General features: G+C 50.1%; 18 protein-coding genes, 2 non-coding genes and 2 pseudogenes across 37 annotated transcripts in view; 7 read left to right on the forward strand and 15 right to left on the reverse strand.

Annotated features, from left to right (window-relative positions):
* Positions 1–1,880: 1,880 nt before the first annotated feature.
* Positions 1,881–11,933, forward strand: C1r (complement C1r). Its single transcript, XM_006992048.4, has 11 exons — positions 1,881–2,190; positions 2,882–3,110; positions 4,921–5,113; positions 5,444–5,590; positions 5,689–5,885; positions 6,000–6,147; positions 6,343–6,464; positions 8,273–8,351; positions 8,674–8,829; positions 10,572–10,646; positions 11,031–11,933. Coding segments are annotated over exons 1-11 (2,118 nt in total). The 5' UTR covers positions 1,881–2,188; the 3' UTR covers positions 11,801–11,933.
* Positions 11,934–22,744: 10,811 nt separating this feature from the next.
* On the reverse strand, positions 22,745–35,922 carry C1s (complement C1s). The gene is made up of 12 exons (XM_076567955.1): positions 35,740–35,922; positions 34,794–34,937; positions 34,215–34,422; positions 33,770–33,947; positions 30,744–30,869; positions 29,686–29,885; positions 28,664–28,817; positions 27,787–27,902; positions 27,330–27,408; positions 26,706–26,837; positions 25,224–25,298; positions 22,745–24,061 (listed from the first exon to the last, which is right to left on the reverse strand). Exons 2-12 carry the CDS (start codon positions 34,814–34,816, stop codon positions 23,265–23,267), a joined length of 2,088 nt encoding a protein of 695 aa, XP_076424070.1. The 5' UTR covers positions 34,817–34,937; positions 35,740–35,922; the 3' UTR covers positions 22,745–23,264.
* An 11,813-nt stretch (positions 35,923–47,735) lies between these two features.
* On the reverse strand, positions 47,736–48,552 carry LOC102921488 (large ribosomal subunit protein uL2 pseudogene; annotated as a pseudogene).
* Positions 48,553–69,057: 20,505 nt separating this feature from the next.
* Positions 69,058–113,947, forward strand: Lpcat3 (lysophosphatidylcholine acyltransferase 3). Its single transcript, XM_042274094.2, has 13 exons — positions 69,058–69,910; positions 107,401–107,508; positions 108,654–108,760; positions 109,476–109,569; positions 109,728–109,765; positions 110,176–110,354; positions 111,145–111,253; positions 111,903–111,989; positions 112,084–112,250; positions 112,803–112,950; positions 113,022–113,180; positions 113,270–113,398; positions 113,565–113,947. The coding sequence occupies exons 1-12, from the start codon at positions 69,352–69,354 to the stop codon at positions 113,384–113,386; spliced, it is 1,872 nt and encodes a 623-aa protein (XP_042130028.2). The 5' UTR covers positions 69,058–69,351; the 3' UTR covers positions 113,387–113,398; positions 113,565–113,947.
* Positions 113,948–114,140: 193 nt separating this feature from the next.
* On the reverse strand, positions 114,141–122,440 carry Emg1 (EMG1 N1-specific pseudouridine methyltransferase). The gene is made up of 6 exons (XM_006992052.4): positions 122,168–122,440; positions 115,493–115,594; positions 115,260–115,401; positions 114,871–114,929; positions 114,649–114,798; positions 114,141–114,420 (listed from the first exon to the last, which is right to left on the reverse strand). Exons 1-6 carry the CDS (start codon positions 122,333–122,335, stop codon positions 114,307–114,309), a joined length of 735 nt encoding a protein of 244 aa, XP_006992114.2. The 5' UTR covers positions 122,336–122,440; the 3' UTR covers positions 114,141–114,306.
* Positions 122,441–122,539: 99 nt separating this feature from the next.
* On the forward strand, positions 122,540–126,527 carry Phb2 (prohibitin 2). Its single transcript, XM_006992053.4, has 8 exons — positions 122,540–122,854; positions 123,021–123,105; positions 123,396–123,475; positions 124,303–124,487; positions 125,155–125,284; positions 125,368–125,471; positions 125,886–125,963; positions 126,370–126,527. The coding sequence occupies exons 1-8, from the start codon at positions 122,728–122,730 to the stop codon at positions 126,448–126,450; spliced, it is 870 nt and encodes a 289-aa protein (XP_006992115.2). The 5' UTR covers positions 122,540–122,727; the 3' UTR covers positions 126,451–126,527.
* Positions 125,538–125,795, forward strand: LOC121828437 (small nucleolar RNA U89). The gene has a single exon (XR_006070906.2). It is a non-coding gene; the product is annotated as a small nucleolar RNA U89 (small nucleolar RNA).
* Positions 126,528–131,206: 4,679 nt separating the features above from the next.
* On the reverse strand, positions 131,207–149,751 carry Ptpn6 (protein tyrosine phosphatase non-receptor type 6). Of its 2 annotated transcripts, none has more exons than XM_042274092.2 (16): positions 149,414–149,751; positions 144,041–144,163; positions 143,597–143,791; positions 139,215–139,404; positions 138,948–139,064; positions 138,728–138,841; positions 138,493–138,589; positions 138,085–138,164; positions 137,764–137,913; positions 136,023–136,154; positions 135,743–135,897; positions 132,424–132,491; positions 132,164–132,315; positions 131,977–132,068; positions 131,574–131,716; positions 131,207–131,396 (listed from the first exon to the last, which is right to left on the reverse strand). In XM_042274092.2, the coding sequence occupies exons 1-15, from the start codon at positions 149,425–149,427 to the stop codon at positions 131,602–131,604; spliced, it is 1,794 nt and encodes a 597-aa protein (XP_042130026.1). In that variant the 5' UTR covers positions 149,428–149,751; the 3' UTR covers positions 131,207–131,396; positions 131,574–131,601. The 2 variants fall into 2 exon arrangements, with proteins under 2 accessions (XP_042130026.1, XP_042130027.1); XM_042274093.2 differs by lacking the exon at positions 149,414–149,751 and adding an exon at positions 144,251–144,421.
* Positions 149,752–150,113: 362 nt separating this feature from the next.
* C3H12orf57 (chromosome 3 C12orf57 homolog) lies at positions 150,114–151,876 on the reverse strand. The gene is made up of 3 exons (XM_006992054.4): positions 151,669–151,876; positions 151,266–151,442; positions 150,114–150,344 (listed from the first exon to the last, which is right to left on the reverse strand). Exons 1-3 carry the CDS (start codon positions 151,718–151,720, stop codon positions 150,193–150,195), a joined length of 381 nt encoding a protein of 126 aa, XP_006992116.2. The 5' UTR covers positions 151,721–151,876; the 3' UTR covers positions 150,114–150,192.
* Positions 151,877–151,952: 76 nt separating this feature from the next.
* On the reverse strand, positions 151,953–152,014 carry LOC121828412 (U7 small nuclear RNA). The gene has a single exon (XR_006070886.1). It is a non-coding gene; the product is annotated as a U7 small nuclear RNA (small nuclear RNA).
* A 1,149-nt stretch (positions 152,015–153,163) lies between these two features.
* On the reverse strand, positions 153,164–166,309 carry Atn1 (atrophin 1). Of its 2 annotated transcripts, none has more exons than XM_006992056.4 (10): positions 165,927–166,309; positions 160,147–160,322; positions 159,863–160,000; positions 159,613–159,726; positions 156,747–158,728; positions 156,342–156,564; positions 155,395–156,091; positions 154,342–154,485; positions 153,839–154,019; positions 153,164–153,702 (listed from the first exon to the last, which is right to left on the reverse strand). In XM_006992056.4, the coding sequence occupies exons 2-10, from the start codon at positions 160,171–160,173 to the stop codon at positions 153,669–153,671; spliced, it is 3,540 nt and encodes a 1,179-aa protein (XP_006992118.1). In that variant the 5' UTR covers positions 160,174–160,322; positions 165,927–166,309; the 3' UTR covers positions 153,164–153,668. The 2 variants fall into 2 exon arrangements, with proteins under 2 accessions (XP_006992118.1, XP_042130030.1); XM_042274096.2 differs by having other exon boundaries at positions 156,747–158,731.
* Positions 166,310–170,681: 4,372 nt separating this feature from the next.
* Positions 170,682–180,521, reverse strand: Eno2 (enolase 2). Of its 3 annotated transcripts, none has more exons than XM_006992057.4 (12): positions 180,252–180,521; positions 179,049–179,151; positions 178,453–178,548; positions 178,288–178,346; positions 177,907–177,976; positions 177,397–177,530; positions 177,004–177,226; positions 174,616–174,813; positions 173,654–173,855; positions 173,278–173,386; positions 171,971–172,029; positions 170,682–171,679 (listed from the first exon to the last, which is right to left on the reverse strand). In XM_006992057.4, the coding sequence occupies exons 2-12, from the start codon at positions 179,131–179,133 to the stop codon at positions 171,610–171,612; spliced, it is 1,305 nt and encodes a 434-aa protein (XP_006992119.2). In that variant the 5' UTR covers positions 179,134–179,151; positions 180,252–180,521; the 3' UTR covers positions 170,682–171,609. The 3 variants fall into 3 exon arrangements, with proteins under 3 accessions (XP_006992119.2, XP_015841187.2, XP_076424071.1); XM_015985701.3 differs by having other exon boundaries at positions 180,070–180,349; XM_076567956.1 differs by having other exon boundaries at positions 180,075–180,257.
* Positions 180,522–180,666: 145 nt separating this feature from the next.
* Lrrc23 (leucine rich repeat containing 23) lies at positions 180,667–190,026 on the reverse strand. Of its 6 annotated transcripts, none has more exons than XM_015985703.3 (8): positions 189,876–190,026; positions 189,245–189,417; positions 189,042–189,151; positions 188,377–188,630; positions 186,907–187,037; positions 183,999–184,135; positions 181,700–181,988; positions 180,667–180,998 (listed from the first exon to the last, which is right to left on the reverse strand). In XM_015985703.3, the coding sequence occupies exons 2-7, from the start codon at positions 189,368–189,370 to the stop codon at positions 181,715–181,717; spliced, it is 1,032 nt and encodes a 343-aa protein (XP_015841189.1). In that variant the 5' UTR covers positions 189,371–189,417; positions 189,876–190,026; the 3' UTR covers positions 180,667–180,998; positions 181,700–181,714. The 6 variants fall into 6 exon arrangements, with proteins under 6 accessions (XP_015841189.1, XP_042130033.1, XP_042130034.1 ...); XM_042274099.2 differs by having other exon boundaries at positions 189,245–189,388; positions 189,876–190,015; XM_042274100.2 differs by having other exon boundaries at positions 189,245–189,388; positions 189,829–189,999.
* Positions 190,027–194,638: 4,612 nt separating this feature from the next.
* On the forward strand, positions 194,639–194,744 carry LOC121828434 (U6atac minor spliceosomal RNA; annotated as a pseudogene).
* A 14,981-nt stretch (positions 194,745–209,725) lies between these two features.
* On the forward strand, positions 209,726–212,737 carry Spsb2 (splA/ryanodine receptor domain and SOCS box containing 2). Of its 3 annotated transcripts, none has more exons than XM_042274101.2 (3): positions 209,726–210,890; positions 211,336–212,078; positions 212,379–212,737. In XM_042274101.2, the coding sequence occupies exons 2-3, from the start codon at positions 211,415–211,417 to the stop codon at positions 212,504–212,506; spliced, it is 792 nt and encodes a 263-aa protein (XP_042130035.1). In that variant the 5' UTR covers positions 209,726–210,890; positions 211,336–211,414; the 3' UTR covers positions 212,507–212,737. The 3 variants fall into 3 exon arrangements, with proteins under 3 accessions (XP_042130035.1, XP_006992122.1, XP_006992123.1); XM_006992060.4 differs by having other exon boundaries at positions 210,694–210,890; positions 212,376–212,737; XM_006992061.4 differs by lacking the exon at positions 209,726–210,890 and adding an exon at positions 210,944–211,099 and having other exon boundaries at positions 212,376–212,737.
* Positions 212,738–212,827: 90 nt separating this feature from the next.
* Positions 212,828–216,641, reverse strand: Tpi1 (triosephosphate isomerase 1). The gene is made up of 7 exons (XM_006992062.3): positions 215,895–216,641; positions 214,679–214,802; positions 214,513–214,597; positions 214,308–214,440; positions 213,810–213,895; positions 213,528–213,615; positions 212,828–213,398 (listed from the first exon to the last, which is right to left on the reverse strand). Exons 1-7 carry the CDS (start codon positions 216,118–216,120, stop codon positions 213,280–213,282), a joined length of 861 nt encoding a protein of 286 aa, XP_006992124.1. The 5' UTR covers positions 216,121–216,641; the 3' UTR covers positions 212,828–213,279.
* A 228-nt stretch (positions 216,642–216,869) lies between these two features.
* On the reverse strand, positions 216,870–231,269 carry Usp5 (ubiquitin specific peptidase 5). 2 transcript variants are annotated; one of them, XM_006992064.4, is made up of 20 exons: positions 231,130–231,269; positions 228,281–228,406; positions 227,201–227,267; positions 226,939–227,072; positions 226,643–226,788; positions 226,202–226,386; positions 225,480–225,574; positions 224,623–224,816; positions 223,866–223,937; positions 223,509–223,596; positions 223,265–223,390; positions 222,522–222,675; positions 222,118–222,292; positions 221,443–221,531; positions 220,620–220,742; positions 219,944–220,087; positions 219,721–219,866; positions 219,364–219,517; positions 219,027–219,111; positions 216,870–217,514 (listed from the first exon to the last, which is right to left on the reverse strand). In XM_006992064.4, the coding sequence occupies exons 1-20, from the start codon at positions 231,238–231,240 to the stop codon at positions 217,421–217,423; spliced, it is 2,508 nt and encodes an 835-aa protein (XP_006992126.1). In that variant the 5' UTR covers positions 231,241–231,269; the 3' UTR covers positions 216,870–217,420. The 2 variants fall into 2 exon arrangements, with proteins under 2 accessions (XP_006992126.1, XP_006992125.1); XM_006992063.4 differs by having other exon boundaries at positions 220,551–220,742.
* Positions 231,270–231,362: 93 nt separating this feature from the next.
* On the forward strand, positions 231,363–249,062 carry Cdca3 (cell division cycle associated 3). 4 transcript variants are annotated; one of them, XR_013050163.1, is made up of 7 exons: positions 231,363–231,741; positions 231,948–232,095; positions 232,637–232,763; positions 233,826–234,119; positions 234,243–234,346; positions 234,470–237,383; positions 241,739–241,953. XR_013050163.1 is itself a non-coding variant. In XM_076567961.1 (6 exons), exons 2-6 carry the CDS (start codon positions 231,976–231,978, stop codon positions 249,045–249,047), a joined length of 819 nt encoding a protein of 272 aa, XP_076424076.1. In that variant the 5' UTR covers positions 231,500–231,833; positions 231,948–231,975; the 3' UTR covers positions 249,048–249,062. The 4 variants fall into 4 exon arrangements, 3 of the variants coding, with proteins under 3 accessions (XP_076424076.1, XP_042130043.1, XP_042130045.1); XM_076567961.1 differs by lacking the exons at positions 234,470–237,383; positions 241,739–241,953 and adding an exon at positions 248,874–249,062 and having other exon boundaries at positions 231,500–231,833; XM_042274109.2 differs by lacking the exons at positions 234,470–237,383; positions 241,739–241,953 and adding an exon at positions 248,874–249,062 and having other exon boundaries at positions 231,500–231,741.
* On the reverse strand, positions 235,815–242,783 carry Gnb3 (G protein subunit beta 3). The gene is made up of 10 exons (XM_006992066.4): positions 242,642–242,783; positions 242,357–242,443; positions 242,094–242,132; positions 240,494–240,600; positions 240,352–240,415; positions 240,061–240,223; positions 239,894–239,960; positions 239,595–239,796; positions 237,155–237,371; positions 235,815–236,349 (listed from the first exon to the last, which is right to left on the reverse strand). Exons 2-10 carry the CDS (start codon positions 242,411–242,413, stop codon positions 236,243–236,245), a joined length of 1,023 nt encoding a protein of 340 aa, XP_006992128.1. The 5' UTR covers positions 242,414–242,443; positions 242,642–242,783; the 3' UTR covers positions 235,815–236,242.
* P3h3 (prolyl 3-hydroxylase 3) lies at positions 243,819–260,902 on the reverse strand. Its single transcript, XM_076567959.1, has 15 exons — positions 260,231–260,902; positions 259,171–259,323; positions 258,276–258,477; positions 257,331–257,462; positions 256,807–256,943; positions 255,182–255,271; positions 253,786–253,838; positions 253,624–253,691; positions 253,340–253,464; positions 248,199–248,300; positions 247,755–247,905; positions 247,478–247,595; positions 247,279–247,354; positions 244,485–244,625; positions 243,819–244,362 (listed from the first exon to the last, which is right to left on the reverse strand). Exons 1-15 carry the CDS (start codon positions 260,723–260,725, stop codon positions 244,186–244,188), a joined length of 2,220 nt encoding a protein of 739 aa, XP_076424074.1. The 5' UTR covers positions 260,726–260,902; the 3' UTR covers positions 243,819–244,185.
* Positions 260,903–261,463: 561 nt separating this feature from the next.
* Positions 261,464–266,969, reverse strand: Gpr162 (G protein-coupled receptor 162). Of its 3 annotated transcripts, none has more exons than XM_076567960.1 (6): positions 266,685–266,969; positions 265,934–266,061; positions 263,870–265,157; positions 263,166–263,355; positions 262,484–262,641; positions 261,464–262,225 (listed from the first exon to the last, which is right to left on the reverse strand). In XM_076567960.1, the coding sequence occupies exons 3-6, from the start codon at positions 264,734–264,736 to the stop codon at positions 261,674–261,676; spliced, it is 1,767 nt and encodes a 588-aa protein (XP_076424075.1). In that variant the 5' UTR covers positions 264,737–265,157; positions 265,934–266,061; positions 266,685–266,969; the 3' UTR covers positions 261,464–261,673. The 3 variants fall into 3 exon arrangements, with proteins under 3 accessions (XP_076424075.1, XP_042130037.1, XP_006992130.1); XM_042274103.2 differs by having other exon boundaries at positions 265,934–266,073; XM_006992068.4 differs by lacking the exon at positions 265,934–266,061.
* Positions 266,970–268,484: 1,515 nt separating this feature from the next.
* The window catches only part of Cd4 (CD4 molecule), a 25,570-nt gene continuing 19,831 nt past the window's right edge, over positions 268,485–274,223 (reverse strand). The window contains exons 4-10 of the mRNA XM_076567962.1: positions 274,090–274,223; positions 273,524–273,757; positions 272,438–272,773; positions 270,714–270,911; positions 270,061–270,185; positions 269,715–269,782; positions 268,485–269,322 (exon numbers count right to left, since the gene is read on the reverse strand). The exon at positions 274,090–274,223 is cut by the window's right edge and continues 25 nt beyond it. Coding sequence (XP_076424077.1) covers positions 269,292–269,322; positions 269,715–269,782; positions 270,061–270,185; positions 270,714–270,911; positions 272,438–272,773; positions 273,524–273,757; positions 274,090–274,223 — 1,126 coding nt within the window. The 3' untranslated portion in view covers positions 268,485–269,291. The remainder of the gene's footprint in view (positions 269,323–269,714; positions 269,783–270,060; positions 270,186–270,713; positions 270,912–272,437; positions 272,774–273,523; positions 273,758–274,089) is intronic.

The raw sequence follows: 274,223 nt of genomic DNA on the forward strand, positions 1-274,223 counted from the left end.
ATTTTCTCCTGTTTTCTACTGGCTAAGTTTTATGTAATAAGCATGTATCATTCTTATTATTGAAATTTTTGTTTTTATAAAAAAATTATATATTTTCATATTGACAAAGCAAAATACTTACATATATTTGTCTAGATCTATGTAATTATTTTTATCTCTAGGTGTAGATATAGATTTTGATTTGACTATTTGAACAATGGGTTGGACCTGAGGTGGTAAGGTCCAGATTTAGCAATTTTTGGTCAAGTCCAAATTTGGCAATTTTTGTTCAAGTCACATGACATCATGACAGAATTCAGAATCCCTAGGATTGATAAGATTGCTTCAGCTGACTTGCTCTAATAGACCTCCTCTCTATCTATTGCCTCTGCCTCCATTATGAACATGTAACACATGAACACACACACACACACACACACACACACAGCTCTTAAGATAACAACATGCAATTCACTAGACAAGATTCCCCCTTGTGGTGGTATTATGTTCCCCAAAATATTGTGCACCCTAATAAACTTATCTGGGGTCAGAGACAGAACAGCCACTAGATACAGAGGCTAGAAAATGGTGGCACACACACACCTTTAATCCTAGCATTCCAGAGGCAGAAATCCCTCGATCTTCAAGGCCACGCTGGAAACAGCCAAACATGGTGAATCACACCTTTAATCCCAGAAAGCGAGCCTTTAATCCCAGGGAGTGATGGCAAAAAGAGAAAGATATATAAGGCATGAAGACCAGAAACTAGAAGCATTTGACTGGTTAAGCTTCAGGCTTTCAAGCAGCAGTTCAGCTGAGAGCCATTGGGATGAGGACACAGAAGCCTCCAGTCTGAGGAAACAAGACCAGCTGAGAAGTTGGTGAGGTGAGGTAGCTGTGGCTTGTTCTGGTTCTCTGACCCTCCAGCATTCACCCCAATAACTGGCTCAGGTTTGATTTCATTAATAAGAACTTTTAAGATTCCTGCTACACCCCCTCTTCCTTCTGTCTTCCAATCTCAGTCCAGTTCCTTCTTCCTCGTCATTTGTCTTTCCTGACCTGGCAAGGCCATGCTCTTATCATGCTAAAATCATGGATCAGCCCTGCACTACATCCATGCCTCTGCTCCAACATGCAAATCTGCTGGGAAAACCTTCCAAACCTTGGTAGTTCTGGCATCTTGTGTGTGCCTGCTCTCCAGCTACATTCCAAGATGACTGGTCACTGTCAAATGGGGGACTGGCTCTGTCTTTGTGAGTCCTTGAACTCCACAGTCCGACCCCTAATGGAAATAATCCCATAAGCAAACTGGTAAGGGATGGGGTGGGAGGGTTCATCGAATAAGAAACACATCAGGTTTCCCCTCCGGGGTTACAGGAACTGGGAGGCCTCCTTCGCAGCCACAGAACAAAGTCACATAAGGTATTCGGTGCTGTGGACACAGGAACAAAAATTTTAAACAGGACACAATGTCCCCTCTATCTACAGCCACACCCTTTGCTTGAAGCACTGAGCAATTGTATCCCTGAGGACCCAAACTGACCAGATGCCCAGGAAAAGATGTTTCTCCCCTCTGTAATTACCCTGTCTTCAATAAGATCCAAGTTCACTGACAAGCCCCAGTTGTTTTAGAGTCCTGAGACCTAGCAACCCCTCATCCAGGGCTAAATGTCATTCGTGAATAATGCAGGCCAAGGCCCCATGGCAGCTAAACCCACCCTCCTGCTCCAGCTAGCCATCCCAGCTGCTAGGTGAGGAAGAATAACAAGAATCGGACCAATGGGAACGCATAGCCTCCGAGGCCCGTGATGCCTTTGGAGAGAAACCTCGAATCAACCCCAGCTAGCAGCCCCCAGGAAAGTCTCTGAGAAAATGCTAATCAGATTTAGAAACTCCGGAGTCTAGACCTCCAACCAAAAGCTTCCGGTCCCTAAAAATTCAGATCCCAACTCCTCTGTCCTTCCCCATGTAGGCCACCAGGTGGCGCCAGCAACAGGGATTTCAAAACCAAAACTAAACTGGGAAGTCAGAATTTTTTGTTTATGCAAATGTTCATTCCCTACAACATTCCTCAGGGAATGGTCACCCCTCCGCTGCCACAGTCCTTCCCTCCCGCTCCCCTCCTGTGCATGCCCACTCCCTCTTTCAACTTACAGTGCCTGAAGACTGTTCAGAAGAGCTGGAGACCCAAACAAACTGGCCTTGAGACATGTGAGTAAGGCTGATGGGCACCAAGCGGGGAGGGAGGGGTCGGGCACAGGAGGCAAGCATGCTCCCACATTATTTTAAAAAAAAATTAAATTAAAAAACAAAACAAGGACACAACACTATTTCCTGTCTCCACTGCACACACACACAATGCTCACAAACATGCTCCTCAGCCCTCCTCCCAAGGACCAGACTCTTAGGCATGAGCTGGGGCTGCCTCTCTTTTCTTGACTCTGGGCTCATAGCGGGGCAACAGTGAGGGGAGGGAACCCTCTGAATGAGGAGAGAATCCACTATGTGTGTTTCTTAGACTCCGTGAAGGGTTTCTCCCAGACGCCTTTGCCGGAGCCTTGGGAGCCTTTGCAAAGCCATCTTCACCCTCCATTAGCTGACCTCGAGCCAGTCCTGTCCCAGGAAGAAAGGGAGATGGAGGAGGAGGGCAGAGAACTGGCTTGCGGGGGACAGCATGATGGGATCATGGTGACCTCTGGACTGCACACTGGCCTGGGAGGGACGCGGATGCAGCCTCTGCAAAGGCTGCCGCTACCCCGTCACAGTGCCTCTACTTAGTCCAGAGTGGACAGAGGGGAAGGATGGGCAGTTCGATCATCCCATCTTCGCCCCACAACAGCCCAAAGGGCAAGGGTACTGCACCCTTCCAGCCCCACAAACACCCCCCTTCTCTCTTTCACAGGCAACTCTTCGCCCTCCTTCTGGCGACCCTGTTCTGTGGGGTGGGAGGCTCCCCCTACATGCCTCAGAAGCTCTATGGAGAGGTATCCTCCCCTCTATACCCCAGGCCTTACCCCAACGACATTGAGACAACCACTGTGATCACGGTCCCCCCGGGGTACAGGGTGAAGCTCGTCTTCCGGCAGTTTGACGTGGAGCCTTCTGAAGGCTGTTTCTATGACTTTGTCAAGGTAGGAGTCAGGTTGGGAGGGAAGGGAGAAAATGCTGGGCCTCGAGAGAAGCTGCAAGTCTGTGCTCTGAACACCCTGGACCATGTGCCCGCCCCTCATCCTTGTGCAGCTCTGTAGAAACGCTGGCCTTGAGTTCCTGGTGCCACAGATGGGGCACTCGTGGGCTTTGAGACCCTCAGTGAGAATCATGGTTGGGGGGGGGGGAAGGGGGTTTGTTTTGTTATGTTTCCAGGAGATCTCACTATGTATAGGAGTCAGGAGATGGCTAGCTGTGAGACCTTAGGGAATTGCTGTGCCTCGGTTTCCCTGCATGGCTACCTAACTCACCAGGAACAGGAGGAAACATATGACAGGTTACACTCGGCCTTCAGGGAGGACAAAGATCTTGGTCCCCTCTACTCTGTACTTCAAAGGATTTCTTTCTCGGCCTCATCTTTCTATGTCCAGAAAGATAAAAGGCAGGATCCAAGCAGCGCCTGTGCACAGCCACATTCTGTCACTCAGGCAGCAGCTTGGGGGCTAACTGAATAACGTGAAAACAACAAAGAGGACCCCACAAGTCCGCCGTGTTGTCGGGGAGGGGGCAGCATTTGGTGAAGTCATCGAGGAAGATGTCCTCTGCTTTTGAGAGACTGAGGAGACTGAGGAAGAGCCGTCCAGATGCCAGGCAGCGCTGGCCAGTGCCGAGGCTGCTGGGTACCCAGCCTACTATCCTGTTCAGTTGGGTCTGTCGGGAGGCAGGGCTGAGTGTGGTTTTGAAACAATAAAGTGAAAAACAAAACACATAGCAAACAAAAACCTGGGCGTGGTGGCACACTCCTGTGATCCCCGTACTAGGGAGACTTAGAATGTTTTGGACCAGCCTGGGCTAGACAGCAAGTTCAAGGCAAGCCACTTTCTCAACACCACCGAGGAGGAAAAGGAAAGTGAGAAGAGGTGGGGCGGAGAGGAAGAGGGGGACGATGTGAGACCAAAGGTGACCAGTCTAGGAATGAAGGAATGATAAAGGGCCTAGAGACAGGATTCCTGGGGAAGGAGGGTGCAGGAAGTGGTGGGAATGGGTGAGATTGGAGCCGAGGGGGTGGGGGCAGAACACAGCAGGGAGACGACCAGGCACAGAAAGACAGGTGAAGAGTTGGTCAATGGTCGGGGCGGGAAGACAGAAGAATCACAAGTTCAACCACAGTCTAGGGCTGGCGAGATGGCTCGGTAGGTAATGGCACTTGCCTCCAAGTGTGACAACCTGAGTTCAATCCCAAGGATGCCCACACTCGAGGGAAAGACCTGACTCCTACAAGTCCTCTGTGCTCCATGTGTATGTCCTGAACATGTCCCCCAACACACACACACACACACACAGAAATTAATAAATGTCGCCGGGCAGTGGTGGCGCACGCCTTTAATCCCAGCACTCGGGAGGCAGAGGCAGGCGGATCTCTGTGAGTTCGAGGCCAGCCTGGTCTCCAAAGTGAGTTCCAGGAAAGGCGCAAAGCTACACAGAGAAACCCTGTCTGGAAAAACCAAAAAAAAAAAAAGAAATTAATAAATGTCATCAAGGCCAGTCTAGGCTACATAGTAAGAGCCTACCCAAAAAATAAATAAATAAATAAAAATGAGTGAAGGACTGGGAAGGCCAGAGAAGCATCACCTGGAGGTGTCCATAGCAGCCAAGAGAGAGAGGAGAGAGAGAGAGAGAGAGAGAGAGAGAGAGAGAGAGAGAGAGAGAGAGAGAGAGAGAGAACCTTCACTGGCCTGCCACATGGGACCAGGCTCCTTAGCAGGACTTTTCTCATTGTTCTTCCTCCAACAGATTTCTGCTGATAAGAAAACTCTAGGGAGGTTCTGTGGGCAGCTGGAGTCTCCCCTGGGCAACCCCCCAGGACAGAAGGAATTCATATCCCAGGGGAACAAGATGCTACTGACCTTTCACACAGACTTCTCCAATGAGGAGAATGGGACCCTCATGTTCTACAGGGGCTTCCAGGCCTACTACCAGGCTGTGGGTGAGTGGTCCCTGTGGCCAGCCCTTCTCTCTGGCCTCAATCACAAGCTCGAACCCAAGGAACCCAGAAGCCTGGCTTTCCTTATTTCTCTCAGTAAGATGGGGTCTGACGATCTGGGTTCTCCTGCCATCAAGCAGTTCCCAGAATGCGTTAGGGAGGTGTGGAGGCCAGAAGTGGACTTTGTCTCCTGGCTTCTGCTACATGACTCTGAGAAAGAACCACACAGAAGTCTCTGGACAGAGGACCCCATGCCATGGCCCAACAATAGTCCGCCTGATCCCAGAAGTCTCAGGACAGGAACCTAACCCTTCCTTCTGGAATCCCTTCCAGACCGTGATGAATGTGCACCCCAGGTCAACTCAGTGGAAGGGGGCTACCAGCCCCAATGCCAACACCTGTGCCACAACTATATCGGAGGCTACTTCTGTTCCTGCCGTCCAGGCTACGAGCTTCAGAAAGACGGACGGTCCTGTCAGGGTGAGGCAGAGAGGGGGTGAGAGGCGGGCAAGGACTGCGCAGAGGCTTGCTGGACCAACCTGAGAACCCTGACGGCCTGTCCGGTTCTGCTCTCACAGCTGAGTGCAGCAGTGGACTGTACACAGAGCCCTCGGGCTATGTCTCCAGCCTCGAGTACCCTCAGCCTTACCCACCGGATCTGCGCTGCAACTACAGCATCCGGGTAGAGCGGGGCCTCACTGTGCATCTCAAGTTCCTGGATCCTTTTGAAATTGATGACCACCAGCAAGTACACTGCCCCTATGACCAGCTCCAGGTAGGATTCCATCTCTACCACCACCGTTGGCCATGAGGCTGATCCCCAAGAGGCCAGGTGTAAAAATGTACCCTCTGGAGAAATAATATCAACCTCCCCTCCTCTTCCCATCAGATCTACGCTAATGGGAAGAACTTGGGCGAATTCTGTGGAAATCGAAGGCCTCCAGACCTCGACACCAGCAGCAATGCGGTGGATCTGGTGTTCTTCACAGATGAGTCAGGGGACAGTCGAGGCTGGAAGCTTCACTACACCACTGAAGGTAAGAGGGTTAGGCCGGAGTGTGGCTCACCGGTAAAAACTCCCGTTTAACATGCGTGAGACCCTGGGTTCAACTTCCAGCCCCCACAACTAAAATGTCTAAGCACCTCACTTCCCTGCCCATGATGAGGGAAAGTGGGGGAGAAGGAAGGATAGAGGGCTCTGATGTGAACATGCCCTCTGGCCTCACCCACAGTCATCAAGTGCCCCCAACCCAAGGCCCTAGATGAGTTCACCATCATCCAGGAACCGCAGCCTCAGTACCAGTTCCGGGATTACTTCATTGTTACCTGCAAACAAGGCTACCAGCTCATGGAGGTGAGAGGCTGGGGCTGACAGGAGAGACCCTCCCGGTGTCCCCTGGGTGCGCAGGGGGGTGAGGTGACGGCTAAGATCGTCCGGTCTTTGGTACTGTAGACTCAGATGGAGCTGTCGAGGGTGGAGCTGGAGGTGCCAGTCCACCTGCTATCCGACCTGACTACCAGAAAAGGGACTGAGGTTCAAGGTCCACCTGGGCTGCAGAGCAAGTTCAGGGCCAACCTGGGCGACTCAGTGAGACCTTGTCTCCAAGTGAAAAGTAAAAAAGAAAAAAGCTGGGATATAGCTCAGTAACGGAGTGTTTGCCTAGCAGGCAGGTGGCCCCAGGTTCAATGCCCGGTACCGTAAAGAAGAAAAAAGGAATCAACTTTGCCTGCCTACTGGAAACACTCAGAGGGTTTTTAAGAAACTGATGTATGTTCCCTGCTTGAGCATCTAATTCCATCAGTCTGCTGTACAGCCTGAGCACTATTTAAAACTACCCGTGGGGTTTGGATGCACAGCCAAGATTAAACACTCCTGGACCACTTGAGTTACTCACTGCAGGAATAAGAACTGGGAAGTCGGGGTGGAGCTGTCCTGACCAGTTCACCATCACGTAGTGGCTGCTGTACCCAGCCCTCGGGGGCTCTTTGACGCACATGGGTGGTCTCACCACAGGCGCATTGCCCTGTCTCCGGCTTTGCAGACTGATGAAGAAGTACGGTTCAGTAGGTAGCAGAGAAGTAACGGTGACAGCCGGTCTCACTGGGTAGACCAGGCTAGATTCAAACTCTTTCTCCGCCTGCCTCCATTTGATGAGTCCCAGGATGACAAGAATTTGCCCTGAGGCCCATCTGACTCTTGCTCTTAAGTTATTCATGGCCAGGTGTGTTGGTGGCGGCGGTGGCAGAGGCTGAGGTGGTGGTATGTACCTGTGACGTGCACTCCGCGTGCTAAAGCAGAAAACCATGAATTTGAGGCCAGCCTGGGCTGCATACCTAGTTCCAGGCCAGCCTAGGCTATAACAAGGCCCCATCTCAAAAAACAGTTCATATTTTCCAGTATTATCCAGAGACTGCCACTCTGGGGTCTTGTGCACTCTCCACTCACCTGCTACATCATCATATTAAACACCTATGAAAGTGGCCAGTCGGCACTGGGATTTGAGGGGAAGCCCTTGATTTTAAGAAAACTGCAAGCCGGGCGTGGTGGCGCACGCCTTTAATCCCAGCACTTGGGAGGCAGAGCCAGGCGGATCTCTGTGAGTTCGAGGCCAGCCTGGGCTACCAAGTGAGCTCCAGAAAAGGCGCAAAGCTACACAGAGAAACCCTGTCTTGAAAAAAAACCAAAAAAAAAAAAAAAGAAAGAAAGAAAGAAAACTACAATCTCAGAGAGAATGTGGTGCAGACCTTGGCCAGGTTGGGGGGGAGGGGATGGGACATTTCAGGGCAAGAGAGTGAGAAGCCAGGGTCTGCTCCAGGAAATGGTCTTTGTTTTGATACAAAAGCACAGTCCTGACTTTTTTGCTTTTTATTACAATGGGGGGGGGCAGGTTTTTATTACAATTTGTGGAAACAGGCAAGAATCTAAAAAGGTTATCGAATCTGCCAGTTAGCTTTGCTGTGACTTTCTGCCTCGGAACTCGGTATCCTATCTACAGCCCTGGCCTGAGAGCACTAGCTAGGGAGGAGGGAGGAGCCACATCGCTCGGGCCCTGTGGTCTAAGAGATGGACGCCACACCTGTCACCACGTTCCCACCACTCCGTGTGCAGTGTGGAGACGGGGAGCTGTGTGCTGACGGTTGCTGTAATTTCCCCTCTAACAGGGAAACCAGGCGCTGCTCTCCTTCACAGCTGTTTGCCAGGATGATGGCACATGGCATCGTGCCATGCCCAGGTGCAAGAGTAAGTCACAAATTGGATGTCTCTGCCCCGAGGGACCTGCCATCCCTTAGTCTTTAGACCTGAGCTGGGAGGGAGAAAGAATTCGGACTCTTATCTGCAGGGTCTTAGCTCTTGGCTTGTCCTTTGAAGTTCGAGGCCCACCTCAGAAAGTTAAGTCCTCATCTCTGGCCTGATGGGCTCTGCCAGAACTGAATTTCACTCCGTCCATTGCAAGTGTCCACCCCACTGACCACACTTCTCTGAGGCTGAGACAGTTTACACTCTGGCCGAAGGTTCCATGCAAGTGGCCTCCTCTCCCTTACAACCCTGTGTTCTCTCTAAGTCAAGGACTGTGGGCAGCCCCGAAGCCTGACTAATGGGTACTTCCGCTACATCACCACAAGAGGCGTGAACACCTATGAAGCCCGTATCCAGTACTCCTGCCATGAACCATATTACAAGATGAAGACCAGAGCTGGCAGCAGTGAGTCTGTGCGAGGTAGGAACTGCTGCCCATCCCAGTCCTCAGTCCTCTTTATGGCTCTGAGGGATGGTGAAATTTCTTCAATAGAGTCCTAGGGAGCGGCTGAAAGGTCCTAAATTACAATGCCAAAAGAGTCTAATAGGTTTGAAGAAAAGGGCATCCAAGCTGGTGGAAAACAGAGACTTGAATCTCATAAGCCATCAGCTCCATCTCACTACTTTACCAATACTACACTGCCAGTAACAACGCTGTCATCCATCAATAGCACCACCACCAGCATAGTCACCACCATAGCCACCATTGGCATACCACCATCATCATCATCGTCACTTCCAACACCAACATCCCAACACCAGCACCATCAACACCATTGGCAACACCAACATCACCACCACACTGATACTACCACCATCATTACCAACATCAACAATCTCCACTACCACATTATCATCGCCAAAACCACCATCACTGTTACCAAAACCAATTATCACCATCACGGCCATCACTATTATCATCACCACACCAACACTGTCTCCACCATACCCATTCATTGGCAATACCAATACAATCATTGCCACCAACTCTACCATTAACAATAAACAACACTACACCACCACGACAGCCACCACCGTCACCACTATCACATTCACAGGGAAATGCCCTCTCTGTTCTCCCTCTCTCAGGCTGTTGTGTTGTGATCTTTTGCATTTAGCTTTACTTAATGCTTCTCAAACTCGTCTATGGGATGGTTGGTTTATTGTAGCCATAGAGACTGAACCTAGGGCCTCTCTCAGGCACTCTTACCACTGGGCTATAGTCCCAGCCTGCCCTATTTGTTAATATTCTCCTCTCTTTCTCTCTCTCTCTCTCTCTCTCTCTCTCTCTCTCTCTCTCTCTCTCTCTCCTCATACTCACTGTGTAGCCAAGGATGATTTTAAACACCTAATCTTCCTGCTTTTATATCCCAAGAGCTAGGATTACAGGTATATGCCATCACATCTAACCAAAATTTCTCTTTAAATTAAAAAGAAAAAAACCCAAGACTGAGGATATTGCTCAGGGGTAATGCACTTGCCTACCATGTGCGAGTCCCTGGGCTACATCTCAACATGGAAGGGAGGGAGGGAGGGAGGGAGGGAGGGAGGGAAGGCTTAACCTTATTTCCTAGTTTTAAAATGAAGACAACACACACTAGAAAGTGCCCCGTGTTAAGATGGGACAGTACAGATAAAATACTCAGCCACAAACACAGCAGAGTGTCAGCAACAGAAGATGTAGCTCCTGCTGGGTGTGCTGCTGCACCCCCGGAATGCCAGCACCTCGGTGACCATGGCAGAAGGATGGAGAGTTCAAGGCCAGCTTGAGCTTCATAGCAAATTCAAGGCCAGCCTGTGCCAAACAATGAAACCTGGAGCGAGAGATACAGGAAGGAAGACATGGCGTTATTATCCATAATCCTGCTACCAAGATGCTTCACTGATAAGCTTTGGATAGCTTCCTTCCAGTGTGTGAGTCTACTTTTACAAATAGGTGTGATCTCAAATATATATAGTTAAGTATTCTTTTTTCACTCAACAAGAAGACAAGATATGTGTGTGAAGTCTCTTAATACAGATTGAACCAGTCAACTTTGGTCCATGATGTGGTGGCTCTTTTCTCCGTCTTCCCATGTAACACCCTCAGCGTCCAATGGCCTCTGTTGCCTGCTTTTCTGGCCAATCACCTCCAGCCCTGATTCTAACTCCTTTTATTTGCAGGGATGTATACCTGCACAGCCCAGGGCATTTGGAAGAATGAAGAGGAAGGGGAGAAAATGCCGCGGTGTCTGCCAGGTAAATACTGCGTCATCCCAGGTGTGGTTTGCAGTATTGCAGGACCTTAGGAGAAGCATGGAGCGAGAAAGGAGGTCAAGTGAGGCGATCCCTTAGCTCAAAGTGAAAAGCCAGTGAGGAGGAAGGAAAAGGAATGAGAATGAAGGTCTCAGGAGAGAGGCACAGAAAATCAACTAGTCCTGAAGGTGCAGTGCTCACATAGACAAGGAATCGGAGAGTCAACTCAGGGAAAGTCCGGAAAGGGATAAATAAGGATGAGGAGAGTTAGCCAAGAATGGGCTATAGAATGCACTGCAGGAACAGGAAGATAGAGGCGGGAAACAGCAAAAGAGAGAAGAAGGGCGGGACCTGGCGCTGACTGGTCCTCATTCCCCATCTCTGCAGTGTGTGGGAAGCCTGTCAACCCCGTGACACAGAAGCAACGCATCATCGGAGGGCAGAAAGCCAAACCCGGCAACTTCCCCTGGCAGGCGTTCACCAACATCCATGGGCGAGGGGGCGGGGCCCTGCTCGGAGACCGCTGGGTCCTGACCGCAGCCCACACCATCCACCCCAAGGAACACAACAGACAGAACGACACCAGTAAAGATGTTTTCCTGGGCCACATAAACGTGGAAGAGATCACAAAACTGGGACATCACCCAGTCCGTAGGGCCATCATCCATCCCGACTACCGCCAAGATGAACCCAACAATTTTGAAGGAGACATCGCCCTGCTGGAGCTGGAAAACCCTGTCCCCCTGGGTCCCAACCTCCTCCCCATCTGTCTCCCTGACAATGAGACCTTCTATGATGAAGGCCTCATGGGTTATGTCAGTGGCTTTGGGATAACAGAAGATAAAATTGCTTTTAACCTCAGGTTTGTCCGTCTGCCTGTAGCTGAACGAGAGACATGCCAGAGATGGCTCCAGACAAAGAAGAGTAATGATGTGTTTTCTCAAAATATGTTCTGTTCTGGGGACCCAGGTCAAAAGCATGATGCCTGCCAGGGGGACAGCGGAGGTGTTTTTGCAGTTAGGGACCGAGATCGTGATACCTGGATTGCCACAGGCATCGTGTCCTGGGGCATTGGGTGTGGTGAGGGATACGGCTTTTACACCAAGGTACTCAATTATGTTGACTGGATCAAGAAAGAGATGGGAGAGGAAGACTGAACCCAGAGTTCACTAGGTCAGAATCCAGTGTGTAGTGTATCAGAAAATTATCTGACTGATTGTTGATAACCACCGTGATCCCATATTAAAATCACAGACTGTGTAGAATAAACTATCTTTTCTATAGCCCCATAACATTCTGGTGTTTTGATTTCAACATAGACTATGTAGCCCAGGCTGTCCTAAAATTTACAGTCCTCCTGCCTAAGGCTCAGGGTTAACAGTGTCAGGTGGAGAGATGGCTCCCTGGTAAGGAATGGACTGTTCTTGCAGACAACATAGTTTGATTTCTAGCACCCCGTCACATGGCTCACAACTGCCTCTAACTCCAGCTCCACAGGGGGCCCAAGGCCTTCGCCTCTTCAGACACCTGCACATACCTACACACACATATATAGTTAAAGTACTAGTCTATATTTTGTCTTGATTGTATGACACGAAGAAAGTCCTGGTTTTTCTTGATCATATTTGAAAATTAAAAGCTTTTTAAACACATCAGCTTCTTGTCACTAAATTCTCCTTGAGGAAGAATGATGTGAATTTGTGTCTCCAAGTTCAATCAGTTATCATTTGAGACAAGTTCTTACTATATTGTCTATTGAGACCAAGCTGATCTCAGATTCACAGGCCAAAAAGTCCTGAGAACTGAGGCTACAGTTGTGTGCCACCATACCCAGCTGACTAAAAATATTTTGAAATAAACAGTGTTCTTCCTCTTAAATTTTTATTTAACATATATGGGCATTTTGCCTGTGCACCACATTCACGCAGTCCCCCAGACACCAGAAGAAGGCACTTGATCCCTTGAGACCAGAGTTACACATGCTTGTGAGCTGCCACATGGGTGCTGGGAACCAACCCTGCATCCTCGGCAAGAGTAGCCAGTGCTCTTAACCACTGAGCCATCATTCTAGGCCAGTCTTTCCTTTTTAAGGTGATTATTTCATGTATTTTGTTACAATAATGAAAAGCTGATTAATGCACTTATTCACTGGTCTATTTGCCTAGGACTAAAGGAAACTGATGATTCTCCAGGTACGGTACACATCTGTAATGCCAGCATTCAAGAAGTAGAGGCAGGAGGATCACAAATCCAAGGTCATCTTGGCTGCATAGCTAGTTTGAGGCCACCATAAGCCACATAAAACCTGCTTCAAGGAGGAGAGAAAAAGGAAGGGAAGGAAAAAGTTCTAAAGGGGGGCTCTTCAAAACTCAGGAAGTAAACAACTCGAAAGCCTCAGGAAGTCCCTGAAGTTGACCAGATGAACCAGGCTTCTTCCTCCCCAGGTTATACAAGCAATGGGGACAGCGGAGGCTGCTCAGACCAGCCACGCTGCTTGGAGGAGGCTCAGCTGAGCAGAGTTGCCTGCAAGTCCTGCAGTGAATCCTGGGTTGCAGCTTTCATGAGCTGTCACTCATGCTGGGGTAAACTGTCAGCAATGCAGCTGCTTTTGAGTCATTCTTATTCCTGTAAGCACCCCCAGTCCTATACCCCTATATAAACTCATTAGTTCATCAATTAGACTTGCAGGATATCCTGACTTTGGTCTGTCATTAATTCCCTATTTAGGGAGAGTAAATGTTGGTGCACTCCCAACAATAGTACCATACAAGTCCTTCCTTGCCAAAGCTCTCCCCACTTAGAAGGACCTTGGCCTCATACTTAAGAACAAACAATGCAGCCGGGTGGTGGTGGCGCGTGCCTTTAATCCCAGCACTCAGGAGGCAGAGGCAGGCGGATCTCTGTGAGTTTGAGGCTAGCCTGGTCTATAAAGCGAGTTCCAGGAAAGGTGCAAAGCTACACAGAGAAACCCTGTCTCAAAAAAACAAAAAACAAAACAAAAAGAACAAACAATGCAAAGAAGGCTGGAGAGATGGATCAATGGTTAAGAGCACTTGTTGCTCTTGCGGAGAACCTGGGTTCAATTCTCACACCCATGTGGTGGCTCACAACCATCTATAACTCCAATTCCAGAGGATCTGATGCCCTCTTCTTGCCTCCACAGGCACCAGGCATGCATGTGGTGCACAGTCATATATTTAAACATTCCTGCATATAAAACAAAAATAAATACATCTTTTTCAAAAAATAATTTTAAAAAGGACAGTATACAGGTGGCTTTGGACAAACTTGTTTTTTCTTTTTACATTTATTTATTCTCTCTTCTCTCTCTCTGTCTCTCTCTCTCTCTCCCCCTCTGTGTGTGTGTGTGTCTGTGTGTGTGTGTGTGGTGTGTGTGTATGTGTGTGTGTATGTGTGTGTATGTGTGTGTATGTATGTGTGTATGTATGTGTGTGTATGTGTGTGTATGTGTGTGTATGTATGTATGTGTATGTGTGTGTATGTGTGTGTATGTGTGTGTGTATGTATGTGTGTGTATGTGTGTGTGTATGTGTGTGTATGTGTGTGTATGTATGTATGTGTGTGTATGTGTGTGTGTGTATGTGTGTATGTGTGTATGTGTGTGTATGTGTATGTGTGTGTGTGTATGTCTGTGTGTGTATGTGTATATGTGTGTGTGTATGTGTGTGTGTGTGTGTGTGTGTGTGTGTGTGTTCATTTACCATGGCACATGTGTAGTTACAGAAACAAGCAGATGCCATAACAGGCTGCTCAGTCTTCTCTGAGAGATCAAGCCTCAATTTCAGTTTCCTGAGACTGAACAAGCAGTTTCTGAAGAGCCACAAACAAAGGACAATGTCCAACATCCCCCAACAGCAAGGAGGAGGCCTGGTACATGCAGTACCAGATGAGGCCAGAGCCACAGTCAGCACTCTCTCTCTCCTGAAAATCCTGCCTAGCTATCAGCCAACCAGCGTTTCATTAACAATGAGAACAACACATTTTCACAGTGTACAGAAGGATTATTCTACAGCATTTCCCCCGTTTTGTCTAAATTAAAAGGAAGGATTATACAACAAAAACAGTTATCAAATAAGAATTACAGTTACAATATCCAGTCCATTTGTTTTGTTGTTGTTGTTGTTGGGTTTTGGGGGGGTTTGAGACAGGGTTTCTCTGTATAGTTTTTCTGCCTATCCTGGATCTCGCTCTGTAGACCAGGATAGCCTTGAACTCACAGAGATCCACCTGCCTCTGCTTCCTGAGTGCTGGGGTTAAAGGTGTGTGCCACCATCATCTGGCTATCCAGTCCATTTGTATTTGGCAAATTTAAAAAATATATTCTATTATTTATCTTATCTTAGTGAATCTAAAGTTTTATACCTAATTTACCTTTTTGTCATAACTAAGGAAAACTTTAAGTCTAATTATCTAGCCTTTACCACCATCAAAGACCTCAGAAGGGTGAAATGTTACCTAACATCAGGGACATCTGGCTGCCTGGACAATCGCCCTTGCTTCTTCTGTAACTTTGGGGCACCCAACTTTGGCCTATAGGCCTGGTATATCTGACAGATATTTCTGAAAAGTAATATTTTGAAGTATTGTCCTACTTTGTCTTGACAAAGTTTGGCAGTCACTTTTTTTGCATCCTGAGTCCAGTTTGGATGGTAACTGTCAGCAAATGAGCAAGGGTAGTTTCTTTAGCCAAATGACTAGCTTTTTCCATAATGAAAATAAACTCCATATGAAGTTTCTTTGATGCCTATCATCCTCTTTTGAAGCAAATTGGTTTTATCAGGAGCAAACATGTCTCATTGTCAAGAAAAGCCTTATGTTATTAAAACTTTTTTTTTTTTTTTTGGTTTTTGGTTTTTCTGTTTTTGTTTTTTTTTTTTTTTTTTGGTTTTTCGAGACAGGGTTTCTCTGTGTAGCTTTGCGCCTTTTCTGGAGCTCACTTGGTAGCCCAGGCTGGCCTCGAACTCACAGAGATCTGCCTGGCTCTGCCTCCCGAGTGCTGGGATTAAAGGCGTGCACCACCAACGCCCGGCATGGTTTTTGGTTTTTCAAGACAGGGTTTCTCTGTGTAGCTTTGGTGCCTGTCCTGGATCTTACTCTGTAGACGAGGCTGGCCTCAAACTCACAGAGATCCGCCTGGCTCTGCCTCACAAGTGCTGGAACTAAAGCGCCACCACAGCCCGTTTTTTGTTTTTGTTTTTTAATTAAAACATTTTAAATGCCATATTCTGTAGGTCTTCAAAGTTGCTGACGACATCTATCTATCTAAATATATGTGTGTATGAACTTGAAAACATACCTAACATGACTATAAGTTTGACTGTTATAAAAAGTTTGACTATTATAGATGACTATTAATCTGTACTTCTTAAACATTACAATTTTAAATGAGCTGCAAAAACACAATACCCCAAACAAGAGTAGAAACATACATGCAGTAAAACAAAATTAACGTTAAATGTGTATCAGTAAACCAAAATCCATACCAATGTAAAATATTTTGAGATCAATAGTTGTTTCTGGATTAAAGCAGATTCAATAGTCTACCCTTTTTTCTGTCATTCCTATATCATATCCTCCTTTTTCCTTCAGAAAGAGATCTTTGAATTTAACTATTTTGTTTAGCTTTTTTTTTTTACTATGACCAATAACAACTTATAACCAACCCTCCTTAAATTATAGCAAATATTAATAACTCATCTTTTGTAAATGTGGGCATTGATTTTTCTAGACTGATTCCTGTTGTTTGGGAGTGCTGGCATCTTTGTGGGAACCTTGGGAAAATCAGAATAATAGTTAAGTCTTGGCTGGAGTAGTCTGTGAGGCTAGACCATCTCAGCCAGCACCCTTGAAGCTGCTTTGAATGCAGAACTCTGAGGAGACTGTAATAGAGTCATTTTGAGATGCTGGATCACCTGGGTCATTCATTTCATTGGTGTCTGGTCCCCTTGTTCTGAAAATATATAAACTTTTTTTTTCTTTTCTGTTTTGGAGATAGGGTTTCTCTGTGTAGTTTTGGTGCCTGTCCTGGAACTCGCTCTGCAGACCAGGCTGACCTCAAACTCACTGAGATCCATCTATATGCCTCTGCCTCCTAAGTGCTGGGATTAAAGGCGTGTGCAGCAGCCACTGCTGCCGCCGCCGCCGCCGCCGCCGCCGCCACCGCCGCCACCACCACCTGGCCTGAAAATACATAAACTTTTAAAGATAGCATACATATCTGTATTAATACAAGTATAGACTATGTGTTGTACACAAGTTAGGCAGAGATAATATTTTCTTTTATGTTTGAGCAGGTAAGATATATGTTACACGTTTTGTAGGGTTTTGTTTGTTTTGGTTTTTTTTTTTTTTTGAGGTTTATTTCTTTATGTTTGTAGCCTGGATTTTCCTGGGGTCTTCCCTGATCAAACCTGATATTACCTTCAACCTTGAATGAATCCACAGCCTTTCATTTTCTATGGGAACAAAAATATAACCTCTTCCTTAAAGCAACATATCTTTTGACTTCCATTTTGAAGTGAAGACATTTTTCAATATATAGGTTGTTTTTTGTTTGTTTGTTGTTTGTTTGTTTGTTTGTTTGTTTGTAGCTGAGGATCAAACCCAGGGCCATGCGCTTGCTAGGCAAGCACTCTATCACTGAGCTAAATCTCCAACCCTATAGGTTGTTTTAATCCACTAGTTTCCATAATCCAATGTGTCTAGCAGCTGTTGTTCCTTCATCAGCAATCAGAAAATTCAAAGTCAACACAAAAACATGCATGCAGGATTCAGGCTCTCTGTGTATTTCCCATCTTTGTGTGGCTTATTACAATTTTTTATTACTTTATTCCTATCTTAAGGACTTTATTACTTTTTGGGGGGTTTTGTTTGGTTTTGGTTTTTGGTTTTTTTCAAGACAGGGTTTTCCTGTGCAGCTTCGCGCCTTTCCTGGATCTCACTCTGTAGACCAGGCTGGCCTCGAACTCACAGAGATCCGCCTGGCTCTGCCTCCCAAGTGCTGGGATTAAAGGCGTGCACCACCACTTTATTACTTTTAAACGTTTTTTATGACTGTCCATACCATTTCTCTTTTCTCTCCCAGTCCTATGTACATTTTTAAATATATTATAACCTATTTAGAGGGTTTTTTTCTGTCTGGATCTATCTTACTGTGTATCTGTAATATTTACTGTCTGCATGAGCAAAACTTAAATCCACCATGCAGCTTGGTGACGTGCTGGTGGGGCTCCTCAAGACCACAGGCAGTGTTTGGTATGAGGGACATGAGACTAGGGAGCCACCTTTGGCTCCATTTTTGTGTGTTTGGAACCTTTTCTTAAGCTTTTTCAGGTTTTTATATGGATATGTGTGGCATTGCACCACATTGGAGTGCCATTTTTAGGTGGATTTTTTTTTTTTTTTTTTTTTTGTCCTGCCAGCTGGCTCCCCTTGGCCAATAGCTTAGGCTTGTCTCCAGCCAGCTCTTACAACTTAAATCAACCCATTTCTATTAATCTATGTGGTGCCCCAGGTCCATTTACCTCATCTATGAACTTCCCCATATTGTTTCTTCTGAGTCTGGCTCACAACTCCTTAGACTCTGGCCTTCTTCCCAGCATTCCCCTTGCCCCAAAAATCCTGCCTAGCTGTTGGCCAATCAGCTTTTTATTAACAATGAGAGCAACACATTTTCACAGTATACAAAAGGATTATTCCACAGCAAGAACCCTCAAAATCCACCCCTACAATGGCACACTTCCTCCAACAAGGCCATACCCACTCCAACATATCACACCTCCTATTAATGCCACTTCCTGTGAGATTATGGGGGCCAATTACATTCAAACACAAGAGGGACAAGCGCCAGTTGTTTTTTTCCAGAAGCCAGTTTGCTAAGACCTCTGCCCTATATTACCCCTATGTTGACTCATATCTGGCTTCAACCAGACCCTCAGGAAGTACGTCCAGCCTGGCAACCAATCAGGAACTGTTCTTGCTATTTTCAGTCAGACAGACCCCTAGCATGGCAGACAGACCCCTGATATCACAACCACAGTTGTTGACCAGATGTCACGAGCCAATCATAAAATGATTCCTATATCAGTGTCTATACCGCATCACTTCAAAGTACACTTGACCACAGCTGGAATTCCCCCTAAGCAGGCTTAAAAGGGGCTGCCTTACCCTCCCCTGGAGTCGAAACCATTTTGGGCACTTACTGGTTTTTCTCCCGAATAAAGCTGCGTTCTTCAATTGCATATGGGGTGTCTTCTGGTCATTTGGGTGATCTAAGGACCCTACACTACCCTGAAGACAGAGAATGATTGACAGGAGTAAATGATCTTCTACATCCTGTGGAGGAACTCAGACAGATCATGTGGCCGTGTGTCTGCCCTCTCCCTGCTATTTTGATATGGTCTCACTAAGTTGCCTGGGTTGGACTTGAACTTATGCTGTAGCCCAGGCTGGCCTTGAACTTGGGAGCCTTCTACCCCTGCCTCTCAGGAGGAGGCTGGGGTGATAAGCCTACACCACCACCCTTGCCATCAAGGAGAAAATTCTCTCACAGGCACCTCAGCTCAGGAGCAAGGGTTAAAAGCCCAAGCTGGAGTGTGTCACTGGGAGCATGTCAGCTTTTCCATTGTCAGTCTTTTCTTTGTTTCCAAGACAGGGTTTCTCTGTGTAGCTTTGGAGCCTGTCCTGGAACTCAGTCTGTAGCCCAGGCTGGCCTCAAACTCACAAAAACTCACAAAGATACGCCTGCCTCTGCCTACCAAGTGCTGGGACTAAAGGTGTGCGCCGCCACTGCCTGGCCTGTTGTCAGTCTTAAAGCCATATGTGGTAATACACACACCTGGGAGACTGAGATAAGAGGACTCAATGTCCTTGGCTATATAGGAAGTCAGAGGCCATCTCGGACTACATGAGACCCTGTCTCAAAAAAAAAAAAAAAAAAAAAAAGTCTCAGGCTGGAGAGATGACTCAGTGGTTAAGAGCACTGACTACTCTTCCAGAGGACCCAGGTTCAATTTCCAGCACCCACATGAGAACTCACAACCATCTGCAACTAAATTCCAGGGGATCCAACCCCCTCACACAGACGCACATGCAGGCAAAACACCAGTCTCAGAGTTATAGTTCATTTTTTTGCTATTATCTCAAACATCAAAAGAAAGGAAATGCTCTATCACAGATCACTCTTCTCAGTTGTTTTTTATGGAGTCGAATTCAGTATTTTTTATTTCATTTTTATTTATTTATACATATATTTACTATACATATATTTATATGTATGCATGTTTTGTCTGTATATATGTCTGTGCATCATGTATGTGCCTAGGGCTGAAGGAAGACAGAAGAGGTCATCAGATCCCCTGGGACAGGAATTACAGACAGTTGTGAGCTGCTATGTAGGTGCTGGGAATTGAACCCAGGTCCTCTGGAAGAGCAGCCTCCTGACCTCTGAGCCATCTCTCCAGCCCTGTCTCTGAGGAATTTGTTGTTGTTTGTTTATTTGTTTGTTGTGTTCTGTTTTGCTTTATGAGACAAGGTCTAGAGTCTAACTGTGTAGCACAAGCTGGCTTTGAACTCATTCTGGAAGCCTGCCTGGACCGGAGCTCAAAATCCTCCTGCTTCAGCTCCCTAAGTAGCTGGGGTTACAGGCCACCAGGCTCAGCAGGCTGTTTTGTAGTTCTGGTTAACTGGCCACGTGTTTACCGTTCAGGCTAAGTGAACTTTTGAACTTAACTGTTTTTCTCTCTGCAAGATCAGAGTCCTTTCTTGATAAGCTCCAGACACTCTCCCACCCACTCTGGCAAACGGTTCTGAAAGCCACCTCTCACAGCAGACAGGCCCGACCGAGCCCTGCCCCCAGCCCAGATTCTTGTTCTTTTTGGTTTTTTGTTTTGTTTCGTTTTCTATTCCTGTGGGGCTGGGGATTGAACTCAGAGCCTTGTGCATGCTAGGCAAGCGCTACACAGCTGAGGTAAACCTCCATCCATATCATCATTTTAAATTACGCATGAGTGCGTGCGTGCGTGCGTGCGTGTGTGTCTGCTTTTGTGCATGTGCACACCAGGGCTCACATGTGGGAGTTGGTCCTCTCCTACCACCGTGTGGGTCCTGGGGATCAAACTCAAGTTGTCAGGCTTGGCAAGCGCCTTTGCCCACCTTGCGTCTCACAGACCCTTCTTTTAAGTTTTTTATTATCATTATTATTTCTAATTTGTCTTGAGACAGGGTCTCACTACGTAGCTCTGGCTGGCCTGGAATTTGCTATGTGGACCAGGCTGGCCTCAAACTCCCAGAGATCCCCCTGCCTCTGCCTCCCCAAGTGCTGAGACATAAGGCACACATCACCATATCCAGTTCCTCCCGCCCCCATTTATTATTTGTGTGTATATATATTAATATATATTATGGCTATATACATGAATATATGTGTGTGTCTGTATGTATGTATTATGTGTGTCAAACTGGTCACGCATATGCACACTGTGTGTGGAGGTCAGAGTTCTTGCCTTCCACAGATCCGGGATGGATCTCAGATTTTGTCAAGCTTGCCTTTCCCAGCCCTGGACTCTTATTCTCAACCCTCGACTCTCATGAAAACAGGACAGACCCCCGTTTAAACTGCTGTGTCCCCGCTGGGGCTGTAGCTCAGTTGGCAGTGTTTGCCTATCATTCATGAAGCCTTGAGTTCAATCCTCAGTACCGCACAAACCAGGCCGGCCCAGCAGTGTGCACTGGTGATCCCAGCACTCAGGAAGTGGAAGCCGGAGGGTCAGAAGTTCAAGGGCATCCTTTGCTACATAGTTCATCTGAGGCCAGCTGTGTGTGCGTGTGTGTGTGTGTGTGCGCGTGTGTGTGTGCGTGTGCGTGTGTGTGTGTGTGTGCGTGTGTGTGTGTGTGCGTGTGTGTGTGTGCGTGCGTGTGTGTGTGTGTGTGTATGTGTGTGTGTGTGTGTGCTGTGTGTGTGTGTGTGTGTGTGTGTGTGTGTGTGTGTGTGTGTGTGTTATATAAGACTGCATCACCACAGCGCTTCTCAACCTGTGGGTCAAGACTGTCAGAAAACACTTATTTCTGATGGTTTTAGGAACTGAGACACACTCAGCAGCAAAATTACAGTTATGAGTATAATGAAATAAAAATAAAACTTATGGTTGGGGGTTCCTAAGACCACCAGAAATGTGTTTTCCCATGGTCACAACCCACAGGTTGAGAGCTACTGCCCGTGTTTCAGGGCTGGCGTGTGTCCCAGATCCCAGGGGTAGAGCACTTGCTTAGCCTGTGAGGCCTTTGGATCCGACGCTCAGCACAGCAGGTCAACGCATACAGACTGGATGTGTTGGCACAGACCTGTAATGCTAGCACTTGGGGAGACTGAGGCAGGGGAACAATGACTTCGAGCCCCGGAGTGAGTTCTGAGCCGGTGTTCTGAGAACACAGTGGGATCTTGTCACACACAAAATCCTTCCTCCGTGGCTGTTTGTCACCAGACGTCCTGGGGGAGGAGATTTCACTGTTTCCAGCTTTCTTCTTTAGAGAGAGTCGGGGAAGCTCTCGCTAAACTTTTGTCTGTCACATTTTGTCACAGACTTCAGTCCAATTTGCCACCTAACTGACAAATTGATCAAAACTACCAAAACAAAAACAAAAAAAGCAGACCGAGAATGTTCGATTCTTGCTGTCATTACCTTGTGTGATACAAAGGAATATTATAAGAAAATTAATTTCTAGGAGACACGTTGAGACAACTCACGAAGGAAAACTATTCTAACTTCACGATACTCAGTGAGTCTCAGTTGGAAAGAAGAAAGGCTGAATTCCCTGCTTGCATGGTGGTTAAAAATGAGCTGTTGGGCCGGGCGGTGGTGGCGCACGCCTTTAATCCCAGCACTCGGGAGGCAGAGCAGGCGGATCTCTGTGAGTTCGAGGCCAGCCTGGGCTACCAAGTGAGTCCCAGGAAAGGGGCAAAGCTACGCAGAGAAACCCTGTCTCAAAAAAAAAAAAAAAAAAAGATGAGCTGTTGGTGTCTGAGTTTCATGACAAGACGCCCTGTCACTTCCCTCTCCTGTGGCCCTGAAGTCAGTCAGAACCAGATTAAAAACATGCTTTATTGTAAGTAAATAAAGGACTCCAAGGATTATAAATGGAATCTCAAGCAGATAAAAGAGGGGGATTAAGATATCCCTGTAGAATCGTGCAAGACCGAAGGGCCTCCGTCATGTTGTTACCAATAACAGACAGGAATTCACAACCGAATAATCAGCGCAGGTCTGTGATCAGACCCTCCCTCCATCCGGGTATCTTGACAATCAAGTTCAATGTTAATGGTACTCCTGCATCTTCTCTGCATCATTGTGAGACAACGGGGTTATCAGAAGGATCTGAGAACAGTGTGTTTCCCTTGGCGGGGCTGGTGGTGTGCATGGATTAGTCCTCACTGGGGACACTGTACTCCTGCATGGTTTGCAGGGCTGGTGGTATGTATGGATTAGTCCTCGCTGGGGACACTGTACTCCTGCATGGTTTGCAGGGCTGGTGGTATGTATGGATTAGTCCTCACTGGGGACAGTGTACTCCTGCATGGTTTGCAGGGCTGGTGGTATGTATGGATTAGTCCTCGCTGGGGACACTGTACTCCTGCATGGTTTGCTGTATCCAGCCCATGTAGTTCTTCACCTTCGTGTAGATTCCATAGGTCCCACACCTCTTCCCCCAGGACACCAGGCCTGCTGCATAGAATTTGGACACATTTACATTGGGGACCTGCAAAGCAAACGCCCCACCACTGTCCCCCTGACAGCTGTCAACACCCTTCTCTCCAGCACAGATCATGTTACTAGTGTAAACATAGGCTTCTGGCCTCACTCTGGGATTCACCTCTTTCACCTGCTGGCACTTCTCCAGAGAGGTGATGGGTAACTTTGCCCCTCTGAGACGGATAACGTTGTATCTGCTCTCTGTTCGGCCCCACCCTGAGATCAGCCCCAGGTCCCCCTCTGAGGGCTCGTACTCCGAGGAGGTGCCTGGCAGGCAGATGGGGGAGACGGTGGGCCCCATTTTCACGGGGTCTTTCAGCCGTACCAGTGCGATGTCATTGTCAAAATTTGTCCGTGTGTCCGGATCATCCACTGCTTTCCAGCCTGGATGAATAATCACACGTTCGCTGGTGAGCTTCTGGCCATTTTCCAGATGTTCCATTTTCACAGTTGTGGACCCAACATACATAGATGGGTCGGAGATTCCCTCCAAAACGTGAGCAGCCGTCAGCACCCAGTACTCATCAATAAGAGCCCCACCAGCCCATGGGTACTGAAAGAAGACTTGCCAGGGAAAACTTTGAATCTTTGCAGGGTGTCCTCCGAATATCCTCTGCTGTACTTTAAAGGGCTCCGTGGGTACTCCACAGACTAGAAAGGAATAAGAACGAGATAGGGAGATGCAGGAAACGACACTGACCTCTGGAAAACTCAGCCACTCAACTGCTGGACCCAATGGGTGGCAGAGTTCTCCAGCATGTCTTTAATCAATGTCATTTGGTCAACTACCTCCACATCTGACTTATCCTAGTGTGATGGTTTGAATGTAACTGGCCCCCATAAGCTCATAGGGAATGGTACTATTAGGAGGTGTGGCTTTGTTGGAGTAGGTGTGGCCTTGTTGGAGGAAGTGTGTCACTGGCGGGGGGGGGGGGGGGGGGGGCGGACTTTGAGGTCTCATATGCTCAGGTTGTTCCTGTTGGTGTGGATCAAGATGTAGAATTCTCAGCTACCTCTCCAGCACCATGTCTGCCTGCATGCCGCCATATCCCACCATGATGATAACTGGTTGAACCTGTGAACCTGTAAGCCATCTAGTTAAAAGTTTTCCTTTATAAGAGTTGCTGTGGCCATGGTGTCTCTTCACAGCAATAGAAACCCTAACTAAAATACCTAGCCTCACTTAAACATCTCCTTTGCCAGTGACAAGCAGGCTTATGGTTGGGATTGGCTAAACAGGAGGCTTGTGTCAATGACTGAATCCAGATGAACTAGCATTTCACACTCTCCACAGTTTGACTCACAGCCCCTCGGAGGCCCACTTCATACCCAGGCTTAGCACATGAGGCCAGAGACCTGACTAGGAACTAATACTTGGAAACTCTTAACTTCACTGTGGAAGCAGGCTTTCTACCTCCAGATAATGTTCAGAGGAAGCCCTTGTCTAGAGAGTGTCAGGGGATCTCACTATGTAGTCCAGATTGGTCTCACAATCCCATCAGCATCCTGAGGCTGGGATTACAGGTACATGCCACCAGGCCCGGCTCTGCTAGTGTGGTTTGATCTGCTTTTCCCTAACGACTAATGTGACACCAACTGTTGATGTTGGCAGACTTTCCAATTTCCCTTCAAGTCAGCCTGAGTTGATACTGTTGAAGGAGTTCCACAGCCCAGAGTTAATACCGCTTCACTGTGCTGAACTCTGGGAGGCCAGGATTAAGTCCCTGCCTGGGAGGGTCACAGCTATTTTCACAGGATACCTGCTCCCTGCATGTACAGCTACGGTCTCAACCCACACCACAGCCCAGGTTACCTGGAACACATTTCGGCAGCTCTATTCCCAGTTTATCATTCACCCAGCTCCCATTAGCAGCGCAGCGATACTGTCCTGGAATAACACAAGGAACACAGGTCACTCAGTGCATCTCTCCACCATTCTCCATTTATGCAAAGCTCCTCTGGACACTGATGAAGGAACCACATCACATCAGCTAGAAAAGAACCTTCACCCAGGAATGATGGCACTGGCCTCTAATCCCATGCTTAGGAGGTGGAAGCAGCACGATCCAGGCCAGCCTCTGCTACATAGAAAAGGCAAAGCCACCCTGGGCTATGTGAAACTCCATTTCAAAAAGTAAAAATGAATGAGAGCTGGGGCAGAAGGGTTGGATAGCCCAGGCTCACCCTGACCAGCTCCTACCTTTCAAGGGCTAGGATTACAAACCTCCATCATCATGCCTGCCCTCCTGGGGATTTTATATGAAATAACCTGCTGTGAAATAATTCTCTTGTACACTATAATTATTTGTCACTCGAATTTATTGGTTTAATAAAATGCTGATTGGCCAGTAGCCAGGCAGGAAGTATAGGAGGGGTGAGCAAACTAAGAATGCTGGGAAGAGGCCAGGCGGCCTTTAATCCCAGCACTCAGGAGGCAGAGGCAGGCAGATCTCTGTGAGTTCAAGGCCAGCCTGGTCTACAGAGTGAGTTCCAGGACAAGCACCAAAACTACACAGATAAACCTTGTCTCAAAAAAACAAAAAACAAAACAAAAAAATACAGGAAGAGGAAGGGTGGATTCAAGAGTCACCAGCCAGACACAGAGGAAGCAAGATGAGAATGCCATACTGAGAAAAGGTACCAAGGCACATGGCTAAACATAGATAAGAATTATGGGTTAATTTTTTTTTTTTTTTTTTTTTTTTTTTGGTTTTTCGAGACAGGGTTTCTCTGTGTAGCTTTGCGCCTTTCCTGGAACTCACTTGGTAGCCCAGGCTGGCCTCGAACTCACAAAGATCCGCCTGCCTCTGCCTCCCGAGTGCTGGGATTAAAGGCGTGCGCCACCACCGCCCGGCAAATTATGGGTTAATTTAAGTGTAGGAGCTAGTTAGTAATAAGCCTGAGCTACTGGCTGAGCATTTATAAGTAATATTAAGCCTCTAAGTCAATTATCTGGGAAGTGGCTGCCAGGTATTTGGGAATTGCTGGCTGGACACAGGAACTTCCATCCACAATAACTGGTCCAAAGTCAGATAACCACATGAAATGGATGTTGTAAAGGAATTCCTGCTGCAGCTGTGACACTAAGCTAGCGGCCTCTATGATCCCCTATGAATGACCCCTGAAAACATACTCTACCCTGAAAACCACCTGTGTCCTTAGACTAAGCCAAAAGGATGACAGTGTCTATTCTTTCTCACTTCTCTACAAACTCTCTCCAACCAGAGGGAGTGGCAATCCCCCTCCAACTCATTCATGCTCCTCCCTCTCTCTTCTTCTGGTAGAAGAAACCTACCACCATGTTCTTCATGCTCCATGTAGTAATGTGGCTCTTCACACGAGTAGCGAATGACAGAGCCGAATAGGGTATTTTCTGGATCGTCAACTCTACCGTTCTGAATGGGTTCTGGAATACCACAGTCCACGGCTACAGGAGGAAGCGGGGAAATGGATAGTCAGGACAGTCACTTCCTCCCAGGAAGAGTTAGGGACCCATTCCATCCTCCCTCTTCCTCAGCCACATCCATAATCACACATGTGATAAATCTTCCAGTACCGGCTCTTTTGTGGCATCTTCTCCAGCCCATCTCTCCAGCCCACTGAGACCTGCCAGTCCCAACGGCCCTTGAAAAAGGCCAGGAGGAACCTAGTTCTCTGGTCAGCAGAGGCTCTTGTGTGAACTCAGAATCCACTTCCTTAGAGCTATGGACTACATACTCCATTGCCCCCATGTTCAAAAGAAACATGTTCGTCTAATTGGCCTAGGACTAGACAATCCTCCATAACAGGCTTTCCTTCAGAAAACACAAGCCATTCTCTCAAAAGCCCAGAAGGAAACCATGCATTTGAATTTTGATGTGTGGATTATTCAGTTCCCTTTGGGAGGGAAAAAGAAGTTCCACTTTGAAGAGACACCTACGCTGACATTCTAGTCTGGAATTGCTCCACTGTCCGTTGCTTTGACAAGTAGAATAGAAGAATGTTGAGCCGACATTTCCCTGGAGAAAAACAGACATCGACATTAACTTATAAAAGCATATGGAAAATTAAATCCAATAACGAAATTGATCTCTGGCCTTGGATCAATGAGAAGTCCTCATCAAAAGAGGCTTGGAGCATCTTTAGAAGAAGAACCCTGAGCACCCAGGAGCTGGGGCTGGAAGACAGCTCTGTTCCAGCATGTCGGCTCCCTTCCCTGGAAGACTGAGAGGGCAAAGTGGCCCAGGAGCTCCAGACCTCCCAGGAAGGACAGACAACCTCGAGCCATTCCCTTTATGGTTGAGATGTTAATATCTTGACCAGGCAGCAACAACCTCACCCGCTCAGATATCTCATCTGGAGCCAGAGACTAGGGAGAAGCCTCCACAGTGCTTTACCTCCACAACTTCAAATCCGTCCACACAGGATATCTTCACCACATCTCTAAACACATATTTTGCCTTTTCAGGCTCCCAAACAGAATTGGCACTGAATTCTTTGGGACAAGGGATTGCTTGGAGAGAACAAAAATAAGGTTTTACTAAGCAGTTGGAAACTGTGTGTGCTATTTTACATAATTCCACTTTTTTTTTTTTTTTGACAAGGTCTCTCTCTGTATACCCTAGGCTAGACTGGAACTTGCAGTGTAGCCCAGGCTGACCTCAGACTTGTAGTAACTCTCCCCTTCTCCAGTGCTGGACTTGTAGCTGTGTGATACATCCCCAGACATCCTCACACTTTCTGTGCATGGGTCGAGGGCCTGGCATACCAATGTAGAGGCCGGACGAGGACCCTGGGTGCCTGCTCAATCAATCACTCTCTGCCTTAGCCTTTAAGATGAGGCATCTCCCTGCACCTGGAGCTTGCCATTTCTGCCCAGGCTAGTTGATCACCAAGACCCACTGATTCCCCTTCCTCTGCCCACCCACTCCCAAACACGTGGTTATGACTAAATTATTATTATTATTATTATTTTATTATTGTGGTACAAGGATCCAGACTCAGAGCCTCATGCCTGCCCAGCAAATCCTCTTACACACTGACCCATCTCACTGTCCCATTCTCATACCCCCTAAAACCTTCCATTGCCTCAATTCCAATGTGGCAGATGTGTAAAAGAATATGATGCCACTAACTAGCTGCCCCCCATCCCTGTTGTCTGCACTTTCAAGACTAGTTAAAAGGTTACTAACCAAACAACAGTCTATTTGTTTTGATTCCACATGTCCAAAGAATTCAGTATCACCAATCAAAAAGGCACTTTTAGTTACTCACGGTCTCCATGGTAACGAAGCTTCCAGCCCTTTTCTTGCCCTGTTAGATCAGTTTGAAAGACAATATCAAGGGTATTACTGTGGGTTTCGATAGTTTGTGGCCCAGGGAATCCATTGCCACAGTAAGGACCAAACTGTTGATTTTTTGCAGCAAACTGAAAGGAAACAATATAATAAAATCAGAAGAGAGGAAAATCTAAAGGAATTAAATGGGGGAATGAAGGGGGGATGAAAATGAGAGAAATGATTGGTACAATATCAAATAAGAAACAAGCAAACCAACAAAAGGATGGGCAGGAGGAAAGATAATTGGATTTTCAAAAGCTGGACCTGATGATGCAGGCCTGTAATCACAGCTTCTTGGAAGACTGAAGCAGGAGGATTACAAGTTAAGGTCAGATTGGGCAACTTAATGAAAATCTGTGCCAAAATAAAAACAGGAAAAAAATATAGAAAAGGGCTGCAAATGTAACTCAGTCATAGAGTATTTGTCTAGCATGAATGAGGCTGAAGGTTCAGTCCTCAGTTCAGGAAGGAATAAGAGGGAGGGAAAGAGAGGAATGAATAGAAGGAGAAATCTCACTAGGCATGGCGGCTAACATCTGTAATCCTAGCTCAAAGGGCTGGGATGGGAGGGGGTTTGAGAGTTTTGAGGGCTACATAAAACCCTGCCTTAAACTGGGAGGTGGTGATGCACGCCTTTGATCCCAGCACTCAGGACACAGAGGCAGGCGAATTTCTGAGTTCGAGGCCAGCCCAATCTACAGAGTTTGTTCCAGGAGAGCCAGAGCTACACAGAGAAGCCAAAAACAAAAGGAAAAACAAAACAAACTTTCCTTAAGGAAGGAGCAGTACTAGTATTAACTGAGAGGGAGAGGGAGAGGTGAACCAGGAGGATGTCAGTCTGTGGTGGGGTGTTTGCCTAACATGTGAAGGGCCTAGATTCGTGCCCAGGACAGAAGTCTCAGCAATAAGAAGCTGGGGTGGGAGCCCAGTTCACCCCAGTTCACCATCCGTACTCACAGTTAAACTGTCCTGGCAGTTCCCCTCCGAGTCAGCTGGTTCCACATCGAAATCTTCCCTGCGTATGGTCACCACCACTTGGAACCCCTCCTCCAGCTGGATCTGGTACTCACACCGTGAGTTCTCCGGGTACGGATTGGGATAATTGGGACTTGAAATCTCCCCAATCAGAGCCGTGAATACATCCCCACTACAATTGACTACAGGAGGAAAAAGGAGAAAGGACCAATCAAACGTAGGGACAGACAGAAGTCCCTGCCCTCTTCTGTTCCTTGTCGTAAGCTTGGAGTCCTCTCTTCAGCTTAACCCGAGATCTGTTCCCCAATGAAGCCTTCGTGGAGCAGTGACCCACAGTGCTCCTGAGGAGAGCTAGCCAATGCCTACACAGTGTCCCTCTGCTTGTGACGGAACTTTCCACAGTTGTGAACAGCCTCGGGCAGTCTCTCACAGTCTCTGTCTCTGTCTCTCTCTCTCCCTCTCTCCATCTCTCCCGCGACCCCTCTCTTCCACTTAACTAACTTTACCCTGAAGCTGTGGTTTGGATCTTACATATCTCCCAGAGTTACAGGTGCTAAGGGCTTGGTCACTGACTGGTGACATATTGGGAGATAGTGGCATCTTCAGAAGGCAGGGCCTAACCGGAGGAAGCTAGGTCCCTGGGGTATGTGACCTTGAAAAGGACACCAGTACCCGTGCCCCTTCCTCTTCACTTCCCGGCAGCCCTGAGGTGAGCCACTTTGTCCTACCGCCTGGTTCCCTCCTGTGATGCTCTGCCACACCACACACCCCAAAACAATGGATCCAACTGAAATTGCTAGAACCATGAACCAAAATAAACATTCCGTCTTTTTGTTTATATCACCATTCACAGCAATGTAAAGCTAATACACCTATCTTCTCCCCCTCACCCCCACCCCTGAGGCCCCCAGTTCGTTTATGGATCGCTAAAAACAGGAGCCACTTGAAGGGACAGCCTAATCAAAACCGGAAGGATGGAGTAAGCCCTCAGTCCAGTCTAAATCCTAGGGAACATGAGGACTTCCCGATGCCAAGCTCACCTCCGCAATTGCGCATGTCTTCATGGAGGAAGTACTCTGGGGGACAGGAGCAGAAGTAACCACCAATGAAGTTGTTGCAGAAGTGGCTGCAAGGGACATCCATGAAATCTGTGCATTCGTTCACATCTGCAGCAAGGACAGAAAATCCACGGTCAAGGACAAAGCCCTAGGGGGAAGAACGAGGAGAAGCCCAAATGTGCAGGGATGAGGAAAAACAGAAAAGGCTTGCCGCTTAATGTTCTCAAAGCCAGGCACGGTGGCTCATGCATGTAATGCCAGTGTTCAGGGGGCTGAAGCACAGGACTGATGTGAGTTCAAGACCAGCCTGGGCGACAGTGTAAAACCGTTGAGAGAGAGAAAGAGAGAGAGAGAGAGAGAGAGAGAGAGAGAGAGAGAGAGAGAGAGAGAGAGAGAGAGAGAGAGAGTCATGGAAGAGGAGGCAGAAAGAACGTAAGAGCTAGAAGAAGGGAGGAAGTGTGCAGGCGTGACAGGGCCATTGCTCTCTTAGACCCATGCAGCTGTTGTTACCTGCACAAGACTGTGCCTGTGGATATCCTGTCATGGAGTCGGGAGTGACTCATGAGGCCCCACCTGTCCCAGAGGAGCTATAGGTGACTAACTCATTACTGGAGGAAAGGGGCATTTTCTTCAAGGTGTAGCCTCTGGTAAAGTGCCCGTGATCCCACAAATAGCCCCTCACCAAGCTCTTGGGTGACCCTAATGAAGCTCATCAACACATAAAAAGGACACAAAAGCAGATGAGAGAAGATAGAAATCAGTAGAAGAGGACAAGAGAGGGTACTGAGGGCAAGTTAGGACAAATATGTATGAGTATGAAAATATCATAATGAAACCCATTACAATGTATAGCTAAAGCATGTTAATAAAAAGAAACTGGGAGGGGGCAGAGATGTGGCTCAGTGGTTAAGAGCACTTGCTGCTCTCCCAGAGGACCTGGGTTCGATTCCCAGCACCTACAAGGCAGCTCACAGCCATCTGTAACTCCAGTCCAGGGGATCCAACACCTTCTGGACTCTTTAGGCACTGTGTACACATGCACACAAACAAGGAAAACAGCCATACACATGAAATAAATAAATAAAATGTTTTAAAAACAATCAAACTTTAAAACATTTCAACTTCTAAATATTTATTTATCTATTTATCTATTTATTTATTGCATTGGTATTTTATACTACATGTATGTCTGGTGCCCTTTGAGATCAGAAGAGAGTGTTAGATGCTCTGGACTTGGAGTTACCAACAGTTTGGGGCTGCCATGTGGGTGCTGGGAAGTGAACCCTGGTCCCCTACAAGAGCAGCCAGTGCCCTCAACTGCGGAGCCATCTCTCCAGCCCCACATTTTAAAATCTGTAATACTGTGAGGACAGTCTCGTTCTAGATGACTTTCTGAAGTATGGTTCAGAGCTGTGTCCTGGCACTGGACAGCTGTAATGGAGCTCACACTGTGAGAAGCCCGCTGACTTCTCTTGCATACAAAATACACAATACCCTGCCCAGCTGGCACATGCTGTAACTCCAGTACCCAGGAGACTGAAGCAAGAGAATCAGGAGTTCAAGGCCAGCCTGGGTTACACAGAAAAATTCTGTCTGGTTATAAAAAATCCGTGCCAGAGACAACACTGAGGTAAACATGACAGTGCCGTCCTCTGGGAAAGGATGTTACACCTTCGCTACTTCACAGGATGTTGGTCTCACTGTAAAGTCTGGATGACATTTGGACTCTTTGAGCAGTTGGAACGTCCTTTTAACCTGGAGACAGATGTAGAGGGACGGTGGACTTGAATGCACTGGGGTACCACATATTCATTCTTACACAATTCTTGACAGGGTATCAACATTCTCTGTTTCCACTTTTTCTCCAGACCTGAGATTTCTGAGAGCCTTCTAGAGGCTGAGGAAGCAGTCTGTCACTGAGCTATAGCCCCAAACCTTTTTTCTGATTTTTTTTAAAAATATAGAATCTTTTGTATCTCAAGCTACCCTTGAATTCCCGATCCTCCTGCCTCTACCTCCTTAGTATCAGAGTTACAGGTATGTGCTGCCATGCCAGAATTCCAAACCCTCTTTTTAAAAAAAAAATGGGGGGAAAGAGGGCTCTTTCTCTACATAGCTCTGGCTGTCCTGGAACTCACTCTGTAGACCAGGCTGGCCTCAAACTCACAGAGATCCGTCTGCCTCTGCCTCCTGAGTGCTGAGCATAAAGGCATTTGCCACTACACCGGGCTTCAATTTGTATTTATGATTTATTATTATTGTGCGTGTGTGTGTGTGTGTGTGTGTGTGTGTGTGTGTGTGTGTGTGCATGATGGGGGTCATGAGGTCAAGGTCAGAGGACAAGCTTATGGGGTCGTTTACGCCTACCTTTACATGGACCCTGGGGCTCGAACATGGGGTTGCATGGCAACCATCTCACAGACCGAACTATCTCACCAACTCTCTTTTACTTTTAATTTAGAGACAGGCTCTTACTAGGTTGCCCATGCTGATCTTGCATTCACAGTCTCCTGCCTCTGCCTCCCAAGTGTGCGGGATTACAGGCCTGTACCACTGAGACCAGATCCTTAGCTTAAATGAAGATAATGGTACCTACCTTGTAGGGTTGAGCTGAAGATTTTGTTAAAGTAAGTGAGCCTTCTGATACAGTACAAATTTCACAGCGGTTCTCAGCAGATTACTGCCCATTATCTATTATCTATCACCATTACCACCACTAACATGATAAAATGTTGGCATTTCACCAAGGCAATTCATGGACAGACCCAGGACAAGTCCATACGTGTTAAAGGCAAGGCCTGGGAGAGGTGGCACATGCCTGCAGACTGAACGGGGAGACTTGAGAGTTGGAAACAGGCCTGCCTGGGATGCACAGTAAAACCACGACTCAGAACAAGAGAGAACGGAATCTTCACCTAATACATTGTGTATTAGATGTGTAATACACTTTTCCTGCTTCTCACCTTTTAGTGGGGTCAGTAAGTCATATACTGAGAGTGACGTCTTACCTATGGCAGCGTAATACGCAGCAAAGCCGGTGAACCGTTCTTCGTTGGAGAAGTCTGACTTAAAGATCACCTGGAGTTTATTGTATGGGATTTGAAAGTCTTCCACAATGGGGGAATCAGGGTTCTTGCTGACCCTCTGTCCACAGAGTCTCCCTTCCTCAACGCCTCCTGAGATTATCTAAGAGATAAAATTAGAACCAAATTTAAAAGTAAAAACGGACGGAGAGAATAAAACCTTTATTCCCGATCTCCGTGTTAACCCCCACCCCGCCCCCAGTGCTGTGGGTCAAACTCAGGAACTTGTGCATCCAAGACAAGTTCTCTACCACTGAGCCATGCCCCCAACCCATAGGACAGCTTGACACCACAATGCCCCCCAACATCCTTCGCATTCCTCCATCCCCTCGACCCTTCCATCTCTCTTCCTCCTACGCTCGTAATATACCTGCACTGAGTCATATTCGCAGTTCTCCGACAGCTCCATGTCCAGATGGGTGAAGTAGAGGTGGATCCCAAACCCTTCTGGAACTTCTATGTCCCACGTTTTCTCGATCTCATTGGGGTACGCCTGAGGATAGTTAGGGGACAGGATCTCCCCACGCATGGTAGGCTCAGCAGAAACTGATGCCAAAACAGAAAACAGGACAAACCACCTGGAGGGGGGGAAACCACAGAGAAGTGGGGAACGCAGGTACCAATGGCTTCGTGCAGAACTCTGGCATCTGTCAGCAGGAGACCGAAGGGGAAGGAAAAGGCAGCCGATGTGCCACGGTACAGACTAAGCTTGGACTAAATATATAAAAAGTCAAAACGCAGGCTTCAGATCTGAGCTCTATCTTGAGAAAAACGGGAAGCCACACATGGCGGGCCTTTGTGTAAGCCCCACACTCTGGGGACCGAGGAAAGATAGTGAGTTCCGGGCCAGCCTGGGCTACAAAGTGAGACCCTGTCTCAAAAATATGCAAGAGTCCAAGAAATTGCGGGTGGAGTTCATGCACATTTCTGTAGGTACCTGGCCACTTACCACGTCTCTGGCGATTTGCCCATGGCTCTCTGGCTCTCTGGACCTCTGACCTTGGAGCTAAAGGGCGCCTGGCCTGGCTGTCTTTATCCAACAAATACAGGCACCTGCTTTGGTGTTGAGGGGCGTCCCAGGGCTCAGTGTCACCTTTGAGAGAATACCATATAGATAAGTTCCTATCAGTAACTGTCACTACCTGGCCTCTCACATCTTCCTGGTGCCATTTCGGCTAACGTCCTAGACCAGACTGTCTTACCCCCTCCCTTTCCTGCCTCGAGCCATCTACCAATTCTTCTGCAAATGAATGAGGAGTTTGTCCCTGTCTTTGGTGTTGCCCTCCACCAGCTCATGGCCCCTCACATGGGCTGCTCTGTGAGCAGGTCTGGAGCTCTGTGAGCTCCACCCAGGTCTGTCCATCCTGAATACCGACCTGGAACCCTTCCATCCTCTTTCCGAACAATCCCCTGTCATTCAAGCCAGCCTCAGTGACATGCTTATTGCAGGTGCTCCTGCAGATGTCCCGATGGCCATTGATGGAGCAAAGAGCCTCTTTCCATAGGGGGGGAAGGGACCTGGGGGAAGCCTAATCAGGAGGAAAGCGCTGCCCCTGCTGGGCAGGGTGGCACCAGTAAGGGAGAAGGGGACAGCTGACAGAGAGACATCAGAACAAGAGGGTCCTTAAAAAAAAAAAAAAAGATGTCTTCCCATAGTTCCCAGAAAAGTCTGTCACAAACTGCTTTCACCCCTGAACACAGTGCTATGTGGAAAGATGAAGCTGGTGTTGGGATGGGGTTCAGCATATGAGAAACCGCGTCTATACTCTGCCCTTGTTCTGAGATCCTTCCAACCCTCCAACTTTGTTCCAAGCCTTGCTCTACACGCTCTCCCGTCTTGTCCTGCTCCTCCATCAAAGCTTTGCTCTTCATGGTTTGCGTTTTAAAGTTGTTACCTTCAGGAGCTGATGGGAACAAGTGGGTCAGTCTCCTCTCCTGGCACTGGCCATGCTGGGAAGACCCTGGCGGCTCCAGAGGAGTCGGCCTCTGCAGGAACCTCCTCCCGACTTCCCAGATCAGTCTGCTCCTAGGATTCCCTACCCGCTTGTGTGTCCGCCCTCCGAAATTCCCTGTTTCCAAACAGAGGGGGCTGGGAGACCACAACATGACAGGACAGGGGACTCAGTCTTGATCTTAGAGCTCCCTCTGGTTTTAAAACAAGAACTGCATCAGCCTCCCTGGGCCGAGAGATCCCGCTATCCAGAGTTCTGAGAAAAGAGGAATGGGGAATTCTGAGATTGCCTAATTCGCTCTTTCAGCCAAAGGGTGTGTGTGTTCCAGAGCTTTCGGCGAAGTCAGGTGATTTATTTTAAAAGCGGGGAGGGGTTGATGGAAGGGGGAAAGCTAAACTCAGAAAGTCCAACCCTCTCTCTGTGTGAGTCACTAATAAGGAGAGCCATCAGAGGAAGGGGAAGCCACTATCTGAAGGCAAGATGGCTCAGCTTGGAAAGGTGCCTGCCTCCAAGCCCAAGGACTTGAATTCTACCCTCTCTGGGACCCGAATCATAGGAGAAAACCAACTCCTGCAAGTTGTCCTCTGAGACAACATAAATGCAATTAATGTTTTTAAATTTAAAAAATAGGTGCAGCTCCTTATTCTTATCCTGCCTTTGAGGCAATTTTAGTGGTCGAATGACAGCTTACTCCTAGACTGTCGATGTCATGGGCTCATGCATTTTCTTTGCCCCCCCCCCAAAAAAAAAACCCAAACAAACAAACAGAAAAAAACATCTCAAGGCTAGGCAAGGCTGCACCAGGATTGCTGAGAAATTGAGTCTAGCCTGGGCTCCATAGACAGTATCAGGCCAGCTAGTGCTACATAATAAATGTGTTTCTTGTTCAATCTGATGCACAGCTGTGACCCCAGTACTCAGGAAATGAAGCCAGGAGCTATCAGAAGCTCAAGGCCAGTCTTCCCTTACATAGTCAGTTGAGATCAGCCTCTACCTGGGATCACTAAAGGGAAGGGGGAAGGGATAGGGAGGGAGGGAGGCAGGAGGGGGGGGTGAATTCCATTACAAGACCACCTACTGGGGTTGGGGATTTAGCTCAGTGGTAGAGTGCTTGCCTAGCAAGTGCAAGGCCCTGGGTTCAGTCCTCAGCTCCAAAAAAAAGGTCCACCTACTAATGAGCTACAACCCAGAGTCACCAAACCGTGACCCTGGGGTCAGATGCATCATTTTACAAGGCAGTACAGCTCCAGGGACCAAAAGCAGTACTGCCCCACCCCAGGGCTGTGATAACAGCCGCTATCAAGATCTGCACACACTGCTCTCCACGTCTTCCTGAGGGCTAAGATGTGGACCGGGTGAAGCAAGGTGTCTGTGCACATGGCTTACCTCCAGTTACCCAGAGCTAGACCTGCAGTTATAGGGCAAGCTCAAGCTTGATGTTACCAGGGCTTGCCCCAAGTGGGGTCCTTTTTCCTTCTGGAACCATAGAACAAATGACAAGAGAGAGCATCAGCCCGCCAGCGAAGGGGACACCGACTATGGTGTAAGCCCGACCGTCACAAGGCATGGGCAAGAGGATCACCAGCGCTAGCCAGTGTGGTCCACACAGAGAGTGTGTTCACACAGTGACCCTGTCCCACAAACACACAGGAAGAGACGTGGGAGACAAGCTCTCAGAAAAGAGTAGGACTGCAGAGACGGCCCACTTAAGGGTGCCTGCTGCTCTTGCTGATGACCAGGGTTCAATCCCCAGCACCACGCTGGGTGGCTCAGAACTGCCTGTCACCCCAGCTCCAGAATGGGTGGCCCAGAACTGCCTGTCACCCCAGCTCCAGGATGGGTGACTCAGAACTTCCTATCTCCCCAGCTCCAGGAGATCCCATATTCCTGTGGCACTCATACACTTGAGCACATACACATAAATAAAAATAAAATGAGCCATGGGCTGGAGACACAGTTCAATGGTTAAGAGAGTGTACTGCTCTTCCAGAAGACCCACGTTTGGTTCCCAGCACTCACGTCAGCAGCTCACAGCAAAGAGAAAGACTGAAGTCCATCCTCACCCCTGGGCTCCGTGTAACTAACAGAGCATGCATAAGAAAAGCCCACAAGTTATTTTATAAAGTCACACACACACACACACACACACACACACACACACTCAAATGCTTTATAAAAAAAAAAGTAGGGTTGTATTATATAGTTTTGTTTGTTTGTTTGTTTTGGACTTTGTCCTAGGCTCACTAGCCCACACTATGATTGGGAGTGCCTTTCCCTGCATTAATAAGTTGTCTTTTTCCATGACCTTCTGGATATTTTCACTTTTTCTGAAGACTCCTGTCTCGGCTACTTTTCTAGGCTGTGATAAGACAATACGACCAAGGCAACTTATAGAAGAAAGAGTTTATTTAGGACTTACAGTTCAGAGGGTCAGAGTCCATGACCATCGCGGTGGAGAGCATGGCTGCAAGCAGGCATGGCCCTGAAGCAGTAGCTGAGAGCTCACATCTAGAGACACAACCGCAAGGCAGAAAGTGTTACCTGGGAAAGGTGTATGAAAGCTCAAAGCCCATGCCCAGAGGTACACCTCCTCCAGGAAGGCCACACCTCCTAATCCTTCCCAGACAGTTTCACCAGCTAGCAAACAAGCATTCAAATATATGAGCCTATGGGGTCCGTTCTCATTCAAAGTACCACAGCCCCTCTTTGGACACGCAGCTGCTCACTACCCTCCATTTACTCAACATGCCAGCTTTCCTGGACCTTGATGAAGCCGGAGTTTTCTCTAGTTCTGCTTTGGCCTGCAGCTGCTCAGACCCAAATAAACATACAGATGCTTATATTATTTAAACTGTTTGGCCTTATGGCTCAGGCTTCTTGTTATCTAGTTCTTATACCTTAAATTAACCCTTTTCTATTAATCTATAAGATGCCACATGGCTCATGGCTTACTGATACTTTACATCTTTCTTCTCATGGTGGCCAGTGGCTGGCAGCATCTCCTGACTCAGCCCTCCTGTTCCCAGAATTCTCCTTTCTCTTAGTCCCGCCTATACTTCCTGCCTGGCTACTGGTCAATTAGCACTTTATTTATTAACCAATCAGAGCAACACATTCACAGCATACAGATATCCACAGCACCCTGACTTAAAAGGCTTGACTCTTTCTCATACTCTCCCCCTCCTCCCAGCAGCTGCCAGGCTTTATGCTTGCCTGCCTTGTTTTAATCTCAAACAAAATTTCTCTATTGAAATTGCCTTCAAGCTTCCTTCTGAGTCCATTTCTAAATTCTTTTACTAACAAGGACCTGAAGAGATGGCTCAGAGGTTAAGAGCAATGGCTGCCCCTCCAGAGGACCCAGGTTTGATTTTCAGCATCCACATGGTGGCTCACAACCATCTGTAACTCCAGTTCCAGGGAACAAACACCCTCTTCTGGCCTCCTTGGGCACTGCATGCACATGGTTCACAGACACACATGCAGGCAATACATCTATACATGTGAAATAAAAATAAATAAATCTTAAAAAGATTAAAGATCCAAAAAACAAACAAACAAATAACTCTAATTTCCCTGGAAATATTACCTTGATACTAGGCAGTTTATGTCAACTTTTCAGAATCCATGTCCTATGAATTTAAGCACAATTAGAAGAAATGGGTAGGGTAGAAACAGAAGAAATTATGGGAATATGGGAAGAAAGAGGAAACCCTAGCCTCCCAAGAATCTAGTGAAACTTCTTGACCCCTAAGAATTAACAATTCTTGCACAATTGGCATCTGTTGTGACAGTTGCTGACAGAGATTTGTCCAGCCTCTGTTCTCTTGCTGTGAAGAGATAACATGGCCAAGGCAACTCATATAAAAGAAACATTTGAGTGGGGACTTGTTTACAATTTTAGAGGGTTAGTTCATGAACACCGTGGTGGGAAACAGACAGGCGTGGCACTGGAGCAGTAGCTGAGAGCTTTGCATCCTGATCCACAGGCAGCAGGCAGAAAGAGAGAGAAAGATTGGGCTTGGTGGGGGCTTTTGAAACCTCAAAGTCTACCTCCAGTTATGCATCTCCTTCAAAAAAGCTACCTGTCCTAATCCTCTCAAACAGTACCACTAACTGGGGACCGAGCATTCAAATATATGAGACTATGGGGCCATTCTCATTCAAACCACCACAAGATTCTATATATAAACATGTTATAATCAAATAGCAATAGGGAATAGAGAGATGGCTCAGCAGTTAAGAGCTCCTGTTGTTCTTGCAGAGGACCCCGGTTCAATTCCCAGCACCCACATGGTAGCTCACAATCTTCCATGTAACTCTGGTTCCAGGTGATCTGACACCCTCTTCTGGCTTCTATGGGCACCAAGCATGCATATAGTACACACACACACACACACACACACACACACACACACGGGCAAAACATTCATGCACATAAAATAAATAAATCTTTAAAAAAAATTTGGCCAGGCGTTGGTGGTGCACACCTTTAATCCCAGCACTCGGAAGGCAGAGCCAGGTGGATCTCTGTGAGTTCGAGGCCAGCCTGGGCTACCAAGTGAGCTCCAAGAAAGGCGCAAAGCTACACAGAGAAATCCTGTCTCGAAAAAAACAAAAAAAAAATTTTTTTTTGAATGGCAATGAACCATGTTCTTCCTCCTCCTCCATGTCCCTCCCTCCCTCCTCTTCCTCCCTACCCTTTTCTCTTCCTTTTCCTCCTAGTCTTCTTCTTTGCAACTGGGTCTCACAGTGTAGCCCTGGCTGACCTAGAACTTTCTGTGTAGTCCAGGCTGACCTTGAACCCATAGAGACTGCCTGCTTCTACCTCCCACATGCTGTGTGCCACCACGCCAGTCTAGGAACCTTGCTTTTAGGTCTAAGCCTATACGACCTTAAAGCATGGCCTCACTTCTCCCCCAGATATATTTCTGGGAACCTCAAAAGCAACTCCAAACCTTTGTTTACAGTAAGAATACCTTGGGACTGGAGAGATGGCTAAGAGGTTAAGAGCACTGGCTGCTCTTCCAAAGGACCTGGGTTCAGTTCCCAGCACCCACATGGTGGCTGACAAACTCCTGTAACTCTAACTCAAAGGATCCAATGCCTTTCTCTGGCCTCTGAGGGCTCCTTCACACACATGGTACACATAAACTCACACAGGGACACGCACACACATAACACTAATAAGGACGTTAATTCACTTTGAAAAGAATAGCTTACGCTGGGAATGGCCATGCTTTTAACCCCACCACTTGGGAAGCAGAGGCAGGCAGATCTCTGGGGGTCTGAGGAGAGTCTGGGCTGCATAGCAAGTCCCAGGCCAGCCAGAGCTGTAGAGTAAGACCTTGTCTAAAAATAAAGAAATAAAAGAAAATATTTTAACTAGTCCCAACCTGGCAGGAACTCTTCATATTTAAACAGAAATGGGTCCCGCCATTAGCACACTGTCCTTTGGCTACTGGCCACCGTCCCCAAAAGGATATTCCTGTGAAGAAACAAGCAGGGCACTCCATCTCTAAGCCTGCTGTCAGGCCTGCAGTAGGGTCCACTCCAGCCACGTCGAAGGCTGACTCAGCTGTACCACAGAACCCCACAAAAGCCCAGAACCCCCGTCCATCTCTCCAACAGCTGCAGTTCTAGGGAGCCGTTGGACACTAGTCAGCCTCGGTGACGACAAGATCCTGTACAGCCAGTGTGGGGAGGGATGGGGGTCCTGAGCCTGCTGGGGTTAAGGTGCTCAAAATCCTGGGGAAGCCCAAGAGTGAGGAGCTGGGACGTTCCTGCCCATGTTCCAGGCAGTGGCCACGAACCGAGAGCAAGCCACGTATGAGAACCACTCTGAGGGTCTTCCCGAGGGAAAGAGAAGCGTGGTGACGTCATAGGCACAGAGCTCCCACGGTGAGGACCACCCCGGGAGAGAGGATGACGAGGAAAGAGGTGGGGAATCTTCTGGCAGGTCCGGGGACAGCAATGGCTGTTTCAGCTGTGAGGCCTTCCTCAGCCTCTGAGCTCCACAGGTAGGCACTTCAGCCACCCCTCTCTGCCCCACCCACTTAAGAGGCAAGCATCCTCTTCACTCGGGAGCTCCGAGAACAGAGAAGAGTGTGTCCCTGTCCCGTTGCTGTGACACCTACAAATCCTGGAGTCCAGCACTTGCCCCTTGTCCCTCACAGCCGGAAGCATATTCCTGCCACTAGGCAGCCATCTAGTGTTGAAAATGAAAAGACATTTAAAAAAAATTTTTTTTTAATTAAACTTCAAGGCAATGGAAAGGAGGCTCAGTGGGTTCAAAGCATTTGCTGCCAAGCCTGACTGCAGGAATTCCATCTCTGGGAATCACATGATGGAAGGAAAGAGCCAATGCCCTCAAGACGTCTTCTGACTGTGTGTGCTGTGGTACACATGTGCCCCCCACCCTGCACGCCACCTAAATGAATGAATGAATGAATGAATGAATGAATGAATAGATAGATAAATAAATAATCTATGTTTTAAAATTATATATTTTTGTGGGGGGGAGGGGGATTGTTGTTGTTTTCAAGACAGAGTTTCTCTGTGTAGCCCTGGCTACCCTTAGAACTCACTCTGTAGACCAGGCTGGCCTCAAACTCACAGAGATCTGTCTGCCTCTGCCCCCTGAGTGCTGGGATTAAAGGTGTGCACCACCACTGCCAGGGTGTTTAGTTTGTTTGTTTCTTTTTGTTTGGTTTGGTTTTTGGCTTTTCAAGATAGGGTTTCTCTGTATAACCAAGATAGTCTTTTATAAATAAATAAATAAATAAATAAATAAATAAATAAATAAATAAATAAATAAATAAATAAATAAATAAATAAATAAATAAATAAATGAAGTTTTTAACGCTCCGTCTCTGCTGCATGCTGTCTTGGAATTCGTTTCCTCGTGGAGCTGCTGAGCCCCCCTCCCTATCCATCCCTACCCCCACTGCCACTCTTGTGTGGAACTTTTTAGTGTCTATTTTCCCTTGGGACCCAAGCTTCCAGAACCCCAGTGCTGGGTTGGCTGGTGAATGCTACCTCAGAGAACATCTTCCCCAAAAGAATACTGACCTTTTTTTTCATCTTTATCTTTATTTACATATGGTTCTGCCTGCATGTCTGTCTAGGCACCATGTGCATGCAGTGCCTGAAGATGCCAGAAGGGGGCATCAGATTCCCCTGGGTCTGGAGTTCCAGACAATTGTGAACTTTCTTGTGGCTGCTGGGACTTGAACCTTGGGTCCTCTGGAAGAGAAAACAGTGCTTTTAGCGGCTGAGCCCCCTCTCCAGACTCCTGGACAGGCATTTCCTGGAATCTCTCCTGGCATTTTTGGATATGCATCTCTTTTATGGCTCCCACCACCGACTCACAAAATCACTCTGCTTTAAAGCATTTTCCTCCTGGTGGGGCTCTTTGCCCTCAGGTTGGTTTTGATACAAAAAGCCATCCAACAGGTACTTTTTGTTTTTGCTCTGAGACAGGGTCACATGTATTCCAGGCTAACTTCAAACTCACGAAGCAGCAAAGGCTAGCCTCGAACTCCTAATGCTCCTGCCTCCACTTATGAGTGCTGGGATCACGGGTGTCACCACTCCGGTCTCTCTGATACTTTTTAATTTCAATAACCAACTCTAACAACCTTAAGTTACTGGCAACACCAGCAAACTCACCTCTAATCACTCTGTAACCTTGAAATGAGTCCAGGAATTTGGAGAATTTTCCACACTGAAGCTCATGAACAAGTCACTTGAATCCAAGGTCAGACCTTCTACAGTTTCCTCCTTGGTCCTGTGTATAGAATGAAATTTGCCATCCTAGCACTCCCTACCTAAGCCCTGCCTCACACATTCAAGCTGGGTTCTCCCGGGACTCTGTTGCTCATGTGATATCTCACAGGAGGTAAGTTCTATAATGAAACATCGTCAGTAAAAAAATAAATAAATAAAAATAAAAACAGTCACATTATTCCAGGCTTGGCCACTAGCCCATGGCTCTACCGAGAGGTATTGGAGCCTTGAGACTCAGAATCTTGGGAGAGGACGTTAGATCCTGGGGCCATGCTCATCTGTCCTCAGAATCAGATCACAGACAGCAGTTTCTCCAAATGTGGTTTGTTCTGTTTTGTATTTTTGGTTTTTCGAGACAGGGTTTCTCTGTGTAACTTTTGGAGCCTGTCCTGGATCTCACTCTGTAGACCAGACTGGCCTTGAACTCACAGAGATCCGCCTGGCTCTGCCTCCCCAGTGCTGGGATTAAAGGTGTGCGCCACCACCACCCGTCACCACCACCCAGCTTCTCCAAATGTTTTGCTACTGCAAACAGAATTCTCTCTCTACTGACTGCTTATTGTCACTTCCGGGGCGAGGAGTATAGCTTGATGGGTAGAGAGCTTTCCCCGGCATGCCCAAGGCCCTGGGCTCAATCCCTAGGACCATTAAAAAAAATAATAATAAATAAGGTTCCTATCGTTTTGTTCCAATTGAAGCTAGGGTGTGCTGTGCAAACATTTTACCACTGGGCACCTCCCTAGCCCTCTTGTTAGTAGTGGGTTAGTGTTTTGTTTGGTTTTAAGATATATATATATACATATATATATATATATATATATATATATACATATGTATATATATATGTGTGTGTGTGTGTGTGTGTGTGTGTGTGTATATCTGACTAGTGAGACAGCTCAGAAGGTGAAGCTGCTGACTGCCAAGCCTGATAACCTGAGTTCAATCCCCAGGACCTACATAATAGAACGAGAGAACTGACTCCCATAGAAGACTGTCCTCTGATCCTCACGCATATCTTACGCATCCATATACACACACACAAAATAAATAAATAAATAAATTAATTAATTAATTAATTAATTAATAAAAATAAATAAAGTTAAAATTAATTAAATTTTTATTTTATTTATTTTTTCTATCATCACCTTGATACAGTACAAATTCTTCTTTTTCATTTTTATTTATTTATTTATTTTTCTATTATCAGCTTAATACAGTACAAATTCTTATCCTAGTAGTGAAATGTTTCACTGAGACTTGCCCAGTGATTGAGTAAAACCAAAACTTATTATAAGCCACAGTCATCCTAGGGTCCCCCCTACTATATAGCCTCCCTGGTTCTGTGGGTTGCAGTCTGATTGTTCTTTGCTTTATATCTAGTATCCACTTATGAGTGAGTACATACCATGTTTGTCCTTCTGGGTTTGGGTTACCTCATCAGGATGATTTTTTTCTAGTTCCATCCATTTGCCTGCAAATTTCATGCTGTCATTGTTTTTCTCTGCTGAGTAATACTCCATTGTGTATATGTACCACATTTTCTTAATCCATTCTTTAGTTAATTAATTTAAAAGGTTTTTCTTTTAGTGTGTGTGTATGAATGTGTGTCTGTGTGCATACCATATGTGTGCATGTGCCTATGGAAGCCAGAAGAGGATGTCCGATGTCTTGAAGTTGGAGTTACAGGCAACTGTGAGCTGCCTGACCTGAGTGCTGGGAACTGAATTCAGGTCCTCTGCAAGAATACAGAGTGCCCCTAACTGCAGAGACATCTTCCCAGGTCCAGGTCCCTACCCCAATTTTGTTTTTTGGACAGGTTTTTTTTTTTGTTTGTTTGTTTGTTTGTTTGTTTTTTTCCGAGACAGGGTTTCTTTGTGTAGCTTTGCGCCTTTCCTGGAACTCACTTGGTAGCCCAGACTGGCCTCAAACTCACAGAGATCCGCCTGGCTCTGGATCCGCCTGGTTCTGCCTCCCAAGTGCTGGGATTAAAGGCATGCGCCGCCGCCGCCGCCGCCGCCGCCGCCGCCGCCGCCGCCGCCGCCGCCACCACCACCACCACCACCTGGCTGGACAGATTTTTCTTGAAGTTGCCAGGCTGGCCTTGAACTTGTAATTCTCCTGCCCTGGCCTCCTGAATAGCTAGAATTATATATAGGCCTGCTCCACCAGATAGACAATGTACACTGAATACTTACTCTGTAGTATGGATTCAAACACAAATAAGAGTCCCCACATTCTGGAGAAACTTGCCTTCCAATCCAGATGTAACATAGCATGCCAGTAATTCCGGAGTTGTGGAGGCAAGACAGAGCACAGAGCCAACACAGACTAACTACACAGTGAGACCCTGTCCCAAAAAGCTAAATGAATTTTCAAAAAGAAAAGAAACTTGCTTTCTAGTGGAAAAAAGGACAAGGAAATTGTGTGGAAGTTCAATTGATAACCCAGTGGTTCTTATTTCTCTATGTGTGATTAGTTCCTTAATTTATCTTCTGAAGAAGCAACCACTAGGCTTGCTTCCAAAATTGAACAAATTAGTATGTCTTTTTCGGAGGTAACTTTTACTTTTGAGTGCACAAAGGAAGATCATGTATGTAGCTGCTTTATTTGTTTGTTTGTTTGTTTGTTTGTTTAGGCTAGGTGGGGGTTGATTTTTGTTAGAGGATTTGTTGTTTTGAGACAGGATCTCACTCTGTAGCCTAGGCTAGCCTCAAATTCTATGGCGAGTCTTCTATCTCAGCCTCTTGAATGCTGAATTACAGATGTGTGCCACCATATCCAGCTATTTTTTGGTTTTCTTTTTTGTTTTTTTCTTTTTTTTTTCATTCCTTTACTTGAGACCAGGTCATATTCTGTAGCAGATGTCCAGGAACTCACTATGTAGCTAAGTTGGCCTTGAACTCACACACCCAGGTTTTGATTTGTTTTGTTGTTGTTTTGGGAGTTTTTTTGTTTGTTTGTTTTGTTTTGGGATGGATGGGTTGTACTATGGGTTGATCCTAGAGGTTTTTTATTGTTGTTTCATTTTATTTTATTTTTATTTTTTGGTTTTTCAAGACAGGGTTTCTCTGTGTAGCCCTGGCTGTCCTGGAACTCGATCTGTAGATCAGGGTGGCCTCAAACTCACAGAGATCCACCTGCCTCTGCCATCTGAGCGCTGAGATTAAAGGAGTGTGCCACCACCGTCTCCATGAACCTGGAGTTTTAAACAGGTTAGACAAGGCTGTCCCACCGAGCTATTTCCCTGGTGTATTTTTTTAATTAAGAAATATTTTTATTCATTTCACATACCAACCACAGATCCCCCTCTCTTCCCTCCTCCCTCCACCCCAGCTTCCCCCACAACCCACCTCCCATTCCCACCTCCAACAAGGTAAGGCCTCCCATGGGGAGTCAGCAGGGCCTGGCGCATTCAGCTGAAGCAGTCCAAGTCCCTGCACTGTATTTTTTAACATTTTATTGTGTGTGTGTGTGTGTGTGTGTGTGTGTGTGTGTGTGTGTGTGTGTGTGTTTGACAGGTCATACTTGGGCCACAGTGTGTCTGTGGGGATCTGAAGACAACTTTGAGGAGGCAGCCCTGTCCTTCCATGTTTACATGGGTTCTGGGGATTGAACTCTGGTTCAAAGCCTTGTATGACAAGCGCTTTACCCACTGGACTATCTCCACGTCCCCTAGTCCTCTCTTACTTGTTTTTATTTGAGACAGTGCCACACTAAGGTTCCTGGGTAGGCTGTGAATTTGCAATCCTCCTGCCTCAGCCTCCTAAGTAGCTGGGATAATAGGTCTCTGCTTGAGAGAAAGAGAGAAATCATGTTGGTGATGTGGCCCCCATGCCCTGAAGCTCCCCTTTTGGAGACAAGGAGTTTCTCTTCTCTCTTCCCTTGAATATGGCTGGGGCTCTGATCCCCACAGCCAGTACAGCATACAGTGGACTCTTTGTTACTTCCAAAGTCAGGTGGGAAAGGGCCATCCTGCACCCACCCACCCTGAACTCCACAAATAACCTGAAGATGCCTGTGTGCGCCATAAAGGGCACTCCGGCCCAGCACTGCCTAAATCTAGTTTCAGTCTGCAATTGACTGAGTTGACACACTTGAACTTCCGGTGTCCTGACGTCTGTTCTTTTTTTTTTTTTTTTTTTTTTTTAATTAGCCAAAGGACAAACTTTATTAGCTCCTGAGCTCTAGTTCTCCTTCTCCTGTAGTTTTGGTTCCGCGTAGTTGCCCAGTCCGGCGGGCAGCAATGAGACCCACTTTGCGCCCAAAGGGGGCATCTCTTCGGATAGTTGAGGGTTTGCCAATGTGCTGGTGGTTACCACCTCCAAAGGGATGCTCCACAGGATTCATGGACACACCCTGGACACGTGGCCAGCAGTTCCTCTTTGCCTTGTACTTGTGGTAGGCACGACCAGCCTTTAAGATGGGTTTGTCAATTCTGCCTCCACCGGCCACAACACCAACAACAGCTCTGTTGGCTGAGGAAATGGCCTTCTTGGACCCTAAAGGCAGCTTCACTCGCGTCTTCTTGATCTCTGGGTTGTGGGAGATGACTGTGGCATAGTTCCCAGAAGCTCGTGCCAGCTTGCCCCTGTCCCCCGGCTTCTCCTCCAGGCAACACACGATAGTACCCTCAGGCATGGTGCCCACGGGCAAAACATTGCCGATATTCAGCTGGACCTTCTTGCCGCAGTACACAAACTGCCCAGTGTGGATTCCCTCCGCGGCGATGAACAGCTCCGTCTGCTTCTTAAATCGGTAGGGATCACGAAAGACCATTTTCGCGAGGGGAGCGCAGCGACCAGGGTCATGGATGATGTCCTTTACGATGCCCTTGATATAGCCGCGCCGCTGGGCGAAGTCCACAGCACGCAGGCGCTCGGCGCCCTTACGGTGTTTCACGTGCGCGCGGAACACGGACCCCGCACCTTTCCGCTGCCCTCGGATCACACGGCCCATGGTGGCCGGTGAGTCTGCCAGCAAGCACAGCCGAAAGAGCCTGACGTCTGTTCCTAAACTGAAGTGCTTGCCTGGGAAGTAACAGGACTCCCCTCTTTATTCTGGCGACATGTTAGACCCTGGTGAAGCAGAGACATCAATCCCCTAAATTCTGATGAAACGTCTTCACCTGTGAAAGAGGCATACCCATCTTTAGGGGAGGTAGAATCACTCTCTTTGTTTTAAATTGCACTCTGCATGTGTGAGAGCATTTTGGGGAGGGGGGAGATCAGAGGTCAACTTTCAGGAGTTTGGCTCTCTTTTTCCACCCCTGGGTTCCAGAGATTGAATTTAGTCAGGCCTCAAAGCAGGAGCCTTTACCTATGAAGCCATCGCACTGGTCCAGAAGTATCCTCTCCATCCCAGACTTCCCACCCCCACCTACAGGATTGCCCCACTGTTGAGATCAACCTGTGCCCCAGCTAAGTCATTCACACTGTCCAAAGCATTGGCTCTTCTGGTTGTGTCTCTCTAGGGGCAGGGGATGCATTGTACAAGCAGGGTTGGACTTCATTTTGAGGGCAAATGCAGAAGCAGGCTAACTCTGCATCTGCCTGTGCATGTAGACATCACCATCTGCCCAGCACCACCCATGAGGCACACACTGATAAATTCATTCCTCGGAGTAAAAAAACGGTACTGCTTATCAAAGTCAACGGGACCGTATGAGCATATTATATCACACCAAGAAAAACAGGCCGGAGAGCAGTGGTGGCGCACGCCTTTAATCCCAGCACTCGGGAGGCAGAGCCAGGTGGATCTCTGTGAGTTCAAGGCCAGTCTGGTCTATAGAGCAAGTTCCAGGACAGACACCAAAGCTACACAGAGAAACCCTGTCTCAAAAAAAAAAAAAAAAAAAAGAGTTAGTAATGCACTGCTTGGGACAATGGCAATCTGCCTGGACTGGCTTGGAATTTTTTTTGGTCTAGCATCCTTGAAGCAACCAGAGTTATTGTCCTGAGAACAGGCTGTCATATGCCTCTAGATTCTTAAAAATTGGGTTATGGGGTTAATGAGTAAAAATAATCTGTTTGTCAATGATGTCCAAACTTGAGGGAAAATGATTGGAAAAGATAACTCTGTTTTGTCATAGTTTATCAATGATGACTAAAAGATGAGCAAGAGAACGTGAAACACATGTCCAAAAACAAAAATGATATGACCTATGTATTGGAACAACATGAATGTAACCCTTCTTACTGAATTCTGTTATCAATAAAGAAACACTCTGGCTGTTAGTCAGGCAGGCAGCAAGATTCTCCTGAAAAAGAAAGAAAGAAAGAAAGAAAAACAGGCCGGAGAACTGACCAAACACACCAGACCTAAAAGGAGCGCCACACCCTCATCTGGCTCCGGAATGAAAAGGACACTGAGGCTGTGTTGGCAGTGACCCTAAAGGACCTGTCACCTGACCCCCCAACCAGCGTGCGCATCAAGGGACCAACAGACGGGGAAATGACTTCTCCCACAGGCTTCTGTTCAGCTGTCCCCACTGTTAACAAGACCCCCTCAAACCTCCATCCATCCATCTGTCCATCTGCTCAGGTGTTTGTCCTTCTGGACTCATCATACTGTCTTTTAAAAAACTGTAAATCCGGGTGTGATGGCGCAGGCCTTTAATCCTGGCGCTTCGGAGGCAGATGCAGGCGGGTCTCTGTGAGTTCGAGGACAGTGTGGTCTACGGAGTGAGTTCCAGGACAGCCAGGGCTACACAGAGAGACTCTGCCTTGAAAACAAAAACTGTGGCACGGTCTCACTATGTAGTCCTGGCTAACTCACTATCCGATGTAGACCAGGCTGGCCTTGAACCTGCTAGACGCCACCTACCTATGTCTCCCGAGTTCTGGGATTGCAGACATGCGCCGCCATGCTCTGCCATGAGTCTTCCCATGCCCTCCCCTCATGGATCTACCAAGGAAAAGTGAGAAAGAGCTCCCCAGGATGCGGGGGCTATGATGATTTCAGCTGACAAGGTCTTCAACACGCTTTCACTCTTGGCTCAGAACTACACCAGCTCTCAGACCTGTGTCAAGTCAGCTGTCAGGACCCCACTTCCTGTCCTTTCCACGTGCCATTGCCCTGTGACTCGAGTGACAGTGTGATGACCGGACTTCACAGGCAAGAAGTGGCAACTCTTCTCTCTCTCTCTTTTTTTTTTTTAATTTTATTTTATTTTATAATACTATTCAGTTCTCCATAACAGCCACAGATTCCCTTGTTCTCTCCCTCCCAACTCTTCTCTTTTTTAAGATTTATTTTTATGTTGTGTGTAAGAGTGCTTCCTGGGGGCTGGAGAGATGGCTCAGCGGTTAAGAGCACTGACTGCTCCTCCAGAGGACCCGAGTTCAATTCCCAGCACCCACATGGCAGTTCACAACCGTCTGTAACTCCAGTTCCAGGGGACCCAACACCCTCATACAGATTTATGTGTAGGCAAAACACCAATGCACATAAAATGAAAACAAATAAAAAATTTAAAAAAAAAAGTGTTTCCCAGGCGGGTGTTTCCCAGGCAGGTGGCAGTGGTACACGCCTTTAATCCCACCACTCAGTGGGCAGAGCCAGGCGGAACTCTGTGAGTTCGAGGCCAGCCTGGTCTACAGAGCGAGATCCAGGACAGGTACCAAAACTACACAGAGAAACCCTGTCTCAAAGGGGGAAAAAAAAGTGTTTTCCTATGACTCCATGTGTGTTACATGCATGCCTGGTGCCCACAGAGGCCGGAAGCGGGCATCAGACCCCCTGAAACTGGAATTGCAGATGGCTATGAACCACCATGTGGGTGCTGGGAACCAAACCCAGGTCCTCTGCAAGAGCAACGCATGGTTCTTAACTACGGAGTCATCTCTCGAGCCCCAGGAAGTGGCAGCTCTTCTTTGATACAAATATCATGCCGGCAAGTGATATGTCTGTCAAAACTTCAGAGGCCTTCTTCTTCAATAAATCACTTGTTTGGGTTTGGGTTTTTGAGCCCCGGCTGGCTATTAATTTAAGTCCATCCTCATCCCTGAAGCTCCTACTTTTAAGCCATGTATAGTAGAGTATACCTGTAGCCCCAGCGTTCAGGAGGCCGAGACAGAGCATGGCCTTGAGTTCGAGGCCAGCCCGGGCTGCAAAGGGAGTACCAGGGCAGCCAGGGCTGCACAGAAAGACTCTCTATCAGACAAAAGCTGCCAGATTTCAGTGGGGCCTAAAAGAAGGAACACCTCTGCAGCAAGCCTGGGCTGCTTTGGAAGCTGCTGTCCCACGTGGGCCATATGTCCCAACATGTTTGACAGTATCGTAGCGGTTGGCGACCTTATCGGTGAACCACAGAACAGGACTGAAGGGGTTGGAACAAAGTCCTGCTGTCCCCATGGAGAGCTGCGTCTTTGTTGTTTTTGGTATTCTGAAGGCCAGGCTGGTCTGGAAGGCAAAGCTATCCTTCTGCCTCAGTCTCCCAACCTCTTATACTACGGGTGTGGCATCATGCCCAGTCTGATAACCACTCCCTTTTCAAGAATGTTCAGCCTGAAACAGAACATCCCTTCGAGGCCTCAGGAACTCTGTGGAAAGAGGACAGAAAGAACGTAAGAGTAAAGAAAGGGTGAGCATAGTAGACTGATGGCTCCAGGCAGGACGTGGCCACTGCACGCTCGCTCTCAGCAGATGTTACTCCCTACACACGATCTGCACAAGTCGGCCGTCAGCGCTCTGCCGTAGAAGCGGGAGGGGCTGGTGTGGCAGCTCACAGGTGCCGGGGAAGGGAGAGACATTTTCCTCAGTGGTAGACCGCCGGTAAATAATCCCTCCCCCATGCTCCAATGAGTTCAATTGAATCAAGGAAGGGAGGGAAGGAGGGAGGGAGGGAAGAAGAGGAAGTGGTTGAGGAAAGGACAGAGATCAGTGGGAGTAGAAGAGAACAAGAGAGGGTAATTCAGAGGGAAAAGTGAGCCGGGCGGTGGTGGCGCACGCCTTTAATCCCAGCACTCAGGAGGCAGAGGCAGGCGGATCTCTGTGAGTTCAAGGCCAGCCTGGGCTACCAAGTGAGTTCCAGGAAAGGTGCAAAGCTACACAGAGAAACCCTGTCTCGAAAAACAAACAAAAAAAGACAACTCTTACCCTACTGCTTGAGGTGTAGTAGAAAATCATTCAGTTGATGATGGTTGACAGGGGTCATGTTCTCCAGAAAACTATATGTTCTGAATCAGGCCACCAAGTTAATATGGACCTGATCTTTCCATTATGACAAAGTGGCCCAGACCAGGTGTTGTGGCACATGTCTACAATCCCAGAACTTAGGAGATAATAGATCAGAAGTCTAAGAAGTCATTCTCAGCTAATAGTGAGTTCAAGGTCACCCTGGGCTACACGATACTCTGTCTCAAATGCCTACTGTTCCCATTCTACCTACAGCTACACTGTCTTCTGAGCATGAGCTACGGTTGTATGAGGATTCCTGATGAGTGATCTATCATTTGATATAAAAAGAGAAGAATCAGATCTGATTCTGCATGAGTGCACACACCATCCATGAAGGAATGGCTACAACACACAGCCTGGAAGACAATAGTGAATGTAAATACCCCCAGCAAGCAGAGCTCGAAGCTTCCACTTGAGGACAGAACGTCAGAGACACCCGTATCTCAACTGAAGCTCACAGCAACCTCAGCAGAGATTCTGAGCCCGTAAGAGCGTACGCAGTTACACATTCTGTAAATGACAGTCAGTCTCCCCTTTCCCCTCCTGCCTTAACTGTTCAATGGGCTCATGAGTTAAACAATCATGGATGCAGGGGTGAGGGTTCATCGTAGGCCCAGGAACATGGACGTTCACTCTCCGAGGCGGACTCACTGTCACTGGTCAGCAGTGTCACCTTGCTGTGGCCCCATTCCTTTAAGTGAGCAGCCAGTCACCTGCGTCAGGTTGATTACCTTACACTGCTCAGGCGTGGAAAAGGTAAAACATGTTTGCGCTCATCAGAACAGACACTCACCCTGGGAAAAGACTTGTCTTCCTCAGACGGAATGCTTATATGAAAACTGTCAGCCGTGGGCTTGTATACACTGCCTTAACATCACTGCAGTATTCAAACCAGCATTGCTTCTGGTTGAGGAACCCACCTCACAGCAAGCCGTGTGGCAAAGAGTTCCTGCTCACGGAATTCATGTCTTACCATGGTCTCCATAATTCTGCAGCAATTGGCTTGGTTTGAAAGTACAGATATGTCTCCAGTAAGGTGAGAGTACCTTGCATGGCTGGAGCCATGTGCTCCAGGAACTGTGTGTGTTCGAGCATCTGATACACGGCGCTGCTTCTCCCATAGCCAAGAGTCACGTAGCCAGGAATCAAGAGGTAGAGATGGAAGTGGTACCACCCACTATCATCCATAATGACCTACAAACAAAATTCTGTTTCCTGCTCCTACAGCTTGAGGATCTATGAATCTCAACTATGAAGGGAGGGATGTGTCTATCAAATATAAGATATAAAGATGATTCCAACTGAACGTGAAATTAAATGTGCCACCTAGTCACCCTGGACTCTTCATTTCTCTGAATCAACAAGCAAGGATTGGGATTACTGCTGCTGCTGGTGACTGGTCCTGACTTCCAAGGAAAAATCAGAATGTTATTCCACTATGGAGGTAAGAACATGTATGTAAGGAATGGCAGACAGCTCAGGTGTCTCTTACTATTTCAATGCCCAAGACTAAGGCCAATGGAAATCTACAAAAACCCAGTCCTGGCATAAGCATGCATGGCCTAGCTCCTTCAGGAATGAAGAGAGTTGACTCACTCCAGGGTTGTCTATGACGGCATTTCAGTGTGCCCCTCCCCACCACAAAAAGAGCCACAACCAATCAAGTAAGATAATTGTGAAGGCAAAGGAAACACAGAATAGATAACAGAGGAGGTATAAATATCAGCTATGACCATCTGACCAGTCACGGAACTGGAATGGTCATTATCTTAGTTTCCTGTCACTATGATAAAATACTCTGACGAAGCAGCTTAGGGGAGAAAAGTCTTATTCTAATTCACAATTGTCCATCATAGCAGGAATGTCACGACAGCAGAATCTTGAGAAAACTGGTCACATGACTTCTGCATCTTTATGGCACCACCCACATTTCAAGTGGGGATTCCCACTTCAATTAACCCGGTTAAGAAAACCCCTTACAGGGATGCTGTGATGGTTGGTTTTCATTGTTGATTTAACAGACGCTAGAACCACCTGGGAAGAGTCTCAATGGGGCATTGTCTAGATTAGGTGGGCCTATGAGGGCACGTCCTGCCAGGAGGTGGGGTGGTGGTGGTGGGGCGTCTTGACTGTGTTGACTGAAGTGGGAAGACCTCAACGTGGACGGTGCCACTCCCTGGGTTGGGTCCTGACTTGTGTTAAAGGAGAGAGAGCGGAATGGTAAGCATTTATTCTCCACCTGCTCCTCATGGTGGCTGTGAGTACCCCAAGTTCCGTTCTCGACTTCTCTGCAATGATAGCCTATGGACTGGGGTTGTGAGCTAAAATAATTTTCTCCCTGTCTTAGTTATGGCTTCTATGGCTGCACTAAATCGTCCTGACCAAAAGAGGAGGAAGGGCTTATTTGGCTTACATGTTCTGATCACAGTCCACTGAGGGAAGCCAAGGCAGGAACTCAAACTGGGTGGGAGCCTGGAGGCAGGAGCTGATGCAGAGGCCTGGAGGCAGGAGCTGATGCAGAGGCCATGGAGGGGTGCTGCTTACTGGCTTTGCTCAGCCTGTTTTCTTATAGCACCAAGGATCACCAGCCCAGGGATGGCACTGCCCACAGTGGGCTGGTCCCTCCCCCATCAATCACTAACAAAATGCCCTCCAGTCTTGCCTACAGCCAGGTCTTATGGAGGCATTTTCTTATTTTGGTTTTTGTTTGTTTATTTGGGTTGGGTTTTTTTGTTTGTTTGTTTTTGTTTTTTGTTTTGTTTTTTTTTTTTTGAGACAGGGTTTCTCTGTGTAGTTTTGGTGCCTGTCCTGGATCTTGCTCTGTAGACCAGGCTGGCCTCAAACTCACAGAGATCCACCTGCCTCTGCCTCTGCCTCCCAAGTGCTGGGGTTAAAGATGTGAGCCACCACCGCCCAGCATGAAGGCATTTTCTAAATTGAGGCTCCCTCCTATCCAATATCTCTAGCTTGTGTCAAGTTGCCATAAAACTAAATATCAAAAAAAAACAAAAAAAAACAAAACAAAAAAAAACAAATAGCACACTTTTAAAAAATGGGCTGTGGGGATGGAAAGATGGCTCAGAAGTTAGAAGAGAGGACCAGAGTTCAGTTCCCAACCCAGGATCAGATTGCTCCCAGGACCCACATCATGTGTCTCACAAACACCTAACTCAAGCTCCAGGGGGGCTAATGCCTTCTTCTGGCCTCCCTCACACATGTGGCATCCACACAGATAAAAATAATTCTTTTGTTTTGTTTTGTTTTGTTTTTCGAGACAGGGTTTCTCTGTGTAGCTTTGTGCCTTTTTCCTGGAACTCACTTGGTAGTCCAGGCTGGCCTCGAACTCACAGAGATCCGCCTGCCTCTGCCTCCCGAGTGCTGGGATTAAAGGTGTGCGCCACCACAGCCCGGCTTAAAAATAATTCTTGAAAAAATAAAAAAATAGGGCGTGGGGAGATGGCTGGGTGGTTAAGTGCACTGACTGCTCTTCCAGAGGACCAGAGTTCGATTCCCAGCACTCACATGGTGGCTCACAACTGTCTGTAACTTCAGGATCCAACACTCTCACACAAACATACATACAGGCAAAACACCAATGCACATAAGATAAAAGATAAATAAATTTAAAAAATAAAAAGGAATGGCTGCTTCCACACTTTCTCTCAGTCTGAAATCTTAAAGGTGCTGTTCCTTTCCATTCCCTCCTGTATCCACTGCGTTAGCTATTTTTGTGTCAACTTGACACAAGCGAGGGCCATTTAGGAAGAGGGATTCTCAGCTGAGAAAGCGCCTCCATCAGATTGGCCTTCGGTAAGTCTATGGGGCACTGTCTTAATTAGGAAATGAGAGCCCCCTCTCTGTGGGTGATACCACTCTTGGGCAGGTGGACCTGGGTGCTCTAAGAAAACATGCTGAGCAAGCCATGAGGGGCAAGCCAGTGAGCAGCATCCTCCATGGCCTCCGCAGCAGCTCCTGCCCTGATTCCCTTTGTGGTGGACAATGACCAGGACTTGTAAACCAAAATAAGAACTTCCCTCCCCATGCTGCTTTTGGTCATGGTGCTTTTTTTTTTGTTTTGTTTTGTTTTGTTTTTTGGTTTTTGGTTTTGGTTTTGTTACATTTTGTTTTTTATCATAGCAATAGAAACCCTAACACAACTGATTTCTGTACATCCATACTTCAGACAAGCAGAACTCCTCTGTTCCTCCCCTAGGACGTTCTGATAAAGCAGCTGGCTCTATTAAACTTTAAAAGCCAAAATAGGTGAATTTAGGCTCGATGCATTTTTATTCCATAAGAAGTTAAAAACCTAGCTGCTGTAGGTACCTATATCTACACCTCTCAATTTACACTGCACAGGATTGGCACCGAGTGGGCCCACTAATTCCACATCTAGAAGTTTATCCTACGAAGAAATTTTTTTTTTTTTTTACATTTTTTTTTTGTGATATATATGTTTTATTTTACAATACCATTCAGTTCTACATATCAGCCATGGGTTCCCCTATTCTCCCCCCTCCCACGCCCTCCCCTTACCCCCAGCCCACCCTCCATTCCCACCTCCTCCAGGACAAGTCCTCCCCCGAGGACTGTGATCGACTTGGTAGACTCAGTCCAGGGAGGTCCAGTCCCTTCCTCCCAGACTGAGCCAAGTGTCCCTGCATAAGTTCCTGGTTTCAAACAGCCAACTCATGGAATGAGCACAGGACTTGGTCCCACTGCCTAGATGCCTCCCAAACTGATCAAGCCAATCAACTGTCTCACCTATTCAGAGGGCCTGATCCAGCTGGGAGCCCCTCAGTCTTTGGTTCATAGTTCATGTGTTTCCATTCATTTGGCTATTTTTTTTTCAATAATTGAGTAAAACTGAAATTTATTATATGCCACAGTCGTCCTAGGGACCTCCATGCTATATATATAGCCTCTATGGTTCTATGGGTTGTGGTCTGATTGTTCATTTTATATCTAGAATCCACCAATGAGTGAGTACATACCATAACTGTCTTTCTGGGTTTGGGTTACCTCACTCAGGATGATTTTTTCTAGTTCCATCCATTTGCCTGCAAATTTCATGCTTTCATTGTTTTTCTCTGCTGAGTAGTACTCCATTGTGTATATGTACCACATTTTTTTCATCCATTCTTCCGTTGATGGGCATCTAGGTTGTTTCCAGGTTCTGGCTATTACAAATAGTGCTGCTATGAACATAGCTGAGCATGTATCTTTATGGTATGTATCAGCATTCTTTGGGTATATGCCCAAGAGTGGGATGGCTGGGTCTTGAGGTAGTTTGATTCCTAATTTTCTGAGAAACCGCCATACTGATTTCCATAGTGGTTGTACAAGTTTACATTCCCACCAACAGTGGAGGAGTGTTCCCTTTGCTCCACATCCTCTCCAACATTGGTTGTCATTGGTGTTTTTGATCTTAGCCATTCTAACAGGTGTAAGGTGGTATCTCAGAGTCGTTTTGATTTGCATTTCTCTGGTGATTAAGGATGTTGAGCATTTCTTTAAATGTCTTTCAGCCATTTGTAGTTCTTGTTTTGTGAATTCTCTGTTTAGCTCTTTAGCCCATTTTTTAATTGGACTGTTCAGTACTTTGATGTCTAGTTTCTTGAGTTCTTTATATATTGTGGAGATCAATCCTCTGTCAGATGTGGGGTTGGTGAAGATCTTTTCCCAATCTGTTGGCTGTCTTTTTGTCTTATTGACTGTGTCTTTTGCCCTGCAAAAGCTTCTCAGTTTTGAGAGGTCCCATTTATTAATGGTTGTGCTCAGGGTCTGTGCTGTCGGTGTTTTATTTAGGAAATGGTCTCCAGTGCCAATGCGTTCAAGAGTGCTTCCTATCTTCTTTTCTATTAAGTTTAGTGTAACTGGATTTATGTTTAGGTCTTTGATCCACTTGGACTTGAGTTTTGTGCATGGTGACAGATATGGATCTATTTGTAATCTTTTACATATTGACATCCAGTTATGCCAGCACCATTTGTTGAAGATACTTTCTTTGTTCCATTGTATAGTTTTGGCTCCTTTGTCAAAAACCAGGTGTTCATATGTGCATGAATTAATGTCAGGGTCTTCAATTCGATTCCATTGGTCCGTATGTCGGTTTTTATACCAGTACCAAGCTGTTTTTATTACTATAGCTCTATAGTAGAGTTTGAGGTCCGGGATGGTGATGCCTCCAAGGGTTGCTTTATCGTATAGGATTCTTTTAGCTATCCTGGGTCTTTTGTTTTTCCATATAAAGTTGAGTATTTTTCTTTCCAAGTCTGTGAAGAATTGTGTTGGGATTTTGATGGGGATTGCATTGAATCTGTAGATTGCTTTTGGTAAGATTGCCATTTTTACTATGTTAATCCTACCTATCCATGAGCATGGGAGATCCTTCCATTTTCTGATATCTTCTTCAATTTCTTTCTTTAGAGATTTAAAGTTCTTATCAAAAAGGTCTTTCACTTGTTTAGTTAGTGTTATCCCAAGGTATTTTATATTATTTGTGGCTATTGTAAAGGGTGATGTTTCTCTGACTTCTTTCTCAGCCCTTTTATCATTTGTGTATAGGAGGGCTACTGATTTTTTTGAGTTGATCTTGTATCCTGCCACTTTACTGAAGGAGTTTATCAGCTGTAGAAGTTCCCTGGTAGAGTTTTTGGGGTCACTTATATATACTATCATATCATCTGCAAATAGTGAAAGTTTGACTTCTTCCTTGCCAATTTGTATCCTTTGATCTCCTTTTGTTGTCTTATTGCTCTAGCTAGAACTTCTAGTACTATATTGAATAAATATGGGGAGAGTGGACAGCCTTGTCTTGTTCCTGAATTTAGTGGTATCGCTTTGAGTTTCTCTCCATTTAATTTGCTGTTGGCTTGCTATAAATTGCTTTTATTATGTTTAGAAATGTTCCTTGTATTCCTATTCTTTCTAAGACCTTTATCATGAAGGGGTGTTGGATTTTGTCAAAGGCTTTTTCAGCATCTAGGGAGATGATCATGTGGTTTTTTTCTTTCAGTTTGTTTATATGGTGTATTACATTGACTGATTTCCGTATGTTGAACCATCCTTGCATCCCTGGGATGAATCCTACTTGGTCGTGATGGATGATTGTTTTGATGTATTCTTGGATTCGGTTTGCCAATATTTTGTTGAGTATTTTTGCATCAATGTTCATGAGGGAGATTGGTCTGTAGTTCTCTTTCTTTGTTGCATCTTTGTGTGGTTTGGGTATCAGGGTAATTGTAGCCTCATAAAAAGAGTTTGGTAGTGTTCCTTCTGTTTCTATTGTGTGGAACACTTTGAAGAGGATTGGTATTAGTTCTTCTTTGAAAGTCAGGTAGAATTCTGCACTGAAACCATCTGGTCCTGGGCTTTTTTTTTAGTTGGGAGACTTTTGATGACTGTTTCTATTTCTTTAGGGGTTATTGGTCTATTTAAATGGTTTATCTGGTCTTGATTTAATTTTGGTATTTGGTATTTATCCAGAAAATTGTCCATTTCTTCCTGGTTTTCCATTTTTGTGGAGTACAGGTTTTTGAAGTATGATCTGATGATTCTCTGGATTTCCTCATTGTCTGTTGTTATGTCTCCCTTTTCATTTCTGATTTTGTGAATTTGGGTGTTCTCTCTTTGCCTTTTTGTTAATTTGGCTAGTGGTTTGTCTATCTTGTTGATTTTTTCAAAGAACCAACTCTTTGTTTCATTGATTTTTTGTATTGTTCTCTTGTTTTCTATTTCGTTGATTTCAGCCCTCAATTTGATTATTTCCTGGCGTCTATTTCTCCTGGGTGAGTTTGTTTCTTTTTGTTCTAGAGCTTTCAGTTGTGCTGTTAATTCATTGGTATGGGATTGCTCCATCTTCTTTATGTGTGCATTTAGAGCTATGAATTTTCCTCTTAGCACTGCTTTCATAGTGTCCCATAAGTTTGGGTATGTTGTACTTTCATTTTCATTGAATTCTAGGAACTCTTTAATTTCTGTCTTTATTTCTTCCTTGACCCATTGATGTTTCAGGTGGGTATTATTCAGTTTCCATGAGTTTGTGGGTTTTCTATAATTTTTGTTGTTATTGAGTTCTAACTTTAAGGCATGGTGGTCTGATAAAATACAGGAGGTTATTCCAATTTTTTTGTATCTGTTGAGATTTGTTTTGTGTCCAAGCATGTGGTCAATTTTTGAGAAGGTTCCATGGGGTGCTGAGAAGAAGGTATATTCTTTTGTGTTAGGATGGAATATTCTGTAGATATCTATTAGGTCCATTTGAGTCATAACATCTGTTAGGTCCTTTATTTCTTTGTTAAGTTTCAGTCTGGTAGATCTATCTTTTGGTGAGAGTGGTGTGTTAAAATCTCCCACTACTAATGTGTGGGGTTTGATGTGCGTTTTAAACTTTAGTAGTGTTTCTTTTATGAATGTGGGTGCTTTTGTATTTGGAGCATAAATGTTTAGAATCAAGACTTCATCTTGGTGGATTTTTCCTGTGATGAATATGTAATGTCCATCCTGGTCTCTTTTGATTGATTTTAGTTTGAAGTCTATTTTATTAGATATTAGGATAGCTACACCAGCTTGTTTCTTAGGTCCATTTGCTTGGAAAACCTTTTCCCAGCCCTTTACTCGGAGGTAGTGTCTGTCTTTGGAGTTAAGGTGTGTTTCTTGTATGCAGCATATGGATGGGTCCTGTTTTCTAATCCATTCTGTTAGCCTGTGTCTTTTTATAGGTGAGTTGAGACCATTGATATTGATGGATATTAATGACCAGTGATTGTTAATTCCTGTTATTTTTTTGGTTGTGTTGTGTTGTCCTTCTGTGGTGTATGTTGGTGTAGGATTATCTATTGCTTGATTTTTCATGGATGTGTTTAGCTTCTTTGGGTTGAATTTTCCCTTCTAGTGCTTTCTGTAGGGCTGGGTTTGTGGACAGGTATTGATTAAATCTGGTTTTATCCTGGAATATTTTGTTTACTCCGCCTATGGTGATTAAGAGTTTTGCTGGGTATAATAGTCTGGGTTGGCATCCATGGTCTCTTAGTGTCTGCATGAGGTTTGTCCATGATCTTCTATCTTTCATAGTCTCTATTGAGTAGTCTGGTGTTATTCTGATGGGTTTGCCTTTATATGTTACTTGGTCCTTTTCCTTTGCAGCTCTTAATATTTTTTCTTTATTCTGTGTGTTTAGTGTTTTGATTATTATGTGGCGAGGGGACTTTTTTTTTGGATCCAGCCTATTCGGTGTTCTGTAAGCTTCTTGTATCTTCATAGGTATTTCTTTCTTTAGGTTAGGAAAGTTTTCTTCTATGATTTTGTTGAATATATTTTCTGTGCCTTTGAGTTGGTATTCTTCTCCTTCTTCTATCCCTATTATTCTTAGGTTTGGTCTTTTCATGGTGTCCCAAATTTCCTGGACGTTTTGTGTTAGGACTTTTTTGTCTTTATTGTTTTCTTTGACTGACGAATCTATTTTCTCTATCGTGTCTTCAGTGTCAGAGATTCTTTGTTCCATCTCTTGCAATCGGTTGGTTATGCTTGTTTCTGTAGTTCCTGTTCGTTTTGTCAGGATTTCTATTTCCAGCATTCCCTCAGCATGTGTTTTCTTTATTGTCTCAAATTCATTTTTCAGATCTTGGAATGTTTCTTTCATCTGTTTAATTGCTTTTTCTTGGCTTTCTTTGATTTCTTCCCATTTTTTGTTCATTTTTTCTTCCATTTCTTTAAGGGAGTTTTTTATTTCCTCTTTAATGGAGTTTTTCATTTCCTCTTTAAGGGAAGTTTTTATTTTCTCTTTAAGGGAGTTTTTTATTTCCTCTTTAAGGAAAGTTTTTATTTCCTCTTTAAGGTAGTTTTTCAATTCCTCTTTAAGGAAAGTTTTTATTTCCTCATTGAGGGAATGTTTTATTTCTTCTTTAAGGGCCTCTATCATCTTCTTAATGTCATTTTTAGGGTTGATTTCTTCTGTTTCTTCCGTCATGGTATGTTTAGGTCTTGCAGGTGTAGAATCACTAGGTTCTGATGTTGCCATATAGGTCTTTATGTTGTTGCCTGTATTTTTGCACTGGCGCCTACTCATCTCTTCCTCTGTGAGGTGCAGGTGGTGTCTGTGTCTGAGAGTGCCTCTCTTGTTCTAATTTTTAGTCTTGGTTTAGTAGGGGTTCTTGGTTAAATTGGTGCTTTTGGGCTATTTCTTCAGGGGCAGCTGATTTCGATCGGTGAATTATATACTTATGATTCTGGTGATCTGGTTTGGTGTCTGGGTAGCGCCTTCTTCTGTGTTCTCAGGTCACTTTTTGTTCATTTGTCAACTCCTCAGCTGATCTTGTTTCTTCAGACTTTAAACTGTAGGCATCTGAATCCTCTCCCAGATGGGTTTCAGCTGAGCAGGGTAGTCTCACCAACACCTCCAAGTTGTTGGGTTTCACAGGATCAGCAGCTGGGCCCTGGGTTGTCCTCAGACGGAGTGTTCAGATTCGTTCTGGTTCTGACCCACGGAGATAGCTTCTTCCCCAGATGTTGGGGTTAGGGGCGTCCCTGTTCCAAGCTGTGTCTGCTTGTCTCCGTCCCTGGGCCTGTTTACCTCTGCGGTCCGCCGCCGGGCCTGTATGTCCCTGTCAGCTGCCGCTGGGTCTGTCTGCCTCTGGGGGCCGCCACCGGGCCTGAATGTCCCTGTCGGCCGCTGCACGTCTACCTCAGCGGGCTGCTGCTGGGCCCGTCTACCTCCGCGGGCCGCCGCCGCAGGCCTACCTGCGTCTGCTTGTCTCTGCCGCCGGGCCTGTCTACCTCTGTGGGCCGCCGCTGGGCCTGAATGTCTCTGCCGGCTGCTGCCGGGCCTGAATGTCCCTGTCAGCCGCTGCCGCCGGGCCCGTTTACCTCAGCGGGCCGCCGCTGGGCCTGAATGTCTCTGCCGGCTGCCGCTGGGTCTGAATATCCCTGTCGGCTGCCGCCGCTGGGCCCGTCTACCTCCACCGGCCCCCGCCGCAGGCCTACCTGCGTCTGCTTGTCTCTGCCGCCGGGCCTGTCTACCTCTGTGGGCCGCCGCTGGGACTGAATGTCTCTGCCGGCTGCCTCCGGGCCTGAATATCCCTGTAGGCTGTCGCCGCTGGGCACGTCTACCTCAGCGGGCTGTTGCTGGGCCCTTCTACCTCCGCGGGCCGCCGCTGCAGGCCTACCTGCGTCTGCTTGTCTCTGCCGCCGGGCCTGTCTACCTCTATGGGCCGCCGCTGGGCCTGAATGTCTCTGCCGGCTGCCGCCGGGGCTGAATGTCCCTGTTGGCCGCTGCCGCCGGGCCCGTTTACCTCAGCGGGCCGCCGCTGGGCCCGTCTACCTCTGTCCCTACGAAGAAATTTATAGGGGTTACAAGTAAAGGCAATTGCTGCCAAGCCTAATAACCCAAGTTCGATCCCTGGGACCCACGTGGCGGAAGGAGAGAACTGACACCGGCAAGTTGTCCTCTGACCTCCCATTTATGAGCTCGGGCATGCACATGCATGCCAGCATACATGCAAATATATAATCATTTTAATGAGCTGAGATATCGCTTAGAGTAGAGCCCATCCCTATAGTATGTATAAGGATCTAGATTCCATCTCTAGTCACACACACACACACACACACACACACACACACACACACACAGACTTCTTAGGAAGATAGAGTAGTGGGTAGCGATGCATGGTGCTGCATGCCTATATTCTAATCAAGAGGCTGAGGCAAAAGGATGGCTGCAAGTTTGAGATCAGCTCGGTCTACACAGTGAGTCTGAACTATATAGCAGGACCCTGTCTTGAAGAATGTTTTCAATGCCAGGAGTGGTGGCTCCAACTTTTGAGGCCAGCATTTGGGAGGCAGATGCAGGAGTTCACGGCCATCCTGGGCTACACAGTAAGTTCGAAGCTAGCCTGAACTACATGAGGCCCTGCTCCCAAAACAAAAACAGAGAGTTGTGTTAGGTAATATAAGCAGTAACCTTGCACTCCGGGGTTTCAATAGCACAAAGGTTTATCTGTTGTGCAAGGTCAGTCTGATGCCAGCCGCAGGCTTCCTCCCTCTAACGGCCAGGCTACGCAGAGCAGGTGGCTTTTGTAAGGTGAGAGGAGGCAGAAACTGGAAAGCACACTGGCCCTTTAACAGAACCCTGGCTTAGAAACAATACACTTCAACCTTGCTTACAGTCATTGGCCAGAACTAATTACCTGGCCTGACCACGGAAGCGGAGCAGTTAGAAGGGCACACACAGGAACTGAGGACAGCTGTCCAGCAGATCGTGTTTCAGAAGTATGAGAAGGAGGAAAAGAAGAAGGCAGTAACTTGAGAGAAGGGGAGGGTCCTCCAGGATGTAAGGCCCTGCAGGTGATAACAGACAGAAATCAAAGGGTCAGTTGAGATGACTTTCTATGGTTTAAACGTGTTCCCCAAGACAAGTATGTTGAAACTTAATGGCCAGTGTGTTCATACTAAAAGGTTGAAGGCTGAAAATGTGGCTCATGTGATAGGGTGCTCGCCTAGCATGCAGGAAGGCCTGGGTTCAGTCTTCCCCGACCAGGCGTGGTATTACAGGCCTGTTATCCTAGCGCTCCATGGGGGCATGAGGACCAGAAGTTCAAGGTCATTCTGGGCCACTGTATATTGAGTTCTAGGCCAGCGTGGGCTATAGGAGACTCTCTCAGGTTGGGCCTGTTGGAAATAACTAAATCCTGAAAGTGGAGATCGAAAGCCTGGAGTTGTAGCTCAGGTTGCAGAGTGCTTGTGTAGTACACACGAAAGTCTTGGGTTTGATCCCCAGCACCACACAAGCCAGGTGTGATGGGACACACCTGTAATTCCAGGACTGAGAAGAAAGAGACAGGGGGACCGGAAGTCCAAGGTCAGCCTTTGCTACATGTCAAATTCAAGGTCAGCCTGTGTTACATGAGAACATGTCTTAATAAAATAAAATAAAAAATGTTAAATAGGGTTAGGAACATAGCCCAGGATATATAAAGCCCTAGATTCCATTTCCAGCAACATAAAACCAGGCATGGTGGCATGCTTGCTTGGCGCTCTCCTCTCTCTCTCTCTCTCTCTCTCTCTCTCTCTCTCTCTCTCTCTCTCTCTTCTTTGCTGTGTTTAGATGGAACCCGTGGTCTTACACACGTTAGGCAAGGACTCTACTACTGTAGCTTTAGGTTTTTGTTTCTTTGTGAGAAGAAATGTCAGAAAGGTAGCAGAGGTCCGAGAACCACTTTCAGGAATCGGTGCTCGCCTTCCACCAGTGGGCCCTAGGGACTGAACTTCCAACTCCCGGCAATCCTCCTGTGTCAGCCTCCCAAATGTTAGAATTACAGATATGCGTCAACACACCAGACTCATCTTTGTATTTTGAAGGTCAAAATATGACTTGGTACGTTCTCAGTGGCCGTGTTTAATTATAAGAAAAAGATCATATAGCCAACCTCTCTCTTTCTCTCGCTCCCTCCCTCCCTTAAAAAAGTAAGGCAGTATAAACGGAGTGTCATGAATCACTACTAATACTGTGACTAAGTTAGTGTGTCTTACTCAACAATGTTTTAAATGAATGTAAACAGAAATGATCAGAGAGCGTATGGTAGTGTGTATTGAATATATAGATAGATAGATGAGTAGTACACATATTTATTGTTTCAATGTATTTTTACAGTAGATCCCAGTTAGTTTTTTCAAAAATAATTTTATTTTATTTTATGTATATGGGTGTTTTGCTTGCATGTATGTCTGTGTACAACTTGTGTGTCGGATGCCTTCAGAGGTCAGAAGAGGGCATCTGATCCCCCTGGAACTGGAGTTACCATATGTGTGCTGAAAATCAAACCAAGCCAGTGCTCCTAACTGCTGAGCCATCTCTCTAACCCCTAGTTAACTTTTTTTGAAAAATTGGAAGTGGAAGTCCTAGAGAAACTCTCACTGTTGGTTAAAGAAGAGTGTCCAGTGCAGTATGGGCTAGTCTGGGACACATCAGGAAACCTTGTCTCAGAAGAAAAACCAACAAATAAAAGAGTGTCAGGTTCCTGTTTCCATGGCCATTCAATACACTGAGCGCCACCTAGCAGACAAGTGGTGGACAAGTGAACGCTGGCCAAACACTGGGTGACTCCAGCCCTCCCTGAGGAAAAAGACCCAACATTGACAAAGGAGATGCTAAGAAGCCAAAATGCCATCCATCCTATGCATTCTTCATGCAAACGTCCGAGGAAGGCTCAAGGAGCCATGGTCGGAAGCCTCAGTCAGCTCCTCAGAGTTTTCCAATCAGTTCTGGGAGAGGTGGAGATCACGTCTCCAGAGAAAAGGGAACACTTGCAGCAAAAGAGGGCCAGGCTGTCATGTTCTGAACATTGCCACCGATTGCATCCCTGCTTATCCGCTGTGATGTAGGAACTAGGAGAGAGATGGAATACCACTGCACACACCGGCAGCTTTAGGAAAGTAAGGACATTAACGTCTACAGGGAAAAAGGAAATTCTGGTGAATCAAAAAGAGGGAACTGTCAAGGCTGAAAAGACTAAGAGGAAAGACCAGGAGGAGGAGGAGGAGGAGGAGGTGGCAGCCACTCTCAGGTCTAACAGTTCTTTCTTCTTTCCTCTTTGTCTTCTTCTTCCTCTTCTTCTTTTCTTCTTCTTCCCCCTCCTCTTCCTCTTCTTCTTCTTGAGACAGGGTTTCTCTGTGTAGCTTTGACACCTTTCCTTGAACTCACTCTATAGCCCAGGCTGGCCTTGAACCCCTCTGCCTCCCACGTGCTGGGATTAAAGGTGTGTGCCACCACCGCCTGGCATCAGTTATTTCTTCTTTTCTATAAAGTATGTAATTCCTCTGTACTCAACTCACTAGTATTAAGGACAAGAAAATTGAACTCAAAGACTTTTTTTTTGTTTTGTTTTGCTTTGTTTTTCGAGACAGGGTTTCTCTGTGTAGCTTTGCGCCTTTCCTGGAGCCCTGGAGCTCGCTTGGTAGCCAAGGCTGGCCTTGAACTCACAGAGATCCACCTGGCTCTGCCTCCTGAGTGCTGGGATTAAAGGCGTGCACCACCACCACCGCCCGGCCAAAGACTTTTTTTTTAATAGGTGTCTTAGATAGGGTTCCTATTGCTGTGATAAAAAAAAATACCATAACCAAAAGCAGCTTGAGGGGGAGAGGGTTTATTTGTCTTACACTTCTGCATCACAGTTCACTACTGAAGGAAGGAACTCAAGTTAGGGCAGGAACCTGAGACAGAAGCGGAAGCCATGGAGGACACTGCTTACTGGCTCAAGCCCCATTGCTTACTCAACCTGCTTCTTATATAATTCAGGACCACCTGTCCAAGCATGTGCCTTTAATCCCAGCACTTGGGAGGCAGAAGCACGTAGATCTTTTGAGAGCAAGGCCAACCTGGTCTACATAGGCAGACCCTCGCCAGCCAGGACTACACAGTGAGACTCTGTCTTAAAAGAAATAATAATAAAATTAAAAGGCCAGATGTGGTGGCTTGCATCTGTAATCCTAGCATTCCTGTGTCAAAATGGGATGTAGTGACGCAAGAACTGACCAGTATTTCAAATATGCAGTCCTTGGGTGTCTGTGTCAGGAAAATCAAAGTTCAAAGCCAGATGGGTATGGAGAAAGGGCTCAGTGGTTAAGCACACTTGCTGTTCTTGCAGAAGACCCAGGTTTGGTTCTGAGCACCCACAAACCATCTGTAACTGCAGTTCCAGGGGGTCAAACATCCTGTTTCGGCCTCCTTAGGCACTGCATGCATATAGCATACACAGAGACAAGCAGGCAAACAAGCAGGGCGGTGGTGGTGCAGGCCTGTAATCCCGGCACTTGGGAGGCAGTAGTGCTGAACCTAGGTTCAACTCCCCAGAACACAAGCGGGGGCGGGGAGGGGGCTTTAGAAAAAAGTACAAAGTGCTATGGAAGTGTAAGCCATAGCTGAACTCCTTGCGACAAGAAATTGTGAATCCCTTTGTTACATGCTCCCGTCGAGTGTCACTTTTCCTGGGGTCACCGGTGGGAAGCAAGTGGGGTCACCGGTGGGAAGCGAGGAGGAGAGGACTCATACTTTCTGAGCCAGGGGCCTCTCCTGTTTGAACTTTCATCACGAACATGCATTACTCAAGCGGTGCCAAAACTAACCTCATTGTTAATTAAAACAGCAAGTGTTAAATAGGCTCTTTTTTAATATAAATAGGCATATCCTAATTTCATTGCCTCCAGAGAGAAGGTCGCGTTTTACTATAGGAAAGGAACTGCATAAGGAGTAGGGCTGGAGCTCGGGCGGGAAAGCATGCACGCGGACCGGGTTCGAGCCCCAGTGCGCGAACAACCGAGAGGCACCCGTTCGGGGAAAGGGCTACGTAGAATAAAAGGGTCAAACAGTGCTCTTGGGCCCCTGGGCTCCCCCAGACCCCCCGGGAAAGGCTTGGGAACGGCAGGACCCTCCCCGGGAGGCGCCGTTAGGGGGCGCTCGCGAGGCGGCAGCAGGCATTCGCGCCTCTCCGTTACATGCCCCAGTAACCCCAGCGCCGGCGACCGAGAGTAACCTCGCGGTCTGGTGACGCCCCCGCACCCCCCCGCCCCGACTCTCGCCTGCTCCTGTCTCAGCCAATGGGAAGGCAGCGAGCGAGCCGGCCGGACACCCGGCCGACCCACTCCTTCCCGGAGCCGTCCGGACCGAGTTGTACAGTCACCGCGCCTCGCGCTCCCGGCTGCGCCAATAGCGGCGAGGTCGCGATCGCAGGCCCCGCCCTGCCGCCCCGGCCCGTTTCCCTTCCCCACGGGAGTCACCTTTGCCTTACAAACGCTCGGCCCCGCCCTCTTCCTACCTTGCCGCGCTCGGCCCCGCCCCTTGCTGGCTCGACCAATAATCGGGTGGGTCTAGAGGCACTGGGCGGGCCCGCAGCCAATGCGCACGCCGTGGGCGGGCCCCCGGCCGGAATTGGGGGTGAAGCCACCGCGTTCTGCCCACATTCGGGGCGCGGAGCTGGGGGTCCCCGGGGGGCGCCCGCAGTTAAGATGGCGTCTGCAGCGGACGGGGACGTGGGAGAGGCTCTGGAGCAGATGCGGGGGCTGTGGCCGGGTGTCGAGGATCTGAGCCTTAACAAGTTGGCGTCGTCCCTGGGCGCGTCGGAACAGGCGCTGCGCCTCATCATCTCCATCTTCCTGGGTAAGGACCCTCCTGTCTGCCTCTGCCCCCTCGCGGAGTCCCAGGGAAATTGGCCGAATGGGGACGGGACCTGCCTGTCTGCCCCGAACCACCCAGGAGGGCTTGGGGAGTGCGGGTGTAGGTCCTCAAGCATACCCGCCAGCTATCGAGGGGGAGACACAAGTCTTGTCCTGAGTCTGGGGGTGCCGTACCTCTTGCCATCCTCTTTGGCTCCTCAGTCATCGATATGCCGGACCGTGGCTCCGCGACCTGTGTCTGTCTGTGGCTCTCGAGAGTTTGACTCTGACCATGAGTACTGCTTATCTGTTATTTACAGCCCCTATCGTACGCTCCTCGAACAGTAGGCATATGCCCTCGAACTTGGGATATTTTAGCCCTGCGGGCCTCCTCAGCCCCACATTCCATACGTCTTCTCAGTCTATGTGCATGGCCAGCGTATGTTGTACTTTCATCTCTTTCCTGTCCTGTTTCGAATATTTTCTTATGCCATACTGTTTTTCCCCCTTAGCCATCCACCTGTCATTTATTCTGGAATATGTTCTTATACTGGGCTTGGGAATCAGGACTATGACACCCTTAAAAACTCCATGCTTGTTTCAAGTGACTATTATTATTCATATGGTTCAAAGGATGTGATGTGTCTGAATTTATGTCACAACAAGCTGTATTATAACTATTTTATAGGCTTTTTTTTAAACCACATTCTTCAATGTTTTTAATACACAGAGGTCGCGTGGTATAATGAAAAAGCATTGACTTTAAAGTCACAGCAATCTGGCCCACCCTTGTCACGGCTCACAGATGATGGGACCCTAGGCGAGCCATTTAATGTATGCATCTAATTTTCTTATGTATGAAATGAGGACAGCTGTGCCTAGCATTGAATTGCTGTTAAGTCTTACAACAAACAGTTCATAAGTCAAGATCAGAGATGACAGGCTTGGTTCAGTAGGTTTTTGAGTAGTTGAAACTTTGGGGGAAGGCTGTACAACTGTAACTTGAGAGAAAATTAAGTGAACGCTCAGTGGAAGGTGCCTGGGGCAAGAGTGGAGGGCTAACAGATAGGAACTGTAGGAAGTTTGTGATAAACTGGGTGTGGTGGCTTCTGCCTATAAGTCCCAGCACTCTGGTGCTGAGGCAAGAGAATTATGAGCCTGGGCTAATGGTGTGAGACTCTCTTTAAAAAAAAGTTTGAACTAAGATTGGGCTGGTGGGGGAGGGTTAAATTTCAGAAAGAAATTTGGAATTTATCCAGGAGTCAGTAGAGACATTGACATATAATATCACCAGAGGGTGCTAACCCAATCTAGATAATGGCAGGAGCTTTAATTCATATTTAAACAACCACTGCTAATACCATTGTTATTTGCCTATTATATATCACACCAAGATGATCTTCCCTTCTTCCGATAAAGGTTATCCTCTTCCTTGGTAGAATCCTAAGATTCTAGAGGTGGGTGGGATCTTAAGTGGTGCAGTTTCCTAATCCAGTGTCACTCAGACATTACCCAAATTTATCAGCACCCCAAATCTCTGGCTTTATGTACCACAGCTTGGAGCTGGTTACTCTTTGAACCTTGCTCTGACCCAGTTTATTGGCGCTAAGATTGGCAATTAAGGATGCTTACATTCATTAGGTAGGAGGTCCTCTGCTGCTTTCTCAACTGTGTATTGAAAGTCAGAGACAAGCAGCTCAGCCTGTTAAGTGGAACTAAGGTTGGAATTAGGACTTGGAACCCGCATTTGTATGCTGACATCAAATACTGCCAGGCGCTGCTATGTGCTGTCACAAAAATAAGCTGACTAGGAAATCATCTCCATGTCCTACCCCACTTCTTTCATCTTCTGTCATAATGACACGTAATCAAAGTAATAAGTACCTGGCACATCACCACATTTCCAAGTCTTCTTGCCAGGTATTCATTCTGCTTCATTCTACCATTCCCAGGGCCTCCCTTCCCTTCGCCCATACACTGTTTCCTTTGGTAATTGGTAGGATTTCTCATTTTCATATCAGTCCTGGCTCTAATGCATCCTAGACAAGCACTGTACCACCACACTGCATTCCCAGCCTAACTACATGTCTATATATGATGGCATTTCTAGGCATAGGTTAAATATATACATGTAAATACAAATTGATACAGTTGGACTGTACATGAAGATTATGTTTTTCCTGTAAATACATTTTCCTTATAGAGGTGTTTTTGTTTGGTTGTTTGGGATTTGGTTTTTGGTTTTTGGAGACAGGGTTTCTTTGTGTAGCCTTAGCTGTCTTGGGACTCGCTTTGTAGACCAGGCTAGCCTTGAACTCACTGAGATTCACCTGCCTCTGCCTCCTGAGGGCTGGGATTAAAGCCATTTGCCACCACCACCAGGCCCTTATAATGTTTAGCTATAATTCCAGCACTTGAAAATGGAGGCAGAGGTATCATGGTCATCCTTTTCTGCACAGAAAGTTTGAGCCCAACCTGGGCTGCATGGAACTGTGCCTCAAAGAATCAAATAAAAACAAACAAAATGGGGCTACAGAGGTAGATGAGAGGTTAAGAGTGCTTGCTGATCTTCCAGAGGACCAAATTCAGTTCCCAGCACCCACATCATGGAGCTCACAACTGTAACTCCAGCTCTAGGGGATCTGGCACCTCTGGCCTATGCCGGCAACTACATTCACCTGCACATACCCACACACAAATACTCAGAATTAAAAATAATAAAAATTGGTCTTAAAGAAGACAGTGGTGAGCTGAAGAGATGGCTCAGAGGTTAAGAGCCCTGGCTGTTCTTCCAGAGGTCCTGAGTTCAATTCCCAGCACCCACATGGTGGCTTACAACCATCTGAAATGAGATCTGGCGCCCTCTTCTGGCCTGCAGACATACATGCAGGCAGAACACTGTATACATGATAAATAAATCTTGAAGAAGGAGAAGACGAAGACAACAGGGGTGAAACTGGACAGATGGCTCAGCAGTTAAGAACACTGGCTGCTCTTCCAGAGGTCCTGGGTGCAGTTCCCAGCACCCACATGGCAGGTCACAACTGTCTGTAACTCCAGTTCCAGGAGATCCAACACCCTCACAAAGACATACATGCAGGCAAAAATACCAGTGCATATGAAATAAAAATAAATCATTTAGAGCCGGGTCGTGGTGGCGCACGCCTTTAATCCCAGCCCTCGGGAGGCAGAGGCAGGCGGATCTCTGTGAGTTCGAGGCCAGCCTGGGCTACCAAGTGAGTTCCAGGAAAGGCGCAAAGCTACATAGAGAAACCCTGTCTCGAAAAACCAAAATAAATAAATAAATAAATAAATAAATCATTTAAAAAGCTAAGAAAGAAAAAGAAAACAGTGGTGAGGCGTTGGGAACTGAGCTCCAGCGCAGTTTTCTACTTTCTCTGCCTAAGCTCCGTGGGTTAAAGAATATTAAAACACTGGCTTTCTGATCTCCTTGCTAAAGACTATGATGAGAAATAATACTTTCCATAGTGTACAAATGTAACTGGAAACACGTTTCAGGAAGCACTGTTGGCCCTTACTGTCTTCTTTTTCATATCATTTGTGCCCCCTGCATTGAACTCATGATCTACTATTGAGTTACGGAGAGCAATCTGAAAAGTCCTAAACCAGAGAATATAATTTGAGAGAGGAAGGCGGGAGTGTTAGGTATTGAACCCAGGACTTCACATATGCTAAGCAAGTACGCTTTCACGGGACTACATCCTCCAGCTTGGTTTGTTGTTGTTTCAATTTTTTTGTTTGTTCGGTTGGTTGGTTTTTCGAGACAGATTTGGTGCCAGGCTGGCCTTGAACTCACGGAGATCAGCCTGGTTGTGACTGCTAGGATTAAAGGCGTGGGCCACCACTACCTGGCTCATTTTTGTTTTTGAAACAGTGTTACTATGTAGCCCTGACTCCTGAAACTCACTCTGTAGAGCAGGTAGGAGCCAACTCTCTGAGATCTGCCTGCCTCTGGCTGGAGTGCTGGGACTCTTGCCTCACCACCTTGTAACTTTAACATTCAGTGCATGAGGCCAGAGTCAGGCTGTGTGGAGTGCTAGCTTGGAGTACTTTGAACAGCCAGAAGACTACTGATAATGGACATTCGTGTTAAGTGTGATTGCAAAGTTGCTGAAGATGAATTTTGCTATGAGCCCTAGTGCTGACAGATGCTACTGGGAAACACCCCCCTCAACAACTTGGGTTTCACCATTCCTTAACGTAATTTGTAACGTGAATTCTTTAATAAATTCAACAAGATATACCTGTTATGGACAAGTAGAGTTCTTGATGCCACAGGACAGGGGCAATGGGAGCAGTGTGTGTAATAAAACTGTGCACTCAGACATTATGGTCTGTCAGGATAGGGCGTGACATCAGTGTCCGGACCCCAATAAAAGGCAGAGACCTAAGTGCCAGAAGAAGTACAAAGCACTATGAGATTTATAGGTGGAACATTTCATAAATAATGAACTTTGGATATTGAGTTAGATTTCTTCTTTAAGCTCAGATAGTAAAACTTAGGAAGTACGGGAGCACTTAGGAGCCTGATGCAGGATCACTACTAATTCAAGGCCAGCCTGGACTACTGAATGACACTGTCTCACCAAAACAAAAAGAACATTTTTGTTGATGTTTGATTTTTGAACGGGGACTGCTGTCCCTGGAGCTATAACTGGGGTGGGGGGAAGGTGATATACAACAGTGACTTAGAAAGAGGAAGACTAAGGGATAGGGCCAGTGATCTGGGTCCAGATGACTTGGAGGCCAGCCGGCTCCATTGAGGGAAGATACACATCTCTGAGATTTGGGGAATGCAGAGTTGTTTGAAAGGTGTATCCTGAAAGTACTTTTATCTACATAGCTGGTGTTGCCAGAAGCCAAAGACTCCACCTTGTCACCTCCCTGTCCACACCCCAGTCACCAGTTCCTATCAGTGCAACCAACAAATTGTATCTCCAGTTCATCTCTCTTCCCGATCACCATCTGTCATCAGAAACTGCCCACCCACACCCCAAGCAGCCTCCTGACTGCTGTCTAATTCTCCTCTTGCCCTTCCGGTCTCCTCTCCAAAAGCAGCCTGAGTCATCCGATGATCCTGTGCGTCTCCTGCCCTGCACCACCATTCAGGGGCTTCCATGCCTGGCTGGTGAGCCCCTGCCTCTTCCTCCAGCCTTGTTGAAACTCGTGCATAGCCATTAGCCACGTGGCCTCTCTTCAGTTCCTCAGAGAAGGCAGTAAGCCCTGCCTGCCTCCCGAGCCTCTGTACACACTAACCCTACTGCCCAGGAAGCTCTTTACTCAGTTACTCACTTGACACACCGGTCCACCTTTTGGGTCTCACATCAAATTGTTGCTTCCTCAGAGCGTTCTTTCCTGACTCACATTTTGGAGTCATGTCCCTCGTTACATTTTCTTAGGCTGAATAAATATCCTTCCAACCATATATTACGACTAGTTCATCACAGAGTACTCAGAGTTTATAATGTAGTGATAAATAGTTGTTGGTTAAGTGAAGGTATGAATGAGTGATTTGGAAACAGATGAACTGGAAAAAGTAATCCCCCCTCAAAAAAGATTGGGGGTGGTGGTGCACACCTGTAATTCCAGCATTCAAAACAATCATGAGTCTTGGCCAGCCTGGGACCCTAAACCAAGGACTGAGTATGTAGCCCAGTGGGAGAGCAACAGTCCCAGAGCAGTACTACCCAAGGTACACAAGGTCTTCAGTTCCATCCTCAGCATATCAGACAGTGACGGACGGGACCCGACTTTCCTCCTCTGCCTAGATAGCCAGGCACAGAGATGAAAAAGAAAGTCAGGTGCCATCAGTGCCGGGTTGCAATCTAGTTTGAGATTTAATTTAAATTCCAAAGAAATTGTAAATCCTGAGCATGAATTTGGAAAAGAAGTCCAGCAGATTCAGACAGGGTGGGGTTGTGGCTCAGTTGATGTGAGGCCTGGGTTTGATCTCCATCCAGCCCTGCATAAACCAGCTGTGGTGCTCCAGGAATCCCAGTACCCAGGAGGTGGAGGAAGGAGGCCCAGGATCAGCCTCAGTACCAAGCAGACTCTAGTCCAGCCTGTGCTACCTAAGACGGGGGTGGGATGTAAGTTCAGTTTCATAATTGAGTCAGCTAGGACATGAAATGCTGCTGCGGGAAAGCGTACAGAAGTGAACCTAATCCCTTAGGTTAATGTTGATACCCCTTAACAACAGGAGAAACTACCCTTACCCTGTTTATTTTGTGAGATGGCGTCCCAGGTAGCCCAGGCTGGCCTGGATCCTTCTACCTCCATCTCCCAAGTGCTGAGATTGTAAGTGACCACCACCCTGGCTGGGCTTTGTAGCTGCCGTTTATTAAGGCTTTGCTGTGTTCCAGACATGGTCCTAAGTGATCCTCAGTTTCAGTTCTCTGAAACCTGCCAAGTCTCCTAAGATGACTACATCACTGTCGTGATTTCCCTCGTACACATTAGAAACTGGGGGCCAGAAAGGGTGAGTTACTTAAGATCACACCTCTCCAGCTGGAGTCCATGTTCATGACCATGTCGGGATTGGGTGGAGCCGGAAGAGGTGCAAAACACCAGTGTCCTCCAGAACCCTTCTGTTGACTCTGTGGTTAACCAAGGTGTAATCAGCACATAGACTACTACCTCGACATCCAGAGCCGGAGCTGGCCAAATGGAACAGATGGCCACTCTGCCTAGCATGGGGTTCTGTGAGCGTGGCCATGGCCATAGCTTTCTTGACTGGCTGTTCAAAATTGCAGTGAGGAGTAGGAATTCTTTCCTTGGAGGTTCAGGATTTGTATCATTAATGTTAGTGACTTTTAAAATCAAAACCAAACGAGGCCCACAGGTTAGCTCCCCATGGACCAGAGTCACCAGCTAGTCCTTCAGGGAATAATCATCGTTCAGTGCAGTCTTTCTGGGGGTAGCATTTAAATCATGACATGAAGACATCAAAGCTAAGGAGGTGGAACAGCTACACACCTGGGATTTCTGACTACAACACACATGACTATAGAGTAGGGACATGTCCTAATGACTTCCATAGGACTTTTGTGTTCCTGAATTTTATGCTAATTCATAGCCACAGATTTCCTCAGCATCTGAAGCTTCTGACTTGAGATCTATTTGTGAGTGACCAAGGATGACCTTGAACTCCTGGTCCTCCAGCCTCCACCTCTCAGGTCCTGGGAAAGCCAGCGTGTGCTCCCACACGTGACTCAGTACTGCTTGATGATATGAGCTGATTAGGTGTCTCATTGTACCTCAGGCTGGCCTGGAAACCACCTGGTAGCCCAGGCTGGCATCAGACTCACAGGAATCCACCTGCCTCAGCCACCTGTCACACCTAGTTTGCCTCTTGCTTTTTGTTTTATTTGATATCAGCCTTGCTTAACAGGCACTAGACTAGACTCCCATTAGGAAGGCTTCGAGTTTCTTCTTCTCTTGCCTCAGCCTCCGCAGTATCTGATATCACAGGCCTCACCACCAGGCCTAGTTGAGTAACCTGGGACTGTTGTTTGAAACTGGGTTTTGTCTTCAGCCCAAGGTGGCCGTGGACTCAAAGTCCGCTTGCCTCAGCCTCCAGGTGCTGGAATCACAGACTTATCACCACGCCTGTCATGATCTGCCTGTTCACAAGGACACACTTGCTGCCCTAGAGCTTAAAGATGGCTGTTGAGAGTATTTTATCATCTATTTTATAATATTTGACAAGTCTGGATCGTCTCAAGCTTTTTGAAATGTCAATGTATATGAAGATCTTCCGCAAAACAACTCTCTCAGATTCTTTATGGCTTAGGGTTCCCCACTGGCTAGCATGCCTTGTCATTCTTCAAATCCTCATTATTGAAGAATTTTGTTAAAAGATCATGCTCATCAGTGTTGCAAACATTATTGTTACTTCAAATGAGAGGGTCAGTTATGAAACTTCCTCGTAGCATGGGACCAGCTGCCATTTCTGCTCTTTGTATCAGATCAGCCACCTTGAGATATATATGTCTCAAGTACAGCATTTCTGTTTTGTTGTTTTTCTCTAGCCCAGGCTTGCCTGAAACTCAAAGCCATACCTTGTCATTCTTCAAATCCTGGATTGTTGGATCTCTCTCAACTCATAACTTACGTTGCTTTTATTAATGCAATTACCAAATTGACTTGTGGCTTTAATAAGAATTAGATCCAGTTGCACCTGCCAGGGAAAGCAGTTCTGCTGTCTGTTCTCATGCCTGAGGGTTCTAAAATACGTGTGTGTGTGTGTGTGTGTGTGTGTGTGTGTGTGTGTGTGTGTGTGTGTGTTCCAAGCAGTTAAATCAAAGACCAGGAGTTTTCAGGCACAGGAGGAGTTCTCTTGAGAAACAGTAATAGCTCCTTGGAGACCATAAAAGTTTATTCGTTTGTTGTTTTGAGACAGGGTCTCCTATTGTAACCCAGGCTAGCCTGGAATTCACTGTTGTAGCCCAGGATGGCCTTGAACTCAGCTCCACTTAGCTTCAGCTGGGATAGCAAGCTTGAGACATTCCGCCTTGCTTGTAACTTGTTACAGAAAGCATCGTATGTGTTGTTTTCTCTCCCTGCTTTCAAAACAAGAAAGAGATACGGTGAATGAAGCGCTAGAGAAAAGTCACTTCTGGCTTGAAATGCACTGTTTTTACAGTCTCACTTCCTTCCTAGTCAAATCACACTTTAAAGATCAGTTCGAAGAATGAGGTCTGGACACCTTGAATGAGCTGTTCTGTGTACGAATCACAAATACAGTAATTGTTAATGACAAAGGCTTCAGGTACGTGTATCATTGCATCTTAACTAGCGGGAAGCTTTGTCAGAGGTGGGCAATTAAGCCCAAATAATCATACTCGGGTTTTAGTTTGGGCTCAACACATAAAGTCTTTTTTTGAGACACAAAGTAGCCCTGGCTGGTCTGAAATTCGTAAAGATCCACCTGCCTCTAGCTCCAGAATGCGGGGATTAAAGGTCTGTGTCACCACGCCCAGCAAATAAGATAGTCTTATCAGTTTCCAGTGAGTCTCCCCAGGCCAGAGCCTCTGCTCTCCTGACTTAATGGACCTCTGTTGCTACTGTTAACCCCCCCCAACACACACACACACACACACACAAGAAGTAACCTGGTGGTGGTGGTATTTGGTCTTTTGTGAGGGGCCACCCATCTCCCAAATAAATCACACATGGAGGCTTATTCTTACTTATAATGCCTGGCCTTAGCTTGGCTTAGTTTCTAGCCAGCTTTCCTTAACTTAACTTATCCCATCTATCTTTTCTCCCCTGGGCTTTTTCTGCTCTCTTACTTCTGTAAATCTTACTCCGTGGCTTGCTGGTTTTGTAGCTGGGTGCCTGACCCTGGAGTCCTCCTCCTTCTCTAGCTCCTCCTTTTCAATTCTCCCTTCCCAGAGTTCTCCTCCTATTTATCCTCTCTGCCTGCCAGCCCCGCCTATCTCTCTCTCCTGCCTCGCTATTGGCCAGTTCTTTATTCGACCATCAGGTGTTTTAGACAGGCACCGTAACACAGCTTCACAGAGTTAAAGAGATGCAACATAAGCAAAAGTGACACACCTTAAAATCATACTCTACAACAGGAACCCTGAAATCAGCTAGGAGTCAGACCGCAGGTCAGAATCCCCAATCCTTGTGGCAGGCCTGGCTTCTGGCAAAGCAGAGGCTGCCGAGAGGCGGAAGGACGGTTCTGGCCTTTAGCCAGAAGAGGAACTGGTTCCTTCTCTTGGGTCTGTTTACCTCCTGCTCTCATCATTCCCTTCTCTGAAAAAGTGACCCTGACTGCTAAAGAGGGTGAGTGTGTGTGTGTGTGTGTGTGTGTGTGTGTGTTCTTTCAAGTACCCACAGAGGCCATGGGATCCTCTAGAACTGGAGTTACAGGTGGTTGTGAGCTTCTGTGTGGATACTGGGAACTGAACTTGGTTCTCAACCTCTACTCCATCTCTTCAGCCCTGACAGGAAATGGTTGTTGTTGCTGTTGTTCTTGTATGGTTTGGTTTGGTTTTTCCAGACATGGTTTCTCTGTGTAGCCCTGAAACTCGCTCTGTAGATCAGGCTAGCCTCGAACTCAGATTCACCTTACTCTGCCCTAGAGTGCGGAGATCAAAGGTGTGCTTGAATACCCTGCTTGAAAAGTCTTAAGTAGACTATTTAAATGTCTCACTCTAACTGCCTGCTAAATTTAAATTAAGAATAAAAAGCCTGTGCCAGGCATGTGGTCCATGCTTTTAATCCCAGCACTTGGGAGGCAGAGGCTAGCCTGGTTTACACAGTGAGTTCCAAGATAGCCAGAGCTACATAGTGAGACCCTGTTTCAAAAAACGAAAGATTTAAAAGCTTTTATCAATTAAAGATGTTTTCATTACCAAATATTCATATTGCTATGGCATTTCCATAAGAAAACCATAAAATGGAAGGGGAGGGTAGAGATGTGACACACCCCTGGGAGTCAGTAGCAGGCAGGATTAATATGAATTTGAGGCTAGTCTGTTCTATATAGTGAGTTCCAGGCTATCCAGGGCTACACAGTGAGACCCTGTCTCAAAACAAACCCATATGTGGTCCTATCTGCTACATAAAGTTTAAATAAAGCAAGGTAGTAATTTTTAGAAGTAATAAAGAATTCACTATAAAAATAAAGGATTTATACACATATGCAAATCTTGGTATTATGTTGGATCTCTGTTTGCATGCTATACTGAGAAATGGCATACTTGTAGCTGTGGGGAATGCCTTCTAGCTCTTGAGGTTTTCACTTTGCTGTGACAGCAATTCTAAACTCAGATCAACTGGACACCACTCTAGATTACACTCCATAAATAGGGAACTACGGTTTCCAAGCCAGCAAGCAGAAGCCAACTGGAATAGTGCCGCTTAAGGCTCCTGGCATATACCCTGGATAAAATTGGACAAGACTGATTCAAGTTGGAATATTGACACAGGACCTGACCTAAAGCACTGGACCATGATCGCCACTAGAAACGCTCATTCTTGGTTTTAATCCACATTCTTTAGTTAGTTAAAGGACAGTCTGTCTCACTTCGTTTACTTTGATTGACTGATTATTTATTTATTTATTTATTTATTTTTATTTATGGGTGGGTATTTTTGTTTTTGTTTTTGTTTTTTTTGAGACAGGGTTTCTCTGTGTAGCCCTGGCTGTCCCGGAGCTCACTCTGTAGTGTGGGCTAACTTCTAACTCAGAGATCCGCCTGCCCCTGCTTCCTGAGTGCTGGGACTAAAGTCGTGTGCCACCACCATCCGCCAATGAACTTGGGTTTTGAGACAATATTTGCTAAGTTACCAGGCTGAACTGGAACTTACTGTCTTGCCCAGTCTATGCTCAAACATGTGATCCTACTGCATCAGTCTTCCAAGTAGGTGGGACTATGGGCATGCATCACCAAACCTGACTGACTCCATTTTTAAATTAGTCATCGATTGCCCATCTGAAAAACTAGGAACTGAAAGCAAACAGGGGAGCTCCTAGGTAGCTAGTGGTGTTTAACTGTGGCTTTTGACCCTTAGGAATAAGACCTAGGATCTCATACTGGACAAGCTCCGTGCCTCAGCCACACCCCCAGTCCCCGTGGTTTTTTGTTGTTTTGAGACAGCTTTGTTCTGTAGCCCAGGCTGGTTTAGGGTGGCCTCAGTCTCACTAACACCCTCCTGTCTCTGACCTCCTGAATGCTGGGAAGGCAGGCACGATACTCTCAGCCAGAAGCATTTGTTTTCAAAATAGTCATCCAAAGTCACTTGTCCATCCTTCATTTGTTTCTGGTGTCGTACGGCAGAGGGGCCAGTACTTGACTTTCTATTCACAACACGAAGACCCTAAGATCATCGGGGGTTCCCAAGTCCATAAGAGGCTTCAGGGTGCTTCAAGTCTGAGGTCTTTGTTGTTTTGGTTTGCGTTTGGGACCTTCTGGTATAGGGATTGAATGCAGAGCCTTGCCTGCAGCAAACAACGGAGCTACATCCCCAACCCTCGTGTTCATATCAAAGTGCTTAAATTGATTTCAAAATAAAGACTTTCAATGTTTTCTAAGTTTCTCACCAAACCAAGTAGTAATTCAGATGCTAATATAAAAAGGAGCAAGTCATTTCTGACTGGAGTGGCCAGCAATTATTTTGATGGGCTAAATTAATAACTCTTTTAGATCAAAGGGCAGTGTCATGAAAATGAAAAAAAGTAACACACAAAATAGGAGAAAATATTTGTAAATTCTCTATTTCCTAAGTGCCTAGTATTTTTTTAAATTATTTATTTATTATGTGTACAGTATTCTGCCTGCATGTATACCTGTATGATAGAAGAGGGAGCCAGATCTCATTACAGATGGTTGTGAGCCACCATGTGGGTGCTGGGAATTGAACTCGGACCTCTGGAAGAGCAGCCAGTGCTCTTAACCTCTGAGCCACCTCTCCAGCCCTAAGTGTCTAGTGTATATGCACATACTCTTCGACTCAAGAGTGGACGGTGTTGCAGGTGTGGTGGCTCACACCTGAAATGCCAGCATTCAAGAGGCTGCAGTAGCAGGATTACCCCAATCTGAGTGAGAGCGTGGGTCCTAAAAGGCAAGAGAAGGTAGTTGCCAAGCTGGTGGCATATATCTGAAAGCCCAGAACTCAGGAAATTGAGCCAGGGGAATTACCTCAAGTTCTAGCTCAGCCTTTGGGTACATGGTGAAACCCTGAGCAAAAAAAAAGGGGGTGGGAGGGGCAGGTGTGGTGGCTCGTGCCTATAAATCCCAGCATTTGACGTCATCCCAGCATGGGGAGGTAGAGGCAGGAGGATCAGGTTCATGGCCATCCTCAGCTAGATACCAGGTTCAAGGTCAACCCGGGGGGACATGAAACTGCCTCAGAAAGGTTTTTTTAAGAATGGGCAAAGATTCAAATCAGCTCTAACTGCTGCATGAGATATTACACCTCTATAATCCCAAACTGGGGAACCCAAGGCAGAAGGATCAAGAGACTGAAGGCAGCCTGGCCCCTACAGCAAGACTGTCTAAGACAAAACAAGCAAACAACCATGGAGACCAGCTTCAGCAATGTAGAACTAAGCATGTGATTACAAGGACTTGGAGAAGCTGGACCAGTTTACACTGCTGGTGGGAATGTAAAATGCTATAGTCCGCAGAAAGTTAAACTACTAACATACAGTCTGCAAAAACAAGTACCCGAAGTAATTCTTACCTGTGCTACAGGTTGAGAACCAGTTCAGTGTGTCTAGGGGTAGACCCAAGAGTGTGGAAGGCATCTCTTCACATAAACCAAAATAAGTTATAATAGCTAAGAAGTGGAAACATCGGTCTACCAACCAATGAATTAATAAATAGTTTTTTTACTCATATGATGAATACCATTCAACCACAAGAAAGAAAAAGAAGTAGATAGGATACTGGGTGTGAGGATATAGTCAAAATATATCGTGTGTGTGTGTGTGTGTGTGTGTGTGTGTGTGTGTGTGTGTGTGTGTGTGTGTTGTGCATGATTGCGCATGTTGCTCCAGTGCAATTGTAAAAGATTAAATAACTTTGTTTGTTTTTCGAGACGGGGTTTCTCTGTATAACAGCCCTGGCTGTCCTGGATCTAGCGCTGTAGACCAGGCTGGCCTCGAACTCACTGAGATCCGCCTGCCTCTGCCTCTCAAGTGCTGGGATTAACGGTGTGCACCACCACTGCCCAGCAAGAATAAATATCTTTTTAAAGAGAAGGAATGAGAGGCTGGAGAGATAGCTCAGAGGTTACGAGCACTGGCCGCTCTTCTAAAGGGCCTGCGTTCAATTCCAGAATTGGCATGGTGACTCATTTACCTGTCTGTAACTCCAGTCCCAGGGGATCTAATACATTCTTCTGGCCTCCACAAGCACCAGGCATGCACATGGTACATAGACATACTTGCAGGCAAAACGCCCATACATAGGAAATAAAATTAAAAAAAAAAAATAACAGTAGTAGTAAAAGGGGATGAAAGAGCTATTCTGTTGTCTTTAACTTACTATATGCCATGTGAGAAAATGAAAAACAGTTAATAATAATAGAATGTGCTCGTGTAGTAAGAATGAAACAGTATTTGTGCTTAATAGAATAAAAAGTTAGATAAAACATCTAACGTCTGTGTACTCCATCAGTGTCATGGGTGATGAAGGAAGAGCATTTTGTGCCACGTGTCTTTTAGGATCTTGTTTTAAAGCTGGCAGGTGGTAGAGTCTCCCCCGAGGAGCCCGAACCACACGTGTGTAAGTCTGACTTGGTTCCAGTTGCTGTTGTCCCGACCCTTGTGTTTAAGCCTGTGTTTAAAGTCTTGACTAACTAAGCTCTCCAGCTCTGTTTCATTAAACAAAGGTATTTGATGAGAATGTTAAATTGGAGGCACTGCTGGTGTGAAGTAGACGATTTTTAATTAGGCCAGTTGCAAGTTGTTTGTTTTGTTTAGTTTGGGTTTTTGGTTTTGGAGACAGGGTTTCTCTGTGTACCCCTGGGCTGCTCTGGAGCTCACTGTGTAGACCAGGCTGCTCTGGAGCTCACTGTGTAGACCAGGCTGCCCTGGAGCTCACTGTGCAGACCAGGCTGCCCTGGAGCTCACTGTGCAGACCAGGCTGCCCTGGAGCTCACTGTGTAGACCAGGCTGCTCTGGAGCTCACTTTGTAGACCAGGTTGGCCTTGACTGCTCTTACTGTCTCCATTACTTGAGTGCTAGATTCACAGGCATGAACTGTCATGCTGTCTTAGGCAGTGCCGGGGATTGAACTCAGGGCTTTATGAACTTTATGCATGGTAGGTAAACACTCTGCTAACTGAACTATAGCACACACACATGCTAACTGAACTGTAACACACACACACACACACACACACACACACACACACACACACACACACACTGCCTGGAAGATATTTTATAGAACTCAAGCTCCTGGACTTACCTTAAAATCCTCCTGCCTCAGCCTCCCTAGTGCTATGATTACAGGCCTGTACTACCACACCCACCCAGCTCCTCTTTTTTATTTACTTTTTGTTTGTTTATTTAGTTTTGGTTTTTTGAAGTAGGGTTTCTCTGTGTATCCCCGGCTGTTCTGGAACTCGCTCTGTAAACCAGGCTGGCCTCGAACTCACAGAGATCCACCTGCCTCTGTTTCCCGAGTGCTGGGATTAAAGGCGTGCCCACCATCACAAGTTCTTCCTGTTTTCTATTGAAGTCATTCAGAGGAGAGTAAGAATCCGGTAATTGGACGCTTCACGCTTTTTCTCCTGGAGCAGCATAACTAGGCAGCACAGCGCTTATTTTACTAGCTGAGAAACCCGTTGAGCAAAGACGTCTCACCTATCTTGTTTATGTTGACAAAAGTTGGCTCCAGTAATGGCAAGGAAGTAGTATTAGGGAAGGTTGGAAAGAAACCAGATGATTAATAAATCCCAGACCGAGCAGGCTTCGAGCAGTCAGTCCTAGCCCAGAGCAGAGCAGATGGAAACCAGGGCCATCAATAAAGGAGCAAGGCCTTGGTTGGACTTCTCGGAGAGAGCAATAACCTGTACAACCTGACAAGCAGAAATGGGCACAAAAGCTGTGCAGTGGTGGCGCACGCCTTTAATCCCAGCACTCGGGAGGCAGGCAGATCTCTGTGAGTTCCAGGACAGCCAGGGCTACACAGAGAAACCCTGTCTCCAAAAAAAACCAGGGCACAAGGGCCAGAGAGGGCTCAGCTGCTGAGAGTGCTTCGTGCTTTTCCGGAGCTCACAGCTGCCTGTGACTCCACCCCCAGCTCCAGGAGGATCTGACTTCCTGGACACTTGAACTCGTGTGAACATTCCCACACACAATTCAAAATAATAAACGTAAATCTTTTAAAAATGGGACACAGTGGGGATTTAGCTCAGTGGTAGAGTGCTTGCCTAGCAAGTGCAAGGCCCTGGGTTTGGTCCCCAGCTCTGGAAAATAATAATAATAATAATAATAATAATAATAATAATAATAATAATAATAATAATGGGACCCAGCAATTCCAAGAGAAAGAAAAGGTGGGAACAATAAGAGATGAGAGCAATGAGCAGGTAGAAGTAGACTTCATGAGTTCCACAGGTCTTTCCCGGCCTGGCCTTTCTCGGTCCTTGCTGCATTAGTCTAGGAAATTCAGGTTCCCTAGACCTTGACATCCCGAAGTCTTATCCCTGCCTGCTCTCATTCTGGCTGCCACTACCTCCTCCTCCTCCTTCCTCCATTACCCCTTTCTTTCTTTCTTTCTTTCTTTCTTTCTTTCTTTCTTTCTTTCTTTCTTTCTTTCTTTCTCTCTCTCTCTCTCTCTCTCTCTCTCTCTCTCTCTCTCTCTCTCTTCTCTCTCTCCTTCCTTCCCTCCTTTCCTTCCTTCCTTCCTTCCTTCCTTCCTTCCTTCCTTCCTTCCTTCCTTCCTTTCTTCCTTCTCAGTTTTTTTGTTTGTGTTTTCGAGAGTTCTCTGTGTAGCCCTAGCTGTCCTGAATCTCGCTCTGTAGCCCAGGCTGGCCTCGAACTCACAGAGATCTGCCTGCTCCACCTCCCGAGTGCAGGGATTAAAGGCGTGCGCCACCACCGCCTGGCCTCTGGGTGCATTCTTGCCTCAGATGTCTGGATGTGCGTGAGTTCTGCACATAAACATGTTAATGACCAAAGAAGAGATAGGTTCCCTACACTATGAAACTCGCTCATTCTGAGCCCCATGAGCCAGAAGTAACTGTTTATCCAAAGTCCAGACGACTCATCCTGTGCCTCTCCCTTCAGATTTTCTTGGGAGGTGCCACCCACATCCCAGCTGGCTTCCCTGGGAGTCACAGCCCTGGCAAGAGTTTTCTTTTCCTGGCCTCCCATAGGGCCTGAGGCTGGCACAGGCAGCCAGGACTCTTCCCCTCCTAACACTACAGATTTTTTATGTGATGGTCACTTTTTTTTTTTTTTTTTTTAAATACAGGTTTTTTTGGTACTCGGAGATTGTACATAAGTCTTGGGCTTTTTTCTTTGTTTTGTTTCTTGAGAGAAAGTGGCACCTGGCACAATGGCTTATACCTTTAATCCCAGCACCCAAGAGACAGAGGCTGGAGAAACGGCTCAGTGGTTAAGAGCACTGACTGTTCTTGCAGAGGACCCAAGTTCGATTCCCAGCTCCCAGCTCATAACTGCCTGAAACTCCAGCTCCAAGGGATCTGACATCCCTGTGACCTCCTCCCACACAGACAGACAGACAAGACAAATACAGAGAGAGAGAGAGAGAGAGAGAGAGAGAGAGAGAGAGAGAGAGAGAGAGAAATAATTAACATTTAAAAAAAATGGCTTTAAAAAAGAGGCCAAGCAGGCAAATTTCTGTAAGTTTAAGGCCAGCCTGGTCTACAGAGCAAGCTCCAGGACAGCCACAGCTACAAAGAGAAACCCTGTCTCAAAAAACAGACAAAAAAAAATCAAATTAAAAAAAAAAAAAAAAAAAGACTAGCAGGTGAGCCCCCGGGAGCTGAAAAACGTTCCAGAGACTACCCAGTTTTTCAGAAGTTGGGTATAAATATGCTTATATGAAATATTTGAACATTATTTAAATTCTATAATATTCTCCCACTAAACCATAGGGTTTCGGTCTAAGACTCTGAGTGAATCCCACCAAACTTTGTATGTACAGTTTCTGTACATACACACCCATGATGAAGCTTAATTGCTAAATTAGGTACAGGAAGGATCAGTAATAATTAATAATAAAGGAGCAATTATAAGATTGTACTATGTCTTAGTCAGGGTTTTTATTGCTGTGAAGAAACACCATGACCATGGCAACTCCTATAAAGGAAAGCATTTAATTGGGGTGGCTAGCTGACTGTTTCAGCGTTCAGCCCATTATCATGGTGGGGAGCATGGAAGTGTGCAGGCAGACGTGGTGCTGGAGAGGTAGCTGAGAGTCCTACAGCTTGCAGGCAACAGGAAGTTGACTGAGACACTGGTGGGTATCCTGAGCATAGGAAACCTCAAAGCCCGCCCCACAGTGACACACTTCCTCCAACAAGGCCGTGCTCACACACTTCCTGGCAGTGCCACTCCCTATGAGATTATGGGGGCCACTTACGTTCAAACTGCCACATACTATGGTAAAAATTATGTCATACATGTAGACACATAGAAAGGATGGATGCATACACGCACACACACACACACATCTTACTGCACTGTGACTGTTCTGCCACCCATGGTAGCTCACAGCTGTAGTCCCAGCACTTGGGGAGACTGAGGCAGGAGGATGGCTGCCATGAGTTTGAGTCAGCCTTGGCTACCTAGTGAATTCTGGACCAGTCAGAGCTACAGCATGAAACTCAGCCTGGATAAATAAACAACGAAACAAAAAGACTTCAGCCTTTTCCCTAGGGATCACTTTAAGACTGTGTCTGAGCTGCCGGCTCCTGTCTCCGGCGTGTCTGAGCTCCCGGCTCCTGTCTCTGGGTGTCTGAGCTCCCGGCTCCCGTCTCTGGCGTGTCCGAACTCCCGGCTCCCGTCTCTGGCGTGTCCGAGCTCCCGGCTCCCGTCTCTGGCGTGTCCGAGCTCCCGGCTCCCGTCTCTGGCGTGTCTGAGCTCCCGGCTCCTCTGGGTGTCTGAGCTCCCGGCTCCCGTCTCTGGGTGTCCGAACTCCCGGCTCCCGTCTCTGGCGTGTCCGAGCTGCCGGCTCCCGTCTCTGGGTGTCCGAGCTCCCGGCTCCCGTCTCTGGGTGTCCGAGCTCCCGGCTCCCGTCTCTGGCGTGTCCGAGCTCCCGGCTCCCGTCTCTGGCGTGTCCGAGCTCCCGGCTCCCGTCTCTGGCGTGTCCGAGCTCCCGGCTCCCGTCTCTGGCGTGTCCGAGCTCCCGGCTCCCGTCTCTGGCGTGTCCGAGCTCCCGGCTCCCGTCTCTGGCGTGTCCGAGCTCCCGGCTCCCGTCTCTGGCGTGTCTGAGCTCCCGGCTCCTGTCTCCAGCGTGTCTGAGCTGCCGGCTCCTGTCTCTGGGTGTCCGAGCTCCCGGCTCCTGTCTCCAGCGTGTCTGAGCTCCCGGCTCCCGTCTCTGGGTGTCTGAGCTCCCGGCTCCGGCTCCGGCATGTCTGAGCTCCCGGCTCCTGTCTCCGGCGTGTCTGAGCTCCCGGCTCCCGTCTCTGGGTGTCTGAGCTGCCAGTGTCACAGCTCTCACATTCGGGGTCATGATTAAGTAAAATGAAGGTCACTCCCATATACGGACCCTCACAGGAGTCTGCCTGTGTGATGGCCAAGTGTTGAGTGACTAACAGGTGGGTAGCATATACAGCATGGACACCCTAGATAAAGGCTGGAGGGCTGATGTCAGTGTAAGGTCTAGTCACACTCCTCAGAATGCTGTATAATTTTAGGACTTGTTTTTTCTTGAAATTTTCCATTCAGTATTTCCATTCAGCAAAATTTTGTGTTGTAACTGAAACTATAGAAAGTTTAGTTTCTATATAAAAGCTGAGATAAAGGGCTTCGATATGTGTATGATGCTTTCGCAATTTTTTTTCCCTTTGTTATTAGTGTAGGGGTGTTCATGGCATTCATGTGGACGTCAGAGGAAAACTGTGGAGTCTGTTCTGCCCCCTTTATGTGTGTTCTGGGGATCAAACTTAGGTCACCAGGTCAAACTTGAGTCTTGCCTAAGGGCCTTTATCCACTGAGCCATCTTTCTAGCTCAAGTCTTTTTTTTTTTTTTTTTTATCTGCAAGATGGCTGGTACTTTCCGTAGTTCAGAATATGGTAAGGTACAAAGAATGTGAGTGACTTCCTGGGACTGTAGATCTGAATCTTGACTGGACCACTCCGATTCTAGAGCCCAGATAATCTGGCTAGAAACTGCTACCACATGGTGTAGCAATTTGCAGAGAATTAAGATGCGATTAAATGCCCTGATTAGTAGCGACAGGAGGGTTATTTACCATCCTGGGGAGGCGGATAGGGTCTCTGGGTGTCTTAAAGTCAGTCTGCATGTCTGCTGTCACTCTTCACTGAGGTGGGCAAGTGACATTGTGTCGGCCCTTGTGTCTATTACTGTTGTAGGAAAAACCACGTCTGTATGTTAGGCCGAGGATGCTGTTCTGGACATTGCTTTTCCCATCTGGTCAGCCTGGAAGTACTCCTGAGGGCAGCCACCTTGGATGACTTCTACAAACTCATAAGCTGGTGATGGAAAACCTAATTCTTGTGTCAGCATAGTTTTCTCATTCAGCTTTTGTTGATGCTGGTTAAGCCTCCATGTTTCATAGGTCAGCCATGAGCATTGGAGTGGAAAGGCTGGCTTCCTAAGAGCACCTGGCTGGAATGGAGAAAGTAAAGAAATACTCCTGGTGAGGTTTGGGGAAGTTAGGGTTAGATTGTTTTGGTTGGTTGAGGAACCAAAAAGAAAAGTAGTTTGTTATTGTTGTTCTTGTTTGAAACTGGGTCTCACATAGCCCAGGCTGACCTTCTCCTGTGTTGTCAAGGCTGGTCTAAAATTCCTGATCCTCTTGCCTTAGCCTCCCAAGTGCTGGGATTTACAGATGTATACTGTCCATCTTTGGCTCTAGAAAATATTTCTTAATATTCACAAAAAATGCTTTTTCTTTTTCATCATCCATTAGTTCATCTTCAAAATATCACCCTTCAACCCCAGGTGTGGTGGGGCACACCAGGAGCCCCAACAATCCCAGCACTAAAGAGGCAGGAGGATCAGGAGTTAAAAGTTTAGGAATAGCCTTGGCTACCTTTTAAGTTCCAAGCCAGCATAGGGTATATAGGAAGATCCTGCCTCTAAAAGGAATAAATCAAAATCATCACTAAATCCTCAGCCCAGAGCTGTAGGAAGAGCTAGCTATTGGCCTAGCGTGCATGAGACCCAGGTTTCATTCTCCAGACCTGCAAAATTGTATTATCCCCTGCTCCTCTTCATCCCCAGGATGCTTGACCACTTGTCTGGTTTCCTCGGTCCCTTGTCGCTGTTATCAAGATGTTGGAGATACTGAGCCCCGGGGATTATAGAGTAGAGAGGGAACTGAGTACCGGTAATTAGACCAGCAAAGCACAGGAAAGCACTTACATGTTGCACTACAGCAAAGTGACTTGGTTTGAGATTGTGTGTCACTGTGTATGTTGCCCGAGCTGGCCTTGAATCCTGGCCTAAACCATTTAGCTTCCCAACCAGCTGGGGCTGCAGGCACGTGCCACCAGGGCTGCGCCCACCCTAAAATAAATTTTTTTTTAATGTTTTAAAACAGGGAGTTAAGCAAGCATAAAAATGGGTGTGCATGTGCCTGTGACCAAGTGCTGGAATACAGATTGTTATCTGAAGACCGGAGACTATAGCTGTAGTTTGAAAAGGGAACGGTTAGTTATTAATGACCCAGCTCCGAGGTCACTGCCAGGTCCCAAGGCATGTAGCAAGAGTTTCAGAATGAAGTTGGGTGCGGTGGATTCTAATTTGAGCCCTGCTCTATTCAGCACACCAGTTATCCCCTTTGGGGCTCAGTTTCTTATCTGTCTAATGAAGGGTTGGAGTAGATGATTTCTAGGGTTTCTTCAGTTCGAGGAATCTGTGACTCAGAGGAAGATACACAAGGTTGCCGGCGTGTGAGGGACGGTGGCACCCTGCCCAGACTACCAGGCAGGCTTAATCTGGTGATCAGAAAGAAACTGTTCTGAGCATATCCAGAGCTGAGCTACACCCCCTCCTAAAAGTCCGTGGTCCACAATAACCAAAAGTCAACTAAAGAGCCAGGCTTGGTGCCTCACTTTTCTTTTTGAGACAGGGTCTCTCCACATAACCCTGGCTGTCCTTGAACTCACTATGTAGATCAGGCTGGCCTCGAACTCAGAGAGATCCACCTAGTGCTGGGATTAAAGGCGTGCTCCAGCATGCCCAGCTTGGGGCTCACATTTGTAATCGTTTTCAGGAGTTAGAGGCAGGAGGATCAGACCTAAAGACCCCACACAGATACATAGTGAGTTTGAAACGAGCCGAGGCTTTGTGAGACCCTGCCTCAAAACAAAAGAATCAATAGAACTTCATAAATTTCTAGCTGAAGCCTCTATGGGCAGCTACACTTACATACACATTCTCCCACAGTTTCTATAATTTCGTTACATCTTTTTTTATTGTTGTTGTGTGCGTGGATATACTCAAGTGCATGGCACACGTGTGCAGCACAGAGGACAGCTTGTAGGAGTTGGTTCTCTCCTTCCACCATGTGGGTCCCAGGGATTCCATTCAGGCCATCATCAGATTACCCACTGAGCCGTCTGGGTGGCACCTGTAACATTTGATGTAGATAAACTCTGTATGTGGGAGTGTGTGTGTGTATGGTTTGTTTTTGTTTTAATTTTTTGAGACAGGATTTCTCTGTAGCTTTGAAGCCTGTGGTCAGTCTGTAGCCCAGGTTGGCCTTGAACTCACAGCGATCCACCTGTCTCTGCCTCCCGAGTGCTGGGATGAATAAACTCCTTTTCCCATCTGAAATGGTCTTCCTTCTCACATATGCAGGAGCCTGGTTTGCCCCCTTGTTTTTCTGAGTTTTTTCCTCCCCCTCAGGTTCTATGGCTTTCACTCCCTGAAATGTAGGCATTTACAAGCATTTAGCCTTTGGTCTGCCTTTTTTATGGTCTTATCTTATTTTTGGGTTTATCTTTCTTCCTGGTTTTATCAATCACCAACAATACTGCACTCAGTAGCCAGCTAATCTCCGTGTCACTTTGAGTGGTACCACCATCTTGCTAAGGACTGAGTCACGTGACATGGGACCTTGCGATAAGTAGCTTCAAGTCCAGGTACAAATGCCTCCTCGGTGGTCCTGAGACCTGCAGGACTCACGGCAGTCAGTTCCATGCTTTTAGCATCCGTCTGTGCCTTCCTCTGAAACTGGTGTGCTTATGTCTGCACTGTAGAGTCTGTCCTTTCCCGTTTCTCTCCTGATCACTCCTTTAAAAGAACAAGGGCTGCGTGTCAGGTGCACACGGCTTGAATCTCAGCACTCGGGAGGCAGAGAGGCAAACAGATCTCTATGAGTTCGATGCCAGCCTGGTCTACAAAGTAAGTTCCCGGACAGCCAGGGCTACACAGTGAGACCCTGTTTAAACAAAAAGTGAGGAGGCTGGGGCTGTTAAGAAGACCTGGGGAGCACATACCAGGCCGGGGTTCAGTCCCAAGCACCACCAGAAGGAAAAGGGTGTTGTGATTGCCTGGCCTGAAAAAATATCGCAGGGTACCACACAAGTACAACAAACAGGAACAGCACCGTGTGTGTGTGTGTGTGTGTGTGTGTGTGTGTGTGTGTGTGTGTGTGTGATGTGTATCTCCAAGTAACAAGCTCCTGGGAGCCCTCTGCCTCGGCTAGCCTTCTTAAACTAGGACCCAGAAAGGAGAACAAAGAGTTACATTGCTCTGTCCATAGACCTGAAAAACAAAGTCAAGACGAGGCATACCTGCAGTCCTGGCACTGGGAGGCTGGAGCAGGAGGATTACAAGTTTGAGCTCTAGAGAGTTCGAGGCCAGCCTGAACTAAACAGCAAGACTCTGTCTCAAAAAATAAGAAACAGACCTATGTTGACATTTCGTCAAGGTGATTGGTTTGCCATGCGGTCTGCCAAACAGTTACAGCAGTTTAGTTTGATGTTTGAATTGGCTTTACTCTTGACTCAGAGAGCAGGGACCTCACACAGTAAGAATAAAGGTTAAATTTATAAAAGGCTGGCAAGATGGCTCAGCAGATAAAGGCACCTGGGGCTCAAGCCTGGAAGCCAAGTAAAGGTAAAAGCAGAGATCTTTTCTCTGAGCACCACACAAGCACACAGCACATCACCACCCCAGATTTTTTTTTTTAAATGTGGACAGTTTATTGGTTTATTGAAACTGGCTCTCAGAGGCCCCTCTGCTAAAGGAGGCTGGGAGGCTGAGCTGGTCAGGGAGCCAGGAGTCAGAAGGTAAATGGAACTAGCTGAGCGCCCAGAGCAGCACCAGGGACAGCTTCACACCAGTTTCCAGGCCCAGTGAGGCCCAGCTCCACTCGTGGCCTCAGCGCAGAACCTCGCCACCTCCTTGTTGGTGTTGCCCTGGGCTGGGTTGAGCCACATCTCAGTTCGATGGCAAGCCAGCCACCCCCTATGCTGTAGTTGCTGACCTTTTATTTATTTATGTATTTGCTTATTTATTTAGGTTGTTTGAGACAGGGTTTCTCTGTGTAGTTTTGGTGCCTGTCCTGGGTCTCGCTCTGTAGCCCAGGCTGGCCTCGAACTCACAGAGATCTGCCTGGCTCTGCCTCCCAAGTGCTGGGATTAAAGGCGTGTGCCAGTCCCCCCACCCGCACCCCGCCAGCGTTCTTTGCAGAAAGCAGCGGGGATGCAGAAGTGGGAGGTGGTGGGTGGCTCCGCCCCGCGGTCCTGTTCCAGCCCTGTGCTGCAGTTGCTTTCGCACCTAACAAGGTCTTTTTGAGATTCGTTTTTCCGTCACTGAGTGTGTGAACGCATATTCAATGCACTGCCCTCGCACCTTGTCTTTGCCTCTTCCTCCCGGGAGGAAGTGCCTTATTCACCCCTCCTCTGGCCATGATTGGTCTCTTCTCTAAACCTACAGTATTGACTCTTCCCTACCATCAGCACTTGCCGCAGAGCATCATATCTGACATCCTTTTTATCTCTAAAGAGCAAGCTGCAAGCTCCGTAAGAGTAAAAAGTGTTGGGGGGCGGGGGGGGGGGGGGCACGCCTTTAATCCCAGCACTCAGGAGGCAGAGCCAGGAGGATCTCTTGTGAGATCAAGGACAGCCAGGGCTACACAGAGAAACCCTCATGTATCCTGTAACTAGTTTCAGATATTTTTGTTTCAGAATTTATTTATTGGTGATTGGGTAATTTTGGTGTTTCATTACATGTATATTCTCTTTGATAACCATCCATGTCTCTTGACAAAAAAAAAAAAAGCAAAGTGTTTCCACCAATCTGCCATATTCCTCTTAATGCAATGCTAGCCATGTGATGGCTGCTTAATGATTATCCACAATAGATGGAGACCAGTGTGCTGTAGGCAACGATCTCTGCCTTCAGAGACTGATAAATAAGCTATATGGTGTGTTCAATGCAGTGAGTGCGGAGGGGAAATAAGACCGCAGGGAAGAACCGCGTGCGTCACTGGGCTGTCTGTGAGGGTGGAGAGTGTCCAAGATGTTAGTTAAGGCAGTCAGGGAAGACCTCACTGTTGAAGTGCCATTTTACCAAGGATTTGAAGTGCTGAGGAGCCTTATGGGAAGATCATTCCGTGCAGGGAGCTCTTAATGTGAAGACTCTAAGGCTGGCCCTGTTGGGACATTCCAGGAAGAGGGAGTTTATGTCCAGGGCAGACGGGTGACGACCAGGGAAGAGATGAGTCAGAGAAAGTGGGGCAGAGAGGGTGAAGGGCTACTGCATGTTCTGGGTGGACACGGGCCTCTGCTCTGAGATTGGCCTTCAGGCGGTTTCAGGCGTAAGACTGTACGGTCTGACTCAGAATTGATCTTCTGGGTGCTGCAGTAGCATCAGGAGTGAAGAACGCAGAGAGGCCAGTCAGGAGGCGACTGCGACCATAGTGGTGACTTGACTAAGGGAAGCCATAGCGGTGAAAGGAGCGGGCAGAGTCTGGGTTCACTTTGCAGGACCTCCAGAATGTGCCATTGTGAACAGAAGGGAAGGGAGCTAAAAATGATGGCAGGGGCTTTGTTCTGAGTAAACAGAAGAGTGGGTTCCAGTCTGACATGTGGAAGGAGCCAGGCACGGTGGCGCACGCCTTCAATCCCAGCACTTGGGAGGCAGAGGCAGGCGGATCTCTGAGTTTGAGGCCAGCCAAGGCTGTATAGCCAAGACTACATCATGAGACCTTGTCTAAAAATAAAAATAAGGTCAAACACGTGAGGAAGGCCCCAAGAGGGCACCTTTACTCTGCAGCAGCTCAGCTGGCACCTGGTGGGTCCCTGCTGCCCCCTGGGCAGGCCCCAACACAGATGACAAGAGGTCTCAGATGTGACAACCGAGAGAGAGGTCCAAGCTAGAGAAGACAGAATCTGATGGAGCAGACAGCATCGGGATCGGATGGGACTGTGTAACGAGCTGAGATCAGTGGGTGCTCATTCCACTGAGGAGACTGCACCTCACAAAGCCTGACTCCACACAGCCTGAGGTGACAGGCAAGCAGCAGAACAAGGGTTCGGCTCAGTCTGTCCCACACTAGTGTCAGCTCTTCTGCCAATGCAGTGCCTTAACTTAGTAGCATGCCGTTGGCGGGGGGGGGGGGGGGGGGGGGGGGGGGGGGGGGGGGGGGCATGACGCACACCTGCGATCCCAGAGACTCCGAGACAGAGGTGACGGGATCCTAAGTCCAAGGCAGCCTGGGCAGCAGGGTGGAATGTGTCTAAAAAAAAAAAAAAAAGCCAGGGCTATTCGGTGCTAGATGGTTCAGGGTAAAAGGACTTGGCACACGAGGCTGACAACCTGAGTTCAATCCTCAAAACCTATGTAAAGGTAGAAGGAGAGAACGGATACCACAAATTGACCTTTGACCTCTGCATGAGCACAAGTGCCCACATGCACACTCAACACAATAATGATAAGAATGCTTGCCTAGCATCTGTGAGGCCCCAGGGTCAAACTCCAGTACCAAGGAAGGGGAAAGGCATATTATAACTGACAGAAAGGAGCTGGGAAGTGACTGAAGGTAAAGGCACTTGCTGAGTTTCATCCCTGGAACCTGTATAAAGGCCAGATGATGTAGTTAGTGCACATCTGGTACTATAGTACCCCCAGTGTGTAAAAGGAAGCCGGTACAACAGATGAAGCAGCTACTGAGGGCCACTAACTGTTGGCCAACACACAAAATATAAAGTACAGTGTCTGGAGAGTTGGCTCAGCAGTACAGTGTCCCCGTTGCTCTCCATCCCTAACTGCAGTTTAGGGATCCTATACCCTTTTCTGAACTCTGGGCACCAGGTAAACACATGGTGCACATACACACATTCAAGCAAAGCACTCATATACAGGAAATAAATCTTTAAAGAAGTTTATCTACAGAAAGTACGAAGGAGAGCACATTGTCAGATATCCAGAGGCATAGAATACAAGATGTAAGGTATGACATGCAGTAGGGACTTGGCAAATGAAAGTCTTAGTCCTGTGTGCCAGACAATTGAGTCCTAAGTCCTAAGTCCATAATACATCAAGACCTGAGTCCACTACAGTCTGAAGGAGACACTTAACTGAGTTTTGAAGAATGGCCAGCGTTTTGCTTTGTAGGGGTTCTCAGAGGAGCTATTCCACACACAGGAGGGCAAGGGCTGGTGTACAGCCACAAAGGACCAAGAACATGTGTGGGTAAAACCAGATGGATCTGTTTTAACAAAGGCAGAAAGTGGGGGAGAAGAGATGGGGGGGGTGTCCGGGGACACAGGACTTTAGCTAGAAATGTAGTTTAGAAAACAGCCCTTAAGCGGCTGGAGAGATGGCTCAGCGGTTACTAGCACTGGCTGCTCTTCCAGAGGACCCAGGTTCAATTCCTAGCACCCACATGGCAGCTCACAACTGTCTATAATTCCAGTTCCAGGGGATACATGTAGGCAAAACACCAATGCACATTAAATAAATAAGTCATAAAGAAAAGAAAACAGCTCTTAAATCAGAGATTTTGGACACACACACACACACACACACACACACACACACACACACACACACACACCAAAACAACCCAGGGCTGGAGAGATGAATCAGCAGTTAAGAGCACTTGTTGCTTTTGCAGAGGACCCAGGTTCAGTTCCCAGCACCACTACCCAACTACCCCTAAAAACAGCCGGGTGGTGGTGGTGCATGCCTCTGAGTTCAAGGCCAGTCTGGTCTACAGAGTGAGTTCCAGGACAGCCAGGGCAGCACACAGAAACCCTGTCTCGAAACACCCCCTGCCCCCCCCCCAAAAAAAAAGATTTCTACACGGAAGCTCGCAAGTGTCTCCAGTTCCAAGGGATCTGACATTCCTCCTCTGGCCTCCACAAGCACCAAGTACGTACAGTGTGTGTGTGTGTGTGTGTGTGTGTGTGTGTGTGTGTGTGTGTGTGTGTGTGTGTGTGTGTACATGCAGGCAAAACACTCACTGTATAACATAAAAATAAATCATCTTTTTAAAAAAAGGTGGTTATAATAATATATATATAATAATGGAGAGACACTTTGGAAAACAGTCAATAGGATTTGATGAGCAGATAGAGAAGCCAAAGAGTCAAGAGTTAGAGACCAGTCCAAGAGTTTGAATGTGGGTGTGTGACTATTAATTAACCAGGAAGGTCAGAGAAGCCTGTTTTAGGTAGAAAATGAGCTTTAGTTATACGACGACAACATTTGAGATAGTATGAAATATCACACTAAAAATATCCAGGGAGGAGCCAGGGGATATGGGACCAAAATAGGAAAAGTTAGGACTGGCTAGGTTTGGCATGAAGATCGTTATTAAGTTGTGTGAGCCTAGAGGAGTTTCCACAAAGGCAACAGAGCAAAAAATAGATGTTTGGATGTTTTGGGAGCCGGGAGTAGTCTTCAGTGGGGTGTGGGGTAATTCAGCACTTGCTAGCATTTGTGAGGCCCGAGGTTCCGTTGCCCCTCTCTGGGGTGTGTGTGTGTATGTGTGTGTGTGGGGGGGGGGGGGGGTATTCTGTAGAACTGATATCAACAGCTGGCCCAGCAGCACATAGCACTTGGAATTCCACCTTCTTCCTCTCGCTTAACAAACAGCTTCTTTTCCTTGACCTGGGTCATGTGATCTGCTGACTGACCAAACAGGGCCATATCATATGCCTGCAGAGTTCATAAATGGCTAGTACAGGGATGAAAGACAAAATGTATCAGATTTTAATGAAAAGAGTTCCCTTCTGTTTTCTTCAAATGAAGCCTCACAACTTTAGATTAATGAGTAACTACAACTGATACACAGGAAATACTAACATTGACAGTGTGACATTCCTGGTCCCAAACACAGCTCAGTCAGAAGCACATAGACCACAGTGCCTAGGGAACTCAGCCTCACTGTGCTGTACCTCAGTCCACATGCCTAGCCGCAGCCCTGGAAAGAGCCACACTAAGCCTGTCCCAGCAGCCTACCATCCAGTACACAGCATGTCCTGGACTGTGCTCTTGTTCGAGCGAGACTTCTGGTCCTCACAGATTCTTTGACCTAGGGCACACATTCGTTCCTCATGCTTAGCAATCAAAAAGGAGGAAGACAGCGCTGCCAGAGGTTCTCAGAATAACCTACGTTATTAAAATCTGTTTGATGAGATTAAATGAAAGACAGTGACCTGTCACCCTGAGAATTTCATTCTCAGGGCCCATCTTTAGCATTTTAGCAAGGTGGTCGCTCATGGAATCGCTTACAGCTCATTTCTTAGGAACACAGCCTTCCCAGTTAGACTCCGATGGACAAACAGGTGTTGTGGCGCTTTGCCGTTTGTGACGATCCTAGGTGACGGTTGCCACTGTGTCAAGCACTAGTCCCCACCAAGAAGGAATTAAGACTCAGAAACAGCTTGTAGGACACCAGTCTTCCTAAAAACAGCACCTCCCTGAAGGGATGACCCAGCCGCCAGGCTCCAAAGCCTGCTGAGTTGGGAGGCAGCCGAGAGCACGGTTTGGTGTTTATACACCCGCCATGGGTCTGGGTTGTCACAGCAACTCCCCCGCACACTCCATCCCTCCTTCCCTTGGCAGCTTCCCGCCGGCTTTCCCCTTCTCTCTTGTGGCCTCGGTGTTCTTGGTAACCCCGCTTACTCTGTTCTTTTTATTTTCTTGCCAGTCTGCAGCAGTACTTGACCTGTGTGGGACTCTTCCGAACTTCCCAAACCAGGAGGTCGCAAACAGGTCCCTTAAGCAGCCAGAACCAAAGCTACCAGGCCTGTATGCTGCGTCTGCAAGAGCACACGCGAGACCATGGTTCTTGTCATGGATCTTTTCTTGGTCTCATAAAATTATGCTTTCTAAAGCCCGTGGGAAGTTAGAAATAGGGAGAGGAACTATTCTTGGCAGGCCCGTCGAAAGCTCAAGAAGTGACTATTGAGCCCAGAATAGCAAGGGAAAGCACAGAGAAACTGTAAGAGGGAGCTAGAAGAACTCAGAATTCAGGACAATGTACGTCCTCCAGAGTTGAGGCAGCTCCCACACCCTAGAGGACAGGAAGTCATCATGACTGTGCTCTGAAGTAGCAGTGACCTGAATCATCAAGAAATGCTAAATTAGCCGGGTGGTGGTGGCACACGCCTTTAGTCCCAGCACTCGGGAGGCAGAGCCAGGCGGAGCTCTGTGAGTTCGAGGCCAGCCTGGGCTACCAAGTGAGTTCCAGGAAAGATGCAAAGCTACACAGAGAAACCCTGTCTTGGAAAAAACAAAAACAAAAACAAACAAAATGCTAAGTTAGGGCTGGGGGAGAGTTCATGGATGAAGCCCCAGGTGTGACCCAGGCCTGGCAGTGCAAGCCTGCAACCCTGGCAGTGCAAGCCTGCAACCCTGGCAGTGCAAGCCTGCAACCCTGGCAGTGCAAGCCTGCAACCCTGGCAGTGCAAGCCTGCAACCCTGGCAGTCAGGAGGCGGAGGCAGAAGGATTGGGAATTAAAGACCAGCCTCAGCTACAGAGCAAATTCAGGCGCCCTGGGATACATGAGACCCTCTTTTTAAAAAAGAAGAAAATAGCTGGGCGGTGGTGGTGCACAGCTTTAATAAACTCGGGAGGCAGAGCCAGGCAATCTCTGTGAGTTCGAGGCCAGCCTGGTCTACAGAGCAAGTTCCAGGACAGGCTCCAAAACTACACAGAGAAACCCTGTCTCAAAAAAAAAAATGAAGAAAAACATATTAAATTCTCTTCAACTCAAGCTGGGTGGTGGCACATGTATTTAATCCCAGCACTCAGGAGGTGGAGGCAGATGGATCTCTGAGTTCGAGGCCAGCTTGGTCTATAAATCGAGTTCCAGGACAGCAAGGGCTATACAGAGAAACCCTGTCTTGAAAAACAAAACACACACACACACAAAAAAAAAAAATCTCTTCAACTCTAGGAAGCTCTTTAGTTTTAGGGCATCACACATAGTTAAAGGTTTTAATACTAGAATTTATGAGCACGCCCAACAATTAGAGTCTCCCGGACGCAGCCTCTTTACCTGAATTCAGCCCCAGAACCTGCGCAGTGTTGGAAGAGAGCCAGCTCCACACAGTTTCCATCTGTCCTCCACACTCACTGTGGCACTCATTCCCATACACAGCATGCACACATATGTGCATGTACACACAGACACATACAATAATACATACTTTTTTAAGTCAAAGGTTTAAGATACTGGATTTTTTTTAAGGCACACTCTCATGCAGCACAGACTGGCCTCAGCTGCTGTATGGCCAGAAATGACCTTGAACTCCCGATCCTCCTACCTCCAATGCCGGGATTTTAGATGTGTGTATCCTCACGGCTGGTTTATGTAGTCCTGGGGATAAAAGCCAGGGCTGCATGCATGCTAGGCAGGCACTCTGCCAGCTGAGCTGCATCCCCTTTCCAACCCCACCCCACCCTTTTTTTTTTCTTTGAGAGAGGGTCTTAGATAGTCCAGGCTGGCCCCCGTCCCCGCCCCCGGCCTCTGAGTGCTGGGCCTGCAGATTGTACCACCAGGCCCCGCTCTGATTTGTGGCTCTTACAGTGCTTCCTTGCAGACCTATTCCTTCCCTGCACGATGTCTGTTCATGAGACCATCTTGTTTCTTCACTTGGTCACCTGACTGCAAAGTGTCATAGGTGTCTGTCTCCCTCTCCCTTGAGTTAGTAATGCTGAACCATGCCATCTCAGCCAATAAGAAAGCATTGCATGCCACCCCTTCCCATCATGTGCTCCATAAACAGAATACCTGGCATGAAGGAAGCCGTGTATAAGCATGTATGGAGTGAGTGAATTACCAGTGATCCTCCGGGTGTTTGTAACTAACAAGAGCTGACGAATGAACTGCAGGAGATTTGAACTGGACAGTCCACTTATGTGCATACTTTTTATTTGAAAGAAAACTAAGAAAAGCTATTTCATGAACACACACACTCACACACACACACACACACACACAAATGCATGTAGCTAGTAGTCAATTTTGTCATTTACTGTCATAAAATATACAAAAATCTATTACTAAAAAGTTAAAATTTAGCCAGGCGGATCTCTGTGAGTTTGAGGTCAGTGTGGTCTACATAGCGAGTTCCGGGACAGCCAGAGCTCTAGAGAGACACTGTGAAAACACACAAAAAGACAGCTGTGTGGTGATCCATTTGCTTATAACAGATACGTGGTGGGGAAGCAAGTCCGGGGTCTAAGGCCTCCAGATCTCAACCCAGTGAAATGTAAAGGGCTGGGATAGAACTCAGTGGTGAGAACTTCCCGAGCATGTGTGAGGCTCTGGGTTCAGTCTCTCACACTGCAAATAAAAACAGGCCGGGGGATGGTGTCACATGTCCTTAATCCCAGCACTTGTGAGACAGACAGACAGATCTCTGCATTTGAGGCCAGCCTGCTCTACAGAGGGCATTCAAGGAAGCCAGGGCTACAGAGAAACCCTGTCACAGAAAGGTAAAAAAGGAAGGAAGGAAGAAAGAGAAGAAAACATAATTAAGCATTTTCTTTCTGGATTGACACTCTTTAAAATATCGCAGTTATCACAAGCTCAAAACAAACTAACAAACTATAGTGCCAGTGATAACTAACTCCTTTTTTTTTTGTTTGTTTGTTGTTTTTTTTTTTTTTTTTTTTTCGAGACAGGGTTTCTCTGTGTAGTTTTGCGCCTTTCCTGGGACTCACTTGGTAGTCCAGGCTGGCCTCGAACTCACAGAGATACGCCTGGCTCTGCCTCCCGAGTGCTGGGATTAAAGGCATGCGCCACCACCACCCGGCTAACTCCTTTTTATATTTTAAGTACTTTATTACATTTGCTTCTTTGTGTTTGTGTTTGTGTGTGTGTGTGTGTGTGTATGCCATCTCCCTGACCCTTCCTTTTATATTTTAAAAGCAAGAACCGTGGCAGTTGTAGACCATGACCAGCTCAAAAACACTGTGACAGAATAGGCAAGGTATCCTTCCAATACACCAAGAGGGAGACTATTCTCCGCGCATGCCCAGTGCGAGCATGTCAGCCTGACAACTTAATAGGACGTTAAGGATGAGTCTGCAGTGAAGCCACTGGATGATAGCTCTCTTTGATTTAGGGATACCAAATGTATCGACCTTTCTGATTAGGTGAGAAACCCTGGCTATATAGAACTCAGTGGCCCTTTAGGAGCTCCCCAGGGAATTTGCTCATAGCCCTTCAAGCATAACCTGAGTGGAGTTTGGAAGACATTTTTCTTCTGTGCCAAAACAAGTTTTATAACTTGGTTAATGCCCAAAGTTCAGCAAGCCCACTAGATAGGTTGATGTTAACTTGTGTCTTATCTTCTCAGAAGTCTGAGGATGCTGTCCTCACAGGACAGATCGCATGTGTAAAATACTGTTTCTGAGCATAACTGGGCATCTGCTTTTCTTTGGAGTTCATTGTATGTGTTTATGCAGGTTCTTTACATAGGCTAGTTTGGCCTCAAACTCAAGACCTCTTTTCTTGGCCTCTCAGGTGAAAGGATTGGAGATGTGAGCCATCGTGCCCAGCCCTTGTGTCTTCATTATTATTCGGTGAAGAGAACATTTAGCAATAGTTGTTTTGATACAAGGTCCCATGTATCACAGGCTGGCCTCAAATTTGATTATGTTTATGAGGGTAACCTTGGACTTCTGATTCTCTTGATTGCACCACCCAAGTGTTGGGATTATAAGTATGAACCACCATGTTTAGTTTCTTGTGGTACTGGGGATCAAACCCACAGCTTCATGTACGCTAGGTGTCTTAGGGTTTCTGTTGCTGTGAAGAGACATCATGACCACAGCAACTCCTATAAAAGAAAACATTTCATTGGGGCTGGGTTACAGTTTGGAGGTTTAGTCCATTGTTGTCATGGCAGGAAGCTTGGCATCATGCAGGCAGATACAGTGCTGGAGAAGGAGCTGAGAGTTCTACATCTAGATTTTCAGGTACAGAAAGAGATGAGACACTGGGCCTGACTTGAACATCTGAGAGTCCAAGCCCATGCCCAGTGACACACTTCCTGCAACAAAACCACATCTGCTCCAACAAGGCCACACCCCCAGTGGTGCCACTCCCTGTGGGTTTCCGGGATGTTGTGGGATATTTGTACACTGTGTGATGATATAGTGCTGTGATTGGTATAATAAAAAGCTGAACAGCCAATAGCTAGGCAGGAGGTATGGGTAGGATTTCTTGGGGAGGAGGAAGAATCTAGGGGCGCAGGAGATGTCAGGAGACATGGAGAGGAAACAGGAAGTGCAAGATGGAAGAGAGGTCACGCCACATAGTAGAACGTAGATTAATAAAAATATGAGTTAAGTTATAAGAGCTAGTTATGAACAAGCCTAAGCTATCGGCTGAGCTTTCATAATTAATAAAAAGTCTCTATGTCATTATTTGGGAGCCGGCTGGCAGGACAAAAAGACGCTTTACATGGGGACCATTTTCATTCAAACCCCATTGGCTTGTAGCCGTATCACAATACAAAATGCATGTAGTCCAACTTCAAAAGGCCCCATAGTCTGCCACAGCGTCAGCACTGTTTGAAAGTCCAAAGTTTAAAGTCTCTTTTGATGCTCATGGCAATCTTTTTCCTTTTTCTTTTTTCTTTTTCTTTTGGTTTTTTGAGACAGGGTTTCTCTGTGTAGTTTTTGTGCCTGTCCTGGATCTCGCTCTGTAGACCAGGCTTGCCTCAAACTCACAGAGATCCACCTAGTTCTGCCTCCCAAGTGCTGGGATTAAAGGCGTGCGTCACTGCCACCCAGCTCATGACAATCTCTTAACTGTAATTCCCTATAAAATCAAAAAGCAGATCACATACTTCCAGCATACACTGACACAGGCTATACATTACTATTCCAAAAGGATGGAAAGGAGCATAGTGAGGAAATACTGGACCAAAGCAAGACTGAAAACCAGCTGAGCAAATTGGCAACTCTACACTCCAGGTCTGATGTCAAAACACTCTTCAGGGTCTGGAGAGATGGCTCAGAGGTTAAGAGCACTGACTGCTCTCCCAGAGGTCCTGAGTTCAATTCCCAGCAACCACATAGTGGCTCCCAACTTGTAATGAGATCTGGTGCCCTCTTATGGCCTGCAGGGATATATTCAGGCAGAACACCGTACACATAATAATAATAATAAATAAATCTTTAAAAACAAAAACACTCTTCAGATCTCCAACTCCTTTCAGCTTTGTTGATTCCAACACACTTCTTTCTCTTGGCCTGGTTCCACTCGTTGTTAACAGCTCTCCTCGACAGGTATCCCACAATTCTGGCATCTCCAACATCTTGGGGTCTCCAAGGCAATGCAGGGTTCACCTTTACAGCTTCACAAAATGGCCCCTCTGGGTATCCAAGCAAGAACACCCCTGATATATGTCTGGCCTCAACGGCTTTCCTTAGTCACAGAGGTGGAATCTATATGTATCCTTGGCTCTAAACTCAGAACCACATGGCCAAAGCTGCTAAGTTCTGCTGCTTGCTGTGACTGGAACATGACCTCCTCATTCAAATACATACTCAGCAGCTTTCTGTTTTCAATGGTTTCCCTTACTACCTAAGTTTGGCCGTCCTGGAACTTGCTCTTTAGACCAAGCTGGTCTTGAACTCTGAAATCCACCTGCCTCTGCCTTCTGAGTACTTAGGATTCAAGGCTTCTTCTACCACTACACCCAGCTCTAAACTTTTCTTTAATTCCTTTTCACAAGTTGGAAGCTTAGCTTGGTGGCGTCTTGCCCTGAGATCACCACTCCCTTTATTCTATATAGAATCAGGCTTTTCTTTAATCTCTTTATCTCCATGAACACCAGATTTAACATTTTGTAGTTTTCCTTGCTCGGCTTGCTCCTTTTCATTATAGATCTGCACTGGCCACTAATAACCACATGATCCAGTCGATGCCAAGCTGTTTTGAAATCTTTCTGCCAAAGCTCTTAATCCATATCTCTTCAATTTATCCTCAGGCAGATTTTTGTGCAAGGGCAGAAAGCCACGTTCTTTGCCAAGCTATCACAAGAACAGTGTCAAGGCCACATTCCAATCTTCTCCTCTGAAAGCCCTTGAGTCAGGCCCCCACAGTTCCCATCACCCTCAGCACCACTGTCTTCACGTTCCTGCTGGGATGGCCATCACACCTGACTTAAACTGTCCACCTGTTTCCCTAGTTCAAAGTCCCAAAGTGTTCTGTGTTCCTCCAAACAAAAGCATGGTCTGGTCTACTGCAGCCATACCCCACTCCTGGTACCAACTTCTATCTAGATAGGGTTTTATTGCTGTGAAGAGACACCATGACCTATGGGGCCATTTTCTTTCTTGTTTGGTTTTTTGAGACAGGGTTTCTCTGTGTAGCCCTGGCTGACCTAGAACTCACTCTGTAGACCAGGCTGGCCTTGAACTCAGAGGTCCACCTGTGTCTGCCTCCTGAGTGTTAAATGGATTCAGTTTTATTTTGTCTCAGTTAAAATATACCTGCAGTTAGACAGGCGGTGGTGGTGCATGCCTTTAATATCAGCACTTGGTAGGCAGAGGCAGGTGGATCTGACATCAAGGCCACCCTGGTCTACAAAGTGAGTTCCAGGACAGCCAGGGCTATACAGAGAAACCCTGTCTTGAAAAAACAAAAACAAAAACTTGCAGTTCTAAATGTGTATTTACAAAAAAAAGAAAGAGAGATTTGTGGGAACAGTTTTGCCCTCTCTGTTAGCACCCATGTAATGTACTCCTTTTGGAGGGCCAATGAGATGATTCAGTGGGTAAAGAGCACTTGTCAAGTAAGCCTGAAGACCTGGGTTTGATCCCCGAATCCCACTTACAGTGGAAGGAGAGAGCAGACTCCACAAACGTGTTCTGACACAGTGTGGACTGCAGCATGAATGTACCCACACATATGTCACCCACATACATATCACACACACAGTAATAATGTACCCACACATACATATCACACACACAATAATGTACCCACACATACATATCACACACACACAATAATAATGTACCCACACATATGTATCACACACAATAATAATGTACCCACACATACATATCACATACACAATAATAATGTACCCATACATATATACAACACACACAATAATAATAGTTTTCTTTTTTCGAGACAGGGTTTCTCTGTGTAGCTTTGGAGCCTGTCCTGGATCTCACTCCATAGACCAGGCTGGCCTTGAACTCACAGAGATCCGCCTGCCTCTGCCTCCCGAGTGCTGAGATTAAAGGTGTGCACCACCATGGCTGGCAATAATAGTTTTTTTAATCTGATTTTTTTTCCTCACTGGCACCAGGTACAAGTAACTCTTTTCCTATTTTTCTCCCATCTAGGCTACCCGTTGGCTCTGTTTTATCGGCATTACCTTTTCTACAAAGACTGCTACCTCATCCACCTCTTCCATGCTTTGACAGGCCTCTCCATTGCTTATTTCAACTTCGGTAAGTGAGTGGATTGTGCAGGGACATGGCCATGAGAAGAGACCGGAAGAGGAGCGGACCAGAACAAAATCCCCTGAAGAGAAACTCGTGTACTAGAAGTTCTGGTTCCTAAAACTTTTTCATCTCTGCAAAGGGAAGATTGAATGGATAGGAACACAGCTTAATTGTTCGGATTTTGGTTGTTTTGTTTTGTTTTGTTTTTCTTTTTACATTCCCCTACTGATAAATAATTTATGGCACAGCAGTTAAGAACATTTGCAAGTTCAGTTCAGCTCTCATGTCAGGTGGCTCAAAACCATTTGGAACTCCACTTCCAGGGGACCTGGAGTCCTCTGACTGCATGGGCATATACATGCGCGCGTGCACACATAAATAAAAATAAAGATAAGTAATTTTCAAACATTTTGAAAAGCAGGATATTAAGTAATTCAAAATAAGGTACACTAATATTCTTCTCCTCTGAAAACTCTTGAGCCAGGCCCCCACAGTTCAGATCCCCCTCAGCACCACAGATCTCAAAACATCACTTGGTACCACATAAGTACGTACATTTTTATGTACCAGTTAGAAGTAAATTTAGTGTTAGGCATTGTGGCGCACACCTTTAATCCCAGCTCTCAGGAGGCAAAGAGCCAGCTTGGTCTACATAGTGAGTTCCAGACCATTCAGGGCTACATAGGCCCTGTCTCAAAAATTATAATAATGATAATAAAGCCCCCATTATTTAGGGGCTGGTGAGGTAGCTCAGCAGATAAAAGCACATGACGACCTCACAGGGTGGGGGAAGATCACCAACTCCCTCTAGTTGCCCTTTGACCTCCACATTTACCAAGGCACACCCACACTTGAGACAGTCTCATGTAGCCCAGGCTGACCTTGAACTATATTGAAGAAGATCCTGCTCCTCCTGCCTCTACTTCCCACGTGCCGGATTGCAGGCATGGAACACCACGCCTGGGCCTGTGCAGCTGGGGCTTGAACCCAGGGCTTCCTGAATGCTGAATGCTTCCTGAATGAATACATCCCCCGACTCCAGCGTGGCTCACTGTGGGTCGTGGGGGTTTTTTGTTCTCTCTTCTTTGTGGTTGGGAACCTCGGGAGGAACGGGAGGAAGGCACTAAGTGCTGCTCTCTTCCCCATCCCAGGCCACCAGTTCTACCACTCCTTGCTGTGTGTCGTGCTTCAGTTCCTCATCCTGCGGCTCATGGGCCGCACCGTCACTGCCGTCCTCACTACCCTTTGCTTCCAGATGGTACGTTTTCCTCATGGCAGCTCAGGTCACATCTGCCAGCAGGTGTGGGGAGGGGCCGGGCAGGGGATGGTAGCATGGTGATCAGGGGATCTAGCTTGTAATCCCTCCTCCCAGTCCCCATACCGCAGTCCGACTGTGGGCGGGCTGCTCATCCCTGGGCCTAGGCAGGTTGTAGCAGTAACTCATGACTGGCCTCGGGACTGTGCCATCAGGGTCCCTTGGTTCTCACCAGGTCTAGCCCAGCTGACCATGAGGGCAGTTACCCAGAGGCAAGGCAGAAAACTAATTTCGAATGAGCTGAAGAAGCTAAGCATGTAAATGTCCATCTGTCACCCTACAAGTCAATCCTCACTGCAGCGTTAGAAACCTTTGTAGGGTTTGTTTGTTTGTTTATTGAGGTGGGTCTCACTATGTAACCGAGGCCAGATTCAAACTCTGTAGCTCCAGTTGGCTTCAGTCTCTCTCAAGTGCCAGGATTCTAGGTCTGCACCAGCAGGCCTGGCTTGTGGGAACTTCTTAATGTTCTAATGATGGGACCAGAAGAAAGGAAAAGTGAAGGAATACGGGGAGGTTTCGAGCAAAGGGGGAAATTTAGGAAGTCAGGCATGGTGGCGTAGGCCTGGAAGGCTAGGACAGAGGACTGTGAGCTCGAGGTCCAAGATGGAGGAAAGGAAGGCAAGGGTAGTGGTGGTGGAGTAAGACCTCCCTCTCCTAGGCCTACCTTCTTGCTGGCTATTACTACACAGCCACGGCGGACTACGATATCAAGTGGACAATGCCACATTGTGTCCTGACGTTGAAGCTCATTGGTAAGTGGAAGGGTGCTGCCTTCCTCCTCTGCAGCTGGACCCCTCCCCCACCGAGCCCGAATAAACTATACCGATGTTCCCGGCATGCTCCTGGCTGCAGTCTGTCCACAGACCACATCCTCACGTCTGCTCTCCCCCTCCCTTCTCTCTTTGCTTAGGTCTGTCTATTGACTACTATGATGGAGGCAAAGACAGGGTAAGTATCCACTCTGGCCAAGAGGCTAAGGATTAACCAGAGGGAAGGAGAAAGGCTACTGTCACCAAAAGCCTGGGCCTGCCACCAGGGTGGGACTTTCACCTCACTCCCTAGCCTGGGAGCTATCTTACAGATATTAACTGGGCAAGGACCAACCAGGGCAACTTGTCCAGGATCCAGCTTTTACACAAAGTCCAGAGATCAAAGCCAGCAAGGCACTTTCCCAGCAGCCACAGGCCACTGTTGACTAAGCCACCTACCCCACACATTTCCACACGAAGCACGTCTTCCACCCCCACCCCCAAGAGAAGCCAAACTAAAGAGCTCCAGGCCGTGGGCACAGGTTGGGAACGCTCAGACTGGGGTAAGAGTCAAGGCTGTCCTGACCGTGCATTCTCTTCTCGGCATAGGATTCCCTGTCCTCTGAGCAACAGAAATATGCCATTCGGGGTGTCCCTTCCCTGCTGGAGGTTGCTGGCTTCTCCTACTTCTATGGCGCCTTCTTGGTAGGGCCCCAGTTCTCGATGAACCACTACATGAAGCTGGTCCAGGGGCAGCTGACCGACACACCAGGGAAGGTACCAAACAGGTAACTGCCCCTCCTGGTCAAGACCTCGGTGTGGGTATCCTGCCAGTTCAGTCCCTTCGGAAGTGACTCTTAAAGGCCAGCCTTAGCACATTGGCCCCGTTGACACAGTGTCACGTGGGCCACGTCCACACGCTCCTCAGCTTAGACTGCCCCAGCCATTCTTGCTGAGCCTGAAGTACAAATGGAAGGACTCACTTTTATGCCTCAGGGTTTTGCCCACCAGTAGTGCTCGTCCCTTTAAAGCCTCCTCTCACGTAGGGAGACCCTGTTCCCGCGCCCCCCCCCCCCCAACACACACACACAGGGCTGAGGACTGAACCCAGGGCCTTGCGCTTGCTAGGCAAGCGCTCTACCACTGAGCTAAATCCCCAACCCCGAGACCCTGTTGAATATACAAAAATGTATATACTTAACAAGAGATAATGCCAACACCACTGGAGTTCCTTCAGGGAACTTGTCCCCTAAGTTTCAGCAGGAGTTGAAATCGCTAGTTCTGTACGTGGGGTCTTTTAGTCTTTCCACCGAGTGCGAAGCCTGGTGAGATGCTGAACTCAGCAGCACACTCTGAGGGTTAAACACCAGCCTCCCGCACACTGCTCCCTCCTACCTCACCCCTGTAACCCAGGTTTGCAGACAGCCAAGCAGACAGAGCTGTCTTTCCTGGAAACAGCTCCGGGCACAGGGCCCCTGCCTGCAGTCGCCGCACCCTGACATGCTCCTTTCCGTGACTGCAGGTCAGAGGGTGAAGGGCGAGGCTCTGCCGTCTGTGACCCCACTTGTTCCTTTCCAGCACCATACCTGCCCTCAAGCGCCTGAGTCTGGGCCTCGTCTACCTGGTGGGCTACACCCTGCTGAGCCCCCACATCACAGACGACTATCTCCTCTCTGAAGACTATGATGTGAGTGACTGCCAGCACACCGTGACCACTGCCTCACAGAAAGGGATAAGCAGAGACCCTAGAGTAGGCCATGCCATCTAGAGATGCGTGTTGGATTTTGCTCTAGGACTATGAGAGTTGGTATCCGCGCCACCCAGGCCTTTGGCTGTGCGAACAAATCTTAGGTCCAGGCCAGCGCCATGTGCACCATAGTGCTCCCCCTAAAACAGCTCTTGTCTCGCTTTATGCCAGGCCACCTCTTGGAGTGCAGCAGCTGGTGGCTTTGCAGCCTACTTTCTTTTAAATGACAGACTTACAGACCTTACAGACTTACAGACTTGTCGGGAGTCCATGCTCCAAGAGGGAGGAGAAAACTGGCTTTTGCTCCAGTCCCCCTGAAGAGCATTCTGGGTAGCTAGCTCTGAAAATTAACAGGGACTGTGGATATACAAGGTCCCCCTGTCCTGACCACATGAGTGCCTAGGCTTTGCAGAGGAGGCGGTAGATGGATGTGGCATCTCTTGACTGGTTGGTTACAGAGAGGCCGTGCTACATTGTCATGGCACGTGAGGCGTCAGGAGTTGACAGGAGTCAAGAAGCAGCCACAAGTTTGAAAATACCATTTAGGGGACCGTGCCATCCCTAATGCTCATGTGCTCTCCTCCTCAAGCACCGCCCTTTCTGGTTCCGCTGCATGTACATGCTGGTCTGGGGCAAATTTGTGCTGTACAAATACGTCACCTGTTGGCTGGTCACAGTAAGTAGGAAATATCAGTCATATTTAGACACGCTGGGGGGGGGGGGAGGCTGGGGGGGGGAGTGGCCAGAACCCTGAGTGTCCCTCCCCTCAGGAAGGAGTGTGCATTTTGTCGGGGCTGGGCTTTAATGGCTTTGAAGAGAACGGGAAAGCAAAATGGGACGCCTGTGCCAACATGAAGGTGTGGCTTTTTGAAACGACTCCCCGCTTCAATGGCACCATCGCCTCTTTCAACACCAACACCAATGCCTGGGTGGCCCGGTAAGCATTGAGGACTGGGCCCAGGCTCCTTCCTCCCTGGACGGGAGGGCAGGACGTTTCTGTCACTTCTGTCCATGTTTCCTACTTATCGGTCTGCAAAGCTTTTGTTACCAAGGCACCCCCCCCCCCAACACACACACACACACACACATTCTGTAAAAGTGCCGGAAGCCTTGGCTGCGAATCCTGGCCGGCCACTGTTTATGTCTTCCTTGTGATGCTGTTCATAGTGTCCACTGACGGCCCTGTCACTGGCACCGGTGGCCTGGAGACCACCTACCCTTGTCTCATTGCGCCTCCAGTGTAGGCACTCAGTAGGTCCTCAGTTCCACCCGCTGAAGCAGGCTGGTCCACATTCACCCATCTAAGCATGGAGTCTGTTGTGTCTGAACTGTGACAGCTTTCCTCCACCTCAAGCCGTCCTATGAGCACTGCTTCCTGTACCCTCAGTGGCCACAAGTGGGAGCCCGTCAGCACTCCACTCCTCAGGGCACCGCGCCCCGGAAGCAGGAGTCCAGTCTGAGGTTCATCCTTACCCACCCTCTTCTCTAGTTACATCTTCAAACGCCTCAAGTTTCTTGGAAATAAAGAACTCTCACAGGGTCTCTCCTTGCTGTTCTTGGCTCTCTGGCACGGCCTACACTCAGGATACCTGATTTGCTTCCAGATGGAATTCCTCATTGTTATTGTGGAAAAGCAGGTATGACTCAAGGGGGGTAGGAACCGGGCTGGGGCTGAGGACAAGGCTGATGATCTCTCCTCCTTCCCCAGGCCGCCAGCCTAATTCGGGAGAGCCCCACCCTGAGCAGCCTGGCTTCCATCACTGTCCTGCAGCCCGTCTACTACTTGGTGCAACAGACCATCCACTGGCTCTTCATGGGCTACTCCATGACCGCCTTCTGTCTCTTCACCTGGGACAAATGGCTTAAGGTAGTGAGACCTGACGACAAGGCGGCCAGTCAGCAGAACCTCAGGCAGTGAGATAAGCACTCTCAACTGTCCGTGGTCTGTCTCCACAGGTGTACAGATCCATCTACTTCCTTGGACACACCTTCTTCTTGAGCCTTCTATTCGTACTGCCTTACGTTCGCAAAGCAATGGTGCCAAGGAAAGAAAAGTTGAAAAAACGGGAATAGTGCATTTCCCTGGTAAGTAAACCCCCCCGCAGCTGATGGCGGGAGGTGTAGATACGAGGCTGGAGACTCACGGATTGACACAGCCTGCCCACTAGGGAACGCTCTGTGGGACACTACTTGCTAAGAAGGACCAGATGCTTTTCTGGCCAACCTTCTAACCACACACCTCGCCTTTCAGGTGGCCAAGAGCTGGACTGGTGCAGAAACTACTTGTCTCCCTTCTCACAGCACTCCTCACCCGAGCAGATGCCAGGAGCTGGAAGTCACAGCCCTCCCAGCTGGGCCTCTGCTACAGCCAAGTCTTCACCAGGCCAAAGGGGAAGCTCTTGTGGGAGGAGCAGAGGGGCTGCACCCCCTTTGGACTCCCCCATGCACGTTGCCTTATCTCTCCCTCTAGCCAGGAACCTGTTGTGTTTCTTCTCTGCCAATCTACTACGATTGTACATGTGCCGATACCGCCGCCCCCCCATGGGGGGAGGGAAGGGTACAGGCCCTGCCTGCTCCATTTTTCTATCTCGGAACTATACCAGATAAAATCACTTCTGTTGTTCAGTTTTTTCACTGCTAGCATCCTGACTGCTTTCTTCCATACGTGTTCTCTGTGCTCGCTGAAGCTGAGGTCATCAGGGTGTCTTTGAGAACAGAATCTAGGAAATCAGGACTCCTACCTTCAAAGTCCGGAACACCAGACACCAAGGGGGAGAGTTTACACCACCACGCACTGCTGAGTTTAAGAACCCTCAAAACAACCAGGTTTGCAAAAAAGAGAAAAGCACAGTCTTTATAGGAAAGAAAACAAATCCAGTCTGGCTGCCCACTCTGCCATCTTGGCACAGAAGATTATCTTCCAACAGACACCTTAGGAGTCAACAGACACAATGCCAAGAGTCCTCCTGTCTGAGAACTAGGCTCCGCTGTTCTCAGATGATGCCCCACACTTCTTCAAAGGCTGTGGTAAGTTTGGCACAGGTGAGGGCAGCAGACAGTGGGTAGTTGCTGATGGACACCATCTTCTCTGTGTACTCCACACTGACCTGAGGAGAGAAGGAGCTGGTCAGGCAGGTCCTACCCTACAGCAGTGCCATAGCCCTCGAGAACACGTGCTGGGTCAGGAATGCAGCTGCGATGTGTTTTCTAGCTCTGTTCATACCCTGTACTCCCTGATTGGTGAGGACAAGGAGCTTTAATATGCTAACTGCTCATGGAATCCAGCACTGAGTTTCAGCTCCATGAAGAACCTAAGGACTGAGCCCAGACTGTACCTTGCCATGGGCAAAGGCCCCCACCACGAAAACAATTGGGTCACTCCTGGGCACCAGCTCTCGCACATCACTGACGTCTGCCATGGAAAAGGAAGTGCCGATTTTCATACAGCCAACTGGGAAGTGGTCAGACACTGGATTCTTAATTACCTAAGAGAAAAAGCAAAGTCAGCCCCAGAAGCAGCCAGCCCCAGAACCTACCGACAGGTTTCCCCAGCTTACCTTCAAAAGCTTCTGAGGGCCATCAGCTGCTCGGACACTGAGTTTGTGTAAAAGCTGAACTAGGAAGGAAAAGAACAAGAGTTCAGGAGTGGGAAGAAACCGCATTCTTCTGCCCAGTGATCTGTGCGGAACCCTCGGGGAAACTGGGCTGATGTCCTTTCCATCCATACTGTAGCCTAAGATGTCACAAACACTGTGACCAGCTCAAATGGCTTTATTCCCCCACAGTAACCTAAGAGAGCAGGGGAGCTGAATTTCCATGGATGTGGAAAACTACCAGGGGCTATCCTGGCAGGGGCTCCCCACTGCTGAAGGACTGAGGATGTGACTCCCCCTTTCCTCTCCACTCTGCCAAGTGCATTCAGAACTTAAGTCCTACGGCTTCTCACCCATGAGGCCACAAAAGCGGTCAAAGGTCCTAGGAATCCGCGTCTGGGGGTTCACTTCAATCAGTACATTCTTCTGTGTGTGTATATAAACCTGGAGCAAGCCAGCTCGGTTCAGGGGGCTGTCCATCAGCATCAGTAAGCTCTGAGAAAGGGAGACAGCGAGGCACAGTGAAGCCTAGAAGACAGCCTGCCTCTGTAGACAGCACAGAGGGTCATTAGCTCTCCCCAGTTACCTGGTGGGCGATGTCTGGTCTGACTTCCCCTGGGTCCCGTCCATTCTTCAACAACATGGACTTGTGCTTGTCACAGTTGAGTAGCTCGTAAGTTTTCCCTACCTGAAGAACAGAACACGATGAGAGCAACAGGAAAGCTGTTAGCTACCTGGTAGTTCTCAAAGGCTGCTCCCCGAACAAGTTCAAGCCCACTCGGACCTCGGCCAGAAAGCTTCTCAGGGGACTGCCATATGGCCACGTTAGCTTTATCTGTTAGAGACAGATACACAGTCAGCTACCTTACAGCCAAAAAGGGGGGCACAGGCCACACAGTCAGCTACCTTACAGCCAAAAAGGGGGGGGCACAGGCCACACAGTCAGCTACCTGACAGCCAAAGGGGGGGCACAGGTCACACCACATTTGAGGGTTTTTGTTTATTTGTTTTGTTTTTTTCAAGACAGGGTTTCTCTGTGTAGTTTTGCTGCCTGTCCTGGATCTCACTGTTGAGTTTTTAAGGTCTGTGGCTATCAGGCAAAGTCACAGAAGTTCTAGAATCAGACAGGAATTCACGAACAAGACTCAGCACATACATATTGCTGGAAAATGCCAGCCTGGGATACAGCAGGACCCTGCCTCAGACCACTGAGAAAAAACAGGCGGACCATAGCTCAGTGGCCGAGGGGTGAGCAGGGCCCTGATTTCATCCCCAGCACCACAAACTAAAAACATAGGAAAAGTTGGAATGAAAATGGGGAGGCATGCCGGGCGGTGGTGGCGCATGCCTTTAATCCCAGCACTCAGGGGGTAGAGGCAGGCGGATCTCTGTGAGTTCGAGGCCAGCCTGGTCTACAGAGCAAGTTCCAGGACAGGTTCCAAACTTCACAGAGAAACCCGTCTGGGGGAAAAAAAATGGGGAGGTGCTGGAGGACTAGGATTAGAAATGAAATTGCCTTGTAACCCAAGAATCCTCTCAGGCAAAGAGCCAAGAATTCTAGTGTCAGAGGAACGTGACACCTGAGAAATGTCCTGACAAGTTTATGCATCTCATAAAAGGGGCAAGTGAGGGCTGCTGAGGGCTGGGTTCTGAAATAACTGTCATTTGCAATTTCAAATCTCAAGGGATATTAGGATGGTCAGTAAGACCAAGTCTAAATCTAGCTGGAGAGAGCTCAGCAGACAAGGGTACTTGCCACCAAGCCCAAAGATCTAAGTTCAACTCCTGTGACTCATGTGGTGAAAGGGGGGACCAATGAGTTGTCCTATGACCTCCACACACGCCCAAGTACACGTACACACACACACACACACACACATATGCAAAAAGAAGTCTATAAACATGGCTTTGGAGATGGGTCAGCAGGTAAAGGCACCTGCTGCCAAGCCTGATATGCGATCACTGCCCAGAACCCACGTGATAGGAGAGAACCTACCCTCAGTTGTCAGTGAATGAACACACACACACACACACACTGTTATGTACAAACACAGCTTTGAAAGGCTGTGTATCACTAGAACTTTTTATGTCTAGAGACAAAGTGATGATACATTTCAGAATCCTGGGGGATGTTGAGTCTGGAGATGAACTGAGTAGTATGAGAGAGGACTCAGTGATTTCCATGTCAGGTGGGCTCCATCTCCGGGGGTCTGAAAACCCTGGCCTCCAAGGGCACCCAAACACATGTGGTACACACACACATGCACAGTTACAAATAAATAGTTTCTATTTATTTAATTTTATGTACATGTGTACCTACATGTATGTCTGTGTACCATGAGCATGCGGTGCCAGTGGAAGCTAAAAGAAGGCGCTGGATCCCCTGAAACTAGAGTTAATATGTGACCCACCATGTGGGTACTGGGAATTGCACCTGGTCTTTCGGAAGAACCAGTGTTCTTAACTGCTGAGCCATTCATTTCTCCAGCCCCACATAAATCTTAAAAAACAAAACAAAACTGTCAGAGTAGGGGCCGAAGAGGTGGCTTGGTGATAAGAGCTTGCTTTGCTCTTGCCGAGGACCGAGTTCAGTCCCCAGCACCCACACAGTGGCTCACAGTCTTCTGTATCTCCTGTAACTCCTGCTCCAGGAGATCTGGCTGACTGACCTGCTCAGGCCCCTGAACACGTAGTACACATAAGCTCACGCAGGCATACACATAAACAGAAACAAATCTTCAAGACTAAGTCCTTAGGACACCCTTACTCATAGAAGAGAACGGTCCAATTTCAATCCATTAGGATGATAAAACTGGAGGTTTTGTTTTACATGTGTGAGTATTTGGCCTGCATATATCCAGATGCACCATGTGCATGCCTGGTATCTGTAGAGGTCAAAGGAAGGCATCAGATCCCTTGGCACTGGAGTTAGATGTTGGTGAGCTGTCAAGCGGGTGCTGGGAACTGAACTTGGATCCTCTGTAAGAACAAGTGCTCAACCACTGAGCCATCTCTCCAGGCCCAGGTTTTCTTTTAATGAACCACAAAAGGAAAAACCAAAGTGTTTGACTTACAGTCAATTGTGATGATGGTCTAGGAAACGTGAGTATGCACTGGTCTGAAAACCACAAACTAGAGGGATCAGGATGAAAACCATTGCTAACATTAGATACAGGAGGAATTTTGAAGTCTGAGCTCATAGAAACACAGTAAACAATCACATGACTCTACAAGCTATGATGAACAGAAATGATTTGTTAGTAGGTCAACAGGAAGTATATAGGAGGCAGTCCACCTCTCTAAACTCTGTGTGTGTGTGTGTGTGTGTGTGTGTGTGTGTGTGTGTGTAGGATACATGTACATGTGAAGGACAGAGGTTGATGCCTGGTGTCTTCCTCCATCCTTCTTTTCTGAGACAGTGTTCCTTATTGAACCTCAGCTCACTAATTCAGCTAGGCTGGCAGGCCATCAAGCCTTAAGGATTCACCTGTCTGTCCAATGCTAGGATTACAAACTGAGTTGGGCCTTTTTCTTTTTCTTCCCCCTTTTTTTTTTTTTTTGAGACAGGGCCTCTCTATGTAGCCTTGGCTGTCCTAGAACTTGCTTTGTAGGCCAGGCTGTCCTCAAACTCAGAGATCTGCCTCCCTGTCTGTCTCAAAGTGCTGGGACTAAAGACACACAAGAGCAAGCCCAGCATGGACTGGGCTTTCTACGTAGGTGCGGGGTTAGAACTCGGGTTCCTGTGTTTGCATGGCAAGCAGTCCACTAACTAAGCCACCTGCCCGGCCTGCGATGTAGCCCAGCCTGCGATGCAGCAGTTCCTTGGTCTAACCACTAGTAAGAACATCACAAATGGGATGTGGGAGCTCACACCTGTAATCCCAGCATTCAGGAGGTCACCAGATGCCAGGCCAGCATGAGGTAGAGGGTGAGACCCTGTCTCAACAAGCAACAGCAATAACAATAATTAGCTGGGCATGGTAGCCTGTGCCTACAATTCCAGCGTCAGGAACCTAAGGCAAAGGCTGGCCAGTTCTAGACTGGTCTAGAGTATATTGTTAAGACCCTGTCTCAAGCCGAGCAGTGGTGGCGCACGCCTTTAATCCCAGCACTCGGGAGCCAGAGGCAGGCGGATCTCTGTGAGTTCGAGGCCAGCCCGGGCTACAGAGTGAGTTTCAGGACAGGCACCAAGAAACCCTGTCTCAAAAAACCAAAGGAAAAAAACAAACAAAAAAAGACCCTGTCTCAAAACAACAATGAACTAAGTAGGATACAAAGACCACCATAAGGAGAATGTGCAGTTAATAACATTCAGTGGCCTTAAGATATAAGAGAACCCAATGCTTTCAAAGAACTTAAAGGAGGGCTGGAGAGACGGCTCAGCAGTTAGGAGCACTGGGCCTTCCAGAGGACCCGGCTCATTCCCAGATCCCACATTATGGCTCCTAACTGTCTGTAACTCCAATTCCAGGGGACCTAACAACTTCTAGGCTCTCCGGGTATCAGGCATGCACATGGTACACAGACACACATGCAGGCAAACACCCACACACATAAAATAGTTTTGTTTTGAGACAGGGTTTCTCTGTGTAGCTTTGGAGCCCTTCCTGGAACTCACTCTGTAGCTCAGGCTGGTCTTGAACTCACAGAGATCCTCCTGCCTCTGCTTCCTATGTGCTGGGACTAAAGGCATGTGCTACCACCCACCACCGCCCAATAAAATAGTTTTTTTTTGTTTTTTTTTTTTGGTTTTTCAAGACAGAAACGGTTTCTCTGTGTAGCTTTGCACCTTTCCTGGAACTCACTTGGTAGCTCAGGCTGGCCTCGAACTCACAGAGATCCGCGTGGCTCTGCCTCCCGAGTGCTGGGATTAAAGGCGTGCGCCACCACCGCCCAGCTCCAATAAAATAGTTTTTAAAAGAATTTAAAGGAATGCCTTTAATCCCAGCACTTGGGAGGCAGAGGCAGGCAGGCAGATCTCTATGAGTTCGAGGCCAGCCTGGTTCCAGGACAGCCTCAAAGCTACAGAGAAACCCTATCTTGAAGAAGAAAAACAAGACAAACAAACAAAAAACTTAAAGGAGGCTAGAGTGTAAGAATACATGGAAAGAGTGGCCAAAAACAACAGGGGTGGGCTGGGAAAAAGACAACAGCCCGATGAGGCAGGCTGTCATCCCAACCACTCAGGAGTCCGAAACGGGAGGGCCACAAATTCAAGGTCAACCAGAGCTACAGAGTCAAGACTAAACTTGGCAACAAAGTGAGTCCCTATACATCAAAATTAAAATGAAGAGACTGGGGATATAGTTCAGTGATAGGACACCTGTTTTGTATAGCCAAAGCCCTGAGTTCAACCCCCAGTACTGAAGGGGAGAAAAAAGAAAAAGATAATACAGGCTGATGAAAATCTCAGCCACCTTTGAAATATCACTGGTGATAACCTGGCCTGAAATTCTTGTAGAATATACTCTACGGATATTTTTAATACATATTTTTGTTGGCTTTTTTGAAACAGGGTCTCTACATAGCCCTGGCTGTCTTGGAACTCACTATGCAGACCTAGCTGGCCTTGAACTAAGAGATCTATCTACCTCTGCCTCCCAAGTGCTGGGATTAAAGGCATGTACCACCATGCCCAGCTATATGTTTTTTTAATTTTGTGTTTGGGTGTTTTGCCTGTATATATGTATGCACATCACATGGGTACAGTGCCTTCAGAGACCAAAAGGTCATCAGATCCCCTGGACCTGGAGTTACAACTGGGAGCCACAATGTGGTGCTGGGAACCAAACCTAGGTGCTCTGTAAGAGTACGTGCTCTTAACCACTGAGCCACCTCTCCAGCCTTGCTCTACGAATCTTAATTGGCCATACCCATTTTGACTAATCAGTAAGTAACCTGAAGTAATTTATTTCAAGTACCAGACATCCTAAACAAATACTAACTCCTTTACTCCTTCCAACCATTACAATTAAGTGAACTCGGGGTTTGGGATTTAGCTCAGTGGTAGAGCCCTGGGTTCAGTCCTCAGCTCAGGGGGCAAGGAGCAATTAAGTGAACTCATTTGCCTACCTATGTCACAAAACTGGTATACAGAAGGACTAGAACCCAGGCAGTCGGGTGTATCTACATTCTCAAATACGGAAGGTTTTGCAAATTACCATTATTATGGGATTGCTAGCTTGATAATGTCAAAATTAACACTAACAGCCGAGTATAGTGGCGCACCCCTTTAATCCCAGCGCTCATAAGGCAGAGGCAGGCGGATCTCTGTGAGTTCCAGGCCAGCCAGAGCCACACAGTGAGACCCTGTCTATAATAATAATAACTGGCTGCTCTTGCAGAGGATGCAGGTTCAATTCCCAGCACCCACATGGCAGCTCACAACTGCCTGTAACACCAGTTCCAGGGGATCTGGCATCCAGGCACAGACATACATGTAGGCAAAACACCAATGCACATAAGTAAATAAATCTTTAAAAAATGATGGTGATGATGATAGGCAGTCACTTTGGGAGGAATATATAAAAGCTTATAGTTAGGCTGGAAATATCGATTACTGAAGAAAGTAAAAAAAAAGGTTTTCAGCCCAGTATGGTGGCACACACCTTTAATCCCAGCACTTGGGAGGCAGAGGCACACGGGTCTCTGTGAGTTCAAGGCCAACCTGGTCTACAAAGTGAGTTCCAGGACAGGCTCCAAAGCTACAGAGAAATCCCGTCTCGAAAAACAAACAAAAAAAGTAAAACAAATCTTTAAAAGGTGTATGTGTGTGTGTGTGAAAACACTGCACAAAGTGTTAAGACAGGCACTGTTCATTTTATTACTCAGAGAAATGAATGATAGGTTAAAAAAATAAAAGACGAAGGCTTATTAAAAAATTGATCCAGACACTTCAAGATAAGCAGAAATACAGGAGAGCTGATAGTAGGAACCCTTTTAACAGAGCAGAATATCAAATCCTTAGCAATAAAGGATGAGGAAGTCATGGGTCTTTGGGACGTGGGAGACATCAATAGATAATGCTTCCCCTCGCTTTACATTTTACATCAAAGACTCCTTGATAAATCAACTAAAAGCAAGGGTGCGAGGGCTGAAGAGCACAATAAAATATTGCCAACCCGGGCTTTCAACACGCCGCAAAACTAGGTCATCCTTCAAAAGCAAATTCCACTGCTCAGTTTTTTCCACCCATTCTGTGTCCCTGGTCCCCACGGAATCTGACCGAGCAATTTACTACTTCCACACTCTTCCAAACTACCTTGACTGTCTCCAGACTGGCCCCTTCCAGCACCACAATGAGCCTACGGCCTCCGCTCTTGCTTCCTGCCCCGAGCCGGGGCCTCTTAGGCGGCGCGTTATCCCAGTCCTCTTCCTGCCCTGCAAAACGCCGTTCACGAGGTTGCAAGCCACCGCTGGGCGCAGCCATCTTGCCAGCAGACCGGAAGTTGCGCTGACGTCCTCAAACTCACAACTTCGCGTTCGTCCTCACGGCCAACTTCCTCCTTAGCTGCCATTTTGAAAGCGGGCGCTTGGAAATGGCGACACCTGTCGTCCCGAACTACCGAAGCCTCCCGAGGAGGGCAGGCCCCCGGAGGAGGCGGGACTTCCGGGTGCGCTTTTACCGTGCGCGGAGTTCGGGTCGGCCTGAGCAAAGGGGGCGGGTTCGGCAGGGAGCGCACTTCCGGTGCCCTTTCTGCCGCGAGTCCCACGGCCCCCGATCCTCGTGTGCAGGGCGAGGTCCGTAAACTGGGGTGGGGGTAGAAGCTGGCGGGCACCCCCTCCTGACCGCCGGTGCCGCCGCCTGCAGGAGGATCAGACATGGCCCAGAACTTAAAGGACCTAGCGGGACGCCTGCCCGCCGGGCCTCGGGGCATGGGCACGGCGCTGAAGCTGCTGCTGGGGGCCGGGGCCGTGGCCTATGGCGTCCGCGAATCCGTGTTCACCGGTGAGCAGCCTCCTCCCTGCGCTGGCCGGCCCCCAGCCCCTCGGGCCTGCCTCCCCAGGGTGTCCGCGCCCTCCTGCCCCCTCATCCCCGTCCCACCTGCACCGACCCGTAACTTTGATCAGCGGCTGGCTGATTGATTCCCGCCCCCCCACACCTCTCTCCACAGTGGAAGGTGGTCATAGAGCCATCTTCTTTAACCGGATCGGCGGCGTGCAGCAGGACACCATCCTGGCCGAAGGACTCCACTTCAGGTAATGGCGGGTAGAGCGAACGGGCCCTGACCCTTCACCCTTGACGGCTGTAGCCAGACTTACAACAGGATTCGGCGCTGCTTTCTCCCTTCCTCACCCCCCGCTCCTAGGACACTAGGTGCTCCGAAACTCCAGCAGTGCATACAGGGCTGTTCTCCAAAGGGAAAAGAGAGTCTCCTTGTCTGTGGTCATGGGGAGGAGCAGGCCCAAAGACGAGTGGTGAGGGGAAACGGGGCAAAATGAGGGAAGCTGCAGCTCCCCAATTCCTGTCCCTGACCTCTCCTCTCCAGGATCCCCTGGTTCCAGTACCCCATCATCTATGACATTCGGGCCAGACCCCGAAAGATCTCCTCCCCCACAGGTTCCAAAGGTAAGTATGGGCGACTGGGAGCCGCGTGGCCCGTGGGGACACAAGTAAACACAAGGTGAGCCTGGCGAGGCCACCAGAAATGGCAGCGTGTCTGAGACCTTGGTGTCTGCATCTTCCAAAGAGCATGCCTCGTGGCTTGAGACAGTACGTTCCAGCACTGGGTGTGCTTGCACGTTTGAACGTTACTTTGTGCCCAGCAAAAACCGAGTCGGAGAGCTGCCTTTCTTTCTGATCTCGCTCGCTCCCCAGATCCAAGCCTTTTTAAGGCCCTTTACTGCTGGCTTGTTGGTTACATCTGCAGTGCACCTTGCTCTGGAGAAACTGTCCCCACGCCTCACTAGCCGTTTCCTTGTAGAGCATTCTTAGAAGCCCTGCCTTTGAGATTCCCCCGGCCCCCGCCTCATTCACATGTACACACAGAGGCAAGTAGCCCACAGTAATGTGCTTCTTTGTGCTGTTTTTTGGTGTGTGTTGTTTATTCATTCACTAAGCCGTAGGCCTTGGAAATAAAAAAAAAAAATCTACAATTCTGGTTCTCAAGTCCTTAGAGTCTAGGGGGAGACCCATGGTTGTGGTGGTGCCCAAACTGGAGGTTGCACCAAGTCCACTAGCAAAAAATTAGGAGTCAGCGGTACCAGCTGAAGGCCTGTAGAGAAGACTTCACAGTAAACGAGGATCTGTTTCCCGTTATCACCTCTGCCCTGTTGACATACTGTCTCCTCTCCCCAGAGGAGTGCTAGGCATGGTGGGAAACACTCCTGGGAGAAAGTGCTTGGAGAAGGGGAATTCGTTTGGCCTTAACCGGTCACTGCTGGCTTCTCCCTCAGACCTGCAGATGGTGAACATTTCCCTGCGGGTACTGTCTCGACCCAATGCCCAGGAGCTCCCCAGCATGTACCAGCGCTTAGGGCTAGACTATGAGGAGCGAGTCCTGCCGTCCATTGTCAACGAGGTGCTCAAGAGCGTGGTGGCCAAGTTCAACGCCTCGCAGCTGATCACCCAGCGGGCTCAGGTCTGATTCCTATCACTGTCTGCATCACAGCGTGTCTCCCCTTGGTCCAGGGTCCTACAAAAGGGCCTTTTGTAGAAAGAGAAGGATATGAGGGGGCGAGCGGAGCTGGTAGTGCAGTTGGCGAGGGCTTGCCTAGCACACACATGCCCTGCGTTTAATCCTAAGCATTATTTAAACCAGGTGTGGCACGTGCTTGTAATCCCAGCACTCCAGAGGTAGCGGCAAGAGGATCAGACGTTTAGGGTTAACCTTGGCTGCAGAGCCGGTTTGACGTGGGAAAGCTGTACTGATTGTCACTCTGGGAAATGAGGAGAAACAACTGCAGAACCCGATACCAGTCAGTGTTAAGGAGGAGGCGTAGAAAACAATACGATATGGTCTTACCCACACCTCTAAAGCAGTTCTTTCCTGGCTTGGCAGGAAGCTAAGCAGATATATGTTGCATGGGAAAACGGGAAGGTTGGGGTCGGTGTGACGTGGGGTCGGTGACGTGGGGCGGTCATGCCACCCTTCTGGTGCTGCCTCGTCTGTCACATGGAGACACTGAGCCAGGTTTTTTCTAGGGAATGTCTGAGGACTTCAGATGGTCACAGCAATACTGCCTTCCCTCCAGTTCTCTGACCCCCTGAAGCCTCCCCTTCCCTCCCCTCTCCACCCTGGCCCACAGGTGTCCCTGTTGATCCGGAGAGAGCTGACGGAGCGTGCCAAGGACTTCAGCCTCATTCTGGACGATGTGGCTATCACCGAACTGAGCTTTAGCCGCGAGTACACAGCTGCTGTAGAAGCCAAACAAGTGGGTGAGTCCGCGGGGGAGTGATCAGTGGGCTTCCGGGCTGGGAGAAGGGGGGCTGCACGTGCTTGAATTCTTACCGCCCCACAGCCCAGCAAGAAGCCCAGCGGGCCCAGTTTTTGGTGGAAAAGGCCAAGCAGGAACAACGGCAGAAGATCGTGCAGGCCGAGGGGGAGGCCGAGGCTGCCAAGATGATATCCTTCTGTTGCAGAGAGCTTGGCCGGCCCCTGGGACGCCCCGTTTCCACCCTCCCTCGTGGGCCGACTGATGAGACTAAGGCGAATGCGACTCTGCCTACTGACCCTTGGCTTCTAGGGGTGGGGAGGGGTGACTGGTGAGATCTGAAATCTTGGTGGGGGTACCTGAGGCCTGACTCCCCGCTGTAAGGCCGGATCAAGAGCACCGCTGGCCTTGCCTTCACGTCTGCTGCCACCAGTTCTTGGCAGCATTCTACAGGGAGGCCCACAGGGGGTAGCCAAAGTGTGAGTAGCCATGTGAGCGCAACCTTGAATCTGACAGCCCCGAGGACTCTGAGGAGGCGGGGGAGATGGGTGCTGCGGCAGACATCATAGCCTGGCCTAGATGAACCCTTAACCCTGTCTGCTTACCTTGGAGAAGCACTGAGCAAAAATCCCGGCTACATCAAGCTCCGAAAGATCCGGGCCGCCCAGAACATCTCTAAGACGGTGAGAGGAAGGAAGGCCTCACTCTCTCTCCCAGGGCTGCCCATTGAGATGGAACGTATTCAGTTATACGCGCGCGCGCGCGCACACACACACACACACACACACACACACACACACACACACACACACACACACACACACAGTCACACAATAGGATTACAACCTGACCTGAGTCTCTACTTGAACAACTTCCTTGGGCCCCTTCCTCCCCCAGAGTGACTCCCCCCGCTTTGTGTCTCTGGCTGTTACAGAAGTATAACCAAGGCTTCTCACTGCTTGGATCTCTGCACTAGAGCAGGGGCCTCTTGTTCATTACTGTGTCTTCCACTGGGTGGGCCACTGAGTCACAGGGATGAGACTTGAGGCCTCCCTCTCCTAACACAGACATCCATTCCCTGTCCTGTAGATCGCCACCTCACAGAACCGCATCTATCTGACAGCCGACAACCTCGTGCTGAATCTCCAGGATGAAAGCTTTACTCGGTAAGAGGTGCCACTGTGCAGAGAACAGAGCATCTACATTTGCTACTCTGGCTCTGGAATCCATTACAATAGTCATGGGGCCCTTGACAGTTTCTCTGAGAACACCAGAGTCAGAAAAGTGGGTGTGTCTGTCTGGTTGGCAGTTCCTGTTAGATCCTCTAAGACTGACTTTATGAAAGAAAATGTGATTTCTTGTGTAAAAGGCACTTTATTTATAAATATTTGAGTGAAAAGTGATAAGTGACGGTGTTCCGTGTTCTTGAGAACCTGGATGCTGCTTCCCTGGTAATGTAAGTGTCAGGACCACAGAAATAGTGACCAAAAGAGCAGTCGTCATGGGGGCTGGGAGATAGAAGGGTCTAGAGCAGCTGGAGCCTGAAGCTGACTAATCATCTTTATCTCTCCTTTCTGTTTTCTGTTGACTCCATGCCGTGCTGGCTGCAGGGGAAGGTAAGTGATTGCGTCCTTGCTGCGGGGTCCTGGGGGCCACCTGCTCCCTGGAGCTGTCTCTAGACCTCACCTCCCCACAGTCAGACCTTCATTTACGTCCCCCATAATATGAACGTTTCCCCTTTGTTCTACAGTGACAGCCTCATTAAGGCCAAGAAATGAGTTGTGGACGTCAGGAACTCCGCCAGCAGAGGAGTGGATGCATTTCTCATCCAGTTGTGAGGAGCCGGCCAGGGAGGTCAAGCACAGCCCACCCTGACCCAAGCATCATGTGATGGATTTCTCTGTACTCGTCCTCTTGGATTAAGGAAGACTGAAGACCAACCCTTTCAGAGGACTTTTCTTCCTCCTTGTATTGGCCTGAGGGAGGGGGGAGACAGTGTGATTTCTCAGTGACTTCCTACAGTGTTGTCCCTTCCCCAGAGTGGGGGAGATAACCAACATCCCAGAAGTTCTCAATAAAATTTTTATTAAACCGAAGCCAGCCAAGGTTTTGCATCTGAGTGGGTTAGACAGGCTGCACTCTGGGTCTCTGCCAGCAGATGGCACACGCAGTCTGGCCTGTAGAGTTCCGGCTCCGCTCTGCTAGGTCCTCAGAGCCTACTGGCTCCAAAACAGACCGTGAGCGGGGAGCAGGAGACCCCAGCCAAAGGCCCGACGGCACCCTTCGTGTCTCTCAAATGAACCAGCTGGTTTAAGAACCTCTTTTTTAAAGCTGCAGCAGCTGTGGCATTGCTGAGCCAAACTAAAAATTTGATGACCCCAACGGGAGCTGCTTCCTTGGTTACCAGCTTCTGCGCAGCTATGGGGAGATCATGTGTGTTCCTCCTGAGGGCCTCAGTGTTCCAAAGCCCAGGGGACTGGTGCGCTGTTCCTCGGTTACCAGGTACCATGAGCTATTTGCACGTAGGGTTCTCCCCACGGAGGTGGATTTCCCACCCCCACAGCCCTGGAGCCCAACTGAACAAGGACCTAGTTTTCCACATATTACCTCATTCTGAAGACTACCTCTCGAGCACTGGAAAGTTAAGCCATTGCTCATACGTGTAGCTCACCTTTGCTATCTTTTTTCCTTCCGGGTAGATAAATATGTGAAACGATAAAAAAAATTCAGTAGGAGAAGGGGTGAACCTCAAGTGGACTAGAGGGTGCCGCAAAACTTCGGCTCCCTGGGCTCTCAAAGGAAGCGGATGGGTCTCTCCTGAGGTCTAGGAAGAGCCAGGCCAATGAGCCTGAATCATATTTCCCACCGACACCCGTGTTCCCAGGGCGGAAGGACAATGGAAGTGACCATGGACACAGTGTGTCTCCAAACCCTGCTGCTGCTCTGGAGGCAGCCATTTTGTCTCTTTCCCATTGTTCTCCTTTGCCAAGTGACTCACACATCCACACCCCATCCAGAAGGTTAAAGGTCAGCTTGTTGGTCTGGTGCCCTCCATGGTCTTCAAGGCTCCGAGAAGGTCACTGCTGAGGGAACCGACCCGGGGGCCATCTTTACCAGACAGTGTTAGGAACCTCATAACTTCAATCACCCAACACTGCGCTGGAAGATGGACCCAGAGCCGGCCTGCAGAAAACCAGACCACAGCTGATCGACGGCTGGAGCGAAGCCGAAGCCGCTGCGGGCCGGCTGGCTTGGGGCCTCTTGAGGGCGCAGACAATGCCAAGGCCAAAGTCGGCTTCAGGTAGGTCCTGGATCTACCAGATGACAAATCACACTGGGCTGGAGGAGGGGCTGGGGCCATTGTGTTCCTCCAGTGGGCGAACGGCCAAGGGAGAACCGTTTCTGCAGCTCCCCTAACTCAGGAGAAGGGGCTCTCAGGGTATGTGAGGGAGCAAGGACTTGACTACCGGATCGGGGCCAGGGGGCCTGAAGCAATGGACGCCGCTGACACGGGACAGGGGCCTCCATCATTACCCGGCAGTATTAGAGACTCCCAACCAGCACCCAAACACTGCTGGGTAAGACGAGGGCCCCTACCCAACCGGTCCATCTCCAAGATCCGTCCTGGCTAAGCCCGGGCACCCTGGGGAGAAGCCACAGAGCTCTGGCTCCCATCCCCCACCTCCGCGTCACTTGGGACACTTCCGGGTGAGCCTTGCTGCTCAAACCAGGCGTACCCTGAGTTGCCCATCACCCAAGCCAAAACCAGCTTCAGCAGCCCCCCTCAGCCCCCCGCTGTCCGCCTGGGGGCCAGTCCCCTGCCTCTCCACCGCCCGCCCCTGCCCCCCGCACACACCAATTCACTGCGCTCTGCAGTTGCTAGCGCGGCCCCAGGACCCCGGGATCGGTGGCCTTTTACCTGGCGCCAGACCCGCCTGATCCCCAGAGTGGTGCAGAAGGAAGGAAGGGGCATCAAGGCCCCGGATTCAAGCGCCTGGAGCCCGCCTGGCCTCCACTCTTCCTCTTCCTTCTTCACCTGCCTGGCAGCACTGGCGCCTCACCTGGGCCCCGCCCGCCTGCTGCCCTGCGCACAGGTGTGTCCTCCTGCCATAGGCTGCCCCCCTTCCGCCTTAACTCCTTCCCTCCCAGCACCGGCCCTGGGCACCTCCTCTTGAGGCCTGGCCACCCTGCCAGGCCTCCCGCCCTTTCTGGCGGCCTTTCTTCTCCTGCCTCGTCTTTCCCTGATTCTAGAGGAGTAAAGGGAGAGGCCATCTTTGGATCCCCTTCCAGCGGCTCCTTCCCCAAGCTAAAAGCCCTCTCCTCCGAGGTCGCCAACCCTGCCCTCGGGCCGAGTCAGAAGATCCTCCCTGAGGTCAGTGTGGGGTCAGGCCGGCAGGCATTGGTCTGTGGCCCCGTCCAGTGCTAAGCCGGACTTGGACAACCCCTTGAGAGCTGGGAAGGGCGGAAGCCCCACCATACCTGTGGGTCTCCCTAGCCTCTGCAGCGCGCCCCCGGATCTTTGGTTTTACCCTGATGCTGGAGTGTCTGTCGGGCCAAAAGGCCCAGCCCCCACCTGGTGAGGAAAGCGGGGACCTGCTCTAGCCCTACATTTGCTATGCCCTTGAGGGCTGATGCCCGCAACCTACCCTTCAGCAGAGCCCACTTCTCGGTTGGCCCCCGAAGAGTTAGTCCAGGGCAGTGAGAAGAATAGGACCGACCTGCCTTTCTTCTGTGTGGTTCTGTTGCTGGGAGAGGGGCCCTGCGGCACACAGGTGATGGCCCCACCCATGCACCCCCTGGAGGGCCATCGCTCCAGGGAGCGATCATGTTGCTCAATCCCTCCTCTTTGTTCTCCATACTTTTCCGTTGTAATTATTTGTGTGGGCTAATTCTGCCTTGGTCTCCCAGACATCTCCTAAGTCCCAGTAAGATAAGCTAACTTGTCACCCTCAACGGCTCCCAGCGCTACCCTAGGGCCTTGACACAGGCGCAGAAGAGCTATCCTGGGTGGGAGTCAGCACTTCCCAACGTATGGCCGGCACACCCAACTGACCAGGAGATTCAAGTTATATATAAAGATCCCAACTCCAGACAAAAGGAAAGGAAGGGGACAAAATAATCAAATGATCTCCAGTGTCCGGGAGGGTGAGGCCTCAGCTGTGGGATGCCCCCAAGTGCTTTGGGAACTGCAGATCAGGGGCAGCCAGGCTAGCTCAGTCCCTAGAAATCTTCCTAGTTATTGGAGCTAGCAATCAAGAGCTGCTTGTGTGGCGGATCCTTCTAGGGTGGGGCCTGCTGAGTCTGCAGGTAATGAGGACATGGACTCCCAAGGCCAGTAGTCCTGCAGCCTTGAGCGAGTTAAGTTGGTCTCCCTGTGCCTCGGTTTTCCCCACTGTAAAATAAGGATAATTAAGGTACCCAGACTGAGAGCTAGTGAGAGGAGGCTCTGAGCTTTGTCCCCAGAATCAATCAATCATCAATCAATCAATAAAAACCAAAACTAAAGTACCTAAAATTAATGAGTCCTATAGTCTCTTAAACGGTGCCTGGGCCTGTTGCCAGCGTGCAGTGTGGTAGTAGCCATTGTTGTTGGCACTCACTACCTCAGCGTCTTCACTAGGAAGCCAAGGAGGGCAGATCGGATCGCCCTCTGCTGTAAGAAGGCTGGAGCTCTTGCCAAGCACACAGGAGACCTAGGTTCCATCCCCAGCCAGAATGAGAGAGGGAGAATGCAGAGCAATCTAAGCCCTAGAAATGCCACAGGCATCTAGCTGTGTGAAGCAGCATCCAGAACCGGGTCAGGTGAAGCAGCAGAAGCGGTCTGTCGGACCCAAAGGTTGAGCTTTTATGCAGTCCCACACGACATCCCAGTCCCATCCTGCCCAGAGTCCCTGGATACATGGGGCACACAGAATTGGAGGCAGCACACAGTGGTCCGGGGGCTTTATTTACAAGAATAGGAATCTGGCTTTGCCTGGGGACTTGCTGGGCTATGTACAGATTCAGAGGACCACAGCCATTTAAATTACAAGAGGATGGCCGTGGTCCCGGGGGCTGGTGTGAGCCAGGGGTCTTGATCTGTCCAGTGGAGGCCTCTGCAGGGATTGAGGCTGATGCTGCAAATAAAAAAGAGGAAGTGGGTGAGAGGGTATCTGGGGCCCGGGGAGGGGACACAAGAAGATCTAGGGACACCCTGGCAGGGTAGAGTGAGACTGTGACCATCCCATGCCATGTCAGGACTGGAGTGGAGGAAACTGGGGCGGGGGGAGAAGAGACCATGCCGGAGGCCTCACCATGGCCACCTGCAGATGAAAGCCCAGCTCACTTCCTCTTGACGGAACCTTTGCTCTTCTCCTTGTCTGCTGACCGCTGCTTCTTCACTTTCTCTTCCTTCTTGTTCTTGCTATGCACGTTTTCATACACCTCCTCCTTGTGTCTGGGCATGGGGTGGTGAGAAGACATCTGGAGACTGCAGACCCATTTCTAGCAACCCCTCCAGACTCACTCTCACTAAGTGAATCCAGGAAGCAAGATAACCTGCTCACTGTCCAGTCACCGGACCTGAAGCTCCCAGGGACAGAGACCACTCACACATGAGTCCACAGCTGGTCCATGGCACGGGCCCACACACAGTGGACACTTAAGGCTGGGCAGGAGAAGGGGGAAGATGCTGGGAGGGCAAGCAGGACCACTCACTTGGAGGAGGTACGGGAGGCCTTGGCGTGGGCACTCCTCATAGCAGGAGGGTAGGTGATATTCCCATACTCCGACTCCTGGCCCTTCCGGGACTGTGGGCAAAGGTGTGGTGGGAGGATGGTGGTACCAGCAGGACTGGGTGATGCCCACTCTCCCCTACCACCCATCAGCCCCACTCTGGACACACTTGTATAATCTCCAGTTTCTTCTTGGTTGTTTCAATGTACTGGGCAATGGCCACGTAAATGAACTTGTACTGTGCCTCCGTCTGCACCATGCCAGAGCGCTGTGCCCGTACCATCTGGATGGTCTTCTGGATATCAATGTCACAGTCCAGCCCTGGACAAGAGTAGCAGTGGGACTTCAGGGGTAGGCAAAGACCAAGGCCAAGGGACCGCTTGTCCCCCTTCTGCCCCACCCCTCCCGTCCCCAGGAGTCCCCCCTCACCCTTGGTGGAGATGCTCTCCATGAGCATGTCAATGACGATGATGGTGCCGGTTCGGCCAATGCCCGCACTGCAGAGAGAAGGCACCACCGTCAGAGGCCCAGCCCAGGAAATGGGGAGTCCAGGGGTTAGCCCCGGCACTAGGCAAGGCGTGACGAACCTAAGGCTCCAGCCACAAGGGTTAGTAATGTGTACGGGTCATTAGGCCGGCAGAGCGGGTGTGTGCCCCCCTCTGCACCCATCTTCTGCCCCAGTCACAGGCTGGGCACAAGCAGGTGCCTGTTTGGGGGTACAGACACCATTTCTCTCCTTCCCAGCACTTGTTCCCCACTTCCTGCTCTCATTCCTCACTCCTCCCAAGTGATGGCTACCCTCATCCCTTGGAGAAACAACTCCACACCCTGCCATTGTCGGCCTGCTCCTCAGACACCTGAGTTTTCCCCCATTCCAGCCTTCAAGAGTTACATTTGAGCTGGCCAGTGGTGGCGCACGCCTTTAATCCCAGCACTTGGGAAGCAGAGGCAGGTGGATCTCTGTGAGTTTAAGGTCAGCCTGGTCTACAGAGTGAGATCCATGACAGCCAGGGCTATAGAACACAGTGAAACCCTGTCTAGGGGGGGGAAAAAAAGTTATATTTGGAGCCAGGCACATGGCGGCACATGATTTTAATCCCTGCACTCAGGAGACCAGCCTGGTCTACATAGAAAGACACACACACACACACACACACACACACACACACACACACACGTTACATTTGGAATGGATGTGACGGCTCAGTAACTATCACGCAAGCAAGTATGAGAACCTGATACCAGATCTCCAGTGCACACCAAAAGACCAGGTACAGCGGCCATATAACCATTCCCAGGAGGTTAGGTCAGCTCACTGGCCAGTCAACCTAACTGAAGGGATGAGCTCCAGATCAGTGCAAGACCCTGTCTCAAAAAGGAAGGTGGAGAGCCTGGTGTGTTAATCCCAGTACTCAGGAGACAGACAGAAATGGACCTCTGTGAATTCCAGGCCAGCCTGGTCTACCTGGCAAGTTCCAGGCCACCAAGCCACATAAAGTGAAACACACACACACACACACACACACACACACACACACACACACACACAATTTGGCCTTTCTCTCTGTGGAACTTCATTTCTCTTTTTTTCAACATGGCAAAAGGTAAGAGCTGCCCCGGGACACACGCAGTGAGAAAGTGCAGGAGCAAGAGCATGCCTCCCTTTTCCTATGCCCTCCACCCCGCAGCCCCCCATCTACCCCCTGAGCAAACAGATGATTCAGACCCCAGACCTGCCTACAGCCCAGTCCATGCGGCTGGCACCATAAGTTGAGCTGTCTAATTTCAAACCCAGATTGTCAAAAATAACCCCCCCATACCACTTCCTTCCTGTAATTTCTAAATAAAGGCCATGGGGATTTCAAGAAGTGTGTGCATGGGGGAGGGGTAGCAGAGAGGTAGTTCTTGGGGATGGTAGAGTGCAGAGCTTGGCCCCCAAGACAGTATGAGGGTACCCCCAGCCCAGCTGCAGCACAGCTGTTAGTGGGGGAAAGAGGAATTCTAGAGCTTCCACAGGCCTGGGGTTACGGGGACAGAGGAGGAAGAGGACAAAACTGGTTCCTGTTTCCCCAGGTCATACATAAGGAGCCATCAATGGTGCACACACAGACAGACACACAGCTATACACACACACAGACACACACATACACACATACACACACAGAAACAGACACACAGATATACATACACACACAGACACACAGCTATACACACACACAGACACACAGATACACACATACACACACAGAAACAGACACACAGATATACATACACACACAGACACACACATACACACATACACACACAGAAACAGACACACAGATATATACACACACACAGAGAAACACACAGATATACACACACAGATATACACACACACAGACACACAGATACACACACAGAGATATACACACACAAATACACACATACACACACATAGACACACTGATACACACATACACACAAACAGACACATAGATATACACATACACAGAAACACACAGATATACACAGAAACACACAGACACACATATACACACACAGAGACATACATACACACACAAACACACACACACAGATATACACATACACACAGAGACATACACACAGAAACTTTTTTAAAGGGTAATGGCACATGCCTTTAATCAAAACATTTGGGAGGCAGGGCCAGGCAGATCCCTATGAGTTTGGGGCTAGCCTGGTCTACAAAGTGAGTTCCAGGACAGGCAAGGCTACACAGAGAAACCCTTTCAAGAAAGAAAAAAGGAAGGAAGGAAGGAAGGAAGGAAGGGAGGGAGGGAGGGAGGGAGGGAGGGAGGGAGGGAGGGAGGAGGGAGGAAGGGAGGGAGGAAGGAAGGAAAGAAGGGGGAGGAATGAAGGAAGAAAGAGAGAAGGTCTTACTTATATGGCCTATAACTCATGATCCTCCTGCCTCAGTCTCCCAAACGCTAGACTATAGGTGTTTATGCCATCGGGCCCAGCAACGAGCAGTGGGAGGAGAAACCCAAGAGTCAGAGAAGTTAAGTAACCTGCCCAGGATTACACAGCTGGTGATCAGCAAGTGACCTCTGTCCAAGATCCCTTACCCTCTGTCCCCCACCAGCCAAGGCAAGGCCACCTGAGGAGGCTCATTTGTAAGACCTCCATCCCCACGCTGACCTCTGCCAACTTCCTCTCCCCTAGCCACAGAGCCATAAATGGCAAAAGGAGCTGGCTGCGTAGAGCTAAGAAAGAAAGCAGAGACCAGATCTCCCCCGCTAACGGCTGGTAACCAGGCCCGTGGCAGAGCCAGTCTCTGGATCTGGCAGCAGGGACTCGGTGGCGGCTTCGCTAGCGAGGCTTCTGAAGGCACACCAGGCCAAGGGCCAACAGTGAGACTGCTCCAAGCCAGGTCCACCCACAACCGGGTCCTCCCACAGACCTGGAGCAGTGAGGGAGCCCAGAAGAAACCGGCGGTCAGGGAAGGCGTTCAGCGAGTCCCCATCCATGCTGCTGACAGCATGCTCACTTGTCAGCGACTGTTATTTTAACTGTATGTGCGTGGGTGTCTAGCTGCATTTTGTCTGCACCGTGTGCATGCAGTGAGTGCCCTTGTGGGTTATAAGGGGGTGTTGAGTGCCCTAGGGCTGGAGTTAGAGAAGGTTATCTAGACATCACTATGTAGGTGCTGGGACTCAAACCAGGTCCTCTGAGCCACCTCTGTAGCCCCCAGGGGCTGGTTGTTTACACTCCCTCCAAACCTCTCACCTGCAATGCACAATGATGGGCCCAGCATGAGGCAAACGATCCTGTCGCTGGTTGATCTGGTCCAGGAAGCTGAGGACACCCCCAGGCTCACTGGGGACCCCATGGTCAGGCCAGCTCAGGTACTGGTAGTGCCATATCTCCCGAACCAGGTCCCCCTAGGCCAAGGACACAGAGTCAGTGTGCCTGCTGCTTCCACACCACATCCTTGTCCCACCTGCCCAGACGAGGGAGCCAGTCGGAGGAGAGGCTCCTGGGGCGTGCAGGGGCCGGGGACACTCACATTGTCCAGTGGGGAGATCTGTAAAGTGCGGAGTTTATATTCTGCTGTGTCGTGCTCTTCACAGTTGGTCACCGAGTAGAGGCCGTAGACTCGCTGAGTGCCCACCTCCGGCCAGTATGGGACACACTTGTTCTGAAAAGAGAGCGGGGAAGCGTAAAGCACAGAGGACGGTGCTGGCGCTTTCCGGGCCCCACAGCGAATTTACTTACTTATTTATTTTGTACGTGTGTATAGGCACAAACATGGCGGGGGGTGGGTGGGTGGAGGCATAAGAACGATGCTGGGGCCATCCCTCATCACTCTTCCGCCTTATTCATTGAGGCAGGGTGTCTCAATCAAACCCAGAGCTCACCAATATGGCAAGTCTTGCTAGCCAACTTGCTCTGGGGATCCCCTGTATCCTCCTTCCAAAGCTGGAATTGTGGGTAAAGCCCTCTGCTCACACAGAATGGACAAGAGTGTCTGAGGACCCCAACTCCGGTCCTAATGCTTTCATGGTAAATGCTTAACAACCGAGCCTTCTCCCCATCCCTGACCTGGACGTTGGTTAAAAGATGGATGAGCCCACTCAGAATCAGACCTGGGATCTGGCCTCAGGCTGATCAACCATCTAACCTTATAATCCAGTCAGTGACCACTGACGCTGTACCAACCCAGCTGTGGAGCTGTGGTTCAAACTCGAGGAAGAGGCAGAGGCGGTGGACACAGTTCAGCGAGAGCGCATGTGCCTAGCATGGACAAAGCCAGCAGTTCCATCCCTAGCACTAAAGACCCAGAAGACCAAGCCAGACACTCTCCACGTCCTAGGACACAGGGTGATGCACAGACAGGAGACACAGGCAGACAGAGCGTGTCTCAGGAGCAGGGCTAGGGCAGGGGCCGATCTGCCACAGGGCTATGGAGACAGTGCAGGGTAGCCTCACAGAGGAAGCAGGAGCCGAGCACTCCAAACCGGAGTCTGTGAGGCATGGAGGGCCAGGAGAGTCATCTCCTAGCAAACACTGAGCCAGTGCCTTCAGAAGCCTGACACAGCCAGACTAGCAGAAGCAAGGTGCAATTGACAGAGAACCATGAGGACTGGAGGACTTGCAGGGACAGCCCTTCATCCTAGAAGCCACTGGGAGCCACAGAAGGGCTTTCAGAGAGAGCAGCTGGATGCCATGTGCTTCTGACAGGAAAGCTGCCCACTGCACAAAGGAGCTGAGCAAGGGGGAGCCTGCTGAGGAGGGGCTGACTGCGAGAGGCCTGGGGCAGAGAAGATGGGGGACGAGGAAGATGTAGAAAGAATGTTTGTCCTGGGACACAGTAAAGACTTCTGTGGTGCTGAGGATAGAACCCAGGGTTCCCGTACTGGGTAAATGCCCTGCCACTGGGCTATATCATCACCCCGGAGCATCTGGAGCTCAGGAGGGTTGGGTGTCCAGGAGTCACGGTGTATAGGGGAGACTTCATCTCAGGCCTCTGTCACTGACGTGTGTCTGTGTCTGTGTGAGGGTACATGCATGGGTACCTATGTGCCACAGCAAGCATGTGGCAGGCAGAGGAAAAGTTGCAGAGGTCAGCAGAGGTCGGTTCTCTCCTTCTCCCATGTGGGGCCCAGAGATTGAACTCCTGATGTCAGGCCTGGCAGCAAGCACATTCAGCCCTCGGAGCCACCTCCCAAGCCCTTGATCTTGTGCATGGTGGTGAACAAGGGCTGAGGAGGAAAAAGGAGGGTCAAGAAGGTGGAGCTTTTCCCTACCCGGCCCTTCTCCACCTCGCGGGTGGTCATGACGATGATTCGGGTGTTCTCCTGCCAGACCATCTGCCAGAAGTCATTAACTGTGGCCTCCAGACAGCCCTGGCTGGCGATGTAGGTCTTAGCGTTCTCATCTGGACCTAGCAGCTGGTTCTAGATGCAAACACAGAGAGAGCCATCCCAGGCCTGTGAATCCCTGGGCACAGGATGTGCCCATACCACCATCACCTCTACCCAAGACACCAGCTCCAGCTTTTCCCAGCGGCGCTGTACCAATGGACCCCAGGACACAGTGTCCGTTCCCACACGGCCCACCCAACTCACCTTGACGTAGTTAGCATTGATGTAGTCAGACCCGGGGATGTTACTGTCCCGTCCCTGCAGGATGACTCGGCTGTGGTCAACTGTCGTGGGTGGAGAAGAGACAGCTAGAGCCACAGCCTGGGGCAGACCCTTCCCAAGCTAACAGCTGTTCTTGTCTCCAAAGCCATAGACTCATAGAGGACAGGACGACAGGCAGGGACAAATGTGTCTGGGTGGGGCAGAGGTTTCCTGAGCAGGAGGGTGGCAGGGAGGGACTATTGCCCGGTAGCTGTGGGGAGGCTCTTGGAAAGTGAAGAGGCTTCCTGGGGGAGGAGAGCTCTGCTGGGCACTGGGGAGGCGGCCCTGAGCAAAGAATGGGGTGAGGTAGGAGTCTGTGGGGGCAGTGGGGCGCAGAGCCGCGGTGCTCACAGGGAAGAATGTTCTTGTAGCGGTTCTTGCTCTTGTTCTCCGGTCGCTGGCCTTCCAGGCGCTGGTGCAAGTTTTTTACCTCCTGCTTTTGCAGACTCTGAAATGTGAGAGAATTGAGCCCCCGCCCCAGGGCACATCCACAGGTGGAGAGGTCACAGGTCAGAGCCATGTCAGAGGCACAGAAAGAAGGCAAGGTGGCCTCACCTATCCCAGCCCCACCGTCCCCGGCACGCACCTCAAACTCTTCCCAGAAGCCGGCCTTGGCTGTGTCTTCTGCCTCCTGCTTCTTGTTCAGTTCCAAGACCCGGTTCTCGATGTCCGCAGCATTTACCCGAGTGGCATAGTAAGGCTGGGGGGGGGGGGGGGGGAGAGGAAGTCAGTGGCTGAGAGACCTCAGAAGCCCACATCCGCAATGGCTCAGGAGACGGGAAGAGACAAGCAGGTTGGCCCCTCACCTGCCGCAGGTAGACAAAGGCACCTGAGGCCTCCTCGATCCCTGTCTTCTTGAAGTGCTCCACCAGGTCTGTGAGGCTGTCAAAGGTCTCCGAGCCACCCACGGTATAGCGTCCACCCTGAAGGACACCAAGTCGGGCCACCCCTCAGGGCCGAGTCCCCCTCCTGGCACTCACTCCCAGTCTTAAATCCAAGCCAAGAAGACCTTCCCAACAACTCGGGATGAAGTTCTGACATGAGGCCTTTCCCCCCGGGCCCAGCTGACTTACCTCACACATGACCTTGATGTGCGTGACCTTGAGAGGGGAGCCTGGGCCAGCTTTGGGCTGGTCATTGAGCACAGACAACACGAAATCGCCAGGCTGGCTGAGACTCTCTCGCACAAGGAACGTCCAGGGCTCGCCCTTGGCCTGCAGCAGGGATTCTGCTTGTCCACCAGACATGTGACCATGGTACCACCTAGGTACATTGAAGAGACGGTGGCCAGGCCCCAGAGTGAGCCCTGACACCCACCGGCCAGGCCTGAGCTACAAGCTTTCAATCCACCACTGCGTTTAGACTCATTACTATCTCTCAAAAATGCTGAGAGGACGCCGGGCGTGGTGGCGCACGCCTTTAATCCCAGCACTCGGGAGGCAGAGCCAGGCGGATCTCTGTGAGTTCGAGGCCAGCCTGGGCTACCAAGTGAGCTCCAGGAAAGGCGCAAAGCTACACAGAGAAACCCTGTCTCAAAAAAACCAAAAAAAAAAAAAAAAAAATGCTGAGAGGAAAAAGCCAAGCTTGGAGCTGGAATCGCAGCTCCGCAGGAGACGTGAGAACAGTAGGGAATTTGAGGCTAGCGTGATCTGCGTAGTGGCCCACACCTTTAGTCCCAGCACTGAGAGGCAGAAGCAGGCGGATCTCTGAGGCCAGCCTGGTCTACAGAGTGAGTTCCAGGACAGCCAGGGCTACATAGAGAAACCCTGTCTCAACAAACAAACAAACAAACAAAAAGACCCACCCACTTGTATAAATAAATAGCTGGGTTATGATGGCTCACTTTTATTTTGGTTTGTTTTTTTTTTTTTTCCAAGACAGGGTTTCTCTGTGTAGCCCTAGCTCACATTTATAATCCCAGCCTTCAGGAGGCTGAACTGTCTCAATTAGGCCAGCCTGCTCTACATGGCAAGTTTCAGGCTAGCTTGAGCTACAGAGTAAGACCCTATCTCAAAAACAAAACAAACAGCCAGGCATGGTGACACCCGCCTGTACTTCCAGCCCTGGGTTGACAGGGGCAAGAGAATAACTGTAAGTCTGAGACTAGCCTGGTCTACATAGTGAGTTCCAAGCCAGCCTGAGCTACAGAGTAAGATTGTGTCTCAAAAAAGAAAGAGCAGAGCCGGGCGGTGGTGGCGCACTCCCAACACTCGGGAGGCAGAGGCAGGTGGATCTCTGTGAGTTCGAGGCCAGTCTGGTCTACAGAGGGAGTTGTAAGGAAGGAAGAAAGAAAGGACAAGGTTTTGTGTGAGGTGGTTGAGGGTAAAAACAACCTAAGTTTGATCCCTAGGCATCACTTGGAGATAATCAACTCTGACAGGTTGTCCTCTGATCTTTATACATACACTGAGGCACACAAGAAAACGTAAAAAAAAAAAAATGTAAACAAAGAAACAAAACAAAAGCTGAGAGATTGCCATTTTCCCTACTTTACAGTAAGGAAACAGAGGCTAAGCACGCACACTGGTCCTAGCCCTAGACTGCTGAGAAAAAAACGCCACAGAGTTCAAACCATGGAGACCGAGGCTACAGCTCAGTGGGACAGGTAAGACCCCAGGTTCCATCCCCAGCACCAAATAAAGAGAGAAAGAAGGGAGGGAGGGAGGGAGGGAGGGAGGGAGGGAGGGAGGGAGGGAGGGAGGGAGGGAGGAAAGAAGGAAGGAAGGAAGGAAGGAAGGATGAGAGGGAGAGAGAGAGAAAGGGTTCTAACAAAAACCTAGAGCCTCTTCCGACGGTTTACAAGAAACAGGCAAGCAATACCCAGAATATTTAGATGGACAAAAAGAAGTGTCCCCATGAAGTACAGACTTGGACTGGGCTAAGGGAGGGACAGTAAATGTAGATGGACACAACCACAGAAGGCAGTGGGTACTAGAAGAGACGGAAGTCAGGCAGGACCCGTGGAAAACTCCTCAGGGATGTGGGGCGCACACACTCCACTGAGGAGAGCAGTTTCAGGGCCCCAGGGAGCCGGGATGAAGTGACGGAATGGGCAGCAGGGGTCCAAGGGGGCTCCGAGGGGCTCCGAGGCAGAAAGCAGAACTAAGGACCTTTCCGTGAAGCACCCCTTCCCAGGAGGAAACTCTAGCCCCACAATGCCTAGCCTCACAGGAAACCACGTGATGGAAAAAACACAAAACTCCTTCTGGGGAGAGAGTGAGAAGTGAGGTTGTGAGGTTTCCTCAGCTCAGGGACAGAGGGGGGGGCAGCATTTTCCAACCGCAAGGATGGGGCGGGAAGGAGAGCGGGGCTGAGCCCCGATCCTTCGCAACTCTGCCCAGAGGACACCACAGCTCAGGGTCCTTCAGAGGCTCCTACCCCCACCCAGGCCTCCTGGGCCACCCCATCCTACCTCAGGGACAAGCCAGGGCCCCAAGCAAAGAGGGGCTCAGCTCCTTCCCTCAGGGACAGGATGAGGAAGTCTCCATGCAAATGTGGACTGACCACAGGCAGAGAGTTCACCATTGAGGGGACAAATGCAAATTTCCCAGAAGAGGCAGGGCAAAGGAAGACACAAGGAGTCCTGGGCCATGGCTTCCACACACCCTAGGGTTGGGGACGAAACTGAGCTTTCGGCCATCCACAGGGCCTCTTGGAGTCATCCACAGCCCCCTCTCAGAGGTGTATCAGCCATGGAGTGTTGCATGCTTCCCTGCACAGCAGCTCTCCCCACTCTGGCCTGTTCCCGACACCCGTCTTCCCCCACCACAGTGAACACACCAGCTACACCTCTGCCACGCTTCCCTAGTCCGTCTCCTCTAGAAAGCAGGTACTGGCGTGGGCAGCAACAAGGGAAGACAGGGTAAAGAGAATGTGAGAGGCCAAAGCACCCTGAGTGTTGCAGGTAGGAGCGGGAAGGAGAGATGGCATGAGGCGCCCCTCTCTTTCTGTTCACCCCATCGGAAGAGGAAAGCCTTCAAGGACGTGTAGACCAGCTTCTCCATGTTGGCTGGAAAGGGATCTCTGAGGTGGACCACAGGGGCTTTTACAACAGTCTTTCAAGTTCTACGGTTTTTTTTTTTTGTTTTAGTGTTTTAAGTCAGGGTTTCATGTAGCCCAGGCTGGCCTCAAAATTGCTATGTAGTTGAGGATGAACTCCAACTTCTGGTCTTCCTGCCTCTGCCTGGGATTGCAGGCAGACGCCACCACACCAGGTTTATGCAATGCAGGGAATCAAACCCAGGGCTTAATGCATGCTAGGCAAGCACTCTACCAACTGACCCACAGACCTCAGGCCTCCAGTTCTAAGTTTTAATCAGTGACTTGAACAAAAATATTGAGCTAAATTTGTAGGCACAAATCTCAAAAAAGACTAAAAATAGCCAGGCAGTGGTGGCGCACGCCTTTAATCCCAGCACTCGGGAGGCAGAGGCAGGAGGATCTTTGTGAGTTCAAGGCCAGCCTGGGCTACAGAGCAAGATCCAGGAAAGGTGCAAAGCTACGCAGAGAAACACTGTCCTGGGGGAAAAAAAAAAAAGACTAAAACCTGCTGGGAAGTAGCTCAGTGACAAAGCACCTGCTCGGCATGCACAAGGTCCTGGGTTCAAGCCCCAAAGAGAGTCTGGAGTGGGGGGCGCAGGGAGGGCAAGGTTCAGAATCATTTCAGCAGTAAATACACAAACAGAACAAGTCGGGATGACCCCAAAGTCCATGAGAACACCCTAGTGTCCTCCCACTGCCCTTTGATAGGAGCTGCCGGTCACTGCCGTACAACTAAGACGTAAGTGTAACGAGGGACATCTATCCATGTGCCTTCTCCTTGCAATGCTGTGGGGAGACCACATGAGAACAGCCAGCCCAGTTATGGGGGCGACCTCTTTGCAGCACTAGTGGGGGCTATCCTGGGTGCTTCCTGGAGCCAGGTAAGCCTGGGCCCTCTGCCCCCTCTATACCTGTGACCACACCAGGGACCTTGCTTCATCCAAGCCCTGCAGCCTCATCCTCGCTGTGTTGCCGAGATGTGAGGCCCTGATCATGGCAATAACAGTGGATCCCCAGGACCTCACTAACATGGGGACCTAAGAGGCCCAGACTGTGTCGAGCTGGGGGAAGGCAACGGAGTTCCATGGAAGGAAGAGCTTTCTAGCAATGGGGCCAACCTGATGGGAAACACCAGCCGCAAGGAGTGGCCTCACTGTCACCCTTAGGACTAGGTTGCTAGGCAGCAGGAACCCTGTAGAAAGCAAGGAGAACCGTTCTCTTGCTTCCTCGGGGGACAGGGGATGGGGTGGTTATGGGAGTCACCAGGAATAGAGGGAAGGGGCCCAGAGCACTGCGCTGGAACCGGGGTAGAAGAGCAGGGTGAGGGACGGACTGTGAGCAGGTCACCTGGGCTGGGTGCTCACCTCCTTTACACTTATCTCAGGGGAGAAGGCCAGCCTGCAACACCCCTCACCTCTCGCTCGTGGGGTCCGAGCAGTTCAGTGGGTACTTGAGGTGGATGATGGTGCCGTCTCGGTCCTGAAGGATGCCCTGCTGATGAGTATAATACTCCACCAGCTCCGTCAGGGTCGCAAACTTCTCCCCTCCGTACAGGTCATAGAAGTCCCCCGAGTTCTGGATTCGAATGTGGGTCACCTGGTCATCCACCCTGCAAGGCACCAGGGAGTGAGGCCCCGGGTACAGGAGCAGAAGTAGGGTGGGCGAGGGGACAGGCTGAGGGGCCCGAATGCAGAAGCACACAGGAATGGGGTGGACACAGATCGATATGGGGACCGTAACGATACAGGCATGGGACACAAGGGGAGCAATGCAACATGAGGCGGCGACACAACCCAGGGGACCCAGGCATGCTCAGGACCCACACAAGGAGCTGCCAAGTCGCGGGAGAGCCACCTACCTGACTGAGAGGGAGAAATCACCCCGGTTCTTGCGACTGGGCCGAGCCAGGAAGCTCCCAGGGACTCCCCGGCCCTTGAGCAGGGTCTCCGCATCAGGCCCACTGAGGTCCCGGTGAAACCACCTGGAGGGGCACAGGGTGGTAAAGTGACGTCCCCCGGGGCACCAGGCCACCCTTCCTTTCTACCTCCCATGGCCCCCAGGCCCTTACCTCACCATCCTGGGGCTCTTGCTGAATTGGCTGCTGAGAATGTGGAGGGCACAGCCTGTCTGGACAGGTGGAAACCTCTCGGGCTGAGCCTCCAGCAAGGCTCTCAGAGCCCAAGCCTCCAACAAAACCCCAACCTGCTGCCCCGCTCCCGGGCTACCACTCTACTGGCCTGGGGCAGCCAGGAGGGCGGAGACAGGAAGGGGCGCGGCCGACCCCTTGGGGGAACTCACTTGTACTTCTCTTTTCAGAGCAAGGGAAGAGAAGCAGAAGGGTGGCAGGGTGGGGGAGGGCCCACTTCCCACAGTCTGCCATCAAAGGCAGGAGTGTGGCCCTGAACATTCATGACTCAAGAGATAAGGACACGTGTGCGCGGCCCTCCGCCCCTCCAGGCCAACATTCACACGTGTGAATGCTCATGGTCACCAGGTCGGCTCTTCCTCCTCCCCCAGATGCCTCCACTCAGCATTCTTTGGCACAATCTAATAATGATGGTGCACCCGGACACTGTCATTTAATGGAGTGTTGCCACATGCCAGACTCATTGCTACAATGTCATTTACATGCCTCCTGTGGGCTATACCTCACCACAGCCTCATTGCACAGGCTCTATCTTTAAACCCACTTTACAGACAAGGAAACTGAGGCTAAGAAGTTTGAGGAACTGCCCCAGGCCTTGAACTTAGAAAATTGCATGATTCAGACCTAAATAGTTTAGTTTCAAAACCAATGATTTTTAAATACTGCCTGCCAGCCCTCGGGACCCAAAGAACAGTGGCCAATAGACTCCTAGTCCACTGTCACTCCAGAGAGTCCCTACAAGACAACCTCACACAGCATTGTCAATTGTGGGCCTTTTCTACTTGTGGACTCTGATCAGGTGTGTGTGTGTGTGTGTGTGTGTGTGTGTGTGTGTCTCGGAGGCTAGGGTGGTGGCCAAGGTTCCAACAATGGCAGATGCTCTCACAGGGATAGTTGTTTTTAGGAACTCTCAGCTCAAAGGCTTATGATGGTGTGTGTAATTCTCAATATAAATTTAAAAAAAAAAAAGTGCAAACACTAACAAGCCAAGACCAGAGGAAATACAATCCACCCAACAAAAGATTCAAGTAACTCCTACTGATGTTTTCCTTCAGGTGGAACGCAGGCTGCTGGGGAACAGAGCTGGGACATAGGCCCTTATATCCTTTAGGGGGAGTTATTTGTGGTGTTTTGATTGGTTAGTTTTGGTATTTTTGCCACACTGGAATTAGAACCCAGGCCCTAGCCATGCATGGTGGTGCACCCCTTTAATCTTAGTACTTGGGAGGCAAAGGCAGACGGATCTCTGTGAGTTTGAGGCCAGCCTGGTCTACAGCGTGAGTTCCAGGGCAGCCAGTGCTATATAGTGAGACCCTATTTCAAAAAAAAAGAACCAATCCCTGAGGCAACTCCTCCAGCCCATTTCTTCTTATTCATTGATTCATTTTTACATTTCTGCAGTCCTAGGAATGGAACCTAGGACCTCAAACATGCTAGGCAAATGCTCCATCACTGAGCTGCATCCCCAGTTCTCTTTTTATCTTTTATTTTGAGACAGGGTATCACTAAGTTGCCCAGGCTAATCTGGAACTCACTCTGTAGCCTTGAACTTACAATCCTCCTGCCTCAGCCTCTCGAGTAGCGGGGAGTATTGGCATCACCACCACATCTGGCTCCCTTGCACTTTTTCCAAAACTGTATGATGCTTGAGATGGAGCTCAGCGGTAGCACACATAAGGTCCTGGGTTCCATTTCTGCACCAGACCCAGTAAAGTCATGAATAAGTATAGAGTTTGTTGTGTGCTTAGCATTTACTCATAGTATATATGCTACGTTTCAAAAAATAGGAAAAATAAAAGTATGAAAGCCAACAAGGGCTGGAGTGCAGCTCTGAGTAAAGCGCTCGCTCTGCATGTAGGAAGCCCTGGGTTCCACAGTCTTGCTAGGTGCCGTGGCACACACCATTAATTCCAGCACTTGGGAGACAGAGGCAAGAGGTAAGGACAAGTTTGAAGCCAGCCTGGGCTTCATAAAGACTTGAGGCCAGCCAGGGCTACATAGCATGACCCTATTTAGGGAAAAAAAAAAAAAAATTAACCCTCTACAGCAAGTCTTTTACCATTCTTGGGAAGATGAAGTATCTCCTACCCTACCTCTCCCCTCCCCTTTTCTTCTTGCTGATAGCACTGGGAATTTACACTATGAAAGATCTGGACCCACCATGGACTCAGCTCACCCCCGGGGTCAGGGAGACCACATGCAAAGTTGGTCCAGCACAGGCAACCATCCCATCCTAACCATCAGAGTCCAACCCAGAGAAGTATCCAGTGAGAAAACTCATGGATACGTGTGCACAGACATGGTTACATGTATGCTTCCTGGTCTGCCCCTGCATGCGGATGAGTAAGCATTACACAGACATATGCAAGCAGACCTTGTACAGAAACACAACTTACATGCACCCCATCATCTGTGTCCATCATATACAGACCTTGCTGGGGGCAGATCCCCAACACAACAAGGACACAGGAAGTCCCAGGTACCTGCTTAGCGCCACACCAACTGCAACCAAGTCTAGGACTCTTCATTCCAGAGTTAAGCCCACTTGGTGTGAAGGAGCTTACTAGACACCTAATACTCCTGATCCTTTAAGTGTATCTGAAGAATGTCAAGCCAGAAAACAAGACACTCCAATAATATGGATCACCCCTGTTATACTCTGGCAGGAAAATCATCGCAATCCCCCAAGAAGCAAGGCCCAGGGCCCTGGAGTTGGAAGAGCATTAGGACAACATACACAATCATCCCATTTGAGCCCTTGACCACCTAGGATGTAGGGATTTTGTCTTTGTTTTAAGGAGGAGGCTCTGGTATCTAGAAGAAAAAGAACTTCCTCTGGGAAGCAAAGGATGAAAGAAGACATCACGATCAATGGTGATGCAAGAAGACAGGCCCTGGGAACTGAAGACAAGACACAGCGAGATCTTACGTAGCTACTGGACATCTCCGAGCCTTGGTATTCCGACCTAATAAACGAACTCAACAAGATTTCCTAAATTGAGACCTAAAAAGCGAATAAAGCAACCAGGTGTGGTGGCTTATGCCTAAAACCCCAGCATTCAGGAGGCTAAAGCCTGGGACAAAAGGTCAAGGGTGAAGGCACATGCCGGCCCTTGGGTGGTCATCCTGACCTATGTAACTCACTGCTAAGTGGTATGGTTTCATGTCCTCATCATCAGCATTAACATTTTACAGTGGACTCTGTCTTCTGATTTTGCATCTGTGGAGTCAGCCAACTATAGAGAAAAAAGTATGCTTCTCCTGGACAGGCACAGACCTTCTTCCCTCGCCATAGTTTCCTCAATAACACAGTATAATGATTTGCATAGCATTTACATTGTACTGGGTAAATACTCGGAGAGCATTTAAAATATGCATTTGTACATGTGTAGTTTACATGCAAATACATCTGTACAGTTTGGTATCTTCCGGTCGCCCTGGAATCAATCCCCTATGGACACTGGCAGGTGACTATTTTATTCTAGTCTACTCTGTTTTATTCGTTTATTTACTTATTGTGAAAAGGGTCAAACTCGGGTTTTTATGCTTGGCAAGTATTCTACCACTGACCAAAACCCTATTCTCTGTTTTTATTATTTCTTTCCTAGACAGGATCTTACTCTGTGGTTCAGGCTAGCCTCAAACTTAGCTCCTCCTACCTCAGCTCCCTAGTGTGGTCATACACCACTGTACCCGGCTGAGACATTGTATTATTGTTAATTTTCACGACAACACTGTTTGCTTGTTACTATCCCAATTATAGAAACAAAAAAAACGAAAACTCAGACAATTTTGGTAACTTGCCCAGAGTCACAGGCTTTATGTGAGTGATGAGTGGGAAGGTGAAAAAAACCAAAGCTGTCTGTGGCCAGAGATGTGTCTGCCACAGCCCTGCTCCGGCAACCTTAAAGCATGCTGGGAGGTGGAAGGAGCACGTAATCCCCACAGGCAGATGGACCAGGACACAGAAGCGGCATGCATAACATGCACTTGGGTTGCTCAGTGGAAGCCAATCAATGCAGCTGAGCTGAAGTGTTCAGGGGGCTGGACCCCAGCGTCAGGGCTCTCACAAGTCCAGGCTGAAGAATCAAGAAAAAGTTCTGTCCTGGGAGATGCCTTGCCAAGCCACGTGGGAAGACTCAGTGCCACCCTCGGCTGGCGGTGACAAGGCTTGCCCTGGAGGAAGAGTGCAAGCAGAAAGCTCACAGGAGTGTGAAAAGCAAAAGTCAGTAGGACTCGGGCACAAACAACCCACAAGGTCACCAGCACTCTCCGAATGGGTTTTCACTTGCGCTACCCAAGCCTAGGCTGCCCACGGGTCCCCTCAGGAGTGGACACTTCCTATTCTGGCTGCCTCTCTCTCATCAAATGTCACCTCACCAGGAAGCCCTCCCTGATGCCTTCAGCTAGCTATGTCTCCAGGATACATTACCTGCTAGCCCCTGACACTGTTTCTTTTCCCGGGTGTTAACATTTCAACGGAAACAATCCTGGCTATTTTTATTATTATTATTTATTCATTCGGTCATCTCTGGCTGGAATGCCAGCTCTCTAAACAGAGATCACGTCTGCCTCATACGGGCTCATATACCAACATCTTAAGCGGTACCTGCCCACCATGGATGCTCACCATTCATCTTAGTTTGCTCTTTTTGGGGGGCAGCGAAGAGACACGACAGAACCGAGGTTCAGAAGTAAGGGGGAGCCTGCCTAGGAGTGGGAGAGCTTTCCCCGATGTGCCTTCAGACGGGCATGTCTGAGGTAATGAGAACCACCCAGTGAGGACAGGTCCCAGACAGGAGGCCGAAGCAGAGGACTACAGGCCAGAGGTCAAAAATGAGAAAAGATAAACATCTGGGCTTGGGGCGAAGAAAAAGGAGGCAGAGGGATACGAACGAGCCTGGGAGTCCTGAATCTTGTGGGAAGGAGAGGGTTCACAGGGACAGGAAGCTGACCCTGGGCAGGGGGGTGGTGGTGGGTGTGACAGACCATTTATGGCAGCATGCTTGTGGAAGAGTGTGAACGATGATGCCTGGCCGCCCAGACTAACAGGAGTCCAGGGCGCGGGTGGCACAGGGTACTTACCCGCGGGACAGCATCTCCCCAGGAGGAGGGGGGGGGGGGTTAGCGGCCAAGGGCGCCGGGGGCGGGGCCGAGCGAGCGGCCCAGCTGTTCAGGGATCCAGACCAGACCTTCAGGAAGAGAGTGTTCTTCTGCTTCTCAGCCGCTTCCTCCTCTCTCCAGTCTGTCAAACCTAGGGCACTTTGAGGACAAGCCCCTGGCCTGCAGGTCGCCGAGGGAAGGACAGGTGGGGCGGGGCTGGCCGAGACCGCCCACCTCGATCCGATCGCCCCCGAGGCCCGAGGCCGTGCAGCAGGCTCCAGTGCAGCAGGCTCCAGGCCGGCCAGGGCCTGCTTCTCTGGGAAGGGGAGGAGCCACCTGCTGCTCCACCTGAAGCTCCCACTACCGAGCCGCAGGAGGGCGGGCAGGGGCAAGGACCAGGAAGTAACCCCGGCCAGGGGACCGCCCCCAGCACAGCACCTCTGCGACCCGGGAAAGCAGAGAGACCATTGAAGCCCTCGGCTCAAAGCACGGCCTTTGTGAACAGCCCTCCCAGGATGCCAAGAGCCCATTTAGCCTCCCACTCCCTGGGAAGCGAGGGGCTCTTGAGAACGGGGTGGGTCCCCCGCAAGGAGGACAGGAAGGACCTAGGAAGGGGAAGGCCAGAGGCGGTCGGGTAGCCACAAGTGGGGTTAGCCAGGACTACAAATGGATGACACCAAGGTTTAGTCACAAGCGCATTTATTATTCTCTGGAACGCAAGGTCTTCTTCCCTAGCCGTGGCGCACAGACAAGAACACATCTCAGGAGGCGGCCACGCTGCTCCCGGAAGCAGGCCCGTGGGGCGGTAGTGTCATAGACGGCAGGAACAGCGCCTTGAGCTTGCCGGACAGGCTGGCAATCTCAGGATCCTGGGCTTCGTAAGACTTGACCAGGCGGGCAAACTTGAGGACACCTGAAAGAGGCAGCAAGGACCCCTGCTGGAGGCCGGTGCGCCCAGGCGGGGAGGGGTCCTTGCGGTAGGAGGCACCGGACACAGGCTGATCTCCTCTGACCCGGGCAGCCACTTCATAAGAGGACAGGCCACGCTGCTGTCCTGCACCGCTTCAACCCCACCCCCCACCCCTCACTAGGCACCACTGGGTACCATACGAAAGAGTCCTTCAAGGACCCAGGCACGGTGGCGCACACCTATAAAAGCCCAGCACTTGAAAGGCCGAGGCAGGTGGATCTCTGAGTTCGAGGCCAACTTGGTCTACAAAGCAAGGTCCAGGGCAGCCGGGGCTACACAGAGAAACTGTCTCAAAAGAAAAAAAAGAAAAAGCCCTAAGGCAGAAGGTTTTTCACTCTCGGGTGAACCATGTCCGCTGTTTTACCTCAAGCAGCCTAAATAGGAATGAGAACCCGGGTCTGCAGGTAGTCCCCGCTGGCTAGGCCAAATCAATGAACACATGTCCTTGGGAAGAGCGAGCTCAATCCCCCAACACCAGACCTATTAACCAAAACGCCTTGCAGGAAGTGCCGAAGGCCGCTGTTCAGATCAGAGCTGGGCCTGGTGACTCACGCCTACTCCATACCACCCAATCAGAAGGCTGGGAAAGGAGGATCTTTGGTTCAAGGCCAGCCTGGGCACCTTAGTGAGACCCTGACTCGAAGAGAGCTCAGTGGTGGAGAGCTTCCCTAACATAAGGCCTTGGGTTCGGGGGGGGGGGGGGGGTGCTGGGGGGCGGGGAGCGAGCTCAGGCTAGGCCCTGAGCTCTGAGCGCCAATGTTTGATGTGACTGCCGCCCTGTGGCGAGAAACAGACGGACTCGGGGGCCGCTGATCACGAGCCCCACCCCCACCCCATGGCATCGCCATTCCAGGTGGCACCCACCTTCCCCGTCGCAGCTGAAGCCATAGGCCTTAATAACCTCCTGCTGGATCTGCGTGGCCACCGGCAGCACGAACTGCAGCATCTTGCCCATATCGTTGCAGGCATTGTCTCTAGCCTCGTCCATGCGCACGGCGTTCTCTGGGGCCGAGAACGCTTGGATCACTTCCGCCAAGACCACTGCAAACCCGAAGCAAGCATCCCAGGGCGGTCCGCGGGAGCCCGGCGGGCAAGCCCAGAGGAGGGAAGAGGCAGGGAATTAGCGGACCGAGGCGGCCAGTAACCCGATCAGCTCGTCCTCCCAACCCTTCGCCCTACTGGGCCAGGGCCCCACTTGGAGGAGGAACGACCGGGTAGCGCAGCGCCCTCCCCCGAAGGCGGCCCACGCCCAGCCGGGGCTCCTCACCCTTGGCCTGCTCTGCGCTCAGGGCCGCGGGCTGGGCCGAGGCGGACGCCATAGAGCGCCAGTCGCTCCGTGACTACTGCAAAGCCTGGGGAAGATCCGGAGAAGCCAGCCGCCTGCTGCCGCGGCTGCCGGGCCAGCGGAGGAGGAAAGGAAGCCAGCCCGCACGAGGCGGAAGTGTCTGAGCGTGGACCCAGCACACGCACTTCCTACAGGACCCCCGCGCGAGCGAGCCCCATCGCCCACCGGCCGGGACACACACTGTTCTTATGAACCAGGGGAGTGGGAGGGGTTTTCCGACGGAAGTCAGAAAACCTGCTAGACAAATTCTAAAAGAGCTGTAACACTGCCGAGCCGCCTGTGCAGCGAGCCCGGGAAGGACGCGAACTCCACTTTCGGTGAGGGTGAGATCAGCGTGCCCTTTATCCTACCCCCTAGTAATACACCACCAACAAAGCATACTTTTATTACTCAATTCGGTAAATAATATTATAGAGGACTACTAAAACCGGTCGTTTCTTGAGTTTGTGGTCGTTTGAGAGAGGGCTATGCAAATGACTCAATGCTGATTGGCTGGAAACAGCCAATCACAGCTCCGTTGTTAGGAGAAAAAAAAAAAACCCAGGGCTTCACAATAATAAAAGCTTGGAGCGAAAGCCGATGTAATTGGCCTTGTATAGTGGTAGGCGATGTGGCCCGATGCCTTGTATTCTTATTACAGGCTCTTGTCACCCATCCCCGCCTCAATCTGCAAGGGTAATCCAGAACGTCACCGGGCATAGTACTGCACTTCTGTGATACTAGCATAACAGATGAGCGGTAGGAGGGCCCCAAGTTCAAGGCCAACCTTGGCCTTGCCTCATTAAAAAATAGAGGGGGTGCAAAGATGGTTCACCCTGCCTGGCAAGTCTCGACTACAGGGGCTCCTCTACACCCTCTAGCTACACCCTCTTCTGGCCTGCCAGGCCCTTGCATTCATGGGCACGGACAGGAACCTATACACATAGTAAAAATAATATTTTTTTTTCAGAGCTGAGGACCGAACCCAGGGCCTCTACCACTGAGCTAGATCCCCAACCCCAAAATAAATCGTAATAAAAATCAGCAATATTAATCTTATTGGGCTACCGAAGTTATGCAAATTCAACTGTTTCAAAACCATTTAATCAAACTATGCTATGGAAAGAGTTAGATCTCCGACACTGTTTCTGGAGCACTCTGGTTACATGGATGAGTGCCAGAAGTGCTTCCAGGGTCTGAGGAGTTTTCTAGATTGGGTCATGCCCACTGTGCGTCTGTTCTTGCTCTCAAAGGCCTTACCTTCCCAACCTTGGGAGAAATCAGGACTAGTACGTGGCACCCCCAAAAGCACAGCTGAGGATCCACGATCAAGAAATGCCCCGCCCCACCCCTTCCCACTCCCCCTAAGACAGTCAGACCTCCCACCCTACCCACCCCACCAGACCCACTGCCCCCCCAAAAACAAGTCACAGACATCTTCCTGGGGAACTGTGAGGATGTTTTTGTTTGGTTGGTTTTGGTCAGGATGATTTTTAAAGAGCATCATATAGATATTTATATATATAAATTATTAATGTGGGACGGGCAAGGGGCACACATGGCCGAGGGGGTGCACACATGGGATGGGGCAGGGGCAGCACACAATGCTACGCAAAACAGCCACATCTAACAGATGAGATAATCACACCAACGGGTTAGGGGAGGGGCGGTGGCCACCAAGGATCGGGTCTAGAGGAGAAGAAAAGCAGGGGATGAGGAAGAGGGACCTGGTCCAAGATCCTGTGCACGTTCTGTCCCCGCCCCCGCCCCCCCACACCTCTGTCCCTTCTTCCCTCCCTCCCTCCCGCCCAGTTGCAGAAGCTCTGCACGTGGGCAGCACCCTTTCCTCGGCTCGGGGGTGGGGGTGGGGGGTCGTCAAAAGGTTGGGGGAGTCCTCCAAGGTCTGGATGAAGGAGCAGTGGATGCTCTCTGGATCGCAGGTTCTACAGCGGCTTGTCGCTCTCCTTCTTCAGGTGACTAGACAAGAGGCAAGGCGTCGGAGATGAGACGGAGAGAGGAGCGTCCCCTCCAGAGGGCCAGTGCCCCGCGTATCGGGCCCACGGCCCCCCTCCCCCCTCCCCCCTCCCACGTGCCCTGGGGCAGCCTGCACTACCTGTAGTAGTCTTCCTGGGCAGGCAGCGGCACGCTGTGCAACGGGTGATGAGCATGCAGCCACTGCTGCTGTTCCAGAGCCAAGCGCTGCAGCTCGGCCGACTGTGCGTGCATGGCCTGCAGCTGATGAGCTGCTGACATCGGAGCAGAGAGGGAGGCCGGCAGGTCCCGGTAAGGGGCAGCTAGGACAGAGAAGAAAGGCCAGGAGCAGGTGACTGGCGGCTGGGGTGCTCGGCCATTTACAGACGGTGGGAACTAAGGCTAGGATGTAGAGTCACACCACCTACCCTACCATCTGCCAGGGGGGGAATGGAGCCAGGAGTCCAACTTCTTGGCCTGGCCCTAGAGCTCGAGCCTCTTTTAGAAGGACCTCAGCCTGTCTGTTTCCATCTCAGCTCCTCACCTCTCTCTCCAAACTCCTCTGGGCCCACTCGACCACCCTACTTCCTCTGCTCTGGCCTTCTTCCCTCACTTAGGCTTCTCCACCCCATCCTCCATCCTTACCAAAGAGCTGGTGACGAAGAACTTCGTTCTCGTGCAGAGGGTGAGGAAGAAGGGGGTTAGGGAGGGTCCCAGCTGGGTAGGGGATCCGGGTAAGGTGAGACCCTGAGGCCAGGGGGTCAATGAGAGGGTGCACCGAGGCGGAGGCTGGAGGGCAGAGAAAGGAAGGTGTCACCAGGAGGCAGGGTCAGGGACAACCATGCACTGGGGTGGGGGGATTTAGCCTGTGAAGACAGACCCAAGGGATCCAAAGCTTAAGGAAGGCAGCAGGAAAGAGCTAGAGCCCTGAGATGGGAAGAAACCGCTGCAGAAGAGACGCCCTTGACTGAAGACAGATTACAGTTGGCAGAGAGGAGGAGAGGAAAGAATGGATTACTCTGAAGAGAAGAAGGGTAAGTTTAGAAAACTATTGATTTTTTAAGTTTAAGAAATGAGACAGGGAAAAAATGTAAGAGGTAGGATGAATATGAACAGAATGAAAATGCCAAAAGCCTGTTGTTCTGTATACTTAATAAGTAAATACATACTCTAACTAGGGGGAATAGGGGAGGGCGACAAGAAACGAGCAATTCCAAATGACCAAGTCTACGGCCAACGACGTCGTGTTCTGGGCTATAAGCGCGACATTAAAATAGTGAGGAAAGCTCCTTATTGCCTATGGCACCAAAACCAAACTTACATGGATTTTTCCAAAAGGTTCTAGATCTACTGATGGGCAGAAACACAGAAGACCCCTAGATGTAAGGGAAGGAGATGCTGGCAGCAGACGAGGTTTGGAACAAGAACACTGCCATGTGAGGGGCTTAGGGAGATGAAGACAGAGAGGTGACCCTTCACAAGGCTCCAGCTTGCTCTGTTATCGAGGGTAGAAGGCTGGACTATGAAGAGGGCGTGAGACAGTGTGGACAGAGAGTCAAGGAAGCCGAGATCAGAACAGTAATCTCGAGAGAGGGCGACTGATGCCGGACCAAAAGGGAGGTTCTGGCCAGAGGAACGGGAGAACGCTATGGGATACGGCAGAGCCACCGTCCACAGCAAGGAAACAGGGCGTCTTACCTGCATGGATGGCATCCTGCTGGTGCAGGTGGAGGTGAGAGTGGATATGGGAGTGCTGGTGGTGATGGGGGGTCACGTTGAGCATCTGCAGCCGGGCCAGTGGGTCATTGCCCAGGGCCGCCACCCTTTCCGCATGCTGCCTTTCAGCTGCCAGCCGCTCCGCATAAGACATGTCAGGACGCAGGGCTGGCCCAGCTGCCAGCGCTAGCCGTTCTCGCTCCAGGGGCCCCAGGCTCGGATGAAAAGGGAAAGGATGCAGGCCAGGCGGCCCAGGCTGTAGAGCCAGGCCCCCGTGTCGGGGAAAGGGATCCAGGCCTGGCCCGGGGACCCCATGTAGGGGCTCCAGCTCACTCGGCTTCACCTCAAAGCCAGGCTTGAGGCGGTCACGGAGGTCACGTTCACGAGCTTCCCGCTCCCTTTCTCGGGCAGCTGGGTCGCTGCTGTACAGTGCTGGGACATTGTAACCCAGAAGCCCCGGGTCCACGGCCCCCAAGGGCACATAGAATGGGTGGTTGCGATTGCCAGGAGACATGACGTGAGGTCGGGCGTATTCACTGAGAGTGCGCAGGGCTGGAGTATCGGGACCTAGGTAAGGGGGCACCGTAGCCACGGCGCTGCCAGGCTCAAAGGGAGGCCGATGGGGCACTGGACCCAGAGACGGGCACTCCACCGGAGCACGGCCCTCCTGGGCCAACTTCTGCAGAACACACAAAGAGGTGGGGTCAGCACTGCAGCCACGGGAAGCTACTGGCCCCGGGGCTGCCCGACTGTCTCAGCGGTGGAAAGCCAAAATGCCTCACCCCACTCCCAGCTTTCTTTTCCTCCTGCCTGGAAGCCTGAGCTTTCGGGGCTGCAGCGGCTCCTCCCCTCCGCCAGGGGGCGAAGCGACCGGAGTGGCGAAGCCCGGCAGCGGGAGAGGCGCGCGGCGCACCTTGTGACGCACTCACCACACTGCGCTCCAGCTCGCGCTCTTTCTCGCGCTCGCGCTCCTTCTCGCGCTCCCGCTCGCGCTCGCGCTCCTTCTCCTCGCGCGCGCGCTGCTCGGCCTCGCGCCGCACTTTCTCCACCAGGTCGGCGCGCTTCTTGGCCAGTTTGGAGCCCTCCAGCGGCACGAAGTACAGGTCGCTGCGCGCGCACGAGTTGAAGCCGCGGTCCAGGTGCTTGTTGAACCTGCCGGGCCGGGCGCAGAGCGGTTGAGCTCTTGGCTCCAGAGCGGGCGCCTCCCCGCCCCCTCTCCCCCAGTTCGTGCCCCCCGATTCGAACGGGGCACGGTGAACGTGATCGCAAGGCCCCCGTCGCCCCTTCGGCGTCCGCTCCCAGCCCCACCCGCCCCCAGCCCCACGGCTGCTCACCGGGCCGACTGGCTGGCGTGGCTGGGCACGTCCACCACCTTGGGAGGGGGCGAAGGGCTTCGGGCCGGGGGCACCGGACTCTCGGGGGTCTCATACTCTTCGGCCGGCTCCTGTTTGATCTGCGTGGCCGCCAGGGGCGGCCCCGGGGCTGGGGCCGCGGGGGGCGGAGGCAGAGACGACAGACTGGAGGGCCCCGCAGCGGGCAGGGGCCCCGGCCCCACGGTGGGCGAACCTGGCTTGAAGGTCCCTGGACCTGCTGGCGGAGAGGTGCCTCGAAAGCCGGGTGGGGTCCCTGTTCTGAAGGAGGGTGGTGACCCCGGTTTGTATCCAGGCGGGGTGGCGGTCTTGTAGGACCCTGGGGATGGGGCTCTCTTGCTGTACTGAGGGGGCCCAGGTGGCGAGGCCGTCTTGTAGCCTGCTGGCGAGGAAGCCACGGTGGCGATGACGGTAGAAAGAGTGGCCGAGGAGGTGGTGACTGGAGGAACTGGGGGGAAGGGGTAGGATGCCCCCTGGGGACCCTGGGATGAGGAGGAGTGTGAACAGGAGTAGGAGGCTTGAGAGGACGAGCCGGAAGAGTTGGAAGAAGAGGAAACTGGGGGGCCATTGGGACCTGCTTGGCTATAAGACACCTGGCCATGAGGTGGAGGCAGGTGTGCCGGCCCTGATGGGTAGGGCCTCAAAGACCCCAGGGAGGGTGACATGTTGTAGGGGTGTGCATGATGGGAGCCACTGCTCTCTAGGGGGTGAGGATATGCTCCAGGTGGAGGGGGCCCAGAGTTTCCGTGATGATGCTGTTGCTGTTGCTGCTGCTGCTGCTGTTGCTGCTGGTGATGGTGATGTGTAGGGGCTGGTGGGTGGGCTGTGGATTGGCCCCCAGTAGGAGGGTAAGGGCCTGGATGGGCGTTGTTGGCCAAGAGGCGGCCATAGGGAGGAGGAGGTGGAGGACCCTGGCTCCACACAGCCTGGGATGGGAGAGAAGGCTGGGTATACTTGGGGGGCTGATTAGCAACAGACATACTTGTTGGTGGAGGGAAAGAATGAGGGTAACTGGGCAGAGCCTGGGAAGCTGGGTACTGGGAGGCAGAGGAGGAGGAGCTAGAAGCAGCCGCTCCAGAGCTACTAGAGGATGAATATGGGTACCGCATTGGGGGCCCGGGGGCAGAGGAGGAAGAAGCTGGGGGCAAAGGGTGGGGTGAGGGAGCCAGAGTCGGACCCTTCTCTGGGCCAGGAGGAAGTCCACTCATGCCCTGACCCATGGCATGAGGAGAGGGCAGATGCCCGGGGATTGGCTGAGCCCCCATTCCGGGAGGAGAGGCTGAGGCATTGTTGAGGGGCCTCAGGGCAGGTGGAGGCGGCAGGTTTGGTGTCACGTGGGGGAAAGTGGCTGGTGGTGGCGCAGAAGGTAAGTTCCCACCACCCACTGGAGCATTGGGCGGCTTTGCTGGAGGGGCCCCAGTGGCCCCAGCGCTTGATATTGGAATTGGGGTAGTGGGTGGGGGGTGCTGCTTGCCTCCGCTAGGGGCACTCACTGAAGAGGCAGCTGCTCCCCCCTTGGGACCCATGGGGGGTCCAGATAAAACACCCCCACCAGCATTCCCAGGGTAGAGCTGTGGGTGTGGGGGAGGGGCTCCGGGAGGCGGGCCCTGGAATAACCGAGATGTGGGTGGCTCCATTGGAGCATGATATCCAGTAGGTGTCACTGAAGGGTGGGGTTCAAAGCCAGGCTCTGGCTGTCGGGGAGCGCTGTCTGGTGGTGGGGGGGAAGGAGGAAAGAGTGGAGGAGGGTGGTAGGGGCGGGCTGGGCCCTGGGACAGGCCGGAAGACGAATCAGAGTCATTCTCCACACTTCCGGGGCTGTAGATGCTGGGGGATGTGCTTCGGTTATCCTGATCTATGTCCCTAGGGTCACTGCTGCCATCATCATTGAGGCTGCGCCCATCCAAGCTGTCCAGATCCGAGGGAGACTGTGGTCGAGGGAGCTCCTGCTGTCGGGGAAGAGGGCTCAATTTTCCTCTTTTCCTTTCCTCCTTTCCCAGGATGCCAACTTATCTCCCACAATCCTTTGCTCCTCACAGCACTGTTGTGCTACAATGCGTTGGGGATGCTTGCTCAGGGCCACCTTCTGTCATCTAGCATCTCTCTCCCACTCTCAGCTGCTTTCTACTAGCTTATTTCCTTCCTTGTCAAACCCTGGTCCTTCTCAAGTGTCCATCTCAAACACTGACCCTTTACATTCTAACAACAGTTTCATATAGTGCAGGCTGACCTCCAACACACACATAGCACAGGATGACCTTGAATTTCTTTGTTTTTTGAGACAGGGTTTCTCTGTGTAGCCCTGGCTATCATGGAGCTCACTCTGTAGACCAGGCTGGCCTGGAACTCCAGAGATCTGCCTGCTTCTGCATACCAAGTGCTGGGATTAAAAGTGAGCACCACCACCACCTGGCTGACCTTGAATTTTTTTAATCTTCCTGTCTTGTCTGAATGCTAGGCTAAGAGATGTGCACCACCATGCCCAGTTTTTAGATTCTATTAAGAGCTTGGACTTAGCACTCTGTACCTAGGCAAGCACTCTACCGAGGAGCTGCATTACCAGTCCCATTTCTGCATCCTTAAGACTTACTTGTCCCTTCCACAGCGGAGGCTGTACACCCCCCCTACCCGTCCAGTCCCTTGTGGCCTGCTTTGTCACTTACTGTTCTAACTAAAGCCTCAGGAGCTGTCTACCGAATTATAGAGGAGACCACTCCAAACAAGCACCAAACAGGACTTTCAGATCCCAGCAGAGATCAGAGAAGGAATGATGCCCAGAAGAAGTTTAGAGAGCACAGTCAGAAAGGTCACGGTCGTCACAATCTCTCACCTCAGTTTTGGTCTTTTTGGGTGCACTGGTCTCCTCACTTTCACTCTCTGAGATCTCCTCGCTGCGGCCCTGCTTGTTGGCCTTTGGGGTAGAGGTTTCCTCTACTCGGGCCTTCTGTTAGGGAGAAAGAGAACATGCTTGTCTTCTGTCTCCTGAGCCCCTGCCAGAGTTACTCCCTGCCAAAATTGCAGCCCCCCACCCCAAACACCCCTCCAGCTGCAGCGCATCCTGGGGACCAGAGGAGGATTACCTTGGCCGTCTGCCTGGACTTCTCAGCTTTGCCATCACTGCTGGATGTGCTGACCCCTCCAGGGGAGGCCCGGCCCCTTGATCTCAGCTCTTCCCGGGGCCCGGGGGCCTCTTTCTTCCGTCCACTCCTCATTGACATCTGGGAGCAGGATGGAGGCGGTACTGTTTCACACTGCACCTAACTTTAGCTTGTACATTGTTTCTGTTCTCGCTGTAGGCCCTTCCTCCTAGCTTCCCTGCCCCGGCCCTTGACCTGGCGTACTGCTTACTATAGCTTCTACTCACTGAATCTTTATTCTGTCGTGTCTTCATTCTTCAGGCTGTGGAGACCCCATTCTCCTCTGCCTGGGCAGCTGAATACAGAATCTTGTTTGCTGTACCCCAATCTCCCCACAGCTATGGTCTGGGGAGCTGGAAGCAGTTGTAGGCACGAGGTACTCGCACGGTGTTTTCAGTGAAATCTGTTAGGAAAAACCATCAGCGTTTCCATACTGTAGCAGAAGCAGCAGGGGTCTGAGTAAGAAGCCCAGTCCTAAGGGTCCAGAGGTACAGACACCACAAGAGACTGCAGCGCGCTCTGCAGGCTGCATCAGCTAAGTGATGGAGACCCTCACAGTATATTCTCTCTCATCTCTAGGAAAGGCAGAAAATTCAGATGTACTTATGAACCCCAACCTAACACTTGGCAGGATTTTACCCTTCACAAGCCCTAACGAGTATCTGTGGCCTGGTATGGTAGTGGATGCCTGTAGTGCCAGCATTCAGAAAGCTATGGTTTGGGCATCACATGTTCAAGGACAGCCTGAACTAGACAGCAAAATCCTGTCTCAAAAACAACAGCAAAAAAAAAATTGTACACTCATTAATTCCAGAGCCTTACAAATTCAAAAGAAGCACAAAGAAACGAGGCTGATGTGTTAGTTTACTGGGCATCTTCTTCGTGTCAAGCCCTCTAAAAATGCACTTTCCTGGATCATCTCCAACACAGTCTACAGTGGGATTGGGAAGTAAGGAGACTGAGGCTCACTGTGACTGTGACCTGCCCCACCTTCCACAGGGAAGGACCAACGACGAGGCCAGAACCAACACACCCCCCCCCCATCTGACTTCAAAGGCCACACTCACGCTCTCTCTTCTAAACTCTCCTCAGAAGTTGGAGAGAATTCTAAGAAGCCTAGATCAGTCACACAGATAGCAATCTTGTTTCACACAATGTAGAAGAAGGTCCCATTCTACAATACTGAGCAGCACAGCCTCACCAGCTTCAACCCCAAATCGAGGCATCTTCGAAACTGCAGAACATTCTAGACAGCCTCATAAGGATCCATCCTCTAGTAGTTGGCCTTTTCCACTTACAGGGTTTTTGTCTAGAGAGTCAGCCAACCTGAACTGACAATGTTTGGGAGGAAGAATTCCAGAACGTTCCAAACAAAGTTTGAATCTGTTACACTGCCGCCCCAGGCTCAATCTACAAGCATGCTATGTGGACACAAGCTGCTGTGATGTCGCACCTTTCACAAGCCCTAGGTCCCTCTCCAGCTTCGGTTCCACCATTGCTCACCTTCGCATGGCACGTAGCCTCGGCTTTGAACAGGTGGGCTTTATCAAACACTTACATGGACTTGGTTACTGTACATGATCCACAGGTGATTTTAAAAACATGGAAGAGTGTGTGTAGGTACAGACACAGCATCATTCCCTACAAGGGACTTGAGTATGTGTTAATTTGGTGTCTGCGGAGTGTACTGGAACAAATCTCCCAGATATCAAGGGAAGGCTGTATTGGTGTTTCCTGTGCTTAAAAGTCAAAGCTTTCCCAGTAACCAGACTCAGAATACACTGATGGGTTGACTGAGGAAGGGTGTGCACGTGCTATGATGTGTGCGCGGGTCAGAGGAGGGCCTGAGTCAGTCCTCCCCTCTCATCATGTGGGACCTGGGGATCAAATCCAGTTGTCAGCCTTTGTGGCTCACTGCTCAGTGAGCATCTCACCAGCCCCACTCAAAACTTTTTAAATTTTATTTTATGGTACACTGGTGTTTTGTCTGCATTCATGTCTGTGTGAGGGTGTTGGATCCCCTGGAACTGTAATTCCAGACAGCTGTGAACTTCCATGTGGTTGCTGGGAATTGAACCCAGGTCCTCTGGAAGAGCAGCCAGTGCTCTTAACAGCTGAGCCATCTCTCCAGCCCCCTCAAAGTATTTTAAAACTACAAAAGACAAAATGTGAGTGAACACACAACACAGACTTACAAATCTTAAGCCTGTCCTTTTACTTGGCTTGACAGCCTGTCTACCTGTATCTAGCAGTACAAACATGGACATCATCATCTACCCGTGCATCCACAGCCATACATCTTCATCAGGACTTCAACTCCTGATCCTCCAGCCTTCACTCCCCAGTGCTGCGATTACAGGCTCCCTTGGAGCTGTGCACTGACCCCAGGGCCTCACACATGCCAGGAGAGTACACTGGACTGTGTGTATTTCTAGTCCCTGTACTTGTTTATGTTTCTTGCTAAGAGTCAAACCACTCCTTAATACTACCCAAAATTTTTTTAAATTTAATTTTCTATGTATGGACATTTTGCCTGAATGTATGTATTCGGATCACATGTGTGTCTGGTCCCTGGGGAGGTCAGAGAAGGATAAGAGATACCCTGGAACTGGAGTTAGTGTGGATGTGACCTATCATGTGGGTGCTGAGAATAAAACCTCAGTCCTCAGCATGAGCCAAAAGTGCGCTAAACCACTGAGCCATCTCTTCAGACAGTTTCTTTTGTCTGCTTGTCTGTTTCTGTCTCTCTATCTCTCTGTATCTGTCTTTCTCTGAGACAGGGTCTCACTCTGTAGACCAGGCTGGCCTTGAACTCACAGAGATCTGCTTGCCTCTGCCACCTGAGTGCTGGGACTGAAAGTGTGTGCCATTATGCCCAGCCTGTAACATATTTTAAGTGCAAAAAATGCTAGTGTCACAGTTTTCCTTTTTATATTTTCTCCTGATGTCATGTACACACACATATGGGGTTTGTTGTGTGCTCATTTGAGACAGAGTCACACGATGCACCTTGCACCAGCCTTAAACTAAGCCCAGGAGCCTTCCATTTCAGTTTCCCGGTGCTGGGTCTGTAAGCGAGCACCTCACCCAGCCAAGTGCACCGCTGTCAATGACCTTTAAACCAAGTGACTGTCAGGAGGTCCATTTGGTTGTTTTGAGGTCAGGTCTCAAGAGCTGGAATCACAGGCACACCCCAGGTTCGGTAGGTCCTTTGAATTAACTAATATTAGCCCGATGAGAATAGACTAAATTCACCCACCCATTCTGAGTTGGGAGGTGCAGGTAAATGACACTTCTATATGTATTTTCTCCAAGTAACACAGAGTAATCTCTTTTTGCCCAACCCCACTGAACCATACTGAAGCAGGCAATGAGGAATGAGTGAATCTAACATTTCCAGGAAACTTAGTAACTTATACTTAAGGGGCACAAAACAGATGGGACAGAGCCCCAAGTCTGAACTTTCGACTGACGCTTTGCCCAGTAAGCCAGTTTACTTCAACTACAGCTATAACCATATTTTTTTTTAGTTGTTTTGTGGATTGGTTTTAAAATACTATGCATTACCAGGCATGGTGACACACATCTGTAATTCTATCACTTGGGAGGTGAAGGAAGGAGGACCAACCACCCTCGGCAAATAGCAAGTTCAAAGCCAGCCAGTTCCATGAAATCATGTCTCAAAAAAATAAAACTACAAGTGAAAAAGAGGAAAGGCAATAAACCAATGTCCACAGAACAGCACCAAACAGAAGAAAAGGAGAAAACAATGTTAACAACAAGGACAACAAAGAACACTACCCTAGACAGGGCGCCCATCTCCTCCCATCAGAGAACTTGTTACCAAGTCAGTTTGATTCTTAAAGGATCCAAAAGGTCAAAAAATATACTGACATTCCTTGGAGAACAGAGCAATTACTGTGTGCCTTTCTTACCTTTTTTAATCGGCTCAAATCTGATAAAATTTGCCATGAGTAGCTTTGGAAGAGAAAATCAGCATCAACAGGGGAGTAATTCCTGGGATGAGGCGTGGCAGAGGAAGGGGTAGAGCTGGAGACTGAGGTTGGGTCATACGTTAAGTCTGAACTTGAGTGGTACTCTAATACCAACCGACCAAGTGGTACTCCATCTTGCCTAGAAGGCTGTGCGAACTAACACTGAGCATCTACCATGCACAAGGGCCCCCATTGCCCCCATTACCTCATTGTAAAAGGAAAGCAAGGAAGAACAAACTCAGAAGGCAGGGAAACAGGAACTCAGAGAAGAGTCCCTAAGTAAGCAGAGGAAAGGGAATTAAGAGGGATTAGAGATGCAGATCAGTGGTTAGAGTGCTGGTCCAGCAGGCATGAAGCCCTGGGTTAGATTCCAACACCACATAAAACAGGGTGTGGCCCATGCCTGCAATCTCAGGACTTCAGAGGTAGAGGCAAGGAGAACACAAGTTCAAGGTCATCTTGTGTAGTGAGTTCAAGCCAAGCCAGCTTGGGCTATAGAAGACCATCTCAAAAACCAAAAAATAAAAACAAAGATTACTACCAAACCAACGACCCGAGTCAAACCATGGGACCCACATGGTGGAAGAAGAGAACAAATTCAACACCCAGTTACCCTCTGCCCTCCACATGTGCACCAGGGCACACACAAAAATAAATGTCATCCTTTTTTCCAAAGAAAGAAATTAAGGAACAAACATGACAATGTCAGAAAATGACCACGTCACAGGCTCCCTGGGACGAGCTTACAGAGTATATTTATTTCAGGATCACTGACTAGTCTCCACCATTCCAGACCTGCCTGCCTGCCTAACCATCAGCTGAAAATGACCGAGCTATCCATGCAGCCCAGGCCAGCAGGGAACAATGCAGTGGCCTAAGCCTTGTTAGAAGCCAGGACTGCTGAAGGAGCCACAGAGGCCTTTTCATCACACAGCGAAGGTGAGGCTCAAAGACGAGAAGAGACTTGCCCAAGGTCATAGAGGTACAGCCAGAGTACACCCTGGTCTCCCGGCTCCCGGTCCAGAGCATCCTGTTCTGCCCAAGGCTGCTTCAGAGCCCTCTCCCCTGGGCCACCCACACCTGAGACAGGCATGAAGAGCCATGCCATTTCTGGTAAGTTCAGGGAAGTAAAAGGCCCAAGAGCAGCTGAATGAAGGGGTCACCCTGAGGACTGACAGAGAGAAGAGAAATCCAAAGAGGCCTTCAAGAAGATGAAGTAGTGCAAAGAACCAACCGTTTACAAGACATAAGGGTGGCAGAGGCCGGAAATGACCAGGATGAGATAACTTGGGTTTTTTATTTTGTTTGTTTCTGGAGCTCAAACCCAGAGCCTAGGTATGCATACTAGGAAATACCATTACCACTGAGCTACCTCCAGCCCAAGACCAGATAGTTTGATCAACAGTATTTCCATCTTCCCACCATACCCAGGAGGAGGCTTGCAAGAATGACCTGCAAGCAACAGGGTGACCTGTTCCAACAGGCTGCTGGGGGAGAAGGGGTGCACCTCCTTAGGAAACCCCTACTTGGGGCAACACCAGAAACATCTCCCAGAAGCCCTCCCAAGAGTCCCTAGGACACAGCTGCAGGCTGAGGCCCCATCTACATCCTGAACCCCCACCTACAGGACTTCCCACCGGATCACAGCCATGGCAACAAAATGGGTGAAAAAAAGTGCCCCTCAAGAGACCATCCCAGGGGTCCATCTGGCAGCCACTGTTACCACCTCAGTTGCCAAAGCAACTCCGACCTTCTTACAGTAGTACCCTCTGGAAAGGAGCTTTAGGGTAACCCGCCCCGGGCACAAAGGGAGACCCCGGAGATCAGAGCATCACGGGGCTTCCCGGATAGAGCCCAGCTGTGGGGCAGCCACAGCTCCGGGGATGAGGGTGGAGGTCACAATTCCTTGGAATGCCTACAGGATTGCCCAATTCTCTCTTCTTTCCCAACCTCCCAACCTTTCTAATCCTCCCATCAGTATTCCTGCCTTTCTTATTAGTGTTAGGACTCACACTGCCGAGCCTCAGTGCCCCCTTCAACGAAGTAACTAGGTCTGGGATTAGGAAAACAGGGTCAGAGGTGACCTGGAGTGGGGAAAAGAAAACTGAGTCACAAAAGATACGGCCTTCCCATTTCCACCCAGGCTTCTCAGAGATGGGCCTCTCCTGGTCCTTCCCCATTCCCCCAGGTTCAATCCCCCCTCTCTGCAGCTACAATCCTGTTCTTACCATCTACCACACCCCTTTCCCGGTTCCACTTCCCTTCTGTTCCTAATACCCGCAACCCTGGGTTCTGGAACCCGGGTTCTGGGCCTGCGGGGCTTCCCGAGCCTTCACGCCCCACCTCGCTGCCATCTCTCCGATCCGTCCTGCCTTCTCCGCGAACCACCCGCACAGCATCCCCCGTTTTACCTCCGCCAAGTCTCCACCTCGGCGTTCCTCCCCTTTAGGCTCTGGTCCTGGCGAAGCTCGGCCCCGTCAGCCCTCCTCCCTGCACCCTCCTCCCCCACCTCCCGAGCTCGCGACTCCCGGGCCCGCGTCCCTCCTCCGGGCGGCCCCACCCCCTGAACCCCCCAGCCTCGGGCCCGGCCGTGCCCGCAGTGAGGGAACGCGACCGGGAAAATAACAAATGGAGGCGGCGGCGGGAGGGGGGGACCGGGAGGGGTGGGGGCGGGGAGCCGAGGGCCGAAACGGGGCGGCCCGGGCGGGCGGCAGCGGACCTTACCTGCGAGCGGCTCGGGACGGCTGGCTGGCTGCGAGTGCAGTCGGGCTCCGGCGCCTCCCGGGGACGGCGGCGGCGGCGGCCACTCCCCGCCCCTCCTCGCTGCGCGGCTTCAGTCGCCGCCTCGGCGGCGGCGGCGGCGGCCCCGGCCCCCCCGGAGGGCGGCCCCCATGCCTCGCTCCCCGCGCAGCCCCGATCGGCTTCTCGCACTCCCCGCCCGCCCGTCCGCCCGCCCGGAACGCGCCGCCCGCCCCCGCCGCGCCGCGCCGCGCCGCGCCGCCCGCCTCCGCCCGCACTCGCGGCCCCGGCGAGGCCCGCGACCCCCGGCCCTCCCGCCGCTCGTGCCGCGCGCCCCTAGCCCGCCCCGAGGCCAGCCGCCCCGAAACGCGTCCTGGCCCGAGGCCCCGGCCCGGCGCCGGGCTGCGGGCGGGCAGGCGGACGGGCTGGGCGGCGCGTCCGGCGACTCGCACAGGAAAGCGGACGGCGGAGGGAGGGCGCTCGGGAGAGGGGGATGGGAGCAGGGAGGAAGAGGGAGAAGGAGGGAGCGCGGAGGAACGGAGGAGAGAGGGGCCCGGAGGAGACGCGAGGGAGGGAGCGCGCGGCAGTCGGGGGGCGGAGGATCGGGGAAGGGGAGGCGCCGGGCGAGTTTGGCCGAAGCCGGCCGGGGCGCGGAGGGAGAGGGCCTCGCGGCGCCGAGCGTGGGGAGCTCGCGGGCCCCGCGCGAGAGGGCCGGGTGGGAGGGGCTGTGAGCTGTGCAGGCAGACCTGGGGAGGCTGGAGAAGTTTGGGGACAAGGGGCTGGGGCAGGGGTGAAGTGGGAGGAGTTCGGGGGATCCTGAAGTAGAGACTGGGATAATGGGGCTGTACTGGAAAGATGGAGAGGAAGGGACCAGAGCCTCAGACTGGAGGTTGTTTAGGAGCTGTTTCGGAGAGAATACGATGGAAGTTTGGAGACCTGGGCGGAAAAGGATGAAAAGATGAAGACACGCTAAGAGAATGGTGTTTCTGGAAGAGTTTGAGGGTGGTTGGTGTCGAAAAGAATGCAAACCACAAGAATTTGGGAGTGATGGAGGGAAGTCCAGAGATACCTCTGTGGGAGCGAAGGCAGGAGAGGTCTCAGAAGAGATTTTGAAAGGTGGGACCAGATGCCCATTCTAGAGGGAGACCGGGGTTTGGAGTGGCTTGGTAAAACCAGAGCGTGGGGACTCTCGGTCGAACTAAGGACTGTTTCCTTTGGCAAATAAACTGGAGGAGAATGAATTAGAGAGGGCTGGGAGGAAGTACAAGATAAATAGGGTCTTCGTGGCATCATGGCGGGAGGGTCAGTGATGGGAAAGGAGGGAGCTGAAGTTGGAAAACACTGCGGAGAAGTGACAGAATGGGGTGGCAGGCCCTGGCGTTGAGGTGCCTGAGGAACGGCACCTCACAGTTGGGCCCTTCCATTCACTAGTGAACTCGGTTTCCTTCTCAAGTCTGTTTAAGTCATGACTACTAGCATCTCTGGCCATAGTCACGGGGGATGAAGTGGAAGGACCTAGCCACATCCTTAGGTGCCCTGGTTCCCTACAACAATTGCTGGAATATGGAGGCAGTCCCCAGCACAGACCACAGCATGATCTTCCTAACTCTCCTCCTGTCAGTGTGGCAGTCATGTCCAGGCTACAGCCATGAAGTCAGCACCCCCATCGGCCCACCAGTGCCTTCTCCTGGGCTCCCTGCCTGGCCCCACACCAAGCAGCAACATCTCTCAGGACAAAGGACACCAGAGACAGGGTGATTTTTGGCAGCTGAAATTGGGAAGGCTAGAGAAAGGGAGGGAGGCGGGCTGGGAAGTGGGAAGAGCTGGAGCTGGAGTCTGGATTGGGAGCCCCTGGTAGCTCACCAGTTTGGAGTGGTGGCAGGGCATCTGGGGGGCAGTCCAGCTGCAAGCCAGGTGCGTGGGGTAGGGGCACTGGGTGGACAGACTGCCTTTAGGGAGGGAAGGGCAAAGGCTGGCCTTGTATCAGCTCAGTGGATCTTGTGTTACCATTCCTTAGGCCAGAGTCAGCCAAGTTCTTGAACTTGCTCAAAGCTCTAAACAGATTCCAGAGCACTAGGGAAACAGACAGAGCAAGAATCCTCCCCACCATCACCCCACCCTGAAACCCCCTGCCTCTCTGCAGGGACTCACTTTCCCCCCATGCCCATCTTCTGGTCCCCTTGCAGGGCCTCCCAGAGACCGGGTCGGCTCCCTGTCCTCTTGTGCCCTGTTGCTTCTTCTCTGTGCTCCAGGATGCCCTCTGCTCCTTCCTCCACCAACTGGTTTTGCTGAGACTCCTCCTCCCTCTCCCCCCTGCGTTTCCTCTCTTTCCTTTAGCTCCCACTGGGCCTGGCCCAGGCCCTCTCCAAATCCCTTCTAGACTGAGCTTTCCTCCTGGTTGAACCACTAAGGCAAACGCCAACGTGGTGACTTTCTAAAAGAAAAAAATTCAGGCCTAGGTAAGGACAAGGAGTGAGACTAGAAAAAGAAGCCAGCACTACCCGTTCTAGTTCCTCCTCCGGTACCCGAGGCCAGGCTCACAGCTTAGCTGCTGGGAGCATCACACATACACTCCACCCCCATCCTTCACCCCAGCTCCTTCTCTGGCCCCAGCCCCCCACAACCCGCTGGTCTCCAGGCAACGGCACAAAAGGAAAGTAGAGAGGGCCTTGGAGGCCCGAGCAGAGCTAGCTGTAACCCTATCCAACCTAGTACCTGGAGGGGGTGGGAGTGCTGTCAGAGAAGGATGGGGGGAAGAAAGGACGGGGCTAGGCAAGGTGGCCGCAGCTCCAAGAGCCCTGGCCAGCCTGGGAGTTTCTGAGAAAGCAATCACAGAGAAAAGTGAGCCCCGTGGGAGACATATGGGGGTTCCAGGAGAGAAGGGAACGCTGAGATGGTTACCTGGAAATTAAGAGGTACAGGGAAGGAGAGGGGGGCAAGAAGTTCTTTGAACTGAAAATAACTGAGGGATACAGGATGGGGGGCAGAAAGAGATGTGGCCCCCGCCCATTCTCCAATGACAGCTTCTGTTAGCCCTAGAATGAGAAGCCTGGGACCAGAACTCAGAATGGAGGAGAGGCTGGCAGAGGGTGCAACCTTGAAATTCTTCCCACCCCAACCTCACCTTGGCATCTAGTATGGTGTCCTGCAGAACTTGGGCTCCCTCTAGTGGCCACAGCTACCCATGGGCAGATGCCACCTGCAAGCACGAGCCCTTGTATCCAAACCATAGTCATCATGTAAGAGGGTTTGACTCCCAGGATGGTCGTAGGCTGAGTGGTTCAACGCCACAGCCCCACTGGGGCGGAAAAGTTAGAGGGCCTCTAGCCACCCACTGCTGTCCTCCTCACAGTCTGGCCGTCCGTGACTGTAACAGTCCGGGGAGGTGTTGCAATCAGTGTACTGAAGAACTCAGATTCCCCAGGCCCACCTCCATACCCATGGTACCATTCTTCCATCCCCTTCACCCTCCGTTCATAGTCCAAAGAAGTCGGATGCATGAAGTCCCGTCTCATTTCAAAGCAACCCAAAACTCTGTCCAGGAGGCGCTCTTCAGGAATGCTTTAGTTTTAGTCTACCACTTTAGTCCTTCTCTGGTCAAAGACTTTGGGAACCAGAAACCTTACTCCTCACCCCAGATACACACTAACCCTGACACTTGAGGGATTCCTGGACCGAAGGTTAAGAATCCTTAGTTCATGAAAGAAAGAAAGTAAGGGGGGAAGAAAAGAAGGTAAAATCAGATCTCTGAGTTTGAGGCTAGCCTGACCTATAGAGTGAGTTCCAGGACAGTCAGGGCTACACAGAGAAACCCTGTCTCAAAACAACATAAAAAGACAAACAAACAAACAAGAAGGTAAAAACAAGATGGACCCCCACCTACTCACAATGCCACAGACTTGGTCATATGTTCAGTGGCTCCCTTTCTGTGCCCTCCCCAGCTCTGTGGTCGAGTGTCACCAGCATCCAGTCCTTCGTCTCCCCTCCTCTGGTATGGAGCAGAGTAAAACTCCTCAGACACGGGGTGGTGCACTGTGATTCAGACTTTAATAGTGGGGCTCATTTCAAAGCCCCAGAGATGGTGGCAACTGTGGAACACGGCATGGGGGAGTGAGGCAGTGTTCTGGTGAAGCTGGAGAAGACTGGGGAACCTAGGGCTGGGGAGAGCGCCGTGGGAGAGAAGCCCACAGGCACACAGCGCCGTTCTGTGAAGTACCAGGCTTCAGTCAGTGCACTAAACGAAACAGCTGCTAAGGCCCTTTTCTGTTACCCTTCCCATGCTAGCAAAACCTCCCATCCTGGGTCACCTTGGGATGCAGCCACAGGAAAATATGGATGCCCAATTTTGTCAAGTCTCATGGGTCAATTTCAGACTATAGTTATGGGGAGCTGACCGATTGACAAGCTGAACAATAAATAAATGAATAAACGAATAAATAAATAAATAAATAACACGCGCGCACACACACACACACACACACACACACACACACACACACACACACGCCTTACCAAACATGATCCCACATCCAGCACTCGCCAACCACCAGTTCTATGCATAGTTCATAGCTTATACACAACATTAAAAACAGTAACGCCCGCGTGCCACATGGCCCCTTTGCCCTGTTCTAAACACCTCAACACACCAATCCTGAAGTTCCTGTCAGACACGGAGGGCTCTTCTGTGGATCCCCTTCTAATCCTCATTCTCATTTCCAGTTTTTTAAGAGGAGAGAGAATAGACGGGAAAGCGGGAAGAATGGAATCCCCAGAAATGGGGCCCAGAGAGGAGGAAGAGCAGAGACCGCAGGGCGTGTGGAAGAAGCCAAGGACAGCCAGAGCAGGCGAGCTGAGGTGTTCTGGGTGACTCTGGGTGAACTATGGCAGGTCAGGACAGCGAGAAGGGGGCTCCGGGAGGATGAGATGGAGGTTCCGGTCTTCAGGCAAGCAGAGGGGTCACAGCACACTGGGGTTCCGGAAGTTGTGTCCCGCGAAGCGAGCTTCGTCCCCAAGCTCTTCTTCAATTCTGAGAGATGGATCCAGAAGGGGAGCAGTCAGGGGAGCAGGAAGGGTCCGGTTCTCTCTCTGGGTCCCTTCAGACCCCTTCTTTGTGGACTGCCCCAAGGTGAACATTCCCTGGCTTTAGTGGGACCTTGGTGATCTGTCAATCAGACCATCCCTAAATCCTAAACCCACTAGAAAGTATTTTCTTGGCATCAACTACTCTCCAGGTCCCGGATGCTAGAGATGGAATGGTGGCCTAACGGGGTGTCTAGTCCTGGGCCTCAGGTTCTTGTTCTTCGGGGACCCTCCTCACCTCATGAGCTGGTTGTACTTCGCCAGACGTTCCGATCTGCATGGGGCGCCAGTCTTGATCTGAAACATTCCAGGGGACATGCAGCTTACAGATTTCCTTCACCTGATTGGACAGCCCTATCCCCCTTCTCCCCCATCCCATTTATTTTGAGACAGTTTCATGAAGGCTCAAAAGTGACAGGCTAGCGTTGAATTCTTGATCCTCCCGTCTCGGCTTCCCAAGTGTTGAGACTATAGGTATGTGCCACCAGGTCCAGGATGTTTGTTTGTTGCTTTGGTTTGGTTTTCAAGAAACAGGGTTTCTCTATGTAGCCCTGGCTGTCCTGGAACTCACTCTATAGACCAGGCTGATTTTGAACTTATAGAGATCCTCCTGCCTCTGCTTTCTGAGTGCTGGGACTAATGGCGTTTGACGTCGTGCCCTACTACCTTTATTTATTTATTTAATGGAACCCAGGACCTTGCACAAGCTAGGCAAACACTCTGTAACTGAGCCCTGAAACTTTTTTTCTTCTTTTTGTTTTTTGTTTTTTTTCAAGACAGGGTTTCTCTGTGTAGTTTTGGTGCCTGTCCTGGATCTCGCTCTGTAGCCCAGGCTGGCCTCGAACTCACAGAGATCTGCCTGCCTCTGCCTCCCGAGTGCTGGGATTAAAGGCATGAGCCACCACCGCCCGGCAAGCCCTGCAACTTCTACTCTGCATTTGTATTAATTAATAATTAATTGTAAAAATCAACACTTTATTTAGTGTCTGCTTGTATGTCTGTGAGTCTGCTCATGCCATGGTCTGCACGTGGAGGTCAGGACAACTGGTGGGAGCCGGTTCTCTCCTTCCACCATGTGGGTCCCGGGAATCAAACTCAAGCTGTCAGTCAGGCTTGGCACCAGGCATCTTCACCAGCTGAGCCATCTCAGCAGCTCAAAATTTCTACCCTTTTCACTCTTACTTGTTAAGACAGGGTCTCTCTGTGTAGCCCTGGCTGTCCTGGAACTCACTATGTAGACCAGGCTGGCCTTGAACTCACAGAGATCCACCTGCCTCCCAAGTGCTGGGATTAAAGGTGTGTGATGCCAATGCCTGGCATAACCTCTGCACTTGAACCTTCTCTGATTCTCGATCTTCTGGCAGGAGAGTAACCACCTGGGTCTAGAACCCATCAACACTACAAAGACCTCTCCTAATACCACAGACACCACTCAAAGCGTGGCTCTGCAGGAACCTTCTTCCCCTTCTCCCTGCCTCTCAGGCTCCAGAGGATATTACCTAGCACCAGACCGCACCCCATCAAGTTCACAGGTGCTCCACTCACCTGGCCTGTGCACAGTCCCACTACCAGGTCAGCAATGAACGTGTCCTCCGTTTCTCCAGAGCGATGACTCACCATAACCCCCCAGCCATTCTCCTGGGCCAGCTTGCACCTGTAGTACACACCAGCACTGACCTTCTGCCCCAGGCACAGGTATTCCCTCCCAGCCCCAGGCTTGCTCTACATCAAGGAACGCCTGGAGGAAAGTGACTAAGAGGAAGCGGGGCCAGAACGCAAGGTATAGAGAGGACAGAAGTGAGAGAATTGTGAAGGGTACCCAACTTCCATCAACATTCCAGGGCAGAATCGGCCTAGGGGGACTTGAACGAGGGATCTCGAAGGAACAAGGGCCAGGTGGGAGAAGGCAGAAGCCACTCACGCTTGGATGGCTTCTGTGACTGAGCCAATCTGATTGACCTTGAGCAGGAGACAGTTGCAGGCCTTTTCTTCCACTGCCCGCTCGATCCGCTTGGGGTTGGTCACTGTCAAGTCGTCACCCACTATCTGGATGCCGACATTGGCTGTGAACTTGGACCAAGCTGCCCAATCATCCTGGTCAAATGGGTCTTCAATGGAGACCACTGGAGAGGGAGTGGAGAGGGACTGTTGATGCTTCTTGAGCTCTGGAGGGACACCCTCCTTGACTGTCCTTCTTGATCTCTGGAGGGACACCCTCCTTTGACATCCCAGCTCACAAAGCCTCCTCATCCTTGTCCCTCTCTTCCCAGAGAAGCCTGCTGGGGTTCCTATCCCTTCCTACAGTTTTTAGGAACCCGGGAGCTGGCCTTCTCCGTATCCTCACCTAGTTCTATTCCCACTACCAGGAAGTCCTTCCTCGTTACTAGTCTGGCTCTTTCCTTCTCCACTGGTATCTATCATTTTACCTTGCTCTGTCTCAGGAAGATGGAGACCAGCTGCCTCCACGGAGTGGGGCAGAAGCCTTTGGTAGATGTGGAGACTCTGTAACTCAGTGATCCTTTCAAAGCAGTGCCAGCTTTAGTCAGTACCTACCTTCACCAAAGACACTGAAGCCTGCCGCTTTCCTTACATCCATCCGGGGCTCCCCATCCCTGCTCCTTCCAGAGCCCTTCCTAGGGCCCAGTAGCCCTTAGAGCCCAGGTTCTGAATCAGATGGAGGAGACCCATCCCAGTTCCAGGCACAACTACATGCCGCTCAAAGCGTGGCTCTGCAGGAACCTCCTCTCCCTTCTCCCTGCTTCTCAGGCTCCAGAGGATATTACCCAGCACCAGACCGCACCCCATCAAGTTCACAGGTGTCCTGCGGGGCCCCTGCCTATTCTGCTCTCCCCGTTTCCTATCTCCCACATCCCTTGCTCTCACCAGGATAGTTGCGAACAAAGTCCTGGTAGAGTGCCCCCAGCTGGTCCCCACTGATGTATCGGGAAGGATCAGCGGGAGACTTGAAGTCCAAGTCATATTTGCCATCTCGGTAAAACTCGGAGGCGGCAACATCCATGCCGATCACGATCTTTTCCGTGTAGCCAGCCTTGTCGATGGCTTCCTTCACCAGCTCCAGGGCTAGAGACAAGCACAGTGAAATTCTAAGTCGGAGAGACAGGCAGGAAGGAAAGAGGGAGGAAAAGGAAACTAAGAGTGGAAGGAGAGGACTGTGGTAGGGGAGGTGTGGATAGGAGACAGAGGAGTGGAATTCCCTTCCTGTTGGTCCCCCTGCCCTCAGCCCCTCCCCTCCACTCCCACTCCACCACACCTCGTCCTGGTGCTGGGTCTTGAACCTAAGGCCTCATTCATTTGAGGCAAGTTCTCTGCCTCTGAGCCACATTCCCACCCCTTTTTCTCTTTCATTTTGAGAAAGGGTCTCACTAAGTTGCCCAGGCTGGCCTTAAGCAGACCTTGAACTTTCAATTCTCCTTCCCCAGCCTCTAAGCAGTTGGGATGATAGGTCTGCACCACCAGGTCTGGTTAACAGTGTGTGCGTGTGCGTGAGTGTGTGTGCGTGAGTGTGTGTGCGTGAGTGTGTGTGTGTGTGTGTGTGTGTGTGTGTGTGTGTGTGTGTGTCTGTGTGTGTGCTTTAAGAGTTACTTATTTTTGTTTTATGGGTATTTTGCCCGCATGTATGTATGTGCTTCATGGGCATGCTGGTGCCCACAGGTGCCAGATGAGAGTGTTAGGTCCCTGGAATCACATGGGTGCTGAGAACCAAACCTGAGTCCTCTACAAGAGCAGCAAGCGTCCTTAACCACTGAGCCATCTCTCCAACTCCCAATAGCGGTTTTCTTTGGTATCACATCATATTAGCATTTTACATATATTATCTTATTTAGTCCTCAATGATATTTGTAGAACTTGGATTATTCCTTTTTGTTTTGTTTTTAGATTGGTTCTCACCATGTAGCCCTAGCTAACCTGAAACTCTCTGGGCAGACCAGGCTGGCTTTAAACTCAGAGATGTAACTGCCTCTACCTGGAATTAAGGGTGTGCACACCCATACCCTGCTCAAATGCTTGGTTCTCCCCTCCCCCTTTTATGTTTTTTTTTTTTTGTTTTTTTTTTTTTTTTTTTTTTTTTGAGACAGGGTTTCTCTGCGTAGCTTTGGCTGACCTGGAACTCGCTCTGTACACCAGGCTGGCCTCGAACTCACAGAGATCCACCTGCCTCTGCCTCCCAAGTGCTGGGATTAAAGACATGCGCCACCACCACCTGGCAAATGCTTGGTTCTTAAAAAGACCACTTCTGCAGCACTCGGGAGGCAGAGCCAGGCAGATCGCTGTGAGTTCGAGGCCAGTCTGGGCTACCAAGTGAGCTCCAGGAAAGGCGCAAAGCTACGCAGAGAAACCCTGTCTCGAAAAACCAAAAAAAAAAAAAAAAAAAAGACCACTTCTGCACCTTTATTATTATTCTTATTTTTGGTTTTTCGAGACAGGGTTTCTCTGTGTAGCTTTGCACCTTTCCTGGAACTCACTTGGTAGCCCAGGCTGGCCTCGAACTCACAGAGATCCGCCTGGCTCTGCCTCCCGAGTGCTGGGATTAAAGGCGTGCGCCATCACCGCCCGACTCTTTTCTTTCTTTTTAGGCATGGTTTTATGTAGCACAGGCTGGTTTCAAGCTCATAGCAACCCTTATGCCTAAACCTCCCCAGTGTTGGGGATTCCAGCCAATAATGCTTCAATGTTCAAATAAGTGCAAGTAATCTGATTCCAGAGCAGAGTCTCTGTACACTTGTATGTCAGTATGCATGCATTTACATGTGTGTGCATGCATGTGCATACATTTGTATGTGGTGTGGTGGCCCCAGACGGGCTGAACAGACACTCTACCCCCGAGCTGTACTTCAGCTGGTATCTTCACTTTTAACCCTTCCCTTTACAGTTAGTCCCCACCCTCCCACCCCCCGCAGCACAGAGACTGTGGGGATCCTAGACACCTTCTGCGAGCCTGGGAAGGGGATGAGACCGATGTGTACCTGCCTTCCTAGAGCATGGTGCATGTGGCATTATAGGATAAAATAGACCTTACCCAGACCAGTTCCAGCGAGGACCTATGCTAACAGATTATGCTAGGCAGATAAAAGACTGATCTCCAAGGTCTGTGTGTGAAATCAGAAGGCCCCCTGGAGCCCGCCCTAAAGGCTGGTACCCCTGAGATTTTCAGCAGTTCCAGGACCTTCCACCCGTCCCCTCAGGACCCAAGTGTACCAGCCACCTTTCCCACTGTGCGACTCGGAGCTGGAGTAAGGGCTCCGGCCTCACCTTCACTGTTCTCCAGGATGTTGGGGGCAAAGCCACCTTCGTCTCCCACATTAGTGGCGTCCTTGCCGTACTTGTCCTTGATGACCCCCTTGAGCGTGTGGTACACCTCTGCCCCAAGTCTCATGGCATCCCGAAAGCTCTCAGCACCCACTGGGAGGATCATGAACTCCTGCATGGCCAACTTGTTCCCAGCATGGGAGCCACCATTGATCACATTAAAGGCCTGGGGAGCCACAGATGGTCAGAGAATCACAGATGAGTCAAAGAGTCTTTCCCTCCCGCCCCTGCAATGGGGTCCCCCAAATGCCAGGCTCAGGTCTCCCCCCCCCCCAGGCTTTTTTCTTTCTTGCCCTCATCCCTCACCGGGTTGCATGCTCCCTCCTCTAGGCTCACCGGCACAGGCAAGATGAGGTCTGAGTTCCCAGCCAGCTGAGCAATGTGGCGGTAGAGGGGCAGATCCCTCTCGGCTGCCCCCGCCTTACACACGGCCAGAGACACACCCAGGATGGCGTTGGCCCCAAACTTGGCTAGGAGATTACAGAGGAAGGCACTGAGCGAAAGTGTCCCTCTTTCCTGTAGCCCCCGCCCCCACCTATACCCCCTAGAAAAGCCAATAAACGAGAGCTCCCCCCCATGCCCCACCCCCAGCAGCGACTCATTCATTTTCTACTACAAATAGTGGGGTTCGGGGAGGAAGTAACAAGGAAGGGAAGGCCTCACATCTTCCCAAACATTCCCCGGACTACGTCATGCCAACTCCTGTCTGTCTGTCTCATGTCACTCCCTCCCTCTGCAGTGGCTTTGGGCGAGGAAGGGATGGTCCTCTGACACTCACTGCATCCCCAGCACGCCCCCTCCAGGTCTTTGTGCTTTTCTATTCCTCCTAGCCCAGACCCTGCTTACATTTGTTCTCGGTCCCATCCAACTCCAGCATCAGGTTGTCCAGTTTCTCTTGCTCCACCACGGAGAGACCCTGTGGGCAGAGCCCCATTACCCAGAGCCAAGACGGGGGCTGGGCCCTAAGACGGAGGGTCCCCTCATTCACACACAGTCTTCCTCCGTGTGAGCGAGGTCCCACCAGACCCCTGTGACAGCGGCCTGCTCTGCCAGCTTTAGGGACCGTGAGCGCCTGCAGGGGCTGTTAGCAGTATTTGTCCACCCTTCCCTTTGTAACCACAATTCCTAAAGAGCGGGCTTCTCTGCCTCCCCCTGTCCCTCCCTGGATCCAAGATTTCTTCTAGGACTCTGGTCTAGCAGCCACCCCCAGGAAAGAGCGGGCCTCACTGAGCTGATGAGGGCTGGTGCAATGGTGGTGTTGATGTGGTCCACTGCCTTCAGGACACCTGGAGAGGGGAAGAAGGGCTGGCTGGTCAGTCCAGGAGCGGGTAGAGAGAAGAGGACGGGGAGGCATCTAGGGGCTGGGGCGTGCTAGGAGAGGGATGCCGTCACCTTTGCCTAAGTAGCGCTGTTTGTCCCCATCTCTTAGCTCCAGGGCCTCATAGATGCCAGTGGAGGCTCCACTGGGGACTGCAGCCCGGAAGAGACCTGGAAGAAGACATTCAAGGAGGAAGGAGAGAAGAAACTCTGGGCCAAGGATTCTTGGAGCCTTTCCGGCGAAACTCCCACCTGCCACAGCCAGACTTGTCCCCACACTGTTCCCTGAGACAGACTCACACACGCTCACATACACCGTGTCAGCTGCACAAGCGAGGCCTCCTCACCCGCCCATCTGAGGCCTCACGGGCACGTGTGGGAGGCCACAGAAACAAAGCTATGCTAGGCAGAGCATGCGTGCTCCAGTGCTCGCTCTCTCGCACAGGCACGCAGACAGACCTAGAGGCAGGGCCCTTCTCACTCTGGACTAGAACACAGACCCATCTAGCCTGGCTTCACAGGTCAAGGAAGACCAGACTCCACAATCCAGCCCTGGGAACCTGGTCTAGCACCCCCTGGGCCCTGAGTGTGAAGAAAAAAAATCTCTGAAACCTGCCAGACCCAGCATAGGGAAAGTGAGGGCTGTGGAAAGCCCATGCCCCGCCCATCACCTTTGGCAGTATAGAGATCCACTTCCACGGTGGGATTCCCACGGGAGTCCAAGATCTCTCGGGCCCAGATCTTCTCTATAGACATGATGATGGTTGGAATCTCCTTGGGTGGAAGTGAAGGAAGGAGAAAGAGAAGAGGCTTAGAAGGGCGGAGCCTGGGGCCAGTGGGCGGGGCCAGAGGCTGGGAGGGCTGGGAAAGAGGTTACCGCAGTGGGTAGGGGGTGGGGAGGAGCAGGCTGCAGTCAGCCTCGGAGAAGGGGTTCTCCCTCCCCCCACGGAGAGAGGGAAAGGTCAACGCAGTGAGGAAGGGGAGGTCACTGCAGTCGGGGCGGGGTACATCTCATGACAAGGTGGGAGAACGCCGCAGTGAAGAGGGGAAGGAAGGCTGGACAGAGAATTCTTCGCCCCTCAGCAGCTTCACCGACCAGTGGGGTTCCCCTAGACTTCCCCAGGCGGGATGGCTGCCAGGCTGGCATTTTTTTCCCTTTGGATCTTGGAACAGGAAGAAGAGGGGTTGTCTGGGCAAGTGGAGCCCCAACTTGACAGCCCCCACACACAGGGCCTATAAAACACTCCGGGGTCGTCACCTCTCTCCCAAATATGAATTCCTCCTCTTTTCAAGAGGAGTCTGGAGACAGCATCCTGGGGCCTCCAGCCCCTAGGTGCTGCAGCGGGGAATGGCGAGGTAGTCCAGGCTGGACCCATCGTCTTCCCTACCCGCAGACAAATTCCCCACTCCTCTCATCCCTCCCCCATGCATCGGAGAAAAGGAAATGTCAAAAGAGAAGGAGGGACAGAAGAACGAGTCTAGAACAGGTCTGAGGCAGCCAAGGAAGGGCGAGAGAAGGTATATCCCCAAACGCAAAGCCAAAAAGGACGTGCCAGGAAAACACGCGCCGCCCGCCGAGACATCGAACTTAAGGAACAAATCGGCAGGACCCTAGGCGAAGACCGGCGAGGGGAGAGGGGCAGGCGAGGGTGGAACCGTGCAGTTAGAGAAGCGGGTGCAGAGAGCTGGTACCTCACCCTGGAGGAGGTAAGAGCCAGAAAGCCGGGAGCTGTCCGGGAAGGCCCGGGATGGAGGGTGCTGGGGAAGGCAGGTGACAGGCAGGTATGCAGCGTCACCCGCCCGGCGGGCCAAGCCCAGGACAGCGGGGAGTGGACGCGGCGAGTAAGGGGGATGCGGCCCGATGCGGGCCTCACCTCGAGGACTGCAGACTCAGCCGGTGGCGGTGGCGGTGGCGGTGATGACGGCGGCGGCGCAGAGAGAGCCGGAGTGGCGGCGGCTGCGGCTCCCAGCGCGGGCGGGGGGCGGGCAGGGGGCGGCGCCTAGAGAGCCGGGCGGGCGCATGTGACCCGGAGCCCCCGATGAGTCAAGAGCTGCAGGCGCCGACGCACGTACGAGCGCGGGTGGTGGTGGGGAACCAAACGGGTGGGGGAAGGGCCGGGGCGATCCTGGACCGGGATAGGCGCCCGCTAAGCGCTCTTGCGCTCCTAACCTATGTCCAGCCACCTCGAGGGAAGCGGGCACCGCCTCACTCAGTACTGCGGCAGGTATTGACCCATGCTGATGGAGAAGCACGCCACGGGGGTTCGTGAACTCGCTCAGACACAGGAATATCAAAATACCTTTTTATTTGAAACCTGAACTGTCCCATCACAGCCCACCTCCTTGGCTCCTTTCTCCAGATAACCGCTACAAGCATCCTGGCTGCTCCAGACCTGCTTGAGGGCTGTCCCCGATCTAGGCTCCAGACAGACCTTAGGGGCTTAGGCCCATAGAACAAGCCACACAAAGATGACCACCAAAAAGCCTGGGCCTTGGGATATGATGGATTTTCAATTCGGAGACAAAAGGCAGCCAGCGTCTCCCCCTTCCTATCACAGGTCTATGAGTGTGGTGGTCCCCACCGGAGTCTCATCAATTCCTGAGGCCAGGGTCTTGGTCTCCTGGAAGAAAGGAACAGAGTGAAGCTTGTGCCCACATCCCTGGGCTTCTCGGTCTCTCCGCTTCGCTCTGCCCTCCTTTCGCCTCCCCACCTGTGTCCTGTTATTTTTAGACTCAGATTTTCAGTGCAGGATCTTTTCCCTGGCCCAGCCGCACCTCCTTCCCTCATGAGCTCCTCGGTGCCCCCAGACCTATCCATCCCTTAGTAACCGTCGCGGCCGGGTAAGGCTGCACATCAGCTCCTCCGTGCCCCCAGACCTATCTATCCCTTAGTAACCGTCTAAGGCTGCACATCAGCTCCTCGGTGCCCCCAGACCTATCTATCCCTTAGGAACCGTCTCCGCCGGGTAAGGCTGCACATCAGCTCCTCCGTGCCCCCAGACCTATCTATCCCTTAGGAACCGTCTCCGCCGGGTAAGGCTGCACATCAGCTCCTCCGTGCCCCCAGACCTATCTATCCCTTAGGAACCGTCTCCGCCGGGTATGGCTGCACATCAGCTCCTCCGCTGCCTGCCGTTCCAGTTCTCACTTTTCTGGTCTCCTGTATCTTTTATCAGCTCTTCCTGGGCCTCTCATCTTTTCTTCATACCTAAGACACCTCCAACCCCTAACTCTGGTCTCTGCTAAGGGTTCTCCTGGCCTCTTCGGTGTGGCCAGCCTTTGACCTCCCGCCGCCGCTGTCTCCCTGGCATTTTTCCCTTACCATCTGGAAGGGCAGCTAAGCTGGTGGCTGGTATGGTTCCATGTCATGATCTACATCCTGTTCTTGTTCCTGTTCCTCCTTCATCCTCTGACGGATCTCCTCTGCCTCAGCCCGGTCCTCGTCCTCAAAGAACTCTTTGTCTAGGCGCTCTAGGTGCGCCATCTGCACCAGGGCCTCCTGGCGGTAGTCGGTCTCATCTGCACACGGGTTGTCCAACATCACCAAGGCTCGAAGCTTCGGCAGATCCCGCAGCTTGGCCATCTCCCCTATGTCGGAAATCATGTTGCTCCTGTGGGTGAGGTCGAGAGGGCTCAGCTCAGAAAATGGGCTTTGAGTGGCACCTAGGAACTGGGCTTCCTCTGTAAGAACACCTCCGGCCGGGCCCTAAAAGCAATGACTGTGGAGGACTGGTCGGCCAGGTGTGGCCAGATTTTGCCTGATGCAATTCCCCAATCCCACCTCTACCCTTCAAGGAGTCCCTAAATGCCAACGTCTACTCTGTGATGTGTCATCTTAAAACTTTGGAGCGGCAAAGTTAGGCCTCAGCCTGTCTTGTATTTGGAGAGGAAGGACAAATGTCCCTTATAGAAGCAGACATTTTCTATCAGCCACACCACAACAGAAGTTAGAAGGTGCAGGTCAGCAGGGAAGGAGCCTATGCCTAAGTGTGGGGTGCTGTGGAGTTGGGTGTTGTGTGGGTGCCTCCTTCAGTAAGGAACCCAGAGCCAGGGATGGATTGGGTCTCTCAGCTTGAATAAAAAGGCCAGTCCTCTAACGTACTTCTTTCTGAGACTCTGTATGGAAAGGCATGTTCCTGGCTTTCAAACAATAATGAAATCATTTTTAAGTATTCCAGACTATTCTCAATAGATGTTGTGGGCCTTGAGGAACGTTGCTTACTTTGAGCTCTCGGCATTTTATTAGGCTCCATACATATTTTATATGCAGGAGGCCCTGGGTTTGATTGATAGAACCACAAAAAAATAATAATCAAATATTGTCTATCAGAAAAGAGCTGCTGAGAGAAAAACCCCTCTGACCATTCATCTCCTTCTTCCTCCTCCTCCCTTCCTTGTGTGTGTGTTGGGGGGGGGGGTGTGACACAGAACCTGGCTATGCAGCCCAGGCTGGCCTCGAACTCACAGACATCCTCTTGCCTGAGCCGCCTAGGTGCTGGAGCTATAGGCATGAGCCACCACATCCCCTTCTTTTTGTTGCTGTTACTGGTTTGGTTTTGCTGTTGTTGTTGGCAAAGTCTCACTGTGTACCCAGCTCGCACAGAACCACTCACTATTTAGACCTGGCTACCACCTCAGATTTGTAGCAATCCTCCTGCCTTTGATCTCCAAGTGCTAAGATTATTGGCATGTGCTACCACATCTGGCCTTGTATTTTTTCTTTTCTTTTCTTTTTCTTTTTTTAGTTTTTCAAGACAGACTTTTGCTATGTAACCCTGGCTGTCCTGAAACTCACTTTGTAGACCAGGCTGGCCTCGAACTCACAGAGATCCACCTGCCTCTGCCTCCCGGTTGCTGGGATTAAAGGCGTGTGCCACCACCGCCAGCTACATTTTATGTTTAATATCAGTTAAGAGCTGTCCTCTACAGGTAATGTTCAGTTCAGGAAGAAAGAGACAAGAAATGGGAAGAGTAATTGGGGCCTAGGAGAGTGAGAAGGGCATTTCTGTAGGTTACAGACAGGAAAATGGCTGCGGAGTCAGGCTGTAAACTGCTTCAAAACAAGAGTTAGCAACATCGTGACGAGAGCCTATCACCTCAGCCACCCAGGACATTGAGTTCAAGAGACCAGGCCAGCCTGCGTAATGTAGCAAGACCCCCACGTTTAAAAATGAATAAGAAGCTAAGCACAGTGGTGAACACTTTTAATCCCAACCCTCGGGAGGTGGCGGAGGAGGATCTCTGAGTTCAAGGACAGAGAAACCCTGTCTGGAAAAACAAAAAACAAAACAAAAAGAAAAGAAAGAAAAAGGAGAAAAAACAGGGGAAAACTTCTGATTCTTTTAGATGTTCCTGAAACATAGCATAGGCCCAGCTAAACACAGTATATTCTTTTTCATTATGGATTAAATTAACATAAGGGTTCAAGGCTCCCAAGAAGATCTTTGTGTTGCTCTTTGAACCAACTACAGAAGAAAGAAAAGGAAAGCAGAAGACCAGACCCAGAAGGAGAACAAGGTACGGACCCAGCTGTGGGTTACTGGGAGAGGCCCCTGGCTCAGAAGTTGCTCTTGGTGATGGATGGATACAAAGTGGGTCTTAGAGAGGACGCACACCCGTACCTCAAGTTCAGGTACTGCAGTGATTTCATTTCCTTGGAGAAGCCATCCAAAGTTTCAATCTGGTTGTCTCGAAGGTGCAGGGTGGTCAGGTTGCTGAGGTTCTCCAGGCCCTCCACCTTCTTCAGCAAGTTTTGAGCCTGCACCCAGCACCCAACACACTGACTCAGAGGGGGAGCTGAGAGCGGGGAGCTGGGAAAGGATGACGAAGCAAAGAAGAAAGCCAAGGAGAGAGGGAGGAGTGGAGGAGAGTAGGGACAGATGAGAGAGTGTGGTATAGAGAACGAAGAAGTCCAAATCTAGGCGGGGCAGCCCACCCCTCCAATCCTAGTATTCAGGAGGCAGAGGCAGGAAGATTGAGAAGCCAGCCTGGGCTACCTAGTGACTCTCCGGGCATGCCTGGACTATAGTGTGAGACCCTATTTCAAATGCCGCCCCTTAAAAAGGACAAAGAAGGGCCAGCAAGCCTGCTCCATGAGCCAAGCCTGGCCACCCCAGGTCATTCCCCGGTACCCACAAGGTGGAAAGAGAACTCCTCCAAGTCATCTTTGACTTCATCTGTGTACTGTGTTGTGCGTGCATCCCCAAATAAAGAAGTAATTGTAAAGTCACTTTGATTTGAAAAGGGAAAGAAGTCTAAAGACTAGATTTCCCAGAACTACAAAAAAAATGATGATGATAGAATAATAATAAAAATGTTACTGGAAACTAGAAACACAGACTAGTTTCTGGGCTAGGGAGGCAGTTTGGTGGCAGAGCATTCCTATAGTGTGTACAAGGAGCTAGTTTCAATCCTCATTACAAAAAAGAAAGAAAGAAAAGAAAAAGAAAGAAAGAGAGGAAGAAAAGATAGACCAAAGGAAAAGAACAAAGAAGCTTCCCCTAACAAAAGCTCAGCTGTGTCCTCCTGCTAGCCATCCCATCAAGAGCTGCTTGAAGCACTGAGGAGCTGCTGTAGTACCATTCCAGAAGCAGCACGTCCAGCCTAAGGCGACAGACACTTAGAGCCTGGTAAGGTGGTGCACAGCTGTGACCCCAGCACTCACGTAGGGGACAGACAAGAGGACAAGTCTAAGCTACATAAGGAGTTCAGACCCGTGTAGACTATACAGGGAGATCCTGTCTCAAAAATAAGGTAAACCTGGGGCCAGAGCAATGGCCCAGCAGTTAAGAGCACCCGCTGCAGTTTCAGAAGACCCAGGTTCAGTTCCTAGCACCCGCACAGCAGCTCACAACCATCTGTAACTCCAGTTCCAGGGGATCTGACCTCCTTCTGGATCTCCAGGGGCACCAGGCACACACATGGCACTACCCATACATACATACATACATGTAGATGAAACACTCATAGACATAAAAATAAATACCCTTTAAAAGTAATAAAAACAAAACAAGATATTGTGGCATACATCTGCAAATCCTAGCACCTGGGAGACTGAGGCAGGAGGATTACTGTGAATTCTAGGCCTGCCTGGATTACATAGGCCAGCCAGGACAACGTGGTATGACCTTTAAAAACCAAGTAAAAAACAAACAGACAAAACCCAGGCCATGGGGATGGCTCAGTCGGTAAAATTCGTGTTCGTGTCCCCAGCACTCACGTCAAAAGCCACACTTGGGGCTGTACAGTCTGTAATGCCAGCTGCTGGGGTAGAGACAGGCAGACCCCTGGAGCCTACGGGCCAGGCAGACTAATTAATAAGGGGCTTCAGGTTCTATGAGAGATCCTGCCTCAGAACATAAGGTAGAAAGCCACTGAGGAAGATGCTCGCAGTCCACCTCAGGCTTCCACACACAGCACAGCTGCACACTTGCACACACACACACATACACACACACACACACACACACACACACACACACACACACACACACACGCAACGGTGGCCCACACCTTTCATCCAAGTACTCGGGAGGCAGAGACAGTCAGATCTCTGAGTTCGAGGCCAGCCTGGTCTACAACGAGAGTTCCAGGACAGCCAGAGCTGTTATACAGAGAAACCCTGTCTCAAAAAACCAAAACCAAAAATATAGTTGATTATAATGGTCCATACTGGAATCCTGGCACTTGGGACATAGGAGCAGGAAGATCAGGAGGAATTCAAGGTCATCCTCAACTATGTAGTGATTTCAGGTCAACCTGGGCTACATAAGACCCTGTCTCAGGCTGGGCGGTGGTGGTGAATGCCCTCCAGCACTTGAGAGGCAGGGGCAGGTGGATCTCTGTGAGTTCGAGGCCAGCCTGGACTACCAAGTGAGTCCCAGGAAAAGCGCAAAGCTACACAGAGAAACCCTGTCTCGAAAAAACAAAAAACAAAACAAAACAAAACAAAACAAAACAAAAAAAGACCCTGTCTCAGGCTGGGCGGTGGTGGTGAATGTCCTCCAGCACTTGAGAGGCAGGGGCAGGTGGATCTCTGAGTTCAAGGCCAGCCTGGTCTATAGATCGAGTTCCAGGACAGTCAAGACCACAGTTTAAACCCTGTCTTAACCCCTCCCCAAAAAGACTCTGTCTCAATAAACAATAAATGGCCCCCTTAGCCTGCTTTCTGTACCCGAATAGCAGTTTTGCAACAACCTGTACTAAGGCATTTTCTCTGCATTTCCCACACATCATGCCCTGCTAGGTTGGACGCCTCCCTTTCCCACTCCTCTCCCTTTTCCTCTAAGAGACAATCTTGTTCTGTAGCCTAGGCTGGCCTCTAACTCTCAGCTGTCCTCCTTGCTTGGCCTCCCAAATACTAGGACACTAAGCGTAAGCCCGTATGGACTGTCTTGACTTGACGTCTCCACAGCGTCAGGCACCACGCAAGGGCTGGCCATCCTCGTGGGGACGAAGCCAGCAGCCGGGGCTGCTGGAAGCCAAGGCTGTGCTCCCTTCCCTGCACCTCCCTAGGGCCCAGGGAGCTACCAGGAAGAGATTCTTCAGCTTAGGAAGGCCGATCCCCAATGTGCTTTCTATCTGGTTCCCCCGAAGCTCCAGGGTGTGCAGGCTAGTCAGTTTTTCAGGGTCCAGACCCGTCACATGGTGGATGCGGTTCCCTGCAGAAAAGGGAATTAAGAGCTCAAAGGTCCGTTCTGAGCGTTTAGCACTGGAAATCTTGGCCCTCTGTATCCTCTCTCCCTCTAATGCAGGGTAGAAGGGAGGAGGAATAACCCCAGATTAACATCTTTGGGGCCCTGTGGCAAGTGGGCCTGAAGGGTTTATCTGTCTGTGCTTGGGGAACGAATTAGTGATACCTAAGCCACGCACGCAGCTGACTTCCTTCCCTCCTGCACATTTTTGGTCAAATGATGTTTTCCCTGAACAAACAGTTTGAAATTGTCATCTGTGCTGGGCCTAGTGGTCCAGACTTATAGTAGTATAGTATAGTAAGTCAGAGCTGGAGAGATGGCTCAGCGGTTAAGAGCACTGACTGCTCTTCCAGAGGTTCTGAGTTCAATTCCCAGCAACTGAATGTCGCCTCACAACCATCTGTAAAGGGATCCAATGCCATCTTCTAGTGTGCAGGCGTACATGCCAACAAAGCACTCATACATAAAATGTATCAATAAACCTTTAAAAAATCATATAGAAGATTTAAAAAAAGTTATAATAGAACTGGGGATATGGCTCAATGGAAGAGTCGCCTGTGCCTTTCACAGTGGTATTTCCCCAATCTACCCTTCTGTAGAATTTATTTCCTTTGTGAGTTATGTTTTCTGTTATAGTTTTTAGACAGGGTCTCACTCTGTAGGCCAAGCTGACCTCTAACTACCTATGAAGGCCAGACTGGCCTTGAACTCCAGCAATCTTGCTTTCACCTCCAGCATAGAGGGACCGGAGTTGCAAGCCAACAACTGGCTCATACTTACTTATTATGTGGATTGCTAACTGACCATCACCCTGAACTAGAATTGACTCTACCTAAGAATAGAGATTTTTGGTTTTGCTCATTGCTGTATCTCCCGCATGAAGAACTATCATAAAGAATACTATAAGGAGGGGCTGGAAAGATGGCTCAGTGGTTAAGAAGCATTGGCTGCTCTTCCAGAGGACCTGAGTTCAGTTCCCAGCACCCACATCAGGCAGATCACAGGAGATCTGGCACTTTCTTCTGGTTCCCACAGACACCTGCACATATTCACACACATGTAATTAAAAATAAAATTTAAAAAGAATATTATAATGAACTATAATAAGTGTCCTTTTTTGGGGGGGCAGGCTCATATAAGTATAGGCAAGGCTTTAATACTGAATTATATCTCCAGTCCTGTGGGTGTCCTAACGAATAAATGCCTGAATCCATACAAATAGTTGTGTGGCTAAGCCAAGAGTCATATACTGCCTACTCCCGTCGGCAGGGAGGGAAGTTCTGTGTATCTCTTCCTATTGACCCACCTTTGAGATCCAGGCTTCCTAGACGGGGATGAGAGATGCCTTCAGTGTCCATGATCTGGTTGTAGGAAAAACTGGCGATCTGGAGGTAGGGCAGCTCATTCAGTCGGGCACTCCGAAGCTGATTGCCATCAGCCTTGAGCCACAGTAGGTGGGTGAGAGAGTTGAGGGGTGACAGGTCTGTGAGGTGGTTCTCAGAAATATCCACGTAACGAAGATGGATGTAGGAGCGCAAAAGGTTGATGTCTGTGAGGTCCCTAGGAGACAGCATGGGGGGAGATCCACCATCAGGGATCAGAACCCAGCGAGAACTGGAAGAGGGCGCTAGACAGAGGACAGCAGGGACAGCTCACAGTGGGCGACAGAGTGGGGAGGGGAAGAGGAGGGAGGTGGAGCTTTGTTCTTGTTTTTCCGTGCAGAGATCAAAACCAGTGCTTTGTACATGCTCGACAGACCTTCACTGTGGAGTCTCTGCCTGGGCTTGGAGACAGCTTAGTGGTGAAAAGGCTTGTCTAGCATGTACAAGGCACATCCAGACCACGGACACTGAAGGCACCTTTCATCCTTCCCTTCCCATTAGATCAGATGAGAGAGACACGAGCTCCAGCCAAAGCCCTCAGGAATGAGAGAGGGGGAGGCTTATGGTGCTCCGGTTTCTCAGGTCTCACCTGTCTTTAGCCTCCAGCTTAATATAAGCGTGAGCCAGTCCGCTGCCCGTCTTGCAGAGTAAAGAAAGTCCTTCCTTCATCATGGCCTCCGTGAGCGGGGTGGGCATCCACTGCAAGAGGAGGGCAGTAAGGGCATCATCCCTTTGCAGCTCCCGTCTAGCCCCGGGCCCCAGGACCCCAGGACCCCTCCTCCAGGCTCTCACTTCCTCAGAGACTTCTTCTCCCTCCTTCCTGTAGTCATCCCACTCGTCCGTCTCCTTCTCATCTTCTTCTTTTTCCAGATCATCCTGGTCTGGCTCAATGTCGTCCAGATCATCTTCATCCGACATCTTTCTCCCCTCTGCCCTCTGGAGTCAGGTGAAACTCAGTTCTGGTGCTGAGAAAGGAGGTCTCAGTTCCCACTCCACCTAACCCTCCCGTCCCTCACCTCCACTTACAGGTACCCTGTACAGCGGACCTCCCTCCCACCTGTGCGTCCTTCCTCATCCTGGAGAACATTTTTGGACTCCCAACCTGTGCTTGGAGGTTCTCGCTCCCTTCGGGACACCTTCCCATACTCCTGGACCTTCCCTGCCTTCACAGTGGCTCCAACTCTGCCCCAGCAACCCAGTGTCCCTGCTTCCTGAATTCCCTTTGACAGAGTTCTACACGTTCTCCTAAAATCTTCCCCCACCTCCTCCTCTCTCTTACCTACACCCCACCTCCGGGTTCCCTTCCACCCCCAACCCCTGCTCCGTTCATTTCTTCTAATGCCATCTCTCTGCTTAACGCCATCGCCCTGACGCACAGTCTCCAACCCTCCAACCCAATTTGTCTTCGGAGCGGGGCGCAGACCCTGGTTCTCTTGCTCTAGAAGTAGTTATGGAGAGGATCTTGGTGCTGAGAGGCCAGGACTGTTTTTTGGAAGACGCAACTGGGGCGGGGGGCGAGCGGGTAGTTATGGTTGTATATCGTTGTTATGGCAACGGGGGCGGGGACGCTTGGCTTTGCAGCTAGCTTCCGTTAAGAATCCAGAGTAACCCAACTGTAAAGCACAAACCCCGGCGCCCCTACAGCCACCTTCAGCGGGTAGTTAGTTCAGTGGTTGCCAAGTTACCAGGCCAAATTCCCAATCCCACGTACCTGGAGGAGGCAAGAAGGGTGTCACGCGGGTAATTGTCCGAGGACATAAAACAATGGTCCACTTCTAACAGTCTTGCAGAGAGAGGTGGGCGGGAAGCGGGGCTGGCCATTATGTCCTTAAAGGGGCCAGATGTCAGGTGCGAAGGTATTGTGCTTTAAGACTCTCCCCAAGAAGCAAAGCGGGGTTGGATGAGTGGTTAAACTAGGAGAAGCAAGAAATGCTAAGGTGTGGGATCTGTGGCTGCTCAGGTTCGGCTCACTCATTATTGTCTTAGGAGGCCTTGGAAGGTGGCCTGACGGAGCAGAAGCCCAGGCCAAGCTACCTTAAGACTGGCTTGCAAGAGAGCTGGCTCAGAGTGGCTGGTCTCTCGGGATTCCCATGACTCACACGCCATAGCCATCTGTAACTCCAGCTGCGGGGAGATCTGATGCCCCCTCTGATCTCCAAGTGCACCAGGCATGCATGTGGTACACGTACATATATGCAGGCAAACGCTCATACACATAAAATAATAAAATTAATAAATCCGAAAAAATAAAATGAAATTAAAGGCCCGGCTGGGAGTCTGGACAGATCGGCAGTTTATCTGAGATTCTGTAGCATAAACTTGGCCTTGACAATTGGCAGGAGTCCGCTGAGTTACTCTGGGTTTTTGCGGTTGCTGGGCTTTGTTTTGTTTTGAGAGAGCCTGTCTGCGCAGGCCAGGCTATTTTGAAGCGCCTCTTTTCTCGGCCTCCCAAGGGCTGGGATGACAGGTGTGTGCTACCATACACCTGCCATGCCCAGCTAAAGCTATCTTGCGGAATCTAAGGAAAACAGCAATTAGGTCGTACAGGAAGATATAGGACTTATCTTGTTACACACTTTAGATAAAATGCAAATTGGAGGCTAGAGGGACGGCTCAGTGGTTAAGAGCACCCCTGAGCTTGCGGGGGGGGGGGGGGGGAGCTCAGGTGTGATTTTCAGCACCCACAAATGGTGGCTCCTTATCCTCTATCACGCCATCTCCAGGGGATCTAATGTCTCTGGCCTCCATGTACATACCCCCCCCCCATACACATAGTTAAATCTTTTTAAAGGTTTCAAAGTGGTCTGATGCTGTATGGGCTGAAAGTCAGGAAGTGTTTCTTTGGATGGGTCTAGACCAAGGAACAAAATAGACAAATCTGTCCATTTGGTGTCAATGAACTAACCCGGGCTTTAGCGACAGCAGGAACTTGAAAGTATAAACACTAGGTTCCAAACAGCTCTGTCACTCAATAGCTGTGTGTTCTTCGGGTTATGTCACACAAGCCTGTATTATCTAAAACTATACTGCTGAATTATGCATGGTGACACACAGCTGTAAACAGGAGCTCTCTGGAAGCTGAAGCAGGAGGTTGTTACAGGCTAGCTTGGACTACCTCAAAATGAAACAGCATACACCTCAGGATTAGAGAATTTTCAAAAAACAAAATAAATGGTTTTCTTTTTTTTTTCTTTAAGAAAGCATTTTTATATGTAATAAATAAATAAATCTTAAAAAAAAAGAAAGCATTTTTTAAAAATATTTGTTTATTTACTATGTACACAGAAGAGGGCACCAGATCTCATTACAGATGGTTGTGAGCCACCATGTGGTTGCTGGGAATTGAACTCAGGACCTCTGGAAGAGCAGTCATGCTCTTAACCTCTGAGCCATCTCTCCAGCCCCTAGCATTTTTAAATTAATTTATTGATTTATTGTGCATTGGTGTTTTGCCTGTGTAAGGGTGTTGGTTCCCTGGAACTGGAGTTACAGACAGTTGTGAGCTGCCATGTGGGTGCTGGGAATTGAACCCAGGTCTCCTGGAAGAACAGTCAGTGCTCTTAACCACTAGGCCATCTCTCCAGCCCCATACATGGTTTTTCATTTGGTTGACCCTTAGTAAAGAAACTCCTGGCCCCGACTCTCTCTTCAGTATTCTCAGTACTGAGGTTGTTGTGAAGAAAAGAATGAAAAATGATGTTTTGAGATAGGATGTCACTCTGTAGCCCAGGATGGCCTGGAATTCACTGTGTAGCCCAGGCTGGCTTCAAACTCACAGTAACCCTGCCTCAGCCTCCAAAGTGCTGGGCATAGGGGTAAGAGAGTAACAGTTAAAGTACTCTGAAAGCTGGAGGAGCTTTGCAAATGTAAACGATTGCATTAAGCCCGTCATGGTGACACAGTCCTGTAATCTCAGTCATTTGTTGCTGAGATGTACCAGGCTTTTTTGGGGGGGCCACCACCAACCAGCTCCCAAATCATGACATGGAGACTCCTTATTAGTTATAAATGCTTGGCTTAGTTAGGCTCCTTTCTGACTAGATCTTTTAACTTAAATTAACCTGTTTCTCTTTATCTTCCTTTTACCTCAGGGCTTTTTACCTTTCTTTCCTTCTTGTGTATCTGACTTTCACTGCTTCTCTACGTCTGTCTGTCTGTCTGGCAGCTGCCTGGCAGCTTCTTGACCCAGGCATGTCCATCATTCTCTCCTCCTTCTTCCGTTCTTCTCATTCCTCCCCCCAGAGCCTAGATTCCTCCTCCTCCTCCTCCTCCTCCTCCTCTTCCTTCTCCTCCTCCTTTTTTTTTTTTTTAACTCTTTTTTTTTTTTTTTTTTTTTTGGTTTTTCGAGACAGGGTTTCTCTTGTGTAGCTTTGCGCCTTTCCTGGAACTCACTTGGTAGCCCAGGCTGGCCTCGAACTCACAGAGATCCGCCTGCCTCTGCCTCCCGAGTGCTGGGATTAAAGGCGTGCGCCACCACCGCCTGGCTCTCCTCCTCCTTTTTATCCTCTCTGTCTGCTAGACCTGCCTATCCTTTCCCTGTCTAACTATTGGCCGGTTAGCATTTTATTAGACCTATCAGGTGCCTTAGGCAGGCAAGGTGAAACAAACACAACACGTCTTTACATCATTAACAAAGGCAACAGAAACAAGTGTTAACAACCTCCACATAGTTAAAGTAATATTCTGCAGCATAAACAAATGTAACACATCTTTGCCTAGTTAAAATAGTATTCCACAACACTGAGGCAGGAGGATTGCTATAAATTCAAAGCCAGCCTAGACTACGCAGTGAAGTCAAGGTTAACCTTGTCAAGGGAACAAGAAAGGAGGCACAGCTCCACTCTGTCACCCTCTGCAGTCTGAGGAATTCCCTTAATCCCTTAGGGACTCAGGGACTGCAGGTCAACCCTGGATTCACGGCTTCAACAGGGAAAGTAACCCCAGGCTAGCCCATAAAATCTCAATAGTGTGGCTGGTTAAATTAAACAAGAATCAGACAGTGACAGCACCAGTGGATGTGCCACGGTGGATGAGGAGCATCTCACACAGCCGCACCCCAGGTGAAGAACTGAAAGATGATCTTCCCCAGCCATGAGGCTCCTAAAAGTCACCAAGTGGTCAGCCCCAGAAACATACAAGCACCAGGAACATTAAACAGACCCGTCAGGTTGCATTTATAAACTTAGTTACATACATATGTATATATAACAGTTATAATTAGAAAGAGGCCATAGGGGAGATGGAAGAAGGGGAAGGAGGTATAAATTCCATAATTATGTTTTATTTCATTTATTTACATTTTATAAAATCTTTATTGACAAATAATTCATATAGTATACAATTTGCCTGTTTGCACAGTTCGATAGACTTTAGTCCAGCATCCTCATAGCCCCATGACACCATCACCTCTTTCTATTTTAGAACATCGCTGTCTTCAATTTCATACACACATATAATGTATGGTGATTACATTCCACCTTTTTTTTTTTTTTCTGGAGCTGAGGACCGAACCTAGGGCCTTGTGCTTGCTAGGCAAGTGCTCTACCACTGAGCTAAATCCCCAAGCCCTCACCTTATTTTTTTAAATGAACATAATATTTACAATTGTAACTATTTTTAAGTTCACAATTCAGTGGCATGAATTACATTTTGTTTATTTGTTTGTTTGTTTGTTTCGAGATAGGGTTTCTCTGTGTAGCTTTGTGCCTTTCCTGGAACTCACTCTGTAGCCCAGGCTGGCCTTGAGCTCACAGAGATGCGGCTTTCTCTGCCTCCCAAGTGCTGAGATTAAAGGTGTGTGCCACCACCGCCCAGCTACATTCGAGATATTAATTACACTCATTATATTCATTAACTACACTCATGATATTAATTACATTTGTGGTATTCATTGATTACATTCACAGTATTCATTCAATAATTATTTTTATGATATTCATTAATTACATTAATTGTTTTGATTTATTACACTCATGTGTTTTTGTTTTGTTTTTTTTCCTGAGACAGAGTTTCGATGTGTAGCTCTGGCTGTCCTGGAACTCACTCTGTAGACCAGGCTGGCCTCGAACTCACAGAGATCTGCCTGCCTCTGCCTCCTGAGTGCTGGGGTTAAAGGCGTGCGCCAACACCAGCTGGCTGACCTTTTTCATACGGATTCTAAGCCTGCCAGTTAAGAGAGGGAAAGAGGAGTTGTGTGAGAGAAGGTTAGCACTCAGGATGGAGGAGGCCCTTGGGCCTAACAACTCGCATATGATTAAGGCACCTACTTCGTGGCATCTAACCACTGTTTTTATTTTTATAAAATGATTTCGTACACGTGAGAAAAAAAAAAGAGAGGGAAAGAGGTGTTGGAAAAGAAAGTTAAGCTCACCTAAGAGCCCCTCCTCTTCACTGTCTTATCATAGTCATATGTAAGGTGTTGGTGATGTGAAGCTGTTTCCTTCAAAGGGTCAACAAGGAAGCTCATCAGATGGTTCCTGGGGGCGCCTGAGGGCGTTCCAGTAGATGAGCTCTCACAGGGACGCAGGAAGGTAGAATTCCTCTGCTAATATCCTTGTCTGAGATTCCCAGTTGCTACCCCTCTGTCAGCAGCCTCCACAGAGAAGGCTGTCAGTTGTGTTGGACAGGCTGCTTCTCTACTGGTGAGAGGGAATTCAGACTCCAGGAAAAGGAACTTTTGCTCCCCATGTGTGGTAGTTTGAATGTAATTGGCCTCCATAAACTCATGGGATGAGTTTGCACTATGAAGAGGTATGGCTTTGTTGGAGGAGGTGTGTCACTGTGGAGGCAGGCTTTGAGGTCTCACATGGGTTCAAGCCACGCCCAGTGTCTCAGTTCACTTCCTGTTGCCTGTGGATCAAAGATGTAGAATTCTCAGCTCCTTCTCCAGCACCATGTCTGCCTGCCTGCTGCCATGTCCCACCATGATGATAATGGACTGGACCTCTGAACTGTACGCCATCCGATTGAATGTTTTACTTTGTAAGAGTTGCTGTGGCCATGGTGTCTCTTCACTGTAATAGAAACCCTAATTTAAGCATCATGTCTCCCTAATTTCCCCATCTCTCTACCCTGCTCAGACTGGGCTGCATAGCAAGAGCCTGTCTCAGAACAATAACAAAGAGATTAATTCACTGGAGAAGGGAAAGACCCAAGTGTTAGGGTGCAATTAATGGGAAAGAGTATGGGTTTTATTTGAGAAGAAATAGGTAGACGTATTAGATGCATCTTTCAGTGCATTTTTGTTAGACTCTTACTCTGGGCCAGGTTTCGAGAGCTAAGTCTCCAGGGACAAGCCTGATACAGTCTCTGCCTTTTCAAGGGGTTTACAGTGTTTTGATTAAATACACACATAATCCAGTACAGTGAGACAGGTGCTGCCATAACACTGGCCAGCAGAATGGGCTTTTTCTGAGTGGCAGGGGAGTTTTGCTATTGTTGTTGTTTCTGTTTTCCAGGCTGGAGATGGAACCCAGGACCCTAAGCACTCGCTAAACATTCAGCCACTGAGCCACACCCTAAGCCCAAGGAGATAATTTTACAGCAGTCGTGTACATACAATAGCATATATTTGGGGCAGATTCCAGACTGAGGAGGTACCTGTTTCACAGGCCTGAAGAAAGAGCTCACTCAGTGCCTTCTCGAGGAAAACAGGTGGTCCTCCTGGCTGGAACAGGAGGTGCAGTGCGGGGGTGTGTGCGATGGGAGGGAAACCAGAGCTAGATCCCCGTGAGCAGCTTGGACTCTATCCTGGAAGCTGTGGGGAGCCACCGAAGGTTTTGTTTTGTGTTTAGCTGGCAAGGGTTACCTCTACACTGTGCAGTCAGAGCTAGATTCTCCAGCATGATTGATAGCTTTCCCCCAGTGGCTGATGGAGTCAGGATATACTTCAATTACAATGGCTCTCGTTTATAATCCTAGCACTTGGAAGACGGAGGCAGGAGGATTGCTTCAAGTTCCAGGTCATTTGGTTTGGGCTATATATTGAGATTACGTCTCAAAAACCAGACCAGCCGGACGGTGGTGGTACACACCTTCGATACCAGCACTCGGGAGGCAGAGGCAGGAGGATCTCTGTGAGTTCGAGGCCAGCCTGATCTACAGAGCGAGATCCAGCACAGGCACCAAAACAACACAGAGAAACCCTGTCTCAAAAACAAAACAAAACAAAAAACAAACAAACAAACAGATCAAATGGCTCAGTGGTTAAGAGCACTAGCTGCTCTTCCAGATGATCCTGGTTCAATTCACAACACCCACATGGCAGCTCACAACTGTCTGTAACTCCAAGATCTGACACCCTTACACAGACATTACATGCAGGCAAAACACCAATGTGCATAAAATAAAAGAAAAAGAAAATTGATTAAAAAAAACAAAAAAACCCAAGACCAAACAACAATAAGTAGTATATTTTATTTTTCAATCATATTTACTAGCTCATATATTTTGAGAATGAATACATCTATCTTCCTTTTCTGTGTCCTTAGTATAATATAACATAGGTATTTTTTTTTTCCGGAGCTGAGGACCGAACCCAGGGCCTTATGCTTGCTAGGCAAGTGCTCTACCACCGAGCTAAATCCTCAACTCATAACATGGGTATTAATAAGCAAACTGCTGTAAATATCTAAAAGAGGAAAACAAAATGTAAAATATGAAAAACGTGGGGACTGGAGCAATGGTTTAGCACTTAAAAGCACTCATTGCTCTGGCAGAGGACCCAGGTTCGATTCCCAGCACCCACATGGTGTCTCACAACCATGTGTAACTCCAGTTCCCCGGCTCTCATGCCCTTCTGACCTCTTCAGGCACCAGACGTGCAGTGCTGTATAGACACACATATGAGCAAAACATAAAATGAATCTTTAAAAAATATGGAAAAGATGGATAAGGCCAGATAAATCAACCGCTAAAAGGACTCTGTTCTGTAGATGTAACCAACCGTCTTATTAAATAAGAAACACAGAACCAATGTAAAGAAGAAAGCCAAGAGCTCAGAGCTTAGAGCTCAAACTTTACCCTTCCTCCTGTGGTGGTCCTACCTCTCCGAAAGAGAGCTACTTCCTGTGTGTATGTCTTTTCATAGTCTTTCTGTTCTGCCTTCTCATTGGTTGTAAACCCAACCACATGATCGCCTCGTCACTGCCTGTATGTACAGCCCTCCAGGTCTTAAAGGTATGTGTCTCCAATGCTGGCTGTATCCCTGAACACACAGAGACTTACCTAGCTCTGCCAAGTGCTGGGATTATAAGCATACACCACCACTGCCCTGCTTTCCTATGGCTTGCTAATAGCTCTGACCCCCGGGCAACTTTATTTATTAACATACAATTAAAATCACATTTCAGTACAAATAAAATACCACCATACTGTTTTTAAAGTCTTACCAGCCCATACACGTTCCATTATATTTTAAATCACACTTCTGCACTTCTAGTGAGAGTTAGTGTATTTTTGGAAGTGTCTCTCTGAGTCTTGCCTCTCTTCAAGAGGAAGGGAGTTAGGCTTACTTTTCCTTTCTTTTAGAGGTAGGATTCAACACTGAATGTGGCTAAGGAGGCAGCAACATGGTGGAAACCCTCAGAGTTGCAGGAAGGTCGCATCACTTGTCAGGGGAGTATATTTGATCTATTTTCTGGAGACTAGTGGACTTGGCCATGTGTAGGGCTTTTTTTTGTTAAGGGTCTCATGTACCTGAAGTCGGTCTCAAATTCACTATACACATTTGCTATGTAGCTGAGAATAACTTTGAACTTTATTTTTTTAGATTACTTATTTTTCTGTGTATGAATGTTCGCTTGCATATCTGTACATGCACCACATGTGTGCCTGGTGCCCGAGGAGGTCATAAGAGGGCACTGGCTTCCCTGGCACTGAAGTCACAGGTAGTTATGAGCCATCATATGGGTGTTGGAAACCAAACCCTGGTCCTCTGCAAGAAATGCTCTTAACCACTGACTCATCTCTCTAGCCCTAACCTTGAACTTCTTTTTTTTTTTTTAACAGGGTTTCTCTATGTAGCCTTGGCTGTCCTGGAACTTGCTCTGTAGACCAGGCTGGCCTGGAACTCACAGAGATCTACTTGTCTCTCCCTCCCAAGTGCTGGGACCAAAGGTGTGCACTACCACCACCCGGCTAACCTTGATTTTTGATCTTCCTGCTTCCACCTGGCATTATGCACAGTTGCCCGTCTAGGGCTTTCATCACACTCTTCAATCATGTGAACTTGATCTGGTTGCTGTGCCCTGGGACTTCCCAAAAGTACTCTGTATATCTGGCTACTTTTGGGTGGTGGTGCTAGGGCTCACAAGCCAAGGCTGACCTCATACAGCTGGTCCTCTGGCCTTCACCTCATATCTCCTGGATTACAGATGTGCAGTGCCACACCCAGCTGCCTATGTTCTCTGGACTGGGAACAGCATGAGATCAAAGTCTCATTGGAAAGTATCTTAATGTGCCTGTCTGCAAACCATTGATTCTCAGAAGACCTTCTTTGTATTTCTACCAGCCACAGTTCACTCCGTTGTTTTTGACTGTTTGTTTTTTGTTTTCTGAGACAAGGTTTCTCTGTGTAGCTCTGACTATCCTGGAACCCGCTTTGTAGACCAGTCTGGCCTTGAACTCACAGAAATCCACCTGCCTCTGCCTCCCAAATGCAAGTTCATTCAATTTTAATTTGACAAGAGCAACAAGTACTCTTAACTGCCAAATCATTCTCTTCAACACCCTTACAAAAATAATTTGAGGGAGGTGGGCATGGTGGCGCACACCTTTAATCCCAGCACTCGAGAGGCAGAGGCATGCAGATCTCTATGAGTTCAAGGATGGCCTGGTCTATGTAGTGAGTTCTAGGACATCCAGGACTATGTAGAAAAACTGTCTCAAAATCCCAAAACTTAATTAACTAATTAATTACTTAAATAGTTTGAGGCTAGTTTACATTGGTCAAAAATCCGAAAATTAATTAATTAGTTAATCAATTAGTTTTAGGCTAGTCTTCTCTATACAGTCAGAGCCTATTCAGAAATAGATAAATAGACAAAGTCTGTGGTGATCTGAATGAGAATGGCCCCATAGGCTCACATATTGAATGCCTGGTCCCTGGTTGATGGAATTGTTTGAAAATTAGGAGGTGTGGGCCTGTTGGAGGAGATCCGTCACTGGGGTGGACTTTGAGCTTTCAAAACCCATCATTTCCAGTTAGCTCTTTCTGCCCCTGCCTACTGTCATCTTGTGCATGTGGATCAGGATGTAAGCTCTCCAGTTTCTGTTCCAGTGCCTGCCTACCGCCATGGGCCCAGCCACGTAGTCAGAGACTCCAACCCTCTGGAACCCTGAGTCTCCAGTTAGACTCTTTCTTCTGTAAATTGCCTTGGTCATGGCGTCTGCACAGCAATAGAACAGTAACTGAGACGAAGTCTAACATCACACCACAAAAAGAACAGAAACCTGTTTTTAGGCGCTTTCCGGTTTGTGAGTGTGTGGTGTAAAAACGGCTAATTTAAAACTGTAACTGAACATAGAGCGGGGAGAATGTGCGATAACATATTATGACAGCATTTCCACTATACAGAGACAATGAAGGCAAACCACCTCAAGAATACAGACTACAAGCCAGGAGGCAGCGGCGGCACACACCTTTAATCCCAGCACTCAAGAGGCAGAGGCACACGGGTCTCTGTGAGTTCAAGGCCAGCCTGGTCTACAGAGCAAGTTCCAGGACAGCCAGGGCTACACAGAGAAACCCTGTCTCAAAAAACAAAAAATGGAGGTTACAGTAAATGTATTATTGTTAGTTGGGACCCTGGCTGCTCCAGCAGGCTAGGCTCTACCACAGACAGTAATAATGGAACACAGAGAAAGCTTTGTTTCAATGTTGCCATGTTGGGAAGAGTAAATGCAGAGGTGCAGGTTCCCAGTCTCAAGTTAGTCTTTGAGGTCCTGCCGAGAGGATTATAGCTAGAACGAACACTAATATGTTATAGTATGCATAGTATGCATAGCCAAACTGGCCATCAATGTCTCTGCTCAGACGCTTCTGCAAGGCAGCCAGACAGCTTGGCAGAAGTGCTGAAGTCCTCCTGGGAAACGTCTCCCTGTTGGCACCAGGCTTCACCCTATTCTCCTTTTTTCTTTTCTCTTTTTCTTTTTGGTTTTTCAAGACAGGGTTTCTCTGTGTAGCTTTGGGCCTTTCCTGGAACTCACTCTGTAGCCCAGGCTGGCCTTGAACTCACAGAGATCCACCTGGCTCTGCCTCCCGAGTGCTGGGATTACAGGCGTGCGCCGCCACCACCGCCCGGCTCCTTTTCTCCTTTTTTATTGAAAGAAATAAGGACATACACACAGATACCAGGAACATGAGTGAACAATGTCAGGGGCTCTGAGGCCTTGTGTGAGGACGTAGTGAGGTGGTGGCTCTTCGCAAGCCCAGAAGGAGAAGGCCTTAGAAGAAGCATGTCAACATCTTGTGTGCATTTTCATAAAAGGATTTGAGTATGTGAGCAGGTGTACGTGTCTCTGCCTTCGGAGACCAGAAAAGCAAAGCACGCAGGATTTGAACTCCAGTCCTCATGATTATGAAGCACTCTTAACTGCAGCCAAAAAGTATGTGCTGGCATTCTTTTTTTTTTTTTTTTAAGATTTATTTATTTATTATATATACAGTGTTCTGCCTGCATGCCAGAAGAAGGCACCAGATTACAGATGGTTGTGAGCCACCATGTGGTTGCTGGGAATTGAACTCAGGCCCTCTGGAAGAGCAGCCAGTGCTCTTAACCTCTGAGCCATCTCTCCAGCTCTGAGCAGGTATTCTTTTCTTTTCTTCTTTTTCTTTTTCTTTTGTTTTTATGTGACAGTGTTTCTCTTTGTAGCCTTGGGTGTCCTGGAACTTGCTCTGTAGACCAGGCTGACCTTGAATTCAGAGATCCGCCTGGCTCTACCTCCTGAGTGCTGGGATTAAAGGCACGGGCTTTGTTTATCCACAGGATCCTGCCACTGAAGAGACCAGAGAAGGTTGTGCTAATGGAGACAAGACTCTGAGCAAAGAGATCCTTACACTTCTATACACAGGTGCCTAGGAGGCCAGATGGTAGCCATGGTTCATTGATTTTTCTGTTGATTTTTAACGTGTGTGTGTGTGTGTGTGTGTGTGTGTGTGTGTGTGTTGGAGAACACTTGCCACAGTGCACAGGCTGGGGGTGGGGGGTGTCTCTCTTTCCACCATGTAGGTTCCAAGAATCCAGCTTCGGTGGCAGGCTCACTGGCAAGCTGCTAACCACTGAACAGCCTCGGTGGCTCTTTTTTTTTTTTTTTTTTAAGATTTATCATTATGTATACAGGGTTCTGCCTGCATGTATCCCTGCAGGCCAGAAGAGGGCACCAGATCTCATTACAGACGGTTGTGAGCCACCCTGTGGTTGCTGGGAATTGAACTCAGGACCTCTGAAGAGCAGCCAGTACTCTTAACCGCTGAGCCATCTCTCCAGCCCTAAAACTTCTTTTTTTTTTTTTTAATTTATTTTTATTAAAAAAATTTTTTAAAGAGGCTTCAGTGGCTCTTAACATGCTATCATCCGTTGTTCTTTTGTGACAAGGTCTTGCTGTGTAGCCCAGACAACCCTTTCCAGCCGGTAGCCATGCTCCTGCTTGGACCTCTAATTGCTGAGATTACAGCTGTGCTACCACACCGCCTTCCTCCCCGCTCCCCAAGGGGTGTTTTGTAACAGTTTCCTCTGAAATTGAAACATTTTATCCAGCAAGGAAGCTCCTTGGGCAAGAATGTATACAATTCAAAATAGCTCCAGGAAGTCCCTGAAACTGACCAGATTCATTGCGCCCAGGCTCTGCCAGAGTAAACTATATAAAAGCTGAGAGTCCTCCTCAGATGAAGAAAAAAGATGAGCTGCAAAGACGACTTTTGAGATCAGCCAGCTGCCGGGTTTAGACCAACTGAGGACCTGGGAAGGACACTCTTGATCCTGTTGAGCTGCCTGTAGGCTGTGCAGTGTACCCCAGGTTCCCAGCATTGAGAGCAGTAGTCACCCATGCTGGGGTGGGCATTAGTGATACAGCTGTCTTTGGGTCATGTCTGTTCTTGTAACCCCCAATAAAACACGTCGGTTTACTATTGGACTTTGATGGTATTCATACTTTGGACTGTCATAGGTTCCCTATCTGGAGTGAGTAGATGTTGCATCTCTCCAGGAAAACTTTGTCACACAAGGGGAGGGAGATATTAGAGTGTGAACTAGAGCCTTGCATATGCTAGGTAAGTGCGTTCTACCAGTGAGCTATGTGTGCTCTCTCTGTCTCTTTCTTTCTCTCCAGGGTCTCACTTCACAGTCCCGGCTGTCCGGGAACTTGCTATATAGATCAGGCTGGCTTCAAATGCACTGCGGATCTACTTGCCTCTGGAGTGTTGGGATTGAATGTGTGTACCACAACACCTGGCTCTCCTCTCTTTCTTGTTTTGAGACAAAGTCTCACTGAATTGCCAGACTGTAGCCCAGACTCTATTCTCCTAGGATTGCCTATCTGCACCAGGGTTGGCTTTTTAACGTGGTTAATGAGTTTAATTGTTTTTAAAAATGTGTTTGGATGTTTTACCTACATGTATCTGTACCCTATATATAAAAGGGACCTCAAAGTTAGCACAAGACACCCAAGACCAAGTTCTCAGCCCAAAGGAGATTTGCCCCATGAGCCCCTTCAGTATGTCCCTATTGCCCACAGAAGCCAGAAGAGGGCATCAGATCCCCTGGAACTGGGGTTACAGAGGTTGTGAGCTGCCATGTGGTGCTGGGAATCAAACCCTGGTCCTCTGGAAGAGTAGCCAGCGCTCTTAGAGGCTGAGCCATCTTTTCAGCCACTTTGCCGTGAAAAAGTAATCGTTGAAAACCCTCCCTTCCATTTGGATGTGCTCTAACAAAACACTCCTCCGTCCTCTTGATGAAATGGCAAGCCTGCAAGGCATCCCAGTCAGGATTCATCAGAAGGAAATCGAGACCCTGAAGAACGTCAAGGGTAGTAGAACACCTGAGCATTTCAGTCATCACTGTTGAGACAGGGTCCCCCGCTGTATGTATCTTGGTTCCCTTGCCTATGACTCTTCAGTGCTAAGATTACAAAGCGTTTTATTGGGTAAATTAAGGTTTTTGGTGACTAATCTTGGTAGAGTTGGCAGATTTTAAGAGGGTGTGGCTATTGTAATGGGTGTGTTCCTTTATAGTTGAGCAGTTGTTGATCCAGTGAGTTTCCTTAGGGTTACAGGAATATTCGTGAGGGATTGTTAAAGGGGCATTGGCATTTACCAAAGTCTACACCACAGAAGAAACCTTTCCCAGTTAATTATTATTAACTGCCTATAAATTCTCAAGGAAGGTGGGCATCTCATGAGACCTTCCCCTGAGGAGTTTTTTCCAGGTTTTTCAAATCCAAGGTCTAGTATATGCTAGGCAAGCCCCTCCACTGATCTGCCATTCCTGCAAATACTGAGATTTCTAACACAAACTGAGCTGTCTCCTACTTCAGACCTGTGGAGGAAAAAAAATTGCCTGTGGAGAATCCTTATAGCAGGAAGGTCAGCAGATGAAGAGCAAGGAAACATTTTATCAGGGCTGCCACAATGGAGTCTTCAAAACACCCTGGGGCAGGGAAGCTTCACTTAAGGCATTCTCCTAAATCTCCCTCCCTTTGTTCCACCCTGGGTCCAGGTTCAGTTCTCCCTATATCCAAGCTTTCTCTGGTTTGCAGTTAAAACTCTTCTGTCTGGGTCTGTTTTGTTTTTTATTTATTTTTGTTTTTTCGAGATAAGGTTTCTCTGCGTAGCCTTGGCTGTCCTGGAACTGGCTCTGTAGACCAGTCTGGCCTCGAACTCACAGAAATCCACCTGCCTCTCAAGTGCTGGGACAAAAGGCGTGCGCCACCTCGCGTGGCTCAGTTCTGTTTTTAGCTAAGGTCTTGGTATAGATCCCTGGCTGGCTTCAAGCTCTCCATCATCCTTCTGGTCATCCGAATAGCTAAATTACAGGCGTGCGTCACCACACCAGGCTTATTCTTACCCCTGCTCACCTCTCTGGCTTTCCTTGGTCAGCTCTCCTCCAAAAGGCCTTCCCTAGCTTTCGACCCCTCCCCACCCAGGTTTCCTCTGGTGGAACATTCCAGACCTGAGTGTTAACGCCCTAAGCCGGAGCAGCAGTTCTGGGGAGGGCTGGAGGTGGCTGACTTCTGGAGCTAGCTGAGGACTCGCGAGCCCCCCAGGCCGCCGGAGCGCACGCTGTGCACCCACGCACGTGACCGTCAGCCGGAGTGAGTCAGCTTTCCCACCCCCAGCCTGCCAGTGCGTTGCCATGGTTACGGGACTAGCACAGGGGCGGGGGGCGGGGCCGGAGCCGGAGGCGGGGCCTGCGGGCGGCCATTAATCCAGGTTTCTCAACCTCAGCCCAGTTACCATTTCATCCTCATTGGTGAGTTTGGAAAATAGGCTTCCCTTTCAGGTTTGAGCCTTTCTGTTTTGTTTTACATGTTATATAATACTATTTCTTTTTAATTGCTGGTACAGATAAACGTATAAATACAGCCTGCTGAGTTCATGTAGTGTTGCTCGTATGTTTATGTTTCTAGAACTGACCACTTGGTGTTGGATAACCCAAGGAGAGGGCTCGTCTCTGGGGAAGACTGACTCTCTTTCAGCAGCCATCGAGTGCCTTGAGCTCTTCCTCTAGGGGTGGGGCCCTGTAAGGTTTTCCCGTGCCTCCTTGGCATGTCGGGTAGTGTTGTCATAGTCCAGACCTGGTTTAGGCAACCATGCTGTTGACATTTCGTTGATGCAGCTTCCCTGTCCTGTAGAGAAGACACAGCCTCTCAGCAGATGTTCCGGTTTCCAAGTTAAACGTGTCTCAACCTTCGGCATGAGTCTGTGAGAATTGGAGTCATTGGTCGTGAGAATAAAGCAGGTCCAGTTTTATCACAGATATATTGAACGTGAACTCAAAAACGGTCTGGTTAAATAGGGCAGAACTTGGCCAGCTTGTAAGACGGAAACTGATCTGTGTTCTGCTGAGCCCGGTGGGCCCCAAGGCTAGATGTGGTTTTGGTTTTTTGTTTGTTTGTGTGTTTTTTTTTTTCATTTAGGTTGTAGTGTTTTAAGGTACCTTGTTTCCATACGATAGGACCCATCTGAATGCAGTCCACCCACTTATCACCCAAGCAAAGAAACACTCTTTCCAATCTGGAAGAAAAGCTCACTTACTAAACAAGGGCCAATAGCTCCCACTTCATATGTATATGTATGTATATATGTTTTAATACATGTATGTATGCATATACATATACGCATGCATATATATACATTTTCATATGTATACATGCATGTATATATGTATGGGATTTAAATATATATCATATATGTGGTATCTAAATATGACTTCAAGACATCAGCACATGTGTATTCAAGAAATTTGTAAAAGGAGCTGGGTGGCGGCGGCGGCGGCGGCGGCGGCGGCGGCGGCGGCGGCGGCGGCGGCGGCGGCGGCGGCGGCGGCGGCGGCGGCGGCGGCGGCACACGCCTTTAATCCCAGCACTCAGAAGGCAGAGGTAGGCAGATCTCTGTGAGTTCGAGGCTAGCCTGGTCTACAAAGCGAGTTCCAGGAAAGGTGCAATGCTACACAGAGAAACCCTGTCTCGAAAAACCAAAAAAAAAAAAAGAAAAGAAAAAGAAATTTGTAAAAGTGGACCAGCCAGGTGACTCAACAGATAAAGGACACCTGTGGCCGAGTCTAAATGACTTGAGTGTGATTCTTGGCACCCACATGGTTGCCCTTTGACCTTCGTAAGTGTTCCCCCAAACAAAAATAAATGCAATTAAAGAAATTTGTAAAACTGGGCCATCCAATTCTAAAGTTACTACAGTTCCACCAAAAATCAAGTGATTTATCTTTAGAGAAAATTGGCATCTCAGCATGGTGGTACATGCTTGCAATCCCAGCACTTGGAGGAAGATCAGGAGTTTAAGGTTATCCTTGGCTATATACTAGCTGAAGGCCAGCCTGGGCTACATGTGATGCTGACTCAAAAAAAAAAATCAAACAAGCAAACAAAAAAATGTCTAGCCTGGCGGTGGTGACACACGCCTTTAATCCCAGCACTTGGGAGGCAGAGGCAGGTGGATCTCTGTGAGTTCGAGGCCAGCCTGTGCTACAGAGTGAGCTCCAGGAAATGTGCAAAGCTACACAGAGAAACCCTGTCTCGAAAAACCAAGGAAAAAAAAAAAGGTCTAGAAAGACAGTTCAGTGATTAAGAATACTAGCTGCTCTTCCAGCAGAACCATTTTCCGTTCTCAGTACCTACATGGTGGCTCACAACCATCTGTATCCCTAGTCCCAGGGGACCCAACACCTTCTTCTGGTCTCCATAGGCACTGCACATATATGGTGCACAGACATACATGCAAGCAAAACACCCATATACATTAAAACAACACACACACACACACACACACACACACACACACACACACACAGGCTGCAAGATGGTTCTCTTGGTAAAGACACTTGCTGCCCATTATTCGTAATAGCCAGAACCTGGAAACAACCTAGATGCCCCTCAACTGAAGAATGGATTAAGAAAATGTGGTACATATACACAATGGAGTACTACTCAGCAGAGAAAAACAATGACAGCAGGAAATTTGCAGGCAAATGGATGGAACTAGAAAAAATCATCCTGAATGAGGTAACCCAAATCCAGAAAGACAGTCATGGTACTTACTCATAAGTGGATACTAGATATAAAGCAAAGAACAATCAGACTGCAACCCACAGAACCAGGGAGGCTATATAGCAGGGGGGACCCTAGGATGACTGTGGCTTATAATAAGTTTTGGTTTTGCCCAGTCACTGGGCAAGACTTAGTGAAACATTTCACTCTTAGGATAAGAATTTGTACCGCATCAAGCTGATGAAAGAAAATGCTGGCTGTACTTTCAGGAATGGAGGCTAAAATCTTTATAGATTATGGATTAGCCTATAGAAAAATGTCTGCCGTAAATCAAACAGTGAAGGGGAAGATGAATAGGAATCTCACTTATACAATTTAAGTAAAACAGAGCTCTTTGAACAGATGAAGATAGGTTTCTTCTGTGTCCCAGAATCTAATCTATATTTATATGTATAATTCAGCTATTATTTGGCTTAAAGGGGCTTATTGGGAAATGTTATCATTTTGCTATTTTCTACAGAGAAAATATTTTCCAGTTTTTTTATGTTAAAAAAAAAAAAGACAATGGGCTGGAGAGATGGCTCAGAGGTTAAGAGCACTGATAGCTCTTCCAGAGGTCCTGAGTTCAATTCCCAGCAACCACATGGTGGCTCACAGCCATCTATAATGGGATCTGAATGCCCTCTTCGGGTGTGCAGTCATACATGCAAATAGAGCACTCATACCAAAAAAAAAAAAAAAAAGACACTTGCTGCCTGGATTCACCTCCCGGATTCACATGGTGGAAGCAAAGAGCTAATACCAGAAAGTTATCCGGTGACCTCCACACACATTACACACAACCACATCCACACAAAAATAAATGTAATTAAAAAAATTAAAAAGCAAACAACAACGAAACCCAAACTAACCAAAATCCAAAGCCGTATAGATTTATTGCATTTATTGCTGGAAGACGTGAACCAGAAAGTGCTCAGCAGTCGCAATACAAGGCTACATCAAAAGTCAAGAACACACTGTGATTCAGGGTGGGCCTGTAGCTCAGTAGTAGAGTATGGTCTGGATACACGAGGCTCTGGATACATTCCCCAATACTAACAGAAAATCAAGCTTTTGCCTTCAGGCTGGAGAGATGGCTCGCAGGCTAATAGCCATTGGCACACTCTTGCAGAGGACAAGAGTTTGGTTCCCAGCACCCACACAGTGGTTCACAAGTACCTCTAACTCCAGTTCCAGAGGACCTTGTGTCCTCCTCTGGCTTCCTTGGACACCAAGAAAGTATATGGTACACATTCATACATGCATGCATGCACTCAATAAAAAACTCATACACAGAAAATGAAATCTTTTGTTAAAGGTTCTGTCTTAAGTCACAGTTCAAAGATAGCCTTTGGATGGAAGTTCAAGACCAGCCAAGGATGAATTCACAGTTTTAGAAACTACTTCAACCTGCAAAACATGCAGACTGTTAATGAGGCTACGTCTGGGGGAACAGGCAACAAGATGCATCTCGTGCTATTAGAGTCATCGGCGAAAGGGCTCTCTTCCAGAACGAATGAGGTATCTTCCTGGGGAAATTGTCCAGCTGTGTTTCTATTTCTCAACTTGAAACTAAAGCCTTGGTTGAAAAGCAACTAATGACCTTCCATCCTTGTTGTGGAATATTATTTTAGATGTGTTACATTTGTTTCTGCTGGGGAACATTTGTTTAATGATGCAAAGATGTGTTGCATTCTTTTATGCTGCATTTGTTTAACTCTGTGAAGCTGTGTTACTTTGTCTGCCTAAAAACACCTGATTGGTCTAATAAAGAGCTGAACTGCCAATAGCAAGGCAGGAGAAAGGATAGACGGAGCTGGCAGGCAGGGGGAATAAATAGGAGCTTTCTGGAAGGAGCAAGAGAGGCAGGAGCAAGAAAAGAAGGGGCGAGCCACCTAGCCACACAGCCAGCCAAGGATAAGAAAGAAAGAAAGATTTGCAGAAATAGAGACAGGGAAAAGCTTAGAGGTAAAAGATAGACAGGATAATTTAAGAAAAACTGGCCAGAAACAAGCCACACTAAGATCAAGCATTTACAACAAAGAAAAAGTCTCTCTGTGTGATTTATTTGGAGCTAGGTGTCAGGCCCCCCAAAAGAGCAAAGAATAAAAAACAAAACAACAACAAACAACTCTACACCTTCTCCCAGGCCTACTTGGCAGTGTGTTCTACAGAGCTACAAACCCTGAACCCCTTCAAAAAAATTTTTTTAAAGGCATCCAAAAGGAAACGATCACATATAATTGGGCCATTTAGGATAGCATATTATTACATCTAGATTTTATTTAAGATTATTTTGTTTTGCCATATGGTAGTGGTGCACGCCTTTTAATCCCAGCACTCAGGAAGCAAAGGCAGGCAGATCTCTGAGTTGGAGGCCAGCCTGGTCTACAGAGAGAGTTCCAGGATGGCCAGGACTACACAGAGAAACCCTGTCTTTTTTTTTTTTTTTTTTTAGAAACCCTGTCTTGAAAAAAAAATATTTTATTTTACATGTGTAGTTATTTTCTGTGAATGTATGTCAGTGCCACATTTGTGTGGAAGTTAAAAAGAAAGCATCAGATCCCCTGGAACTGAAATTTATGGATGGTTGTGAGCTGCCATGTGGGTGCGGGAACCCGAACTAGGTACTCTGAAAGAGCAGCCAGTGCTGTTAACTACTGAGCCATTTCAGCAGCTCCACGTCTGAATTTTAAAAAGTTAAAATTAGCCATATGTGACTCATACCCTTATAATCCAAGTGTTTGAAAGTGTAGCAAGAGGAGCAGGAATTCAAGGCCAGCTCTTGGCTGCACAGCTAGTTTTGTCCTAGGATGGGCTACAAGACACCATTTCAAAACCAACCAAACAATAACGAAAAAAAAAGAACGAATTAGGACGGGCATGGTGGTACACACCTTTAATTCCAACATTTAGGAGGCAGAGACAAGCTGATCAATGCCTAGAGAGTTCTAGGCCAGCCAAGGTTACAGAGTGACTCTCTCTCTCTCTCTCTCTCTCTCTCTCTCTCTCTCTCTCTCTCTCTCACACACACACACACACACACACACACACACACACACACAGAGTTAAAATTACCTGTAGCATTATGGAATATTTGAACTGTTATCAATAGACGTTGGAGGAGGTCAATGGCAACCTCCCCCATGATAATGCAGCTAGTGATCTAGCTTCACTCAAAACTAACCCTTGAAGCATATCCACTATAGATGTGCCCACTAGTTGTCTACATTACTCAGGAGGCTGAGGCAGAAGAATGAATGGCTGTCACTTCAGCCACATAGGAGACTCAGAGAACAAACATAGCCCCTACGTTCTACGAAATGGGAGCAGTAGTTCCGGAGGGATGCCAATGCCTCTTCCTCTTAGGGCCTCAGGAATGACTCGACCAGGCAGCACAAAGGTCTCCAGTGGAGAGAACACTCTTCATAGAGAATCCAAGGCGATGATGTCATCAAAGGGTTAATTCTAGACAGGGACGCGGGGGGTGGGGCGGGGGGCGGGACACGCAGCTGTCAGGTGGCGTCGGAAAGATTAACTGCGGTGAAGAGCTTCACGTCGGGGAAAATCGAGTCCTGGGAAGGGACAAGAGGTTACCCACCCCGAGTTGGCTCCACAAAGCATGCGCGCCTGTCTACGACTGGCCTCACCACAGATTCTTCGCCTCGATTACTTGCAGCGGGTGAGGTTCCCACGGGGGGGCGTGGCGTGGCGGGCGCGGTCTGGGTGGTGACGAGAGGGTTAACCACCGACAGAGCCCGGGGGCGGAGCGGGCCGCCGGGCGTCCTGCGTCCCCGCTGGAGCCGGAAGCAGTCGCGGGTCAGGGGCGCGCCTAGCCTACCCTTCTGGGTGCTTCGGCCGAGGTCCCTGCGGGCTGGGGAGCCCAGCGAGGTGCGGGAGAGAGGGCGGGTGTTAGGGAGGGCAAGGGGGATGGTCCATGGTGTGGTCGGAGGGGCGAACTCGTGAGAGACTTGGGGGGCGCGGCACAGATGGGGTGAAAGCAGAGTGATGGGCCCAGGAGGGCTAGGGGACCAAGAGCAGGCTGGTTGGCACCCACGGGTGAACAGATGACGGGAACGCTAGCGAAAGATGCTGCGCCTCACACTTTTCTTCCCACGCCGCTCCAGGGGACGATCCGGAGCTCAACTTTCAGAAGAGAGACGCCCCAGCAAGCCTGTTTGGAGGATCCCATCAGCTGCTCACCTCATGGGCCAGACGGCCCTTGCAAGGGGCAGCAGCAGCACCCCCACCTCGCAGGCTCTGTACTCTGACTTTTCTCCTCCGGAGGGCTTGGAGGAGCTCCTGTCTGCTCCCCCTCCTGACCTAGGAGCCCAACGACGCCACGGCTGGAATCCCAAGGACTGCTCCGAGAACATCGATGTCAAGGAAGGGGGCCTGTGCTTTGAGCGGCGCCCTGTGGCCCAAAGCACTGATGGGGTCCGGGGGAAGAGGGGTTACTCGAGGGGCCTGCATGCCTGGGAGATCAGCTGGCCCCTGGAGCAGAGGGGCACACACGCCGTGGTGGGCGTGGCCACTGCCCTCGCCCCGCTGCAGGTTGACCACTATGCGGCGCTTTTGGGCAGCAACAGCGAGTCTTGGGGCTGGGATATTGGGCGGGGAAAACTGTATCACCAGAGTAAGGGCCTGGAGGCCCGCCAGTACCCTGCTGGACCCCAGGGTGAGCAGCTAGTGGTGCCAGAGAGACTGCTGGTGGTTCTCGACATGGAGGAGGGGACTCTGGGCTACTCTATTGGGGGCACCTACCTGGGGCCAGCCTTCCGTGGACTGAAGGGCAGGACCCTCTATCCCTCTGTAAGCGCTGTCTGGGGCCAGTGCCAGGTCCGCATCCGCTACATGGGCGAAAGAAGAGGTGAGACCCGGACTAGGAGTCGGGAGAGAATTGCCACTCTTGGCAATGGTTTGGGGTGGAAACCCATGCTTGGACCACAGAAAAGGGGGCTTCGTATCACTTTGGCTTGTCCCTTAGATGGCCTTGGCTCTAGCTTCACTCTCAGGCCTTACTGGATGTGATGCAGAAATCCAGAATGATCTCCTCTGTCAGGCGGGGGCAGAATTGCAGAAACGGGGGAGGTTGAGCAGACTCAGGAGTTTGAGGACGTCTGGCTGGAGCTGCACCTCTCCTGACCTTGACTTTCTTCTCTCTCAGCAGAGGAACCACAATCCCTCCTGCACCTGAGCCGCCTGTGTGTGCGCCACGCGCTGGGGGAGAGCCGGCTTGGCCAGATACCCACTCTGCCTTTGCCCCCTGCCATGAAGCGCTACCTGCTCTACCAATGACCCGGCAGCACCAGATTGGGCTGGCACCTGGCCATCAGCAGTACGGTGGGCACAGGTGGAGAGGCACCATCGGCCTAGACAAACAACAGAAACGCCAGTGAAGCTGAGGGGAGGAGAGGCTGGGCCCCTTCACTAACCCTTAGAGAGGGGCAAGACAAGGAAGAGACTGCAAAGGCTGTGGAAGCCTGGTGCCAAGATGTTTGTCAAGTAAAAAAACGAGATGTATTGTCACAGCGCCTCTTTGGTTTTTGTTCCGCCTGCCCCCAGAGTCCTGTCACTGGGAAACTACATGGAAACGTGCAATGATGACCGACTACAAGCTCAGGGCCAGGTGTTTATTTCCCTTACATGTAAGATGGTTCACAAACACAATACGAGGGCGGCGCTGTGGGGGAGGGCAACATCCCCGGCCTCCTAGAGCAAGAGGATCTTAGCCTTGGTGTACACTGAGAAGGGAAAGGTGACTTCACTCTTTTGCCCTTGCTAGGGCCTGAAGGGGCGGTCAGTTCCCCTCTTTCCATCCACCCCCCAGCCAGGAAGCCATCTTGGTGAACTAGGTGACGTATTTCATTCTAACCATTGTTAAGTGGTAAAGGGATTGGCCTGGTCCCAACCATTATAGGGAGGTGTAAAAGGTTCAGGAAGGTACCGTGTGGATTAGGGACACAAGATGGAACAGATGACATCAGAAGCATGTGTCTGGTGGGAATAGTTACTAAGCTTCTGGGTGACCTAGTCCTGGCCTAGCGAAGGGTTGGGGAGACGGATGGTGCTTATTGTTTGGCATTGATGATGTCCACAAATTCAGGCTTGAGGGAAGCACCGCCCACGAGGAAGCCGTCCACATCAGGCTGGCTTGCCAGCTCTTTGCAGGTTGCTCCAGTCACAGAACCTGTGACAGAACAGGAACAGGAAGATGGCTTGGTCAGGGACAGGATTAGCACACTTGTGCCCCACCTCTCTGTGGGGCCTCAGTCTGTCTTAGCCCATTTCTACCTTGGCTGGAGCCAAACCCACTCACCTCCATAAATGATTCGGGTGCCTTGAGCCACCGCATCAGAAACATTGGATTTCAGCCACCCCCGAAGCTTCTCGTGTACTTCCTGGGCCTAGAAAGAGGAGGCAGATTAAATAAAACCCTTCCTGTTCCTTCAAAGAGAACACACACACACACAAGCTTGGAAAGTTTAGTTTCTGGAAAAGCCCTGGGGTCAGAGAATAGCAAGGCTCCAATCCCAGCCAGGCCTAGAGTGAACATTCTTGGCAAGTCTGAGGGACCCTGTGTCTCCTGGGCAACAGTTACCTGTTGAGGTGTCGCAGTCTTGCCGGTACCAATGGCCCAGACAGGTTCATAGGCCAGGACAACTTTGTTCCAGTCCTTCACGTTATCTGCAGGACAGAGATCAGGGAGAGAACAGTGAAGAGGAAGGAGTTGCCAGCCAAGCTCGCCAGGGTGTAGCAGTAATAACCTACAGCCCCTGGTGGGCTCTTTTTCCCTATCCATTTTTTAAAACAATGTGTGTGTGTGTGCGCCAAGGCGCACACACGGAGGCCAGAGGACAACTTGCAGGAGTTGGCTCTCTCCTACCATGTGGGTTTGGGGGGTCACACAGGCCCTCGGCTAGGCAGTAAACCCCCTTACCCACAGAGCATCTCAGGAGCCCCTAGTGGCTTCCGAAGGAACAGAAGTGACAAGGCCCACCCCCTTTTCCTGCCTCAATCAGGCAGGCTGCAGGGTCTCTGACCCCCGACCCAGCCCTGGGGCCCTTCCAGGCTCAAAGGTCCCTTTCTCCAGAGGTACCTGCGATGACTTTGGTTTGCTCGAAAACAACCTTCTCGGTGATGCCGGCCTCCCTCTCATCTAACTTCTCCCCGATGCAGGCGATCACTCCGAGGCCCTCGGCCAGGGCGTGGGCCACTTTCTGTCCAATCAGCTGTTGGACAAATACAGTGAGACATCCCTCTCGATGAGAGCGTCTCTCCCACCTCCCCTCCTGCTTACTGACCTCATCGGACTCCCCGAAGACATGCCTCCTCTCCGAGTGCCCCAGCACTACCCATGTGGCCCCCAAGTCTTTGATCATGCCAGGGCTAAAACGGACAGAAACACCCAGGTTCAGCAAGGAGCCTCCCAGGAAGTTCCCCTCTGCACCCCCTCTGCCTCCATCTCACCTGATCTCCCCAGTGAAGGCCCCATTGGTCACTTTGTAGCAGTTCTGCGCAGCCACAGCAATCTTGGGATCTAGCTTCTGCCTGGCGAAGTCGATGTAGGCGGTGGGGGGTGCACAAACCACCTCTGAGAAAGAGATCAAAGAAAGCCTTCATTCTCCAGGCTGGCTGTCAGGCCTTCACCCTCTCGGTTCTATCCTCCTGCCTTTCTCATTCCAGAAAGATGACCTTTGTCCACTACACAGTCCAGGCTGGGCCTGTACCAATCCCACAGCCTCCCTAATGCTCCTGTCAGGCCCCAGCCCTTAACCTGCCCTCTGCTCTTTTAACAGCTGTGGCTCTAATTTCCTCAGGCTATTCTGGGAATGGGCACCTCCTAGACTCAGCATTCTCCGGGGTCAACCCTTTCTAAAATAGCCCATCCCACTACTCCAACCCGGCAAGGATTTTTAGCATAAGGAGAACAGGCCAACTACTGGAGTGTGTATTGGCTCTTTGGGAAATAAATGAGTGGACGATGCCCTTTCGGTCACTCTCAAGGTTCTCTGATTTAGGTGGGTAGGAGGGGGAAGGATGGAGGATAGTATCCGTGAGCAGCAGGGAGTTGATTAGCTCTCGGAGACCTTGGGTTTTCCTATTTCCAGACTGAGGAGATCTGTAGGATAGCTTTTCATTCCCAAACGGCTCAGCGTGTTTGGCGCCTGCTCGGTCCCTAAGGTGGAAGGCAGGAGTGGCCCAGGCTGTGGAGGGGTAGGGATGCAGGAGCCCCCAGCTCAGCGGCCGAAGCGAGCTGCGGCGAGGGGAGGAGTTTCGAGCTACGTGCGGAGACGCACGCATCTAGAGACCGAGGGGGCAGGTAGCTGAGAGCCCGCGCAAGCTCAGCTTCCTCCCCCACACTCTGGGGGACACGTGCCACTTTTCTTGATTATCCACCCGGACACTGGTTCCGCTTCTTAACCGTGGCCTCTAGCCGGTGCAGCCCCGGTCCACTCGTAGGGGCGACCTTCCACCCAGCCCCCACCCCAAGAAGCCCTTTCCCGATCCACAGGCCCAGGGCACCATTTAAATGTCTTCCCCCCCAGCACATCTCTTTGCTGCCCGGACACCAAATGGCCCCTGTCCCCAGGCCAGCATCCAGGTCCACTCGGATAGGGAGTAGGTGCTGCCACGCCCGATCCCCCCCTCCCCCGCACCGCCGCCGCTCCCAAAAGGAGCTCACCGGTGTCCGCGGGCACCTTGGCCGCGTTCAGGGTGCAAATGAGTTCTCCCAGGCACTTCTTCCTCCCGTTCATCTTCCAGTTGCCCCCAACGAAGAACTTCCTGGAAGGCGCCATTGCGCTGGGACTGCCTGGTTGAAGGTCAGCACAAGCGCGAGGCCCTGGCCACTGGCCACTTATATAGAGCGCTGTGAAGCAGAACTCCTCCTCCTTCCCGCCCTCCGCCATGGTTAGCCCGGCCCCTTGCTGCTAGGCCTTCCCCCGCCGCCTTCCCACCTCCCGGTGTTTCGATATTCTGACGGTTCTCCTTTCTTGTAGCAACGTTCTAGGGGGTTCCGGGGGCTCAAACGTCCCGCCTGTTGCTCGGCAGTTGAGATGTTGAGCCTCGCGCTCAGAGAAACCAACTTTGCGATTTCGAAGGCCAGAGGGTATTTCCCGTGGGGCCGGCAGCAGCAGGGCCCTGGCCAGTCTCACTGAGACACCTTTCCAACTCGGAAAGCGAGCCCTCTCCCCCCAGCACAAGGCAGAGCCATGGTTGAGGAGCCTTTCCAGCAATCACACGGGGAGGGGCCCAAGTGTTTCACAAATAGCGCTGGTGATTTCTGGGCTTCTTGTCTTGGCCAAATGGAGCAGAGTGGGATGCTAGTGTGGGGGGGAGGCGGGGGGGGGGGGGGGCAGATTGGCTGCGGTTTTGTAAAGTGTCAGCTAATACCAACCAGTATGGACTGCCCACTGCCCACTCCAGCCCCTCTATCCAGCAACCACGGGGCTAGACCAATTACACGGTCAGTAGTGGGGGGACGCAGCCACTCTTCTGGATTCTCCCTTTATTCCACTTCCCCAGCTCAGTTTTCTGAGCCCTTCTACAACTAGAGACAGAATTGCCTAGCGGTGGAGGCAGGGCAAAGGACCCCAGTTGGACCTCTCTGAACCTGCCCGCTCCAGTAATTTTCCCTCTAAAGAACTAAACAAAACCAGCCAGTCTTTGTCCTTTTATTCACATCATGTGTTTTGGCATTTTTCCAGAGGACCGAAGAGACAGAACGGGAGGCTGAGGCAGAAGGGCAAAGGGGGGGAGGTGTCCCTATTTCCCTCATATCCTTCTTTGCCCAACCACAAGGGAGCAAACACATAAGGGAGGGGAGGCACAGTCGCTCCCTCCCCTGGAAGGATGCATAAAGCCACACCCACGCACACACAGATGAGACCCCTCCCCATCGCAGGGGCTGGGCCATCACAGAGAAGCAGAGCACTGTGGATTCCAGGGGCAAGGGAAGGAAGCAACAAGGTCCCACTGTGGACAGGCAGTTGGCCCCTTCCTGTCCCACCCCTGCTCTATCCCCAAAGTCTACTGAGTACCCCTCCTCTTTGCTTGGCCATTCTCCCATGGCCTCCAGCTCTTTCCGGCTGCTAGGGACAAAAAGAAAAAGGGTACAGAGCAGGGGGCCGAAGTCCATCCCTCAAACCCTGCCGCTCATGCCAGATGGTCTGTCCCCTGCCCGAAGTGGGAAGGGTCAAGGGCAGGCTCTTAGCTGACCACTCTCTGGTAGAAGTAGATGTAACCCAGGTCCTTGGGGGGCTTTTCGGAGGCACACACTTTCTGGTCGTTGTAGATCACCCATCTAGGAAGTGGGGGAAGGGACAGAGAAGGATGAACAAAGTGGGCATCGTGTTCAGCTCTCAGGTAATCACCTGAGACCCCTGAGGTGTTTCTGGGGAAGAACCCCAGCTTTCATTCTATGCTGAGATCCCCAAATCTGCAGTCCAGCTAGCAGTCTGAAAGGAGCTCAAAATCCCATAAAGATCATTTCCCATTTGATGTCTTCAGACTGTTTATTTAGAGATGGGATCCCAACAGCCCTGGCTGTCCTGGAATACTATGTAGACCAGGCTGGCTACAAACTCAAGGATGTACCTACTTCTGCCTCCACAATGCTGGGATTAAATGTGTATACAACTACATCCGGACAGATTTTTTTCTTTTTTTTCCAGACAGGGTTTCTCTGTGTAGCCCAGGCTGGCCTCAAACTCAGAGATCCAACTGCCTCTGCCTCCTGAGTGCTAGGATTAATGGTATGTACCACCATGTCCAGCCAGATTGTATTTTCAAAAGCTACAATTATTTATTTTGTACTAATGTGCACTTGAACCATGGTGTATATAGAGGTCAGAGGGCAGTTTTCTGGTTCTGGGAATCTAACTCAGGCTGTCATAATTGACAGCTAGTGTCTTTACTCATTAAGATCTTGTCAACCACTGGGTAGTGATGACGTATGCTTTAATCCCAGCACTCAAGAGGCAGAAGCAGGCGGATCTCTTTGAGTTAGAGACCAGCCTAGTCTATAGAGCGAGTGAGTTCCAGGACAGGCTCCAAAGCTATACAGAGAAACCCTGTCTTGGAAAACAAAACAAAACAAATCTTATCAGATCTTATCAGCCTAGATTGTATTTTTTTTTTAAATCATCTTCCACCCATTCCTGTGAAGCTGGAGGACCAGACAGACCAATGTTTTCTATTCTCCTTTCCTTTTTCTTTTTTAAAAAAGGAGTTTTAAAGTGTGTGTGTGTCTTTGGGGTGTGTGTGCAAGAGTGACATGTCATCAAGGCCAGAAGAAGGTGCCAGATCCCTGGAACTAGAGTTACGGATGATCGTTAGCCTCCATGTGGGTGCTGGGAATGGAACCCAGGTCTTCTGCAGGAGCAGCCAGTACTCTTGACCAATAAGCATCTCTCTAGCCCACCCCTATCCCCCTTTGGAGCCCAGGTTCACCATGTAGCCAAGGATAAGCTTCAGCTCCTGGTCACCTGCCTCCACCTCCAATGCTAGCACTGCAGCCATAAGCCACCCCCACAGCTACTGACCAGCATTTGAGTAATCACAGTCTTTGCCACAGTGATTTAACTTTACTACTGCCAAAGGCAATCCATAAACAAGCAGACAACTATGTACTAGTAAAAACCATTTACAAAAGCAGACAGCCAGATTCAGCCCTGGGGTGTGGCTTGCCTATTCCTGTGGGAGGCATTTTTTTCCTGCCTTCTCCTACAAATATTCTAGGGACTGACTTCCAGGTTGCCCTTCCTCATTCCCACCAGCACCTCTCCATTCACAGTGCATATTACTAGCCACTTACCTGCCTTCCTTCTTGATGTGGCAGACATAGTGACCACACATAGTAGAAGTGCCCATGTGACTAATGAAGGCAAAGAGCTGATACTCTGGAGAAGAAAAGAAAGATAAAGCTGAGGAGAAACTATGAGGTTCCTGTGTGACAGTATTTAACAGCTCAAACCCAGGACAAGAGTTTCAGGAACATGGGGCAAAGGGAATCTCAGCTTCTAGAATTCCACCCTCACGAGCCCTATCAGAGGCAAAGCTTCTAACCCCTCAGACCGGAGGGCACAGCACTAGAATGCGGGCATGGTGCAGCAGACAGCCTCGGGTTTGCTCTGATGCTCGGAGACACTCACTTCCTGGACCATCCCGGACTTTAGGTCCCACTGGCACAGACTCAGAAATGGAGTCAGCAGCTGAGCGTCCCTCTGAGATGTCCATAGCAGCTTCTGCATCTAGGTCGTCAATGTGACTGAAGATCCAGTCTACAGCCCGTTCTAAACTATTGTTCTTGGAGAGGAGGGAAGTGTTACTTTTCCTAACGAGTCAGGCAGGCACACCAACACAGTGGCTATCACAATCACACAAGGGGCAGCCAGGTTCAACCACACTACACTGGGTTTTGGTTCCACTAACCCGAGGTGTTAAGATAACGTTACTCCCACCCCCACTTTTTCCCATGGCTCCAAGTCCTTAGCTGGGGCAGCCCATACCGTGGCCCGCAGAGCTTTCAGGGCCTGGTCCCTCGAGAAGCCCATGGAAACAATTGTGGTCACACAGTCCTCTGGTGGGGGGTCAGCTGCTGCACTTGTAGAACCAGGGCCACTGGAGCCAGGCAGGATGAGGGGGTTTGCAAAATCTGTGGACGGGGAAGGGAGGAGTGTTTGCAGGGGTGGATGGAGGCCCTGCCCCATCCTGGTACCCACCTCTGCCTACCTGGATCATCCATGTGTGACATGACCCAGTTCATGGCTGCTTCTGCCCCACTGTTGCCTGTGTAGTAGACAGCTTTCCGGCAGGCATCCATAGGGAAGCCCATTTCCACCAACTGTATGATAACGGATTCATCCAACATGGGCGCTGTGGCAGAATGGTAGGCACTATGACTTACTGCTACTGTTCTACTTGTTTCTTTATCCTCCCACATGCCAAGCCTCTAGTCTCTTCCCAATTCCCTATTACATGTTTTTCTCTTCCAAGGATAGGTATTTCATACCAGAACTAAAAGCAGCCACAGCAAAATGTGGACCTGGTATCCCAAAGGTGATCGACTTTCTGCCATTTATGGACCATGATACCCTTCTCCCTCCCCACCCAAACCAAGGAAGTAACAAAGATATAGAGGCGATTAGCCAAGGGCCAAGGCTACTGACACTCATATGAGAATGAAGCTGGAGTATTGTAGCCAGTCTTCACATCCAATAAAGGTCCAGAGGAAATTGGAAAGGGAGGACAGGAGAAACATAAAGGATGGAGGGGCAGTGCAGAAAAGCCCTCCCCCATTAGTAAGGGAGAGAGACAGGCAGGAAGAAGAATCACTAACATGTCGGAGAGGAGAAGTGAGGGGAGCAGAAGGAGTCTTCGTCTTCGTTGCCATAGAAACCAAGGCTACCTTTGGGCTCATCCGGAGTGACCAGGGGTGGGGCAATGTCAGGCAGCTCCTCCTCTCCTGGCTGTAGCCCTGCTCCCCTCAACTGGGAGATGTCTAGCTCCTCTGGCATCTCAATGGACACATCTGCAATTGGAATGGCAGGAAAGGGTCACTTCAGTAGCTCCCTAATGGTCACAGCAGACCCTCAAGCTCCTGCCCCACGGTTTGGAACTGCTCTTAATAGGTCCAACCTTGGGATACACGTGGAAGTCTAGGGGTCAAGGGACATATATTCTAGTCCTAAATCTACTACTGTCTGAGCTACAGACAGGCCAGGGGCCTTTCACAGTCAGAGTGCCTTAAACATCTGTAGGTCTCAATTTCCTTATCTAGAAAATCAAGATAAATCAGTAGTGTCAAGGACCTGTAGGACCTGCTTTAAGGTTATCACAATAAAAATAGTTATCAATTAGAAAAATATTAACAATAAAATCAGTTGTAAATCACAACTATCAAAATAGTTTTAGCCAGGCATCATGACACATGTCCTTAATCCCAGCACTTGAGAGGCAGAGGCAGGCAGATCTTTATGAGCATGGGGCCAACATAATTTACATGGCAAATTCCAGGCCAGCCAGGGCTACACAGTGAGACCCTGTCTTAAAAACAACAACAAAAAACCCCAAAAAAGTTTTAATTAGTCTTTTCAAACTAGGTACATTTTGAAACATACACAAAATGTTTCCTCTTTTAGAGAAAAATCTGAGGAACACTAGTTGATATATGTTAAGAATATCTTTTTCTAGGGCTTTCTACATTACCACCCTCACCCCGACCAGCATACCCAGTTTCTTGGGCACCCAGTCTAAGCCAAAGGTGAACTTCTTGATCTGGATGACCAGGTAGTCAGGGAAGGAAGCAAACCGTGTAGTCCTGGAGAGAGAAAATGTGCTGGTACCCCAGGACGCTCCTTTCTCTACCTGGATTTGAACTCTCTTAGATAAAGTCCAGTATCCAGGAAGAGACTCCCTTTTTTCTTGCCTGGGTAGGGGTCAGGGACCTACACAAGGGGCTGCAGGAGCCAGGAAGAGGACTATTTTATTGACAGAAGCAGCAATGGGCTGGGGACTTGGTCCTTAAAACTGAAGCAGCTCTTCAGATCTCAAGGCCATGCCAGTGGCCAAAAGCAAGCTCTTTGCTACAAGTCCAATTAAGCCTTTAGCTGACCACTAAAAGCCTGTACTCTGGCATAATGAAGAGGATGTGCAGAGGCCATATTGGAAAAAAGCCTGCACTATAAACGAGAAGCATCAGGAAAGGATAATGTAAGAGATGCAGTCATCACTGCGTCCATCCTTGTTGGGGCCTCCTGGTCCCCTCAGGAACAAAACCCCAGGCCTAGGGGATTTAACCTTGAGAGCTCAACCAAAAGGAATGAGCAAAGAGCCAAGAGGCACATATGTCTTTTATGATTACCCCACTAAAGGCCTACAGCTCAAACCCGGGCCAAAGGACATACTTGACAGCTACTGATTTCGCCTGTAGGGCTGTGCTCCAGAAGTCATCCACCTGCTCAGGGGCCCCGTAGGCTTCCAGGCAGGAGCTGAAGGGCACCTGGGCCCGAACCAGTTCTGGCAGTGGGACTTTCTCCTCTTCAGCTTGCCGCTTCTTCTCTTCATACTCTAGAAGCTCCTCTGGTGAAAGAATTGGGTGGTGTACTCTTAGAGGATGTCCCTTGTTCTCTGTTCAGCTTTGCCCTTTATTCCTGTTCCTCTACCCCACCAAGCCTACTGGACATGTACTTTGCCTGTCATCACAACAGTGCTAACAGGCTGCAGGAAAGATTAACGCCATTCCCACTGTGGCCCAGCTTCAGACCTCAGCCTCCATCCACACCAAGGCCTTGTTGAGCGAGCAAGCTACCTTTGTTAAGGGCTGCATCCATGGGCACAGGCAGCTGCATGATGTAGTCAACTCGCTGAGTGTACTTAACCTTCTCTGTGGCCAGGCATTTGATCTTTTCTTCCACCAAGAAGCGGAACACTTCATTTGGATTTTCAGAACTCCGGCAATTCCTCTACGGGAAACAGGCAGGATAGGAAGGTCTGGGCAGCCAGGGAACAAACTGAGGCTCAAAAAATGTATCAGGGAACCAGTAGGGAACAGCAGTGGATTAGAAAATAGCCACTGAGGAGCACAGGGATGCAAGACAGAGTAAAAGCCTTCCCTAACTAACCACCCTTAACCCTGCTTCTCTACTTTTAACCCCCCCCCCCCCCCGAAATAATCTATTTTTCTTTATAAGCAGTAAGTATTCTTGGGTTGGGGATGAACCCAGAGACTTGGGCATGCTAGGCAAGTGCACTACCTTGGTGCCCTACCTCCCAGCCCTCTTCATCTTTAATTGTGGCTGCTGTTCTAATCCTAATTGGGCAGATCACAAGAAGGATTGCAGGTAAAGACCAGCACTTGTCTTGACTATTTTCCTCAGGTGCAAGTGCAGGTACTTGTACAGGGCACTAGTACTCAGGTACTAGACAGGGCAGGCTAACTGCAAACAGACTGCTGACTTACAAAGCTGGGCTTGAGAAGAGGAGGTAAGTGGGACCAACTGAAGGCAAACAGGAGAACCAATACCAGCCTCTCTGCCATCTTCCCATCCTTACCTCCACCATGTTGATAAGGTGAAGGAAGAATTCCTGGGCATCCTGCTGCCGATTCGTGGAGAACTCCGGGTGGCCCTTGCCAATGAGGGCCTTGAACATTCGAGGGGCAATGCCATCTTGAACTTCCTAGGCAGAGCCAGGGCAGAGACTCAGTAGCCACCCACTGACCCAATTTGGACACTTCCCAGCTCTTAGTTTCCCTATAGAATTCTACAGTCTGAAAAGGATAAAACCCTAAACTCACCTTTTGTTCTGGTACCTGCTCCCCATCACCTGACTCCATTGCTGGCTTGGAATATTCTCCAGAGAGAAGGCCATGGCCCAGCTTGGCCCTGTAATAACAGCCAAGGAAACTATTTAGCTTAGTCAACTAATGATCCTTGCAGCTATCTGTATCTTTTCCTCTTCCCCTCAATCATGCTCATGACCCGTCTTTAAACAAGTCTTAAGACCGTGTGTGTGGTGTTGTCAGGATGGGGACAAGAGGAACTCAGCTCAAGAGGCAGCCCACAGCTTCTAACTGTCCAGGGCTCTGATGATGCCCACCCAAGGTGGTCACGGTTTATACAACAGCCTTTGTACGAATGACCTGACTACATACACCTGGGTGCTGAAGTCTTGGGTGGGGTCTGTTGGGGCATTCTGGAAGATCTTCTCCAATTTATCCACATACCTAGAAGGCAAAACAAATAAATAGGTAGGTAGGCAGGCAGGCAGGCAGGCAGGCAGGCAGGCAGATAGGTAGGTAGGTAGGTAGGTAGGTAGGTAGATAGATAGATAGATAGATAGATAGATAGATAGATAGATAGATTTAAAAAAAAAAAACAGGAAAAAGGAAGAGATAACTCATCTAATCTCAGGAACATGTTCTCCCTAGAGTTACATTCTATTTCTCTGCAGCAACCTGTCCATTCTCCCTTCTCAACTAGAGAGCATGCAGCATGCTCAAGGCACTCTTCTTCTTGGCCTCCTTCCCAAGGTAGAGCCAAGGAAATGAGAAGGCTGTCCAGGATTAGAATAAACAGAAGTCACATTCTTTTGTTCTGCTCTGTTACTGGGGAGTATATGCTAGGGCAGCTTTGTAACATGTTCCCTTCACAGGACACCCTCCATAAAAGAACAGGAGCCATTCTAAGAACGAGAGCAGGCACACAGATACGAGGACACTTGAAGGCCAGCGTGCAAAGAGACTGGACTAGGAGAGGAGCAAAGATGTTAAGAGGTATTTGGTTTCAATCAACTAATAATTCTCTCAGCTTCATGGTCCTCCTTAAGTAAATAAAAAAGGTGGACAAACTAAACCCTACTCAGGTTGCGCGGTACACAGCCAGAGACCAGCAGTAAAGAGAATCACTCACTTCCTCTGGAAGTCAGGGATGCTGAAGAGAACCTGGACCACAGAGTTGAGGTAGCAGCTATTCCCCAGGTTCCGGATGCCCGTGTAACCAGGTCCAAACAGAGGCTTGAGTGGCACACCTGACTCCTGGATCAGCTCCCATTCACCAATCCGCTGGTTCATGTCTATCTCCAGCTCAGTCATTGTCTTGTCCGTCTGCAGGGAAGGGGACTTTAGACTGGGCAAGAAACTCAGCCCCTGAAGTTTCCCAGAGTCTAGGGCAAGACCCAGGTATAGCCCAGGATTTATGGAATTGGGGCCTGGGCATGTTAAATATCATGTAGTCTCTAAGCTCCAGACTGGGAATCATTCTAGATCCATTAGTCATCTGTTTGAATGAGGGAGTGAAATGACCAGGAGTCCCCTTACCCAAAATGTTTTTTCCCATTCTGAAGTCATTCCTACTAACCTTTAGATTCTCACTCAAAGAACACTTCCTCAGGAAATGTCCTGATCCCCTAGCCAGGCCAGGGCCTGCTATAAACTCTGGTAGTGTCACACTATTATCCATCTCTCAAACCACTGGTCACTGGTCAGCAATTTGCAATTATTCATTTATTTGTGAACATGACTGAGACCCACCATGCTCCTAGACTGTGTCTATGAAACCAAGGAGAATATCTACTTTATTCATATAGTGACCAGTATGTAACAAGTGTTTGGTAGTCGTCACTGAATGACCAAATGACTGTAGACTTCTCTTCAAGAGAACTCCATATATCTTGGGGATTGGGTAACTTCAGCTTCAGGCACAGAAGAGCCACAGAGGCAGGAATGAAAATCTGACACTAATGGGGGTGGGGGTGGGAGGGAGCTCACCTTCTGCATCTTCAGCATGTCGATGCCAAAGTGGGACAAGTGCTCTGCCAGGCTAGGGTCCAGAACCATGTCATCCTCATCATATGAATACACATCTAGAGCAAAAGGCAGACACAGTGTGGGCAGGGGACATAGCCTGGCACTGGCCTATCCACCAATTCTACCTCCTGCCCAGAGGACATAAGGACAGCCAGGAAGGATCACCCTCTTGGCTCACTTGAGAATTAGTGAGGAACAAGCCCATCTGGAATTGGTTGTCAGAGGGAACAGGGTGAAACAGGATGAGGGTGGAATTGTGATTTTCTTTTTTTCAAATGCATGTGTATGTTCACATGTGTGCAGGGTTTTTCTGGAGACAGTTCTTATGTAGCCCAGGCTGGCCTCAAATTCATTACGTAGTTGAGGATGATATTCAAATTGATCCTCCTGCCTCCACCTCCCAAGCACTGGGATAACAGATGTGCACTAGTACACTACCATACCCAGATTTAATTACGATTTGGATTCTAACCTTGTACCATAAGCTACTACAGTAAGATCAGTTTGGAAAGACAGTTACTAACCAGATAATGGTGGTTGTCTCTAGGAAGGGGACAAGGATTGTGAAAGGCAGTAGTGAAGTTTTAAGTCTTCATTTCGTATCAAGGGGATACATTTATGTATCATTCGTGTCATGAAATGAGTAACTGGAACCCGTTAAGTGGGGAGGGGCAGGCGAGTACCGGCTCCATCGGGTGTGATGGTGCCCAGCTTAACAGCCAAGGGGTAGCCAGTCTCCCTGTAGTGCTCCACAGCATGGTTGTTGCCCCCACTGCCGTCAAAGTATCGCCGGCCACAGAGGATGGAGCCGTCTGTCAGGTTGAGCCACAGGTTCTCTTTCATGTCACACTTGGAGCACTTCCAGCCACTGGCCCAGGGAGAAGAAAATGAGCTGAATTCTGGGTCGGGGTCTCTATGGGAGTGGCAGTGAGGGGGCTCTGCAGGCCGCAGCCAGTCCAAGACCCATTCTCCTCTTCTGGCTGTTCCCGCACTGTTCACCTTCCCCACATCTTCTTTCTGGTCTTGCTCCCCACCCTCTCTCTCACCAGCTCCAGTACAAGGGTACCTGACCTCTACCCTTGCTCTAGGGGTTGTGCCCAGAGATGGGAGGAGCCAGGCCTCACCAGGGAGGGATCCGCGCAGGGTTGTCCAGCTGCTTGAGGTTGAAGGCATGCTTAGACACCTGACGGACTTCTCCGTCCCAAGCCTGCACCTCCTGCTTGCGGGAGGCCGAATCAGCCGAGAGCAGGGCTTCCACCGCACTGGTCACCTGGAGGGAGCACAGTCAGCCAGGACCCAACCCCTGCCCCACACGCCCTTTCCACCCTCGGTCTCCAGTTTGGTTAGTGCTGTCCAAGCCACGACCACAGCAGCCCCTCCAGTCCTAGAATCTCTGGATAGGGTGGTAAGATTTTCATACCCGATCTCTGACAATGTCGGGAAGCCCCCCCAACCCATCCCGGGCGATCTCCAGGTAATCTGGCAAAATGACAATCTTCACGTCCTCGTCATATTCAAACTTCTCCTCGGTGAGGTCAAACCCACCTTCAACACCTGGTTATGACAGGGAAGAAGGAAGAAAGGAGGACAACTACCATTGGTCACTGGCTCTCCTCCAATGTGTCCCCTCAGGAGCTCTAAGGCCACTATCAGGCTCAGGGTTCTCCTAGCAGGTAGCTCACCAATTGCCAGCCGGGTGGGCTTCTTCCGAGGTGGGTCCCCAGTGCCTGCACTAGTGTCCTCTTCTTTCTGCAATGAAAAGAGGTTCAGAGGGCCAGGTGTGATGGCGCGTGACCTTGTCCTAGCATTCAGGAGGCAGAGGAAGGATCTCTATGGGCTCCAGGCTAGCTGAGGCTACAAAGTAAAACCCTGTCTCAAAAAGACAAAAATCAAAACAAAACAAAGAAAAAAGGAGGGTCAGGAGCAGCCCTGAGCCCCAGGGTCAGAACAAAAGAAGAAGATGAAGGAAAAGAATGGTTAACTGTACAATGGAATGAAGATAAAGACACAACTGTGGCAAGTTTCAGTGACACAAAGGAGAGCAGGTGAAAGAAAAGCAAAGGACACCAGGGGAGACGGAGGTGAGCTGGAGTGTCAGAGAGGAGGAGCCTCAGCTGAGGAAACGCCTCTGGAAGATCGGGCTGCAGGCAAGCCTAGAAGGAGGGCAGCAGTTCTCAACCTGTGGGCTATGACCCCTTTGGTGATGGTGGGGGTCAAACGGCCCTTCACAGGGGTGGCATAGCAGGTCTCCTTTAAATCAGATATTTACATTACGATTCAAAACAGTAGCAAAACTACAGGTATGAAGTAGCAATGAAAATGATTTTATGGTTGGGGGTCACCACAGCAGGAGGAGCTGTATTAACGGGCTGCAGCATTAGGAAGGTTGAGAACCACTGCTGTAAGGGAATTTTCTTAACTAATGATTGATATGGGAGGGTCCAGCCAACCCACTGTGGGTGCCACCCCTGGGCTGGTAGCCCTGGGTTCTAAAAGAAAGCAGATTGAGCCAGTCAGTAGGCAGCTCCCCTCCATGGCCTCTGCATCATGTCCTGCCTCCAGGTTCCTCCCCTGCTTGAGTTCCTGTCCGGACTTCCTTCAAGGAAGGACTACAGTGTGGAAGAGTCCTCCCCAGTTCGCTTTCGGTCGCAGTGTCTCTTCACAGCAGTACTAACCCTAACTTAGGGAACAGACATACAAAACAGGCACTTTGTGGAGTGTGCCTGGATGTTTCAAGCCCACACCACAGCCACTGTGCCTACCAGTCGCCGGGTCCTCCGGAGGTGCAAGTAGACGCGCTGGCCTGTCTTGTTGAAATGTCTCTCCACATACTGTTTCCCAAAGCCCAGGAATGTGTTCATGCAGATGTAGAGGCCACCCTCAGACTCCTGCAGGGCACAACACAAATAGGGAAACACAAGAAGGATGGAGTTTGGACATATGGGGAAACCAAGGACCAAGGGGCAGAAACTGATGGTTTCCTAACACTGTGTGGCCCTTAGCAACTTATCTAGCCTGCCGGGACATGCTATATGGCTAAAGTTCTCCCAGAATCCTCTATGAATTTGAAAACAGCCAACAAGCTCATGAGGTAGCTGAACAAGACCTCTCAGTCACCAATCCTCCTCTTGTTCATTCTTTGCGTGGGTTTCAATGCTCACCAATCAACCACAGAAGGTTCCTTCGCCTCTTCTTTGGCTCAGGAGATCCAGAAAGTAAATGGGGCTGGCAGTGTCAGGGCTTACATTTAGAAAGAAAAAGAAGTCTTTCCTGGGAGAAAAAAGGCCTACACTTTTAAAGCCATCACCAACCAGACAGACCTACACCAGAGGGGCAGAGAACGCAGTACCAAGCTGCCCATCTATCCCCGAGCTTGACAGCAGTCAGCCTTTCCTTTGCCACTTTTCTACTACAAGAAAACCCTGGCTTTAGAGGAAAATACCTTGTCTGGGACTCACAACTAAACCTGAACATGGATTAGTAAGGTCATGAAGTCCATCATTTTACAGCCACTAGCTACCCTACCTCATCCCTTTCCCCTGTAAGACCCCCCACTGATGCCCCATCAACCTGAAACCTCAAAGCTAGTCCCTTTTTATTTACCTTTGTTTATTTTTGAGACATGATCTCCTTGTGTAACCTAGGCTAGCCTGGAACTCACTATGTAGCCTGGGATGACCCAAACTTCTGCTCTGCCTCAGCCTCCCAGGGCTGGCTGAGGTTACAGGTGTGTTACCACCACACCCCACTGAGACAGCTAGACGACACAAACTCATGAACAGGGAAGACAACTGCCCACCCTGAATCCTCCCCAAGGCCAAGCCAGTCTGCCAGTGCCTTCAGAAGAGCGACAGAAAAGTGGGAGGGGAAACTGAAAAACGGAGTCTGGTCTCAGATCCAAGGCTTTGAGCAATAGGCACCCTTTTCCTGGAATAAAAGTCTCAGTGGCCTTGAAAATTCCCCACTGTGGCAGTAAAATGAGGACACCATCTAAGATAGTTAGTGGACCAGTAAATTGCACTGTATCACTCCCTAGAATAGTGTAGGCCGCAATGTTCATGCATAAAGTATTTCTCACCACAAAGGTCAGCTACACTCCCTTTCTTCCAGAAAAAGAATCAGAAGATGATCTGATGTACTTGAGTTTGTTACTAAATCAAGTAGGCTACACTGGAGATTTCTTGCCTTAGAATGAAAAAAGGGAATGTGTTGGAAAATTACAAAACAAACAAACAAAACCAAAACCTCACCTTTTCTGGGTCATTTAAAGTAGTTACTATGGAGGAGACAGGAACAACTTTTAAGTTGTTTTCAGCATAAAGACAGACACACGGATGTCTGTCTTTCCCTCCTGGGAGGGAGGTGTGCACTCAAGTGACTTCAGATGAAAATAAAAGGTTCTGGTTTCTGCTCGGATTGAAAACCCTGATGCTCTAGGCCAGCAGTCTTCCTTTATTTCTACCACGGCCAACTTGAGAGAAGCAGAGCATTATCTGGGCCTCAGGGCAAAGCCCGGCAAAGCAAGCAAACCACAAATCACAGTACTGGTCCTGGGGTGGGCATCACATCATGCTGCTCTACTCAGCCCTCGGGACGCATTAATGAAGCCTTTCCACTCTGACTTGCAGTTTTCAGGCCATGAGCTGGTCTAGCTGAACGCCCTGGGCAGGGACCAACAGCCGCTTGAGGGGAGGGGTGGCGAGAGGGGCGGATCCCAACCACACTGCAGCCCTTTCGGTTTGGGCTGGAGGCTTGTCTCCAGCTGCGGATGACATAGGAAGGCAGAACTGCAGGAAGGGAGGTACCAGGTGGAGCCTGCAAAACGTGAAGCACGGTGTGGGTGGCGGCTTTGTCTAACTAGACCAGAGTGGGAGAAAGATGGTAAAGGGGCCTTAGCATCCTCCCGGGAAAGAAACCCTCTCTCGGAATACTTGACAAGGGGTTGTCTGGGCAACCTGTGAAGGACAGAGGAAAAGGGAGGGGGGCGCGGCCATAATCCACTTCAAGGAAGAAACGACTAGAGCTTTCCACTGGGTGTTTTTCCTCCTCCTTACCAATGACCCACCTCCCCATCCCCTGTCCAAATTGACCACGAATGGAGGATGCTTAACTCAGTTTTCGCCAAACTGGCCTTCTTCACAGCCCTCTTCCAGAACTAGAGGCTGAAGGCCATCCCTTCCCAACCTCAACCCCTGCCCAGAACAGTGGGGAGTCGCCCCTAGTCCTCCCACATGAAACTACAAAACCCGGAGAGCCCTGCGCCACATGCCAGGCCACCTCCAGGCCTCTTTTCTGGGCGTCGCTTGGGGGATGTAGTCCACCGATCAGGTTCCACCTCTATCTTAGAATGGTAACGAGGGACAGGGGCAACTACAATGCCCATAATGCTTCACGAGACCAGGCATGGGCAAGGCGAGAGCGGTACCTCCCGGGAGTGGTAGTCACACCACAGCTCCAGATAATGGAAAGCAAAAGCAGAGCGTCGCGGGGAAAACTACAAGTCCCAGGGTGCATCGCGAGGAGGCGGTAGCCCCAGGCTTGCAGGCCTGGCCGAATGACCAGGGCGATGGAAGGAAGTCGTGGTCGCCGCGGGCGTGGGGAAGGGGCTTACCGGCGTGTCGAAGGAGAACGCGCACTCGTCTTTGTGGACCCGGTCTCCCGCCTTGGGGACACGGATCGTCGGTAACACTGACAGCAGCGCCTCCTCACTCAGCTCCGCCATGACACCGGCAGCAGCTCCTCCTCACACAGCAGCTCCCACTGTCCCTGGTCCCCCCCACTCCTGCTCTCGCGTCCAATGAGCGCGGCTCGCTAGGCGCATGCGCTAAAGGCAAGACACGCGAGAACGGCAGTTGGACTCAGCCTGCCGCCCGGTGCCCCGCCCCCCGCCCCACTCAGCGAACACCAATGAAAAGCTCTCCTGGCACAACTGATGGCCGGAAGGACCAATCGCGCTCTCCCAGGGCAGGCGCGCCGGTGACCGGCTCACCGAAGCACCACCCCAGGGCAAGCTGGTCCTCAGCCCATTGGCCAGTCCTCATGATTGACATCCTCTAGACCAATAGCCTTCTGGCCTGGAGGGCGCGTTTCCCACACCTGGCCTATGAGCGTCGGCTTCGGCCCAGCCAATAGGATCGAGGCAGGGGCGTGGCGGGAAGTTTGAAACTCCGGGAGTTGTGGCTCGAGCTGGTGGTGTTCTCCCAGAGGTCGACCTGGGGCCCCCGTAAGTGATGCGGATAAATTAGTGGGCACATCCGAGGGCCCCGCAGACCTGAATGCGCCGCTGGAAAGTTCCGCTCCCTATCCCCGTCAGAGGTCTCGGGGCCACGGAGCCTGAGGTTCCTCTGCTGGAAACTGGGAGGATCGGGTGGGTCCGGGGTCCGACCCGGGTCGCTCCTGACGGGCGTCTCTTCCTCTGCATCTGCACAGCCGGGCCCCGTTGCCACCCCTAGTGGAGATGGGTTCTACTCAGAGCATCTCAGGCACTCCAGCGCGGCCTCTGCCACACAACAAGCATCTGGCCCGGGTGGCGGACCCACGTTCACCCAGTGCTGGTATCCAGCGCACCCCTATTCAGGTACGCGGGCCTGGGGTGGGGAATGCAGAGAAGCGGTCCTGATTGGTGGGCCTCTGGCTAGCTGGTTTCTGAGTCCTTGTCCCGCTGCCACTGGAACCTTACTTGTGCACCTTTTTATTATCTTTTGTGTTTTTTTAGGTTCTGATACAATATCATTTCTGTCTTCCCTTTCCTCCCTCCAAACCCTCCCATATAGCCCTCCTTGCTGTCTTTCAGATTCATGGTCTCTTTTTCATTAACTGACTCTCTGGTGTTTTGTTTTGTTTTGTTTTGTTTTGTTTACACAGGGTCTCACTGTGAAGCCCTGGCTAGTTTGGGACTCACCATGTAGACCAGGCTAGCCTCAAACTCCCAGAGATCCGACCTACCTTCCAAATGCTGGGATAAAAGGCGTGTGCCACTACCATGCCTAGCAACTTTCCGCATTCTTAATGTGCACCTGGCAGGCTGCATATCCATGGGCATTAGCAGTTCTGACTGGGAATATGGGGAGGAAACAGAGACCAGGGCCCAGACCTGTGCTAACTTACGGTGTTGACAGGTGGAGAGCTCTCCACAGCCAAGCCTGCCAACAGAACAGCTGAACAGTCCCAAACAAGCGCAAGACCCAGACCCCCGCTCTCCTACTCTTGGTATTGCACGGACACCCATGAAGATAGGTGGTACAGGTAAGTGATGGATGGGTCCAGGGGGGCTGACGGAGCTGACACCTGTCTAGGGTGGCATCAAAACCATTTCCCTTTGACTGTTTTTTATTTGCTGCTTTTGGGGCTCTGGGGCTCCAGCCTCCCATTTCGGACCCCTCTCACATAAAAGGAAATTTTTTTTACATTTATTTTATGTGTGTGGACACACACCTGGCACAGTTAATGTGTGACGGTCAGAGGCCAACTTTAGGGAGTCAGTGCTCCCCTCTGCCATGGAGCTTCTAGGGATTCAGTTCAGGTCATCAGGCTTGGCAACACGCTCCTTTATCCACTAAGCTGGCCTTTTTTTTTTTCTTTCTCTCTCTCTTTTTTTTTTTCCTTCTCAGAGACAGGGTTTCTCTGTGTAACAGCCCTGGTTGTCCTGGAACTCACTTTGTAGACCAGGCTGGCCTCGAAATCATAGAGCTCCAACTACCTCTGCCTCCGAGTACTGGGACCAAAGGTGTGCACCACCACTGCCCAGCTATTTTTTTTTTTTTTTGGCGAGGTCTCACATTGTAGCCCTGGCTGGTCAGGAATCTGAGGCGGTCCTACTTTAGCATTGTGAGTGCTAGAATTACAGGCATGTATTTCCATGCTCAGCTCCCCTAGCCCAGCTGGGTGAAGCCCAGCTCTCCTCAGGTTTTTTGTTTGTTTGTTTGTTTTTTTTTCGGGGGGAGGGGGGGGCGGGGATTGACTTTTTGAGACAGGGTTTCTCTGTGTAACAGTCCTGTCTGTCCTGGAACTCACTCTGTAGAGCAGGCTAACCTTGAACTCACTGAGACCCACCTGCCTCTGCCTCCCAAGTACTGGGCCTAAAGGCGTGCGCCACCCCCCAGGGGCCCAGTCCTCCTCCTGTGTTCACACTCTGCCACTGAGCTGCACCCCAGCTCTCCTCTCAGTCTTCTCCACAGCTTGTTTTCTCCCCCTCGGTTTCACTCTCCTCACCCTGTGCCCATCTGAACATGAGTCCCGATGCTCCTCTCTCTTTTCCTCCTTGGTTCGTATCAGAAGACCACGGCTTGTTTCCCTTCTTCCCTCCAGACCCTCAGAGTCCACTGGTGAAAGAGCTGAGTGAGGCTTTTGAGACTGAAGCCTCCAGATCCATTTCCCCGCCAGAGCTTCCTCTGCCCCAGCAAACACCTCTGTCTTCTGAACTGGACCTGCCTTTGGATACTCAGTTATCCCTTGAGGACCCGTTGCTGCCTTGGAGCCAGACTGAACTCCCCTCCAAACAGGAGTTTACCAAGGAGGAAGCTAAACAATCCACAGAAACCATAATTGCCAGCCAGAACTTGGAGAAGCCCTCAAAAGATCCTGAGACTCCCCAGTCTTCAGGTACAAAATTGAAGAGCAAGATGGAGGGAAGAGAAGCTGGGATCATGTCCTGGGCTAATGTAGGAAGAATAAACTAAGCCTCCACTCTGAGTCCTTCCTTTGACAAAACCTTTCTTCCCCTAGGTTCTAAGCGCACTAGACGGAAAGCAAACAGCAAGGTGCTTGGGAGATCTCCTCTCACCATCCTGCAGGATGACAACTCCCCTGGGACTCTGACATTACGGCAGGTAAAGAAAGAGAGGGTGAAAATTCACCAAGAGTATCCATCGTTATAGTGGGAGACCCTTTTCCCCAGCTCTTACCTCCTTAACGTCCCTCCGGCCACTCGGCTCACATACCGCCTTTTGCAGGGTAAGCGGCCTTCTCCTCTAAGTGAAAATGTTAAGGACCTAAAGGAAGGAGTCGTTCTTGGAACTGGAAGATTTCTGAAAACTGGAGGAGGAGGAGCATGGGAGCAAAGCCAGGACCATGACAAGGAAAATCAGCATTTTGCTTTGATGGAGAGCTAGGTCCATGCTGGGTTCACCCAGATCCTGGTGATAGTCTGTGTTCTTCGCCCCTTCCCCAAGGGCACTGAGGAAAGTCTTGTTTTCTGGTTCCTCCCAGGCTACCACCTCTGGTACTTGGACCTTTTGTGTTTTGTTTTGTGTGTTTCTTGTACAGTAAAGGAGATGATTTTAAATAATGCTTTAGGAAATTAGACAAAGCTGCACTGGGTCTTTTGTGTGGAGAATGGCAGCCCGGGGGTCTGTGGGCCCCGGGTTTATCTCTCTGCTGTCACTCCTGAGCCTCTTTTCTATGCCGTACGTTTTGATGTTCCCCAAGGCTTTGCCTTGGCCCCTCTCTCCTCTTCCCCTTTTGTTTGGGCTGAGCTATTACCTGCTTTTGAGAACTTTCAGGTCCCTCTCTCACCCTAACTTTTATTCACCTGCCACATAAGCACTCAACGTTAGTTCCCTTAAAATAAAATGTATGATCTTTCCCTAAAGTTTTTCCTCATTGCCTATTCCCTACCCTTGTGGATAGGAAGGGCCATCACCCACCTTCCTGCCCGAACATTAATCTTGGCCTCGGTCATCATATTGAATTCTTCTGTTTAGAATGACGTGTGTGTGTGTGAGTATGGTCACTAGGTCTTGGTGATTCTACGTTTTTAATCTCTTCTCCTGTTTTGTGTGTGTGTGTGTGTGTGTGTGTGTGTGTGTGTGTGTGTGTGTGTGTGTGTGTTGCTGGAGACTGACCCAGAGCTTTGCTCGTGTTAGGCAAATGCTCCGTTACTGAGCCTCACACTCAGCCCGGTCCTGTCATCCTTGCATTTCTTACCGCCTGCCTCACATCTTATCTCTAGAGGGCCAGTCTCTCTCTCCATTTCAGCACCCTAAACTGTTGGCAGAGCTGTCTGCCTGACAAGCTTAATGATCATGGTAGTGCCTCACTTGGAACTCTTTAATGGCCTCCAAGGCCTTTATATCAACTCCTATGCAGGCATGCACACATGACTGTGATCTGTAGCCAGCTGCTGTGTGCCTCCTGGCCACTCAGCCTCTTCAGGAAACCTCGGCTTCTGCCTTGATCCTTTTTCCTGCCCACAATCTACCTAGTACGCAGCCTTCATCCTAGTACCTGTAATATCTTGTTGCCCGTTAACAGGACCTAGGTCGTCTTGTAGCACAAAGAGGGTGGAAGCTGGCATCACAGGATGTTACATTTTATTAGGTAATAATAGAGGGGAGGAAAGGGTAGAAAAGGAGAAAGTATGCAGGGCCAGGAGACTAGTAGTGACATCCCAGAATCATGAGCTGAGCACCCTGGCCGTTCCAGGTCTGGGCAAAGGCTGCTGGTAGCTCAGGAGGACTCTAGGGGCTGAGGGAGGGTCTGTTCTTGTTTATTAAGGGAAGCTGTGAGGACTGTGGAAAGGGGAGGCCACAAGAGGAAGTGGGGCAGTTCTTTGCCCTTGTGTCCCTGATGCTTCCAAAGGCACACTCCCATAATCCCTACTGCTCTCCAAAGGAAGTTGACTGGGAATGGCCCCTGGGCTATAGAAGACTGACCCTAAAGGGATGGGGATAGGAGGAAGCAGCTGAGAATCTTCATGGCTTCCCGCCTCTCTTCCTCTAGCCTCCTTAGTTCCAGATTTTGAGGAAGCTGTCCCAGGAACCAGTGGCCACAGCCATGCCATCAGCTGTGACCCCCAGGCAGCTGACTCTGTTGTCATGGCCAGAGAGTATGCCTGAGGAAGAGAGGGAAAAGTCAGCCTCCTTTCCCCAGTGTGTGAGGAGGGCCCATGATGTACAGAAGCCCCAGCCTGGGGAGGCTAGACTCTGCCCTGATGGAGACTAAGGAACTGAAGGAGAATTAGCCCTGAGGAAAGGGATTTATCATCAGGCCAATTCCTTGGTCCAGAATTTGAGTCCCTGGTGGGGGGAGGGTGAACTGTTAGGAATGTCAGTATGCTGTGAGGAAGGCCAGGGTCACTTGGATGGGCCCGAGGAAGTGGTCCTTTGTTTCTAGGTTTTTGTTTTTGTTTTTTTAAAGCAAGGCCCAGAAAAGTGACATGTATAATATAAACTCAAAAAGTAATCAACCGGATAGGCTTTGGAGCCTGATTCTGGGGTATGTCTTATTTTCATTCATCTCTTGGTCTCTCCTGATGGAAATCAGACTCTCTTTCCACTCTAGACTATGCCAATCCTAGACAAACCCCTAGGCTACGCCAAGGACCCTTGGCCTACTCATTCACACCTCCATGAGGCTGTCCCTTAAGTGTATGGCCCTGGAAGCTCAGGTCCCCAAAGGACTGGGCATTTAAGATACACTGGTTTGGGGTGGCCAGAAGGAGCAGGCATGGCACTGGGCAGAGGAAGGGCTGCAAAGAGCACTTGGCGTTTGGGGAATGTGGTCTCAGTTTCAGAAGCACAGGGTGCTGGTTTCCAAGGCGCCAGTTAGGCAACAGTTAGGAAACAACAGTAAGGGGTCCCCATGAAGAACCTGGGAGGGAAGGAAGGAGGGCTGGGGAGTCTGGGCCAGACCCTTACCTACACGCTCACACTTCATAGAGTCCCAGACATTGCAGTTGAAGTCATCATAGCCTGCGAAGAGCAGGCGACCACTGAGCGAGAAGGCTACTGATGTGATGCCGCAGATAATGCTCTCATGGGAATAGGCAGTCAGCTCCTGGTCTGCCCTCAGGTCAAAGAGACGGCAGGAGGCATCATCTGAGCCAGTGCAGATGGCCTCTCCATTGGGAAAGAACTGAGAACACAGGTAAGAGGTGGTCAGGGCTCACCTGGGGCGGCCTTGCCTGCCTGCCTGTATCCTGGTTTCCAGGGGAGCGCGAGCTACTTCTCTCAGCCTCTCTGCCTGTCCGGTTCTCGGTAGGGTGAGGCAGCCAGTGCAGCATAACTGTTCACCACTGTGTTCTTGTGGCTTCCTCTGCCCTTGACTCCAGCGCTGTAGACAGGCGTCATGGCCATGTCACAGGCAAGAGCACCAAGGGTCCCCTGGGTCACACAACTAGAAGACCAGACTTCTGTGATGATCCTAGGCACTAGGGTGTGTGAGGACAGCATGAGGTCCAAGCGCACAACCTGAGTGTCATCATGAAGAACAGCAGGTATATTGGAGGGAAATTATAGAAAACTGGTGTGCCCTTATCAAGAAGATGTAATACCACAGACCCCAGAAAAGTAGAAAAATGGTTCCAGTCTAGAGACAAAAGACATGGCAAGGATATGCATGTTTCTGGACCAGGTTCTGGGAAGAAAAACATTGCTAATAAGGACATTTATGAGATAACTGGTTAAATTTGAGTATGAGCTACAGTATTCTGTAAATGTTGAATTTCCTGGATTTTACAAATTATACTGGGCTGGAGAGGTAGCTCAGGACTTAAGAGCACTGATTGCTCTTGCAGAGGACCAGGTTCATTTCCCAACACCTACATGGTGGCTCACAACCATCTGTAACTCCAGTTCCAGAGGACCTGACACCTTACCTCCACAGGTGTCAGGCATGTATGTGGTGTACAGACATACATGCAGGCAAAACACTCATATACATAAAACTTATACTGTAGCTGGGAATGGCCACTTATACCTGTAATCTTAGCACTTGGGAGGCTGAGGCAGGAGAATTGCCTCAAGTTCAATGCTAGCCTGGGCTCCAGGGTGAGACTGTCAAGAAATATAAGTTGAGTTCCTAGAACTCTGAAGGCTGAGGGAGGAGATTGTAAGCCTGAGGCCTGCCTGAGTTATAAAGTGGCCTCTGGTAAAGCATTGCCAACCCAGTCTCAAAAGCTGAAAGAAAGGCCTGGATATACAGCTCACTAGGCCTAACCTTGGTTCATTCTCCAGCATGGTAAAAATAAAATGTGTAGGATTGGCGTGGTGGCACAGGCCTTTAATCCCAGCACTGGGGAGGCAGAGGCAGGCTATCTCTGTATGTTCAAGGCCAGCGTGGTCTACAGAGTAAGTTCTAAGACAGCCAGAGCTACACAGAGAGACCCTGACTCAAAAAAAAAAAAAAAGGAAAGTAAAGTAAAAAGTTAATTTAACATTTGGGGGTGGCTAGAGGGCTCAGTTGGGTAAAAGGACTTGCTACACAAGCCTGATGCCTGATGACCTGAGGTTAATCCCCAGAACCCACAGTAGAAGGAAAGAACAGACTCCTCAAATCTGTTTTCTGACTAGTCCCACACATGCACTATACACACTCAAGATAATTTTTTAAAAAATTAAAAATTGGGCATGTCATGGTGGCACACACCTTTAATCCCAGCCCTTGGGAGGTAGAGGCTGACAGATCTCTGAGTGTGAGACCAGCCTGGTCTACATAGCAAATCCAACCTAGCTAGAGCTATATAATGAGACCTTCCTTGTCTTAAGGGGGATTTTTTTTTTTTTAAACTTGTTACTTAGGGCTGAAAAGATGGCTTAGCAACTAAGAACACTTGCTCTTGCAGAGGACCCAAGTTCCGTTGGGTCCCAGCACCCACATACATGACAGCTCATAACTGACGAAGCAGTTCCAGGGAATCCAATACCCTCTTCTACCCTCTAAGAAGTATTTAAGGGGCACAGAGCCATGATATGTGTAACATACTCTCAAAGGAGCTAGGAATAAGGCCCTAGAGTGCAGCTTGCTGATAGGGCATTTGTCTTGCATGTGGAAAGATCTGAGTTGGGTCTCCAGTGCTTCACACCAGACACACAGAGAACAGGGGAGGATCCAAGTGTGAGTGAGTGTGTGCTCATGTGTGTCTAGAGACAACGGTAAGCAAATGTGGCAAACTGTTCACAGTGAATCTGGGTGAAGCAGACATGGGATTTCTTGTCATTGGTTTTAAAACTCCTATAAAGGTAAAATTATTTTTAAAAAAGACTAAGGAAAGGGCTTAGGGGTGCTGTGGAAGTGGGTCAGAGATGTGTGTTAGGGTTTAAGGGAGTTCCTGAAGGGCACACATGAAGAGACACTCACACAGATCGCATTGATGTCTGATTCATGGCCAGTGAAAGTCTGGCGGCAGGTCCCTTCCCTCACGTCCCAGAGCTTTGCGCTGGCATCACAAGCTCCCGAAATGAAAAGTTTGTAGTCTGGAGATACAGCCAGGCTCATACAGTCTCCAGTGTGCCCCACAAACACCGTCTTCTGCTGTCCTGTCTCAATGTCCCACAAGGCACTGCCAGGAGAAAAGGAGCCCATCACAGAGAAATGTCACAGTTGCCCAGGACAGGACGACCTTCCAATCCTCTGCACCCATGGCATTCAACCCTTACCACGTGGTGTCCCCAGAGCTGGTCACAATGTTGTTGTCATCCAGGAAGCGGCAACAGGAGAGATAACCTAGAGGTGGTTAGAAGGACAGTGCCCTGGCTCAGGGTCATAACTGGCCAGGGGCCTGGACTTCCATGACCCCTACATAGGAAAAGAGGAGGCCTCTCACCTGTGTGAGCCGAGAGTTCCCGGCTGACCTTAACATTGCCCTCACGGGATTTGAGGCTGTAGATGGAACACATGTTGTCCAGCCCCCCACATGCCACAAAGTTCCCTGATGGTGCATAGGCACAGGTCATGACCCAGGAGGAACGCAGTGGAATAGCATGTACCTGCAGAGAGGGTAGATTTGGGGCAGGCAGGACCTGAGCTTCAGGTGAACAGGACAGAGATTGGGCGTGGCAACCCTAGGAAGGATGGAGGGTCCTTCCTGGAGGATGGTCATAGAAAGGGCTGGTACCTTGTTAGTGGTGTAAGTGTCCCACACGATCAGCTTCCCATCCTGCGAGGCACTTACCAGCAGCCTGGAGAAAGGGCATCTATGTCATCCTTACCTCTTTTCCCCGCCTCTCCCTCCCTTTTAGACCCCTTCGAATCCTCACTTAGAGTCAGTGGCCCAGTGCATGGCATAGATCTTGGCCAGGTGTCCCCTTAATGTCCTCCGTGTCCGCATCTGGACTCGTCCCACCACCTCTAGGCTAGACACAAGCTGCAAGAGAAAGGAGGGTCGGGGTTCACGTGTCTGCCACATCCCCTGCTCTGTGCAAGCTCCAGCTAGCGACCAGACACTTTAGCAGGTTCCTCAGCATCAAAGAGGTCCCTGGCCTGGAGTGACCAGGCGGGCCTCTTGTGGTAGACAGGTGCTGGCATAGCTTTTGGCAAGCTGCTCAACAGCAGAGGTAAGTGTTAGGCACGGTGTCTCCAGATTGAGGGGGAGGAATGGCTAACATGGAGATATTCCCACCTTGGTCAGTCTCAAGCTGTTGGTATGAGGTCACTGGTCATTAACTTGGGAAGAGAGACACAGGTGACATGAGACTGATCGGTGCCTGTCCTCACACACCAGTAACACATAGCCAACACCCATGGGTTCCAAGGCATTGGCATCACCGGGACTACCCCTGCTGAATTCCAGATCTCCACCCCTTCAACCACAGCAGCCTCCCTCCCAGTTGGTAAGCCTACAGAGTCCACAGATTAAGTCTGTCATACCTTGTCAACTTCAGCAAATCACACCTTTCCATGAGCCTATTATCTTACAGAGTTGCCATGGGAATCATATAAAGTTATGTATTTAAGCATCTAGCACAGTACCTTTCTCATGATGTTTACTCTTATGAACATATTTAATATAATTGATTCTATTTTCTTCCTTCCCCCTCAGTACTGGGGATTGAACCGAGGACCTCAGCTGTGCTAGCTCAGAAGTCCCCCACTGAAATATATCCCCAGACCCTTTTTACTTTCTTAAAAATGTATTTCTATTAACTACTTGATAATTTCATACATGCATGCAATGCATTTGGATCACATTCACCGCTACTTCCAGCTCCTCCCAGATTGACCCTTCACCTCCTACTCCCCGCCTCAACTTCATGTCTTCTTCTTAAAATTTTTTCCTAGCTCAACTTTTTACTTTTGATTTTGAGACAGGCTGGTCTTAAAAGCACTCTGCAGCCCAGGCATGTCTTGGCTTTTCAATCCTGCCTCAGCCTTCCATGTAGCTGGATTCCAAGCCTTGTGCCGCCCAGCAGGGCTTGGTACTTACTGTCGGTTCTAGAAACACTATTATTTTGTGTATCACCAAGAAAGAAACAATAGGCTAACACGGTGTCATGTATTGTCAGATGCAGCTCAGTTTTAGAGAAATCTGAAGAAACAGCATTTTAGAATGGATGAAATGCAGTCTTAGACAACCGTCAATTCAAGTCTATGAGAAATCCTGCACACCCCCTCCATCCTTACTGCTAAGGATGAAAGGGACAAGACCAGTGTCTCTGTCTTCAGCATCCAGTATAATGCCCGACCCAGAGCAGATCTTAATAGATGTTTGTTGAATTCATTCATGAGTGTCTTTCCTCACTCTAAGGACAGGCTGTGCTACAAGCTCAGGCAGCAGTGTGTTGCTGGTCAGGAAGTACTCATTCAGTCCCCTCCCTCCCCTCCCCTCATGTCCTGCTTCAGAGGGGTAGAGAGTCTCACCTCAGCCAGGGTGATGTCGGCACAGGCTTTCCTGGCATCCTGCGGGGAAAGCAGGCATCAAGGAGGCTGTGGTAGGGTAGGGGGCACACACATGCACCGCACACATGAGTGGGCATGGGGCTCTGCAGTTGGGGGGTGGTCCAAATCTAAAGTCTCTGAATCACCCAAGAGTGAGCCCAACCCCCCAACCCCTCCCAGGCCACACTCCCACATGTCTTGAGCTCTGTTTTCCGGGGTCCCCAGGATGAGGGCTCTGGGGTTACAGCAATCTGCTTCTTGAGCTGCTCCGCTTCCTGTCTCAGCTGCTCCATCTCCCCCATGGTGCCCAGGTCGAGGGGTAGTTCTGGCTCCTGCCAGGAACACGGAATAGGTGTTGGGGAGTCCCCATCAGACCACTGTTGCTGTCCTTTACATCCTACATGACTCCTGAAAAGTGAGGGGGCTCCCCTTCCTCCTGAGCTAGGTCCTGTGCATCAGTCCCAGCCCTGCCTGAGCCCTCCCTGTGGGCCCCCAATCCCAGAGGGCAGAGCCGGCCAGCTCCCTCTTACTTGGGCTCTGGCTGGACTTCTCCCAGGTTTCCGCTTCCCAGGCGCCTCCTGACTCTCTCAGCTGCGATGCCTGCCTGTCACCTGCCCCTCTGCTGCCAGAGGAGCTGGCCTGGCCTGGCCCCGACTGGGAGGGGGGACTGGCAGGGAAGGGTAAGGCCAACACCAACCACGTCAGGCAAATGAAATCAGCTGGTGGGGGTGGGGGAGAGGCCAGGGAGGGAGGTGTGTGGCTTCCAGAGACTTGGGCCAGCCTGGAGGGGTGGGGAGCAGGCCTGTGAGCCAGAGAAGAACAGTAACCCCCCCCCCCATCCAGCCACTAGAAGGGGGGAATAGGGGGAGACTCTATGGTCAGTCTGCCAGCAGAGATAAGAGCATCAGGCCCACAGATCAGAGCAAAGCTGTGAGGATTACTGGTTGGGTTTGGGGAGAGGAACAGAACAAGAGCAGCCACACACAGCTCCAGTGACCCCCAGGCCCTAGCTCTAACTTGTGGTCATGATCTTGGCAGTGCAGACCTGTTCAGCAAGCGGGCCAGGAGCCAGGACAGACGGGCGATGGATGACCCTGTTGTCAACACCCCAAGCCATGTTCCCTCCTTGAGGGCTGTGGGGGGAGAGGGTACAGTCAGAAGCTGAGATTAGAAGGGGCTGATCTGGATAATCCTTTTTCTCGACAAGCCCCAACAGCCCCAACCAGCTGCCCCTGGGCCTGATCCTAGTTGGGGGAGTTGATCCAGGGGGGAGCTGGGCTGATGTGCCCCTGCCTTGTGGGCAAAGAAAGGACTACAAAGAGAACGGAACCCTGTACCCTGCTTCTAGGCTGGGGGAGGGGAGTCCTGTCTTCACGCTTTCTCACATGATTCCTGGGGTCTTACTGGACTGTGAAGGTAGGAGCCAGAGGGATCAGGCTACCCTCTCACCCATATTCAGGAAAAGATGACAGGGCTTGACAGATGACAGAGTTGAAGACCCAAGGAGCAGCTGTGGTGGTGGTGATGGGCACATGGGTCTATTTGCATGAGACAGCAGGTGGCTGAGATTTCCCTGACAAATCCCAGGCTCCCATGGCTCCGCCTCTGGGAGGCCCAAAGACACCACCTGTCTCCTCCCAGGCCAGCCCCTAGCCACCCCACCTCCAGCAGCCACAGAAGCGGAGCTAGACCAGACCAGGCCCTGGCTGGGGATCGTCATGTTCTTTATTGCACAGGTTGGGAGAGGATGGCATTGTCTCCTCTGGGTCTTCCTCATTAGGAGTTAACCTTCAATCCTTGCCGTGCCTTTCAGGGAGGCATAATGATCTTTGTCTGTCCTAGCGACCCTGCAGGTCCCTCAGCCTGGGCCAGATCTGGCTTCTGGGCCTGTTGGGCTCTAGTCTAAGTCTGTGTAGTAAGCTTGTGAGTCCAGGGCTTGGTGGCCCTTGTAGATCCCCACGGTGGTAGACGGAAGAGACAGAGCAAGCTACTCTGTTCCTGATGTCACACAGGCCTTCGCATTGGTTCCTTCCCAAGTCAAGTGGCCATATCCCTAAGAAGTTGGCTCAGCCAGTCACAGCTCTTCTCGGACCCGGAGTAGCTTCCCAGCCCTGTCTTGGGCCCGCTGAAGCTTGTGACTTGGGGGTTCTGGGGAAGGGTCTCTGCTGAGAATTTCTTCCTCTTCCTCCTCTTCCTCCTCCTCCCCCTCTTCATCTTCCTCCTGCAGCAGCTCTTTGGCTTCTACCCACTCCTGGGGGTGGATAAAGCTATGGTTCAGTGCTTGGCATCCACCTTCCCTGGGCCAGCCAACAGCTCCACAAGTTTCCGCAGTGACCCCCTCCCTTCATGTCCTCCTACCCCACACCTCCTCACCTGCTCCCTGTGCTCAGGCGCCCATGTGTGCCACAGAGCTAGGGCACAACGGCGTCCCCGTGTCACAGCCCACACACCGTGGGGGTTCTCACCACCAGAGCTGAAGGCCACGAGGCGCCCACATCGAGGACGAACCTGAGCCTGAGGGGTGGGGGAAACACAGCATCAGACTTCCTGTCCATTACCCCTCACTAACTCAGGGACTTGGGGTGGTAGTTTATTTGTGCTCTAACAAATAAAACTTATCTGGGGATCAGAGGACAGAGCCAGCCCCTGGATTAGACATAGAGGCCAGACAGTGGTGGCACACCCTTAATCCTATCAGGAGGCAGAGATCCGTCTGGATCTCTGTGAGTTCAAGGCCACACTGGGAACAGAGCCAGGCGTGGTGGCACACACCTTTAACCCCAAGCAAAGACAAGAGTTCTCAAGTGCTAGGATTTAGGCATGTGCCACCATTGCCTGACTTCTGTTTAATCTAGTGGCTGGCTTTTTCCTCTGATCCTCAGATAAGCTTTATTGGGGTGCACAAATAAAGTATCACCACAGGGACTAGCTTGGGGCAAATGAGAAACTGGCCTTAACTTAGGGAGGGAGAATGCAAGGCTGGAGGAGATGGAAGCCAAAGGGGGCAGGTGCCTCCTGGAGGGTCCCTGTCCTGGAGCCTGGAGTGAAGTACTCCCAGGGCCCTAGAGCAGCACCAGTGGGACGGAAGGTGACGAGGCCCTTCGACGCCTTTCCACCCTAAGGAAATCCTAGACTGTACCTGAGTACACAGAAGACAGTTGCTCCTCTCTGCTTAGGCCTCTGTGCTGGCCTGGAACTCCTGCCTCAGCTCCCCTATGACAGGTCACAGGTGTGTACTGCCATGCCTGCCCCCTTCTTGCCCATTTCTAGGCCCAGGTGTAGAAATCTCCATGACCAAGGACAATAAGGACACCTAACATTCACTAACTGTTTAATAATACAAGGCATTGGCTCGTTCTTTTACGTTCTTTTAAGCATATTCTATAAATTACTTTTTTTTTTTTTTTCAAGACAGGGTTTCTCTGTGTAGCTTTGCGCCTTTCCTGGAACTCGCTTTGGAGACCAGGCTGGCCTCGAACTCACAGAGATCTGCCTGCCTCTGCCTCCTGAGTGCTGGGATTAAGGTGTGCACCACCACCGCCCAGCTGTAAATTACTTTTTATCGGGTCAGAGAGATGGCTCGGGGTAAAGGTGCCACCAATCCCAACAACCTGAGTTCAGTCCTTAGAACTTCCACAGGGTGGAAGCAGAGAACCAACTCCTACAAGTTGTCCTCTGTGTGTGGCATGCACCCTGCCCTCCGCCCACCCCTTGCACATGCACACACAGATGCCCACGTAAAGTAAAGCAACATTTTTAAAAACTACTTCTCATGGTGCTGGGAAGATGGCTTAGTGGGTAAAGTAGTTGCCGTGCAAGTGTAAGGATCCGAGTTCAGATCCCCGGTCCCCACATACAAGCCAGGTGAGGGAGCTCAAGTCTGTAATCCCAACACCGCCACACCCAGATGTGAGGGAGAGACGGGGTAAGGATGACACCTGATGGTGTGCTCTGATCCCCACTTGTGCACTGTGGCATGCACACATCTGCACTCCACAAATTATGTGGGTGCAAAGCCAGGCAAGGTGGCATAGCTCTTGAGAAGCTGAAACAGGCAGATCTCTGTGGTTCACAGCCAGCCTGATCTACGTGTGAGTTCCAGGCCAGCCAGGGCTACACAATGGGACCTTATCTCCCAAACCAAAAGTCAGTCACTTGGGGTAGTGCATGTCTATAATCTCAGCACCCAGAAGGCCACAACAGGAGGATTGCTGTAAATTCAAGAGCAGCCAGGGCTAGCTATATAGTCAATTCAAGGCTAATGTGGGCTATGTAGCAAGACCCTGTTTACAGTTAATAATAACAACAACAACAACAATGTCAACAATAATGGGTACTGTTACTGTCACCCTTAGTTAGGAAAGTGAATTTCCAAAGTGTTAAGAACCCCAATCTGAAGTCTAGTCCAGTGGCCCTGTCTGTGCCTGTACTAATAGCTAGCTCCACTGCTGCCCGGTCATGGGAGGCCAGAGAGGGTGTCAGATCCCCCAAACTATCGTTAGAGGTGGTTGTGAGCCACCATGTGGATGCTGGGACCCACACCCGCTCCTCTGCAAGAAGAGCCCTGTTCTCTTAGCCACTGAGCCATCTCTTGAGCCCCACCCACCTTGTTCTGTTTTTGTTCTGAGTTTTTATTACTTTTCTTGGAGGTGGGGGTGAAGGGTGCAGTGTGGTGTGGAGGTCAGAGGGCAACTTGTGGAAACTGGTTCTCTCCTGCCACCGCATTGGTTCTGGAGACCAAACTCAGGTTGTCGCCCGGGCTTAGGGGTGAGCACCTTTCCCACTGTGCTACCTCACTGGCCCGGGGTTGCTTTTGTTTCTAGAAGGTGTCTTGATACATTGTCCAGGCTGACCTTGAACTCCTGGGGTTTGGGGGTCCTCCAACCTTAGCTTCCTCAACAGCTGGGACTACAAGTATGTATCCCATACCTATGCTCAGCCACCCTTAGGAGGTAAGGCAAACTAGGAAGGCGGGTGGGGGACATTTAGAGATCTTCTGTGAGGCTCAGTCCACCTCTGCAGAAAGCCCTGAATGCGGTCCAGTGGCCAGCAGGACTAGAAGGGCGGGGAGGGACAGGGTTAAGGTGGCCCTGGCCATTTCCCTGCATTTGCCTTTGGAGAACTTCTGTTTTGAATCCTGACCCGGCAGCTGGGCCCAACCCCCTACCGTAACAGTGAGGGCGTTGGGCTGTGTGAAGAACAGGTCGCCTCCTTTGAAGTCATCATTGAGGTAGAGGAGTCCACTGGAAAGTAGAGAAGACAGGAGGCAGTGAGACCCCCCTCCCCAACCCAGACCCAGGCCTGGCAATACAGACAGCCTTTGGGCCTTGTGTGCCTACCTCCCAGTCCCTGGAGAGGCTACCCACCTATAGTCTCGATAGGTGTAGGCTGGGGGCTCCCGCCAGCATTCACCAGTGTCGGGATCCAGGACACAGTTGTCCGCATGCACTGGGTGACTCAGGTCCATGCGCTGCTCTTGTTCACCTAGGATGTAAATGGATCCAGTGAATAAATCAGGGTCCCCACCATGGCCCCAGGGCCCATGCCTGTAGCTCCTGGGGTGAAGCTCCCTGCCCCCAGTTAGGCCAGCAGGGGACTGCCGTGAAGACTAGAGCCATACAGATGGGCTTCCCTGATGGTTACCTTCGATGGCACTTCGGCACACCAGGTGGGTGAAGGAAAGATGCAGTGGCCTTTCCGGAGAGAAGTAAGCCTGGGTCAAGGTCCGCACTCGCTCACTCGCCTCCAGAAGCAACTTAGCACCTGGCCTGCCCACTGTCCCAGCCCGGGCCAGCTGCAGGCGGGGAGAGAGGCCGGGGAAGGCAGGCCTAACATCAGCCCCGTGTGTCTGACACCACTCTCCTATGTGGGTCTACTGTCTGTCCAGTAGCCCACACTCCTCCTTCAGCAACTCTATGGCACACCAGGGCCTCAGGTCTCAGAATACACCCTTTCTCCATGATGGACCGAGAAGAAATAATCTAGGTCCCCAGAGAATTCCTCCACAAAAGCCCAGGCCTCGGTATCCAGCCTCCGGACACAGCCCTGCTTCTCAAGTACTGGGCATCAGACCGGGCCTCCTCTTACCTGAGCAGCCTTGAGCACTGTGAGCCCCTCAAAGCGTTCATGAGGACTGTGGGGTGAGCGGCGGCCACGATAGCCAGACCTGGCCCCAGCCTCAGCTGCATCCTAAAGGAGAAAGGGTTTATAGAGCGAGTCATTCCTGGCATACCTCACTGCCACATGGCTCCAAGGCTCTCCTTCAGGCCTTCTCAGTCCTGGGGCTGACTAGGAACTTCCAGAAATCCCCTGTGACTTTTTCCTGACCTGTGGCCCTTTCCCAGAGAATGTCACTTGTCCTGGTTTTCTGGATTGTCACTCTCAAAGAAGTTCTGGAAAGCTACTTACCAAGGGGACTATGTGGGCATTGCCCTGGAGAGCATCCCACAGTGGGGAGAGGGGGTCTTGAGATAGTAAGAGTGGCTGAAGAGAGGGGGGGCCTGGGGCAGGAAGTACTGGGTTACCCTGCAATGGGGAGACGGGAGTCTTTCTGCAGCAGGGCCCAACAGGAAGTCTGACAGGCCAGTTCTGGCATGAAGCTTGAGGTACCCAGACAGCACTGACCTCATCCCATTGATGGGCTCCATGACTCCACGGCCTCTGAGGCCGGATCCCTACTACCCGACTGCCTCCCGTGACTCATGTCTCCTGGGGTCTCCCCAGGTTTGGATGTCTATCCACGGGATTTTTTTTTCTTTTCAGACAGGGTATCATTCTCTAGCCAAGACTGGCCTGGAAGTCAATGTGTGGCCTTCTGGCCTCAAGTTCGCAGCCGTCTCCCTGCCCCAACTTCCCAAGCGCTGGGATCATGGGAGGGAATCAACTGCCACGCCCTGCAGACGTTCATCTTGCAGCCGACTTGTTGAATCTGTATGAGTGCCGCTCCCTTGTTACCCTGACATACGAACCTCACCCCTATGAGTCCACCTAGTCACCCAAGCCGTCTAGCTCCCACCTCTACCTCCTCTTCCTCTTTTGCAGTGCTGGGATCAAACCTCGGGGCTAGCCCATGCTAAGCAGTCTCCACCACGGGGCTGGCTATACACCGAACTATAGGTTTATATACACTGGCTGTTAGCTTTTTTAGGTGGTGTCTCATGTAGCCCAGGATGGCCTTAAACTTGATATGCTGCTGAGGACAGTGCTGAATTCCTGATCCTCCTGCCTCATCCTCCTAGGTGCTGGTTACAGACCTGTGCCACTATACCTGGTTTATGAGGTGCTAGAGACCAAACCCAGGGATTTGTGTGTGTTAGGCAAGCCCTCTACCAAATCAGCTACCTCCTCAGCCCCTAGGATTTATGTTTTAAGATAACAAATAGGTTGGGGATTTAGCTCAGTGGTAGAGCACTTGCCTAGCAAGCACAAGGCCCTGGGTTCGATCCTCAGCTCAAATAAATAAATAAATAAATAAATAAATAAATAAATAAATAAATAAATGAATGCCTGGCCTTAGCTTGGCTTGTTTCTTAAAAAAAAAAGGGGGGGGCTGGAAAGATGGCTCAGAGGTTAAGAGCACCGACTGCTCTTCCAGGGGTCCTGAGTTCAATTCCCAGCACCCACATGGTGGCTCACAACCATTTGTAATGAGATCTGGCGCCCTCTTCTATATACGTAACAAATCTTTTTAAAAAATTTTAAAAAAAGATAACAATTAAATAGAAAAAAATCCAGATGGTGATAAGTGATATGAAAATTAAAACAGGGTTGCAATTTTATGAGTGCTCATCCACAGCTCCTTAACGAGGCAACATCTAAATTAAAACCAAATGTTGCAGTGATACCACTTGAATGTGTGAAATGGAAACATGCAAAGGTCCTGAGGCCACACTAAGTTAAGGAACGGAAAGACGTCTCGAGATTACCCCTGGTGTGGTCTTCTCATTATCTTCTGCAAACTTATCTTTTTCAAACTTTTATTCCCCAGTACTCCTTGTCTCTCTCATCTGTTCCCCTCTCTTGGTTCCCTGGAGCCTCTCCTCATTCCCTTGAATACAGCCAGAAGCTAAGGCCACAGCACTAAGATTATTCGTTTCCTCTACCATTGTCTTCTAAAAACTGCCACTAGAGGGGGCACCTGAGTCCACAGGATGGCGCTCTGGGATTGTCTGCACTCACTCGGAAGTGAACGCCGAAATCCACCGCAGCTGTCCACCATCTGCCAACAAAGCTGAGGCTCGGGAGGAAGAGAAGGCCTTCTCCACGATAGCCATCACTCTCGGCTCTCTCCCTCTCCCCTCTTGATAACAGACCGCAGAGTACCGGCAACTGCGTCCTGAGCGCTTTCCTCATTCTCCTAAAGGCTTCACAATATACTAATGTATTCACGCCTCGGGACACCACTAAGATAGAAACGCGGTAAATGCCACTTTACAGATGGGAAACCAACTCACAGACATTTAAATAAACAGGTAACTACTGGATTGGCTCCACACCTTTAACCCATCTTTTCCTGCAGTTCACGGAAAGCACCCCCCCCCCCCCCGCTTTTTTTAAAAGTTTTTGTTATCCTTTTTTATGTGTATGGATGTTTTGCCTGCATGTAGATCTTGGTTTCAGATCACCTGGAGCTGGAATTACAGATGGTTGTGAGCTACCATGTGGTAGGAATTGAACCCTGGTCCTCTGGGAGAGTTGTCAGTGCTTCTAGCCATCTCATAGAGCCTTCTCTCTAGCCCCTCCTTCTTCCTTTCTGCCTTCTCTCTCCTCCGCTTTCTCCTCCCCTTGGATCTCTTTATGTTGCTCAGGCTGGCTTCAAACTCCCCAGCCCAAGCAATCCTCCTGCCTTAGCCTTCCCGGTAGCTAGGACGACAACAAACGGGTAAGGCTGGCATGTGCGACACCGACACCCACCGTGGACGTGACGACCCCGCCCCCCAGCACTGCAAACTACAGCAAGAGCGGTGTAGGACTGAACTGGAGTATCAGCCCTCCATCAGCTGCCAAGGCCTCTGCATTGTTAGTGTACACACTTCCTTGCAGAACTTAGACCTGCTCTAACCATGCCTCCACCTTGGTTTCCCTCCCTCCACATGTCTCTAAAGGGCAGTCTTTGCTCGTCCACCTTCCCCTAGCATCTAGCCATTTCTAGTCCACAGCAGGTACTCCAGGAATACGTAATGAATGAGTCCAAGTCTGGAGTGAAGCATCATGAGAGCCTCAGCATGTGAGCATGGGTCACTCATCCCAGACTAGGAGAGGATGAAATGCCCGGGAAAGGACGCCTGCCGCCATCTGAACTGTCAGGGAACCAAGAAACCTTCTGTGTATAGACACCAACATCTCTGCTCTTCCATTCTGTCTTTTCTTCCTAGTCTTTGTAAAGCACATCTGCCCTGGCCAGATGTGGTGGCATACACCTGCAAGGCTGTCATTTCCAGCACTTAAGGTTTAGGTGGGGTGCTGATAGGAGGATCCTGAATTTAAGGCCAGCCTGGGCAACGCAGCAAGACCCTGTCTCAAATAAGAGCACTCACGCTATCTGCATCAGCTAAGTTATGAAGGAAAGGAAGCAGAGGAATATGGCTCCTGCAGTGCACGCTGGACCATTTGGGAGCTCTGGAAGCTGCTGTGGTCCTCTGGGGGCATTAGCAGTCCAGGGTCCATCCATACTCACAGATCTAGCAAATGATACTCATGGGGACAGAAAGCCCCAGCCTTTTAGATAGTAGCTTTTGGATGGCAGCTCCCAAAACAGATGAGGGGTTGAAGTGAACGGGTAGGAGACGAGGTCTTAGGAGACCTTATTAAGAACAATTTAGACATTTGTCCTGAATGTGGTCACCTGAAGCAGAAACATGTCTTCTGTGGCTATTGCTCTGAGAAAGTGCTCCAGGAGACTATAAATAAGGAATCAAGAAGGGGGAGCCAGGTGTGGTCGAACAGGCCTTTAATCCCAGCACTCAGGAGGTAGAGGCAGGTGGACTCTGAATTCAAGGCCAGCCTGGTCTACACAGTGAGACTCTGTCTCAAAATGGAAGAAAGAAGAGAACCATTTTTGTTTTGTTTTGTTTTTTTTGTTTGAGACAGGGTTTCTGTGTGTAGTCCTGGCTGTCCTGGAACTCGCTCTGTAGACCAGGCTGGCCTCTAACTCACAGAGATCTGCCTGCTTCTGCCTCCCCAGCTGCTGGGATTAAAGTTGTGTGCCCCCACTGTCTGGCCAAAGGGAACTGTTTTATTTTTAATTTTTTTTGTTTTGTTTTATCCCTTTATTTTATTGATTAGGGAACTTTTTTTTTCCTTTCCGAGACAGGGTTTCTCTGTGTTGCTTTGCGCCTTTCCTGGAACTCACTCTGTAGACCAGGCTGGCCTTGAATTTGCAGAGACCTGCCTGCTTCTGCCTCCTGAGTTCTGGAATTAAAGTCGTGTGCCACCACCACCCAGCTTAAGGAACCATTTTAAAGCTCCTTCTACAGACACTGTCCACAGGAGAGACACCCTCAGAACAGGATCAGGGCAAAAGTATTGTTAATGACACTGGAAGAGGCCACCCTGGTTCACCCAGAACCGACAGTAAAAATGTTATGAAAGGACAACTCCATAGTAAGACAACCTCTAAAATCAGGAGGAGCCTTTGTCTTTATGCCATGCCTGTTTTCACACTATCAATATAGATTAAAATAGACTTTGTTAGCAATTAACTTTAGATGAGGTAATATGAAGAGAATATCCTGAATAAACGCATCATGTTTATGCAAAAAAATAATAAATAAAAAGAGGAAAAAGAGCCAGGCGGTGGTGGCCTTTACTCCCAGCACTCGGGAGGCAGAGGCAGGTGGATCTCTGTGAATTTGAGCCCAGTCTGGTCTCCAAAGCGAGTTCCAGGAAAGGGGCAAAGCTACACAGAGAAACCCTGTCTCAAAAGACCAAAAACAAAAAACAAAAAACAAAAAAAAAAACCACCTTGATGGGGCTGGAGAGATGGCTCAGTGGTTAAGAGCACTGACTGCTCTTCCAGAGGACTGGGGTTCAATTCCCACCACCCACATGGCAGTTCACAACTGTTTGTAATTCCAGTTCCAGGGGACCCAACATCCATGGCAAAACACCAACACACATAAAGATAAATAAATTTAAAAAGAGAGAGAGAGAGGAGGCGGCAGATAGAACACTGGGCGGACATAGGCCAAGAGCAAAGGAATAGGTGGCTGAACCACACACCATCGTACCTTGGCCAACTGCAGTAGAACCCCACACTCAGCTGGAGTCAATAGTCCATCCAACACAGCTCGCTCCGACCCATTCAGCTGCTGGGCATCCTGGGTGAGGGTTACACCCTCCAGGAGAAGGACATCTACGAGGGGAAGAGTGGGGTCAAAGGTCACTGGGGCTCACCTGAAGGGCAGCAGTTGGCAGATTCCAGGCCCTCACTTCTGCCCCCTGATCTTCCCCCCTCCTGCGTCCCCCACTTCCACCTCTTGTCCCCCAATTCCACACATACTAAGGAACTCACCCTTCCAGTAAGTCATGGACTTCGGCTGTGGAGGCTCATGGTCCCAGGGCCTCTTCTCTTGATCCTCTCTCAGGGGTGAGAGACATACTCAGGGGATGGTGCAGACCCATCCTCCACCTCCCCGCATGGGCCAAGTGGCCCCCACCACGGGCCACCACCTACCTGAGCTTCTCTCTCAGCGCCTCAGGGATGAGCGTTGCTGGGGTCCAAGAATCCTGTGACAGTCAAGAACAGCGCCATCACCCTCTGTCTAGCTCCTGGGATTCCTGACTTTAATCGATGTTAAGGCCTTCCAGCTTCCAGAGGAAGGCAAAGTGGGGCAGGCCAGTGCCGGGGCGACCTCACACACGACAGCCTCGAGTTACAGACCCGACTGTAATAAACTGTGACTTCCATCATCACACTTACTGTTTGCCAGGCGCTAAAAGCTTTATACTTGCAGTGAGATTCTGTAGCTTAGAGCTTGCAATAGTTGGTAAATTCTAATGGAATGAATGGTGGTTCTGACGTGCTCACTTTCCAGGTGAGGGTTCGGAGACAGCAAGGTCGAATCGTAGGGTCCGCTTGACACAGCTTGTGAGTGACAGAATAGGACTTAAACTAGCTTTACAGCCCTCACTTTATCCAGAAGCTCTCTGTGAGTGATCTGACCCCCAGGAGACATTAGACAACGTCTGGAAACTATTGATCTCATGACTTAAGGGCTATCAGTGTATTATTGACACCTAGGAAAAGGTCAGGACAGCAGCTGAAGACCCATCAAAGCTGAGGAGGACAGCTCCATTCCCTCCTTCAACAAAGAACTATCGAGTCCAAAATACCTTTCCTCCCTTCCTTCCTTCCTTCCTTCCTTCCTTCCTTCCTTCCTTCCTTCCTTCTTTCTTTTCTTTCTTTCTTTCTCTTTCTGCAATGCTTTTTTTTTTTCTTTTTTGCAATGCTACATAGAACTAGAACCCTGTGCATGTATGTGTGCTAGGGAAGCACTCATCACTAAGTCATCCAAGTCCTCAAAAAGTCAATTGAAAACCACTGCGTTATGCTAAGTCCCGGCTTCATAATGCTGGCACTGGAATTGGTCCTCATAACTAAGGGAGGGGAATGGAGTCAGCAGCAGTGAGGCTTTCTGCACTGTTTTGTCAGATGGCAGAGCTTCAACAGGACTGTGAAACGTGTGTGACCTTCACGATTGACGGGTAAAGAAACTGGGTAAGGAAACAGGTAACCAGAGGGTATTTGCTGAGAGCCTGATTTTTTTAGAACTTTATTAGGAAGGGAAGGCGGGGGAGGGAGATAGAAGAGCCAGGCCTGGAGAGAGAGAAAGATTGTGGGGTGGGGGGAGAGGGGAGCAGAGCAGAGCAGGAGAGCCTGATTCTTAGCCATGCATGATCCCACGGCTGTTTTAACTGTAGCCACACTGTGCAGGTCCCTGGGAACCTGGGATGCCGGAGTTCTGTACGTCTGCGGCTGTGGGCACGTAGGCACTGCTGCTGACCACAGCGGCATATGAATGCCCAGCATCACTGTGCCTCACCCTTGTGAGAAGAGCACAACTCCTTACCGGGTCCTGGAAGCTGGTGCCCAGGTGCTCCATGGCATAATAGAGTTGTCTCTTCTCCCCGAGGGATCGAAGAACAAAGCGCTGGATGTCCTGGGCAGGGCAGAGACAGGAGAATGGAGATAAAGGAGAAGGGAAGGGAAAGCTGGGGGAGAACAGGGCAGCCCTGGGTTCTAGGGCACAGTTGCAAGCTCTTGAGATCCATCACCAAGCCGGATGCTGCAATGGGTCGACCTTCAGAGTGTCTGGGCTCAAAGTAAGAATGGACATGAGCTGAGCGGTGGTGGCTCACACCTTTAATCCCAGCACTCGGGAGGCAGAGTCAGGTGGATCTCTGTGAGTTCGAGGCCAGCCTGGTCTACAGAGCGAGATCCAGGACAGGCACCAAAACTACACAGAGAAACCCTGTCTCAAAAAAGCCAAAGAGAGAGAGAGAGAGAGAGAGAGAGAGAGAGAGAGAGAGAGAGAGAGAAAGGAAGGAAGGAAGGAAGGAAGGAAGGAAGGAAGGAAGGAAGAAAGAAAGAAAGAAAGAAAGAAAGAAAGAAAGAAAGAAAGAAAGAAAGGTGGACGTGAGAGACTTTGTATGTGCATGGGCTTGTGCATGCACTCACTCACTCTCATACACGTTTATGCACACAGACAGGCAGATAAAAGATTAAGGGGGCCGGGCGGTGGTGGTGCATGCCTTTAATCCCAGCACTCGGGAGGCAGAGTCAGGTGGATCTCTGTGAGTTCGAGGCCAAGTGAGTTCCAGGAAAGGTGCAAAGCTACACAGAGAAACCCTGTCTCGGGAAAAAAAAAAGAGAGAGAGAGAGAGAAAAAAAAGTTTAAGGGGAAAGAATAGTGCGGGGATAGAATCCCAGGATGAATACAGTCTGATGTTTGGGGGCACAGAGCTGAGGCAAAGGTCAGACTAGACTTGGATATCCCTTCAGTGCCTAAAGAGCTTGGGTAAGAAGCCAGAATGAGCTGAGTGTGGTCTTGTACACTTTAATCCCAGCACTCAGGAGGCAGAGGCAGGCAGATCACTGTGAGCTCCAGGCCAGCCTGGTCTATGTAGAGTTCCACACAAGCCAGAGCTACACATTGAGACCCTATTTCAAAAAAATAAATAAAATATAAATAAATAAATAAATAAATAAATAAATAAATAAATAAATAAATAAATAAATTTGGGTTGGAGAGAGGGCTCAACAGTTAAGAACACTTGTTGATCTTGCAGAGGACCCAGGTTCAGTTCTTAGCACCCACCCGGCGGTTCAGAACCATCCTAACTCCATTCCAGCGATTTCCATCCCATCCCATGTCCTCTTTCTCATTGTTGTTTGTTTTGAGACAAGGTCTCACTCTGTAGACCAGGCTGGCCCTGAACTCAGAGATCTGCTAGCCTCTAACTTCCGAGTTGCTGGGATTAAAGAGTTGCTGAGATTAAAAGTGTGGGCCACCACACTCATCCCCATGCTCTCTTCTGACCTATAGCACACACATACAATAAAGTAAAACAATATAAACAAATAAATCAAATAAACAATGAAGCCAGAATGGAGTAGAGAACCCAGCCCACTCTTGGGTGTTTGGCTTGCTCCAGGCCCTACCGATCAGATCAGTGAGTGTGGGCAAGGGATTACCTCTCGTGGTCCCGGGCCGGGTCTTGGCTCTCCCAACTGAGTTTGGTACTGATTCAGAGCCTTTTTGGCAGCCTCATCCTCTGGGTAGAAGAGCAGGACACTCAGGGCATTTTCCATGGCCTTAGACACATTCCCCACTGGAGATGGGGGAAGGTGGGGAGGGGACAGCAACAATCAGGACAGAACAAAGAAAGCTGCCGGTCACCTGGAAAGGCCACCAGCTCCCAGAAGCCCCAAGGCATCCTTAAACATACCTTTCAACAGCAGAGCTCAAAGAAGAGGAAGAGGGGAGGAAATAAAGGAAATAAAGGCAGGTGAGAAGCAACAAGGGCTGAAGGACCCAGCGCCCCATCTGAGCTTTGCACAGTGGTGTCAAAGGACCCCATCCTGAAGCGTTGGTCCCCAGGGGCCCTGACAGTGGAACTATCAGTGCAGAGTCAGGTGGGGAAAAGGAGGGACAGACGGGCTTCAGAATGGCAGCAGAGACACATCTTCCCTCCAGGGTCCACCCTTCCCAAGCTGACCCTGAGCATAGGCCTCATGCAGTCCCCTCAGCTGGCTGGGAAGGAAGTCAGGGACAGGGAAGCTGCGACCAGGACGGGTGGCTGCATCTGCCACACAGTGCTGCCGGCACAGCAGAACCCGGATCCAGTGTCCTGCAGAGAAGGCAAACGAGCCGTGGGTTGTGCATGGTCCTCCCCGGCATCCGTGCTCTCCCACAGCACACAGTCCAGCCCCTCATCTGTCGTGGAATATTATTTTAGATGTGCTACATTTGTTTCTGCTGGGGAACATTTGTTTAATGATGCAAAGATGTGTTGCATTCTTTTATGTTGCATTTGTTTAACTCTGTGAAGCTGTGTTCCTTTGCCTGCCTAAAACACTTGATTGGTCTAATAAAGAGCTGAATGGCCAATAGCAAGGCAGGAGAAAGGACAGGAGGGGCTGCCAGGCAGGGAGAATAAACAGGAGAAAAGGAGGGATGAGGAAGCAAGAGATTTAGGAGCAAGAGAAGGAGGAGGACTCCAGGGGTCAGCCACCCAGTTACACAGCAAACCATGGAGTAAGAAGGAAAGAAAAGATATAGAAATAAGCCGGGTGGTGGTGGTGCAAGTCTTTAATCCCAGCACTCGGGAGGTAGAGCCAGGCAGATCTCTGTGAGTTCAAGGCCAGCCTGGTCTGCAGAGCAAGAGCCAGGACAGATACCAAAGCTACACAGAGAAACCCTGTCTCGAAAAACAAACAAGCAAACAAACAAAAAATATACAGAAATAAGAGAGGTAAAAGCCCAGAGGTAAAAGGTAGACAGGATGATTTAAGTTAAGAAAAGCTGGCTAGAAACAAGCCAAGCTAAGGCCAGGCATTCATAAGAAATAATAAGCCTCCATGTGTGATTTACTTGGGAGCGGGGTGGCGGGCCCCCAAAAGAGCTAAAGAGCAAAAGAGTAAAAACAACCAACTACACTCACCTGCAATGGCTTCATACAGGCCCCCCTGGCTCCCTTCCTCCTCCTCCTCCTCTCCAGCCCCCTGTTGTTCCTCAGGCCCCTCACAGCCGGCTCGGCAGCTCTCCATATGGGCCAGGCTCCCTTGGAGGGCCTCCTCTAGCTTGGGCAGTGCCAGGGCTGCCTCCTGCTGCCCCAGTAGCTCCAGGCCAGTGTCATAGGCTGCCTGTGGGGAAAGGGAGCAAGGTCAAGGTCGGTGTGTGTGTGGGGTGTCAAACAAGATTGGGAGGTCAAAGGGCATGGTGGCATATGCTTTTAATCCTAGCCCAAGGAGGCAGAGACAATTGGATCTCATTGACTTTGAGGCCAGCCTGGTAGACAATAGTGAGTTCCAGGACAGCCAAGGGCTACACAGTGAGACCCTGTTTCAAAAAGAAAGATAGGCCAGGCAAAAGTGGTAGCACAGGCCTTTAATCTCAGCCCTCTGGAGGCAGAGGCAGGCGGATCTCTGTGAGTTCGAATGTGAGTTTGAGGCCAGTCTGGTCTACAGAACAAGTTCCAGCACAGCCAAGGTAACACAGAAACTCTGTCTCAAAAAAAAATAAAAATAAAAAAAACAAAACCGAGAGAGAGAGAGAGAGAGAGAGAGAGAGAGAGAGAGAGAGAGAGAGAAAGGGAGAGAGAAAGGGAGATGGAAAAGGAATGGGCTTATTTGGAGCATGAAATGCCTGTCCTGCTGCATGGACCTGAGGAAGAACGATGTGTCCTCAGAACATTAGAACAGCACACACTTTAGTGGCCACAGAGGAAGCTGACACCCAGGGCGAGACAGCCACTGAGCAACAGTACCCAGACCTCCTGATGCTCAAGCTGCACAGGGCTGGAGATGGCAGCAGCCAGCCAGTCCTGAGAGGCTCACCCAGTACAGGGGCGTCTCCAGATCCTGGAAGCTCTGGGGTCGGATCCCAGACATTCTTCTGTACTTAGCCATGTCTTCCCGCATCTGCAAGTGGGTTGGGTTTGCCACAAAGAAGGTGTGTGCTGCAGAGGCTGCCAGGCCCAGCTTCTTCAGCTGAGGAGCCAAAGGGATGAGATGTCAGAGCCCGGAGGTGTAGGGGGACGGGGTTCAGACCAATGTCCCTTCACCAGCCTCCTCCAGAGCCTTATGGAAGCCCAGCCTAGCAGAACTGTCCCAACTAGAAAGCACCAAATCCCTTGGAAGCCAGAATGTTGGGGTTCCCAGGACTCTGGTACAGAAAGAAAGGAGGTTTGAAAGCTTTGGAGTGGGTGGGCCATGGGCAGAGGACCTCAGGGTCTCAGTTTGGGAGACAATGAAGTGAATGGCTGAACTAGATGGGGCAGCAGGCAAGACCTTGAGTGACTAGAATCTGCAGGCCTCTAGGACCCTGAGCTGAGGTGTGTGTAACTAGAGGCCCGCCCTCCTCCAGCCACGTAGGCATTAGCTACCATTAGCAGTCTCCTGCCACAGAGCCAGATTTCAGCCTCAGTGGCGCTTCCTCCTCCAAACCTAGCCTCCCTCATTCAGCCTTTCCGAAGCTCGGTCCTGCCCCAAGAGAAGACTCACACTCCAACTCCCACTCCTGAACATAACGTACACACACACTTCCTGTCCTGGGGCTGGTTTGGGCCCCTCACCCTCTGTTTTTCATACCTAGGAAGAGGCTGCGTTCACTCACCGAGACCCGCTAAAATAAAACTGCGGAGCCCTCCCTCCATGTTCGATCTACTCCCACTCCTCTTCATTGCAGCTTCACGCCCTACTCTCTTTTGGCCCTCCCTCCGCGACCATCACAAGTCCTGGCCGCCCTTTTGATGGTACCCACTCAAATGTTATCCCGTTATCCGCGCCCCCAGGACTCCAGCCCTGAGTCCGGGCGCTGAGCATCCTGCCCTCTCCTGGTTAGCTCCAAGCAAGACAGCCACCCGTCTTGGGGTAGCACCCTCGCTGGCTCCGGCACCTGGTAGTAGGCCCTCTGCAGGTAGTTGTAAGGCTCCCGTCGGCGGAAGGCATCCCGCAGCGCGCTCCCCACTCGGAGTCTCGCCGTACCCCCCGGGCCCAGCCTGCGTGCCGCGCACTGGGTCAGGCACTCGGCGCGGCGGAGCGTGGCGCGCAGGAGCAGCGGCTCCCAGGCCCCGGGCCCCGAGGCAGGCTGCGGGTCGCCGACGAGCTGGGCGGGGAGCGCGGCGTCGGACTCGGCGGCACAGCTCGCCCCGCAGTCCAGCCGCGCGCGGCCCAGCGCCGTCCGGCTCCGCAGCGCCTCTCGCAGCAGCGCCACCGCGGACGCCCAAGCCCCGGCGGAGTAGGCTCGCAGCCCGTCCGCGTAGAGCAAGTCGGGAGCCTGGGGAGGCGCCCCCGGCCATAACGAGACCAGGCCCGGGGGCTCGGAAGGCTCGGGGGAGCCCGGGGGAGGCAGCAGCAGCAGCAGCAGCAGCAACCTCAGGAGCCGCAGCATGGTGCCCAAAGCACCAGGCCCACTTCCGAAGGGAAATGCGGAGCCGGGAGGGAGGAAGAGGAAGGGGGGGGGGGCAAGGGGAGGAGAAGGAAAGAAAGATGGAGAGGAGAAGGAGAGGAAAAGATGAGTAAGTGAAGCCAAAGAAGCCTGCTGGGCTTAGACCTGCCGCAGGGAAAACCAAACTGGGACCGAGCGAGAATCCCGAGGATACGTGGGGCTAGTGTGGGTTAGAAAGGGAAATGGAGAAAGGAGGGTGAGAGGGGGGGATCTGGGACGCCTGTGGTGTGGCGGTAATTTCGTTCCCGTCTATCCTGGGGTCCTGGAAAAGGACTGTGGACGCCCCTCACGCGTTTATCTACCCACGCTCCTGCCAACCCACCGGGCTGGAGAATGATCTTTGGAAAGCAGCGTGGCAGAGGGCGCCTCCGGGCTTGGGACTCCGATTCTGACCCCAAAACTTTTCACCCAGAAAGTGAGCACGCGGGAGCACTCAGTGGAGTTGATGACTGAACAGTTACACTTATTTGAACAAATATCCTTCCCATTTCAAACTAACACACTCAGGTGTCCAGTGCCCCACCCCAGCATCATATGCCCCAAGCCTGTCTGCATGTTGGACGGGTTCTTCCGGTACCTCTTTCCCTGCCCTTTCTCCATCTTGTCCCCTCTGAGGCCCTCTCCTTCCCCCAAGCCACCGACCATACCCTTCGCCGCCACCGCAGACGCTGGAGACCAGGGTTTCGATGGCAATACTTCAACCTTTAATATGTTTTGCTAGGGGTAAAGATGGGTGAGTAGGGTGTCTGGTCACTTGGATGGGAGAGAGCCGGGGCTCTAGAATCCAGATCTAGCGCCCATCTCCCTGGAGGCAGCTGCCATAGGCTCAGGGCCGGAATGAGGAGTCCTCACCCGCGCCCCCTCCTCTGAGTTAAGCAGGCCCATGTGGCCTCACAGGGTCAGCTGGGGGAAGATGGGGTTGCCTGGGCCCCAGGGTCTTCCCCAAGCCCTTGAATTCCCCTCGCTCCCGGTCAGAGAACAGCGTCTCCCTGCACTTAGCCCCAAAGGAAGTCCAACAGCTCTGCTATCAGGAGACCCAAGGGAGAGGCGTCGAGGCGAAAAACCCAGTGGCCTGGGCCTACGAGGAGAGGGTCCCGGTGAGGCCGTTGGAGAAGGCAGAGGTGTCTCATCGATGAAGGTGGTGATCTCCTCCCGGAAGAAGCCAGGACCTCGTGGGGGTCCCCCACCTGACCCCAGAACCCCACTTTCTAGGAACTGGCGAAGGCTGGCTAAGCCCCCGCCTTCGGCCTCTTCCTCACCCTCCTCATCCTCCAGCCTGTGTCTCTGTCCCAGGTATTCGGGAGGGCCCCCAAGGGCTCGGCTCTGGGCTGGGAGGATCCGGATGTCATCGGAAGATGACCATTTGTGCAGGAAGGAGCCTGGTGCCCGAGGAGTGGAGAAGATGTTGGTCTCATCGTGGGACAATCGGCGGGACAGGGGGACCTGGGAAGAGGAGCGGGTGAGACCTGGAGGTACTGCAGAGACTAAGGCAGAGGCGGCAGAAAGCCGAGTGGGGTCTGGTCTCTGCAAACGGCGTCATTCTCTTCCGTTTCTTCAAAGCATTTACTCTAGTAGGTAACCCTGGTTCTGAGAGGCCTGAGGGGGCCATTCTTTCCCTCATCTTTCCTTCATTTGCCCCCTCGGGTGCCCTGCAGTCCAGAGCCAGGGGGCCAGAAGAGAGGGGGACCCTTCTCCCCATACCTGTAAATAGTGTACTCTCTCAAGAGGCGGAAATAGCATGTGCCGGCCAGGCAGCAGTTTGACCTGGGTGGGGTCCCGACCCCCTGACCCTGTGGCCCCATTAGCATCAAAACGAATCTTGCACACTCGGCCGTCAGTGTAGTCGTCACAGGCTCCATCTAGGAGAGAGAAGCAGCAGAGTGGTTACAGGCAGAGACCACCCACCCTCTCTCCACCCCCTTCCCAAGGTCCAGGAGGAACCTTTGGTTCCCATTAGCCTGTAAGTCCAGGAGGGAATGGCTAGCTTTGGTACAGTCACTGAGTCCCTGGTCCTTCACACAGACTTGTTCTTTTCCAATTGTCCCAAGAGCAGGGCACCTCTTTCAGGAAGCTTAGCTTCCCTTTAATGTCAGACCTTCTTTGCATTAGGACTGAGGACCCTTTCTCTGGAGCTCTGCTTGGCATAGACCAAGCTGGGCGGTGCAGGCCGCTAGGCAGGAGCAGGGGCCTCAGTGCGGAAGGAAGCCGCCGGGCTGGGATGGCTGAGTGCACGACCAGGCTGTGCAGAGCCCGGAGTTGGCTCCAGCTCAGTCCAGCAGGGGGCACCCCAGGGCAGCACATCTCCTCAAGGAGAAGGGCGGTGGAAAGGACAGACACTAGCGGTAGCTGTCCAGGAAACCCAAGTCCCCGTCCCTCCTCTGACCGTCGTCGCCGTCGTCCTCGGACATGATAGCCACGCACTGCTCCCACACTGTGCGCACATCTGCACGGTAGCGCTCGCAGGACCAGATGAAGGAGGGCAGGAGCAGGGTCTGCGCCATGGAGCACCACAGCACGGCCAGCACCATCCATGGCGGAGCGGAGTCTGACTTCAAGGAGAAGAAGCTCACCACCTGGGGGCGGGGAGAGGGAATGACTGGTCAGGCGCGGGGGGCCCAGGGCCCCACCCAAGCCTGGAACCCACTCCTGATGCCAGAGATTAGGAAGGGAGGCGGGGTGAGTAAGAAGGGATTGAATGAGGAAAGTCAGGAAATGCTGTAGACAGAAGCCCGGAGTTGGGGAGAGACAGAGACAGAAAGAGAGGGAGGGGAGAGATCGACATTGCAAGAAAGTTAGACTAGGGGAAACCCGGGAATGGGGCCTGGCTAGCGTGGTAGGAGTGCTCAGAGACTGCACGCGCCAAAGGGGCAGCTGAGGGTCAGGCTGAACGTGAACGGAGGGGCAGGATGGAAGATGGAGCTGGAGAATAGAAATGAAGAGTGGCTGATGGAGCCGGGAGGCTGAGTAGCGGGAGCTCGAGGATGGATGATAGAGACAGGGAAACACGAATGTCGGGAGGAAAGGACAGTGAGAAGACACAGTGGAGCTTCTGCGGGGCTGACAGAGTTGGAGGGACCTCAGTCTCACCAGGATGGGCACCCCTGTGAGGGAGTCATAGAGAAAGACGATAGCGCTGACCAAGTTGGTGACCTGCAAAGATGTCTTGGCAGATTCGGAGCCATCCAGCGAGGACCGCCGCTTCCCTCGAGTGTCCTCCACCACAATGGCCGGCACCTCGAAAGCTGGTCGTGTACCCAAGCCCCCCAGCCCCCCCACTTTGGCTCCCACACTGGCCCCAGCTTTGCGGGCCTGCCGAGCCCTCCGGGGCCGGGCCCACAGTGTCTGATAGAAAGTGATGGCCACGCAGACCAACCCCATGACAATGCCCCCAAGAAGCAAGAGGCTGAAGCAGACGCCAAAGCCGAGGCCGATCTTGGAGACTATGAACTGGCAGCCTCGGGCATAGTAGCGCTCCCCGTTGTTATGCCAGCCTATGGAGGGCAGCGTGGAAAGGATGAAGCTGACCATCCAGATGCCCATGACGGCATGCAGCGCCTGCTTCTTGGCGTTGCTGAGGCGGTAGTTGACAGGCCAGCGCACCATCCACATGCGGTGGTAGGAGAGCGAGGCGACGGTGAAGCAGGTGGCCAGGGCCAGCGTGTAGTAGGTGGACACAAAGACCTTGCAGATGCTCTCGTTCCAGTCGTAGTCGGAGGAAGCCTGGCGCCGGAGCTGCACCACAGCAAAGGTGGTGAGGGGCACAGCCGCCATGAGTATGTGTGTGCCCGCCAGGAAGCAGAGCAGCAGCTCCAGGGGCTTGTGCTTCTGCTGTTTGGCTGAAATGCTAAGGATGATCCAGGCGTTGGCCAGCAGGGCCAGGAGCCCACAGGCCAGCCAGGACAAGGCGTTTGACCGGAGGGAGGCCTCTTCTGCCCCCAGCCCACCCCGAGCCATCCTATCCTCGGCCCCACCCCCACCCCCTGGAACTCCCGGGGGCGGGGGCTAGGTCTCACCCTGGAGCCCCGCTCACACACACCCCCATGCTGCCCACAGTCCTTGCCCTGCAGCCAGGCAAGCTGACCCCACGTCTCCCTTACTGTTCAGCATTGCATGACTGACTCAGCTAAGCCCCGTGGGCAGGGCAGGGCAGGGGAGAAGGCCGAGAATCAGTAGAGGTGGTGGTCCTCAGCCTCCATGTTGGGTGGGGCTTTTTCTTAGTTATCCCCGTAATTGATGGGGGAGGCAAGCTTGCTGCTTTGCCATCTATGAAGCTGGCTGGAGACCTCTGATTGCCATGCTGGGACTTCCAGGCCTCTGTCTCCAGTGAGTCTTGACCAGTCAGTGCGAAGGGGCGGAGCTCAGTCACCTAGATAAGCTGTGAGGGAAGAGGAGATGGAGGGGCAAAAATTAGGCCTGTGCTGTCCTCTAGCTCACGTGTACCCTTTCTCTAGGAACTAGAGAAATGACTGATTGTTGGGAGTCCCTGGGGTCATTCAGGGCATTCTCCTGCCGTAAATCAGATGCCTACTTACCCACACGAAGAAGACCTCCTCTACTTGCGGACTACATGGGAAAAGTCTCCATGTCTCCATCTTTTTTAGCCCTTTCTCCCTGCTTTGGAATTACAAAGTTCCTTCTTGCAATAGCCTGTGCTCAGAACTACCCAGCCCTGGTCTCTGCATCCCCAGATCTTTCTTCAGTTCCTAATGGGAGACATGTGATGTGTTCTTTCCTGGGGGCTCACATTAAATGAAGCAGGCGCCCTTCCTTCCCTGACATGCCATTTTCCTAGACCTTGCGGTCTTTGTCTCGGCCCGGCTTAACTAAGCCTGGATTTTCGCCCGCCCGCCCCTTCAGCTACCCAAGGAAGATGGAAGGAAGGAGGCTGGGACTGAAGTGGGGGGTAGCTAGGGAACCTGAGGGCGGGGAAGCCACTGACATCAGAAGCATCCAGAAATGGAAAGAGGGGGAACCAGGGAGAAGGAGGAGAGTTTGAGCAGAAGAGAAAGAGGGGAAGTGGTAGTATCTGAAAATAGAAGGGAAGGTTCAGAAACCCTTGGCGAGGAGATGGATATTGGAGGGAGGGGAGTGAGCAGGAGGATTATGGATGTAGGGAGCAGGGGACAGAGGGGCTGAGAAGAAAAGCTGGACCTTCCATAGGCTGGCTGTCATCACTAGGTAGACCTCGGGTCTCCTCCTCTGGCCCAGAGCCTCAGTTTCCCCCTGATGGGGAGGAGGAGGAGGAGGGTCCTGATCTTAGCGACACCGTTCATCGAGACCTGGGGAGTACACTAGGAAATCACGTCAGAGGCTGTAAGGACCGGCATAATGGCTTCGGGCCACCGTCCGTTTCCTGAGGAAGAACCTGAGGCTCTAGCTCCCCCCAAGAGGTCCCAGTCCAGCCCCCACCTTCGTCTCCCCCCCTAGCCCAGTACATCCTAGTTGCCATGGCAATGGACAGCCAGGGGGAGGTGTAGGGAATTGGTCCGAATGCCCCCCACTGCCCTCCCCTACAGCCTTTGGACCCCTTCCCACCCACCCTCACCCCCACCTCCACCCCCAGACCCAGTTGGCGGCTCCGAAAGAAAGAGAGAGGGAGAGTCAGAAAGGGAGGGAAGAAGAAAGACGTGAAGGACAGTGAGAAGGAGATGAAGGACAGAGGGGGAGAAGGGAAGGGAGGAGGACTAGTGGGGGCTTCCTGGCCGACAGGGGTCCCTCGCCCTTCGCCTTGATCGGGTAAGGTCAGGTGGCTCCTCCCTCCTGTCACCTAGGGTGCTCTCCGGGGCAGAAACAGCAGGTGGCTGGGGAGGAGGGGGCGGGGAAGAGGGGAGCGGAGGCAGCTGGCTGGGCGGGGTGGGGGGGGAGCCGAGACACGCGGGGGACCGGGCAGGGGTCCTCTTACCTCCGGCCGCGCTCCGCTCTGCCGGGGAGACGCACTCCCGACGAGGCTCGCCCGGGCTCCCGCCGCCTGCCGGCTCCAGCTCGCCAGCCCTCCTCCTTCGTTCGCTCCCTCCCTCCAGGCCTCCTCCCCCTCCGCAGCCGGGCCTCCCCAGCTCAGCCCGCGGCGCGCTGGTCTGCGGCCCCTCGAGGCTCCCGCCTCCCGGGGTCATCCGCCTGCGAGCCCGGGGTTAGGGAGCCGCTGGCCGGTCTTGGGGTCGGGGGTGGCGAGGGTGGGGCGGGGAAACTGGACCGCGGGGACTTAGCGGGGGAGGGGCAAGGAAGGAGCGGAGAAGGAGGGGGCGAGGAGGACGGCGGGGAGCGGGCTTCATTGGTGAAGCGCTTGGTGTCCTGCCCCCACCCCGTCCCGTTTTTTCAACACGAATGAGCCCGAAGAGGCAGCTGGTGTTGTTAGGGACTGAGGAGCTAGCTGTCAGGGGAGGAGGAAGCCTGTCCCCGTGTGTCACTGTGTGCATCTTGGGAGGGCTCTTCTTGGGTAGAGCTCAGAGGGGCACCCGAAGGCCTGCTGGAAGCTGAGGGTGCTTGTGATGCGGGCTGAGACCGCTGGTGAAGTTGGAGGTGGGTGCACGGATCAAAAAGGATGTGGGCTCTTGGCACACCTGTGTACACCTCTTTCTCCTCCCAGAACACAAGCGCACACTTACGGTGGGGGGGACACACAATCGCCACACACATTACAGTTCCTCATAGTCCCTTTCCTCTCCCATACACAGACGGCAGGAAGGCACACATAACCCCATAATCTCTAGGCTAACTACAGAGTCACACACCCGTGCTTTTGGGATGAGAAGGTGGGAAATCAACCTCTAGGGAATTTTTTCTTCTCTGGGCGATTTCATCTTCTTCCTGGGCCAGGCCTAGCAGCTAAAGCCCCAAAGACTCCTGGGTCCCCAGAGAAGTACATGCCCCCCCGCCCCCCCCCCCCCTCTCTCTCTCTCTCACACACACACACACACACACACACACACACACACACACACACACACACACGAAGTGCATTTTACTTATAGTCTTTATTTTTCTGTCAGCTGAGGAAGCAGGAGTCAGGGATGGGAATAAAAAGTAATCAATGAGGAGCCGGGCACAACTGAGGGGCAGGGCAGGGTGGGTCTTTCTGGAAGAGGCCACCAGGAAAGGAAAGAACTGGGTTGGGAGGAAAAAGGCAGGTGCTGAGGCAGGAGAATGAAAGAGGCCTAGAAAGCTGAGAATCTGAGAGAAACAAATCAAGCCTGGCAGGAGAATACTATAACCCTGGTCTCCCTGGATGCGTGGCAAGGGCTGAGGATCTCATCAAAGGACAAAGGACCCCCCCCCCCCTCAACATAGCTCACTGTCCGGGCTCTGCATGCAGTGAGTGGCAGGTCTCTGCACGGTGAGTTCTCTTGGCCTTGCTCTAAGTGAACTGGGGCTTTGTCCTCCAGTAAAGGAATCCACAGACAGCAGTGGTCAGGGAGGGATTCAAACAAGAATTGCTCCTCATTCCTCTTGCGATCTCGAGACAGGCCATCTTGTGGGTGCTGTGCTTCCAAGGTACCTGCCTGTGACTGGCTCCAGAGACCTCCCTGCCCTTCACCCCTGTGTTACAGATAGTGGCTCTAGCAATCAGGAGCCCTGGGTTAGTCCTGACACCCACACTAGTTACCTGTGTAACCTGGGGTAGTCATTGAACCTTAGTTCCATTTCATCGGAGATGCTTGGTCATTTCTGCCATCTTGGTCATCACTGTCAGCTTGTAGGATTTCAGAGTGAGTGTGTGTGTGTGTGTGTGTGTGTGTGTGTGTGTGTGTGTTTGTACATAAGGGCCACGGCACATGAGTAGAAGACAACTTTTGAGAGTCAGTTCTCTCCTTCCATCCTCAGGGATCGAACTCAGGTCCTTGGGTTTGGCAGCAAGAGCTTTTACTGCTGAATCATTTTACTTGCCTACATGTAAGGTTTTTGAAAGGGTTAAATACCAAGGACATTAAGCTGGCTGATACATTAACTATGGATAAGTGTGTGGCTATGTGTAGGGGCATGTGGCCTGCGTGTGTGTTGGTATACTAGCCAGAATGTGAGCCCAATCTTGCCAACACAAAGTGAGGAGCAGGCAGCATGGGAAGCTGAGGCTGATGTCAGCAGTTTGGGGTCCACATCTGTCCCCGAAAGGCTGTGCGATCTCCACAAGCCTCCACTCAGTTCAGTCCCAGGGCCCTGTCTTGGAAAGTGTGCTGTGTGTTTCTATATACCAGTCCACCATCTATGCCCGGCTGATTCTGTTCACTGCCCTTAGATCCAAACAGACAGCCGGAAAGAGGCTCTGAACAAGAATCAGAGAAGGGCTGAGGTCTTTGTGAAAAGGAAGCTGGGAAAGATGAACAGTGTGTTCAATCGTCTGGAAAGTAGAGAGCAAGCTTACTTTGAGCTTGGGAATAGAGGGGGAGAAACAGTGGCCAGTTACGGAAGAGGAGGCCGGAGGCTGGAGGCACTGCGTCTGCTACATTCATCTGGTCCACAGGCCTCAGCAGACAGGGCAAGGCACAGTTGGTCGGCTGCCGGTGGGGCCTAGGCCTCAGATGAGATTCTGAGTCTTCTGCATCCGGCTGGAAGAAAGAGGAATAAGAGGAGCAAACCCACCCTCCCAGCCTCTCGGGGTGCTGCGGCTTCCATGGCTCCCAGAGTCCACTTTTCTCTGGCAGCACAGGGGTACCGATGGACATCGGTCATCGCTGCAGCATCTGTCCAGACACACCACAGGTCCACTCCGCCTCTGCCAGCCCTTTGCCCGGGTCTGTTATCCACTCTCTCTCCACCACCCCATCTCCTCGCTCCTTCCCTTCCTTTTCAACTCCTTCACCGGTTTCCTTCCTTCCCTTTCTCCCTCTCTCCCCCCTCCTCTCTCCCTCCTCCTCTCTCCCCCCTTCTCCTCTCTCCCCCTCCTCTCCCCCTCCTCCCTCTCCCTCCCTCCCTCCCTCCTCTCAGCCCAGATCCTTACTGGGGACACTGGCAAGTCTTCTTCTCACTCAGGAGCCTCTTGATCTGAGACATCCGTTCTGCCTGGCGCTGCCCAGGGACAAGGAGAGGAGTTGTGAGGGTCCCAGTCCTCCAGGAGGGAGGTGCCCCTCGGAGGGGGGAGAGGGGGGAGCTGGCAGAGAAGAAGCATTCACTGTGGCTTAAGCTACCTGTCCTGTCAGAGGCAGGGCCTGGTCTGCAGTGAGGAACTTCAGGGGCTAGGCAGGGAGAGCTAAGTCAGACCCAGCCAGTGGCAGGGTGCTCAGCCTCACATACAAGATACTGTGCTTGGGGGCCCCGGGGGGGGGGGGTGATGGGATCCCACTTACCTGCTGGTGCCTGCACCTGACACAGCAGAGGATGCAGAGTCCAATGAAGGTCAGAAAGCTGAAGATGCCCCCCAGCACGAGAGCCAGGAACGTTGGCTGGTCCTGCTTCAGCCCTCTGGATGAAACTGAGAGAGAGAGAGAAGCACAGGGTGGGGGGTGGGGGTGTATTTGGCTGGAGATGTAGCTCTGGTAGAGGGAGCCCTGGGTTCCATCCCAAGCACGGTCAAGAAAGAGATACTCAATGCCTCCATCTAGGGACAGTCTTACCTGTGGCCCCAGATTCTCAAAGGCCACTAGGCCTTCCTTGGGAGTACAGAACAGGGAAGGAAGTTTTTTGTTTTTTTTTTCTTACGCAGTTCTCTAGAGAGCTAGAAGTCAGGGGCCTGAAGTCAGGGCCTGTGTGTTTGTTTAGGTTTAGAGGGAAGCCATGGAGGAGGGCAGCTCTTAGCCAGGGGAAGGCCTCATTCCTAGGCTCTATCTGTGCAAGTGGGAACCTGGAACTCAGGACCTCTGTCTTCAGGCCACTGTACATAACCCTCCATGTCAGAGGAGCTGGGACCTGGGACTCTGGGTCATCTTGGCTAATCCCCAGGAAGATTTCACAGTTGAAGAGGCCAAGGCTTAGAGTGAGGCCTAGGAATGTGACTTCTTACCCTGGATTTTGGAGCTTATCTTGAGTTCATCCCCTTCATTCAGTTCACACAGCCACTGGCCTGCCTCAGGGTCCTTCATTTCAACCACCTTCTCCTGCCCGGAGACCTTGTCCTGATTCTCCAGCTTCAGGGTCAGCTTCATCTTGGGGGAGGTGGGTCCCCTCACCTCACAGGTCACAGCGTTGTCTTTCTGAGCCACTGCAGAGGAAGGAGAAGCAGAGACCTGGAGCCTGTTGCTCGGGGCTTCCGAGCACTTTCAAGCTGTGAGTGAGGTGATTCAGGAGAATGGGGAAAACGATCCTACATGTGAGTGGTCGTTTAGCTTCTTATTTTTATGGATCCTATTTTCATGTCATTGTCAGGGAGAAACAGCCTGGGAGTGAGCTATCTATCCTTGGATTTGAACCCAAAGTCGTGGTGACCCAGATTTCCTTTTTGCTGAATGTGATCGGTGCTCTGCCAGGCCTGGAGTTTGCAGAGGCACACACAGCGTGTCCCTGGACAAACCGCTTAACCACCTGCACCACCGACGTTAATGGAATGTATGAGTGCCTGAAGTGTTTGATTGGGGCCTGGCACAGTGCTCTAAGTATCAGGGTTAGTCACTGCTATTCGTGGAGCTGGTGAAGGGACGAGTTAAGGATACAAATAACTCATTGATGTTACAACCATTACTATGCGCGAAGACTTTGTTCCGTATTAAAAAGATGGCGGGGTGGGAGGCAAGGCTCAGAGCTTAGAAGTCCTTCTGCTCTTCCAAAGGACCCACAGGGCAGCTCGCCGCCATAACTGTAACTCCAGGGGATCTGATGCTCTTCTGACCTCCTCTGTACGACATGTATGACATACATTCTCTCTCTCTCTCTCTCTCTCTCTCTCTCTCTCTCTCTCTCTCTCTCTCTCACACACACACACACACACACACACACACACACACACACACACACAAATGAAAATAAATCTTAAGGGGCTGGAGAGATGGCACAGTGGTTAAGAGCACTGGCTGCTCTTCCAGAGCATCTGGGTTCAGTTCCCAGCACCCACATGGCAGTTCACACCTGTCTGTAACTCCAGTTCCAAGGCTTCTGATACCCTCACACAGATATAAAATAAAAAATAAATAAAGGCGATGGTGATGCATGATTAATGAGGCAGATCTCTGAGTTCAAGGCCAACCTAGTCTACAGAGTGAGTTCCAGGACAGCCAGGGCTACCCAGAGAAAACCTGTCTCAAACCAAACCAAACCAAAACAAAACAAAAAACAAAAACAAGAAACAAACAAAGAAAAGGTGAGCATGCAGGTCTGAGGTATCCAAGGGGCTCAGCCAGGGCCACAGGCTGTCAGGGGCAGAGAAAGAACTAGATCCTGGTTGTTAGTCTAAGCCTTGGTAGAGCCAATGTCCGGCCAGATGTTGCAGGAGGACTGTGGATTTCAGCCTCAATTCAAAGCCAGCCCAGGACCGGGTGCCGCTCAGTAATAGAGTTTGTGCGTAGCATGTATGAGGCCCTGGTTTCTGTCCCCAGCACCAAAAAAAAAAAAAAAAAAAAAAAACAAGAGAGAGAGAGAGAATCAAGCTGGCTCAAAACCTGGAGACTCCATCATTTAGCCAAACAAGCAGGGTCAATGCATCCTCCTTTGGGGACCTGCCCAGCCATGGAGAGCCCCGGACGGACCCTCCCTCTTCATTTTACCCAGCATACCCTTTTTCAGCCCACCACTCACATTTCATTACCACCAGGTTCACATCCTGATGCAGTGTGCCTTTGGCCAGAGTTAGAGTCAAGTTTCCGGAACCAGCACTCTCTAGCGAGACCTGGGGTATCTTGAGGCGGAGTGGGAGCGATTCCTCCATCTGGGGCTTGAGGTTGTCCCTGGTCTTTTGCATGGACACCTTCTTATTCTCCAGGGAGAAGGTGATCCAGGGCTGTGGGGAGGGGGCCTTCTCTGCCCTCCACCTCAGCTCCCCCCGCAGATTTTCTTCTCCAAAGTTAAGTGGGAAGGAAAACTCCGCAAGCTCCCCTTCATTCTTATAGACTGTGATAGATGTCTTCTGGAAACCTGGAGGTGAGAAGGGAACAGAAATAACCCTGAGTGAGGAGGGAGGGGAGGATGAGGGAGTATATGGGTTGGTGGGGGGCAAACTTATGGCACAGGGGATCAGGTCAGTTGTTATTTCTCTCTCCTTGGGACCCCGGGAGCCCAGGAGTAACTTGACCTCTGCTTACCATCCTTCACAAAATAAGAGCCAACATGTAAATAAGGCTTGCTGTGTGCTAGGCACCAGCCTAGATGCTGTACATTGTAGTTGTTTTTTTTTTTTTTTTTTTTTTTTTTTTTTTTTTTTTTTTTTTTTGAGACAGGGCTTCTCTGTATAGCTCTGGCTGTCCTGGAACTCACTCTGTAGACCAGGCTGGCCTTGAATTCACAGAGATCCACCTGCCTTTGCCTCCTGAGTGCTGAGATCAAAGGCGTGTGCCACTGTGGTGATATTTCATTTGGGTTCTAACAAAGTTTGCCTGAAGATTAGATCAGGAGTTCAAGGCCACCCTGGGCTACGTGAGATTGATCCAGTCTAAAAGAGAAAGAGAGCCAGGTGGTGGAGGCTCACGCCTTCCTTCTTGTATACTCCCCTAGGTTGCTGTAACAGGCTCCTGAAGGGGGAAGGGACCTCGGGACAAACCTCAGCTAGAGAGGGGTCTGGATACATCCCTGTCACCCACTCCAGCAGCTCCCAAAACCATCTGAAGAGAAGAGTAAGGGCTGGGAGTTCCTGAGCCAGAAGGAGGCTGCAAGGAGGGAGCCTCTTACCCAACACTGAGATGTTTATATCAAAGTTATTCTTGTGCTGGCTCTGGGTTACGGTGCAGGTCCAGATGCCACTGTTCTGAATCCTCAGGTTGGGCATGGAGAGGGTTTTGGAGCCCTTGACAATGCTATTCCCAGGGCCTTTGCACTCTATTGAGGGGTGAGTAACCTTGCTGCTATCCAAGGTAAGGGTCAGACTCTGCCCCTGCAGCAGGCGGGTGTCCGGACTGGCAGTCACTGTGGAAGAAGCAGATGACCCGTATCACAACACACCATCCCCAAGGACAAAGAAGAAAGAAAAAAACGAGAGTATCCTTCCACTGTCCCCTCTCCCAAGAGAGCCTCCCCTCCTAACTCCCAGCTGCCCGTTCCCAGCACAAGGCAGGGTTCCCCTCGTTCTCCTCTCCCTTCCTCCAGTTCCTTCCCCCTGCTTTCCTTCTCTCTCAGTCTTTGCCCCTCCCCCATTAGCCAAGAGGACCGGTCCGACCCCCTGTGGTCTGTGAAATGTCATCAGCTCAGACGTGGAAGGGGGTAAGGAGGCATCTGTGTTCCCGGGCTACCCCACTCACCTCTGAACACCCACAGCTCCACCTCCATCTTCTTGTTCTCCACCTCGCAGATATACGTCTTTGAGTCTTCCATCTTAAGTTTATTGATGAGGAGAGGAAATGACCCTCTGTCCCATGCAGCTTTTTTTGAATCA

This window comes from Peromyscus maniculatus, chromosome 3 (assembly GCF_049852395.1).
Source record: "Peromyscus maniculatus bairdii isolate BWxNUB_F1_BW_parent chromosome 3, HU_Pman_BW_mat_3.1, whole genome shotgun sequence".
Lineage (NCBI taxonomy): Eukaryota > Metazoa > Chordata > Mammalia > Rodentia > Cricetidae > Peromyscus > Peromyscus maniculatus.

Coding starts and splice junctions, on each gene's coding strand:
- C1r (XM_006992048.4), top strand. Junction 5,886..5,999: donor GCCCCTATGACCAGCTCCAG/GTAGGATTCCAT, acceptor TCTTCCCATCAG/ATCTACGCTAATGGGAAGAA. Junction 6,465..8,272: donor AAGGCTACCAGCTCATGGAG/GTGAGAGGCTGG, acceptor CCCCTCTAACAG/GGAAACCAGGCGCTGCTCTC.
- C1s (XM_076567955.1), bottom strand. CDS start 34,816: ATGGGCAAATCGCCAGAGACGTG. Junction 27,409..27,786: donor ACGGATTTGAAGTTGTGGAG/GTAAAGCACTGT, acceptor GTTTTTCTCCAG/GGAAATGTCGGCTCAACATT. Junction 25,299..26,705: donor GGAGCATGAAGAACATGGTG/GTAGGTTTCTTC, acceptor GTGTTATTCCAG/GACAGTATCGCTGCGCTGCT.
- Lpcat3 (XM_042274094.2), top strand. CDS start 69,352: ATGGGAAGGCAGCGAGCGAGCCGGCCGGACACCCGGCCGACCCACTCC. Junction 110,355..111,144: donor CCAGGGAAGGTACCAAACAG/GTAACTGCCCCT, acceptor GTTCCTTTCCAG/CACCATACCTGCCCTCAAGC. Junction 112,951..113,021: donor TTGTTATTGTGGAAAAGCAG/GTATGACTCAAG, acceptor CTCCTTCCCCAG/GCCGCCAGCCTAATTCGGGA.
- Emg1 (XM_006992052.4), bottom strand. CDS start 122,335: ATGGCTGCGCCCAGCGGTGGCTTGCAACCTCGTGAACGGCGTTTTGCA. Junction 114,799..114,870: donor GCCCTCAGAAGCTTTTGAAG/GTAAGCTGGGGA, acceptor TTTTTCTCTTAG/GTAATTAAGAATCCAGTGTC. Junction 114,421..114,648: donor GGGCCTTTGCCCATGGCAAG/GTACAGTCTGGG, acceptor TTCTCTCCTCAG/GTCAGTGTGGAGTACACAGA.
- Phb2 (XM_006992053.4), top strand. CDS start 122,728: ATGGCCCAGAACTTAAAGGACCTAGCGGGACGCCTGCCCGCCGGGCCT. Junction 123,106..123,395: donor GCCGAAGGACTCCACTTCAG/GTAATGGCGGGT, acceptor TCTCCTCTCCAG/GATCCCCTGGTTCCAGTACC. Junction 124,488..125,154: donor TGATCACCCAGCGGGCTCAG/GTCTGATTCCTA, acceptor CCTGGCCCACAG/GTGTCCCTGTTGATCCGGAG.
- Ptpn6 (XM_042274092.2), bottom strand. Junction 136,155..137,763: donor GCGAGGTGGAGAAGGGCCGG/GTAGGGAAAAGC, acceptor CTCTCTTTTCAG/AACAAGTGTGTCCCATACTG. Junction 135,898..136,022: donor AGATCTCCCCACTGGACAAT/GTGAGTGTCCCC, acceptor TCCTTGGCCTAG/GGGGACCTGGTTCGGGAGAT.
- C3H12orf57 (XM_006992054.4), bottom strand. CDS start 151,720: ATGGCGTCCGCCTCGGCCCAGCCCGCGGCCCTGAGCGCAGAGCAGGCC. Junction 151,443..151,668: donor GAGCGCAGAGCAGGCCAAGG/GTGAGGAGCCCC, acceptor TCGGGTTTGCAG/TGGTCTTGGCGGAAGTGATC. Junction 150,345..151,265: donor CTTCAGCTGCGACGGGGAAG/GTGGGTGCCACC, acceptor TGCCTCTTTCAG/GTGTCCTCAAGTTTGCCCGC.
- Atn1 (XM_042274096.2), bottom strand. CDS start 160,173: ATGAAGACACGACAGAATAAAGATTCA. Junction 159,727..159,862: donor AGTCCAGGCAGACGGCCAAG/GTAATCCTCCTC, acceptor TCTCCCTAACAG/AAGGCCCGAGTAGAGGAAAC. Junction 158,732..159,612: donor CCAAAAAGACCAAAACTGAG/GTGAGAGATTGT, acceptor CTTCCCCGACAG/CAGGAGCTCCCTCGACCACA.
- Eno2 (XM_006992057.4), bottom strand. CDS start 179,133: ATGTCTATAGAGAAGATCTGGGCCCGAGAGATCTTGGACTCCCGTGGG. Junction 177,531..177,906: donor GGATGGGACCGAGAACAAAT/GTAAGCAGGGTC, acceptor GTAATCTCCTAG/CCAAGTTTGGGGCCAACGCC. Junction 171,680..171,970: donor AAGTACAACCAGCTCATGAG/GTGAGGAGGGTC, acceptor TCCATCTCTCAG/AATTGAAGAAGAGCTTGGGG.
- Lrrc23 (XM_015985703.3), bottom strand. CDS start 189,370: ATGTCGGATGAAGATGATCTGGACGACATTGAGCCAGACCAGGATGAT. Junction 189,152..189,244: donor GAGAAGAAGTCTCTGAGGAA/GTGAGAGCCTGG, acceptor CTCCTCTTGCAG/TGGATGCCCACCCCGCTCAC. Junction 184,136..186,906: donor AGCTGAAGAATCTCTTCCTG/GTAGCTCCCTGG, acceptor TGCTGGGTGCAG/GCTCAAAACTTGCTGAAGAA.
- Spsb2 (XM_006992060.4), top strand. CDS start 211,415: ATGGGCCAGACGGCCCTTGCAAGGGGCAGCAGCAGCACCCCCACCTCG. Junction 212,079..212,375: donor CTACATGGGCGAAAGAAGAG/GTGAGACCCGGA, acceptor CTTCTCTCTCAG/CAGAGGAACCACAATCCCTC.
- Tpi1 (XM_006992062.3), bottom strand. CDS start 216,120: ATGGCGGAGGGCGGGAAGGAGGAGGAGTTCTGCTTCACAGCGCTCTAT. Junction 213,616..213,809: donor AGACTGCGACACCTCAACAG/GTAACTGTTGCC, acceptor TCCTCTTTCTAG/GCCCAGGAAGTACACGAGAA. Junction 213,399..213,527: donor CACCCGAATCATTTATGGAG/GTGAGTGGGTTT, acceptor GTTCTGTCACAG/GTTCTGTGACTGGAGCAACC.
- Usp5 (XM_006992063.4), bottom strand. CDS start 231,240: ATGGCGGAGCTGAGTGAGGAGGCGCTGCTGTCAGTGTTACCGACGATC. Junction 226,387..226,642: donor CCTGCGCGGATCCCTCCCTG/GTGAGGCCTGGC, acceptor TCCCTGGGCCAG/TGGCTGGAAGTGCTCCAAGT. Junction 219,112..219,363: donor AGTCCGGGATGGTCCAGGAA/GTGAGTGTCTCC, acceptor TTTCTTCTCCAG/AGTATCAGCTCTTTGCCTTC.
- Cdca3 (XM_076567961.1), top strand. CDS start 231,976: ATGGGTTCTACTCAGAGCATCTCAGGCACTCCAGCGCGGCCTCTGCCA. Junction 232,096..232,636: donor TCCAGCGCACCCCTATTCAG/GTACGCGGGCCT, acceptor CGGTGTTGACAG/GTGGAGAGCTCTCCACAGCC. Junction 234,120..234,242: donor TGAGACTCCCCAGTCTTCAG/GTACAAAATTGA, acceptor TTCTTCCCCTAG/GTTCTAAGCGCACTAGACGG.
- Gnb3 (XM_006992066.4), bottom strand. CDS start 242,413: ATGGGGGAGATGGAGCAGCTGAGACAGGAAGCGGAGCAGCTCAAGAAG. Junction 239,961..240,060: donor GGAACTCTCGGCTCACACAG/GTGAGAGGCCTC, acceptor AACCACCTCTAG/GTTATCTCTCCTGTTGCCGC. Junction 237,372..239,594: donor CAGACATCAATGCGATCTGT/GTGAGTGTCTCT, acceptor CTGTGTTCTCAG/TTCTTTCCCAATGGAGAGGC.
- P3h3 (XM_076567959.1), bottom strand. CDS start 260,725: ATGCTGCGGCTCCTGAGGTTGCTGCTGCTGCTGCTGCTGCTGCCTCCC. Junction 259,324..260,230: donor TGCAGAGGGCCTACTACCAG/GTGCCGGAGCCA, acceptor TTGGCTCCTCAG/CTGAAGAAGCTGGGCCTGGC. Junction 255,272..256,806: donor CCGGCCCGGGACCACGAGAG/GTAATCCCTTGC, acceptor TGCCCTGCCCAG/GACATCCAGCGCTTTGTTCT.
- Gpr162 (XM_006992068.4), bottom strand. CDS start 264,736: ATGGCTCGGGGTGGGCTGGGGGCAGAAGAGGCCTCCCTCCGGTCAAAC. Junction 263,356..263,869: donor TCACAGGGGTGCCCATCCTG/GTGAGACTGAGG, acceptor CCCCGCCCCCAG/GTGGTGAGCTTCTTCTCCTT. Junction 262,642..263,165: donor CGAGGACGACGGCGACGACG/GTCAGAGGAGGG, acceptor TCTCTCTCCTAG/ATGGAGCCTGTGACGACTAC.